The sequence below is a fragment of the Odocoileus virginianus genome, unplaced genomic scaffold (assembly GCF_023699985.2).
Source record: "Odocoileus virginianus isolate 20LAN1187 ecotype Illinois unplaced genomic scaffold, Ovbor_1.2 Unplaced_Contig_41, whole genome shotgun sequence".
In the NCBI taxonomy this organism is placed as follows: Eukaryota; Metazoa; Chordata; class Mammalia; order Artiodactyla; family Cervidae; genus Odocoileus; species Odocoileus virginianus.
Genome location: NW_027224358.1, coordinates 154,827 through 420,744, shown reverse-complemented (window position 1 = coordinate 420,744; position 265,918 = coordinate 154,827). Strand labels below are relative to the sequence as shown.

The 265,918-nt window shown below is 38.4% G+C and overlaps 1 protein-coding gene and 2 long non-coding RNA genes across 5 annotated transcripts; 2 read left to right on the top strand and 1 right to left on the bottom strand.

The window, feature by feature from the left end:
- The first annotated feature begins 40,082 nt into the window (after positions 1-40,082).
- On the top strand, positions 40,083-42,933 carry TKTL2 (transketolase like 2). 2 transcript variants are annotated; one of them, XM_020914618.2, is made up of 2 exons: positions 40,083-42,183; positions 42,704-42,792. In XM_020914618.2, exons 1-2 carry the CDS (start codon positions 40,191-40,193, stop codon positions 42,706-42,708), a joined length of 1,998 nt encoding a protein of 665 aa, XP_020770277.2. In that variant the 5' UTR covers positions 40,083-40,190; the 3' UTR covers positions 42,709-42,792. The 2 variants fall into 2 exon arrangements, with proteins under 2 accessions (XP_020770277.2, XP_020770276.2); XM_020914617.2 differs by having other exon boundaries at positions 40,096-42,933.
- A 15,055-nt stretch (positions 42,934-57,988) lies between these two features.
- On the bottom strand, positions 57,989-84,682 carry LOC139034201 (uncharacterized). Of its 2 annotated transcripts, XR_011486629.1 has the most exons (4): positions 84,564-84,682; positions 69,989-70,122; positions 62,562-63,928; positions 57,989-58,323 (listed from the first exon to the last, which is right to left on the bottom strand). It is a non-coding gene; the product is annotated as an uncharacterized lncRNA (long non-coding RNA). The 2 variants fall into 2 exon arrangements; XR_011486630.1 differs by lacking the exon at positions 69,989-70,122.
- On the top strand, positions 81,892-192,436 carry LOC139034202 (uncharacterized). The gene is made up of 4 exons (XR_011486631.1): positions 81,892-82,041; positions 84,699-84,945; positions 160,028-160,135; positions 191,937-192,436. It is a non-coding gene; the product is annotated as an uncharacterized lncRNA (long non-coding RNA).
- Positions 192,437-265,918: the final 73,482 nt, after the last annotated feature.

Here is a 265,918-nt window from a genome sequence, read left to right as displayed (position 1 = left end):
ACAGAGGCCAGTGGGACAAGTGACTGAGGGAAGCCTCAGGGAGTGAGGAACTGAGGCCCTCAGTCCAAGAGCCCACAAGGAACTGAACTCCACCAAGAACCATGTGAGGTAGCTGTGAAGTGGACCCTCCCCAAGCTGTGCCCTGAGACGAAGCCACAGCCTCAGCTTATACTTTGCAATCTTGTGAGAAACCTTGATGGCGAGGACCCAGGTAAAGTATGCCTGGTCTGTGAGATAATAAACTCTTAATTTTTCAAGCCGATGAATTGTGGGATAGCTTGTTAAAGAGTTAACTGATGCAAAATCAAAAAAATAAAGCAAAGATATCTTTGCAAAGATATTTTTATTTCACACATTCCAACAAATAAAGTGCTTTTAAAAAATGGAACAAGATCACAAAATTCTCAAGAAAAAAAGATGGTCTCTGAAGCTGTAAAACTTAACTGAAGCTACAGACTTGTGTAACATTGTTTTAGCAGTAAGCTCAAGTCTACAGAAAATTTCCTTTAAAGATTTAAAAACTTTCTTTAGAACAAGGAATAGTTTGATAACCCTTGGAGTACAAAATATCCGCACAGCTTTAGAAGACCTCATTTTAAAGAACCTCTAAGACTTAGTTCAAAGAAAGTACAAAGAAACCAAACTTACATTCTGACTCAACTGTGAACTATGACTCCTTATAATAATTTATTCATGAAAAAGTTGCCTCAAGGCAGGTTATAAATATACAATAAGGCACAGAAATATGTACCATAAAATAATAAATTTCAAAACAATTCTGTCAATATATTAATTTTTTTTTACAAAAAACCAACAAAATGCTCCAACAGGAGAAAAATGAAGTAACAGCCTATCAATAAAAATTAATCTATTAATTACATTCTATTCAAACTAAATACTTAATTAAAAAGCAATCAATATTCATTAGTCAGGGATTCTTCAAAATTTATTTTATGAAACATCTGACAATTCATAAGATAGTATAGAAACATTCTATATATTGGAGGGGAAATGTTTACACTATGTTTTCAATTCAAATTTAGTATTTTGTTTCAAAAAGCATCAAATTTAACTTTCAAAGATACAGCAAAAATGCATTGTTTTCATATGCATAAAACACTAAACAACAGAAACTTCTGAAAAGTTTCTAGCATCACAAAAATATTCTATTTAAGAAAACTGGTATTAAAAGTCTCTCTTACATACAATCTTTAGTGATCACTTCAGAAAATTCATTATAGACCAGTCTTTGGATTCATACTTGAGAGTAACAAAGAAAACACAAATCAGTTTATTCAAACACAGCAACAGAGAGAGGTTTTCAGGGGCAATACACTTTAAATGTTTCTATAAAAACCATAAATAACAAAATAGAGCTTTTCCTAAAAGACAATCAAAGCCATCAAAGAATCTAGGCACAACTAGAAAAAGAAACGTCATTTCAACTGCCCAATATAACTAGAAATCTAAAAGAATGATCATTTCACCAACACACTTAAGATACACAGATACACATAAATATTTTTTTCAAAAGTAGAGTAATGCCATGCCTACAACTGAGAAAGCTTACGGTATATAATACCTTGAACCACAAATAACCGTAACCACAAAGATAAATCCTAGAATATGATAAACTAAGTCACTTAATATCAAAGATATGACAGGAATATAATGAACTAATTAAGAGAATCTGACCTTTTTCTCTTTTTTTTTGCAGTGACTCCATCCTGAAGAATTCTAGGACACTTCCCTTGCTTAGCAGATAAATATGGTAAGTGTCAATAACAAATACCTTGTTAGAGCATCCAGAAAGGACACATAAGCTGTGTTAAACCCCATTCAATTTTCAACGACCATTTCCAGTTTAAGTTCACCTCCTCCTTGAAGCTATCCACTAACATGTAACCAATTCATTCTCAATCATCTTGCTCTCGGGGAGCATTTTCCACACAGCACTCAACATACTGTACTGACCAGTCCTTTACTTTCACACTTGTGCTTATTTCCTCCATTGCAACTCCCTGAAGACTACAAATATGTCCTATTGGGTTGAAAAATAAGTTCGAGAGAAATAAAAAGAGGTTTCCAAGGTGGTGAAGGAGTTCTACCTGGAGCTCATTTTGCTCCACAAACACATCAAGAATACATGACCAGGTGGATCAGCTATCTACAGGAACAGGCAGAGCACCAGCTGATCACTAGCAGAAGACCGTGGATACTGGAAAAGACAAGAGGGGTCACTGCGTTACCAGGTAGGATGAAAAAAGACGGGAAAAGTGGAGAGGACACGGGACAGGACCTGTGCCCTGGTGGGGAGGCGAAGACGGGCAGAAGTCTCATCTGGGGATGCCCCGTAACTGACAGGACAACAGACACAGGTGGAGCATCCGAGGTGTGGAGAAGGGGGAAACAGCTGGCCTGTGGCAGACGGACAGAGACCACACAGACGGCTGGGGCTACAGCCCTGTGCACCCAGACTGGGACGCGTCCCCATCAGTGTGCGCAGGGGCTGACAGCTGGAACATGGAGACAAGACAGCAAAGCTGGGGAGAGGACTGCTGTTGGCTCTGAGGAGACAGCCTGAGGGGACGGAGGGAGGAAATCTGTCCCTGGGAAAGCAACTCAGACTGCCACAGGTGCAAGGCACCACTGCTGAGTGGTAAGCAGGGGTGGGAGCCCCAGCACACCCTCTTCTTTCCCCGTGTGCTGACCCCTGCCGGCCGATGGGTTGGGAAGGGTCCCAGCCAGGGCAGGCCCTAGCGCACCTCTCGCTGGCCACTAGGAAAGGCCCCCAACAGTGGGCCCACGCATGCCCACAGCCGAATGCCAGGAAAGGCTCTCACTAGGGCTGATCTTGTGCCAGCCATCTGCCACACCCACGACTGTAAGCTTCCCTGCTCTTCTCATCACTGAAGGGCTGGCTCTCTCGGGGCCACCAACTCCTCCGCTCACTTGCTGATGCTGAGACGTGGATCCCAGCAGCCGTGCCACCTCCACACCCTGTCCTCACCAGGCCAGACCCAAGAGCTCTCAGGCAACCTCGGGAGCAACTCCTGTGTGTGGCCAACATTCAGGGGGGGGGCGAAAACCACAGCTGAGCCCCAGGGGTCTGGTGACTAAGGAGTAAAAATCTCTCCGTGCAGCTGCACAAGATGTAGATTAAATCTGTGCTGCCAGCTTGCTAAACCCAGCGTCGATGGAACATCCAAACAGACAGTGACGGTTCCCACAGTTGAGACTGGCCCAGCTGTGGCAGCTGTGGACTCTGCAGCAAGTACAGTGGGAGCTGTGCCAGGTCAGAGTCTGCGTGCTCCCCCAGTGCCCACGGCAGGCCCAGAGACCCAGTCAGAGGAGACGGAGGGTCTGCTGGGGAGGCAGAGGTTGGCTGTGATTCACAGTAGGGGCAACAACACTAACAGATGAGACCCCAGGAAAATATTGTTATTACTATTATTATCCTATATTCTGTTCTGTCGTTCTTTTTCTCATAATTACCACTGTTTAGCTGAAACTGTGAAAGTGTTAGTCATTCAGTCGTGTCCAACTCTTTGTGACCTCATGGACTAGAGCCCACCAGGCTCCTCTGTCCATGGGATTCTCCAGACAAGAACACTGGAGTGGGTACCATTCTCTTTCCAAGCTCATCTTCCTGACCCAGGGATTGAACCTGGGTCTCCTGCACTGCAGGCAGATTCTTTACTGTCTGAGCCACTGACGGAGCCCTATCTTTTAAAATTTTTCTTTAATTTTTAAAACATGTTTTACATTTTTTTCTATTTTTATATACTTTTCACTGTTTTCTGTTTCTTCCTGTTCTCCCTTTGTTCAGTTTTGTTTTTATAGCTTTTTATTTTTCTGTGTTTTAGCTTTCTTTGCTTTTTTCCTGCACTCTGCTTTCTTTTATTTTTTGTTTTTGCTAACTTTATTTGACTTGACTTCTGGGTCACTTCGCTGTGGTCGTTCTCCTGCTCTCAGATTTCTCTGCTTTGTTCCTTACACGTGCGTGTGTGCACTGGGTATTTGTTCAGTTTTGGTGTTACTGTTTGTCTTGGGCTTTGTTTCTTCATTTCTCTTTTGTTATTGTTGTTGCTACTACTTGTTTATCTCTTCGCCATTTGTCTTGAGTTTTCTTTGATTCCACCACCCGCCTTACTTTTTCTTTTTCTTTTGCCACACTGTATGACTTGCAAGATCGTGGCTCCCCAGCCAGGGGTTGAGCCTGAGCCTTTGGGGTGAGAGTGCTAAGCCCAGGATGCTGCACCAGCAGAGAATGCCCAGTCCTAGGGAATATTAATCTGTGACAGTTCTCCCAGAGGTATCCTTCTCAACTCCAAGACCTGGCTCCATCCAAGGGCCTTCAGTCCCCAGCACTAGATCCCTCATGCCAAACGACAAGCAAGACAGGAACACAGACCACCCACCAGCAGACAGACAGCCTGAAGTTGTACTAAGCCCAGAGACACCCCAAAACACACCACCTGACGTGGCACTGCCCATCAGAAGGACAAGATCTAGCACAATCTACCAGAGCACAGGCACCAGGCCCTCCCACCAGGAAGCCAACATAAAAGATGGGACCAAACTCACCCGCAAGGGGCAGACACCAGCAGCAAGAAGAGCTAAGACTGCAGAGAGGAGACCTCAAACACAGTAAGTTAAACTTACCAACACTCAAATTATAGGGATCCCAGAAGAGAGAAAAACAAAAAACTAGCTTGAAAAAACTTTGAAGAAATTAGTCAAAAATCTCCCTAACATGGGAAAGGAAATAGTCACCCAAGTTCAGGAAGCACAGAGAGTCTGAGAGTCCCATACAGGATAAAAGCAAGGAGAAACAGGCTGAGACACACAGTAACTAACAAAATTTCAATACACAAAAACTAAAAGCAACAAGTAAGATACGGGGAACCCCCACATAAGGTTATCAATTGATTTTTCAGCAGAAACTTTGCAAGCCAGAAGGGAGTGGTAGGATATATTTAAAGGGATGAAAGGGAAAATCCTACAACCAAGATTACTCTATCCACCAAAGATCTCACCCAGATTCAACAGAGAAATTAAAAGCTTTACAAACAAGGAAAAAAGTTGAGAGAATTCAGCACTACCAAACCAGCTTTACAACAAATACTAAAGGAAATTGGGGGCATGGGGGAGGGGAAACACATGATAAAAGACCTATAAAAAAAACTCCAAACAGTAAAGGAAATGGTAATGAAAAATCTCAAATAAACAACCTAAGCTTATACTTGAAGTATACATATCAACAATTAACTTAAATGGAAATGTATTAAATGCCTCAACCAAAAGACAGAGACTGGCTAAATGAATACAAAAACAAAACCCCTATATATGTTGTCTACAAGAGACCCACTTTAGACCTAGGGACACATACAGACTGAAAGTGAGGGGCTGGAAAAAGATATTTCATGCAAATGGAAATCAAAAGAAAGCTGGAGTAGCAATACTCACATCAAATAAAATAGACTTTAAAATTAAGATGGTTACAAAAGACAAGGAAGGACACTATATAATGATCAAGGGACCAATCCAAGATGAAAATACAATTCTAAATTATCTACACATCCAACATAAGAGAACCTCAATACATACAGCAAATGCTACGAGCCACAAAAGGGGAATCAAAAGTAACACAATAATACTGAACACCTCACACCAATGAACAGATCAACCAGAGAAAATTAACGAGGAAATTCAAGTCTTAAATTACACATTAGATCAGACAGCCTTAATTTATACTTATAGGATATTCCTTCTGAAAGCAGAATACACTTTTTTCTCAAGTGCACAGAACACTCTCCAGGATAGAGCACATCTTAAGTTACAAACCAAGCCTCCGTATCAGTAAATTTTAGAAACTGAAATCATATCAAGCGTCTTTTCCAACCCCAAGACTATGAGATCAGAAATCAATTACAGGGGGGAAAAAAAGCTGCAGAAAAGCACAAACACACGGATGCTAAACAATATACTAGTAAATAAGCAAGAGATCACCATAGAAACAAAAAAATACCTAGAAACAAATGGCAACAATAACAAGACAACCCAAAACCTAGGGAACTCAGCAAAAGCAGTTCTAAGATGGAAGTTTATAGCAATACAATTCTACCTCAAGAAGCAAGAAAAATCTCAAGTAAACAACCTAAGCTTACCTAAGCTTTTTCTAGTTAGAAAAAGAAGAACAAACAAAATCTAAAGTGAGTACAAGTAAAGAAATGTTAAAAATCAGAGCAGAAATAAATGAAATGGAGACAAAGCATTCACAAAGATCAATGAAACTAAAAACTGGTTCTTTGAGAAAATAAACAAAATCGATAAATCTTCAGCCAAACTCTACAAGAAAAAAGGGAGAACACAAATCAATAAAATTAGAAATGAAGGAGGAGTAATGACACTGCAGAAACACAAATGACCTCAAGAAACTACTACAAGCAAATATATGCCAATTAAGTGGACAAACTGGAAGAAATGGATAAATTCTTAGAAAGGAACAACCTTCCAAGACTGAAACAGGAAAAAATAGAAAATATAAACAGACCAATCACAGGTAATAGAATTGAAACTGCAATTAAAAAGCTTCCGTCAAATCTAAGGCCAGACAAGATGGCTTCAGAGGCAAATTTATCAAACACTTAGAGAAAAACTAACACCTATCCTTCTCAAACTCTTCCATAAAAACGCAAAGAAAGGGACATTCCCAAGCTCATTCTACAAGGTCACCACCATTCATTCTGATACCAAAACCAGACAATCACACAAAAAAAGGAAAGTTACAGACCAATATCACTGATGAACACTGAAACAAAAATCCTCAACAAAATACTAGCAAAAGCACATCCAACAACACAGTAAAAGGATCATACACTATGATCCAGTGGGATCTATCCAGGGATACAAGGATTCCTCAATGTACACAAAACAGATAACATGATACACCACATTGACAAGCTGAAGATTACAAACTATATGATCATCTGAGTAGATGGAGAAAAAATTTTTGACAAAATTCAACACCTGTTTCTGATAAAAACTCTCCAGAAAGTGAGATATAGGGAACCTACTTCAACATAATAAAGGCCATATATGATAAACCCACAGCTAACATCATTCTCAATGGCAAAAACCTGAAAGCATTTCCTCTAAGATCAGAAACAAAACACTCTCCACTATTATTCAACAAAGTTTTGGAATTTCTAGCCATGGCAATCGGACAAGAAGAAGAAATAAAAGGAATCTAACTTGTAAAAAAGAAAGTCTAAAACTGTCATGGTTTACAGATAACATGATACTATATATAGAAAATTCTAAAGATGCCACCAGAAAACTTCTAGAGCCAATCAATGAATTTAATAAAGTTGCCAGATACAAAATTAATACACAGAAATATCTTGCATTCCTATAACTAACAACAAAAGATCAGAAAGAGAAATTAAGGAAACAATCCCATTTACCATTGCATCAAAAAGAATAAAATACCTAGGAATAAACTTACCTAAGCAGGCAATACATCTGTATGCAGAAAACTGTAAGATACTGATGAAAGAAATCAAAGAAGACACAAACAGACAGCGATATATATACCATGTTCCAGGATTGGAAGAATCAATATTGTGAAAATGACTATACTACCCAAAGCAATCTACAGATTCAGTGCAATCCCTATCAAATTACCAATGGTATTTTTCACAGAATTAGAGTGAAAAAATTTCCAATGTGTATGGAAACACAAAGTGTTTTAGTTGCTCAGTCACGTATGATTCTTCACAACCCCATGGACTGTGTAGCCCACCAGGCTCCTCTGTCCATTAGACTCTCCAGGCAAGAATAAATACTGGAGTGGCAACATGATAAAAACCATATATATTACAAAGCCACAGCAGACATTTCCTCAATACTGAAAACCTGAAAACATTTCCTCTAAAACCAGGAATAAGACAAGGGTGCTGGTGCCCACTCTCACCATTACTATTCAACATAGTTTTGGAAGTCCTAGCCACAGCAATCAGAGAAGAGAAAGAAATAAAAGGAATCCAGACTGAAAAGAAGTAACTCTCCCTGTTTGCAGATGACATGATCCTCTACATAGAAAACCCTAAAGATACCACCAGAAAATTATTAGAGCTAATCAATGAATATAGTAAAGTTGCAAGATATAAAATTAATACACAAAAATTCCTTGCATTCCTATACACTTTAACAAGGAAAAAACAGAGAAATTAAGGAAACAATCCTATTCACTGCTGCAACAAAAAGAACAAAATACTTAGGAATAAATTTACCTAAAGAAACAAGACCTACATATAGAAACCTTTAAAACACTGATGAAAGAAATCAAAGATGATGCAAATAGATGGAGAAATATACCATGTTCATGGATTGGAAGAATCAATATAATGAAAACAAGTGTACTACCCAAAGCAATCTACATATTCAACACATTCCCTATCAAACTATCAACAGTATTTTTCCACAGAACTGGAACAGATAATCACACATTTTGTATGGAAACACACAAAAAAAAAAACCTCGAAGAGCCAAAGCGATCTTGAGAAAGAATAATTCCTGACTTCAGACTATACTACAAAGCTACAGTCATCAAGACAGTATGGTACTGGCACAAAGACAGAAATATAGATCAACGGAACAAAATAGAAAGCCCAGAGATAAATTCATGCACCTATGGGCACCTTGTCTTTGACAAAGGAGGCAGAAATATACAACGGAGAAAAGACAATCTCTTTAACAAGTGGTGCTGGGAAAACTGGTCAACCACTTGTAAAAGAATGAAATGAGAACACTTTCTAACACCATACACAAAAATAAGCTCAAAATGGATTAAAGATCTAAACCTAAGACCAGAAACTATAAAACGCTTAGAGGAAAACATAGGCAAAAGACTCTCCAACATAAATCAAAGCAAGATTCTCTGTGACCTACCTCCCAGAGTAATGGAAATAAAAACAAAAATAAACAAATGGGACCAAATCAAACTTAAAGGCTTTTGCACAACAAAGGAAACTATAAGCAAGGTGAAAAGACAGCCTTCAGAATGGGAGAAAATAATAGCAAATGAAACAACTGACAAAGAATTAATCTCCAAAATATATAAGCAGCTCAATACCAGAAAAATAAATGACCCTATAAAAAGTAGACCAAAGAACTAAACAGACATTTCTCCAAAGAAGATCTACAGATGGCTAACAAACACATGAAAAGATGCTCAACATCATTCATTATCAGAGAAATGCAAATCAAAACCACAATGAGGTACCATCTCACGCCAGTCAGAATGGCTGCCATCAAAAAGTCTACAAACAATAAATGCTGGAGAGGGTGTGGAGAAAAGGGAACCCTCTTACACTGTTGATGGGAATGCAAACTAGTACAGCCACTATGGAGAACAGTGTGGAGATTCCTTAAAACACTGGAAATAGAACTGCCGTAAGACCCAGCAACCCCACTGCTGGGCATACACAGCAAGGAAACCAGAATTGAAAGAGACACATGTACCCCAATATTCACTGCAGCACTGTTTACAATAGCTAGGACATGGAAGCAACCTAGATGTCCATCGGCAGACAAATGGATAAGGAAGTTGTGGTACATATACACAATGGAATATTACTCAGCTATAAAAAAGAACAGATTTGAGTCAGTTCTAATGAGGTGGATGGAAGCCTAGTATACAGAGTGAAGTAAGTCAGAAAAAGAAACACCAATAGTCTATTAATGCATATACATGGAATTCACAAAGACAGTAACAATGACCCTATATTCAAGACAGCAAAAGAGACACAGATATAACCAACAGACTTTTTGCACTATGTGCGAGAAGGTGAGGGTAGGACAGTTTGAGAGAACAGCACTGAAACATGTATATTACCAAATATGTAAAACAGATGACCAGTACAGGTTCAATGCATGAAGCAGGGTATTCAAAGCCAGTGCTTTGGGACGACCCAGAGGGATGGGGTGGGGAGAGGAGTGGGAGGGGGATTCAGGATGGGGGGACACATGTGCACCTGTGGCTGATTCATGGCAAAACCCCCACAATATTGTAAAGTAATTAGCCCCCAATTAAAATAAATAATTAAAAAAAAAGAATACTTGAGTGGGTTGCCACTTCCTACTCCAGGGGTTCTTCCCAACCCAGGGATCGAACCCAGGTCTGCTGCATTGAAGGCAAACACTTTACCATATGAGACACCAGGGAAGCAAAGACCCCGAACAGCCAAACAACCTTAAGAAAGAAAAGCAGAGCTGGAGGAATCGGGCTCCCTGACTTCAGACTATACTGCAAAGCTATTACAATCAATACAGTATGGTTCTGGCACAAAACAAATATAAATCAATGGAACAAGATAGAAACCCAAGATAAACCCACACACCTATGGTCACCTAATCTTTGACAAAAGAGGTTAGAATACACAATAGAGAAAAGATAGTCTCTTCAATAAGTGGTGCTGAGAAAACTGGACAGTTACATGTAAAAGAATGAAATCACAACACTCTCTAACACCATACACAAAAATATACTCAAAATGCATTAAAGACTGAAACATAAGGCTGGACCCTTTAAAGCTCTTAGAAAACATAGGCAGAATACTCTGACATAAATTATAGCAAGACCTTTTTGACCCACCTCCTAGAGTATGTCCCAGGTTTGCAAGAAAGCAACCAAGTGATCAGAACTTCCACTTACTAAAATAGGAATGGCACATAGAGACAGAGGATATCAAGAACTCACTTTTAGACTCAGGTTTAGATGTCCTGAAGACAGCTAAGTAGAAATGTGAAGTAAATGAATAAATTTATTAGTCTGGCACAAAAAAAAAAAAAAAAAAAAAGGCCTGGGCTAAAGATAGAAATTTGAGATAATTTGGGGTTACATGTGATACTTTAATGCCGCACAAAGTAATACTTTAATGATACACAGGTAAGACTCCCCTGAGAAGAATAAAGGGCTTGAGGCTAAGCTCAGATGAACAGATGTTTAGTAAGCACCTACAGGGTAACAGGCATCAACATAAAATCAATGAGAAAAAAATTTAGTAACCTAAAATAAAAAAAAAAAAAAGGTCACAAGAAAGAGTATATATTAAGTGCTTTTAAAGTTTTCAAAAGATGTGTGCTCTACCTTAAGAGAAATGTAAATCGAAACCTCAGAACTTCCTTTGTGGTTCAGCAGTTGAGAATTCACCTGCCAATGCAGAGACACAGGTACAATCTCTGCTCTAAGAAGATTCCACAAGCTGCAGGGCAACTATGCCCACACATCACAACTACTTATGTGCCGGTACCTAGAGCCTGTGCTCTGCAACAAAAGAAGCCATTGCAAAGAGAAGCCTGTGCACCACAACTAGAGGGTAGCTCTGCTTCGCGGCAACTAGAGAAAGTCCACATACAGCAATGAAGACGCAGTGCAGCCAAATTTAAATAAATAAAATCTATTTTTTAAAAAAGTGTAAATAAACTGCAATTTTTAATGTATAAAAATGATTTTAAAAATTATTAACACTGTTGGTGAGTTAGCAGTCTCACTAATAAGTGGGATGTATCAATAAATTGGTACAATCTTCTGGAAGGCAATTCTTATCAAGATAAAAATCACGTGTCTCCCCTGGTGGTCCAGCGGTTAGGATTCTGCTCTTTCACTACTAAGGGCATGGGTTTAGATCCTTGGTTGGGGAACTAGATCTATATGCATGTACACAGATTGGTCTAAGATTAGGTACAACAAAAAAGTAAGTGGCATAGGACTGTGTCTAGCATACTGTTTCTATTAAAGATGGGTGGGATTAGAAGACGTGTATGCTGGCATATTCATATGAAATATATGAACAGTTATCTAGAAACTGGGTTCTACAATGGCTGTTTCTCAGTTGAGCTTGGGAATTAGGTAACAGAGTTGGAGGCAGACTTACTTTCTGTTGTATATAGAATAATGTACTCCCTTCCAAAGATGTCCATGCCCTAATTCTCCCATATTCGTGAATGTATTACCATACATAACAAAAAGGACTTTACAGATATCATCAAAGATCTTGAGATGGGACGATTATCCTGGATTATCCACATGGGTCCAAAATAACTGCAAGGGTCTTTCTAAGAGAGAGGCAGGAGGATTACTGGGGAGAAAGATGATGTGGCCTCCTCTTAAGGTAAATTTGAAAATGTTACACTGCTGGCTTTGAAGATGAAGGAAGGAGCCAGAATCAAGGAACGTAAGCAAGTTCCAGACACTGGAAAAAGGAAAGAGATTCTCCACTAGAGCCTCTTGAAGGAAGACAGCCCCAGCAATACCTGGATTTTAGCTTAAAAGACTCATTTTTGGACTCTGATATCCAGAAATGTAAGAGAATGAATGTGTTGTTTTAAGCCATTACATCTGTATTAATTTTTCACAGAAGTAACAGGAAATTAGTGCACTTTTCAAGGACAACCATATTTTACTTTTTTTTTTTTTTTAAACCACATACATGTAACACTACTCCAAAAAAGGTTAGTATACTAGGTAGATTTTCATTAATGTTTCTCTTTAATTTTACTAACTTTTAGGAGGAAGTTTTTACTAGCAGGTAACCTCTTTAATATTTATTATACTTATAGCCATAAGACAAATGAAACAGAATTGAAAGTTCAGAAACAAACTCAGGCATATAGAGCCAACTTGGCAAGGGAGCCAATAAGACTCAGTGGGAGAAAGACAGTCTCTTCCACAAATGGTGCTGGGAAACTGGACATTTACATGCAAAAGAATGAAACTGGTCCCCTCCCTTACAACACTTGCAAAAATTTACTCAAAATAGATGAAAGATATAAATGTAAGGCCTAAATTGTAAAACTCTTAGTAGAAAACATAGGGAGAAAAGTTCCTTGACATTGACCTCAGCAACGACTGGTTATGAAACCAAAGGCACAAGCAACAAAACCAAAAATAAGCAAGTGGGATTACATCAAATGATAAAGCTTCTGCAGAGCAAAAGAAATGATCAACAAAATAAAAGGCACCTACAGAAGCTGGAAGAAAATACTGGCAAAATCACCTACATGATAAGGAGTTAGTATCCAAAATATAAACGGAATTCATACAATTCAATGACAACAACAACAAAAATCTAATTAAAAACTGGGCAAAGGATATGAATAGACACTTTTCCAAAGAATATATACAAATGACCATCAGGTACCTCTGCTATTATTAAAGGTAATTGCAATAACTAACATTCACTAAGCAACAGACACTGGGCTAAGCTGTTTACATTTAATTTTCATAATTCTATGAGGTAGGCACTATGATTATTCCAACTTAACAGAATAACTGAGTTTTAGAGGGGTTAGCTAACTTCATCAAGACCATAATTTAGCAAAGACAGGTGCCAAACATCCCCCAAGACTCCACTGCCCACATTCTGAGCTGCAGGAAAGAAGTTTGGAAAGAAGTTTATAGAGTAACTGATACAAATGCCTAGATGGAAAAACCTCCAGCTCCAAGCTGAGTTTCAATTCAAGACAGGATGCAACAGAGACACTACTGATGCACCAGAAAAATGACAGGGCAGGAAATGTGCCAATGAGAACAGATTTATATTCCCTGACTCATGATAAGGCAATATACTCCTACTATACAGCCTGACAAAAGTGAAGTTCAACTATAGTCAAATGTCAATGAATACCCCCCAATCACAAACACACAATCCAACTACTAACAGTAGTTAGGGTAGAAAATTATGAAGAGCTGACAATTGCATATACTGATACGTAAAAAAGACTGAATTTACACAAACCTGTATGCTGCTAAGTCACTTCAGTCGTGTCTGACTCTGTGCTACCCCAGAGACGGCAGCCCACCAGGCTCCCCCTGTCCCTGGGATTCTCCAGGCAAGAACACTGGAGTGGGTTGCCATTTCCTTCTCCAGTGCATGAAAGTGAAAAGTGAAAGTGAAGTCGCTCAGTCGTGTCCAACTCTTAGTGACCCCATGGACTGCAGCCCACCAGGCTCCTCCGTCCATGGGATTTTCCAGGCAAGAGTACTGGAGTGGGGTGCCATTGCCTTCTCCAACAAACGTATATAGCCTGAAGGAAAAACTGATGTGAAAAATAAAAATACAATGAAAATGATAAAAAGAAAATAAAAAGGGACTAATGACACTGAGACCAGATACCTTTCTGCCACACTATAAACTTTCTGCAGATGGTGATGTGGCCATGGAATTAGAAGGCGCTTAACTCTTTGGAAGAAAAGTTATGACCAACCTAGACAGCATAGTAAAAAGTAGAGACATTACTTTGTTAACAAAGGTCCGTCTAGTCAAGGCTATGGTTTTTCCAGTGGTCATGTATGGATGTGAGAGTTGGACTATAAAGAAAGCTGAGCGCCGAAAAATTGATGCTTTTGAACTGTGGTGTTGGAGAAGACTCTTGAGAGTCCCTTGGACTGCAAGGAGATCCAACCAGTCCATCCTAAAGGAGATCAGTCCTGGGTGTTCATGGAAGGACTGATGTTGAAGCTGAAGCTCCAATACTTTGGCCACCTGATGCGAAGGGCTGACTCATTTGAAAAGACCCTGGGACGAAAAGATGCTGGGAGGGATTGGGGGCAGGAGGAGAAGGGGACGACAGAGGATGAGATGGTTGGGTGGCATCACCGACTTGATGGACATGGGTTTGGGTGGACTCCGGGAGTTGGTGATGGACAGGGAGGCCTGGCGTGCTGTGGTTCATGAGGTCGCAAAGAGTCAGACATGACTGAGCGACTGAACTGAACTGAAACTTTCTATGTCGTTGTTTTCGTTAGAAACTAACTGAAAAATGAATATTTAAAAACCATGTTCGTATTCAAGAATTATTCTCAAGAACAGAAGCGAAAAAGGCCAGAAAGAGCAGCTTTGGAATACAAACAAGCGGTGAGTATACAGACAAGCAAGCAGAATTTAGATACTGGTTACCTCTAAGTGGCTCCTGGAGATACAGATTCAAGGAGAACGGGGATTTCTTAGAGTGAGTAATAAACGAGATTTCCTTAAACAGTTGACCTTTATATTTAAACGTACTACAAAGGCGCTCTTTCGCGGGAGGCGCGGAGGCGGGGTCTGGGGTGGGAGTGGTCACTGGAGGGAAGACGCGGAGCAGACCCGAGGCCCGGCGACCGCGCCACGCCAGCCGCTCGCAGTTCAGCCGCGTCCCCTCCGCCCCCACCCCCACCCGCTGAGGAGCCAACAGGCGGAGCCTCGCGCATTCCCACGGGAGGGGGGCGGAGCCACGCAGAGGCCGGACTAGAGCCCGAACGCGCGGAGCCCTCGCCTGCCCCGCCGCCGGTTCTCACTCCCCACGCGCTCCCCGCTGCCCGGCGCCGGCCCGCCTCCCCGACCCGGCACTGACCGGGGCCTTCTAGGAACCTAGGGGAACCCACCATGGTGACATTCTCACGGCCCAGGCCTCCGGAACTTCGATTCCACACGCCAGCACCTGACTGCCTGCAGCAGTGGCACGTCGCGAGGTGGGTCCCGCCAAACACACGAGGGGCGGAAGAAGCCAGGCAACCCGACCGGAAGTGGGGGGGGGGGGAGTGCTCTATCCTGAAACGTCCCCGGAAACAAGACCCGGTCTTTGTGGGCCGCAGGAGACTTTGACGGTCAGCCGGGCTCTCTCCGGTGCCTGGGGGAACGTGGGCTCTCAGGCGTCTGCCCTGCGCTCAGATCCAGGACCACGCAGCCTCTTCAGACGAGGCGGCTCTAGGCTCACGCCCAACGCAGGCCTGCCCTCTGTGCCTCCTGGCTGCTTGAGCGAGGCTCCCCCGAGGCTGTGCCCTCACCCGTGAAAGCCCTGGCTGCACACTCGCGGCTTCTTCCCACCTGCTTTTTCTGTGTTCTCAGGATGTGTCTTCGTTCCATCTGTACTTCTTAGGATTCCATGGACATTATATTAATTCAGCAAATTGTGTGCAAGGCTTTGGGAACGGGCAAACTATTTCCATGCCCTCACTCAGCTCATATTCCAAGGCAGAATGTGGAGGAAAAACAAAAAACAAAACCCTATCAATTAATATGTTTCCAGTAGGGTAAGTATTCTGAAAAACAAAGTTGACGGGAAGGCAGGGAAGTTGTTTTAGGCGTGGTGGTCTCTGAAATCCATTTTTGAAAGAGTTGAGCAGAGACCTATGTTAAAGGCAAAATTTTCAAGACACTTATTAAGGGAAGGGAAGTGAAGTGAAAGTCGCTCAGTCGTATCCGACTCTTTGCGACCCCATGGACTAAACAGTCCATGGGATTCTCCAGGCCAGAATACTAGAGTGGGTTGCCTTTCCCTTCTCCAGGGGATCTTCCCAACCCAGGTATCGAACCCAGGTCTCCCACACTGCAGGCGGATTCTTTGCCAGCTGAGCCACCAGGCAAGCCCAAGGGAAGTTAAGACAAACTTTATTCAAGAGGCTCCTCCTCTGTCTGTGTGAGGACCGCCACAGTGGGGGGAGGTCTGCTTGGAATATACGCGGACTAGTGGGGATCTATAACCAAGCAGCAGAGTCGGGGGTGGTGGATGGAAAGTCCTATGAGGAAATACTGAGGGTAACGGTGTATTCTGGCTCCACCAACCTAATGCGTAGGTGCTAAGTGGCTTCAGTCGTGTCCGACTCTGTGTGACTCTATATACTGCAGTCCGCCATGCTCCTCTGTCCTTGGGATTCTCCAGGCAAAAATACTGGAGTGGGTTGCAGCCTCCTCCAGAGGATCATCCTGACCCAGGGAAGGAACCGAGGTCTCTTAAGTCTAACCTGCATTGGCAGGAGAGTTCTTTACCACTAGCGCCATCTGGGAAGCCCAACCTGGAAATAGGCAGGCTGGTGTAATGAGCCATCACCTGTAGTAATAGGTACAGAGGTTGACTAGATATGGAGGAATGGGGACTCTCTAAACTGACTTTCCTACTAAAACTGAACCATCAGGTAAGAATAGGAAGTCCAAAATTCCAGGCCTAGTTGGAAAATGAGTTCGGAGGAGCCTAAGTAGAGTTTGGTTAAGGAGAGACTCTTGTCACCTGAATTAAAGGAGAAAACAAGACAATGGGAAGGAGCTACAGACACAGTGAATTTGGGTGTGTTAGGTATGTGTGTGCAGGTTCATGTATTTAATCAACAGATAGAGCCATCTAAAACTAAATTGTAACCAAGAATGGGTGACCACAGGATCCCTGAATCTCAGGGCAGTGCTTTTAAGAGTGTGAGAGAGCACTGTGTGTGAAGCTGCACAGTCAAGGGCAGCCTTGCAGTCTGTTCTCTGCAAGTATTACTCTACTGAGAACAGTTAACCCATAATGTTCACACCCTACTTCTGTGCTCTCACCATTTCTTGTGAAGCCATCTGACACGCACCCACGCCTATTCCCTGAATCTGGCTCAGGGCACATCATTGTTCTGAGTTCCATGCTACTGCAGATCCAGTAAGCATGAAATTATTATTCTGTGGCCATCATTTTAGAAGTTTACAAGTAGCAATTGCTGGAGGGGCCGTGGAGGAAAACCTATGTGGCTGGGAGGAATGTAAGCTGGTGCAGCTACTCTAGAAAATAATATGGAGGTTCCAAAAAAACCCAAAAAACTAAAAATAGAATTACCATATGATCCAGCAATCCTACCCCTATGCATGTGTCTAGACAAAACTATAATTCAAAAAGATGTGTGCACCCCTATGTTCATAGCAGCACAATGCCCAGTAGCCAAGACTTGGGAACAGCCTAAATGTCCATCCATTGATGAATGGATAAAGAAGATGTGGTGCATATATACAATGGAATATTACTCAGCATAAAAAAGAATGAAATAATGCCATTTGCAGCAACATGGGTGCAACTGAAGATTATCATACTAAGTGAAGTAAGAAAGACAAATACCATATGATATCACTTACATGTGGAATCTAAAATAAGGCACAGATGAACTCACCTATGAGACAAATACAAACGTAGAGGACAGACTTGTGATTACCAAGGAGGAAGGGAGGGAGGGATGGACTAGGAGTTTGGAGTTAGTAGATGCAAACTATCGTGTATAGACTGGATAGACAACAAGATCCTACTGTACAGTATGGGCAACTGTATTCAATATCCTATGATCAACCACAATGGAAAAGAATATTAAAAAAGTGAACGTATGTTTATAACTGAGTCACTTTGCTCTACAGCAGAAGTGAATACAACATTGTCAATCAACTATACTTCAATAAAAATAAATTTAAAAAATTCTTATTCTGGCCATTTAAGCTGTTCCTAACTGCTCTACTGATCACAAAATTCCCTACCTGTACCAACCTCATTCTTAATTTCAAATTGCCAACAATATATGCTAAATTCTTTTTTCATTTTAATTTGGGTTGGAAAAAAGATTTTGTATTTTCACCATTCAGATTCAATTCTAAATAATATTGATTATAGGCAAGACATCATATTCAAAATATACTGTAGTAAATGCAAAGTGAGTTACACAAAGTAAAGAGTACAATAACATACTATATATATAAGTAAAATAGTGAAGGCTAATATTTGGTCATAATTTAATGTATACATGCACCACCGTGAAAAGCAGGATGAATCCTAAGTCTCCACCCGCCCCCGCAGTATCACACCCTTGTACCCCTGCCACCCTGTAAAACCTGTGAAAAGTTGGGAGATATCATTATCTTTAGAGCTATTTCCCTGTGCTTTCACAAATGTACTGAGGTGTGTATGTGTATGTGTGTGTAACAGTAAAGTACTGATTAACATTAGATATTGATATAATAATACATGTCAGATTTCTAGGGTTACCACTGAAAGAATAGAGACAGGATATATGATTTTGAATAGGATACAAACAAGTGGAGAAAATGGGATAATTTTAAACATCGAGATCATTCAGAGCAGTGAAATGAAAAAGAACTGTAGAGAACATTTTAAAATGTGATAGATTTAAATCCATATAATAATAATTATGGATGAACTGCCCCAATTTAAAAATGAGTATTTAACATTGGGCTTAAAATATACAACTGTGTTCTATTTATTGAGACACATCTAAATACACAGAAACAGAAAAGTTAAAGATGGAAAGAAGGATGCTAATCAAATACCAAGCAAAAGAATGATAATATAGATATATTAATATTATAGAAAATAGACTGTAGGTCAAAAAGTATTATGGTAGCTAGAAAAGGTCACTTGATGATAGTAAAAACTTTCCACTGTATTTATTTATGTGAAAGTAAAAAGTCACTCAGTCATGTCTGACTCTTGTGACCCCATGGACTATAGCCTGCCAGGCTCCTCTGTCCATGGAATTTTCCAGGCAAGAATACTGGAGTGGGTTGCCATTTCCTACTCCAGTATTTATTTATATTCACCTAGTAATAAATACTAGTAAAATAAATACTAGTATATTCACCTAGTAAAAGAAATACTCCAGTATTTATTTATATTCACCTAGTAATATAGGCCCAAATATATAGTGGAAAAACTGATAAAATTTCAAATAGTAGAAAATGAGCAGACTTGGAAGAAAATCATCTTTTTTTTGTAATTAATACAACCACCAGTGTGTGTGTGTGTGTGTGTGTGTGTAGGTAGATAGATAGATAGATACACATATATATGCCATGCCATGTGGCTTGTGGGATCTTAGTTCTCTAACCTGGGCCCTTGGCAGTAAAAGCATGAAGTTCTAACCATTGGACCACCAGAGAGTTCCTCAAGCTGATAAAATAGTCACAATGATTTGGAATATTATACCACCAAAAGAATTTGACCTAATGGATCAATACTGCTTCCAGTGCTTGAGAAAATACATATGTTTTCCAACATATATGGAATAGTTGCCAAAAATGATCATTCACTGGGCCAGAGAGGGAATCCAAACAAATTCGAAAGGATGGAAATCCTACGGAATGTGTCTCTAACCACTGTGCAAATAGACTAGAAGTCAACAACAAGGAGATAGAGGAACAATTCCCGTATATTAGAAATTAAGAATTATACTTTAAGTCATGAGTTAAAGAAGAAATCACACTGTCATTCAGTTGCTCAGTCGTATCCAACTCTCTGTGACCCCATGGACTGCAGCATGCCAGGCTTCTCTGTCCTTCACCATCTCCCAGAGTTTGCTCAAACTCATGTCCGTTGAGTCAATGATGCCATCCAACCATCTCATCTTGTCATCCCCTTCTACTCCTGCCTTTAATATTTCCCAGCATCAGTTCTTTTCCAGTGATTTGGCTCTTTGCATCAGGTGGCCAGAGTATTGGAGCTTCAGCTTTAGTGTCAGTCCTTCCAATGAATATTCAGGGTTGATTTCATTTAGGATTGATTGGTTTGATCTCCTTGCTGTCAAGGGACCCTCAAGAGTCTTCTCCAGCACTACAGTTTGAAAGACTCAATTCACTGGTGCTCAGCCTTCATTGTACAGCTCTCATATCAGTATATGACTGCTGGAGAAACCATAACTTTGACTAGACAGACCTTTGTAGGCAAAGTAATGTCTCTGCTTTTTAATATGCTGTCTAGGTTTGTCATTGCTTTTCTTCCAGGAGCTAGCGTCTTCTAATATCATGACTGCAGTCACCATCCTCAGTGATTTTGGAGCAAAAATGAAGTTTCTCACTGCTTCCATTGTTTCCATCTATTTGCCATGAAGTAATAGAACCAATAAACTGTGGAAAATTCTGAAAGAGATGAGAATACCAGACCACCTGACCTGCCTCTTGAGAAACCTGTATGCAGGTCAGGAAGCAACAGTTAGAACTGGACATGGAACAACAGACTGGTTACAAATAGGAAAAGGAGTACGTCAAGGCTGTATATTGTCACCCTGCTTATTTAACTTATATGCAGTGTACATCATGAGAAATGCTGAGCTGGAGGAAGCACAAGCTGGAGTCAAGATTGCCAGGAGAAATATCAATAACCTTAGATATGCAGATGACACCACCCTTATGGCAGAAAGTGAAGAAGAACTAAAGAGCCTCTTGATGAAAGTAAAAGAGGAGAGTGAAAAAGTTGGCTTAAAGCTCAACATTCAGAAAACTAAGATCATGGCATCTGGTCTCATCACTTCATGGCAAATAGATGGGGAAACAGTGGCTAACTTTATTTTTCTGGGCTCCAAAATCACTGCAGATAGTTACTGCAGCCATGAAATTAAAAGACGCTTACTCCTTGGAAGGGAAGTTATGACCAACCTAGACAGCATATTAAAAAGCAGAGACATTACTTTGTCAACAAAGGTCCATCTAGTCAAGGCTGTGGTTTTTCCAGTGGTCATGTATGGATGTGAGAGTTGGACTGTAAAGAAAGCTGAGCACTGAAGAATTGATACTTTTGAACTGTGGTGTTGGAGAAGACTCTTGAGAGTCCCTTGGACTGCAAGGAGATCCAACCAGTTCATCCTAAAGGAGATCAGTCCTGGGTGTTCATTGGAAGGACTGATGTTGAAGCTGAAGCTCCAATACTTTGGCCACCTGATGCAAAGAGCTGATTCATTTGAAAAGACCCTGATGCTGGGAAAGATTGAAGGCGGGAGGAGAAGGGGACAACAGAGGATGAGATGGTTGGATGGCATCACTGACTCAATGGACATGGGTTTGGGTGAACTCTGGGAGTTGGTGATGGACAGGGAGGCCTGGTGTGCTGTGGTTCATGGGGTCGCAAAGAGTCAGGACACGACTGAGCGACTGAACTGAATTGAATAGGACCAGATGCCATGATTTTCATTTTTTGAATGTTGAGTTTTCAGCCAGCTTTTTCACTCTCCTCTTTCACCTTTATCAAGAGATCTTTAATTTACTTTCTGCTGTAAGGGTGGTGTCATCTGCATATCTGAGGTTATTGATATTTCTCCCAAAAATCTTGATTCCAACTTCATCCAGTCCAGCATTTCCCATGATTTACTCTGCACAGAAGTTAAATAAGAAGGATGACAATATACAGCCTTGACATTCTCCTTTCCCAATATTGGACCAGTCCATTGTTCTATGTCCAGTTCTAACTGTTGCTTCTTGACCTGCATACAGGTTTCTCAGGAGGCAGGTCAGGTGGTCTGGTATTCCCATCTCTTTAAGAATTTTCCACAGTTTGTTGTGATCCACACAGTCAAAGGCTTTAATGTAGTCAATGAAGCAGATGTTTTTCTGGAATTCTCTAGTTTCTTCTCTTATCCAACAGATGTGGGCAATTTGATCTCTGGTTCCTCTGCTTTTAATAAATCCAGAACTGGTACATCTGGAAGTTCTCAGCTCACATACTGTTGAAGCCTGGCTTGAAGAATTTTGAGCATTACTTCACTAGTATGTGCTGCTGCTGCTGCTGAGTCATGTCAGTCGTGTCCGACTCTGTGTGACCCCATGTGACCCCATGGACAGCTGCCCACCAGGCTCCTCTGTCCCTGGGATTCTCCAGGCAAGAATACTGGAGTGGGTTGTCAATTCCTTCCCCATCACTAGCATGTGAGATGAGTGAAATTGTGTAGTAGTTTGAACATTCTTTGACATTGCTTTTCTTTGGGGTTGGAATGAAAGCTGACTTTTTCCAGTCCTGTGGCCACTGCTGAGTTTTCCAAATTTGCTGGCATATTGAGTGCAGCACTTTCACAGCATCATCTTTTAGGATTTGAAATAGCTCAACTGGAATTCCATCACCTCCACTAGCTTTGTTCATAGTGATGCATTCCTAAGGCCCACTTGACTTTGCATGCACTCCAGGATGTCTGACTTTAGGTGAGTGATCACACCATTATGGTTATCTGAGTCATGAAGATCTTTTTTGTATAGTTCTGTGTATTCTTGCTGCCTCTTCTTAATATTTTCTGCTTCTGTTAGGTCCATACCATTTCTGTCCTTAATTGTAGTGATCTTTGCATGAAATGTTTCCTTGGTATCTCTGATTTTCTTGAAGAGATCTCTAGTCTTTCCCATTCTATTGTTTTCCTCTATTTCTTTGCATTGTTCACTTTGAAGGCTTTCTTATCTCTCCTTGCTATTCTCTGGAACTCTGCATTCAGATGGGTATATCTTTCCTTTGCTTTGTTTCACTTCTCTTCTTTTCTCAGCTATTTGGTTAAGGCCTCCTCAGACAGTCATTTTGCCTTTTTGCATTTCTTTTCCTTGGGGATGGTCTTGATCCCTGTCTCCTGTACAATGTCATGAACCTCTGTCCATAGTTCTTCAGGCACTCTGTCTATCAGATCTAATACCTTGAATCTATTTCTCACTTCCACTGTATAATCATAAAGGATTTGATTTATGTCATACCTCAGTGGCCTAGTTGTTTTTTTTCTTCAATTGAAGTCTGAATTTGGCAGTAAGGAGTTCCCGATCTGAGCCACAGTCATGTCCCGGTCTTGTTTTTGTTGACCGTACAGAGGTTCTTTATCTTTGGCTGCAAAGAATATAATCAGTCTGTTTCAGTATTGATTATCTGGTGATGTCCACGTGTAGTCATCTCTTGTGTTGTTGGAAGAGGTGTTTGCTCTGACAAGTGCGTTCTCTTGGCGAAACTCTATTAGACTTTGGCCTGCTTCATTCCATCCTCTAAGGCCAAATTTGCCTGTTTCTCCGGGTGTTTCTTGACTTCCTACTTTTGCATTCCAGTCCCCTATGATGAAAAGGACATCTCTTTTTGGTGTTAGTTCTAGAAGGTCTTATAGGTCTTCATAGAACTCTTCAACTTCGAGCTTCTTTGGCATTAGTGGTTGGGGCATAGACTTGGATTACTGTGATATTGAATGATTTGTCTTATAAACAAATGGAGATCATTCTGTTGTTTTTGAGATTGTACCCAAGAACTGCATTTCAGACTCTTTTGTTGACTGTGAGGGCTACTCCATTTCTTCTAAGGGATTCTTGCCCACAGTAGTAGATATAATGATCATCTGAATTAAATTTGCCCCGATTCTTGTCCATTTTAGTTCATTGACTCCTAAAATGTTGATGTTCATTCTTGCCATCTCCTGTTAGGTCCATGAATCTAGGTAAATTGGAAGTGGTCAGACAGGAGGTGGCAAGAAATCATATGTAAATTAAAAAATATTGGGGGCTGAAAGATAACAAAAGTACTACTTATCGAGATTTGTGAGATACATCTGAGGTAGCAATTAGCTCTTTTAATGTAAGCATTAGAGCTTCAATCCAAGGTGGTGCTAGCAATAACATTCTTGCCAATGCAGGAGATGTAAGGGACACAAGTTCAATCCCAGATTGGGAACATCTCCTGGAGAAGGAAGAAGCAACTCACTCCAGTATACTTGCCTGGAGAATGCTATGGACAAAGGAGCCTGGCAGGCTACAATCCATAGGGTTCCAAAAGTTCAGACACGACTGAAACAACTTATTACACACACATAAATGTTAGAGAAGAGGAAATGCTGATTAGAAACAAGCAAACGGCAACATGAGAAATTCAAAAGAAAGATGGAAGAGAATGAAGAGCAGAAATTATTGAAATTGAAAAAATATACATAATGTGAACATGAATGTAAAAATTTATTTTCTTCTAAAAAACAGTAATATTGATGCATTCCTACAGGGCTACTCAAAAAACTTAAAGAAGACCCAATTATACAATATCAAAACTGAAACAGGTGATATCACTTCAGGTGATGCAAGCATAAGAGGATATTATGACCAAATAAATTTAAATAAAATGGACACATTTTTAGAAAAAAATATATCTTAAAACTGATACAGAGGAATAGAAAACAACTATTCAAATCATTATCTTTTAAAATGCTTACTCAAATATCTGCTAATGTTAAAATTATAAACCCAGATTTTTTAGATTTTATAAATATGTGTAAATAGGAATAGAACAGTACTCCTTAATATGTTAAAAGCATGAAGTGGTAGACATCATTGTTTTATTACAGACCTCAAAGAGCAAGCTTCTGTTTCTTTATTCACTTTGGGAAACCACTCTGGCATTATCTGAAATGTCGAAATGTGTAATTCTTCTAATCCAACAGTGTCATTCCTGGACATAATCCCTAGGAACTCCAGCCCATGTCTCTCAAGATTTGTATACGAAAACATCCCTAACAGTATTATTTGTAATAGCTCAAAATAGGAAAAAATCTAATTGTCCATCAACAAAAGATAGAAAAATAAGTGTGATAAATTCTATATAGCAAAAGAAACTACAATATGATAAGTATTGATAGTTTTTAATCATAATATAAGAGAAATAATAAAGGGATGCATACAGTATAGGTTCATTTATAAAGTTCAAAACAGACAAAATCAACTGTGATTTCTACAGATACTTTCATAAGTGAACAGCAATATTCTTAACCTGAGTAATGGTTACCTTGCTGTTTGCTCTTTAATTTTCTTCATGTGTCATATTTGTGTTTTATGCACATTTATTATGTTTACAGGGTATACTTCACAGTAAAAGTTGCTTAAAAAATGTTAAGCACAAGCATATTACTGTGTTGTTTCTTGGATCCAGTAGTACTGTTGAGAAGTCTCACGTTGGCCTAATTTTGGTCCCTTTGTGGGTGGTTTACTTTTTGTGTGGCATCGTTTCATGATTTCTCTTGCATTTTCTCTTCTGTAATTTTAATATAGTGTGTCTAGATATTTCCTTTATGTGTCCTGCACTATATGGCCCCTCAATTCCTTTTGGGGATTTGTATTATCTAGATATTGATCATTGTGTTCTCCTGATTTTTTAGCCTTTCTTTTATATTTTCTATATCTTTATTCATTTCTGTTGCCCCTTGGAAGGCTCCTCACTTGATCTCCCAGTTTATTCTTTTATTCATTGATATAATCATCCTGCTAGATATTCCATCTTATAACTTCATTTTAAGTATCTTATTTCTAACTCACACACACACATTTATATATATCTCATGTATCACTGGTTTTCTAAAGTAATTTCTTATCCCTTTGCATTGTTACCATATTATTCTTCAACTCTTTTGGATATGTCGTAACTTAAGTTACTGGTTCATTTGTTCCAATAATGTGGCTTAAGGTGGCGTGTGCTGTTCAATTTCATTATCTTTTTAACTTTCTTTTTGAGAAGTTGCAGCCCTCAGGTGGGTATTTTCCTTGAACCTGTAACATCATTCTTCACTGATGTAGTCAGTTCTGGTCATGTAATGTGTCCTGGGAACGTGCTAAGAGTCACCCTCTTGACTGAGTCTGTTTTTGCAAGTTTGAGAGTGTGGAGGGTCAGATGTCAGAGGACAGACTGCAGAGGCCAGCTGCTGACAGGAGAGCAGGAGGCGTGAGCTCTCCGGGCACCTGTCGCCCTCTGAGCCTGTCTGCATCTCTCCTCGCCTAGCTGGGCTCCGACTCTGCGGGCAGTGCCTCACCACCGGGACAGCAGAGACGCCCTCCCTTCCCGGGTGAAGGAAGAGAGGCAGGAGCTCCGGGTACAGCCTCTCCAGACCCCTGCCTGGCTGCCGGACACCTCCCTCCCCGGCCACTGCCTCCACCCGTCCTCCCAGGGAGCTCACAGTAGCGATCTCACTTCTAACCACCAGTTCCTTCCGGCTTCTGCCATTGTCACAGTTGATTTGGAGGATCCTGTGCTTCTTTAGCATTTTACCCTACTTTACCATTTTACCCTACTTATTGTTAGTAGTCTTGATTACTTTAATAAAATTAGCCTTTTGTCACATATGATGTAAATTGGTTGCTAATTTTTCTTTTGACCAATCTGTGATAATTTTTTGCTACAGAGAATTTGTAAAGTGTCTTCAGATACAGAGTCAGTTGTTATACAAGGGAGTTAAAGGTGATCTGGCGTAAAGTTATCTCTTATTTTGTTCCTCACAGCAGTCTGGGACCAGTAACTCAACAGCCTGATCGGTGTTAAAATGTACATATCTAGTTAGTTGCTTTAAATACAGTTCCAAAGAGCAGATGTTTAACCTTTTAGTCTCCCTGCTTTGTATACCTTGTAAAACACCACCCAGCAAAACATCACCCAGCATCACCCAGCATCTTCTAGCCTTAGGTGAGATCAACCCTGGGGCTCTAAAAGAACCAAAGCCACTGCTGCTCTTCAGAGGTATCTGGCCCGGAGTCTCCCCTCTCTGACCCCCTCGTCCTTCTCCCCTGCAGCATAGTGGCTCTACCCTGCTTTTGGGAGGGGATTAGTGCTGAGGGGCTTTCCCTGACCCCCAGCAAATCTGTCAGAATTGTTAGTCTCTCATCGTGGCCAACTCTTTGCAACCCTATGTACTGTACCTGCCAGGATCCTTTGTCTATGAAATTCTCCAAGCAAGATACTGGAGTGGGTTGCCATTTGCTCTTCCAGGGGGTCTTTCCGATCCAGGGATTGAACCCAGGTCTCCTGCATTGCAGGCAGATTGGTTATCTTCTGAGCCACCAGGGAAGCCCTAAAATTTGTTGCAGTGGTTTCCATATAAAGTTGGTTGTGTGCTAGCGCCATCTCGTGGTCACGTTTTCGATGTCGCTGCTCCAATATGTCACGGTTATTTGCTGCTGCTTTTTAAAAATGGTTTAAAATCTGTTATGTATCAATGTGGGCAATGTAGTAGGCTTGTTAAGTAGAAAAGTGAGCTATAAGACAGTATGCATAAGAGATCTCACAACAAAATGTGAAAGGAAGACAGCTTGGAAGATATCAGGAAGGATAACAATCAACTGTTAATAGTTTACAAGATGCGGATTGAGGTGGAGGAAGATTGGAAAATAATTGCACTGTATTCTTCTAGAGTGTTTGAATTTTTAAAGCATTATATATATATATATATATATATATATATATATATATATATATATATATTTGCCAGTTGAAAAAAGGACTGAGAACAGTTGAATTTGATTAAAGTGCTCAAAGACTGTGGTGTCATTGGAGATGTGCTAACACAAACAAAAATATAAGGGCTGGCGATCAAGCTTAGGGTACAAGTGGGCAAGTTCCTAGCCTGTAGCACCTCAGAATGTGACCTTGTTTGCAACTAGGGCCATTGCAGATGTAATTAGTTAAGATGAGGTCATTACTGGAGGAGGGTGGGCCCCTATTCCAGTATGTCTAATATTCTGACAAAAAGAGGAAATTTGAGGACCTCTCCAGTGGGCCAGTGGTTAAGATTCTGCCTTTCAATGCAAGGGATGCAAGTTTGATTCCTGGGCAGGGAACTGAAATACCACACACCTCAGGGTGCGGCCCAAAATTAAAATAAGTAAATAAATAAAACTTGGTTTTTAAAAAAAAAAAGAAAAAAAGATTTGGATGTAGACATGCATAAGGGAAAAACTCCAGTATGTGAATATGGATTTATATGACCATAAAACAAGTGTTACAATTTGAACTACAACCCCTACCCCCTCAAAAGATGTCTAGGAGTCCCAAGCCCCTACCTCAGAAGTGTGGCCTTGTTAGGAGTTACAGGAGTCTTTCTGGAAGTAGTCAAATTAAAAGGAAATCACTAAGGTGGGCTCTAATCCAAAGGAACCGAAATCCTTATAAAAAGGGGAGGTTCGAATACAGAGTCATGCACAGAGGGAAGACTGGCATCAGCAAGCCAAGGAGAGAGGCCTGGCATGGATCCTTTCCTCATGGTCCCCAGAAGGACAGCCTGCTCAGACCTCGATTTTGGACCTCCAGCCTGCAGAGCTATGAGACTATCTGTTGTTTTAGCTTCCCACCCTCAACCCCAGTGTGGGATCCTTTGTTACAGCAGACCTGCTGTTTTCCCCACTTCTTGTTCTCAATCTTGTCAGAGAATTCTACTTACTTGCATTAAATTTTATGTTCAGAACTCTATGTATGTATATAAAAGTTGTTTTGGAGTCACAAGTGAAATTTATTTAGTTTATAACCTCCATTGCACACTAAGTTAAATTTACAGGAAATTAAAGCTGAACATTTGAAAATTGATCTGAAAGAAAGAACATAATAATTGGAACAGAAATAGATCCTAAAGGAAACTGTAACACTAAATAATCCTGGAAATGTAATTTTCCTTATTATTGTTTGTATTTATGATTCATCCATTGCCTTATAATTTTCTGCAACAGTTTTGTATCATGTGTAGCAAACAGAAAAGTTCCTATGTGTGCAGAGAAATTTTCTTTCAGTGTTTCTATAGTCAAAGTTTAATTTGCCTTGCTCAGGATTCATCAGAGGACTGGGAACTGGGAGTGTCTAGATTCACCCAAGGACAAACTCTCAGAACTATATTTTTTTTGTGGAGGTAACAAAAGGAAGAGCTCCCTAGTTAAACCTGTATTATCTGACCGGGGTACAAACGCAAAGCTTCGTCTTCCCCACATTTATTTTATCTCTCCTAAAGAGTAGCACGAAAGATCAGAAAGCCTTCCTAAGTGATCAATGCAGAGAAATAGAGGAAAACACTAGAGTGGGAAAGACTAGAGATCTCTTCAAGAAAATCAGAGATACCAAGGGAATATTTCATGCAAAGATGGGCACAATAAAGGACAGAAAAGTATGGACCTAACAGAAGCAGAAGATATTAAGAAGAGGTGGCAAGAATACACAGAAGAACTATACAAAAAAGATATTCATGACCTAGATAACCATAATGGTGTGATCACTCACCTAAAGCCAGACATCCTGGAGTGCAAAGTCAAGTGGGCCTTAGGAAGCATCACTAGGAACAAAGCTAGTGGAGGTGATGGAATTCCAGTTGAGCTATTTGAAATCCTAAAAGATGATGCTGTGAAAGTGCTGCACTCAATATGCTAGCAAATTTGGAAAACTCAGCAGTGGTCACAGGACTGGAAAAAATCAGCTTTCATTCCAATCACCAAGAAAGGTAATGCCAAAGAATGCCAAACTACCACATAATTGCACTCATCTCACACGCTGGCAAAGTAATGCTCAGAATTCTCCAAGCTATACTTCAACCATACATGAACCAAGAACTATCAGATGTTCAAGCTGGATTTAGAAAAGGCAGAGGAACCAGAGATCAAATTGCTTACACTGGTTTTATCAGAAAAATCAAGATAATTGAAAAAAAAAATCTACTTCTGCTTCATTGACTACGCTAAAGCCTTTGACTGTGTGGATCACAGCAAACTGTGGAAAATTCTTAAAGAGATGGGAATACCAGACCACCTTATCTGCCTCCTGAGAAATCTGTATGCAGGTCAAGAAGCAACAGTTAGAACCAGACATGGAACAACAACTGGTTCCAAATTGGGAAAGGAGTACGTCAAGGCTGTATATTGTCACCCTGTTTATTTAACTTATATGCAGAGTACATCATGTGAAATGCCGGACTGGATGAAGCACAAGCTGGAATCAAGACTTCAGGGAGAAATATCAATAACCTCAGATATGCAGATGACACCACTCTTATAGCAGAAAGAGAATTAAAGAGCCTCTTGATGAAGGTGAAACAGACTAGTGAAAAAGCTGGCTTAAAACTCAGTGTTCAAAAAAAAAAAAAAACCCCTCAGTGTTCAAAAAACTAAGATCATGGCATCCAGTCCCATCACTTCATGGCAAATAGATGAGGAAACAATGGAAACAGTGAGAGACTTTATTTTTTTGGGCTCCAAAACTCACTGCAGATGGTGACTGCAGCCATGAAATTAAAAGATGCTTGCTCCTTGGAAGAAAGCTATGACCAACCTAGATAGCATATTAAAAAGCAGAGACATTACTTTGCCAACAAAGGTCCATCTAGTCAAAGCTATGGTTTTTCCAGTAGTCGTGTATGGAATGTGAGAGTTGGACCATAAAGAAAGCTGAGTACCAAAGAATTGATGCTTTTGAATTGTGGTGTTGGAGAAGACTCTTGAAAGTCTCTTGGACAGCAAGGAGATCAAATTAGTCAGTTTTAAAGGAAATCAGTCCTGAATATTCATTGGAAGGACTGATGCTGAAGCTGAAGCTCCAATAGTTTGGCCATCTGATGCGAAGAGAACTCACTGGAAAAGACCCTAATGCTGGGAAAGATTGCAAACAGGAGAAGAAGACAACAGAGGATGAGATAGTTGGATGGCATCACTGACTCAATGGACATGAGTCTGAGCAAGCTCCAGGAGTTGGTGATAATCAGGGAAGCCTGCCATTCTGCATTCCATGTGATCACAAAGAGTCGGACATGACTGAATGACTGAACTAAATATTATCAAAACAATTTCCATGATCAAGACGTTCAGATGATGAAAACCCTTCTGTTGCACTTCACCCCCAACCCAAAAGCAAGAGAACAAAGCAAAACTAAAAAATAACCCATTTGGCTTTATTTCAAGGCCTTTTCAAAATCTGACTTCCTCCTTTCCCTCACTGTTCTCAGCATGAATCCTTTTTTTTTCCTGTCAGATTAAAAATTCTTTTTCTACTTTTGTAACTTTCCTCTTGACTTCCTGTCATATTTACACTAATGAAAATCATTCCCATTCTACAAAACCTAGGTCAAAGATGACCTCTTGCATTCCATAGTTGCTGTTAAATAGCTAAGAGTATTTGTTTCTCTGCCCTGGTACCACACTGGGCACTAAGGGGCATTTGCTGTAATCATGTGCGTTTTCCCTAGTAAATTTAAGTCCATTATCTGGAGGGCAAGAACTAACTTTGATTCATCAGTAGAGCATTAGCTTAGCATTAGTGTCTATATTAGCTTTGAATCTATCAAGCATGCAATAAAGAAATGAATCAATTATTATTGTTTAATGAAAAAAATCTGCTTTGATTCTTAAGCATACAAAACACTGCTCTGAAGGTGAACTGTTTGAAACTTGAAAACAATATATGTAAAAGGTGTTGCAAGACTATGTACATAACCAAAAGTTAAATATTAATGTGTGGTGGTGATTATGAATTATATACCAGTATTGATTTTTACTTTTGTTTTTAGTATTAGGTTGGTGCAAACATAATTTTGGTTTTCATATTGCTGAAATTTGCCATTTGATATTGTAACACATTCTTGATAAATTTTAATGCACAGTTCTTACTTTATGTTTGTTTCTTTTTTTGCTAATGACATCACTTGCTGATTATTTTATATTTAATTTTTGGACTATAGAAATAATGTTAGACAGAAACAAATTCAAGCAGTTTTCTTATCTGAGTTCAAAATGGGTCATAAAGCAGCACAGACAACTCACAACATCAACAAACTTTTGGCCCAGAAACTGCTAATGAACATACAGTGCAGTGGTGGTTCAAAAAGTTGTGCAAAGATGAGCACCTTGGAGATGAGGAATGCAGTGCCTGTCCATACGAAGTTGATAACCAATGAGAACAATCATCAAAACCGATCCTCTTACAACTACACGAGAAGTTGCTGAAGAACTCAGTATCAACATTCTATGGTCGTTTGGCATTTGAAGTAAATTGGAAAGGTGAAAAAGCTCAATAAGTGGGTGCCTCATGAGCTGACTGGAAATCAAAAACACTGTCATTCTGAAGTGTCATCTTCTCTCACGCAACAACAGCAAACCGTTTCTCTATCTGATTGGGACCTGTGACAAAGAATGGATTTCATACAAAACTGGCAATGACCAGCTCAGTGATTGGACCAAGAAGAAGCTACAAAGCACTTTCCAAAGCCAAACTTCCACCAAAAACAAGTCATGATCAGTGTTTGCTGGTGTCTGATCCACTACAACTTTCTGAGTCCTGGCGAAGCCATTACATCCAAGAATGTTCAGCAAATCAGTGAGATGCACCAAAAACTGCAATGTGTGCAGCTGGCATTGGTCAACAGAAAGGACTCAATTCTTTTCAACGACAATGCTTGATCACACATTGCATAATCAACACTTCAAAAGTTGAATGAATTGGACTACGAAGTTTTGCCTCATCTGCTATGTTCACCTGACCTCTCTCCAACTGACTACCACTTCTTCAAGCATCTCACAACTTTTTGCAGGGAAAACACTTCCACAACCAGCAGGATGCAGAAAATGCTTTCCAAAGTTCATTGAATCCTGAAGCATGGATTTTTATGCTACAGGAATAAACAAACATTTCTCATTGGCAAAAATGTGTTGATTGTAATGGTTCCTATTTTGATGAATAAAGATATGTTTGAGCCTAGTTACAATGATTTAAAACTCATGGTCTGAAACTGCAAATAGTTTTGCACCAACCTGATAATTATAAGTATAAGCCCCTACATGATAATTTAACATACTGTTATATTTCCCCATCTCCCATAATATTGGGTGTGATTAGGCAAGTAAGTTCTTACCAATGGAATATGAGACATAAGATTTACAATTTCTGGGACACTTCCTGAAAAATTAATTTCTTACCTCCCTTCCATCCTTTTTGTTCCTTCATGTGGGGGTAAAAAGAGGACAAGATAATTTTCGGCTTCAGCTCTGTAGATGAGACAAAACTTGAGGAACGAGTGAGCAACAAGACAGAACGATCTTTTGGCCCTGGAGAGACCCTGTTGAACAGAACTGTCTGACAAGTCTGGACCTTCCGCCCTCTTCTGAATTTTTACATGAAGGAGAAATGAACTTAAACCTTGCTTTTTTTTTTTCTTGTAGGGGGTCATTTTGTTACCACAGACATATAACCTGAAAATTATGCTACAGTACAGTAATAAAAATTTTTTGAATATTTATCTTGAACATTATTCTGAAGATATTGGAATAACCTCCCTTAGGCATCATTTTAGATAATTATTTGGATTTTCTTATTGAATTTCAATAGGATATACTAGCCAGTGTCCATAATGATGACCTCTATTCATCAAAAATAAAGGATTACAACTTCACGTCCCCTTTCTAAAAAGAAAGGTAGATATTTGGTATGTTTCAGCGGGGTTAATTTAAGATCATTCACAAGCAAAAGGTTTTTGCATTTTACAGAGCAGTATTAAATCTCTCTAGAAAATTCAACTAACCATAACAATGGGATTTTTAAAAATACATACGGCAGATTTATTTTTAAGTTCTCTACAAAGATGTGTTAAAATCTCCAATTAAATTTTTTAATTATTATTTTTCACTGAAGTATAGTTGATTTACAATGTCATGTTAATTTCTGCTATACAGCAAAATGACTCAGTGGCACTAGTGATAAAGAACCTGCCTGCCAAAGCAGGAGATGTAAGAGATGCAGGTTCGATCCCTGGATTGGGAAGATCCTCTGGAGAAGGAAATGGCAACCCACTCCAGTATTCTTGCCTGGAGAATCCCATGGACAGAGGAGCCTGGTGGGCTACAGTTCATAGGGTCCCAAAGAGTCAGACATGACTGAAGTAACTTAGCATACAGATTGTACCTTAGGGGACATATGTTTTAAATGATACCAAAAAGTTAGCAATAATTGACGTAGTTAGAAATTCTGAACTCCAGAGTCTTGTGGGGTCAGAGTTGTAGTGCACCAACCTGGTGCTGTCAAGGTTGACGGAGACGAGTGCAGTTTGGGCTATAGTTACAGAGAGAATATATGCCCCATGGAAGGTATCAAGGTTCAAAACATTTTAAAATACTGTTCCAAGGCTATGATAGAGTAACTAGAATGAGATTCGCCCTCTACCCATAAACAATAACAAAATTAGAGACACTATACAAAGCAACAGTGTTCAAATGCTGGAAAACAAGCATCATGGAACTGTAATCCTTAAAGAAGAAAAATAAACAAGGTAAGCCACATCATCTTCATGGTTTCCTTCCTGGATGGGACTTTGCAAACAGTGCTAAGGAGGAGGCTGTCTTACACAGAGCACTGCAGAACTGTGAAGGCCTCTATTAGGCCAGGCAAAGGACAACTTGGGGGCAGTATATGAAACAGTCCCCACAGTTCACATAGAGCTCACTGGCACAACTGAATCTTGGGGATTCAACCAGAGGGGAGGGTCCTTGTTGAACACTTGGGAGCTTCAGTGGAGACCCCAGAGAAAATATGCTTTTGTAGCAATACCAGAGTGAAGCATCTTTTATACCCATCTTAATAAAATTAAACAATCTTAAAGCACCAAGCTGTCTGCTTGAATGAAGTCCAATACTCTTTACAAGAAGTTAACAAAATAAAATATAGCACCTCTAAACAATGTTCATCATTTAATTTTTTTAAATTACTATTTCAAAAAGCAGAACTGTGTAACTTCTTGTCCAAAGAGAAACAGTCAATAGAGGCAAACTTAGAAATAATGGACTGAAATAGAAGCAGTTTATTTTTTCCCCAGCTTATTGAGATATAATTAACATATAATATTGTGTAATTTTAAGGCATAAAATATGATTTGATCCATGTATATATTGCAAAATAATTACCACAATAAGGTTAGTTAACACATCCATACATCACATAATTATAATTTTTATGTATGTGTGGTGAGACCTTTTAAAATCTACTCTCCTAACAACTTTCAAATATTTAATATAGTATTTTGAACTCTAGTCACTAGGCTGTAAATTACATTTCCAGGACTTATTCATCTGAGAAGCACTTTAAAAAGTAGGCCTAACTTTCTTAGTATGTTACTCTCCAACCCTTTAACCCTCCTCTCACCAAAATTAAAACTTTATGGAAAAAGTAGGACTGTCAGTAATAGCATCTGCCATAAATTTCAAAGCAATATCAAGAAAGTAGAAAGCCTTTATCCCCCTGCAAGAAACTTATTGCCCTACACAAGAATCTTACTCTCACTAGCTCCATACTCAGCCCACTAAACTAGCCAAATTTAAAGTAAGAAAAAGGATAAATTCATTATCTCTCTTTGACAAAATTCCATTCTAACAAAATTCAACAGTTAACATAGCAGTGAAACCTCAGTTTTCTCAGTCTAAAGGTAATTCACTCTCATAGTGGAAGTGTATATTTCACAAATTAATGTAGATCTCCCGAGTAGTAGGTGTATTTTGTTTCCTCAGAAATTGCACTTACTAATTCCTGCTATTTCCATTTTTCCTTCCATAACTATATGTATTAGTGTTCCTGCTGAGTTTTATTTTCATTTCAAGTACATATTACAATAACATTTTTTCTTACTATGAGGAAAAAAATTAAAGTGAAAAATGTAAACAAAGGTAAAAATAAATATTTATTTATAAACAAATTGGGGGCAAAAACTGGGGTAAAATCAGGGGTAAAAACAAATAAGTCACAGACAAAAACTAGTAGCCTGAAGAAATGCTTTTTTCCCCCAACAAAATGTTCACAAATCTTCCAATTTTGCATGCCTTTAGGTGGGCTTGTATTCTCCAATATCTGTCAGAGGCCCCTCCAACCCTCTTACATCATATCTTACATATGTTTACTCATTTAACTTCCTAATCCAGTAGGTGCTTAAACCTTCCAATCCCTACTCTAAGTGCATAAACCAAGATTAATAAATGAATAATTTCTTCCCATTTGCAGAAAACTTTTGATTGTCTTCCAAAATGACTTCTAAAATGAGTAATGGACTTTTCTTTTGGCATTTGGCTTAAAAATTGGGGGCTGGCCTTTTGTCTCTTCTAAATAGAGAAAATAGAATGTGGTAACACGTCTTTGACTTATTTGAGTAAGTTGTGTTCACAGCCACATTGGATGACTTGTATTATCAAGTTATGTGTACATTATATTTATATGTTTTTTTTAAAGGAAGCTTTATTCTTTCTTTTATAATTTTATTTATGTATTCATTTTTGACTGTGATAGATCTCTGTTGCTGTACACATGGCTTTCTTTTGTTGTGGCTCTCAGGCTCAGTAATTGTCATGCACCAGCTTAGTTTTCAGGCAGCATGTGGGATCTTCCTGCCCAGACCAGGGATTGAACTCATATTTCCTGCATTGCTAGGCAGACTTTTAATGATTGGGCCACCAGGGGAGCCCACTTATATGGTTATTTCCAATTGCATATTTGAAATTATATTTGTAAAGACTAAAATGCCTACAAAGAGTGTTAATAATTTTTGTAATATTTAAATTTCCATTTCTTTCCTTAAAAAATCTCAGAACACTTAAACATATTTTAGAGATAATTTACAAAGGATTCTTTTCTATGTAGTCAAAGAAAAAATTCCACACTGTCTCACAAAGCAACAGAGGGAAATTCACACTCATTATCTAAGGCATTAAATCTCCAAGACTACATTATTTTCTTAACAAAATTGACCTTTACTAATGTTAAGAACTTTCTGTTTAATACTTTGGGAGATAATTGTGCAATACTTTAAACAAATAGAAGAATTTGGGAAATTTAAAAGAAATGTTAAGTACTTATTTGTCCCATTTTTTTTTTTCAGGTAATCACTGCCTCATAGACCATTTTTACACTGTCACCTTTAGCTTCCAATTTTTAGGGTTAATTAGAGCAATAGTGAATTGCCTACATTTATGTTAACTGCTTTCCTATAGTCCCTAATAGTTTGTTGTTTTGATATAGCGGTTTTTTTTTGTTTGTTTGTTTTTCTAACTTCCATCTTACTCACATCTAGTTTGGTATATTTTTATTTTGTCTTCCTTTAGTAGTGTAAAAAGATAAGTCAGCATTAATTTGTAAAAGGAATGTAGAGTAATACAAGATGAACTTCTAAGGATTTTTCTGATGCTAGCATTTTTCCAGCAAGCCTTAGAATGTTTGCCATATCATACCATTATGGTTTATTCTAATACATACTTTTAAAAATAAAAATGGTAAATTGCATGTAATATGTAAAATTTATCTGAGATATAATGTAAGAGACATATAAAGAACAGTAAGACCCCCTTAGTTTGTTTACAACCCAACTGAACATTGAAATTATCATGGGAGTTTTAAAAATTACTGATGCTTAGATCCTTTACCCAGAAATTCTGATTTGGCTGCTTTCGAGTGCAGCCTGGACACAGATTTGTTTAACTCCTCCGATAACTCTTAAAGTACAACCAATGTTGAAAACCACTGAACTAAGTCTATCTGCAGATTATTGGTTCTTAACTTTGACTAAGCAGTAGACAATTCAGTTCAGTTCAGTTCAGTCGCTCAGTCGTGTCTGACTCTTTGCAACCCCATGAATCGCAGCAGGCCAGGCCTCCCTATCCATCACAAACTCCTGGAGTTTACTCAAACTCATGCCCATCGAGTTGGTGATGCCATCCAGCCATCTCATCCTCTGTCATCCCCTTCTCCTCCTGCCCCCAATCCCTCCCAGCATCAGGGTCTTTTCCAATGAGTCAGCTCTTCACATGAGGTGGCCAAAGTATTGGAGTTTCAGCTTCAGCATCAGTCTTTCCAATGAACACCCAGGACTGATCTCCTTTAGGATGGACTGGTTGGATCTCCTTGCAGTCCAAGGGACTCTCAAGAGTCTTCTCCAACACCACAGTTCAAAAGCATCAATTCTTCAGTGCTCAGCTTTATAGTCCAACTCTCACATCCATACATGACCACTGGAAAAACCATAGCCTTGACTAGACAGACTTTTGTTGGCAAAGTAATGTCTCTGCTTTTTAATATGCTGTCTAGGTTGGTCATAACTTTCCTTCCAAGGAGTAAGCGTCTTTTAATTTCATGGCTGCAGTCACCATCTGCAGTGATTTTGGAGCCCCCCAAAATAAAGTCTGATACTGTTTCCACTGTCTCCGCATCTATTTCCCATGAGGAGATGGGACCAGGTGCCATGATCTTAGTTTTCTGAATGTTAAGCTTTAAGCCATCTTTTTCACTCTCCTCTTTTGCTTTCATCAAGAGGCTTTTTAGTTCCTCTTCACTTTCTGCCATAAGGATGGTGTCATCTGCATACCTGAGGTTATTGATATTTCTCCCAGCAATCTTGATTCCAGCTTGTGCTTCTTCCAGCCCAGCGTTTCTCATGATGTACTCTGCATATAAGTTAAATAAGCAGGGTGACAATATACAGCCTTGATGTACTCCTTTTCCTATTTGAAACCAGTCTGTTGTTCCATGTCCAGTTCTAACTGTTGCTTCCTGACCTGCATACATACGCAGGAAGAAGATATTTGTTCTTAAGGGATATGCTGTTGGAGCTATTTAGGGTAAGGGTCCAACAAGCACCTTAAATTTCTGTAACATAGGGCAGAGTTCTAGATGCCTGAGTTAAGACCGTAAGTGATCAGAAGTTCAGAGTCCACCCAGAATCACTTTCTCCGTAGCCTTCTAGCTCCATTTTGGAGATCTCTCTTGGCAACACTAAATTTGTTTTATTTTCCTCCCAGAGAATTAACAGGTACATTAAAACTATAGTGTCTGAAACTCTAGTCCCATAGATTAGAATTTAGTTTCTCTTGAGGTGGAATCCAGGAGATGTCTGTTTGTTTTATTTGTTTCCAGTGTGATGATTTTAATGTGAAGTTAAAACTAAGTATTATTACTCAAGAATCAAGCTGTTTAATACCACAGCATGGGAGAGGTACTGTCATTGTGTTTTTGTGTTTTAGATAACATGCTATACAAAAACTTGGACTGGTATAAGCACTCAGTGGCACAAGTTTAGTTATATAACTAAAGCAAGTAAGTTAATTATGTTTAAAAAGTATTATTAGTAACTGTATTTTAGGATATGTGGGGGAAATTGCAGTTCTAGGTACCTTACCATTCAGCAGTTCTAAATTTGATCCTCGTGAAAATTTTGATCAAATTATCATATTTCTATCTGCGAGGCAGAATCAGAATTTTCACCAACACAAAGCTGAAGAGCAATTATCCTGGAATTAAAAATAAATAAAAAATTTTCAGCTGCTCTGAAAAGTCTCATTGACACGGTGTTGCCATATCCATTAGACGGACTAACTGGATTATTTCCATTAATGCTGGGCTACAGAACAGTGCACAGGCTTCCCAGGTGGCTCAGTGCTAAAGAATTCATTTCCTGATGCAGGAGATGTAGGACACTTGGGTCCTATCCCTGGGTCAGGGAAGAGCCCTTGAAAGAGGGAATGGTAACACACGCCAATATTGCTGCCTGGAAAATTCTATGAACAGAGGAGCCTGGAGGACTGCAGTCCTCAGGAATGAGGAGTTTTGACTGGACTTTGCACCCGAGCACCCAGGCACAGAACAGTGCGCTGTCTCAGGCAGCTTCAAGGCAGGAAAAAGCAGCAGGACCTCAACAAACAGCATCCCATAATACAGGGATAAGAGAAAGCTCTTTTGAATTTATAACGAGGAAAAGTATAAAGAAGCTTCATTATTTTTAATAATGTTAAGCATATAAATGACTGAAAGGAGCCTGCGGAGCACGGTGAGGACCTAGGCCCGGGTGGTAAGCAGGCTCCTTCCGGAGGTGGGGCCAGGACTCCCGTCACAAGATGAAGCCGCACTGCTGTTTCCAGGGCCGGCGGCTCTGGCCGCTGGGGTCACCATTAACTCACAGAACCTCCAGAGCGTGCTTCCCCGAGGCGAGGCCAGGCACGCCGTCACGTGAAGCAACCGCCGTGGCACCGCCCCGTCTGCCCCGCACAGGAACCTGGGAAGGTGCCAACATGGCGGACAGCGCGATACCGGACGCGACCACAGTGCAAGTACTGCAGGACCTGGCCAACCGCCTGCGCGTCCATTCCATCAGGGCTACGTGTGCCTCTGGCTCCGGCCACCCCACATCGTGTTGCAGCGCGGCAGAGATCGTGTCGGTGCTTTTCTTCCACACCATGAGGTACAGACAGACTGAGCCCGCTCACCCCGACAACGACAGATTCGTCCTCTCCAAGGGTCATGCAGCTCCACTGCTCTATGCTGCCTGGGTGGAGGCGGGCGGCATCAGTGAACCAGACCTGCTGAACTTGAGGACAATTCATTGTGACCTTGAGGGACATCCCACCCCCAGGCTGTCGTTTGTGGATGTGGCGACAGGATCGCTCGGGCAAGGGTTGGGGGCTGCGTGTGGAATGGCTTATACTGGCAAGTACTTGGACAAAGCCAGCTACCGGGTATTCTGCCTTCTGGGCGACGGTGAGTCCTCAGAAGGCTCCGTCTGGGAAGCTTTGGCCTTTGCTTCCCGCTACGGTTTGGACAATCTCGTGGCAGTGTTTGACGTGAACCGCTTGGGGCAAAGTGGCGTTGCGCCCCTGAAGCACTGCACAGACATCTATCGGAATCGCTGCGAGGCCTTTGGATGGAATACTTACTTAGTGGATGGCCATGATGTGGAAGCGTTGTGCCAGGCCTTTTCTCAAGCTGCTCAAGGGAAGAACAAGCCCACTGCCATAATTGCAAAAACCTTCAAGGGACGGGGTATTCCAGATGTTGAGGATGCAGAAAATTGGCATGGAAAGCCAATGCCAAAAGAAAAAGCAGATGAAATCATTAGACTAATTGAAAGTCGGATACAGACCAACAGGAATCTCCTACCAAAACCTCCTGTTGAAGATTCACCTCCAGTCAGCATCACAAATATAAAAATGACCTGTTTGCCTGATTATAAAGTTGGTGACAAGATAGCTACTCAGAAAGCATGTGGTTTGGCTCTGACTAAACTGGGCCTTGCAAATGAAAGAGTTGTTGTTCTGGATGGTGACCCAAAGAACTCCACCTTTTTTGAAATATTCAAGAAAGAACATCCTGAGCGTTTTATTGAGTGTTTTGCTGCAGAACAAAACATGGTGAGTGTAGCACTGGGCTGTGCCACACGTGGTCGAACCATTACTTTTGTTACTACTTTAGCTGTCTTTTTGACTAGAGCATTTGATCAGATCCGGATGGGAGCCATCTCGCAAACCAACATCAATCTTATTGGGTCCCACTGTGGGGTGTCCGTAGGTGAAGACGGCCCCTCCCAGATGGCCTTGGAAGATCTAGCCATGTTCCGAAGCATTCCAAATTGCACTGTTTTCCTCCCAAGTGATGCTGTCTCAACAGAGCATGCTGTTTATCTGGCTGCCAATACCAAAGGAATGTGCTTCATTCGGACCAGCCAATCAGAAACTGCAGTTATTTATACCCCACAAGAAAATTTTGAGATTGGAAGGGCCAAGGTCATCCGCCACAGTAATAATGACAAAGTCACAGTAATTGGAGCTGGAATTACTCTGCATGAAGCCTTAGCAGCTGCCGATGCTCTTTCTCAGCAAGATATTTCTATCTGTGTTATTGACCTGTTTACCATTAAACCCCTGGATGCTGCCACCATCATCTCCTGTGCAAAAGCTACTGGTGGCCGGGTTGTCACAGTGGAAGATCATTACCAAGAAGGTGGCATTGGTGAAGCCGTGTGTGCAGTAGTGTCTGGGGAGCCTGACATCCATGTTCATCAGCTGTCGGTGTCAGGAGTGTCTGAAAGAAACAGGAAACCTAGTGAATTACTGAGTATGTTTGGTGTCAGTGCTAGACACATCATAGCAGCTGTGAAATATACTTTAGTGAACTAAAATAGCCGGTTTTTTAAAATGTTAGTCTCTTTGTGTTGGTTTTAAAACCCTGTTGGGCCTTTGTGTTTATTATTTAAACAAAGCCATTTAAGAGCTTGTTTCATTCCTAATTCAGAAATTCAAGCCAACTACTTGTCTCTTAAACTGTGACTGTATATACAAATGTCACTCAGTGTTGAATCATAAGTACTTTAAGTAATAGAATACAACAACCTAATGCGAAGTTTGCTGATAAGACTACAAATAATTGACTAGTTTGAGAATTAATGTAGAGATAAGTTTCCTAAATGTAATTTATTTGTAAAGAAAATGTGAATTTCATTGTAGACTACAGTAGCCTAGGTTTTGAGGCAAGTATGAGGTTTCATGTAATGCCATCCCACCTGCAGCTTCCTGGATAATTTTTGACTACAGTTGCCTGGAAATTCCCTTCAAAGTTTGTCTTCTCTCTTGTGCAGTTTAGAGACTGGAAAGCAGCAGTGAAATCTCTTATGATGTACCACATTGCTTCAGTGACTGTTCTGTGAAGAAATGAAAACCTGACTACTACTGGTTTGCACACTACAATGTTTTGTGAGGTTTCAGAAACGTTTCATTTTCTCAGTGACCAAACCAATTTGCTAACTTGATTGTATTCATCTACTCAGGAAACTAAAATTAATGTAATAAAGTATTTAAAAACCAATAACTTTATTCAGTTTGTGTCATGTATGTGTGACTTGGTTTCTCTCTGATAACAACAACAAAAAAAAAAACCCAACTTCTATCTAAATAGGAAGAGGCATGTTCCCTCAATAGAGGAAACTGTCCCAGCTAGAGACAGATCACTGGAAAGCAATGTGTGGACTGAAGCACACCCTACACTTTTTGCTGCGAGTACATAGATTACATGGCTGGAAGAATGAAGTACTAGTCTGGTAAAGCCAGACCCAAAGTTTGAAAGTAAAATTAAAATGACTTTTTGTCAGGTAATTCCCTAGTTTTATTACCTTCATTGTCATCATTAAGTTCATTGGACACATAACCCAGTTTGTCTGAGGGTTGTTCTGGAAGGTATAGAAACCAAAAATCACTAACCTGGGAATCAGAAAAATTGGGGCCTGCTCAGGACAGTAGTAATACTCTCTGCACTTTTTCTCTGAGCTAGTTCTGTTTTTTTCTTTTGAAAATTGATGATAATTGTTCTATTTATTTCCTAAGATTTAAAAATCATTTTGTAAAAATAAAAATAGTTGCTATAGGATTATTATATAAATTTAGAAAATGCAAATGCACAATAAATTTAGCTCATTTGTCTCACCATAGGAAAATCCATTTATAGTATTCATATATAACTGCAGCACTTAAAAACCTGGTCATTCCCATGTAGTAACATCAATCAGATGTATCCATGGATGGGGTGCTATTAAATAAACGTCTTCATCCTTAAAGTTTTCAAACCCTATTGAAAGGTTGTTGCTAAACCACGAAAGATGCCTGGATTCTTGGCCTCTGGAGGAAAAGAATTCAGTCCGGGGCCAGAGACGAGGGTTGATCGCTCAGAGTTTTAATGTAGTAAAGTTTTATTAAAGTATAAAAGAGAAAGCTTCTGACATAGACATCAGAAGGTGGCAGAAACAGTACCCACTCCCCTGCTAGTCTTTCAGTTCAGTTCAGTTCAGTTGCCCAGTCGTGTCCAACTCTTTGCAACCCCATGAACCACAGCACGCCAGGCCTCCCTGTCCATCAGCAACTCCTGGAGTCCTCGCAAACTCATGTCCATCGAGTTGGTGATGCCATCCAACCATCTCATCCTCTGTTGTCCCCTTCTCCTCCTGCCCTCAATCTTTCCCAGCATCAGGGTCTTTTCAAATGAGTCAGCTCTTCGCATCAGGTGGCCAAAGTGTTGGAGTTTCAGCTTCAGCATCAGTCCTTCCAATGAACACCCAGGACTGATCTCCTTTAGAATGGACTGGTTGGATCTCTTTGTAGTCCAAGGGACTCTCAAAGAGTCATCTCCAACATCACAGTTCAAAAGCATTGATTCTTCGGCCCTCAGCTTTCTTTATAGTCCAACTCTCACATCCATACATGACCACTGGGAAAACCATAGCCTTGACTAGATGGACCCTTGTTGGCAAATAAACGTTTCTGCTTTTTAATATGCTGTCTAGGTTGGTCGTAACTTTCCTTCCAAGAGCAAGCGTCTTAATTTCCTGGCTGTAATCACAATCTGCAGTGATTTTGGACCCCAGAAAAATAAAGTTAGCCACTGTTTCCACTGTTTCCCCATCTATTTGCCATGAAGTGATAGGACTGGATACCATGATCTTAGTTTTCTGAATGTTGAGCTTTAAGCCAACTTTTTTCACTCTCCTCTTTCACTTTCATCAAGAAGCTCTTTAGTTCTTCACTTTCTGCCATAAGGGTGGTGTCATCTGCATATCTGAGGTTATATTTCTCCTGGCAATCTTGATTCTAGCTTGTGCTTCCTCCAGCCCAGGGTTTCTCATGATGTACTCTGCATATAAGTTAAATAAGCAGAGTGACAATATACAGCCTTGATGTACTTCTTTTCCTATTTGGAACCAGTCTGTTGTTCAATGTCCAGTTCTAACTGTTACTTCCTGACCTGCATACAGGTTTCTCAAAAGGCAGGTCAGGTGGTCTGGTATTCCCATCTGTTTCAGAATTTTCCACAGTTTATTATGATCTACACAGTCAAAGGATTTGGCATAGTCAATAAAGCAGAAATAGATGTTTTTCTGGAACTCTCTTGTTTTTCAATGATCCAGTGGATGTTGGCAATGTGATCTCTGGTTCCTCTGCCTTTTCTAAAACCAGCTGAACATCTGGAAGTTCACGGTTCACGTATTGCTGAACCCAGGCTTGGAGAAGTTTAAGCATTGCTTTACTAGCTTGTGAGATGAGGGCAATTGTGCAATAGTTTGAGCATTCTTTGGTATTGCCTTTCTTTGGGATTGGAATGAAAACTGACCTTTTCCAGTCCTGTGGCCACTGCTTAGTTTTCCAAATTTTCTGGCATATTGATTACAGCACTTTCACAGCATCATCTTTCAGGATTTGAGTTAGCTCAACTGGAATTCCATCACCTCCACTAGCTTTGTTCATAATGATGCTTCCTAAGGCCCACTTGACTTTACATTCCAGGATGTCTGGCTTTAGGTGAGTGATCACACCATTGTAATTATCTGGGTCATGAAGATCTTTTTTGTACAGTTCTGTGTATTCTTCCCACTTCTTCCTAATATCTTCTGCTTCTGTTAAGTCCCTATCATTTTTGTTCTTTATTGAACCCATCTTTGCATGAAATGTTCCCTTGGTATCTCTGATTTTCTTGAAGAGATCTCCAGTCTTTCCCATTCTATTGTTTCCCTCTATTTCTTTGCATTGATCGCTGAGGAAGGCTTTCTCATCTCTCCTTGCTATTCTTTGGAACTCTGCATTCAAATGGGTATATCTTTCCTTTTCTCCTTTGCTTTTCACTTCTCTTCTTTTCACAGCTATTTGTAAGGCCTCCTCAGACAGCCATTTTGCTTTTTTACATTTCTTTTTCTTGGGGATGGTCTTGATTCCTGTCTCCTGTACAATGTCACGAACCTCCATCCATAGTTCATCAGGCACTCTGTCTATCATATCTAGCCTCTTAAGTCTATTTCTCACTTTTTAAAAGCTGGATATTATATAGCTACTAGCAGTCTGCTAATTAAAGAAAGGAAATGTCTCAAAACTCAGAGAATGGCACCAGGCCCCTCACCCACAAGATGCATTTTGAGATAATCTTGGCACCAGGTGAGTCATCCTGGGCCATAAATATAGAGAAGGGAAAAAAAAATGTAACACTAGTTTGTTTCCTCCTGCCGCTTTAGAGAGAGAGAGAGAAAGAGAGAGAGAGAGAGAGAGAGAGAGAGAGAGAGTCTGACACTTGCAGCCTATTTCCTCTGTTTGGAGACCCCTGGCCTTCCTGCCTGTTACCATCTCACTACTATTGATTTAGACACAGATTAAAACACATAAAGTACCAGCACAAAATTACTTGTCCTAATTTGAGTGTGTATAGTAGGAACGGGCTCAGTTTGTATGGCTTTTAACTTGACTGTGGGATGCAAAATACTTTGCTTCCAATCAACCATGCATAAACACAACTGTAATAATGACAGCAGTTCAGAGTGGAATTTCAGAAATGATCAAAAGTAGTTTTGTAGGAGGGTGGAGAAGGCATTAATCTCTCCTGTAAAGATTCTGTCCCACAGGGCAGGTCCAGAAGGAAGAAATGGGAGATGAGACTTCTATCTTGTGTCTACAGTTCTTCATGTAAGATGGAATAAAATCCAGTTGTGTTATATTAAATATTCTCCAGCTTTGAATATGTCTGGAGATCATGTAACTGCCCATGGAAATCAGAGAATCATCCTGAATGATAACTAATCTTGACCCCTAAATCTTGTATATATGCAATTTTGACTTGGATGAACACCTGGCCACTGGTTTAACTCAGGTCTTCTATTCATTGTTTTGCCTAGAAGAGGGTTATCTCAATTAAGAAAGCTTGATGACATTCCAGGGACAGCTGTGAGTACATCTGCTCCCCGACTTATCGTTCAGCTAACAAAGACCAAAGATGGCAAAGGGCAGGAGGTGGCAAACACCATCAGGCAAAATCTATTTGCCTTCCATCTTTGTGCAACTGCAAGCTCAGAAAAATCCAGTGGGCAGATAATCCTGGCAAGCTACAATCCATAGGGTCACAAGAGAGTAGGATGTGACTTAGCAACTAAACAAACAAGCAAAAAGCTACGTATGCCTTTATACTTTTAGATGGTTAAAAAAGTGTCACGAGCTGCATTTCCTGAAAACTATGAAATTCAAATGTCCATGAATGAAATTTGATGGTAACACAGCCACACTCCTTCATTTATATATTATCTGTGGCTGCCTGGGAGCTACCACAGCAGAATTGACATCAGTTGTTGACATTTGTCATAATTGTTACACATTGTGGTGTACAAAGCCTAAAATATTTACTCTCTGGATTGTTACAGTAGAAGTTTGCAAAGCCTGTGGTAAAGCATTGGAGCGAGGTGAGGGTGGAGGCGATAAGGATGGCCTGTGGAGGTTCAGGCTTCATGGCTACCTCTATCTTTGGCTACAAAGTGTTGGTAAGATTGGAGGTTTCAGGCTTACTACAGGCCACCACGTTGAGGAGTAAGGACACACACGTATCAGAGAGGTTCTATGTGATGCGTGACAGTCTGGGAACATAGGAAGTGAATTTGGGAACATAGGAAGGTGTAATCTCACTTAGAAAGGGACCACCAGTGATTAGAGCCCCTACTTGCTATTAAATCCCCCACCTATTGGTCCCAATGTTGCTGAATTTATGTGCAAAGACATGGTTGGTAGTGATTTTCAGCAGAGGCGATGACAATGTATTTGGAGAAAACTTTGGAAATTTGGATGAAAGAAAAGTATAAGAAAACTTATTTCCCTTTCTTTCAACTCTCGCTGAAGGAACTGCGGAGAAAATGGTACCATTTCCTTCTCCAGGGATCTTCCCAAGCAGGGATCAAACCCAAGTCTCCCGCATTGGCAGGCAGATTCTTTACTGCCAAATCACTAGGGAAACCCAAAATATAGCTAATACATGTTAATTTGGGCTCCTCAGTGGCTCAGCAGTAAAGAATCCGCCTGTAAGGCAGGAGTTGCAGGAGCCGCAGTTTCCATCCCTGGGTCGGGAAGGTCCCCTGGAGGAGGGCGTGACAACCCACTCCAGTATTCTTGCCTGGAGAATCCCGTGGACAGAGGAGCCTGGTGGGCTACAGTCCATGGGGTCACAGAGTCTTACACAACTGAAGAGACTTAGCATACATGCACGTGTTAATTTGATGAAGGCAGAAAGGCAGTTATGCAGGGTGCTGCAAGGCTAGCGGAGTCTCCACTGCACTCTCAGTCACTTTTACAAGCACTGTGAAAGGATGTCTGCTCTAAGTTGGGCATCATGGAGGTAAAGTTTAAAATCAACATTCACCCTGGCAGGGGCGCCTCCTACCAAGAATGAATGCTGACCTATCAGAAGGTATATTGCCAGAAGAATTGAACAGTAAAGCAAAGAACCCTCTAACATCCCCAAGGGAAAGGTGGCCAACCATTTAGTTGGGTCCAGGGGCTCTGTGGAGTGAAAGACACAGGACCATAAAGCGCTCTGGAGTTGGAGTGTTTTCCTCCAAAAGGCAGACTGCCAAGTTTTCCAGATTCTTACATCTCATACCTTCAAAAGGAGAACAACATGCATAAAATTTCTTGAACACAGTATAGTTTCCCAATGAAAAATTATTTTACCAGTAATATGCTAATTAATAGATTGCAGGCCCCTCTCGTCCATGGGATTCTCCAGGCAAGAATACTGGAGCGGCTTGCCATGTCCTCCTCCAGGGGGATTAATAGATTAGTATATTTCAAAAGCAGACTTAGTATCCCACACATGTAGATGAAGATTAACTGACACACACATATACAGACCTGTATGTTCATGCACATGTGTGCATCACATGATTTATGCCATGTGTTTAAAAGAACATTGCTAGATGAATAATGCTATTGTTCAGTCACTAATTCGTGTCTCTTTGAGACCCCATGGACTGCAGCACGCCAGGCTTCCCTGTCCTTCACTATCTTCTTGAGTTTGCTCAAACTCATGTTCATTGAGCAAGCAATGCCATCTAACCATCTCATCCTCTCTCCCCCTGCCCTCCTGCCCTCATTCTTTCCCTACAGTTCATAGGGTCACAAAGCGTCAGACACAACTGAAGCAACTTAGAACACACATGTCTGAGAAATATTAATGAAAACTTCCCACAGCACCCAGATGCTGCTAAACTCATCTCTTGTCTCTCTGTCCTTGGCCTTATAGATTTGCCTCTTTAGAATCAAGTCTGCTATTCTGTTCCTGGGGTACCACTGGAGTTAAAATTCTGTTTATACACAGAAGACTTGAAAGCATGGATGGGAAAATTAACTTTGGCTTAAGTTAGCTGTCTTCTTAATGTAGTCCTAAAATTACAGTGGTATGTAATAATCTATTTCTGGAACCCTAAAAGGCATATTTTTATTTTCTCTTTTCACCTAAACATCTTTCCCTGAACTGTTTATACAAATAGCTTCTACTTTCTAGGTGACAGATTCATGCTGACTATGTAATATATATTAATTACAACAAAAAGTCACCTAACCCAATCAGCTGTACAAGTCAAGTTTATTTGTTAGAAATAGGTTGGTTTGGTTAATTGGCAGTTTTACTATTTCTGGGGAATACAAAGATGTTAGACTATTTTAACTCTGTTTATATCAACCCACCCTCACATAAATGCTATTATTTTCATGTATTTTAAGTCCTTCCATACATAATTTTAGTTTAAAAGCTAACAAATCATTTTGATGTATATCATCCAAACACGAAGTGCACAGTTCACTGAGTTTCTCAAAGTGGAAACACTCTTCTAACTCATGTTGAATCAACAATTATAATAGCGGTCCCAAAGCCGCTTTCTGTCCCCTTCCCATGGATTGATTATTTCCTCCTTTATCCTCCAAGTAACTGCTATTTTAACGTCTAACTCCATTTATTACCTTTACCGGTTTTTAAACTTTATATACATGGAATGATACAGTGTGTACTATTTTGTATCTAGCTTCATTTACTCAACATTGGGTTTACAGAATTTTCCATGTGGTTACCTGTACTTAAAGTGAAAGTGGATTAAAGTCATTCATTCATATCCAACTCTTTGCACCCATGGACTGTAGCCTACCAGGCTCCTCCATCCATGGGATTTTTCAACCAAGAGTACTGGAGTGGGTTGCAATTTCCTTAATGTTCATTAAATTTCTCTGCTGTATAGTATTTCAGATCTTGAATATACTGCAATGTGCATGTCCATTTAAATGATTAATGAACATTGTTTTCAGTTTGGAGCTATAACAAATAGTGCTGCTATGAATATTATTATACATTATCATGATGAACACACAGGTTTATTTTTATTGGTTATAGAAATCAGGAGTCATTGCTTTGTCACTTTGTTATACTATGTCCACCTTTAGTAGAAACTTCCAAGTATTTCTCTACAAGGGGAATTTTTATTTGCTAAGTCTTGAAACCCACTCCATAGTGATCATACTAATTTACACACTCACATCAGAATATGAAATTTCAGGTTGCATTCCATTCTTGTCAACATCTGCTTTAATCTATATTTTTTATTGAAGTATAGTTTAATTTACAATTTTGTGTTAATTTCTGCTGTGCAGCAAAGTGATTCAGTTATACATATATATACATTTTTATATTCTTTTCCATTATGGTTTATCACAGAATATTGAGTGTAGTTCCCTGTGCTATACAGTAGGACTTGTTGTTTATCCATTCTATATATAATAGTTTGCATCTGCTTAATCCCAGCCTCCCACTCCATCCCTCCTCCAACAGCCCCCCTCCATGGTAATCAACAGTCTGTTATGTCCATGATTCTATTTTTTTTTTAAATTTTAGTCTTGGAGTTTGTTGTTTAAATGGCATTGCATCATGATTTTAATTTGTATCTCCTTATGGCTAATGCAGTTGGGCATCTTAGTATGTTCATTGGTCATTCAAAAGTGTCTATTCAATTGTTTTGCATGGAGGTTCTTTGCCTTTATATTTTGATTTTATGGGTGCTTTATATATTGTGCATACACACATTTGTTGTATACATGTATTTCAAATATCTGCTCTCACTCTGTGAAGTGCCATTTCACTCTCTTAAGAATTCTTCTAATAAACAGAAGCATTCGTTTTAATGTAGTTCTACTTACCATCATGTTTCCTCTCTAGGCATTGTGTTTAAAAAATATCTTTAGTTTCCCCAAGGTTATTAAAGATATTTTCTTATGTTTTCTTCTGCAAATTTTATATTTTTATCTTTCACTTGTTGTTCAGTCACTCAATCATGTCGGTGTCTGACTGTTTGCGACCCCATGAACTACAGCATGCCAGGCTTCCCTGTCCTTCACCATCTCCCAGAGTTTGCTCAAACTCATGTCCTTTGAGTCAGTGATGCCATCCAACCAGAGATCTACAATTCATGGGGAATTGACTGTTATATGTGGTTTGAGGTTAGGGGTCAAGATACAATGTTTGTCCTAATTGACACAATTGCACAGCATCATTTCAAAAATCCCATCCTTTTCCTCTCTGTACCAGGTTGTACATCAGGCAGCTGTACATGTATGGATGTGTTTCTGTCCCATTGGTCTGTTTATTCTTGTGCCCATGCTACACTGTCTTAATTATCATTGTTTTTTTCATAAGTCTTATATTCAATATTTTAAGTCCTTATTTCCTCCAGTTTTTGTTTTCAAGGTTACCTTGGCTCTTCTCAGTCCTTTGAATTTCTGGATACATTTAAGAAATAGGCTGTCAATTTACACAAAATTTCAATTGCATCTTCATACAATTATATCTATGTTATATTCCCTTTTACTATTCCATTTAAAGAGATTACCTTATTAAAAGTCCTTTAGAAAGTTAAACAGATATCATTAAAGTAATTTTAGCAAATTAGAAATTAGGTTTACAATCTTCAAACTTTGATGTATCTTGGGAGAGGTTGGAGGTAGGTCCTGAAGACTTTGAAAGTGACTTGTAAACACAGATTTGAACAAATCTATTTCCAGATCTTTAAGTCCATCTTTTGTTCCTAAAATTAATCTGCTTGAGAATACATCTATGATTTTTTCCAGTATTCTCTTTCATAATTGACTCTCTTTTACTTTTCAGAAGAAATCTGTTTTTTCACCTATCCTTACTGTTATCATGCACTAGTGGTTGTGAAATTTTCAAAGCATCAAAGAAACATTTCAAAGTATTGATTCTGGCAAAGCCACCTTTACTGAAGTTCCCATGAGTCAGCTGTAAGTCACTGTGCCTTTTCTTGCCTTACTGTTAACTTTGGTAAAGTTAAAGCCTGGAGTTAGAAAGTTATTTTAACCTATGTGTGTATACTCTCAACTCAAGATACATTACAGATTGGAGTGGTGGCAGTGGTAACATTTTATGGACAAGTCCTTTCCTCCTATCTCTCAGTTACTGTCAAAGCATTGATGCTTAGAGTCTCAGGAAAGCAAAACCAAACAACAGTAAAAAATACTGAAGATGGCAGCACTTCATTTTATCCAGTCCAAACATCCTGACTAGTTGTTATGTCTTATCTATAAATATTAGAAATGGACTATTAAAGATTTACAAAAAGCATTTTCAGTCTCCTCATTAAGAAGAAAGCAGTCTCCCATTCACTTATGTCTATAGAATGAAATGATACTCTGCATGATTGATTGTAGCCATGAAATTAGAAGATGATTGCTTCTTGGCAGGAAAGCTATGACAAACCTAGACAGTGTGTTAAAAAGCAAAGACATCACTTTGCTGACAAAGGTCCATATAGTCAAGGCTATGGTCTTTCCAGTAGTCATGTACAGTTGTGAGAGCTGGACCATAAAGAAGGCAGAGTGCCAAAGAATTGATGCTTTCAAACTGTGGTGCTGGAGAAGACTCCTGAGAGTCCCTTGGACAGCAAGGAGATCAAAGCCAGTCAATCCTAAAGGAAATCAACCCTGAATACTCATTGGAAGGACTGATGCTAAAGCTGAAGCTCCAATATTTTGGTCATCTGATGCAAAGAGCTGACTCATTGGAAAAGACCCTGATGCTGGGAAAGATTGAAGGCGAAAGGAGAAGAGGGCGACAGAGGATGAGATGGTTGGATGGCATCACTGATGCAATGAACTTGAACTTGAGCAAATTCCAGGTGATGGTGAGGGCCTGGAAAGCTGGGCATGCTGCAGTCCATGGGGTCATGAAAAGTTGGACATGACGTGGTGACTGAACAACAACGATTTCAAGGCAGAGGAAGTGAGATGTGCCATGTTTACTTCTGATGGGCCAAATTACTGTTTAATTTCTTGTGTGCTAATTGTTTAGAATCACAGGTGAGATTTGTGTGTGTGTGTGTGTCTGTGTGTGTGACAAGATTCCTGGATAATGCACGTGCATTGTTTTCTTTAGGTGTAAAACTTGTACTTGTTGTCACCGATAGACCATTTCTCTGCTTTTTCTTCTTTGATATTCTTGTTTATCTCTGAGTGACCATTGCTACCATGTATTTACTAAATTTAAATTAACCTGAAATTTGGGATATCATGACTTCTACTTTATAAAGAACTCATTTAAGAGACAGCCATGAATTACCTGTTGCAAAGCTTATGTTTACTTTTGGTCCAATATGTTCTTTTATTTTTGATGCTAATTTCCACAAATTAAAAACTTTGCTCTTTATAGAATATATTAAAAGCAGCTGCAGAACTAAATGTACCCCTGTTGCAATCTAGGACAACCTAGAGCATGGTGCTCTGAACTTTAGAGAACTTGCTTCATTTAGTCAGGGTTAATATTTCCCTTTCTGGTTTGATATATCATTTTAATTCCATTGGAAGTATTACAACAATAATTTTATTTAAAAGGTAATATTAATATGACAGAAACTACATCCTAAATATAATAACAAAAAATCAGGTGTAACTTAAAATTTTCTGGTAGTAGATGAGAAAGAAATTTCAAGACCACTGGTTTTAATTAATGAGGACTCATTTATACCAGACAGACATGACAAATTCTTGACCTGAGGGATAAACCCAGCCCACAAAGGTCATCCTATTCCAGCCCAAGGTTGAAATAAATCTAGAATGTGTTTTCTTACAAAAACTGAATATGTTTTGAGAGTCCAGGCTGACATAATTAAGATAACTCTGTAGCAAACAAGATGAGTTTAATAATTTTAGTTTAGTAAAAAAAACAAACAAACAAACAACAAAGCTATGTCTTCTGATTCATCACTGTTAAGAATAAAACAAGCTTATATTTTATTTTATTTGAGTTTGCTTTTTCTAAACTTAAGTAAATTTACTGATCAACTAGGCTAACTTTACTCTTACATGTTTATGATTATAAAAAATTAGATTTTATTCACTTTAATTGAATCATTATTCTGACTATCTTTTCTCAAGTCAGGATCATCTTGAAAATAACTTGAGGGTAATCTAAGTCAGCTTGAGGATAATTTCCAAGATTTTTAGGTAACCTAAAACCTTAAACTGATGTGACAATTCAGATAATATACTCTGAGTTCAGACTTCTGGTAGACATCATTTAGACAATGCTCAGACCATAACACTGGACTGAGTCAGCATATCCAGAACTCACTTTCAGTTGTGACTAGCAACCCAAGATCCAGAAGGACAGCAATTAATCACTGAATTAACTGATGAGGGGAAATTTACAGTGGTTACCTGTTTGAAATACTTATGATTTTGTCTCTTTATATTTTTCTGGATATATAAGACAGCTACTTCTTAACCAAAAATGATTCCATAAATTCTGCTTTTGTAACTTATGTGAAAAAATTTTATTGTCTGACTCTCAGGATCCCCTTCTCCCCAGCACTGGAAAGCTTACAAGATCTGCCTATGTTTTGTGGCAGTTATCTTGGGTTAACTCTAAGAAGACCCACTGTCCTAAGAAGCTGAGTTTCTCTGAGAAGCTGTCCTCCTTCTTACCAAGTTATAGCTGGTTATATTGTGCAACCAAGCCTTTGCCTGCAGAGTCTTGAGGGTGGTGGTCAGTAATGGGGGTGTGACAAGACCTTTCAAGGAATTAACTCTGATGCTCTGTGGGACCAATGCCCACAAAGACCTCTCTGAACCCTGGCCTGGAATGAGTGGAAAGGCAGTTAAATCCAGCGTCCTAGAGAAAAAAAGACAATACAAGGTTTTAGATACTAAAGCCATGCAAGGTTTTAGATACTATGGTGCAAACTAGCAGAGAGAGTTTTTCTTGGATTTGAATTCTTAGCCTCAGAATAGCAAACCATAGAGGTTTTCTTCTTCTTTTTTTAATCTTTCCCTTTGTATGTGTGTGTGTGTGTGTGTGTGTCCGTGCGTGTGCGCGCGCGCTACTCATAAACATGTCAACATTTAACCTGCATTATTAGCTTTTTTCCATTAGTTAAACAGTGATCTATTTACTTTTGGCTGCACTGGGTCCTTCTCACGGCATGTGGGCTCTCTACATCAGTTAAACAATGATTTGCCTGTCTTTGGCTGCACTGGGTCCTTCTCGCGGCATGTGGGCTCTCTACATCAGTTAAACAATGATTTGCCTGTCTTTGGCTGCGCTGGGTCCTTCTTGCGGCATATGGTCTCTCTAGTCGTGGCGCGTGGGGGCTGTCTTCTAGTTGTGGTGCGCGCCTTCTCACTGTGGCGGCTTCTCTTGTGGAGCACAGGCTCTAGAGTGTGGGCTCGGTAGTTATGGGCACCGGCTTAGCTGTTCCATGGTGTGTGGGATCTTCTCACACCAGGGATTGAACCCGTGTCCTCCGCATTCATGAAGATCAGATTCTTGTAGGCACTGTTTCCCCATGTGATATCCCCGCAGATTGACTGTAACCCACCTTGGTGGACAGGGCTTGACTAAGCCCTTCTCTCCATGCGGTTCTCCAGGACATTTCCTATAATTTTGACAGTGTATCCCATTTCCAAGGCTTACTTGTACCATTTTTTGTTTGTTTTGCTTACCTTTCTTATGGTGTCTGGGACCTCTGCATTAACTATCTGTTCCTTTTTTCTGAAACTTTGCAGAAAAAACGTGCAGTACAAGGAGGAAGGTGGAAGCCAGATGAAAACAAGAAAGAATCAAATAGGTTGTGAGAAAGTTAAGCCAATGACATGACGAGTCTTTTGAGAATTTCTGCCACTAACAGGTTCATGTATTTTGAGATTAGTGAAACAGACATATGCATCAGCTTAGAAATCAATCAAGAAAAAATGCTTAAAATTTTTGAAGATGAAGGCAGAAATATAGTCAGTCCAGAGCACTGAAGGAAGGAGTGGCTTTGAATTAAGAAGAAATGAAGGATGAACTTCACAGAAACTTTGACGTAGCAAGGAGAAAAGTGATCATGTTATTTGAATTTAAAAAAGGAAAGCAGCAGAAGATAGTATAACAAGCCATGTTTTTCCAGTCTGTGGTAGATCACATCGATTTGTTCATGAACTATAGAATCTGCAAATCACAGTTTCAAGAACTCAGTTTTTCACCTATGCCCATGATATCAGTCATCCTTATTTTAAACCCTTTATAGCCTCATACTTAGTATATATCTTAAAGATTCATTTCTTCCCTTAGAGCATTTCTATTCAATAGCTTTGCACTTAGTATTCAATATATCTTAAAAATTCATTTCTTTCCTCATAAAATAGATTATAGTTATTGGTTCTGGCTTATAATTATATTTATCTTTAAAAATTTTACTTAGTTTAGCCACATCCCATATTTTTAAAGTCTGTTTCTCTAGCCCACGCGTATTTAGTGGAGAAAGAACAGTGCTCTAGGGTACAGGCTTCATCCTGAGAGCCTTCTGATGAAACCTTCCATTAGTTATCATCTCTTTGATCTTAAGTGCACTTTTCAATCAGTCATAATACTGACTCATATTATCTTCCATTTTTAAAGAATTACTTGAATCAGATTTTATGGTAACATATTTCCAAACCACTTAGAGTTTCTGCTTCTGCTGGACTTGTATCCTTCAACATGATTATATATTATGGAACTGAAATAGGAAATCTATCAATTAATCAACAGATGTGAAAGTGCCTTAACTAATAGTGCAATAGAAAGATACATTTCATGAACAGCATGGATAACTATGCTTAAGAAGTGGCTAAATTATGAGTTCTGCACCATCTATTTAATGTCCTCAAAGTTTTTTGCTTTATCATCTATTATTCATCACCTTATCTGCCTTTTTTACTTCAGAATTTCTCTGCATCATCATTTACTTTTATATTCTGTAATCATTAAATAAATATATAGTATTGGCATATATTCTGATAGTTGTTGAAGAAACAGTGATTAAAAAATTTAGACTCTGAGATGGGTCCCTCCTTAGTGGGAAAGAAATATCCATAAATAATATTCATAAAACACAGGTAGATACTACATCAAAACATATGAAATTGTCATTTTTTTGTAGGTCCATATTGGTCAAACTTGAGACAATACTATAATGTGCTGATATAGATTTTGAAAGTATCACTTAAGATACTGTGAAAAATGACAGGTATCAGCTGTCAGGCAGTAAAGAGATCAGGAAAGGAGATGCTATTATTGGATGAGGAAATAAATATTTTCCATACAAAGGAGAAAACTTTAGACTTGAAAGTGTCAAGGAACTTGGCATATTCCAGGAAGCATATGAAGATAGTTGTTGAGCGATAAGTATCCAAACTGTTTTGGTTTAAATTTCACCCCACCACTGACTTGCCATATGGCCATAAGGCCGTAAGCTATTAATTTTTCTGTCTTCCAGTTACTTCATTTGGAGAATAAAGGTAATATTAGGATCAGCTTCATCTAGTTGTTGGAGAGTTAAGTGGGTTACATGTTGAGGCTCTCAGGATGGTGTCTGGAAAAAGACAGTCCTCTGTCCATGTCAGTTGTTACTGTTGAAGGACGAAGATTGAAGAGCCCTTCCCTCCTTCATTTGCATTTCAGAAGCTCTGTCCTGCCTCCTTTCTAAGGCTATCCCTGTAGGAAATGTAACCAAAAGTGGAGGTCTGGCTACTCACCCCTCAAAAGCCAATAGCAAGACAAGTTCTGTGGAAAGGTAAGTTTACTTTATTTCAGATGCTGGCAACTGAGGTGGGGGAAAGGGCAGACTCTAGTCCAAAGGCTGACAACCCCCTACTGACAACCAGTGGGCAAGAGCTTTTATAGACAAAAGGGGCTTCATGCAGACAGAGTCAGCTCCTGCAGTCTTCTTGAAGTTGGTCATGTGGTGATTGTTTTAGGTACAATTAGTCTTCAGTTCCAGGGTTGGTTTGTTTCCATTTCCTTGAGGCCAGTTCTCAGAATTGTGGCAGCTTATGTCATGGCTACAGTCTGGTCATCATGTAGTTAACTTCTTCCACCTGCTGGGGGTTTCAGTATCTACAAGACAGCTCACAGGATATGGTTCAGAATATTATCTAAAGGCCCAGAGAAGGAACTGAATGTCCTTAACTATGCTTAGTGACTAAACTATTATTGTCTGACTGCTTTTCTTTGCTTCTGCATTTTCTCATCTCTCTGATTAAACTTCCTCTCTGGCTAAAGTTTTTCCACAGACAAAAGGCAGGGTGAGGACATAGGAGGGAAAGACCACAGTGTCCTACTTGATTTCAAAAGTATCTGATCGCATCATCTCTTGATGTAATTCCAAAACTTGACTCCATCAATTTTCTCTCTTTCAAGTGCTCTGCATCTTGCTAAGGAAACTAACACTCTCTCTTCACTGAGGAGGCCTTGTGCTGACCCCAGCTGAAGGTGAGTGGACAGAGAGCTCCACTCCAAGGTTGTCAAATCTGAATGCTGTGCATTTGCCAAAGGCCCATCCACAGGGCAGCTTTGCGGGGCTGGGAGCCTCTTCTGTGACCTACTCTGAAGTCACAACATTTCACTCATTCATGAGTGAGATGGCTTCACATCAGGACTTTTCCATATGACCTTAACCTTATATCATTACTACAGCTTCAGTTTTTTAAAGTCTTTATCTCTTAGATTTTAAATTATTAAAAAATGGATACTTATTTTAATGGGAAGAATAATAGCATTTGGTAAAAATGAATAATCTCACACTTGCTTGTCAATCCATCTCTTATCTCACTCATCATGGGAACCAGTATTAAGAGCCCCATGTACACCCTTTAGCTCCTTTGGCCCTTCTCCACACTCAGACAAATGGTCTCGTCCTAGGATACTCTCAGTTGGATATTTAACACGTAAATTTTTAAATTTTGGGTTTTTTTAAACTAAAATGGAACCATTTGCTACCCAATATTCTCAAACTTTCTGTTTTCACTAACAGTGTACTATAAACATCTCTTCAGGCCAATGGAAATAGAGCTAACATAGATGCTTCAGGGCATGGGTGTAAACATAATTTTTTATTCAACATTCCCCAACTGGTGCTTCCATATTATAAAAAATAGCTTTTGTATCCATTTTTAAAAAGTTTTTTAAAGTTTAAAGTTTTAAGTTGTTTTTTTTATTATTATTTTTTGTATTATTTTTAAACTTCAGACAGTGAGATCTTTAAAAATGGGGCTGCTGAGTCACAGGTTGTGAGTCTTTTTACATTAACAGTTATTGACAGAGTACTTTCTCCCTCTTGTTTATCAGAAACATCATCAGCAGCAGGAGATGTTTTCACTCTTAATTATTGCCAGTCTGATGAATTAAAAATACCTTGTTATGGTTATATTTTGCATTTCCCTTACTACTTAGAAACATTGAAGATCATTTCATATGCTTGTCAGTGCTTAAACTTTATCTTCTGTGAATATCTAGTTTGCTTCTTATTTTATTCAATTATTTGCATTTTTATTAATTGGCAAGAGCTAAGAGTTGGACACAACTGAGTGTCTGAGCAACAATAAAAAGCTCATTGTGTATTAGAAATACTAAATATTAAAATAAAATTAAAAGATGAACAATAGAGTCAGAATATATTTACAGTGCATATTTGGTTACATTAGCACCACTGGGTGTATAGAAAACAATGTGTTGTTGAATGTAATAATGCCATCAAATATGTTTATAGCTTCTGGGTGTGCTGTCTTACTTAAGAAACTCCACTTTCCCCACATCTATTGTCAAATCTAAGGCTATACAAATACTCCTCAAGATTATCTCTAATAATTTGATCATTTTATTTCTATACCAGACCTTAATTAATTTAGATATTTAAAATTGATCTATAGTTTATTTATAATATATGTTTCATGTGTACAACATAAACATCAATATTTTTATAGATTATACTTCATTTAAAGTTATTACAAAATAATGGCTATATTTCCCTGTGCTATACAATATATCCTTGTTGCTTATTTATTTTATAGATAGTAGTTTGTATCTCTCAATCCCATATCCTCACTTCCCTCTCCCCACTGGTAATCACTAGTTTGTTTCTGTGAGTCTGTTTCTGTTTTGGGGTATACTCATTTATTTGTCTTACTTTTTAGATTCCACATATAAGTGATAATATAGAGTATTTAAAGTCTTTCTTAATCTGACTGATTTCACTAAGCATGATACTTTCTAGGTCTATGCACATTTTTACAAACAGCAGAATTTCATTCTATTTTATGGCTGAATAATATTCCATTATATATATATATATACACCACATATTCTTTATCCATTAATCTGTTGATGGACACTTAGGTTGCTTCCTTATTTTGATTATTGTAAGTGTTGCTGCTATGAGCATTGGGGTGTTTGTCTATTTATTTTATTTGGACGTATATCCAGGAGTGGAATTATTGGATCATACAGCAGTTCTTTCTTTCTTTTTTTTTTTTTTTTAGCTTTTCAAGGAACTTCCATACAGTTTTCCGAAGAGGCTTCACCAATTTAAATTCCCACCAATATTGTACAAGGGTTTCCGTTTCTCCACATCCTCACCAATATTTGTTTTTTGTGATATTTTTTATCTTAGCCATTCTGACAAGTCTGAAGTGAAGTGTAGTTGTGGTTTTGACTTGCATTTCTTTAATAATTAGTGGTGTTGAGTATCTTTTCATGTGCCTGTTGGCCATCAGTGTGTGGTTTTTGGAAATATGTCTATTCAGGTCTTCTGCCCATTTTTCAGTTGGATTGATTTTTTATTTTGTTTGTATAAGCTGTTTATATATTTTGGATATTAATCCTTTATTGGTCATACAATTTGAAAATATATTTCACATGCAGTAGGTTGTCTTTTCACTGTATTGATGGTTTTCTTTCATGAATAATTTTTTTTTAATTTTTAAATTTTAAATTGAATTAGGTCCCATTTGTTTATTTTTGCTTTTGTTTCTCTTGCCTTAGAGAACATATCCAAAAATATTGCTATATTGATGTCAAAGAGTGTTCTGCCTTTGTTTTCTTCTAGGAGTTTTATGATTTCTGGTTTTACATTTATATCTTTAATCCACTTGAGCTTATTTTTATATGTAACATAAGGGGATATTGTAATTTCATTCTTTATATGTAGATTTCCAGCTTTTCCAACACTACTTGTTGAAGATACTGTCTTTTTTCCATTGTTTATGTTTTCCTTCTTTGTTGTAGATTAATTGCCCATAGATGTGTGGGTTTGTTTTGGGACTCTCCATTTTTTTTCCATTGATCTATGTGTCTGTTTTTGTGTCATTACTGTATTGTTTTGATTACTATAGCTTTGTAGTGTAGTTTGAAGTCAGGGATCATGATACCTGCAGCTTTGTTCTTTTTTTTCCTCAAGATTGCTTTGGCAATTCAGAGTCTTTTGTGATTTCATATAAATTTTACAAGTATTTGTTCTAGTTCTGTGAAACATATCTTGTGTGTTTTGATAGAGATTGCATTAAGTCTGTAGATTGATTTGGGTAGGTAGTATGAATGTTGTGTCTGACTCTTTGCGACCCCATGGACTGTAGCCTACCAGGCTCCCCTAGGATTCTCAAGGCAAGAATACTGGAGTGGGTAGCTTTCCTTCTCCAGGGGATCTTCCCAACCCAGGGATTGAACCTGGGTCTCCTGCATTGCAGGCAGATTCTTTACCATGTGAGCCACCAGGGAAGCCCATGGACATTTTAACCATATCAATTCTTGTAATCCAAGAACATTGGCTATGTTTCCATTTCTTTGTACCATCTTCAATTTCATCAATGTTTTATAGTTTTTAAAGTATAAGTCTTTAATTCTTGGTAAGTTTATACCTAGATATTGTTTTTGATGAAATTTTAATTGGGAGTATTTTCTTGTTAATTCTCCCGTTATGTCTCTTAATATTTGCTTCACATATTTAAGTGGTCCTGTATTAGGTGCACATATGTTAATGAGTGATATAACCTCTTTTGGCAATAATCCCTTTAAATTATACAATGCCCTTCTGTGTCTTTTGTTTTATAGCTCATTTTAAAGTCTACTTTTTCTAATTTAAGTATTGTTATCCCTGTTTTATTGTCATTTATGTTCGCAAAAAAATATCTTTTTTCACCTCCTCACTTTCAGTCTGTATACACTGAGAGACTCTGAAGTGAGTCTCTTATAAGCAGCATACATATAGATATATATTTTTAACCCAGTCAACCACACTATGTCTTTTGATTGGAGTACTTAGTAAATTAGCACATAGTGATAATAGATAGATGTATACTTACTGCCATTTTGCTACTTGTTTTCTGGTTGTTTTTGTAGTTCTTCTCTATTTTTTATTCTTCTTTTAGTTTCTTCCCTTGTGGTTTGATGATTTTCTTTAGTGGTATTGGAAAGTTGTTGCTGAATCACTCAAAGACTCTGCGGTTATTGATCTCCGGAGGAGAAGAATTCAATCCGGGGCCAGAGACGAGGCTGGATCACTCAGAGCTCTTGGGTAATAAAGTTTTATTAAAGTATAAAGGAGATAGAGAAAGTTTCTGACATAGACAGAAGGGGGTAGAAAGAGTACCCCCTTGCTAGTCTTAGCACTGGAATTATATACTCTCAAATTAGTTATTACAGTGAATCAAAAGAATGTCTAGAGGTTGTAAAGACCTCACCAGACCTACTCCCATAATTTACATTTTGAGATAACAGAATTAGCCAGAAGGTTTTTTAGAGACTGTCCTCAAGCAGGATACATTATTGTTATATAATCCTAAGGAATGTAGAGGGGGAAAAAAAGTTTGTCCTTTCTTCCTCCTTGAGAATTCCAAACCCCTCTCTCCTTGGGCACCCCTAGATTTCTTACCAACCTGCCTAGGAATTGACTTTCTCATTCCCACCTTTTCTTTTAGGAGAATTATGTTACCAAGGGAAAGGGGCATCGTTTTCATTCCATAACTACTTCCTGCTGTTTAGGGGAGTGGTCCCTAAATTGTTAAGGCAACATATTCTCCTAACCCTCATATTGAGGGTCTCTGATCCAGGGGCCCCATGTAATAATAGTTGGAGGAGGCTGTGGCACTCATAGGAGCTTGGACAACCATTTGTAACTTAAAAGCCTTCATGCAACTAGAAACAAATCCAGTTACACAGTTACAGATGCAGGGAGCAAACAGCAAAAATAGAACAATCAGAATTATTGTAATTAAGATAGTTTTCCACCATGGGGAACTAGTTAATGTCTCCCAAAGTGAGGCAATTGAGGCTTCAGGAGTATCCATAGCCCCAGTCATCTTGGTCATGTGTTTAGTAAAATGAGTAACATTAGTGCTCATATCAGGTATATATGTGCGGCATTGGGTATGAATAATGGCATATGTTCCTCCTTGCGCAGCTGTCAGATGAAGGAGAGGCATCACATGCGATTGTTACTGAAGGTATTCGCAGACTTGGAGAAAGTCCTTTCTTGAAGTGGAGATGTCCACCACGGGAAGCCTTCCACCGATGAAGAGGGGAGTGCCCCACAGACCCAGCAGTTAGACCGATTGTGGAATGCAGCATAGGAGTGAGCCCAGGACAGGAAGGCATTGTCTTGAGGATCAAATGGCAGACTCAGGATCTTTGGAGTCAGCAGAAGTAGACTCACATAGATTATCAGGCCCATCTGAAAAGTACAAAGTCAGAGCATAGAAAGTAAAGACATAAAATGACATCACTTAGTTCTGGTCAGGGTGCCACCTCTTAACTCGAGTGTGATGTACCCATGAATCAATTCCTGGCACTTTGACAGCTGTGGGAGAAGAAAGAATAACCTGGTAAGGGCCTTCCCAGAGGGGCTCGAGGGATGGGCCCCCAGACCCCAATGTTTTTATGAGGACCTCGGTTCCTGGCTCAAATAGAGGCTTGCTTGACTCAGAGGCTGGGTCAGGAGTCATCTCCCAGAGTTCTGTTAATGCCTGTTGAAAAGCTGAGAGCTGAGTTACATAATTAGTTAATTCCAAGGCTTCAGGGTCTATAACAATGTCTGTGCATAAGAAAGGCCTTCCATAAATACATTCAAAGGGGGACAGTCCCTCCTTTTTTGGGGCAGTTCGAGCCCTCATTAAAGCTATGGGTAGGACTTTAATCCAATTGTCCTGTGTCTCTTGAGTTAATTTGCGCAGATGTCTTTTGATAATGTCATTAGCTTTTTCAACCTTTCCTGAGGATTGGGGTCTCCAGGAACAGTGTAAGTGATACTCTATTCCTAGAGATTTAGACACCCCCTGAGTTACAGCAGCTTTAAAGGCGGAGCCATTGTCACTCTGAAGGCTCCGTGGCAGCCCAAACCTGGGGATAATTTCATGGATTAAAATCTTTATAACCTCCTTAGCTTGTTCACTACGACAGGGAAAAGCCTCAATCCATCCAGTAAAAGTATCTACCCAAACTTGTAAGCAAGAATACCCATTAGCTTTTGGCATATGAGTAAAATCAATTTCCCAGTCCTCTCCAGGATACTTTCCACTTCGTTGTAATCCAGATTTTGCTAGCTTTTCAGTCTTTGGGTTATTTTTCTTGACAAACCTCACAGCTTTTGATAATGATTTGTAAAGTTTTTATTATATTTTTACCTTCAAAGAAACAAGAAGCCATCTGGAAAGTACTCTCTGCACCCAAATGAAAACTCTGGTGTAAACCTTTAAGAATTTTCCACTGGGCATTTTCAGGAATTATTAATCATCCATCCTCGGACTGTAACCATCCTTTATCAGTAAACTTTGCTCCTCTTTTCTCATATCTTTCTAATTCTTCCTCAGTATATTGTGGCTTTTCCTGTTCCACAGGACCTGTCCAGATCAAAGGCGTCTTTTTTGGCTTGAGAGTCAGCTAACAGGTTACCTGAGGCTACTTTACTCCCATCCCTGCTGTGCCCTTTGCAATGCATAACGGCTACTTCTTTAGGACAATAGGTAGCAGCTAAAAGTCTCTCAATCTCTCTGAAATGTTTAATAGGCTCTCCTGTTGCTGTTTTAAACTGTCTTTCCTTCCATATTGCAGCAAGAGCATGTAAAGTCAAATAAGCATACTTAGAATCAGTGTAGATATTTACTCGCTGCCCTTTGCTTAACTCTAGAGCTCGGGTCAGAGCCACAAGCTCCGCTAACTGAGCACTGGTTCCCTGGGGGAGAGATTTTGCTTCTAAAACCTGTTCAGCAGTCACCACTGCGTAACCTGCTTTACACTTTCCATCCCGAACAAAAGAACTGCCATCTGTAAATATTTCCATGTCAGGATTGTCTAATGGGGTATCCATTAGATCCTCCCGAGCTGCATAGTTTAAAGTTAGAAATTGGGAACAATCATGATCAAGTGTTTCATTTTCCTTCCAGGGAAGGAAAGTGGCAGGATTTAAATTTCCACAAACTTTGAGCTTAGTTACTGGTCCTTCTAACAACAATGATTGATATTTAAGAAGTCTACTGTCTGTCATCCAAATATTAACCTTAGAATTTAAGATTCCACTCACATCATGAGAAGTCAGTACAGTAAGGTTTTGTCCATTAATTATTTTTAAAGCTTCAGGTGCTAATAAAGCCACTGCCCCAATTACTCTTAGGCAGTGGGGCCACCCACGTGAAATTACATCTAATTCTCTGCTTAGATAAGCAATAGGTTGCTGGTGAGGCCCTCGGGGTTGTGTTAAAACTCCCAAGGACATACCTTTTCTTTCAGTGACAAACAAATTAAATTCTGACCCTGTGGGCAAGCTCAGAGCGGGAGCTTGCAGGAGAGCAGTCTGAAGAGCCTTAAAAGCCTTTTGAGTATCTGGAGACCAAACCAGTTTGTCAGTTTGGGCCTGCTGAGTTTCAGTTATAAGTTTATATAAAGGCCAGGCAAGTTCCCCATAACCCAGAATCCAAATGTGACAGTAGCCTGTGATTCCCCAAAATCCTCTCAATTGTCTTAAAGTCATAGGTAGGGGATGGTTTAGTATAGGTTTAATTCTCTCAGGGCCTATGGCCCTAGTCCCTTCTGATATGATTAGGCCCAGATATCTAACAGATTGTTGACAAAGCTGAGCCTTCTCTCTTGATGCCTTGTAACTGCAGCCTGCCAGAAAGTTTAAGAAATCTTCTGAGGTTCATGAACAAGCTTCCTCTGTCTCAGCACAGAGCAAAATATCATCTACATATTGTAACACCACCGCTTTAGAGCTATTAAAGTTTTGTAGATCCAATGACAAACTTTGTCCAAATAAGCGAGGACTGTCACAAAATCCCTGGGGCAAAACTGTCCAGGTTAACTGAGAAGTTAGTTGAGCAGGGTCTTCAAAGGCAAATAGAAATTGATGTTCTTCTGCCAAGGGCACTGAATAGAAGGCATCTTTCAAATCAATTAATGAGAAATATTTGGCTTGTTCAGGAACTTCAAAAAATAGAGTATAAGGATTAGGCACCACGCGGTGTAAAGGAACCACAGCCCCATTTATTATTCGTAAATCTTGAACTAGTCTCCATTTACCATCTGATTTCTTTATACGCAAAATAGGAGTATTTATTGCATGGACTGTTACAGGGAACTAACAGTCCCTGCTCCTTTAAATTCTCAGTGATGGGTTTTAACCCTTCCTTAACCTCAGGTTTCAGTGGATACTGCTTCTTATGTGGAAATAAGTGTGGGTCTTTGAGCTTGACAACTACAGGAATAGCATTTTGTGCTCAACCCACAGATTTTCCATCAGCCCACACTCTAGGATTTACATGTTGTTTAACTAAAGAGAGAGAAACGGAGGGCTCCATATTCATGAAAACAAAGCCATGGACCTTGCTCAGTATATCCCTTCCCAAAAGGGGTGGGGGTGATTCTGGCACAATCAGGCACTCGTGTGAAAATAGCACAGAATCCCAGTTGCAAGATAAAGAATAGCTAAAATAATATCTTTTGGCTCGTTCAGACAGTCCCATTACAGAAGCGGATTGGGAAGAAAGTGGGCCAGGGGCTTCAGTAAGGACGGAGTAAGTTGCCTCCGTATCTAAAAGGAAATTGACAGATTGGTCCTCCACAGTTATCAATGCCCCGGGTTCCTCAGGTGTAATTAGGATGGGAGCGTATGTGGGGACCCCCGGGTACCTTCAGTCCTGGCTGTCTTGAGAGTCCGAACCCTGAAACCTACGCCTCTGGGGGCAGTCTCTCCTCCAGTGTGGTCCTTTGCAGACCGGACCTGGAGCCGGGGGCGGCTTAGATGCCTGAGGGCAATCCCGCTTGAGATGCCCCTCCTTTCCACAGTAATAGCAAGCCCATCCCTTTTCACCTGGGTCCCTCTGGGCATTTTTCTCAGGCTGTTTAAGAACGTTTTTCACAGCCATTGAGAGGGCTTCCGCCTTTTCCTTCATCTTTCTCTGCCTTTATTTCTTTTCCTCATATTCCCTTCCATAATAGACTGTCTGAGCCAGTTGTAACAGATTATCTAAAGACTGATTTGGTCCATACGCCCGTTTTGACAACTTACGGCGAATATCTGGAGCCGACTGAATGAGACATGGATATTTTAAGATCACTTTTCCCTCTTCACTTTCGGGATCTATGTCAGTGTATCTGCGAAGGGCTTCTTTCAGTCTGTCTAGGAATTTACCAGGAGCTTCCTTCTCCTCCTGTTCTATGTTTGCCAGTTTGCCATAGTTTAAAGGCTTAGAACGCGCCTGCCTGAGTCCTTCAAGAATACATCTGACAAAATGACTCTGATCCCATCTTCCTTTCGCTGTGTTGTAGTCCCAGTCTGGTTCTGTAGCTGGGACCGCCTGATTCCCAGTGGGGAGGGCGGTTATCTCGTCCTCCCTCTTCCCTACTGATTCATTACCAAGCCATTCATCTCCATAAGCAACCACTTTTCCCAAAACTCGACTTTTTGAGTCGGGAGTCAGCGTTTGTCCCAAGATATACATCACATCCTTCCAAGTAAGGTCATAAAGCAGAGTAACACCTTTAAAATCTCTAATATATTTTTCTGGGTCCTCTAAATAGTCTCCTAGATCCTCCTTGGTTCTTTGTGTTTCTTGATAAGAAAAAGGCTTATTAACTCTCATAGACTGATTGTTTCTCCCAGTGGGTATTTCATAAAGAGGCAACAGCTTATGTGGCTGTTCCTCAGTCTCTCTGGCTGCTCTGCACATATCCCAGGGATAGATTGGAGAAACCTGCTTTTCTTTATCTCTTTGTCTCCTGTCCTCCATCTCATCTCTTACTTCAATGGTCTGAGTTTCTATTGAAACCAGAGTAGTCTGAAGTCGTACTGAGACAGGAGTTGTTTGGACCTCTACGTGAGCAGTTCGAATCTCAATTTGGGTTTCCACTGAGACTGAGGCAGTTTGAATCTGTTTGGAGCCCCGGATACGGGGGCAAAGTAGGAGGACAGGGGGGAGCTGAAGGTTTCACACCCAAATCTACACCCTTAGGACATAAGTCTGGCATATTTCGCAGAGAGAAAAAGGGCAACACATATGCTACTTCTACCCATTTCCCTTGTTTTCTACAGAACCGGTCTAATTGTAAAACAGTATTATACTTAAGAGACCCTCCAACTGGCCACCGTTCACCGTCTTCCAGTGGGTACCGCGGCCATGCAGTATCACATAGGAAGACCAGGTGTGTCTTCTTTAAGCCCTGGGGATCAAATCTATCTCAGTTTTTCAGGATACAGTTCAAAGAGTGAGCCTGAAATTGTTAGCTCCCATCTGTAAGAGAGAAAAAAAGCGACCAGCGCCATTTTTCTACCAGAGGCGTCCCTCCCTGCTCTAGATGGGGGTGTAGACAGATTTTACACCAAAGCTTTTCCTTCCTGGTCGGACTTAGTCTGTCCCTTACTGATGCAGGTGTCACATACTCGTCCCTCCCGGTTCTACCACCGAGACGGGGTGGGGATGCACCAGGGGTAGACCTGATGGCATTCCTGACTGACGTCCAGCTCTTCACCTCGCTTGCCTCTGATGCCACCCGGGGTCCAGAGTAACCTTCTGGAATGTCTCCCAAGCTAAGACCTCTGGGGGACACATTCATCACCTGAGTGCCTGTGCAGGACCCTGAGTATGTTCCTGACCACAGTAAGACCGATATGAACATAAAACTGAGATGTTCCTTCCAAGCGTCACCACACCAGTATGAACCTACTCTTCTCCCCTAGGAGCCAGTGTTACTAAAGGGAAAAAAAAAATCCCTTGCAGTTCCAATCCGAGTAACCTTTAACCTCAGAGATGCTCTTGGAGTTAGAGCTCCATCTAGCTTCCTAACTTTCCATGCCTAGCGAGGCTAGGCGCTTCCTGACTACCAATCCAAGTTTGGGACCTAGGCCACAGTACACATTAGCAACATAGATTACAAGTCCCTTGAAAGTCTATGATCCGATAGATTAGGTTGTACTTCTAATTCCCAAAGAGTTATGAAATGGTCAAAGAGACCGAAAAGTTTGACCGAGAAAGGAGAGTTCGGTCCACACACTTTGCCCATTTCTGGTCTGTTCCCGAAGGAGACGTTGGGTGCCTCTTGGCGTTGGCAGGTCGGTATAAACCCCGACAGGTTTCTGCCATAAGCCGTATGAGGTCGCTGACGGAACCGCAGAGCAGGGCTCCTCACTTGCTTCGCGCAGGGCATTTCATTCATTCACACAAGCACACCGTAGAGTTAGTAAAGTACAGCAGAAAATGTGTTTGCTAGGAGAACAAAGAACTAGAGCTCCAAGCATCCTTACCTTGTCCTGAAGGATCCCGGACGAGCCCCCAAGATGAAAGGTTGTTGCTGAATCATGCAAAGACGCTGGGGTTCTTGGCCTCCGGAGGAGAAGAATTCAATCCGGGGCCAGAGATGAGGCTGGATCGCTCAGAGCTTTTGTGTAATAAAGTTTTATTAAAGTATAAAGTATATAGAGAAAGCTTCTGACATAGACATCAGAAAGGGGTAGAAAGAGTAGCCCCTTGCTAGTCTTAGCACTGGAATTATTTACTCTCAAATTAGTTATTACAGTGAATCAAAAGAATGTCTAGAGGTTGTAAAGACCTCACCAGACCTACCCCTGTAATTTACATTTTGAGATAACAGAATTAGCCAGAAGGTTTTTTCAGTGACTGTCCTCAAGCAGGATACATTATATATCCTTATATATATATATAATATATTATATATATTACATACAATATATATAATATATTATATATATTACATATAATATATATAACATTATACATTAATAATAAATATTATCAATAATATAATAAATAATTATAATAATTAAATATATTAATTATAAATAATTATATATAAATATATTAAATATAATAATATATTTTAACATTATACAATAATTATTATTATTATATGTTATATAATAATCCTAAGGAATGTAGAGGGGGGAAAAAAGTTTGTCCTTTCTTCCTCCTTGAGAATTCCAGACCCCTCTCTCCTTGGGGACCCCTAGACTTCTTATCAACCTGCCTAGGAATTGACTCTCTCAGTATGCTTAAGTTCCTTTCTCTCTAGGCTTTGTATATCTATTGTAGGCTTTGATTTGTGCTTACAGTGGAGTTCATATATACTGACCTATAGCTGTATCTGCTTGTTTTAAACTGGCAGTCATTTAAATGCAAGCACACTCTTCAGTGTCTCAGATGGTAAAGAATCTGCCTGCAGAAATTCAGAAGATCCAGGTTTGATCCCTGGGTCAGGAAGATCCCCTGGAGAAGGCAATGGCTACCCACTCCAGTATTCTTGACTGAAGAATCCCAGGGGAGCCTGGTAGGCTACAGTCCATGGGGTCGCAAAGAGTCAGACATGACTGAATGACTAACATTTTCACTTTTTTTCACTTTCATATATAGTGCTCTATAAATATACCCACTTGTTTTAAATTGGCAGTCATTTAATGGCAAACACATTCTAAAAGATCTACCTTTTTATACTTGTGTTTTTGATGCCATATTTTCTATCTTCATATTTATCCCATCACTGCTTATTATATAGTTTATTTTATATTTGTTTTACCTTTTACTCTTCATATTTTACTCTTCATCAAAAGAGCAAGAGAGGTCCAGAAAAAAATCTGCTTCTGTTTTATTGACTATGCCAAAGCCTTTGTGTGGATCACAACAAACTGGAAAATCCTTAAAGAGATGGGAATATCAGACCACCTTACTTGCCTCCTGAGAAATCTGTATGCAGGTCAAGAAGAACTGGACATGGAAAAACAGACTGGTTCCAAATAGGGAAAGGAGTATGTCAAGGCTGTATATTGTCACCCTGCCTATTTAACTTATATGCAGAGTACATCATGAGAAACGATGGGCTGGATGAAGCACAAGCTGAAATCAAGATTACTGGGAGAAATATCAATAGCCTCAGATATGCAGATGACACCACCCTTATGGCAGAAAGCTAAGAGGAACTGAAGAGCCTCTTGATGAAAGTGAAAGAGGAGAGTGAAAAAGCTGGTTTAAAACTCAACATTCAAATAGAGAGCCAACAAGAATTTGCTGTATGGCTCAGGAATCTCAAACAGGGGCTCGGTATCAACCTAGAGGGTGGGATGGGGTGGAATATGGGAGACGGTTTCAAAAGGGAGGGGATATATGTATACCTATGGCTGATTCATGTTGAAGTTTGACAGAAAACAAAATTCTATAAAGCAATTTCCTTCAATAAAAAATGAAAAAAGAAACGAAACAAAAACTAAGATCATGGCATCTGGTCCCATCACTTAATGACAAATAGATGGAGAAACAATGGAAACAGTGAGAGACTATTTTCTTGGGCTCCAAAGGCATTGCAGATGGTGACTGCCATGTAATTAAAAGATACTTGCTCCTTGGAAGAAAATCTATGATAAATCTAGATATCATATTAAAAAAGCAGAGACATTGCTTTGCCAACAAAGGTCTGTCTAGTTAAAGCTATAGTTTTTCCAGTAGTCATGTATGGATGTGAGAGCTGGATATAAAGAAAACTGAGCACTGAAAAATTTGATGCTTTTGAACTGTGGTGTAGGATAAGACTCTTTTTTAAAAATTAATTTATTTATTTTAATTGGAGGCTAATTACAATATTTTAGTGGTTTTTACCATACATTGGCATGAATAAGCCATGCGTGTACATGTGTTCCTCATCCTGAACCCCCCTCCCACCTCCCTCCTCATCCCATCTCTTAGGGTCGTCCCAGTGCACCAGCCCTGAGTACCCTGTCTCATGCATCCAACCTGGACTGACGATCTATTTCACATATGGTTATATGTTTCAATGCTATTCTCTCAAATCATCCCATGCTTGCCTTTTCCCACAGAGTCCAAAAGTCTGTTCTTTACATCTGTATCTCTTTTGCTGTCTCGCATATAGGGTCATCATTACCATCTTTCTAAATTCCATATATATGCTTTAATATACTGTATTGGTGTTTTTCTTTCTGACTTACTTCACTCTGTATAATAGGCTCCAGTTTCATCCACTTCATTAGAACTGATTCAAATGTGCTCTTTTTAATAGCTTAGTAATATTCCATTGTGTGAATGTACCACAGCTTTCTTATCCATTTGTCTGCCAGTGGACATCTCTGTTGCTTCCATGTTCTAGCTATTGTAAAAAGTGCTGTGATGAAGGGTGGGGTATATGTGTCTTTCAATTCTGGTTTCCTCAGTGTGTATGCCCAGCAGTGGGATTGCTGGGTCATATGGCAATTCTAGTTCCAGTTTTTTAAGGAATCTCCATACTGTTCTCCATAGTGGCTGTACTAGTTTGCATTCCCACCAACAGTGTAAGAGGGTTCCCTTTTCTCTGCACCCTCTCCAGCATTTATTGTTTGTAGACTTTTTGATAGCAGCCATTCTGACCAGCATGAGATGGTACCTCATTGTGGTTTTGATTTGCATTTCTCTGATAATGAGTGATGTTGAGCATCTTTTCATGTGTTTGTTAGCCATCTGTATGTTTTCTTTGGAGAAATGTCTGTTTAGTTCTTTGGCCCATTTTTTGATTGGGTCATTTATTTTTCTGGTATTGAGCTGCATGAACTGCTTGTATATTTTTGAGATTAATTCTTTGTCAGTTGCTTTGTTTGCTATTATTTTCTCCCATTCTGAAGGCTGTCTTTTCACCTAGTTTATAGTTTCCCTCATTGTGCAAAAGCTTTTAAGTTTCATTAGGTCCCATTTGTTTATTTTTGCTTTTATTTCCATTACTCTGAGAGGTGGGTCACAGAGGACCCTTCTGTGATTTATGTCAGAGAGTGTTTTGCCTATGTTTTCCTCTATGAGTTTTCTAGTTTCTGGTCTTACATTTAGACCTTTAATGTATTTGGAGTTTATTTTTGTGTATGGTGTTAGAAAGTGTTTGAGTTTCATTATTTTACAAGTGATTGGCCAGTTTTCCCAGCACCACTTGTTAAAGAGATTGTCTTTTCTCCATTGTATATTCTTGCCTCCTTTGTCAAAGATAAGGTGTCCATAGGTGTGTGGATTTATCTCTGGGCTTTCTATTTTGTTCCATTGATCTATATTTCTGTCTTTGTGCCAGTACCATACTGTCTTGATGACTGTAGCTTTGTAGTATAGTCTGAAGTCAGGCAGGTTGATTCCTCCAGTTCCATTCTTCTTTCTCTTGAATGTCTCTTGGACAGCAGGAGATCAACCCAGTCAATCCTAAAGGAAATCAGTCCTGAATATTCATTGGAAGGACTGATGCTAAAGCTGAAACTCCAATACTTTGGCCACCTGATGCAAAGAACTGACTTATTGGAAAAGACCCTGATACTGGGAAAGATTGAAGGCAGGAGGAGAAGGGAACAACAGAGGATGAGATGGTTGAATGGCATCATCAACTTGATGGACATGAGTTTGAACAACCTGTGGGTATTGGTGATGGACAGGGAAGCGTGGCATGCTGTAGTCCATGGGGTCGCAAAGAGTCAGACATGACTGATGATTGAGCTGATCTTACTCTTAATATCAGCTTATTTACATGGTACTCAACCATTACTATATATTTTCCTTTACTAGTGGGATTTTTCCTTGCCTATTGTTACTTCTTTTCCATGTAGAGAAATCCCTGTAATATCTATTTTAAGGTAATTTAGTAATGAAACCTTTTAGTTTTTACTTATCTTTCAGTTCTGAGTGATAGGGCATAATATCCTGTGTTGTAATTTGTTTTTCCTTTCAGCACTTTAAATATATCATACCCCTCCCTTCTGGCCTGTAAAGTTTCAGATGAAAAATTTGCTCTTTCAGAAAGCAAATGTGACCAGAGCAGGTGCTCAGCTCAAGCTGGGTCTCATGCTGGGGTGGTTTCAGGAAGCTAGTCAGAGTCCCAGGCTGTTTCAGTCTGCTTCCTCAACCATGTTCAGGAGTAAACAAGCATGTGTACAATTCTCATGTGGAGTCTAGGTTTCTTACAGACATACTGTCAGTCCCTAGATCTCTAGAGAACCCAGTCACTGGTTCTCTAATCAGCTAAGTGGACTCACCATCCTGGTGCCAGACCCCAGAGCTGGAGCATGCAATACGTGGGTTGAACTGCTCACTCCCCAGAGAAGATCTCTCCCCATCGAATGCCCCTCCTCTTCTGAGTCCTCTCTCAGGGACACAGGTCTATAACTGATAACTTTTCTTTCCTTTCTACCTGATTGTAGCTGGATCTTTCTTGCAGCCTTGCAAGGAGTCCTCTCCCATTTCCAGTTAATTGTCAGTGGTAATTGTCCCACATGTAGGTATATTTTTGACGTGTTCATGGAGGAAGGTGAGCTCCATACCCTCCATCATCTTGATCTCCCTCTGGATTTTTAAAAATATTATTTAAAATGGGTGTTGAGCTTTATTTCTTCCAAAGGAGTTGCAAAAAATATCAGCACGATTTTTAAAAAGATTTTATGTATACACATGACATTTATCAAAAGAGATATCTTGATAAATGTGGTCACAGGACTGGAAAAGGTCAATCCTCATCCCAATTCCCAAGAAAGGCAGTACTAAAGAATGTTCAAACCACCAGACAATTGCACTCATCTCCCATGCTAGTAAGGTTATGCTCAAAATCCTTCAAGCTAGGCTTCAGCATTATGTGAACCAAGAACTTCCAGATGTCAAGCTGGGTTTAGAGAAAGACAGAGGAACCAGAGATCAAATTGATGACTAGATCACAGAGAAAGCAAAGGAATTTCAGAAAAACATCTACCTCTGTTTCATTGACTATGCTAAAACCTTTGACTGTATGGATCATAAAAAACTGGAAAACTCTTAAAGAGATGGGAATACCAGACCATCTTACCTGTCTCCTGAGAAACCTGTATGTGGGTCAAGAAGCAACAGTTAGAACCTTGTATCAAACAATTGACTGTCCAATTCAATGGACACGAATTTGAGCAAACGCCAGGAGATGATGAGGAACAGGGAAGCCTGGCATGCTGCAGTTCAGGAGTTGGAGAAAAGTCCTATATGACTTGGCCAGTGAACAACAACAACAATAATATGTTAAAACTGAGCTAATGCCAGTTACAGTTACAGTTGAGGAGAGAGCTTTCCTTTTTTTTTTTTTTTTTTTTACTTATTTTATATTTCAAAAGGACCCTGCTGCTGGGAAAGATTGAAGGCAAAATGAGAAGAGGGTGACAGAGGACGAGAAGGTTAAATAGCATCACTGATTCAACAGCTGTGAATTTGAGCAAACTCTGGGAGATAATGAAGGACAAGGAAGGAAGCCTGGCATGCTACAGTCCATGGTGTCCCAAAGAGTCGTACACAACTGAGCAACTTTCACTTTTCACTTTCACTTTCATGTTGAATTTAGAAATTAATTTAGGGAGAATGCTCATCATAACAATGCATGAACTGTTATAGCTCTCAACTTATTTAGTCTAAACTTTCTCTTAGTTGAATCTTGACAGGTTTTTTGTGCAGAGATCTTTCTTATCTTATGCTAGATCAGGGTTCTCTAACCTCATATTATTGACATTTTGACCTAAGGATTCATTGTTATGGGGTGCTATCTTGCATTGTAGAATGTTTAGCAGCTTCCTGGCCTCTACACACTGGATACCGGAAGTACCACATAAACTGTGACAGTCAAAAATATTTTCAGACTTTGTTATAAGTCCTTGCAGGGCAAACTGCTCCCAGTTGAGAAGTACACTTGATTTAGTTTCAGATACTTGAGATATTTTTGGTACTGTTGTAAATAGTGTAGATTTTTTTTAAAGCTTTATGTCCATATTTATTGCCAGTATGTTTTCCTTGTATCCTGCTTCAGCTGCTGCTGCTGCTAAGTCGCTTCAGTTGTGTCCGACTCTGTGCAACCCCATAGATGGCAGCCCACCAGGCTCCACCGTCCCTGGGATTCTCCAGGCAAGAACACTGGAGTGGGTTGCCATTTCCTTCTCCAATGCATGAAAAGGAAAAGTGAAAGTGAAGTCACTCAGTCATGTCAGACTCTTTGTGACCATGGGACTGCAGCCGACCAGGCTCCTCCATCCACGGGATTTTCCAGGCAAGAGTACTGGAGTGGGTTGCCATTGCCTTCTCCGCCTTGTATCCTGAGGTCTTGCTAAATATTCTAACAATTCTAACAATTAGTCAATTCCAAAGGGCTTTAATACACTATCATTATTTTTCTTTTTCTAATATTTACATATTTTATTTATTTTTCTAATCTTATGGCATGGGCTATGAATACCACAATGTTGGACAGAAGTGGTAAGAATAAACATATTAGCCTTGTCCTTAAACTTGGGGGAAGGAATGTTTAATAGTTTAACATCAGGGACAGTGTTAGCTGCAGGGTTTTTGTATGAGGTTGGGGCAAAAATAATTTTGTATTTAGTTTGGTTCAGTCACTCAGTCATGTCCGACTCTTTGTGACCCCATGAATCACAGCACACCAGGCCTCCCTGTCCATCACCAACTCCCAGAGTTTACTCAAACTCATGTCCATCGAGTCGGTGATGCCATCCAGCCATCTCATCCTCTGTCATCCCCTTCTCCTCCTGCCCCCAATCCCTCCCAGCATCAGGGTCTTTTCCAGTGAGTCAACTCTTCGCATCAGGTGGCCAAAGTATTGGAGTTTCAGCTTCAGCATCAGTCTTTCCAATGAATACCCAGGACTGATCTCCTTTAGGATGGTCTGGTTGGATCTCCCTGTAGTCCAAGGGACTCTCAAGAGTCTTCCCCAACACCATAGTTCAAAAGCATCAATTTTTCTGTGCTCAGCCTTCTTCACAGTCCAACTCTCACATCCATACATGACCACTGGAAAAACCATAGCCTTGGCCAGATGGACCTTTGTTGGCAAAGTAATGTCTCTGCTGTTTAATATGCTATCTAGGTTGGTCATAACTTTCCTTCCAAGGAGTAAGCATCTTTTAATTTCCTGGCTGCAATCACCATTTACAGTGATTTTGGAGCCCAAAAAGTAAAGTCTGACACTGCTTCCATTGTTTCCCCATCTATTTCCCATGAAGTGATGGGACCAGATGCCATGATCTTAGTTTTCTGAATTTTGAATTTTAAGCCAACTTTTTCACTCTCCTCTTTCACTTTCATCAAGAGGCTTTTTAGTTCCTCTTCACTTTCTGCCATGTATGAAAAGGCAAAATGATAGGATACTGAAAGAGGAACTCCCCAGGTCAGTAGGTGCCCAATATGCTACTGGAGATCAGTGGAGAAATAACTCCAGAAAGAATGAAGGGATGGAGCCAAAGCAAAAACAATACCCAGTTGTGGATGTGACTGGTGATAGAAGCAAGGTCCGATACTGTAAAGAGCAATATTGCATAGGAACCTGGAATGTTAGGTCCATGAATCAAGGCAAATTGGAAGTGATCAAACAGGAGATGGCAAGAGTGAATGTTGACATTCTAGGAATCAGTGAACTAAAATGGACTGGAATGGGTGAATTTAACTCAGAACACCATTATATCTACTACTGTGGGTAGGAATCCCTTAGAAGAAATGGAGTAGCCATCATGGTCAACAAGAGTCCAAAATGCAGTACTTGGATGCAATCTCAAAAATGACAGAATGATCTCTGTTCGTTTCCAAGGCAAACCATTCAATATCACGGTAATCCAAGTCTATGCCCCAACCAGTAATGCTGAAGAAGGTGAAGTTGAACAGTTCTGTGAAGACCTACAAGACCTTTTAGAACCAACACCCAAAAAAGACATCCTTTTCATTATAGGGGACTGGAATGCAAAAGTAGGAAGTCAAGAAACACCTGGAGTAACAGGCAAATTTGGCTTTGGAGTACAGAATGAAGCAGGGCAAAGGCTAATAGAGTTTTGCCAAGAGAACGCACTGGTCATAGCAAACACCCTTTTCCAACAGCACAAGAGGAGTCTACACATGGACATCACCAGATGGTCAACACCGAAATCAGATTGATTATATTCTTTGCAGTCAAAGATGGAGGACTATATGTTCACTGGGTTGCAAATAGTCGGACTTGACTGAGCAACTTTCACTTTCACTTTTCAGCCTTCTTTATGGTCCAACCCTCACATCTGTACATGACTACTGGAAAAACCATGGCTTTGACTATACATACCTTCATCAGCAAAGTGATGTCTTTGCTTCTTAATATACTATGTTTGTCATAACTTTCCTTCCAAGGAGCAAGCATCTTTTAATTTCATGGCTGTCACCGTCCTCATTGATTTTGGAACCCAAGAAAATAAAATCCGGCATTGTTCCCATTTTTTTCCCCCATCTATTTGCCATGAAGTGATGGGAGCAGATGCCATGATCTTCATTTTTTGAATGTTGATTTTTAAGCCACCCTTTTCACTCTATTCCTTCACCTTTATCAAGAGGCTGTTTAGTTCCTCTTCACTTTCTGTCATTAGGGTGCTATCATCTGCATATCTAAGGTTGTTGATATTTCTCCTAGCAATCTTGATTCCAGCTTGTGATTCATCCAACCCAGCATTTCACATGATGTACTCTGCATAGAAGTTAAATAAGCAGTGTGACAATATACAGCCTTGGCATACAATATACCCTTAACATCCTTTTAACATATATAGAATATATAATTAGACTATTGAAAATTTATTATTTGTGTTTATACAAATAAAGAGATAATATGTCTTTTTCTTATTCAATCTTGCTATATCAATTTTATTAACCTTTTCAAAGAATCAAGCTTTATTTTTTAATTAATTTATTTTAATTGAAGGCTAATTACTTTACAATATTGTAGTGGTTTTTACCATACATTGACATGAATCAGCCATGAGTGTACATGTGTCCCCCATCCTGACCCTCCCTCCCCATCTCATCTCTCAGGGTCATCTCAGTGCACTGGCCCTGAGCACCCTGTCTCATGCATTGAACCTGGACTGGAGATCTATTTCACATGCGGTAATATACATGTTTCAGTGCTATTCTCTCAAATCATACCACCCTCACCTTCTCAAAAATAGTCCAAAAGTCTGTTCTTTACATTTGTGTCTCTTTGGCTGTCTTGCATATAGGGTCATCGTTACCATCTTTCTAAATTCAATATATATAACTTAATATACTGTATTGGTGTTTTTCTTTCTGACTTACTTCGCTCTGTATAATAGGCTCCAGTTTCATCCATCTCATTAGAACTGATTCAAATGCATTCTTTTATTAATAGCTGAGTAATATTCCATTGTGTGTATGTACCACAGTCAAGCTTCAATTTTATTGATTTTTCTCTTCTTTGTGTTCTCTATTGTTTTCCTACTTTTATATATATATATATATTTTTTTTTTTTTTTTGGATACTATACTTTCAACTTGCTCTTATTTCATAGTTTAAGGTATTAGCTTAGATTGCTGACTTTGCATTTTTATATTAAATGTTTTATAATCTTTTGTAGTAAGTACTTATGTAATATAAGCTTTTTTTCCCCTTGAGCATTACTTCAGTAACGTCTTACAGATTTTGATATCATGCATTCTAAAATTCCAAATATCAAAAAAATTTATAGATATGTCCTGTTATTTTTAATTTAATACCATATTCATCAAAAAATATACATTTGACTTTAATAGTTTTTATGGTATTTTTTGAGATTTTTGAATAACCTTTTATATGGTCTAATCAGATGAATCCTTCATGTGCAACTGAAAAGAATTTATTTTCTATTGGGTGCAGAATAGAAATGTCTATTATTCACTGCTGATACTGTTATTCATACCACCAATATCTTCACTGTTACAGTTGTTGGCTTCTAATAATGCCAGCATATCATGCAATATCATCTGTAAGCCAAACTCCAATTATTTTCTCTCTCATAAAAATTGGTCATAAGAACTTCCATGAAGGCTTGGATATAAGGGAAAAGCAGGATCAACTGAAGTGTGAGCATTCTGTTTTTGCAGTTTCCTAGGGTTTTCAGGAGATGCTCTGAATAAGTATATATTCCAGGTGAACATTGAATGCTACTGTGTATAATCTATGATTTGAATTAATCTCATAAACTCAGCTAATGAGTTCTCAGTTCTTAATATTTCCCAGTGGCCAGTGATCAGATGTTGAAGCCAAGAACTGTCTCTCAAAAGAATTACATTCCCAAAATGGCTTGACTTTCCTCCAGAATTCTGAGACTTTGTTGTGATTTTTTTTCCTAACTTAACCAGTCAGAGTCTCCATAGAGCATTGAATCATCACTGGATCTGTTGGATCATAGAGAAAAAATGAATTGCTTACTCCTCTGCCATCTATCTAGAAAAATGACATGCATGAACCTAGTAGAGAACAGATTTATGGACACAGTAGGGGAAAGTGAAAATAGGATGAATTGAGAAAATCGCATTGACATATATACACTATCATGTGTAAAATAGGTAGTTAGTGGGAAGTGGCTAAATAACACAGGGACCCCAGCCTGGCACTCTGTGATGACCTAGGGGGAATGCTAGAGGGAATGTGATGGAGAGAAGGGAGGAAGGCTCAAAAGGGAAGGAATCTATCTATCTATCTATCTATCTATCTATCTATCTATCTATCTATCTATCATCTATGTGTTTGTTGCTCAGTTGTGTGCAACTCTTTGCAGCCCCAAAGACTGTAGCTTGCCAGGCTTCTCTGTCCGTGGAATTCTCCAGGCAAGAGTGGATTTCCATTTCCTTCTCCAGGGGATTTTCCCAACCCAGGGATCAAACCTGGGTCTCCTGCATTGCAGGCAGATTCTTTGCCATCTGAGCTACCTGGAAAACCCAAGTATGTATGTGTATGTGTGTATGTATACATATACATACATATATATATATATATATATATATATATATAAAATTATGTCTGATTCATGTTGCTGTATAGCAGAAACCAACACAAAAGTGTAAAGCAATTTTCTACCAATGAAAAAAAATATTTTTTTAATTGCTTAAATTTCAGCCTGTATCATTTGGAAAGACTTCTCTTCTAGACTCCAGTAAAAGCTGACAAATCTTTAGCTTATTTAGTAAATATGATACCAAGCTTTGTGGTCTTCAGTAAAGTAGAAACTTGTACTTCATTTGATATATTATAGACCCTTTCACCACCTCCTCACCCAAACACTTCAGTGAGGTGACAGACCCCTGTGTTTTCCAGGAATTTATCCTTCATCCTCTATATCTCACAAAAGCATCTGAAATGTTTACACTGCTTTCTTTCCAGGTCCAATTAATATGATGTCACTAGTATAGTGTGATGTCCATGGAATTGTGAAATGATTCATGTTCCTATTTATTAAATGGCAACAAAGATTCAGAATTGACAGTTTTGACGTAAAATGCTGCAACATCCCGCTGTTCCTTCCAGGTAAGAGCAAATTACTTCTAGAGTTCTCCACTTCTTAGTTAAAAGAAAATCATTTGTAAAAGGTGTGAGGCTCTGATTCTGTGCCCGCATAAAGACAGCAGCAGTTGGAGTGTGACTGTCTGATTAAGCTCATTACATCCACTGTCATTCTCTGGTACTCATAAGTTTTTCACATTGGTTAAAAGAAACATTAAAGAGAGATATGATAGGAGTTATCTTTTATCGTCTCCCCTTTTTTGGGCATTGTAAGGTCTGTGAGGGCAAAGAGTTTTATTTTATTCATTGCTGTATTCATTATACTTAGAATTCTACTTGGCACTTGATCAAATATTTGTTTAATTAATATTTATATGTAAATTGAAAGGTCTATGAAGGGATTGCAAGGGATGCAATTAAAGATATAAATAAGGGATTCATATCTTTATAAACTGAAGGCATTTTTATGGAGAGGATTTTGGAATTCATTATGTAAGTAGCAGGGAATTATTGAATAAGCTTTAAAGTGATTTATATTTTAGAAATATGATTCAAATGTTAAGTGGAGGATGGTTTAGAAGGTGAAGAGCCCGAAGATAGGGAGGCCTAGGAAATAGAACAAGTTAGAGACAGTCACTAGGTCTTCATGCTAGTCTCATGTTTCTGTCCATCAACAATTGCTTTGTAGTGAGTTAGCTTGATACCCATCTAAGATAAAAATTCTTAATAAGAATAAAAATCAATTTTCTTAACCTTCTTAAAAGTATCTGAAAAATAGAGGAAATATCATACTTAATGATGAAGCATTAAAGTATTTCCATTAAAGGAGGAACAAATATCTAACAAGGATGCCTACTGAGAAAGCAAAGAAGAAATTCTGACAGCTATCAGCTGTGTACCGACCTGATGCTCATGACAAGGATACACTTTTTATTCCTTAGTAAAAACAATTTCATAGAACATCCACATCTGCCAAGGTCACTCTGTGAATGACTGTAGTAGAGAGGGCAAAACCAAGACTATTCCTTAATCATTTCTGAGCTTAGGAAAATAGAACACTGTGCAAATCACAAAAACAGCCAAGTATCTCCCTCTGCTATGTCTATGGTCAATTAGAGCTTTAACTCCTTCCATCCCAACTACCTTCTAGATAAAGATGAAGATACAAAAATCATAGAATCCAGAGCAAAATGTACTTCTCTATTCCTCTTCAAAATGATATGATTGAAGCCTCAATCCTTTAACAATTCCATCATAATATTCTCTTGCTGAGACATCTCACCATTTCCTATGGCATTCTGTCTCCCTTGCAACAAGTAAACGAAACTCTGATTCTGCTATTTCTTTTGGTCTTTGGCTGGTGAGTATCTACACTCCTTTATGGCAATTATTTAAAAATGGAGAGAAAAACAGATTCTCTTAAAAGGAGAAGCAGTATCCCCAAGGCAGATATAGGTTTCACTTAAAGGGAGAAGGTAATATTTCATTGTATATATGAACTACATCTTCTTTATCCATTCCTCTTTCGATGGACTTTCAGGTTGCTTCCCTGTCTTGGCTATTGTAAATAGTGCTGGAAAAAAAATAGTGCTGCAATGAACATTGGGGTGCATGTATCTTTTTGAATTATGATTTTCTGTAGATATGTATAACTGACTCATTTTAATGTACACCTAAAACTAACACAACATTGTAAATCAACTATACTTCAATTTATTTAAAAAACAAACACCTACTGTTAAATATACCCATGAACAGTTCAATTTTTTCCATTGATTTTTTTCAGTTCTAGAATTTCCATTTGATATTTGTAATTCTCAGTTTTTTTCCTCATATATATATATTTTAAAATTTTTGGAACATGTTGAAAATAATTATTGAAGTTTGTGTCTAGTATCTTAAAAAGGGTTGAGGGGGAGAAGGCAAGGGGAACATTTGGAAAAACAGCTGAGGATCCAAGTCACTGCTTAGAGCTGTGTTGGTTGTATTCTGCCAAAGGGATTATGCATAGGGTGCAGGGGAGGCTAATATCCAAACTGGGCTCCTCTAGCCAAACTGTGTGCTCTCAGGCTGGCAGGGAGGAGTACCTTTAAAAAAGTGCATGGCGGTGTAGTATGACTTGGCTATGGCTTTCTTTAGGTCAAGGAAGAGTTTGCTGTAGACTCAGCATGAGTTCCAGAGGGAGAATGTACAGAATTCTATGAGGATGAGGATCTGGGGGGTTAGAGTGGATCTGGACAACTTGGGCTACACATAGTAAGTGAACTAATCGGGGATAAAGTACATGAGATTTGTGACATGATCAACCCTGTCTAAAGTAGAACATAGCAGTTAGACTTTGAGATTTGAGGCTGGGGCATCTCCCGCCAGAAGCACTCAGAGCAGTGGTACCCAGTTCACTCTGCCTAACAGCAAGGTGGATGCCAGGGAGGGGCCAGTCTTCCCTAGATCCTCTATCTCTTCTAACTCTGCAACAGCAAACACTCTGTGGTGCCCACTCAATTCCTGCCAGCTGAGTCACAGAGGCCAGAAAGGGGCTGTCTCACCTGGAATACAGGACGTTCCTCTTTTCCTTGTACAATTTCTTCTGCTGGCAGTGTTGTGGCTGGGGGAAGGTCATAGAAAAGGATGTATTCTTTCCTGCTTTCACCACCCATGCTCTTTCTCTTTCTTTCTCCTAGGAATACTCTCCTACCTGGTTAATAAGTAACTGGCCTCCTTTCAAACACAATTCAGAAATTAACACTTTGGTGAGGGCTTCACTGACTCCTGAATTGAACTCGATTCCAGTGGTGTAATGGTGGAAGAAGGACTTCAGCCCTTGCCTGCTTTGAAGAAAGAATTCAGCAAAGAGACCAAGACTGTGAACTAGAGACAGTGTTTATTAGAAGCCAAGTGTGTGTGGAAGATCACATGGGTGAACTCAGGGTGAGTTGTGTGCAGGAGAGGTGGTTTAAGTTCCTTATATGAGGGCAGATTTCCAGGTTGTCTCTGGCCAATCCTTTCACTTGTGCCTATGTTTAGTCTGTCAAAGGGCAGCAGGAAATCAATTACAGCTGTTCAGTCTGGGACCTCTCTATCTCCTACTCAAACTGACTTCTCTTTTGAACTCCTACTATTTTTATTATAGCACCACTCTCAAATTAATACCATTTATTTGTTTACATATTTCTTTCTTTTTAAGCCTACATAATATCTTTTATTCTTTTGTCTCTATCACATAGCACAATTCATAACACATAAAGGTATTTAATTATACTGAATCAAACACTGAGTTGATTTGAAAATAAACTAATGTGATCTAACAGAGTGAATACGGCTTCTGAAAGTAGAAATCCCAGCTTCCAGATCCACCTATGCTGACTACATTTATTTGTACAAATGAATACACTATGTTCTTAACCTCTGTATATTTTCATTTCCTAAAGTGTAAACTAAAGGTATTGGTTGAATTTCTAACATCACTTTCAGCATCACTACAGTGATTCAGATGGATATTCCTTATGCTTGACCTTTTTAACTGAGTTTTCATCAGTTAATGAAGAGCAGTCAGCATTCCTAGGCACAGAAAGTTAATATGATCACTGGAAATAAGGCTTTTGCTCAATCACTAAGAGCTAACTAGAATATTTGGCCATGAACACTTGAACACTTCCCAAAGCTATGCGATCTCTCACAATGACCTAAAAACAAACAGCAGTGTAATTTATAAAGCTTTTATCTATATAGAATTCATGCAATGAGCTTGGAGTCATTGCATTATGTTGAGTTTAAAAAGGATTACATCGTTAGGGCAGTTTGGAAACTGTGATTTACTGGAATGACTTAAAAGCTTATACACATACAATTAAACCATGTCATTAAAGAATAATCTCCTTTCCACATATTGCATTAAAAAACTGACTGCCAGGAACCAGTTATCAAAACAATATGATTTCAAATGAATTACATAAGCAATTCAGTATGTATTGCTCCATAAACAATACAGCAGTTCTAGCATTATGAAGATGAGGTTTACAAATGATTGAGTTGCCTTTGAACTGTTGCAACAAAGAGCCACATTAACTAAGAATATGAGACCTCATTATCAAAATTATGCTATTTTCTCCAGCTGCTTTTGTAAAAGATAGCTGTTTTTGATACTAGTATGTGAATAGAAATAGTATAATTTAGTGCAAAATAATCTATAAATATAAATAATATTCAGTGTTATCAACCAGTGTGGACTTATCTCATGTACATCACAGTGGTGAGGGCAAGGAATATGTCATTTCAAGGGGGTGTCTGCTGACTTACATTGATTATATAGTCTTAGATCATGGTCATTGTATTGGTTAATGTGCTCTGAAGACTGATAAGGGCAGTTCAGGTCATGATCTCCAGTAAGTTATTATTGCAATTCTATGTGGACATGTATAAAGAATCAAAACACTGTGGAATTTTCCCAGCTGAAAAAAATTGCTATAACTGTATTCAAATAACTATCAAGGTTTTAAAAATTACTTTCTGTTAAAAAAAATAAATAAGTTGCCTTTGAGTGAAGAATGTTATTTGTGTCAATACTAGGTCTCAGGTATATTCAATTTGAGATTTGAAAAGTGATTATTATTCTCCATATAACAGAAAACATGTTCACTCTTGTTTTTGGTGTAAGGCCAATATAACTGCCAAAACCTTAAAAATATTTTAGTACTGGGTTATTTCTAGGAAAGCAAAGGACTCATTCTTAGTGATAGTCTGTTTACCAAGACCATATTCCTGTATGAAAAATGGGAAGCACTTCCCCTTACTTACAGGAGCATCTATATTACTAGTGATCAGCATCACCTCAGGTATCCTGACTCTGATGCCACAATGCGCGAGTGTCCCACTGCTGCTGTAACAGGGTTTCTCGAATGCTGTGCTTTAAACAGCACAAATTCTACTCCTGCAGTTGTGGAAGTCAGAAGTCCAGGATGAGCCTGGCTGAGCAACAGTCAGGCTGTCATCCGGCTGCACTCCTTCTGAAGGCTGCGGAGAATCGGTTTCATTTGCCTTCTCCACCACCTCCCAGGGGCTGCCGCATTCCTGGGCTCACGGCCCCTTTCTCTGTCTTCAAAGCACATCACTCCAGCCTCTGCCGCCAGCATCCCTCCTTCTTTCTCTGATTTTCACACTTACTTTTCTCTAATAAGGATCCTATGGTTACATTCGGCCCATTTAGATAATTCTCCAGCATAAGCTCCCCACCTCAGTGTCCTTAACCGCGTTTTCAAAGTCCCTTTTATTATGTGAGGTACCCAATGCAAGGATTCTGGGGATAAGACATGAGATCCTTGAGGTGACATTTTTCTTTCTTTTTTTTTGGACACAGAGTTCTTTGTATCTGATAAAGTCTATGGTTTCCTTCCCAGAATAACATTTTTAAGGGCAAAAGGTAAAATTTGTAATTACACAATGGAAAAAATTATACTAAAATGCAATAATCAAAATATTTTAAAAAATAAATGTGTGCTATAGTAATATGTGTGCTTTTTAAGTTATTGCATAATTATTTTAATGTCTAATAATAACTAATAATAATTCTAATAATTTCAAAGTAATAATGGACATAATATTTGCAACCACTGTTGTGTAATATGAAAATATCTAACTTCTATTGTACTACTAATAGTGTGATTATGATTTTTTTCCCTGTACACTAGTAATTGTAGGAAATATTAAGCTTCAATTAGAAGTTAAGGCAAAAAATGTAATTTTTATTTCTACCCATGATCTTGGACTGCAAGTTAAGAACCCCTACACACATAGCAGAAAGAATTTATGAGTCATGTGTGTGTGTGTGCATATGATTCCCACCAAGTATGAGCCGAAAAGCATGCTGTTGTTCAACATTTCTTCAACTGTTTGCATTTACCTATGAGTCAGCTACTAACAGACAAATGAAATAATTATGGACAATTCTTTATTAGAAATCTATACTATGAGATTTGCATTCGGTTCAACATTAGACACTAAGGTATTCAGAAACATGGCGAATCCTTCTGTATGTATTCAAATTTCAATATGTCATCCTAAGGAATTTTAATATTTACTAAGCAATGAGATCTCTGCGTTGTCTAGCAGTTTGCACTCAATTTAGCATAATAAAACACACATATTCTGCTATGTGAAAACCATCCAAATGTGTGTTATGGTTTAATCATTTATGAATTCTTTTAGATAAAATTTTCTCTACACTTGTGTATAATAAGCAAGCTTATGTCCTCACAATTCAAAACAAAATAAGGGAGTTATACACTGTAAAGGCTGCAAGTTTACCTTCAAAAACAACTTTTTTTTTTCAAAAGATTGGCCCAATAAAACAAAAGTCTTTCATTTTTTACTTGGCTTTATTTCTTAATGTTTCATTTTTAATAAGGCCTAATATACAAGTATAATATGATCAGTTATACAGCTACTAAACATGTATGTCTGACTAACTAGGAAAGATTGAAATGTATTTTTTAAATTTTATTTTATTGATGTACAGCTGATCTACAATGTTGTGTTGATTTCTGTTGTATAGCAATATGATTCAGTTATATATATGTATATGTATTATACACAATATTATACACATACACACACACATATATATATATCCTTTTTTCCTATTCCTTTGCATTATGGTTAGTTTTAATATTTCCAGCATTTGCTGTCTCAGAAATTTAGGCCAAAATATTAAGCCTTATCTTAATATGTGGACATTTGAGAATTGGACTTGTAATGCTTTTAAAAGTTCTTTATAGTTTCACTTTAAAATAATTAGCGTGTTCCACTTAATTGTGGAGCCTGCTTGCAATTTCTGATCATGGATTATTTTATAATAATCATGCTTATATTTTCACAATCTAATGAGCACATCTTTCTGGTTAGTAGGAAACTGTAGGCCAAGTGCTACTGTTTAACCAAGAAAGCAGATTCACAGGCAGAAAAGGTCACATAGGGATGAATTTTTCAGTGTCAAATCCCTCTAAAACATTATTATAGCTTTTGTGTACATGGCAAGCAATTTGAGAAAAAGAAATGTTCTGCAGTAGTAATAAGAATAAGTAGTTACAGCACTGAAACATTTCATATTAATGTGTAAATTCCCACTTACATGGTCCCTACTTCATTCCTCCAATTATTAGGGAGTCAGCACTCTCATTTTTTGTGATTTCAAGTTCTATAATTTTTAGTGTATCTGACTGTGTTGTGTTGTGTATGTGTGTGCTGTACAACTTATATAAAACAGAAAATTGTCATGATGGACAAGTTTGAGAACATTTGAAAAAGTCTAATAAGATCAGCTAAATCAATGTTTTACTTTTTCTTGACTGAAATCTTTTTCTATACATCTTTCTTTTATTTATTTTTTTATGAGTTACAGCTTTAAATTATCACGGAATAGCTGAGGTATTAAAAATCCCAACTGCCGTGAAAGTCCTTATTAAAAAAAAAAACATGAGATAATATGTTCCTTTGATCAGAGAATGCGATAAATCCAAGTTCCTACTCTGGGAGTCATAAGTGACATTTTCTAAGTGGAATGTTATGATTAGAATCAAGGAAGTGAGCACAACTTGAGAAATGTCATTTTTTTATTATTTGCCATTAAATATTAAAAATTTTGGCAGTGATCTGCCAAAGATATCAAATGTGATTGCATATAATAAAATATAAAATTTGAGTAGTATGATTTTGTGAAGGAAGTGGCAACTCACTCCAGTATTACCTGGAGAATCCCGTGGACAAAGAAGCCTGGGAGTCTATGGGGTTGCAAGAGTCGGACACAACTGAGCAACCAAGCGCGCACACACAGTATGATTTGAAGAGTCAGAAATTACAGGCCTAAAAAATTACAGACCTGATAATATACTTATTTTTATTTGCTGCATTTAGTGTTCATTTTCCAAATATTCGTTATGCTGGGCCTAGGTAAGGAAAAGATGAACACTCCACAGTGTTCTTCTCCAAACTCATAGTTTGGTAAAGAAGGTTGCAAATGAACCAACCAAAACCATGATATATTCCATAAAGCGGCAAAGTAGATACACATATAAAGTGTTTTGAAAGCAGAGAGTGAAGCACAGTTTTAATTTTAAAATATTTACAAAACCTTTCAAGATAGAATTACATTTCGTTGAAGCATATAGCAAGATTGGAATTCTGACTCTATCACTTAACTGAGTTCGTGAAAGACATTTGATTTTTGAATCTTGGATATAAGAAGATATCACTTATGTGTGGACAGTGATACAAATGAACTTATTTACAAAACAGAAACAGACTCACAGACTTAGAGAGTGAATTTATGGCTAGCAAAGGGGAGAAGTGGGAGAGGGATAAATTAGGAGACTTGGGATTAACAGATACACACTACTACATATAAAATAGATATACAATGTGGCCCTACTGTATAGTACAGGGAACTATACTCAATATTTTGTAATAATCTGTAAGGGAAGAGAATCTGAAAAAGAATATATCCATATATCTATGAATTTAGATTATTTATGTCTGAATCACTTTGTTATACACCTGAAACTAACACAACATTGTAAATCAACTACACTTCAATTAAAAAATGCTTTACTTCTTAAAAATTGATTTTTAGTCTTTTTTAGGAACTCACCAAGGAACAGGAGATTTCCTCTCAGAAGTTGTGATAGTGAAGTAAAATGGTTAGGAAATTAGGCTGCCTGATTTTGAGTCTTATCTCTTTACTTTAGCTCTGGTTAACCTTGGTCTGTTTATTCAACTTCTCTTGAGTTAAGCTAAACAAAAGTTAAACCAGATGGTTATCTGCGTGGCCCCTCTTACATACCATTTTATGATTATAACTCAGTAGCAGTTTTAGTAATGGTGCTTGGGGCTTGCTTCAGCAGGAAATTTACTTTAAGCAAAGTCTGAGTATTTTCTTTTGACCCAGTTGCTAGGGTTGCTACCAAGAGATTTTCATGCTGGGACAATCACAAAACCTTGCAAAATGCTATCAGGACTAATGAAATATAGCTTCCTTTTCTTTAAAGGAGAGTCCTACCCTAATTGAGATGTTCTGTTAAGTCCTGTACTTTTGGTGGGAATGAGGGTATTCTAAATTGTGAAGATAGGATTTGGATAACTAAAGGTTGGAGCAGTTCCTGTCTGGATCAACCAGGCAATCTATTAAACACCCTTAAGCTAATGCAGGGGGAGAAAAGAATGCCTGATTTAACTTAGAAACTCTGGGAATGCTTCATTCCACACCCAGTAACACACTAAGAAGGAAATTGTCTTTTATGCTCTGGAACTGATAGAATTAAATTTTAGCCAGAGGTTTACTAAGAAGATTTCTCAGACTCTTATGATGTTTAATCAAAGAAGAAGATAGGTGACTTCCAGGTAAGGTGGGAAAGTAGTGCATGCATGTTTGTTCAACTCCTTTAGCTGAACTTTAAATTCAATTAAAAGAATCCCACATGCAAATAAAGTAAAACAAAAACTGAACAAAAGTAAACAAAACCAAAACAAAAAAAAAAAGGAAGAAAAAGAAAAGACAACTGGAAAATAAACTTTTTCTATACTGAAATTAATGAACAACTGCAATTTCATATGTACATCTTAAAAAAGTTTGCCTTTATTATACAAATAATAATTATTAATAATTATATAATTGTAATTGTTATTATACAAAATAATGACCAAAGTGGAATACAGCTTTGAAATATGATGTAGATCTCTAATTCTGAGTCCAGAGCAACCAGATGGAAATGAGGATGTTGATGAAAGACCGCACTGAGAGCCATGCTGGAAGAAGTCTGGGTAGTGGATGTGGGTGTTGCTTGGAATGGAGAAACTCTGCTTCACCTCTATTTCTTCAGTGTTGAGCAGGGGTAATTTATGTCATACAGAAGGAGAGCACTTCACATCTCACCCTTGAGTTGTCTGTCTGTCCTGCTGGAGTCTATGCCATCCACATTTGGGAAATCCTCCTCACTCAACCCACCAGCAATGAACTCTAAGCATGTGGCTTTTCTAAATCAGCTAGACAATTTCTCATCCATCTGTGGTTTAACTTCATCATTTTAATGTTGATCCTACTTCTTGCTATGAACTTTTTGCAGTAAAGCGTATTTGCCCAACCTTCAATCTCTACTCATAAGCAACTTTCATCCTTTATTGACCCACTGATTTTTAGGACCCTCAAATACTTTTCCCTCCTAAGAAATCTTTATGGAGCTTTATTCTTTTATGACATCTCATGTTCTCCCTCATGACACAGTTATTTCTGTTTATAGTGCAAGTTCCTTAAGATAGAAATCATGCTGACTTTGTCTTTATTTATTTCCCATATCTCCTAGTATAGTTCTTCTCATAAAGCAATCATTCTTTGAATGAATGAATCAATCTACTTTTTTTTTTGAGAATCAGATGAATATAAAAGCTTTTAACTCCTAAAATGTGTATATATATATTTTTTCTCAGAACAGTGCAAATCTCAGCTGAGTACAGCATTATCTTTCAAGGTCTTGGAATTCGTCATTGTGAAGCAAATGAGTTCCTCAGTTCTCTTTGACTTTGCCAGACCTCTGACGTGATAAATACCACCCTTAACCTTGAAAATCTGTTTACAGCTCAGGTGGCTTGAAAATTCTTTCTCAAATATTCAATCATCTCACATAAATTGCCTTGACTTTTCTAAGTGTATTCCTTGTATGTCATTACATCATTTGTCCAAGATTATGGGCAGAATTATTCTGTGTTTTCTCTTGCTGAAGTCCTTATTTTTTAGGGAAATTTATTTTTCCTTTAACCTCCTTTCTCATATAACATTTTATGCACACAAATGTGTGTGTAACATATATGTAATTCAAAAGTGTGGCGATTAGAGGAACAGCCATGAGAACATGAACAATTTACAGTTCTCCAAGCCCTCCTTCCCATTTCTCTATCTTATTCATATTGGCTAGATTTTGTGTTTCTACTTCCCCAGCTTTTTTTCTTAAATTTTAATTTGGAAGTTTAATTTATTATATAAATTATTAATATAAATTATTATATAAAGTAAAACTTGCAAGAATAGTGCAAAGAACACCTATATACTTATATATACTCATATTTATGTACATATTTACATACATACACATATGTTGGAGAGGAGGAGAGTTAATATATATATGTATTCTTAGAATCTTTTGAGAGTAAGTTGCAGATATCATTATCTTCCTTTATCTCTACATATTTCAGTGTGATTCCCTAAGAATAAGATGCTATATTTTTATACAATCATAGGACAGTTTCCAGCTTCAGTAAATGTATCATTGACATAATACTCTTACCTAATTTACTGTTCATATGTTCAAGTTCTTATCTTGGTTTGTGAGTCTTTATACACATTATTAATAACATATAATATAATCATAGTATATAAAATAGTGGATAATAAAAGTTTTAATTATTTTCAGTGTAATCTCCTAATAGGTCAGTGATTTCTAAATTGCTCCATGGATACTTGGGACTTTACAAATTGGAAAATAAATGTAGCTTAATGAAGGGACACAGGGCTGAGAGCCATGAGAGCCAGTGGCAATCACTCAACTTTAAGAGCTTCTTCAGTTATTTTGTGACTAAATGTTCAGTCTAGGTGTTTTCCACTCAAAGCCAGTAAAGAGGCAAGGTTGATGGAAAGGAAAATTTGCTATATTTTGGATACCAGCAAGCGAGATGAGTGGAGGGTGGACTCCAGGCTGACTCCCCCAGCACCCAACCCCACAGCTGACAACCAGTGGGCAAGAACTTTTATAGACAGATGGAGGAAGCCACATGTAGAAACAGTACAGTCACCTCTCCCCACTTTTTTCTCTGACTACTTCACAATGTGTTGCTTTCCTAAATTTCTTTCACATCTACTACTTTTATAAAGTCCTGCTCCATTTCAATTTGCTTTCTTGATTTTCAAGCCAGCTTTGTGAAATGAGGCTTATGATTTAAAATTTTTGGTCCCTGGCTTCCTTTTAAGAACTTTTTTGTGAACCATAGTTTTCTGGGCTTTATACTAGCATTGTTATCTATAGCAATCTTCTGACTTAAGAATCTTTTCCACATTTGATGAATGAAGAAAAGAAGGTCAGAGAGGTCTGTCTACATTTCAAAAGTCACACAGTCCAGAAATATCAGAGCAAGCATCTGAACTCAGATCTGACTTGAAATTGTTGCTTTTGTTTCTTTGTTTTTATTGCTTATCAGATCTAAACAAGATGTGTCTTATGAGCACTGAAGTTCCACAGTTTGGTTTCATCATGATGTTAATTCTGACCCTGATTATCTCCACTCATTCCCTCCTACATTTAATCTTCCCTACACCTACAGTGCTCCTTCCTGCCACAGCGGTTGCACTCAGGGCTTCCCTACCACACCACTTTATCCATAGTCACGTCTCACCTACCTTCATGGTCATCTCTCCCCGCTTCTTTCTCTGACTACTTCATGATGTGTTGCTTTCCTAAATTCCTTTCACATCTACTACTTTTATGATTATTTTTGTTCTTCATTATATTTTCTCCTTAGAGTTTAAAATGTCTCCATTCAAAAAAATGTCTCCTAGCATGTCTGCAAGTAATAAAAAGGCAAGAATTATACCATATATGTCTTTTTATCACACTCTATCATTATTTGATGTTGGACATGAGTTGAAAGCTTAGTTCCTAATGACTAAGTTCCTTCTTACCGTTGATCTGCAGATTATTTGAAAAGTTAGAAACATGACACCAGCATATATTAATATAATTTCCAAATTTTGGTCTTCATTTCTTTTTATCCAGTCCAATTTTATGCAATAATTTGTTCACTTACAGTTATTTGTCCAAAACTATGGTCTTTATTGTTGATAGTCTACAGTAAGAGTCTGCCTGTCTATATGCTTTCAGGTCAATAATGACTGATGCTACCCATTAAACACCTATAATATGCTAAACTTTATTACAATTTAATCTCATAAAATAAATTAGGATTGCTGTATTTGTATGCATCATCTCCAATCCCCAAATGACTTATCAAGGCAGCCACTATTTATATGGAAGCCAAGTATTAAGGCTCTGAAGGATTTGTCAAAGACTGCCCCAGTGAAGACAAAAGTTATTATTGTAAGCTAGTGGGGTATGATTTCAAAGTCTCTGAAATTTTCTCCATACTTTCTTCATCTTTATTTCATGGAATTTAAAACTATAGGATATAATCATATACTGATATATATGTTTAATGTGTACAAATATATGTTAAACAAAATCAACAGGTATTTTTTTTTCTGATATAGTAAAAAGGAAGTCAGTAGTTGAGGTTCAATATTTTGTTTCTTTTGCTGTACTATCTATATTATTTATATTAAGCATTTTGATGATGTTTAAAATCCGTGGGAAAATGAACTAGATAGGAAAGAACATAACACAGGCACTTTGAAAGAAAATCATGTCTATCATTCATTGAAATAATACTAGCAGTCCCAAATTATTGTATTCTTATAATAGTTCTTTCATCTAAGACAACATAAAAATCTTGTCATTTTTTAAAAAACAGGTACTAATGCCAAAATTTCTCAAATATTAGATGACAGATGATTATTTCATACTACACATACATATTTATGAATCTAGCTTATTTTGTATTTTGTAGCATTAAAAATATTGGTTAACAACACAGATAGAAGCTGAAGTCAACAGATAAAAGTCAAGAAAATATGTACTCTCCATAAAAAGTACCAGAGCCAACAAACTACAGATAGATTTAATTATTTTTAAGAAACTTCCCAGAAATAATTTATCCTGGGTCATGCTTGTGAAATAATTCATTGATTAAATCAACAAGCCAGGGAGACATGAATCCTGGAAACTGAAGATAAAGTTTAATCTTAGAAAGGTTAACCTGATCATGAAAGAATGTTAAAATGACAAAAATGTTAGTAACTGATAAGCTCAAGAAGGCAATGAGGAGAGTGGAAATTAGACAAGAGAAAGGGACTGTGATCCCAAACATTTAGCCCTGGTTGGTTGCATATAACCAAAATACAGAAAATCTCTAAAATACAGAAAATCAGTTTAGGAGAGAACCAAAGCTTGGGGGATGTGCCTTTGGAACATCTGTGGGTTATAATAATAAACTCAGTAAACAACATTTTTCTATAACATCTATTTTCCAGAATCATCAGGAAAGGACTGAGCTCTTCAGAAAATTGTCTGATTATTAGGTCAGGATAATATTAGCTTCCCCTCCATTTGAAATAAGTAAAGTGGAATTCAGTATATAAGTCATGTTATGGTCAGAGGATCTGCACACAGTAATATGATTCAGAAACTTGGAGCAAGCACTTAAAACTGACTTTAGACAGAAAGTGCAGGGACAAGACCTGCTTGACATGGGTCTTATCTCACCCTTCCACCAGAGCTATTGTTGTTTAGTCGCTAAGTCATGTCCAACTCTTTGCAACCCCATGGACAGCAGTATGCCAGGCTCCTCTGTCCTCCACTATCTCCTGGTTGCTGTTGTTCAGTTGCTCAGTTGTGTCTGACTCTTTGCGACCCCATGGACTGTAGCACGCCAGGCTTCCCTGTCCTTCACCATCTCCTGGAGTTTGCTCAAACTCATGTCCATTGAATCGGTGATGCCATCCAACCATCTCATCCTCTGTCATCCCCTTCTCCTCCTGCCTTCAGTCTTTCCCAGCATCAGGGTCTTTTCTAATGATGTGACTCTTTGCATCAGGTGGCCAAAGTATTGGAGCTTAAGCTACAGCATCAAACTTCCAATGAATATTCAGAATTGATTTCTTTTAGGATTGACTGGTTTGATCTCCTTGCAGTCCAAGGGACTCTCAAGAATCTTCTCCAACACCACAGTTCAAAAGCATCAATTCTTTGGTGCTCAGCCTTCTTTATGGTCCAATTCTCACATCCATACATGACTACTGGAAAAACCATAGCTTTGGCTATATGGAAATTTGTTGGCAAACTAATGTCTGCTTTTTAATATGCTGTCTAGTCCTGTCATAGCTTTTCTTCCAAGGAGCAAGTGTCTTTTAATTTCATGACTGAAGTCACCATCTGCAGTGATCTTAGAGCCCAAGAAAGTAAACTCTGTCACTATTTCCATTGTTTCCCATCTATTTGCCATGAAACGATTGGTCCAGAGGCCATGATCTTAGTTTTTTGAATGTTGAGTTTTAAGCCAGTTTTTTTTTCACTCTCCTCTTTCACCACCAACAAAATGCTTTTTATTTACATTTTGCTTTCTGCCATAAGGATGGTGTCATCTGCATGTTTGAGATTATTGATATTTCTCCCAGCAATCTTGATTTCAGCTTGTACTTTATCCAGTCTGGCATTTCTCATGATGTATTCTGAGTAATAGTTAAATAAGTAGGGTGACAGTATACACTCTTATCATACTCCTTTCCGAATTTGGAACCAGCCCATTATTCCATGTGTGGTTCTAACTGTTTCTTCTTGACCTGCATACAGATTTCTCAGGAGGTAGGTAAGGTGTTCTGGTATTCCCATCTCTTTAAGAATTTTCCACCATTTGTGGTGATCCACACAGTCAAAGGCTTTGGCATAGTTAATGAAGCAAAGTAGATGTTTTTCTGGAACTCTCTTCCTTTTTCTATGATACAGAGGATGTGGGCAACTTGATCTCTGGTTCTTCTGCCTTTTCTAAATCCAGCTTGAACATCTGGAAGTTCTCAGTTCATGTACTATTGAAGCCTAGCTTGGAGAATTTTGAGCATTACTTTGCTAGCATGTGAGATAAGTGCAATTGTGTAGTAGTTTGAACATTCTTTGGCATTGCCTTTCTTTGGGATTGGAATGAAAACTGACCTTTTCCAGTGCCTGTGGCCGCTGCTGAGTTTTCCAAATTTGCTGGCGTATTGAGTGCAGCACTTTCACAGCATCATCTTTTAGGATTTGAAATAACTCAACTGGAATTCCATCACCTCCACTAGCTCTGTTCATAGTGATATTTCCTAAGGCCCACTTGATTTTGCACTGCAAAATGTTTGGCTCTAGGTAAGTGATCACATCACCATGGTTATCTGGGTCATTAAGACCTTATTTGTACAGTTCTTCTGTGTACTCTTGCTACCTCTTAATATCTTCTGCTTTTATTAGGTCCACATCATTTCTGTCCTTTATTGTGCCCATCTTTGCCTGAAATACTCCCTTGGTGTCTCTGACTTTCTTGAAGAGATCTCTAGTCTTCCCATTCTATTGTTTCCCTCTATTTCTTTGCATTGATCACTTAGGAAGGCTTTCTTATCTCTCCTTGCTATCTTTGGAACTCTGCATTCAGTTGGATATATCTTTCCCTTTCTCCTTTGCCTTTTGCTTCTCTTCTTTTTTCAGCTATTTGTAAGGCCTCCTCAGACAACCATTTTTACTTTTTGCATTTCTTTTTCTTGGGGATGGTTTTGATCACTGCCTCCTATACTGTGTTACAAATTTCCATTCATATTTTTCAGATACTCTATCAGATCTAATCCCTTGAATCTATTTCTCACTTCCACTGTATAATCATAAGGGATTTGATTTAGGTCATACCTGAATGGTCTAGTGGTTTTCCCTATTTTCTTCAATTTAAGTCTGAATTTGGCAATAAGGAGTTCATGATCTGAGCCACAGTCAACTCCTGGTCTTGTTTTTGCTGACTGTATAGAACTTCTCCATTTTTGGCCTCAAAGAATATAATCAATCTGATTTTGGCATTGACCATCTGGTGATGTCCATGTGTAGTCTTCTTTTGTGTTTTTGGAGGAGGGTGTTTGCTATGACCAGTGCGTTCTCTTGGGAAAACTCTGTTACCCTTTGCTTTGCTTCATTTTGTAATCCAAGGTCAAGTTTGCCTATTTCTCCAGATGTCTCTTGACTCCATACTCTTTCACTCCAGTCTCCTATGATGAGAAGGACATCCTTTTTTGGTGTTGGTTCTAGAAGGTCATGTAGGTCTTCACAGAACTGTCCAACTTCAACTTCTTCAGCATTTGTTGTTAGGGTATAGACTTGGATTACTATGATATTGAATAGTTTGCCTTGGAAACGAACAGAGATCATTCTGTTGTTCTTGAAATTCCACTCAAGTGTGGCATTTGGGACTCTTCCATTGACTATGAGGGCTTCTCCATTTCTTCCATGGGATTCTTGCTCACAGTAGTAGATAAAATGGTCATCTGAATTAAATTTACCTATTCTGATCCATTTTAGTTCACTGATTCCTAAAATACTGATGTTCACTCTTGCCATCTCCTGTTTGACCACTTCTGATTTACCCTGATTCATGTACCTAACATGCCAGGTTCCTATGCAGTATTATTCTTTACAGCATCGGACTTTGCTTTCACCACCAGACATATTCACACCTGGGTGTTGTTTCTGCTTTAACTCAGCCTCTTCATTCCTTTTGGAGCTATTTCTCTGCTTTCTTAAAGTAACATGTTGGGCACTGACTGACCTGGGGAGTTCATCTTTCAGTGTCATATCTTTTTGCCTTTTCATACTGTTCATGGGGTTCTCAAGGCAAGAATGCTGAAGTGGTTTGCCATTCCCTTCTCCAGTGGACCAGGTTTTGTCAGAACTCTCCACCATGACCTGTCCATCTTGGGTGGCCCTACATGGCATGGCTCATAGTTCCATTGAGTTAGACAAGGCTGTGATCCATGTGATCAGTTTGATTAGTTTTCTCTGATTGTGGTTTTCATACTGTCTGCTCTCTGCTTATTTAACTTATATGCAGAGTACATCATGAGAATGCTGGACTAGATGAAGCACAAGTTGGAATCAAGATTGCCAGGAGAAATATCAATAACCTCAGATATGCAGATGACACCACCCTTTTATGGCAGAAAGCAAAGAAGAACTAAAGAGCCTCTTGATGAAAGTGAAAGAAGAGAGTGAAAAAGTTGGTTTAAAATTCAACATTCAGAAAACTAACATCATGGCATCTGGTCCTATCACTTCATGGCAAATAGATGGGGAAACAGAGGAAACAGCCAGAGACTTTATTTTTTGAGCTCCAAAATCACTGCAGATGTGACTGCAGCCATGAAATTAAAAGATGCTTTCTCCTTGGGAGAAAAGTTATGACCAACAAGTTAGACAGCTTGTTAAAAAGCAAAGACATTACTTTGCAACAAAGGTCCATCGAGTCAAAGCTATGGTTTTTCCAGTAGTCATGTATGAATGTGAGATTTGGGCTATAAAAGAAAGCTGAATGCCAAAGAGTTGATGCTTTTGAATTGTGGTGTTGGAGAAGAATCTTGAGAGTCCCTGGACTCAATCCATCCTAAAGGAAATCAGTCCTGAATATTCATTGGAAGGACTAATGCTGAAGCTGAAACTCCAATACTTTGGCTTCCTGATGTGGAAAACTGACTCATTTGAAAAGACCCTGATGCTGGGAAAGATTGAGGACAGGAGAAGGGGATGACAGAGGATGAGATGGTTGGATGGCATCACTGACTCAATGGACATGAGTTTGAGTAAACTCCAGGAGTTGGTGATGGACAGGGAGGCCTGGTGTGCTGCAGTCCATGGGGTTGCAAAGAGTCGGACATGACTGAGCAACTGAACTGAACTGAACTGAACAGAAATGCCATCTGATGGATGAGGATATGAGTCTTGTGGAAACTTCCTGATGGGAGGGACTGGCTGTGGGGTAAACAGGGTCTTGCTCTGGTGGGTGTGGCCATGTTCAGTTCATCTTTAATCCATTTTCTGCTTATACTTGTGGCTGTGTTCTCTCCCTTTAGTTTGGCCTGAGGTCAAACTGTGGTAGTGATATAATGGTGATAATGAAGATAACTCCTTCAAAAGGACTTGTGCCAGCAAGCTGCATCTCCCAGGACTGTTGTATTCAGTGTCCCTGACTGTTGACCCAGGCCTCTGCCAGAGACATCTCGACACTCACAGGCAAGTCTGGCCCAGTCTTTTGTGGGGTCACTGCTCCTTTCTCCTGGTGCACACAAGGTTTTGTTTGATACCTCCAAGAGTCTGTTTCCAAGTCCTGTGCAATTCTGTGATGAAATCCCACTAGCCTTCAAAGTCAAATTTCCTGGGCTTCTCAGTCCCTTTGCCACACCCCTAGGTTGGGAAATCTTGAGGGGGTCTTTTGAAAAAGTGTGAGAACTTCTTTGGTATATCTTTGGTATGACTATGTCGTGGAGTTTGCTCAAATTCATGTCCATTGAGTCATTAGATAGCAGTGATGCTATCTAGTCATCTCATCGTCTGCTACCCCCTTTTCCTTTTGCCTTCAATCTTTCCCAGCATCACGGTCTTTTCCAATGAGCTAGCTCTTCACATCAGGTAGCCAAACTACTGAAGCTTCAGTTTTTGCATCAATCCTTCCAATGAATATTCAGGGTTTTTTTCCCTTAGGACTTATTGATTTGATCTCCTGGATTGCAAGGAATTCAAACCAGAGCTGAGATCCACACTAAAGAACTGAGTAACCAAGAGTGGAGTTTTGAGTATGTTTATCTTGTCTGTGACTTGGAAAATTGTCTGCCTCTAAAGGAAAATTCAGATATATCTTTATATATTGTCCCTTTATAATGAAAGTGGAAAGCAAACCCTCAAAGTGTATAATTTTATGACTGGAGGAAGAGAAGAAATGATTCTAAATTGATTTCAATGAAATATTTTCTAGAATCATTTGGTATTACTAGTTCAGCTCATACAGATAGAGGGTAGTTACATAATATGTATCATAAAAATGTTTTAAAAATTGTGATGAATAGCTATTAAAGCACAGACAGTTTTGTTCAAACACTCCTTATGATTCACTACAGGAAATTCTAATTTAAATATCCCCTAAAAGATTCTTCACTGACAAAGGAGTAATTTAATGGTGCCAATTCATACCTTTCTTTGATGAATAGCTTTCTTAAGTTATTCACATTTGCCATTTTCAACTACACATCTTCATGAGAAACTAGCTACGTGTAGCTAACAGATCTGGGAGCTTCCATTTGTGTTGAGACATATTTGGCTCATAACGTAGGGACTAAATTTTGCTGGATTTATAGTGATGTTGTTATATTTTGGGGTAAACTGGCATGAAATATAAAGTTGGTCTCAGCTAAAAATAGAGGAAGATACAGAGGAATCTTCTTGCTAGTTTTAATAGTTATAAATATAGTTAAATTGCCTTTGTTCATAAAAAAGAAACAATGATTAGGAAGTCTCCTCTTTAGGGAATGTCTTAGGTTGGTTATAACTGCCTTGAGGTTCCCCCTTTTCCATATTAAGTTTGCTGTTCCTTATTTTCCCTTTATAATTGGTGGAATAACCCAAGAAAAGAGCTACTCAGGTATGAAATCAGTAGCAAAAAACTTAGTTAAGAAGTGGTCTGAAAAAAAGGGAAATTCATATTGTGTAATTCAATTTCATCTGGTTTTTTGTTCTTTTTATTCATTTTTAAAATTGACTTACTTATTTTAATTGGAAGATAGTTACTTTACAATATTTGATGGTTTTTTGCCATCATCTGGTTCTTAGTTTGGAAATTCCCGGAAATTTAGGTTTATTTTAAGGTATGATAGATCCAAAAGTCCTAAAATGAACCCTGGATTACCCTAAATTCAAGGGAAATACTGGAATAGAGCTAGACTTTACACTAAGTCAGATTCAGAACCAGATTTCTGACTCCATTAAAAATGAATGGGATCTTCCTGATTTTTCTTTAAGAGAAGTATGTGGAAAAACGACAAAACCACAGCTTTGGCAACTGTTAACAATTTCTTATAACCACCATTCATGTTTTAAATTCTGATGGACATTTGCTATGTTATTAGAAGTTGTATCAGGATAGATTAATATTTTGAATGAAAACTTAATTTGATGAAATATGTTCCCTGACTGTAAGCATCAAATTAAGTCCATGTAAACAAGAGACAAGTGGTCGAAATTTTTTAAGGAAAAGTTCCTGTTAAGAAATGTTCAGTTTTCCCATGGAATTTTCTCATCACCATAAAGATGTGGTTTTCCAGAGATCTTGACTGGTGGGGGTAAATAGCAGTACTTAATGGCATAGTCTTTTCTAATCACAGATTTTTTTAAAATCAATAAAGAACAGTATTAATCCCATGTCTTCACTTTGTGGGTGTTTGAAAAAGTGGAAACCAGAGAAGTCAAGGAACTTGCAAAGATTACATAGTTTTAAATATTCTTTTCTGTAGTTTATTGAAAACTTATTATTCAGGTTTTTTTTTTTTTTAAATTTTCTTGAGTTCACTCAGAGCAGATATTTTGGTTGGACATGGAAGGTCTCCTAATTCTTAACTTGAAAAAATCTTCTAGATTTTAACTTGAAAAGATCTCCCAGATGGATACCTTTTCCTATGCTGAATTCTCTGTTTAACTATACTGTAAAGCCTTAAAATAAACCTCCTAAATTTTTTCCCTTTAGTTTTTTTTTAGCTTTTCTCTTTTTTAAAAAATTAATTTTATTATTGTCTGATTGGTTTATAGTGTTGTGCTAGTTTCTGCTGTATAGCAAAGTGAATTAGCCATACATGTACATATAATCTGCTCTCTTTTGGAATTCCTTCCCATTTAGGTCACCACAGAGCACTGAGTAGAGTTCCCTGTGCTATAGAGTAGGTTCTCATTAGTCTTCTATTTTGTACATAGTGTTAATGTGTATATGTTAATTCAAATCTCTCAGTTCATTCCATCCCCTTTCCCCCATTGGTGTCCATACACTTGTTCTCTAAATCTGTGTCTCTATTTCTGTTTTACAAATAAGATCAGCTATACCATTTTTCTAGATTCCACATATTTGTGTTAATGTGTGATAAACATTAACATGCTTGTGTTAATGTTATCACATTTGTGTAAACATTATCACATTTGTGATAATGCATGATAAATGTGTGTTAAAATGTGATATTTGTTTTTCTTTTTATGACTTACTTCACTCTATGGCAGTCTGTAGGTATCTTAGTGATAAAATCAGGATGTCACATAAATTGTGATTTTGTTGCACATCTTCACCATAAAGTTTATTGTGCTCCTTCAAAAAAATAAATAAATAAAAGATGATAACTGTTATATCTCCAGTGATCCTAATATTTAAATTCACTGACTACAATACCTAATTCTCAACATTATGTATCTGGCAAATTAAAGAAGATAGGATGAGAGAGTTGGGCTAAAGGTTGTGAGTAATCTCACCTGTTTGAGTCTGGACAATTGGTCTTACTCCTCTTTAGAGAATATTTTCTAAAAATGACTTGAATACTCAAGTCTGTCAAATAAGTCAGAGTGTCTGTTGTTCCTACTTCTGGATGAACACTGACAAACACTTATTTGATTGTTCTCATTTTCACTATGGGAGAAGGAAATGGCAACCGACTCCAGTATTCTTGCCTGGAGAATCCCAGGGACAGAGGAACCTGGTGGGCTGCCGTCTATGGGGTCACACAGAGTTGGACATGACTGAAGCAACTTAGCAGCAGGAGCAGCATCATTTTCACCATTCCTTGTTAATTTTCCCAAACTCCTTTCATTACAAAATATCATGTTTGTAGAATGTTACAGTTCCCAAGATTGCATCTTTGTGTATATTGTGATGTGAGTGATAGTTACTAAGTCGTGTTTGACTCTTTGTAGCCTCTGGACTGTAGCCCGCCAAGGCTCCTCTGTCCATGGAATCCTCCAGCAAGAATACTGGAGTGGGTTGCCATTCCCTTCTCCAAGGGATCTTCCTGATCCAGGGATCGAACCCAGGTCTCCCACATTGGAGACAGATTCTTTACTGTCTGAGCCACCTCAGACGTTCTTGTGTACATTAGCTATGTTTTTGGTAGATGCTTATTCATCACCTCAATAGTATAAATAGAGTTTTCTCTGAATCATGATATAAGTTAGATTTTATTTATTCCCTGTCCACTGGGCATTTCTGTAGTCTCAGATAATTGCCCTTTCATGTTTCAGAACTTATTTTATCTGTTAGAACTAAAGTTCTATATTAATATATTTATGTGTGATGTATTACTCACATATTTGTCATGACCAGTCAAAATGAAGGCATTATAGCAGATCTTTTTGGAAGCACAAAAATGACTATAAACGTATGGCTCCCACTTAGTTCAGAGGACACTATCTCTTAAATGTGTGGTTGAACTAATAAACCACTGAACTTTGAATCAGTTTCTTCTAAACAGATGATCTATCTGCAAAATAGCTTGTATTGCAAGCAGTTAGGGCAGGTAGATCCTGTAGAAAAATAGTTATAAATCATGATTTTGATAAATGGTGATATACAGTACAAGCTAAGTAATATAGAGGCACAAAGCAGTGAGAAAGTAATTCCTTCACTGGAGACAAAATTGGAATGTACTATGGGCAGCCAAGTTCTGCAGGGAATTGTGTGCTGTGTTTAATGATCTATTAAGTTAAACATTTCAATATAAAGTCCAAGGAGAATTGTCTTTTAAATACTTGGAATTATGCTATGAAACCCAAGTCAGAATAAGTAGTTAAGGTCACATTTCAGACTGTTTTTGTATGAATGAAAATGGGTATGATATCAGTTGTGGTATCTGCTGTAGACATAGAAGGACTAAAGATATTACTATACAATGCTAACATTTTGAGAGATGTAGTTATTTTAGTTCTGAAGACAATGTTTTTCCATTGTTTTTAAATTATGTGATTCAGTGCTTGATTCAAAAGAGTTGTTCTATATACAAAGCTAGGATTTAAGGACTCGGATCTGAGCTACAATACAGAATTGTCTCTGTGTCTTCCTAGTATATGAACTTGTTTGTAAAACAGTAACACCCAAGGAAAATCAGAAAGCTATTGATCTGAGTGCTCTGCTTTTTTTTTTTTTTAAAGATGGTTCGGTGGGGAGCAAAAAGCACAAACACTAGCTTCAAAAACTGGGTCCAGATCCGGCTTCCAGCAGCTTGTATTTTTCAGTGTTTTGGGCAAGTTATTTAACTCTTTTTGAGTCTCAGCTTTTCATCCATAACATGTAGATAATAATACCAACTGCAAATCTGATGTAAAGATTAAATTTATATTACAGTAAGTAATGAGAACAATGACAGGTTTTTTTAACAGTCTAATTTTATTTTATTTTAATTTATTTTTTATTATTTTTTGGCTGTATCATGTGGGAACTTAGTTCCACAGTCAGGGATTGAACTTGCACTCCTGCATTGAAAGTGCAGAGTCTTAAGCACTAGACTACCAAAGAAGTTCCAACTGCTGTTCTTAACATTATCATTATCACTATCATTATTACCTAATGGCAAATTTACCTATTTGGAATTGGTAGTACATCAAAACGTTCTTGCTTGAGCCTGTGTGAGATATAGTCATGGTAATCAAATATTGGCCTGTTGCCACATTTAATGGATCCATAATAGGAAGAAAACAGAGAACTCCAAATGATAAAAACCTGAAATTTCTTAGAAATGTCTAGGTACAGTTTAGAGAATTTGTGATTAATTCCTAAAACCTTTCATTTAGACCTTTGTTAGATTAGTTTTGGAGAAGGCAATGGCAGCCCACTCCAGTGTTCTTGCCTGGAAAATGCCATGGACAGAGGAGCCTGATAGGCTGCCATCTATGGGGTCGCACAGAGTCGGACATGACTGAGCAACTTCACTTTCACTTTTCACTTTCATGCATTGGAAAAGGGAATGGCAACCCACTCCAGTGTTCTTGCCTGGAGAATCCCAGGGACAGAGGAGCCTGATAGGCTGCCGTCTATGGGGTCGCACAGATTTGGACATGACTGGAGCGACTTAGCAGCAGCAGCTAGATTAGTTTATGCTAAGCAAAACATACAATTATAAGCCACACTTTTTGTTATTTCTAATTTTTATGCAAGACTAAATAATTTGTGAGAGTAGGTAATTTCCCTTTTTCTGGATCTTACATTTTAAGTTCCTATTATTATAACACTAAAAGTTGAACTCCCCAGGTTGGTAGGTGCCCAATATGCTACTGGAGAAGAGTGGAGAAATAACTCCAGAAAGAATGAAGAGATGGAGCCAAAGCAAAAACAACACCCAGTTGTGGATGTGACTGGTGATGGAAGTAAAGTCTGATGCTGTAAAGAACAATACTGCATAGGAACCTGGAATGTTAGGTCCATGAATCAAGGTAAATTGGAAGTGGTCAAACAGGAGATGGCAAGAGTGAACATTGACATTTTAGGAATCAGTGAACTAAAATGGACTGGAATGGGTGAATTTAACTCAGATGACCATTATATCTACTACTGTGGGCAGGAATCTCTTAGAATAAATGGAGTGGTCCTCATAGTCAACAAAAGAGTCCAAAATGCAGCACTTGGATGCAATCTCAAAAATACAAAATGGTCTCTGTTCATTTCCAAGGTAAACAATTCAATATCACAGTAATCCAAGTCTATGCCCTGACCAGTAATGCTGAAGAAGCTGAAATTGGCTCCATGAAGATTATAAGACCTTTTAGAACTAACACTCAAAAAAGATGTCCTCTTCATTATAGGGGACTGGAATGCAAAAGTAGGAAGTCAAGAAATACCTGGAGTAACAGGCAAATTTGGCCTTGGAGTACAGAATGAAGCAGGGCAAAGGCTAACAGAGTTTTGCCAAGAGAACGCACTGGTCATAGCAAACACTCTCTTCCAACAACACATGGACATCACCAGATGGTCAATACTGAAATCACATTGATTGTATTCTGTGAAGCCAATTATGGACAAGCTCTATACAGTCAGCAAAAACAAGACTGGGAGCTGACTGTGGCTCAAACCATGAACTCCTTATTGCCAAATTCAGACTTAAATTGAAGAAAGTAGGGAAAACCACTAGATGATTCAGGTATGACCTAAATCAAATCCCTTATGATTACACAGTGGAAGTGACAAATAGATTCAAGAGATTAGATCTGATAGACAGAGTGCCTGAAGAACTATGGATGGAGGTTTGTGACATTGTACAGGAGGCAGTGATCAAAACCATCCCCAAGAAAAAGAAATGCAAAAAAGACAAAATGGTTGTCTGAGGAGGCCTTACAAATAGCTGAGAAAAGAAGAGAAGCTAAAGACAAAGGAGAAAAGGAAAGATATACCCATGTATATACCCATATACCTTTTTAATGCAGAGTTCCAAAGAATAGCAAGGAGATATAAGAAAGTCTTCCTAAGTAATCAATGCAAAGAAATAGAGGAAAACAAAAGAGGAAAAAATGGGAAAGACTAGAGATTCAAGAAAATTAGAGATACCAAGGGAACATTTCATGCAAAGATGAGCACAATAAAGGACAGAAATTATATGGACCTAACAGGAGCAGAAGATATTAAGAGGAGGTGGGAAAATACACACACAAAAAAAAATACAAAAAATATCTTCATGACCCAGATAACCACAATGGTGTGGTCACTCACCTAGAGCCAGATATCCTGGAATGCAAAGTCAAGTGGGCTTAGGAAGCATCACTAAGAACAAAGCTAGTGGAGGTGATGGAATTCCAGTTGAGCTATTTCAATCCAAAAGATGATGCTGTGAAAGTGCTGCACTTAATATGCCAGCAAATCTGGAGAACGCAGCAGTGGCCATAAGACTGGAAAAGGTCAGTTTTCAATTCAATCCCAAAGAAAAGCAATGCCAAAGAATGTTCAAACTACTGCACAATTGCACTCATTTCACATGCTAGTAAAGTAATGCTCAAAATTCTCCAAGTCAGGCTTCAACAGTATGTGAACCGTGAAATTCCAGATGTTCAACTTAGATTTAGAAAAGGCAGAGGAACAAGAAATCAAATTGCCAACATCTTCTGGAACATTGAAAAAGCAAGAGAGCTCCAGAAAAACATCTACTTTTACTTTATACCAAAGCCTTTGATTGTGTGGGTCACAACAAACTGTGGAAATTCTTCAAGAGATGAAAATATCAGACCACCTTACCTGCCTCCTGAGAAACCTGTATGCAGATTAAGAAGAAACAGTTAGAACTGGACATGGAACAGACTGATTCCAAATTGGGAAAAGAGTACATCAAGGCTGTATATTGTCACCCTGCTTATTTAACTTATATGCAGAGTACATCATGTGAAATGCCAGGCTGGATGAAGCACAAGCTGGAATCAAGATTGCCAGGAGAAATATCAACAACCTCAGATATGCAGATGATACCACTCTAATGGCAGAAAGTGAAGAGAAACTAAAGAGCCTCTTGATGAAGGTGAAAGAGGAGAGTGAAAAAACTAGCTTGAAACTAAACAATAAAAAACTAAGATCATAGCATCTGGTCCCATGACTTCATGGCAAATAGAAGGGGAAAAAATGGAAACAGTGATAGATTTTATTTTCTTGGTCTCAAAAATCACTGTGGATGTTCACTGCAGCCATGAAACTAAAAGATGCTGCTCCTTGGAAGAAAAGCTATGGCAAACCTAGACAGCATGGTAAAAAACAGACACATTACTTTTCTGACAAAGTCCATCTAGTCAAAACTATGGTTTCTCCAGTGGTCATGTATGGATGTGAGAGTTGGACCATAAAGAAAGCTGAGCACTGAAGAATTGATGCTTTTGAACTGTGTTGTTGAAGAAGACTCTTGAGAGTCCCTTGGACTGCAAGGAGATCCAACCAGTCCATCCTAAAGGAGATCAGTCCTGGGTGTTCATTGGAAGGACTGATGTTGAAGCTGAAGCTCCAGTATTTTGGCCACCTGATGTGAAGAGCTGACTCATTTGAAAAGACCCTGATGTTGGGAAAGATTGAGGGCAGAAGGAGAAAGGGATGACAGAGGATGAGATGGTTGGATGGCATTATCATCATGATGAACATGAGTTTGAGTAAACTCTGGGAGTTGGTGATGGACAGGGAAATCTGGCATGCTGCAGTCCATGGGGTTACAAAGAGTTGGATACGACTGAATGACTGAACTGCACCGAACTGTTATAATCATTAGATTTCTTCTCAATTTATGATTAGGACTGCATGAGAACCTCATAGACACATTTATCTCACACCAAGTCTGAGGTTAAGATTTGTTAGGGTAGACTTGGCTAAAATAAGGAATAGTCCCCTAAATTCCATGGATTAGAGAATAAGAAGACCAATTACTTTTCTCTCTAACAATTCATGTTGGTATCAAGGTCAGCAGAGTGCTTTACTTTTATGTGATTATTCACTGACCAGCTGACAGCCCCTCTGCCACTTTTGAAACGTTACAACCAAGGTCACACAGGGCACTGCCATCCTTACCAGAGGCGAAAGGGACACGGCCCACCATATGTGGGATGATTTATGAGCTCTCTCTGCAAAAAGAATGTGCAACCTCTAATCATGTCCCATGGGGTATAACCCAGCTCACATAGCCAAAGCTGACTTCAGGGAAATGGATTCTTGTTCTTGCCAAGAGGAGAGGACAGTGTTTTAATGGACCTCCAGCAGCCTCTGCCACATTTTTCAATGTCAAGGCAAATACACTTTGTGAAAATTGTTTCTGTATTCATTTGCTACTTTGAGGAGATTTGTCAGCCATACAATTTTCTCTGCTTCAGTTTCATTGGCATGTTCAGTTCAGTTCAGTTGCTCAGTCATGTCTGACTCTGCGACCCCATGGACTGCAGCATGCCAGGCCTCCCTGTCCATCACCAACTCCCAGAGTTTACTCAAACTCATGTCCATTGAGTCAGTGATGCCATCCAACCATCTCATCTGTCCTCCCCTTCTCCTCCTGCCTTCAATCTTTCCCAGCATCAGGGTCTTTTCAAATGAGTCAGTTTTTCACATCAGGAGGCCAAAATACTGGAGTTTCAGCTTCAGCATTAGTCCTTCCAATGAATATTCAGGACTGATTTCCTTTAGGATGGACTGGTTGGATCTCCTTGCTGTCCAAGGGACTCTCAAGAGTCTTCTCCAACACCACAGTTCAAAAACATCAACTCTTTGGCACTCAGCTTTCTTTATAGTCCAACTCTCACATCCATACATGACCACTGGAAAAACCATAACCTTGACTAGATGGACCTTTGTTGGCAAAGTAATGTCTCTGCTTTTTAATATGCTATCTAGGTTGGTCATAGCTTTTCTTCCAAGAAGCAAGCGTCTTTTAATTTCACAGGGCAGTCACCATCTGCAGTGATTTTGGAGACCCCAGAAATAAAGTCAGCCACTGTTTCCACTGTTTCCCCATCTATTTGCCATGAAGTGATAGGACCAGATGCCATGATCTTAGTTTTCTGAATGTTGAGTTTTAAGCCAATTTTTTCACTCTTCTTTTTCACTTTCATCAAAGGTTCTTGAGTTCTTCACTTTCTGTCATAAGGGTGGTGTCATCTGCATATCTGAGGTTATTGATATTTCTCCCAGCAATCTTGATTTCAGCTTGTGCTTCATCCAGCCTGGCATTTCTCATGATGTATTCTGCACAGAAGTTAAATAAGTAGGGTGACAATATACAGCCTTGACATACTCCTTCTTCTATTTGGAACTAGGCATGGTACCTCCTGATAAAAAATGAGACAATATATACTAAAACTTGATGTTAAGACCATGGATAAATATTAACAAGAGAAGGAACAAAAAGCAACAGGCATTTGTTAGTCTGAAATTTGACCCCTAAGTCAAATGATTAACCCATGGCAATTTCAGTTTCTCTTAGGTCACCCTGGTAATGGAAATGAATAAGCTTTTCATGGGACTGAAATCTGTACTTCAAAAGTGTGACTTGTCTTGGGAATAATTTTCTTTGGTTTTCATGTTAATTTCTACCAAATGGATGAACTGGGAGAGTAGGACCGACACATATCACTGTGCTGTGCTGTGTGCTTAGTCGCTTAGTTGTGTCTGACTCTTTGCGACCCCATGGACAGTAGCGCCACCAGGCTCCTCTGTCCATGGGGCTTCTCCAGGCAAGAACAGTGGAGTGGGTTGCCATGCACTCCTCCAGGTTATCTTCCCCTCCCAGGGATCATACTCAGGTCTCCTGCATTGCAGGCAGATTCTTTACCATCTGAGCCAGCAGGGAAGCCCCATATATACACTACTATGTGTAAAATATGTAGCTAGTGGGAACTCAGTTCAGTGCTCTGTGGTGGCCTAGAGGGGTGTCATGGGGGAGAGTGGGAGGGAGATTCAAGAGGGAAGAAATATATGTATATATATATGGCTGATTTGCTTCATTGTGTAGCAGAAACTAGCACAACTTTGTAAAGCAATTATATTACTATAAAAATAATAGTAAGTGAAAAGATAAAATTGCTTATTAGATATTGTTTTATAAATGGAAAAAATCACTGAGATACATGATAAAAGGAACGGGCTCAGGCTGTACGCTGTGTATATCCCCTTCACCAATAGCATTTAAAGTGGCAACTTTCTTATGTATATCCTGTTACTTATTAAATCAATCATCTGAACACCACTGTGTCTAAGTATTTAGCCAAACAGAGATGAATGTGACAACTCCAGGAAGCTTAGCCTCTAGTAAGGAGACAAACAGTAAAATATGCAGTTGCAGTAAACTGTGAGAAGTGCGATTATTTGAAAATGCAGCATATGATGGAGAGGTTAGCACATTTGGGAGCAGTAAGGGAAAGCTGCATGGAGGAAGTGAGTTTACTTGAGATCTAAAATTCAAATTGGGAGAGTAGCATTGACATATACACACTGTTGGTCCTTTAATGGACCGGAATCTGGTGGTCCAGAGTCGACGATAAGAAAGTAAAAGAGAGAGGAAGCGGCTGATATTCCCTGGTTTACGTGAAGAATCAATAAAGCTCTTTGCACAGAGCTTGCACTGCTTCACATAAGCACCAGGGGCCCTCTCGAGGAGGTGAAGGCACAGTGTGCCTTATCGAGAGGATCTTAGATGCGCGGGCAAGAAAGTTAGCTCACCAGCCTTCTGTACTCCGAGGAACTAGCCTGAAAGAGAAAGAGAGAGAAAGAGAGAGAGAGAAGGAAAGAAAGACACGGGGACCCAAGCGCTGATGGAGCAAAGTTGTTTTAATCAACATGGTGTGGGCATATATACTGTCTTACAAGGTAGTTATTCTCAGCAAAGATAAAGATTAAAATTCCAGACTTGCAAAACATAAGGCGATCCATATTAAAGAGAGAGAATTGTAAACAATCACTTTTACCGTATGGTTCATAAAAAGGAAGAGGGTACTTATCACTGTATAGAAAAACTAATGAAGGAAATGCATGGATTCCTCAGCCCCGGAGAGGCTTGCCTCTCCTCTTAATTCTTGAATATTCAGGAATTAATAAGGAACAGAGGATTCATGACAGATCCAAAAGAGCACACAGGAAGCCTCCTGTTAAATGCTTCCTGACAATACACTACCATGTGAAGAACAGATAGGTAGTGGAGAGGGAGGGAGGCCAGAGAGGCCAGGGAGATATATATGATTCATTTTGCTGTACTGCAGAAATTAACACAACATTGTAATGTAATTTATCCTTCAATAATAAAAAAAAATGTGTTCTTGTCCTGTCTCTGTTGAAGTAGGTCTGATTTAATAAACTGTATTTTGTGTTCTATTTTCCTAAAAAAATTCCTGATTAGGCCAAAGAAAACTTTTTTGGAGAGTTTTTAACATTTTGGGAAAGACTTTCAAAGGCATCATTCATGAATTCCTTCTACCTTGTCCAGTAAACTTGCCAGCATGGAAATGTGCTTTGGATTATAATGTATATAGCAGAAATCAAACAAAAGAGTTGTGTTTTTACCCAGAAGCTTAATACAAGAAGCTAGTACTAAGAAACTCGTTAGAATTTGCCTTATTATTTTATCAATAATATACTACTTTATAAAACAATATAAGGAGGAAGAAACAAATCTATTGACACAGTGATAAAGCGTCTAGAGAGGATAAACGGAGGTATGTAGCAATAACTGCCCCAAAATAACTCCATCGTGACCTCACACTGTTAAAAATTTTATTTATCTTCACTTTAAAAAAATTAATTCATTTTTAAAGCGGAGGTAATGTTGATTTATAATTGTAGGGAAAGAGCAAATTAGTCAAGATGTCATGGTCAGGCCTTCTCCCCCCACAGACCCTTGCTCTCGCCCCATCTTTTGTGAATAATGACTGGGTAACAGCTGAGCTCGTTTATAGCACTGCACATGCATGTCACGAGGTGCTCGCTTGGCCCTGGGTTGTGTGTGGTAAGCATGTATGTGAGCTCCTCCCAGAAAGGCAGGGGCATTTTACAGATGTGTGATGGCTGTGTCCATTGTGTCAGCCCCGAGAGGAAGAATACAGCGTGTCTACTGCTCAGGCTGCTGCATCAGCCAGGAGAGGATACTGCTAAGGCTGTTGCATCCCCAGGAGAGGATACTGCTAAGGCTGCTGCATCAGCCAGGAGAGAGGTTGTGTGCAGTTACGTTGTGTTGTGTTTTGTCTGCTGCTATGGCTTCTGCGTCAGCCAGGAGAGAATGACCGTGTCTGAAGTTCCGATGGCCCCTTATGTCGTCTTCCATCCTCAACTCGCCCCTACCCTGGATTCAGCAAACAGCACGGACAGTGTGAACAGCAAGACAATTGGTGTCACAAAGAGTCATCAGCAATACAATAATGTTATATAAGTTTCATGTGTACAGCATTGTTTCTACTTCTGAACACCCTACAAAGTGCTCACAATCCAGAATTTAGTTTCCATCAGCCACCATATAACTGACCCCCTGAATCCATGCATTTCATTCTCCCTCCCACTCTGCCCCACTTTGTAACTTCTACTCTGTGCTCTGTATCTATGTGTTTTTTTTGCATGCTTTAGTTTGCTCATTTTATTTTTTTGTTTGTTTGGATTTTTTATACTGTTTATGGGGTTTTCAAGGCAAGAATGCTGGAGTGGGGAGTTGTGCAAACCCTTCACCGAGACAGGGCAGTGACCCATGAAAGGGGTTTGGATATTAGTTTTTTGATATCCCACATATAAGTGAAATCATGTGATATTTGTCTTTTTCCATCTGACGTTTCACTTAGCATAATACTTTCAAGTTCCTTGCATGTGGTCACAAATGGCAACATTTTGCCTTTTTTTGGGCTGAGAAGTATTCCATTGTGTATACATGCATACATGTATATATGTGTATATATATATAGAATGTACAGAATATAATTATATGTGTATATATATTCCATTATATGTATATAATGGAATATATAATGGAATACTTTATCCATTCATTCATTGATGGGCACTTAGGTTGTTTCCATATCTTGGCTACCAAAAATACTGTAATGATTATGTTGCTGTTATTTAGTCACTAAGTCGTGTCTGACTCTTTTGTGACCCCATGGACTGTAGCCCACCAGGCTCCTCTGTCAGTGGGATTTCCCAGGCAAGAATACTTAGGAGTGGGTTGCCATTTCCTTCTCTAGGGGATCTTCCCGACCCAGGGGTTGAACCTGTGTATCCTGAACATATCCTGAATTAGTAGGCTGATTCTTTACCACTGAACCACTAAGGAAGCCTGTAAAGAATATAGGGGTGCATATATCTTTTCAGAATTGTGTGTATTTTCTTTGGATAAATACCCAGAAGTGGGATAACTGGGTCATATGGTAGTTCTATTCTTAATTTTTAAGGAATCTCTATACTATATTCAAGAAGACTGCACAAATATACTTTCCCACCAACAATGTATGAGGGTTTCTTTCTCTTCACAGCCTTGACAACATTTGTTTTTTCTTTTCTTTTTGATAATAGACACTCTGACAGGTATGGGGCAATATGTCAGTGTGGTTTTAATTTGCATTTACCTAAAATTTAAATTAGTGATGTTAAGCCTCTTTTCATGTGCCTATTGGCCATCTGTATGTTTCCTTTGGAAAAATACCTATTCAACTCCTTTGCTCAGTTTTAATCAGGTTGTTTGTTTTTTGTTGTTGAGTCATACGAGCTCTTTACATATTTTGGATATTAATCCTTCATTGGATATGTCATTTACAAGTATCTTCTCCCATTCAGTGGATTTTTTTTTTTTGTTACATTGATGGCTTTCTTTACTGGGCAGAAGCTTTTTCGTATGATATAGTTCCATTTGTTTATTTTTTTCTTTTATTTCGCCTCCCTTAAGAGACATATCTAAAAGATATTGCTAAGACCAATGTCCAAGAGTGTATTGCCTATGTGTTTTTTAGGAGTATTATAGTTATAGGTCTTGTATTTGAGTCTTTAATACATTTTGAGTTAATTTTTGTATATAGTAAGAGATAGTGGTCCAGTTTCTTTCTTTCTTCTCCCCTCCCTACCTCTCTCCCTCCTCTCTTTCTCTCTTTCCCTGGGGTTATCCAGTTTTTTCAACACCACTTGTTTTTTCTAGATTGTGTGTTCCTTGCTCTTCTATCTTAATTAACCAGTAGATTTTTCAAATCCCTAGTTAAATTTATTACTAGGTATTCTAGTCTTTCTTTTGTGATCATTAATAGGATTATTTTCTTAATTTCTCTTTCTGCTAGCTAATTGTTAGCATATAGAAAAGGAACAGAGTTTCATATATTGATTTTGCTTACTGAAATTTTATTGTATTTGTTTATTTCTTATGTTTTTTTGTGTGGAATCTTTGGAGTTTCCTATACATAAAATGTGGCCTGTGAATAGTAATAGTTTTACTTCTTCCTTTCCAATTTGGATATCTTTTATTTCTTTGTCTTTCCTAATTCCTCTGGCCATGACTTCCAGTACTATGTTGAATAAGATTGGGCATTCTTGTCTTGTTCTTGATCTTAGAGGGATAGCTTTCAATTTTTTTTTTTTTTTTTACCACTGATTATGATGTTAGTTTTGAGTTGGGACGATTTTAATATAGTGTGTCTTAGAGGTCTTTTTTGCATTGAGGTAAAAGGTGCTTTCTTAGCTTCATGGATTTGTATATCTGGCTCCTTCCCCAAGATTGGGAAGTTCTCAGCTATTATTTCTTAATAAGCTCTCTGTCCCTCTCTCTCTCTCTTTTCCTTTGGGGTACACATTACTCCATTATTGCCCTTCATGAAAGAGTCAGATACTTCCCTTAGAATTTCATTTTTAGAATTTAAATCTCTTTGTAAATTATGCCTTCTGTTAATTATTTTTTAACTAATTTATTTTTGATTGAAGGATAATTGCTTCACAGAATTTTGTTGCTTTCTGTCAAACAACATGAATCAGCCATAGGTGTACATATTTCTCTGTTCATTATTTTTATTTCTGAGCTTATTAAAGTGCCTTTCTGAATTTTCTTGTGTCTCATTTAGTTCTTCATGAAAAAAAGAAAGCTAGTTTGAATTTCCTATCAGTTAGATAGCAATATTCCATGACTAAGTTTGGATTCTGCAGAATTGTCATTTTCTTTTAGTGGCACATGCTAAATGGTTTTTCACTGTACTTGAGTGAGAATAAAGATTCTAAGACAATATCACTACCTGTTTTAGAGATACAATTCCTTTATTTAATTTTCTAATTTGTGTACCTTGAGTGGTGGTTAAAGAGCTAATTTTGAGAACTATATATTTGTGTGTGTGTGTGTGTGTGTGTGTGTGTGTGTGTGTGTGTGTGAGAGAGAGAGAGAGAGAGAGAGAGAGAAAACTGCTATTGTGTGAGTCCAGTTACGTGAGAAATCTAAAATAGTCAAATTTAAAGAAGCAGAGAATGGTATGGTGGTTGCTGAGAGGCTGGGGCGTTTACAAGCAATTTATAAAATTTCAGTAATACAAAAAGAATAAGTTCTAGAGAGCTGATGCACAATACTGTGCCTGCAGATTTTTAAGGGTCAGAGTGAAGCATAGAGTGTATGTTAGAGAACAAAAAAAAAAGTGGGAGCAAGACAGTCATTTAGGATACTCTTACAGAATTCCTAATGAGATAAGATGGAGATGCTATGGACTTGGGTACTACCCACAGAGGCAGGATGAAGCAGATGAATCCGGGTGTTTCGTAAAAGATTATCAGAAATATTCAGGCAAATGGTGGTAAAATAAAAGAGTATCTCTTTCTACAAGGAGGAGGTTATTTTAAATTCATATTTTAATCAACTAACAACTTATGTCCTATGATTTCTTAAGTGTTAAAGAATACAAGCCATGCATATTTTTATTAATTTCAAGAGTCATGGTTCTAAATAATTAAAATGGCATTCCAGGCATCTAAAAATAAACTCGGTGGTCCATTGTTATGTATACCATTAGTGCTTAGCTATGCCCAGTTCTCTCCTTCTTGAGCACATGGGAGGGAAGCACTTCCCAGTCTCTTCCTTTGATCATGCCAAGTGACTAATGCAGGTCCATAAAATGTGAGGGAAACAAGATGAATTACTTTCAAGCTGAGCATTGAAGTGTAATCTTCTGCCTTTTCTCTTCCTCTGCAGGAGAGACTTCGGGTGGCAAATGTTAAGAAGTCAGAGTTACCACAAAATAGAAATGATAGGATCTTTCAAAGTCTGCATAATAAGACTGTAAAATAAATATTAGTTGTCTTAAACTATTGAGATTTAGATTTGTTGGCTCTTGTAGCATAATCATTCATTAATTATCTTGACTAATACATACTTATTGTTGTTTCAGTCATTAAGTCATGCCTGATTGTTTGCGACCCCATGGACTGCAGCATGCCAGGCTTCCCTGTCCATCACCAACTCCCAAAGCTTGCTCAAACTCATGTCCATCGAGTTGGTGATGCCATCCAACCATCTCATCCTCTGTCATCCCCTTCTCCTTCTGCTTTCAACCTTTCCCAGCATCAGGGTCTTTTCTAATAAGTTGGCTTTGTGCATCAGGTGACGAAGGTATCGGAGCTTCAGCTTCACTCCTTCCAATGAATGTTCAGGTTCGATTTCCTTTAGGATTTCCAAGGGACTCTCGAGTTTTTTCCACCACCAAAATTTGAAAGCATTAATTCTTCATTGCCCAGCCTTCTTGTACATATAGATAGTAAAAATAAGCATGATATAAAAGTAATATTACATATTGGCTTTCCAGGGTAAAAAGTTGTACCAGGATTATTTCAACAGTGTTTGTTTTGTGATTATGATGAAGTGTAACTTCCATATACACAAAGACAACAGACCTTGAGTTGGGCATTACTAATCACTGTTTTTTTATAGATGAGAAGTCTGGCTTGTAGAGGTGCTAACTGGTTCTTGTTTATGCAGCTCAAAAGGGCCAGAGTCAAGCACTGAAGCTAAGTCCACTGTCTTCACGTACATCAGTTAAGTGTCATTTTGTAATAAAAGGAATCATTATATCTATCTTTTACCACTTCTGAGGTTTTTCAGGCAGGTGACTTGGATATTTTATTTCTTCAGCATTAAGAAACTCTGAATTAATGAATCACTAGTTTTGCTAATTCTGTGTATTTAAGAATTCAATCAGCTTTTGTAGGAATATTTTTATTTCATAGCTCATTTTACCTGCCAATATTTTTCCAGCTTAAGAATTTTCACCATTCTTCATGCAGTACTTATTAAATTTATTTTTTGCCTACCACAATTTTTCATTTCATTCTATTTTAATATTTTTTTGTGACTCTGTCTACCCAAATTGCAGGTCTCAGTTTCCAGCATAATGGCATCTAACACAGAGCTGGGGTCTTTACTTTTACTTTCATGGTTTCTCACCACTTACTGGACATATCATTGAAGCAGACAGGAGGGTGAAATATAAGATTTAGAAAAAACAGCTTCAATGAGGCCAACTTGACACATAATAAACTGCCCATATTTAAAGTAAAAAGTTTGATAAGTTTTGACAAATACAGAGGAGACTGGTGGGCTACACTCCATGGGGTCACAAAGAATCAGAGAGTTGGGCATGACTTAGTGACTAAGCAACAACAACAAATATATATAAACCATCACCACAATGAAGAGAATGAGTATATCTTGGGAGAGGAACATAGGAGATGGTGATGAAACAGTACAAAATTTCAGTTATAAAATAAATAAGTTCTGGAGATCTAATATACAGAAATATGACTGTACTTAACAATACTGTATGGTGCACTTGAAATTGTCTAAGAGGGTAAATCTTAAGTGTTCTCAACACATAGAAAATTTTTTGAAAGAAAATGGTGACTTCATGAGGTGATAGATATGTTAATCATCTTGATTGTGGCAATTACTTCACAATGTATATGTATATCAAAACATCAAGCTGTACACCTTAAATATATAGTTTTTATTTGTCAATTATGTCTCAATAGAAACAAACAAGCAAAAAGAACAGATAAATCCATTATTTAAAAAATTTTTTGTGTCTCAGAATTCCTCTCCCCAACTTGCTTCCCAAAAGTCAATCAAAAACTGGTTTATTTCCAATCACTATAAATTTATTTTCATTTTCTAGATGTTCATGTAAATGAAATTATACAGTAACTATCTTTCTGCCTTTTTTCTTTCATTTAACATAATTAAGTTGACTTTCTTCCATGTTGTTATGTGTATCAATAATACATATGTGTTTTATGTTGTTATGAGTATTAAATTGTTTTATAGCTGAGTAACATTCTGTTTAATGGATATAATATAATATACTTTGTCTAACCTTTTACATGTTGATGGATATTTGGATGGTTTCAAGCTTTGGACTATTTGAAGTAAAAATACTCTGGATATACATGTACAAGTATAAATATATGTAGACAGGTTTTTCCTTTTCTCTTAAATAGACACATAAAGTGAAGTTGGCAAGATTATATGGAAATGTGTATATGATTTCCTAAGAAGCTGACAACCTGTTTTCTTTTATTTATTTTTCATGTATTTACTTTTATTGAAGTACAGTTGGTTTCCAATATTATATTATGTTAGTTTCAGGTATACAATGTAATCATTCAACATTTTATAGATTATTCTTCATTTAAAACTCGTACAAGAATAATAGCTATATTTCCTTAGGCTGTACCTTATATCCTTATTGCATATTTATTTTATACACTGTAGTTTGTGTCTCTTAATCCCCTACCCCATCTCACCCTTCCTCACTTCCCTTTTCATTAACTATTACCTTATTGTTGTTATTGTTCAGTCCCAGTCTTTGTGATCCCATGATCTACAGTACTCTAGGCTTCCCTGTCCATCACCAGCTCCCAGAGCTTGCTCAAACTCATGTCCATTGAGTCAGTGATGTCATCCAACCATCTCATCCTCTGTCACCCCTTCTCCTCTTGCCCTCAGTCTTTCCCAGCATCAAGGTCTTTTCCAATGAGTCGGCTCTTCACATCAGGTGGCCAAAGTATTGGAGCTTCAGCTTCAGCATCAGTCCTTTCAATGAATATTCAGGTTTATTTCCTTCAGGATTGACTGATTTGGCCTTGCTGTCCAAGGGAATTTCAAAAAAGTCTTCTCCAGCACCACAGTTTGAAGGCATCAATTCTTTGATGCTCAGCCTTTTTTATGGTTCAACTTTCACATCCATACATGACTACTGGAAAAACCATAGCTTTGACTATACAGATCTTGGTGAAATGATGTCTGCTTTTGAATATATTGTCTAGGTTTGTCATAGATTTTCTTTCAAAGAGCAGGCATCTTTTAATTTCATGGCTGCACTCACCATCTGCAGTGATTTTAGAGGCCAAGAAAAAAAAGTTGGTCACTCTTTCCACTTTTTCCCTGTCTATTTGCCATGAAGTGATGGAACCAGATGCCACGATCTTTGTTTTTTGCATGTTCAGTTTTAAGCCAGCTTTTGCACTCTCTTCTTTTACCTTCATCAAGAGGCTCTTTAGTTCTTCACTTTCTGACATTAAAGTGGTATCATCTGCATATGTGAGGTTGTTGATATTTCTCCCAACTATTTATTAACTAGTAACCACTAGTTTGTTCTCTATACTTGAGTCTGTTTTTGCTTTCTTATGTTTATTTATTTTGTTTTTCAGATTCCACATATAAGTGATATCATGCAGCATTTGTCTTTCTCTGTCTGACATTTTAATAAGCATTATACCCTCCAAGTCCATTCACATTGCTACAAATGACAAGATTTTATTCTTTTTTATGACCTTTGTAGTATACCATTGTGTATATATATCACATCTTCTTTATATGTTCATCTGTTGATGGAGGTAGGTTGTTTCTGTGTCTTGGCTATTATAAATAATGCTATCAAGAACATTTGGAGTGCATGTGTCTTGTTAAGCTAGGGTTTTCATCTTTTCCAGATATAATGCTCAAGAGTGGGATTGCTGGATCATAAGGTAGCTCAATTTTTAGTTTTTTTAAAGGAATTTCCATATTGCTTTCCATAGTGGCTGTGCCAATTTACATTTCTATCAACAGCCTAGGAGGGTCCCCCTTTCCTCACACCTTCTCCGGCATTTGTTATTGATAGAATTTTGATGATGGCCATTCTAACTGGTGTGAGGAGATGATAGCTCATTGTGGTTTTGACTTTCATTTCTCTAATAATAATTTGATGTTCAGCATCTTTTCATGTCTGCTGGCCATCTGTATGTCTTCTTTGGAGAAATATCTGTTTAGGTCTTCTGCCCATTTTCTGATTGGGTTGTTTGTTTTTTTGATATTGAGTGTATAAGCTGTTTGTATATTTTGGAAATTAATCCCTTGTTGGTCACATAATTGGCAAAGGTCTTCCATTCAATAGGTTGTTTCTTTAATTTGTTAATGATTTCATTTGCTATGCAAAAGTTTTTAAGTTTGATTAGGTCCCATTTGCTTATTTTGTTTTTATTTCTTTTGCCCTGAAAGACTGATATTAGAAAAGATTGGTAGGATTTTTGTCAGATAATGTTTTGGTCTTTTGGGATTTTTATGGTGTTATGACTCATATTTAGGTCTTTACGCCTTTTTGAATTTATTTTTGTGTATTGTGTGAGGAAGTGCTTTAATTTCATTTGTTTGCATGATGCTGTCCAGCTTTCCCAACACCACTTGTCAAAGAGACTATTTTTTCTCCATTGTATATTCTTCTTGCCTCTTCTGTTAAAGACTAATTGACTGTAGGCGTATGGGTTTATTTCCAGGATCTTTAATTTGTTCTGTGAAGTATATGTCTGTTTTTGTGCCAATAGTACATTGTTTTGATTATTGTCACTTTGTAGTATTGTTTGAAGTCTGTGAGGGTTGTATTTTCAGCTTTGTTCTTTTTTCTAGGATTTTCTGACAATTTTTTTTTTTTTTGTGGTTCCATATAAATTTTAGGATTATTTGTTCTAGTTCTGTGAAAAATGTCATGGGTAATTTGATAGGGATCACATTAAATCTGTAGACTGCTTTAGGTAGTTTGGCCATTTAAAAAAATTAATTATTCCTGTCCAAGAATAATGTATATGTTTCCATTTCTTAGAATCACCTCCAGTTTTCTTTACTAATATTTTATATTCTCAGCATTATAGGAGCATTATAAGAGGTCTTTTACCTCCTTCATTAGGCTTATCCCTAGGTATTTTTTTATGTGATTTTGAACAGTAATTTTTTAAACTTTCTCTTTCTGAGATCTCATTGTTAGTATAAAGAAATACAATGGAAGTCCGTGTATTAATCTCATATCCTGCTACTAGCTAAATTTATTTACTAGTCCTAATAATTTTTGTGTGGAGTCTATAGATTGCTTTGGGTACTCTGTAACTTTCAACAATATTAGTTCTTCCATCTGCAGGATACAGTTAATATACAGAAATCTGTTGCTTTTCTATACAGAAATGATGAACTATCAAAAAGAGAAATTAATGAAACAATCCTATCACAACCACATTCAAAATAATAAAATACCTAGAAATAAACTTAAGCAAAGATGTGAAAGACCTATACTCTGAAAATTATAAAATAGTGGTGAAAAAATTTTGAGATAATACAAAGAAATGGAAAGCTATCACATTTCTTGGATTGGAAAAATTAATATTGCTGATAATATTATATGTTTGCATAGTACTATGTGTTTGCATGATCTTACATTTTCCTCAGTAGTATAGGAGGATTCCTGTTCCCACTTGTCCTCACCTACACTTGGTATGTTCAATGTTTTTAATTTTAGTATTTGAATGTGTGCAGTGTTGTCTCATTAAAGTTTTAATGTTCACTTCCCCAAACTATGTTTTACATTTTTGATTTGCTTATTTACATTTATATATCTTCTTTGATAAAATGTTTGCTCAAATCATCTGCTTATTTTAAAGTCAAGTCCTTTGTTTTCCGAATATTGAGTTTGAGTTCTTTGTGTACTCTAGATGTATATACTCATATATATACTTTGGAAGAAAATTGTTTTCCAGTATGAGTCTTGCCATTTTGTTTTCTTAACAGTATCTTTTGAATAGTAGAAGTTTTAAAATCTGATGAAATTGTATTTATTAATTAATTAATTTTTTTATGGATTGTACCAGTTGTAGTTTTGTGGCTAAGAACTATTTGCCTTCTTCATGATCAAGAGATTTTCCAAAGTTTTGGAACTTTGGAATTTAAATTTATATCTTTAGTCCATTTTTACTTACAAATAAGACATTTTAATGTTTAAAATTCAGGGAGCAAAAGATACAGTTATTTTGGAAGTTATTACAGACATTGCAAGCTATCTGTCTTATAACAGGTTTACCAGGAAACAGATGATGATTAGTGTGCAGGAGAGTTCTTGTGAGGTGCTTTCAGGAAAATACCTGTGTGTAAGTGATGAAAGAGGGAGAGACCAAAGACAAAGAATTTGAATTGCGAGGCAGTCACTATAAAGATATTAATAAATCCTGTAGATAACAATGGTCCTTCAGATTTTGTACTCAGTTGAGGAAAGAGGATAGGGACTTTGCCTCCACTTTTCCCATCCTGGAATAAGTGTTGTCCTTGGAAGAGAGTGTCAACCTGGGTAAAGCAAGAGCAATTCCTGAGGAGGGACTCAGAATTCAACAACTCCAGTGATTGAGAAATGAGTGCCTTGAACAGAAAAGGGGCAATTCAGAGAAGGGTATGTAACAATGTCTTCTACAGTGTAAAAATCTTTTGTCCCCAATATGACTGTGAACAAAGTGAGCCATACAACTTGAGCAGGTTTCCTGGAGACAATTTTGCTTGTGATGGAGACAAAAGCAGAGCTCATTATTTGAAAGTTTTGTTAAAAAGAAACTCACTAAAAGTTGAGAGAGGCTTTCAAGTTAGTGTAATGAAAATTCATCATGGTTCAGTTCAGTTCAGTCACTCAGTCGTGTCCAACTCTCTGCGACCCCATGAACCGCAGCACACCAGGCCTCCCTGTCCATCACCAACTCCCGGAGTTCACCCAAACCCATGTCCATCGAGTCGATGATGCCATCCAACCATCTCATCCTCTGTCGTCCCCTTCTCCTCCTGCCCTCAATCTTTCCCAGCATCAGGGTCTTTTCAAATGAGTCAGCTCTTCGCATCAGGTGGCCAAAGTGTTGGAGTTTCAGCTTCAACATCAGTCCTTCCAATGAACACCCAGGACTGATCTCCTTTAGGATGGACTGGTTGGATCTCCTTGCAGTCCAAGGGACTCTCAAGAGTCTTCTCCAACACCACAGTTCAAAAGCATCAATTCTTCAGTGCTCAGCTTTTTTTATAGTCCAACTCTCACATCTATACATGACTACTGGAAAAACCATAGCCTTGACTAGATGGACCTTTGTTGGCAAAGTAATGTCTCTGCTTTTTAATATGCAATCTAGGTTGGTCATAATTTTCCTTCCAAGCGTCTTTTAATTTCATGGCTGCAATCACCATCTGCAGTGATTTTGGAGCCCAATAAAATAAAGTCAGCCACTGTTTCCCCATCTATCTGCCATGAAGTGATGGGACCAGATGCCATGATCTTAGCTTTCTGAATGTTGAGCTTTAAGCCAACTTTCTCATTCCCCTCTTTCACTTTCATCAAGAGTCTCTTTAGTTCTTCTTCACTTTCTGCCATAAAGGTGGTTCATCTGCATATCTGAGGTTATTGATTTTTCTCCCGGCAATCTTGATTCCAGCTTGTGCTTCCTCCAGCCCAGGATTTCTCATGATGTACTCTGCATTTAAGTTAAATAATCACGGTGACAATATACAGTCTTGACATACTCCTTTTCCTATTTGGAACCAATCTGTTCCATGTCCAGTTCTAACTGTTGCTTCCTGACCTGCATATAGGTTTCTTAAGAGGCAGGTCAGGTGGTCCAGGTATTCCCATCTCTCAGAATTTTCCACAGTTTATTGTGATCCACACATTCAAAGGCTTTGGCATAGTCAATAAAGCAGAAATAGATGTTTTTCTGGAACTCTCTTCCTTTTTCTTTGATCCATCGGATGTTGGTAATTTGATCTCTGGTTCCTCTGCCTTTTCTAAAACCAGCTTGAACATCTGGAATTTCACAGTTCACGTATTCCTGAAGCCTGGCTGGGAGAATTTTAAGCATTACTTTACTAGCATGTGAGTAAGTTAGTCCAGCTTAATGACTGAGTTAGTCCAGTTTAATTAAGGAGAGATTGAAGAACCAAATCCCAATTAATGAATACATACACTGCTAATAATTGAACTTGTGGTACTTTTAAAAAATATGAATTTCTTAATCCTCTTCCATCCCTACACACATAGCCCCCACCTTGGGGTTTGGAACCTGGTAATATACATTTTTAAAAATAATTATTTCCCAAAGTTCCTGATGAAGGCAATTGTAAACAGTGAAATAATGTGAAAAGAATAGTGTTCTCAGGTTTACAAACAAATCACTAACTGTAAATAATTATTGATTTCTTAGAGTTGAAATTAATAAATCTTGAAGCTTAGGTAAAACACTTACCTTAAATCTTTAAAATGTACTTTAGAATTATCTTAAATGTAAATCACAATAATTACCAAATCTACTACAATTTTGTATGTATGCTACAAAATAGAATACATACTTTGAAAGGGCAGTTCTTTCTCTGAAATAGTAATTGAGATATACGTACTGATGGTCACCATCCTCTCCCACCCAGGCACTTTTCTTCAACTCCAGACTGCCTTATTGAAGGAAATTTCACAATGAGAACCCGATTTTCAGAGCATTATGAATTGATCTGATTGTTCCCCCTTCAATACAAGCCCTCCAGCTTCCTGCAAATGAGAAGACTGGGATCCTCTTGACTCCAGGTTACTGACTTGATTAGTAATAAAAATATAACTGAGAAACTAACTGGAAGGGTTTCTATCAGCAGAATCAAATTTGAATGACTGTGAGGAAATGTGATTTGATTCTATGAAACTTGCCTCAGTTCCCTGCTAGCAGCTCACGATGCCCAGTGGAGACCAATCAAGTGTGTGCCGGCAGGAACCTTTTCATATATAGGTCAAAGTTACTTTCAGAATATCACAATATTTTGTGGTGAGCAATATCATAGTATCATACTATTTTGTGGTGAGAGAAGGGTGTTGCACAAGCATATGTAAGATTTGGTAACATGTATATGCTAACCATCCCTTGACATTTTGATTTCTTTGTTAGAAAATGATGATTCAGGCATATTGCAGTATTTAGCAAGTGGCATAGAATACCTTATTGGACTTGTTAATGAAAACAATGTAATAATGAAAATGGTAAATGAACAGATACACAGAGAGACAGTCAATAAAACTATAAGCTTGGAAACTTAAAAAAAAAGAAAAGGAAAGGAAGTATCAGAGCTTACTCAAGATAAGAACCCTACAAAGCAATATTTATAACTGTAGGAAGTCACATGACAGTTTCAAGTTAAAGATGAGTCATTCTTTCTCTATACAACATGATCTGAAGGAGATTTCCTTTCTTACATAGAACAGAAAATTGTTTTCTTTTTCTTTCAATGATTAAAATCTATGAAATTAGTGAACCAAGGATTTGGCATATGTAAAAGATGTCACTAATGTTGACTCAATTTTTTGAAAGATAAATATTGAATAATTAGCTCCTATTTATTATTTAAAAAATTTTAAAAATTATTATTTAAAAAATATAAAGCATAAATATTTATCAGTAATGTAATAATTTGTGAAAACCACAGTCACAGAAAATTAACCAATTTGATCATATGGACCACAGCCTTGTCTAACTCAATGAAACTATGAGCCATGCCATGTAGGGCCACCCAAGACAGACGGGTCATGGTGGGGAGTTCTGACAAAACGTGGTCCACTGGAGAAGGGAATGGCAAACACTTCAGTATTCTTGCCTTGGGAACCCTATCAATAGTATGGAAAGGCAAAAAGATAAGACACTAAAAGATGAACTCCCCAGGTTGGTAGGTGCCCAATATGCTACTGGAGATCAGTGGAGAAATAACTCCAGAAAGAATGAAGAGACAGAGCCAAAGCAAAAACAACACCCAGTTGTGGATATGACTGGTGATGGAAGTAAAGTCTGATGCTGTAAAGAGCAATATTGCATAGGAACCTGGAATGTTAGGTCCATGAATCAAGGTAAATTGAAAGTGGTCAAACAGGAGATGGCAAGGGTGAACGTCAACATTGTAGGAATCAGCAAAATAAAATGGACTGTAATGGGTGAATTTAACTCAGATGACCATTATATCTACTAATGTGGGCAAGAATCCCTTAGAATAAATGGAGTAGCCATCAAAATCAACAAGAGATCCCAAAATGCAGTACTTGGATGCAATCTCAAAAACTGACAGAATGATCTGTTTGTTTCCAAGGCAAACCATTCAATATCACAGTAATCCAAGTCTATGCCCCGACCAGTAATGCTGAAGAAGCTGAAGTTGAATGGTTCTATGAAGACCTACAAGACCTTCTAGAAAAAACACCAAAAAAAGATGTCCTTTTTATTATAGGGGACTGGAATGCAAAAATAGGAGTCAAGAAATACCTGGAGCAACAGGCAAATTCGGCCTTGGAGTACAGAATGAAGCAGGGCAAAGGATAAAAGAGTTTTTCCAAGAGAATGCACTGGTCATAAAAAACACCCTCTTCCAACAACACAATAGAAGATGCTACACATGGACATCACCAGATGGTCAATTCCAAAATCACATTGATTGTATTCTTTGCAGCCAAAGATGGAGAAGCACTATACAGTCATCAAAAACAAGACCAGAAGCTGACTGTGGCTCAGATCATGAACTCCTTATTGTCAAATTCAGGCTTAACTTGAAGAAAGTAGGGAAAATCTACTAGGCCATTCAGGTATGACCTAAATCAAATCTCAGGATTATATAGTGGAAGTGAGAAATAGATTCAAGGGATTAGATCTGATAGACAGAGTGCCTGAAGAACTATGGATGGATGTTCATGACATTGTACAGGAGGCAGTGATCAAGACCAACCCCAAGAAAAAGAAATGCAAAAAAGGCAAAATGGTTGTCTGAGGAGGACTTACAAACAGCTATGAAAAGAAGAGAAGTGAAAGGCAAAGGAGAAAAGGAAAGATATACCCATTTGAATGCAGAGTTCCAAAGAATAGTAAGGAGAGATAAGAAAGCCTTCTTCAATGATCAATGCAAAGAAATAGAGGAAAACAATAGAATGGGAAACACTAGAGATCTCTTCAAGAAAATTAGGGATACCAAGGGAAATTTTCATGCAAAAATGGGCACAATAATGGATAGAAATGGTATGGACCTAACAGATGCAGATATATTAAGAAGAGATGGTAAGAATAGACAGAAGAACTATACAAAAAAATCTTCACTACCCAGATAATCACACTGGTGTGATCATTCACTTAGATCCAGACATCCTGGAATACAAAGTCAAGTGGGCTTTAGGAAGCATCACTATGAACAAAACTAGTGGAGGTGATGGAATTCCAGTTGAGCTATTTCAAATCTTAAAAGATGATGTTGTGAAAATGCTGCATTCAACATGACAGCAAATTTGGAAAAATCAGCAGTGGCCACAATACTGGAAAATGTCAGTTTTCATTCCAATCCCAAAGAAAGGCAATGCCAGAGAATGCTCAAACTACTGCAAAATTGTATTAATCTCACATGCTACCAAAGTAATGCTCAAAATTCTCCAAGCCAGGCTTCAATAGTATGTGAACTGTGAACTTCCAGATGTTCAAGTTGGATTTAGAAAAGACAGAGGAACCAGAGATCAAATTGCTAACATCCATTGGATCATCAAAAAGCAAGAGAGTTCCAGAAAAACATCTACTTTTACTTTATTGACTGTGCCAAAGCCTTTGACTGTGTGGATCACGACAAACTGTGGAAAATTCTGAAAGAGATGGGAATACCAGACCACCTGACCTGCCTCCTGAAAAATCTGTATGCAAGTCAAGAAGCAACAGTTAGAACTGGACATGGAACAACAGACTGGTTCCAAATAGGGAAAGGAGTACATCAAGGCTGTATATTGTCACCCTGCTTATTTAACTTATATACAGAGTACATCATGTGAAATGCCAGGTTGGATGAAGCACAAGCTGGAATCAAGATTGCCAGGAGAAATATCAATAACCTCAGATATGCAGATGACACCACCCTTATGGCAGAAAGTGAAGAAGAACTAAAGAGACTCTTGATGAAAGTGAAAGAGAAGAGTGAAAAAGTTGGCTTAAAACTCAACTTTCAGAAAGCTAAGATCATGACATCTGGTCCCATCACTTCATGGGAAATAGATGGTGAAACAGTGGAAACAATGACAGACTTCATTTCTTTGGGCTCCAAAATCACTGCAGATGGTGTCTGCAGCCATGAAACTAAAAGAAACTTGATTGTTGGAAGAAAAGTTTTGACCAGCCTAAACAACTTATTAAAATCAGAGACATTACTTTGCCGACAAAGGTCCATCTAGTCAAAGCTATGGTTTTTCCAGTAGTTGCATGGATGTGAGAGTTGGACTATAAAGAAAGCTGAGTGCCAAAGGATTGATGCTTTTGAACTGTGGTGTTTGGACTGGTTGGATCTCCTTGCAGTCCAAGGGACTCTCAAGGGTCTTCTCCAACACAACAGTTCAAAAGCACCAATTCTTTGGTGCTCAGCTTTCTTTATGGTCCAATTCTCACATCCATACATGACTACTGGAAAAACCATAGCTTTGACTAGATGGACTTTTGTTGGTAAAGTAATGTCTCTGCTTTTTAATATGCTGTCTAGGTTTGTCATAGCTTTTCTTCCAAAGGAGCAAGCGTCTTTTAATTTCATGGCTGCAGTCACCATCTGCAGTGATTTTAGAGCCCAAAACAGTAAAGTCTGTTACTGTTCCAATTTGCACAAAAGAGCTCTAAATAATTTTCTAATGTTGGGTATATAATATCCCTCCCTTTTGGCTCATTTTGCAAGTCTTATGGAGACTAGTTGTTTTAAAAATAACTAAAACTTTCTCCCCATTAAAATAAAGAAACATAATAGTTGCCACATATGATAGGGGCTAGCTTTATAATGATGATGTCAAATACTTTTTCTCAACATTAATCCACCCAGCAACTCAGTAAGTTCTCACCCAGTTTACAAATGAGACTCAATGAAAATAAATACATTTTACAAATTTGGCTATTGGTTAAGTAGTGGAAAAAGGATTGAAACCTATTTCTATTAATGTCTGATTCTAAAGCCTACACTATAATGTGTTCTCAATTTTAAGAGAAATTTGAAATTTCCTTTCTGAATATAAAATTAAATCCCAAACTGTTTCAAATATTCAAGTTTTTGGTAAATGTGTATCATCTCTAAACCCATTTTTTTTTGCTATTTTTTTTTATTCAAAGGGAAAAGAATATTGTATTTAGCAGAAAATATACGGCAACAAGACATTTAAATGTCAAAATTTTAACAACTGACTCTTAGTGTTATATTCGTTCCTCAAGCCTCGTTACTCCAGCTTCTTTAAATAAATTAATTTGCAATGAGACTCTTATGACAAACAGCTCTTTTAGTTTGTGATGTTCATTTATGAACGGTTTTTAGGTTAACTATTAATTAATAGTGAGTGATTATTAGGTTGATATTAAATAACTATTAACTGATATTAGAGATAGAAAATTATATAAAGAATAATTTTAAAACAGTAGTCTCAAATCAAATTATCAAAATTTACAACAGCCAATTTATCAACCATAGGAAATGGCAAATTTTTGCAAAGTTTCATTCATTTAGGCAGCTTCCAAGACTCGAATGGAATTTAATATCAGACTAGAGTCTCTCTTCCTTTTGATTAATCAAGATCCATTAACGTTTTAATTTACTTCTTTATCCCTGTGTCCTCTTATGTGGACATCGAGAACTGCCATCACCTGACTATTGTGAATGGGAAAATACAAGAGCCAAAGGTCAAATTCACAGCTGCTGTCATTTTGGCCACCAAATGTTGATCTATTTTGCTCCTGAAGCTAGGTCCCCAAAAGCTTCTTGTCTACTCTACTGTATATCTCTATCTCAGAAAATGTATGTTTTCCTCTTTCACTAAAATTCATGTTTAATCAATCCTAACCTGATACATCCTTTCTCTTACTTATTTGCATCTGCTTTATGGATACTTCTTTTCTACAATACTTTAAATAGAAGCTACAATGTAACTCATTTCCAACACTCCTTGATTAATTAACTTCCATTTGACCTTCCCACTAAGCAGATAAATTCAGTCTCAGCAGTGACCTGAATAAGGCATGTAGTCAGGCTAATTAAATACTCTCCTGAATTAGGCTGAATCTGTCTTCAATGAAATTTGATGTAAGAGCAGTGGGAGTCTAGAAGCATTGCTGTAGTCTCCACACGCTTACTGTATAGTAATTTTGGACTCAATAAGAAGTTTAATATTTAATTTGCTGGCTTTATCATTTTCACTGAATTGAAGACATAGAATAAGCTGCCTGGAAACTGACTGTAAATGTCTAGCTTTTACCACGTTCATATTTCTGTTAGGTGGTTAGAATAAGAAAAAGGAGTTCAAAATGGTGGTGGCTAAAAGACAAAGACAGAGAAAAGCCTGTGAAAACAGAACAAAAGAAAATCCGTGGACCAGAGTGAGAACTTCTGGTGAAACAAACATGCCCCCTTCTTGGCTAGCCCAATTTGCATAGGGCAGGCTCAAGAGGGGAGGAGACTAACATATAAAAGAAGGAAGCCAAGACAGATTGAGGCTTCTCCTTTGGGATAGGCCCGTCCTCACACCTCGAGGGCGTACTGTCCTTTGCCTGCTGAATAAAACCCTGAGCTGTAACCGAGCTGTAACACTGGGCCACCATTCAAATCTTTGCTGCAACAAGACAGAACCGAGAAAAACACATTCCCCTGGCAAGTCTGGTGCCATGTCTCAGACGAAACCTGGCTGAAACAACCTCAGCTCAGACCCAGAGAGGCAGAGACCAAACACAGCAGAGGCCCAACTTGGCAAAAGCTCACCTGGTGGAAACTGAACATGAAGGAAACCCAGAGTAGTGGGAGTGACAAGAAGCCTAGTGTGCTGGTAACAGGGACAACAAAACAAACTTGGCAGAAAGCTCACTTGACTCAGTATCAGATTCCAGAAGACCTCTGGTTAAGGTGGGAGGTCCTCACCCCTGTGGCTGGAAGGACATATGACTAACAAAATCTTAATTCCTTTACCATCTCTCATTTCTTGTGTCCTTGAACTCCCTGTGAACAGGTGATCATCAGTGGGTACAAATGAGGGACTCTGGCAGGGGCTTCTCCCCAGTGTGTCCTGAAGGATCCACTATCTGCTGTACCCTAGTAGCTGTTGCCCAAGTGGGTGAGGGTTCTTCTGTCCTTAACCTTCTTTGTGCCAAGGATCAGGCCAATGAAAATTGTGGGCACAGGTCAGGCATTTAGCAATTTTTCCAGCAAGTTATGAAAGGGGTTCCTTGGCACATTTCCCCCCACTGTTTTTTCCTCCCATCCTTCAGCTCCTCTCTCCATCTATGCCACTGTTTACAAAGTATTGGGCAGGTCATCATCTTTCCATTTCTGAAAGTTGTGTTTGAAACTGTTTACCTAAGATTGGGACTCAAACCCACGTGGCAGGGACTCTGTGCTATGCTTAGTCACTCAGTCATGTATCCAACTGGGACTTGAGCCTGGCCAAAACCCACAGTGCCTGGTTTCAGGACCTAATGAAGCTCAGGTTCTTGATGTCTCATTGCAGAAAGAATTCAGTGAGAGACAAAGTGATAGGTAAGAAGTGGATTTGTTCAGATTCAGAGAGAAGCATACTCCAAGAGTGTGGGGCCATCACAGAGGGCAAGTGCCATGGCCATGGAATGTGGTGTGGTTAGTTTTATATGGGCTGGGTAATTTCATATGCTAATGAGTGGGAGGATCATTCCAACAATTGGGGAACCACCCACTCCTTGGTCTTTTGATAGTGCCTTGGAACTGTCATGGTGCCTCTGGGTGTGTCATTTAGCTTGCAGATTGAGGATCAAGGTTTAGTTGAATTTGACTTGTCATCTTGGACCCATTTGATTTTAATTGGTTTATGTTATGCCCTTGGGCTATGTCATTCTTTCAAAAGATGTGCCCTGCCCCCTTCCCTCCTGTTTCATGCTCTTTTCCTGAGCCCTGTCTGGGCCCACAATGTTGCCTCTACAATCTTCTGGAGGGACAACCAGAAAATAGCTGATCCTTGGGAGGGAAATACTGTATAACTTCCAATTCCTCTAGATATCCAGGTCTTCATCTTCCATGTTTCCTACAACATGTGCAATAGCATCATCTCTCAGTGAACCTGCTAGGGTGGGTGACAGGCACACAGATGTCCCTGCTAGAAGTCCATCTGTTGGTGGCATCCCTTCAAGGGCAATTGGGCTTCCAGGGATAATGTTTGCCACTTTGGGAGTTAGCCCTGCAGGCTGTTTGGGCCCAAACCCTTACCACCCTTCTCCTAAAGTTACAAACATACCCCTGGATCAAATCTCCACTCCACTTTTATGGAACATCTGGTCTGTTGCCTCTTATCAATTTGTTCTTAAGCCACTTACTAACTCCTACAACCAGGACCCTGCCCCCTTGTAGGCAACATCACTCCACCCAGCTTATTATTAAAATACTCTTAATGCTCCTAACAGGACCAGATAACCCACTCCTTTGTCATTATTTCTGTTATTACCTAGAGTGGGCCTATGACAATGAAACGTTTACCATTGGAAATACCCATAACTACTCTTATGGAGGACTAGAGGAGGAAATCAGTGACTTATATTACCTCCAGAGGATAAGCCTTACGGCTATTTCACCAGGTTCCCAGTTTCAGGGCTTGGGCTAGGAGATTCCTTGACATCATGGTATCTATTCCCATCCACAGTGGACAAACCAGCAATGAGTTAAGATTACAACCCCTTAATCCTACCCAGCACTAGTCATGCTGGAGACCTTGGGGACACCTAACTCCAGCCTGGGGATCCCAGGATGTCATTCTGCCTTGATCTGCCTAGGGATCTTGTCTCTGGGAGGTTGTCATGCCTCAACCATGCTTGGAGATCCATCAGTCTGGGGGTCCCAGGAGGTTCACTTGCCTCAATCTGCCTTGGGATCTTGCTCCTGGGAGGTTATCATGCCTCAACCTACTTGGGGATCCACCAGTCCAGGGGTCCCAGGAGGTTGACATGCCTCGACCTGCCGGGAGATTTGATCTCCAGGAGGTTGTCACGCCTCAACCTGCCTGGGAATCTGCACCCTGATCAGGGGATTCCTGGATCTCAGGTTGCAACAGTACTGGGTAGGATAAGCTTCAGAAAGACACCCCTAAGGAAGTCCACCCATGGAAATAGAAGGAGGCCTATTAGTTGTGGAACTGTGCCCAGTCTCAGCAATAACTCAGGAGCCCAACAAGAACCTTATTACCCTTCTGAAAAGGCTAAAAGAGGCCTCCAAAAGTCTACCAATCTGCACCTAGACTCTTATGAGGGACAGGTGATTTTTTTTTTCTCTCTCTTTTAAAAAAAATTATTTATTTTAATTGGAGGCTAACTACTCTACAATATTGTAGTGATTTTTGCCGTACATTGACGTGAATCAGCCATGGGTGTACATCTGTTCCCCATTCTGAACCCCCCTCCCACCTCCCTCCCCATCTCATCCCTCAGGGTCATCCTAGTGTACCAGCCCTGAGTGCTCTGTCTCATGCATAGAACCTGGACTGACGATCTATTTCACATATGGTAATATAAATGTTTTAATGTTATTCTCTCAAACCATCCCACCCTTACCTTCTCCCAGATTTCAAAAGTCTGTTCTTTATATCTGTGTCTCTTCTGCTATCTTGTATATAGGGTCATCATCAGCATCTTTCTAAATTCCATATATATGTGTTAATATACTGTATTGGTTTTTTCTTTCTGACTTACTTCACTCTGTGTAATAGGCTCCAGTTTCATCCACTTCATTAGAACTGACCCAAATACATTCTTTTTAATAGCTGAGTCACATTCCATTGTGTATATGTACCACAGCTTTCTTATCCATTCAGGACAGGTGATTTTAAAGGACAAATTCCTGTCCCAGTGTGCATCAGATATCAGGATAAAGTTACAACAGGTACAGTAGCAGGACCCTGCTGTCTCTTTAGATGAGACGGTCCAGAGAGCCACTAATACCTTTTAAAATGGAACAGGAGAGGGAATCCAAGGCCCAGGAAAGGGAGAAAAGGAAAGAGACAAGGCATGCCCAGATGCTGGCCACCCTCCAGGGAAGCCCTATGGCAAACCCCGAGTCCTTGAAGGACAAGGCACAAGGCAAATGCCTAATCTGTAGACAGGCAGGACATTGGGCCAAAGAGTGTCCAAACCATGGCAAGTCTCCTAAAATGGCTTGCTACAAATCCCATCAACTGGGACATTGGGTGGCACACTGCCCTCGGGGCCCAAGAAACTCAAGGTTAAACTTCAAGCCTTCCCTCAAGATGGTTCAACAGGACTGAAGCAGCCCACTCCAGCCAGCCCACCTGTCACAGATAACCATCACGGGGCTGGAGCCAAGGGTGCAACTGGATGTGGCAGGTAGGTCCAAGAATTTCTTGGTTGACACAGGGGCTACCTACTCTGTCCTGACCTCCTACTCCAGAGCCTTCTCCTCCCAAACCTGTACCATTTTGGGTGCTACAGGAAAAACAATTACAAAAAGATTCACCCAAGCACTTCTTTGTTGCTGGGATGGACAAATATTTTCCCACCAGTTTCTGGTGGTCCCTGAGTGTCCTACTCCCTTATTGGGAAGAGATCTTTCCCTGCCTTCGAAATCTTGCAGCTATTGCAGTCCTGATAGAAGATGCTTTAAAACTCTCTCTTGGGGCAAACTATTTTTACCAGCCAACAAGTGAAACAACTCCTGAATGGGAGAGGCCATTTATGGATGTCTGATCAAAGGATCCTCAGATATCAAGTAGTGCTGATGGAAAATCCAGGCCTCACTATATCTACTTGTGAGGTTCTTAACCCAGCTATCCTCCTTCTACCCCAAGGGCTCTCTCCCCTTTCACTCTTGCCTAGAAACCTTGGACCATTGGACAAAACCCCGAGAGGGATTGTCAGAAGATCCTCTGACCAATCCTGAGGAAATCTGGTACACTGATGGAAGCAGCTTTGTCTTGGATGGAAAAAGAAGAGCTGGATATGCAGTAGTCTCCAATTTTGAGACCATAGAGGCTAAACCTTTGCCACCAGGTACTTCAGACCAATTGGCTGAGCTCATAGCCCTGACTCAAGCTTTAGAGCTGGGAAAAGGAAAAAGAGTAGCCATTTACACTGACTCCAAGTATGTCTTTCTGGTGCTACATGTACATGCTGCTATTTGAAAGAAAGAGGCCACTTGACCACCCGAGGGTCCCCAATCAAGTATGGTGATCAAATCCTTAGGCTCTTGGAGGCAGTCCATCTGCCTGCTGAGGTTTCAGTCTCCCACTGTAAAGGACACCAAAAAGGGAGCACGGAAGTGGCATGAGGGAACCAAGCAGCTGATCAGGCAGCTAAGAGAACAGCATTACAGAACAATGACCTAATAGGGGTTGCCACCTTAGTTCCACAGACTAATTTGCCAGAAACTCCTTCATATACTGAAGGTGAGACTCTTAAAGCTAAGAGTGAGGGCTTTCAAGAAGATCATATGGGGTGGTTCCAAAGGGAGGGGCTCCTTTTTCTGCCTGGGAACCTCCAATGGAAGTTGGTTAACTCCTTACATGCCACCACTCATTTAGGGGAAAAGGCCCTCCAAAGATTACTGGAAAGGTCCTTCAGAGGAACAGGCCTCCAAACGACTATAAGGCAAGTGGCCTCCTCTTGTCCCACTTGCCAATTAAACAACCCCAAGGAGCTCGAAGACCCCAGCTGGCCCAGCCCATCCAATGGCATGGGACCAGGAGAGGACTGGCAGATGGACTTCACCCAGATGCCAGTTTCTCAAGGGTATAAATACCTATTAGTCATGATAGATACATTCACAGGATGGATTGAAGGCTTTCCCACCCAGACTGAGAAGGCTGAGGAGGTGGTAAAAAAAAAAAAAAAAAAAAAAAAAAAACTGCTCCATGAAATCATTCCAAGATTTGGTCTGCCCAGGTCATTACAAAGTGACAATGGGACATCATTTACTTCTAAGGTCACCCAAGGGGTCTCTAAAGCATCAGGCATTACTTATTATCTCTATTGTGCCTGGAGGCCTCAGTCTTCAGGAAAAGTAGAAAGAGCCAACCAATTCTTAAAATCAGCGATAAAAAAGATAACCCAGGAGACCTCCCTGAGGATGGAAGGAGGCTTTACCAATAGCTCTCCTCCACACCCATATTGCCCCTAAGGAACAGGTTGGTCTTAGTCCTTATGAGATGCTATATGGGAGACCTTTTGTTTATGTCAATGACCTCTTCCTAGATCCAGAGGCTCAGACCCTCCAGTCTTATACCATGGCCATTGGGCAATTCCAACAAGAAATATGCAATGTGAGGTGTTAACCAGAACCCAAAAGATTCTAAAAAGCCACCATTATATGCTCCAGGGACTCAAGTCCTAATTAAAGTCTGGAAAGATGGGTCCCAAAGACTCAACACCAGCCCACATGGAAGGCCCCCTATTCTGTACTATTTTCCACCCCCATAGCAGACAACTCCTGGATTCACTACTCATGAGTCAAGCTGTGGAAGAAAACAGAAGAGGACACTCAATACACCTGTGAGCCCCTGGGAGATCTCAGATACCTATTCAGGACTACAAATGAGTGCCATTCTAATGAACACCCCCAAAATTAAGTTTCTGGGGATAAGATTTCTCAGGATAGCTCTAAAGAGCCAACACAGCTTGGCAGGGGTTGTACTCCAAAATAGACAGGAGATAGATCTCCTGATCCCTGAACAAGGAGGGACTTGAGCCATCTTGAATGAGACATGTTGTTTCTGGGTAAATAACCCCAACCAAATTAAAGAAAGTCTGACGGCCCTCAAGAAAAGCATTCAGATCCTATGGGATCTCAAAGAATGAGCTGGAGAGTTCTCAGGGTGGCTACAATCTCTCTTTGGGGGATCCTTCTCCTGGCAAGGGGAATTTGGAGTTGGCTAATGCCCCTACTAATCCTTGTTATCACCATATTGATGCTGCTTATGATTGCTCCATGTATTATCAATTGTCTAACCCATTTTGTCTCTGCCCAGGTCAACAAGCTACAACATGCAGTGCCAGTTCAACAAGGATATATAAAACTACACCTGACCATGGAAAATATCACTCACCCTTAGATGGACACTGCTATAAGGACTCTGAGGCTTGAGACTAGCAAGAGGGGGAGGCCCAATGCCCCTCACCATCCCAGCTCAGCAGGAAGTAGCCAGAGAGACCTCGACACCCCTATTCCCAAAGAATTGGGCCTCCCATCTCTTGAGGGGGAGTGTTAGGTAGTTAGAATAGGAAAAAGGAGTCTAAAATGGCAGTGGCTAAAAGACAAAATAGAGAAAAGCCCACGAAAATGGAACAAAAGAAATTCCATGGACTGGAGTGTGAACTTCAGGTGAAACAAACACGGCCCCTTCTTGGCCCCAGTTTACATACAGCAGTCTCAAGGTGGGGAAGAGACAAACATATAAAAGGAGGAAGCCAAGACAGACTGATGAAAGCTTCTTGATGAAAATGAAAGAGGAGAGTAAAAAAGTTGGCTTAAAACTCAACATTCAGAAAACTAAGATCATGGGATCCGGTCCCATCATTTCATGGCAAACAGATGGGGAAAATGGAAACAGTGAGAGACTTTATTTTCTTGGGGCTCCAAAATCACTGCAGATGGTGACTGCAGCCATGAAATTAAAAGTTGCTTGCTCTTTGGAAGAAAAGCTATGACCAACCTAGATAACATACTAAAAAGCAGAGACATTCCTTTGCCAACAAAGGTCCATCTAGTCAAAGCTATGGTTTTTCCAGTAGTCATGTGCAGATGTGAGAGTTGGACCATAAAGAAAGCTGAGCATTGAAGAATTGATGTTTTTGAACTGTGGTGTTGGAGAAGACTCTTGAGAGTCCCTTGGACTGCAAGGAGATCCAACCAGTCCATCCTAAAGGAAATCAGTCCTGAATATTCATTGGAAGGACTGATGCTGAAGCTGTAACTTCAATACTTTGGCCACCTGATGCAAAGAACTGACTCATTGGAAAAGACCCTGATGCTGGGAAAGATTGAAGGCAGGAGGAGAAGGGGACAACAGAGAATGAGATGGTTGGATGGCATCACCGACTCGATGGACATGAGTTTGAGCAAGCTCTGCGGAGTTGGTGATGGACAGGGAAGCCTGGCATGCTGTGGTCCATGGGGTCACAAAGAGTCAGATACGACTGAGTGACTGAACTGAACTGAAGACAGATTGAGGCATATCCTTCGGTGTAGGCCCACCCTCACACCTCAAGGGTGTACTATCCTTTGCCAAATAAAACTCTGAGCTGTAACTGAGCTGTAATACTGGTCTGCCATTTCAAATCTTTGCTGTGGCGAGACGGAATGGAGGAAATTGCACACTTCCGTGACATATCTATCAAAATGTTTAACAAGCTTAGTTTGAAATTTGCCAAATCTGATTATCCCTTTTTGTTAAGGATCAGTAATTCTGTCCTCACCAGATGAGTATTGTATTGTCTCGGAATAAAAGCTAGGAAGAGAGCTCTTTCTTGATCACTGAATGTCATAATTGTGCTAGATTTAGAGGAGATATCCATTTAACATTGATCAGTTTTAAAAATTAGAGTGTGAGTCCCATTATGTTTTTTTATAAAGATCATATTCAGAGGTACATACATGTACCTAAATGCCAATAAAGGGTAGAATTCATTATTACATGCTTTTCATGAGTTAGGATAAACCTATATTGATGATGTTTTCCTTTATTCATGTGTGCCAGACATTAATTTTCCATGAAAGGTTTATTATGTACCCAAATGTTTGGTTATAAAATGTGTTTTTCATTCCAAGCATTCACGTTTGAATTTTAGGTTCTGAAATATCACAATATAAGAAAAACTTAGTAAGTAAATGCAATTTCAGTCTTACCATTTTGATACACTTTCATCTCCCTAATTACATTAACCTGGGCATTCTTCTTTTCCTTATTCTATTCCTAACTTATTTAAAATCGAGAAACAAATATAGGGGCAATTTGAAAAGACCATATTTTGAAGAAGCTTAAGTTGGATAAACTGTATATAGACAAGGATAGAGTGATGTTGAACCTCATCTGCAAAATTTCATCCCTCAATCTGGGCCTTTTGTAAAAGCAGACTCCCATCTATTTTAAGAGATTGACCCCTTTAAAATTGATTCTCTTAAAGTATGTGAGGTCTGCTTTTAAGAGGGGCTCAAATTGAGGGATGACTCAGTTTAAAGGGAGTCAATCTGATTCGGAACCTAACTATGTGCTTTCACAACACAAGATCATCAGGAAATTTTGGGTGGGATGTTTCAAGAGAACAGCATCGAAACATGTATATCTAGGGTGAAGCAGATCACCAGCCCAGGTTGGATGCATGAGACAAGTGCTCGGGCCTGGTGCACTGGGAAGACCCAGAGGGATGGGGTGGAGAGAGAGGTGGGAGGGGGGACCAGGATGGGGAATACATGTAAATCCATGGCTAATTCATTTCAATGTATGACAAAAACCACTGCAATGTTGCAAAGTAATTAGCCTCCAACTAATAAAAATAAATGGGGAAAAAAAAGAAATGAAATTCAGTTACATTAAAAACTGTTTAACATGCTTTCAAAATAATTTTGAAAGTGCCTTGCAATCTAAATTTAATAGTATTTCATATGCTGAAATACCAGAAAATTATAGAAATCAAAGCTGATTATCTAAGAAAGCTATCCAATGGAGTCTTCTACTTCAGATAGCCCTACATAAACTCCACTTCTAGAAGAACTGGCCACAGGATATGAAAACATTCTCCCTAACCCTCTGCAGAACCCTTACCACATTCCTTTGAAGACACTGTGAGGACACTGCTTTATATAATATCTTCTCATAATCTTTTATTTGCTTGTAATTTTACTCTTTTAAATGAGACCACAGATTCTGGCACTTAAAGTGTACAAAAAGAAGTCTTAAATAACCATCCCTGGTTCAGTTGATGAAGAATCATCAGTGGTCAAAATGATGACTTTCTGGTCAAACATGCTTCAGTAAATCTCTTAGTGACTAAACTGTACATTAAGCAAACTATTAGAGTCACTTGGTATTATAGGGTGGGAAGTGGCAAGTTAGCAGTATTTTGGAACTAATTTTATTGAACATGCATTCATCACATTTCAGGGGAAGTTACCTACTTTTTTCTTTTAAAAAATATTTATTTTAATGAAGGCTAGTTACTTTACAATATTGTAGTGGTTTTTGCCACACATTGACATGAATCAGCCATGGGTGTACATCTGTTCTCCGTTCTGAACCCCCCTCCCACCTCCCTCCCCATCCTATCCCTCAGGGTCATCCCAGTGCACCAGCCGTGAGCACCTTATCTCATGCATCGAACCTGGACTGGCAATCTGTTTCACATATGATAATAAACATGTTTCAGTATTAAGCTCTCAAATCACCCCATCCTTGCCTTCTCCCACAGAGTCTAAAAGTCTGTTCTATATATCTGTGTCTCTTTTGCTGTCTTGCATATAGGGTCATCATTAACATCTTTCTAGATCCCATATATATGCATTAATATGCAATATTGGTGTTTTTCTTTCTGACTTACTTCACTCTGTATAATAGGTTCCAGTTTCATCCACCTCATTAGAACTGATTCAAATGTATTCTTTTTAATGGCTGAGTAATATTCCATTGTGTAAATGTACCACAGCTTTCTTATCCATTTGTCTGCCAATGGACATCTAGGTTGCTTCCATGTCCTGGCTATTATAAACAGTGCTGTGATGAACATTGGAGTACATGTGTCTCTTTCAGTTCTGGTTTCCTCGGTGTGTATGCCCAGCAGTGGGATTGCTGGGTCATATAGCATTTCTATTTATAGTTTTTAAAGGAATCTCCACATTGTTCTCCATAGTGGCTGCACTAGTTTGCATCCCCACCAACAGTGTAAGAGGGTTCCCTTTTTCGCCACACCTTCTCCAGCAGTTATTTCTTGTAGACTTTTGGTAGCAGCCATTCTGACTGGCATGAGATGGTACCTCATTATGGTTTTGATTTGCAGTTCTCTGATAATGAGTAATGTTGAGAATCTTTTCACGTGTTTGTTAGCCATCTGTATGTCTTCTTTGTAGAAATATCTGTTTAGTTCTTTGGCCCATTTTTTTTTAACTGGGTAGTTTATTTTTCTGGAATTGAGCTGCAGGGGCTGTTTGTATGTTTTTGAGATAAATTCTTTGTCAGTTGCTTCATTTGCTATTATTTTTTCTCATTCTGAAGGTTGTCTTTTCACCTTGCTTATAGTTTCCTTCATTGTGCAAAAGCTTTTAAGTTTAATTAGGTCCCATTTGTTTATTTTTGCTTTTATTTCCATTACTCTGGGAGGTGGGTCATAGAGGATCCTGCTGTGATTTATGTCAGAGAGTGTTTTGCCTATATTTTATAGTTTCTGGTCTTATGTTTAGATGTTTAATCCATTTTGAGTTTATTTTTTTGTGTGGTGTTAGAAAGTGTTCTAGTTTCATTCTTTTACAAGTGGTTGACCAGGTTTCCCAGCACCACTTGTTAAAGAGATTGCCTTTTCTCTATTGTATATTCTTGCCTCCTTTGTCAAAGATAAGGTGTCCATAAGTGCATGGATTTATCTCTGGGTTTTCTATTTTGTTCCACTGATCTATATTTCTGTCTTTGTGCCTCAACATAATAAAAGCTACATATGACAAACCCACAGCAAACATTATCCTCAATGGTGAGAAATTGAAAGCATTTCCCCTAAAGTCAGGAACAAGACAAGGGTGCCCATTATCACCACTACTATTCAACATAGTTTTGGAAGCTTTAGCCACAGCAAGCAGAGAAGAAAAAGAAATGAAAGTAATCCATATTGGAAAAGAAAAAGCAAAACTCTCACTGTTTTCAGATGACATGATCCTCTACATAGAAAACCCTAAAGACTCCACCAGAAAATTAATAGAGCTAATCAATGAATATAGTAAAGTTGCAGGATATAAAATTAACACACCAAAATCCCTTGCATTCCTATACACTAACAATGAGAAATTAAAAGATGCTTACTCCTTGGAAGGTAAGTTATGACCAACCTAGACAGTATATTAAAAAGCAGATACATCACTTTGTCAACAAATGTCTGTCTAGTCAAGGCTATGGCTTTTCCAGTGGTCATGTATGGATGTGAGTGTTGGACTATAAAGAAAGCTGAACACCAAAGAATTAATGCTTTTAAACTGTGGTGTTGAAAAAGACTCTTGGGAGTCCCTTGGACTGCAAGGAGATCCAACCAGTCCATCCTAAAGGAGATCAGTCCTGGGTGTTCATTGGAAGGATTGATGTTGAAGTTGAAACTCCAACACTTTGGCCATCTGATGTGAAGAGCTGACTCATTGGAAAAAGACCCGAATGCTGGGAAAGATTGGGGGCAGGAGGAGAAGGGGATTATAGAAGATGAGATGGTTGGATGACATCACCGACTCAATGGACATGGGTTTGGGTGGACTCTGGGAGTTGGTGATGGACAGGGAGGCCTGGCATGCTGCAGTTCATGGGGTCACAAAGAGTCAGACACAACTGAGCGACTGAACTGAACTGAAAAATGAGAAAACAGAAAGCGAAATTAAGGAAAAAATTCCTTTCATCTTGGCAATGAAAGAATAAAATACTTAGGAATAAATCTACCTAAAGAAACAAAAGATCTATATATAGAAAAGTATAAAACACTGATGAAAGAAATCAAAGATGATACAAATAGATGGAGAAATATACCATGTTCATGGATTGGAAGAATCAATATAGTGAAAATGAGTATATGACCCAAAGCAATGTATAGATTCAATGCAATCCCTATCAAGCTACCAATGGTATTTTTCAGAGAACTAGAACAAATAATTTCACAATTAGTATGGAAATACATAAAAACCTCAGATAGCCAAAGCAGTGTTGAGAAAGAAGAATGGAACTGGAGGAATCAACCTGCCTGACTTCAGGCTATACTACAGAGCCACAGGCATCAAGATAGTATGGGTCTTTTTTTAATACCTACTTTTTTCTAATGCCGATCCCTGTCAACAGGCCTAGCTGCCTCAGATTCAGTTGCCCAAAGTTCTAAGGAGGACTTTCCAGCCTGGCCAAACTTCTGTTTTTCTCTGTAACCTGTGACTTCAGCTGTGGGGTCTGGGTTATCATGAAACTCCTGGTTCTTATTTTCCAACTTTACTGAGATAAAAGTGACAAATACCTTCATAGAAGTTTAGGCTGTACACTGTGATATTTGATATATATTGTGAAATCATTATTACAATAAGGTTAATTACATCTATTGCCTCACATAGTTACTATTGTGTATGTGTCCGTGGTAGGAATATTTAAGATCTACTCTTAGGAAATTTCAAGTAGACCATAGAGTAAACTATACTTGCTGTGTTGCACATTAGATCCCCAGGATTTACTCATCTTATTACTGAAAGTTTGAACCCCTTACCAACCTCTTACCATTTGCCCTACCTCCAGGTTCTGGAAACCACCACTGTACACTCTGTTTCGAGGAGTTCAACTATTTACATTCAAATAGAGGTGAGATCATAGTCCTTTCTGTCTGATTTATTTCACTTAGCATCATGTCCTCAAGATTCATCCATGCTGTCACAAATGACAGAATGTCTGTCTATTTTTATGGCCGAAAAAAGCTGTACAAGTATATAATGCATATATGTATGTATGTATATATATATATTCAGTTCACTTCAGTCACTCAGTCATGTCCAACTCTTTGTGACCCTATGGATCACAGTACGTCAGGCTTCCCTGTCCATCACCAACTCCCAGAGCCTACTCAAACTCATGTCCATCATGTCGGTGATGCCATCCAACCATCTCATCCTCTGTCGTCCCCTTCTCCTCCCACCTTCAATCTTTCCCAGCATCAGGGTCTTTTCCAATGAGTCAGTTCTTTGCATCAGGTGGCCAAAGTATTGAAGTTTCAGCTTCAGCATCAGTCCTTCCAATGAATATTCAGGGCTGATTTCCTTTAGGATGAACTGGTTGGATCTCCTTGCAGTCCAAGGGGCTCTCAAGAGTCTTCTCCAACACCAGAGTTCAAAAGCATCAATTCTTCAATGCTCAGATTTCTTTTATAGTCCAACTCTCACATCCAAACATGACTACTGGAAAAACCATAGCTTTGACTAGATGGACCTTTGTTGGTAAAGTAATATGTCTGATTTTTAATAAGCTGTCTAGGTTGGTCATAACTTTTCTTCCAAGGAGCAAGCAGCTTTTAATTTAATGGTTGCAGTCACCATCTGCAATGATTTTGGAGATCCCCAAAATAAAGTCTCTCACTGTTTCCAATGTTTCCCCATCTATTTCCCATGAAGCAATGGGATGATTTGCGATAATCTTAGTTTTCTGAATGTTGAGTTTTAAGCCAACTTTTTCACTCTCCTCTTTCACCTTCATCAAGAGGCTCTTTAGTTCTTCTTCGCTTTCTGCCATAAGGGTGGTGTCATCTGCATATCTGAGGTTATTGATATTTCTCCCAGCAATCTTGATTCCAGCTTGTGTTTCATCCAGCCTGGCATTTCACATGATGTACTCTGCATATAAGTTAAATAAACAGGGTGACAATATACAGCCTTGACATACTCCTTTCCCTAGTACTTTTGGAACCAGTCTGTTGTTCCATGTCCAGTTCTAACTGTTTCTTCTTGAGCTGCATACAGATTTCTCAGGAGGCATGTAAGGTCATCTCGTATTCTCATCTCTTTCATAATTTTTAAAGTTTGTTGCAACCTACACAGTCAAAGGCTTTGGTGTAGTCAATGAAGCAAAAGTAGATGTTTTTATGGAACTCTCTTGTTTTTTCAATAATCCAGAAGATGTTGGCAATTTGATCTCTGGTTCCTCTGCCTTTTCTAAATCCAGCTTGAACATCTGGAAGTTCATGGTTCACATACTGTTGAAGCCTGGCTTGGAGAATTTTGAGCATTACTTTGCTAGTGTGTGAGATGAGTGCAATTGTGCAGTAGTTTGAACATTCTTTGGCATTGTCTTTCTTTGGGACTGGAATGAAAACTGATATTTTCCAGTCCTGTGGCCCCTGCTGAGTTTTCCAAATTTGCTGGTATATTGAATGCAGCACTTTCATAGCATCATCTTTTAGGATTTGAAATAGCTCAACTGGAATTCCATTACCTCTATTAGCTTTGTTCATAGTGTTGCTTCCTAAGGCCCACTTGCCTTCACATTCCAGGATATCTGGCTCTAGGTGAGTGATCACACCATCATGGTTATCTGGGTCATGAAGATATTTTCTTGAATAGTTCCTCTGTGTATTCTTGCCACCTGTTCTTAATACCTTTTGCTTCTGTTACATCCGTACCATTTCTGTCCTTTATCGAGCCCATCTTTGCCTGAAATGTTCCCTTGGTAGCTCTAATTTTCTTGAAGACATCTCTAGTCTTCCCCATTCTATTGTTCCCCTCTGTTTCTTTGCATTAATATATATGTTTTTGTATTCCAATTATTTATCAGTGGATGCATAGCTTGCTTCCATATCCTGACTATTGTAAATAATGCTACAAGGAACATGGGCATGCAGAAACTTCTTTGAGATAGTAATTTGATTTCTTTTGGATAGATACACAGAAGTGGTATTGCTGGATCATACGCTAGTTTCAGCTTTTTGAGGAACCTCCATACTGTTGTCCACAGTGGCTGCACCAAATTACCTTCCCCCCAACAATTTGTGAGGGTTATCTTTTCTCCACAACCTCCCCAAAATTATTATCTCTTATCTTTTTAAAAATAGCCATTCTAACAGTTAAAAGTACAACCTTTACTAACATTTCAGTAATTTGAATTTTCCTTTATGAAAAAATTCTCTTTGACTGCTACTATCTATTATTCTACTTACTAGAAGTATCTTTTTTATTTATTGAGAGTAAACTTTTATTATTATGAAATTTAAAATATAATTAACTGAAAAAATATAATTAAATATGGTTTATTTTTAGATCTAGGTCCCTCTTCTTGGAGTTCATATTTTCATTATTTCACTGCTTATCAGGTTTGTGACTATTCTAAATCTTTGGTTCAATAATACTCTTGAGTTGAAGACTGATGAGTAATTTTCATTTTTCTCCTATAATTATTTCTCATTGCTGTTAGGAAAAATTCCAAACTCCATACTATGACTCAAGTCCATCTAATATTTAACTGCCAACAACTTCCTAGCCTCATCTCCTGCTACACCTTTGTTGTAACTTGTGGGCATGCCCAAGAATCACAGAAATGCCTCTCATTACTAATAATGTGTAACATAGCATCTGAGTCAGGTTCTTCTTGGACTGATACAACCTCAACCTAAAAGAACCAGAATGAATAGCAACTGCAGTGGCTATTGTCGAAAACTGGAACCTCAAATATAACTAGCGTAACCTATTGATAAGACAAAGATGAATTTATTGCTTACTACAGGAAAGAACACCATTGCTATGGAACGTTCTAAATGCCTTGGAATGGGGTAAAAGTATTAATTTATTAGGTTACTGTAACAAAGCAGCACAAACTAGGAGGCTTCAATAACAGAAATCTATTGCTTCACAGTTATGGAGGTTAAAAGTCTGAGCTCAAGGTGTGGGTTTGTTGGTTTCTTCTGAAGGCTGTGAGGATGTATCTGCTCCATTTCTCTCTTCTGGTTTCTGGTGGTTTGCTGGCACTCTTTCTTTAGCTTATAAATATATCACCTCAATATCTCTGTTCATGCTCACATGGCATTCTGCCTGTGTGTATCTGTCTCTAAATTTCCTCTTTTTATAAGAATACCAATCATATTGGACTAGAGCCCATTCTAGTGACCTCATTTTAATTTGATTACCTCAGTAAAAATGCTACCTGCAAATACAGCTAAATTCACAGGTACTAGGGGTTAGAACAAAAAAGATCTTCACGACCCAGATAATCACGATGGTGTGATCACTCACCTAGAGCCAGACAGCCTGGAATGTGAAGTCAAGTGGGCCTTAGAAAGCATCGCTATGAACAAAGCTAGTGTAGGTGATGGAATTCCAGTGGAGCTATTTCAAATCCTGAAAGATGATACTGTGAAAGTGCTACACTCAATATGCCAGCAAATGTGGAAAACTCAGCAGGGGTCACAGGACTGGAAAAGTTCAGTTTTCATTCCAATCCCAAAGAAAGGCAATGCCAAAGAATGTTCAAACTACTGCACAATTGCACTCATCTCACACGCTAGTAAAGTAATGATCAAAATTCTCCCAGCCAGGCTTCAGGAATACGTAAACCGTGAACTTCCAGATGTTGAAGCTGGTTTTAGAAAAGGCAGAGGAACCAGAGATCAAATTGCCAACATCTGCTGGATCATCGAAAAAGCAAGAGAGTTCCAGAAAAGCATCTATTTCTGCTTTATTGACTATGCCAAAGCCTTTGACTGTGTGGATCACAATAAACTCTGAAAGAGATGGGCATTCCAGACCACCTGCCCTGTCTCTTGAGAAACCTATATGCAGGTCAGGAAGCAACAGTTGAAACTGGACATGGAACAACAGACTGGTTCCAAATAGGAAAAGGAGTATGTCAAGGCTGTCTATTGTCACCCTGCTTGTTTAACTTGTGTGCAGAGTACATCCTGAGAAATGCTGGACTGGAAGAAGCACAAGCTGGAATCAAGATTGCTGGAAGAAATATCAACAACCTCAGATATGCAGATGATACCACCCCTATGGCAGAAAGTGAAGAGGAACTAAAAAGCCTCTTGATGAAAGTGAAAGAGGAGAGTGAAAAAGTTGGCTTAAAACTCAACATTCGGAAAACTAAGATCATGGTATCTGGTCCCATTATTTCATGGGAAATAGATGGGGAAACAGTAGAAACAGTGTCAGACTATTTTTTGGGGTTCCCAAATCACTGTAGATGGTGATTACAGCCATGAAATTAAAAGACACTTACTCCTTGGAGAGAAAGCTATGACCAACCTAGACAGCATATTAAAAAGCAGGGACATTACTTTGTCAAGAAAGGTCTGTCTAGTCAAGGCTATGGTTTTTCCAGTGGTCATGTATGGATGTGAGATTTGGACTGTGAAGAAAGCTGAGAACCAAAAAAATTGATGCCTTTGAACTGTGGTGTTGGAGAAGACTCTTGAGAGTCCCTTGGACTGCGAGGAGATCCAACCAGTCCATCCTAAAGAGATCAGTCCTGGGTGTTCATTGGAAGGACTAATGTTGAAGTTGAAACTCCAATACTTTGGCCACCTCAAGTGAAGCGTTGACTCATTGGAAAAGACCCTGAACCTGGGAGGGATTGGGGGCAGAAAGAGAAGGGGATGACAGAGGATGAGATGACTGGATGACATCAATGACTCAATGGACATGAGTTTGAGTAAACTCCAGGAGTTGGTAATGGACAGGGAGGCCTGGCATGCTGCGATTCATGAGGTCGCAGAGTCGGACATAACTGAACGACTGAATTGAGCTGAACTGAGGGGTTAGAACATCTATGTACTAACTTGGGTGGGACACAGTTCCAACCATAACAAAAAATAAAGTCTAAATTTGAGTATTTTTTTTCATTTATTTTTATTAGTTGGAGGCTAATTGCCCCACAACATTGTTGAGTATTTTTAAGATGAGTGTTTCAATGTGGGGGAGTATATTGGGATTAAGTAAGGTCATGTTATAATAGTCCAGGTATGAAGGAAATGTCAAGGCAAGGATTTTGAGGTGTTTTCCATTTGAGGTGTTTTGCTGTTTTCCATTGAAAAGTTGCTGAGTCTTCTAGGAAGTTCATTTAGTAAACAATCAAACCTTTTAGTTGGGCAAAAGATTCAGGGAAGGATAAACTAATGCTAATGAAGACAGTGGTGAAACAAAGTCATGGTATTGTGGGTGTTTGTGAGACAGAAGTTTTGTTACCAGAGTTTCCTTAAGACTTTTGTTTAAAACCCAAGAAAGGGTGCTTGAACAGGAACAAACACATATCTTTATTTTTTTTCCATTTATTTTTATTAGTTGGAGGCTAATTACTTTACAATATTTTAGTGGTTTTTGCCATACATTGACATGAATCAGCCATGGATTTACATGTATTTCCCATCCCGATCCCCCCTCCTGCCTCCCTCCCCACCCCATCCCTCTGGGTCTTCCCAGTGCACCAGCCCCGAGCACTTGTCTCGTGCATCCAACCTGGGCTGGTGATCTGTTTCACCCTAGATAATATACATGTTTCGATGCTGTTCTCTTGAAACATCCCACCCTCGCCTTCTCCCACAGAGTCCACAAGTCTGTTCTATACATCTGAGTCTCTTTTTCTGTTTTGCATATAGGGTTATCGTTACCATCTTTCTAAATTCCATATATATGCGTTAGTATACTGTATTGGTCTTTATCTTTCTGGCTTATTTCACTCTGTATAATGGGCTCCAGTTTCATCCATCTCATTAGAACTGATTCAAATGAACTTCTTTTAATGGCTGAGTAATATTTCATGGTATATATGTACCACAGCTTCCTCATCCATTCGTCTGCTGATGGGCATCTAGGTTGCTTCCATGTCCTGGCTATTATAAACAGTGCTGTGATGAACACTGGGGTGCAAGTGTCTCTTTCAGATCTTGTTTCCTCGGTGTGTATGCCCAGAAGGGGATTGCTGGGTCATATGGCAGTTCTATTTCCAGTTTTTTAAGAAATCTCCACACTGTTCTCCACAGTGGCTGTACTAGTTTACATTCCCACCAACAGTGTAAGAGGGTTCCTTTTCCTCCACACCCTCTCCAGCATTTATTTCTTGTAGACTTTTGGATAGCAGCCATCCTGACTGGCGTGTAATGGTATCTCATTGTGGTTTTGATTTGCATTTCTTTGATAATGAGTGATGTTGAGCATCTTTTCATGTGTTTGTTAGCCATCTGTATGTCTTCTTTGGAGAAATGTCTGTTTAGTTCTTTGGCCCATTTTTTGATTGGGTCATTTATTTCTCTGGAATTGAGCTGCAGGAGTTGCTTGTATATTTTTGAGATTAATCCTTTGTCTGTTGCTTCGTTTGCTATTATTTTCTCCCATTCTGAAGGCTGTCTTTTCACCTTGCTTATAGTTTCCTTTGTTGTGCAAAAGCTTCTAAGTTTCATTAGGTCCCATTTGTTTATTTTTATTTGCTTTTATTTTGCTTTTATTTATTTATTTTTTATTTGTCTGCTTTATTTTATTTGCCCCCCCCCCTTTTTTTTTTTTGCTTTTATTTCCAATACTCTGGGAGGTGGGTCATAGAGGATCTTGCTGTGATTTATGTCAGAGAGTGTTTTGCCTATGTTCTCCTCTAGAGTTTTATAGTTTCTGGTCTTACATTTAACAAGTGGTACTGGGAAAACTGGTCAACCACTTGTAAAAGAATGAAACTAGAACACTCTCAAACACCATACACAAAAATAAACTCAAAATGGATTAAAGATCTAAATGTAAGACCAGAAACTATAAAACATATATCTTTAAATTTGGCTACAAAGAAAAGAAGTTATGAGAAAAACAGAAACTGGATTGAGCCAACTGGAACCAAGATGGTGACAAATTTGACCTGCAATAGACCCGAGTCTCTTTCTATGTTGATTTCACTACATTAGTGTACAAAATGATGCATATACTGATGGCTGTGACTGGAAGTCACTGACCAAAAAAGGACAGAAAAGGAGTAGCTCCCTCATTTCCAAGGAAGCTTTGTTTTAACTAGAAAACGAATGCATATGCCTCCCCATCATTACTCTCATTCCTTCCTCTGTTGTCCTTATTCCTTAAAAGCAAATCCTTTGTATGTTGTTTGTTGTACACATATACAATGGAATATTACCTAGCCATAAAAATAAATGAAATTGTGCCATTTATAGAGATGTGGCCAGATCTAGAGAATGTCATAGAGTGAAGTAAGTCAGAAATAGAAAAACATCTATTGTATATTAACACATATATGTGGAAATCTAGAAAAATGCTATGGATGAACCTAATTGCAGGGCATGAATAGAGATACAGACATAGAGAGCAAACATATGGACACCAAGGGTAAGAGGGTGTGTGGGATGAATTAGGAGATTGAGATCGATATATACACACTACTTTGTATAGAATGGACTTCCCAGGAGGCTCACTGGTAAAGAATCAACCTGTCAAGCAGGAGACGTGGATTTAATACCTGGATTGGAACTATCCCCTGGAGAGGTACATGGCAACCCACTCCAGTATTCCTGCCTGGGAAATACCGTGGACAGAGAGGCTTGGTGGGCTACAGTCTGTGGGGTCGCAAAAAAGTCGAACAAAACTTAGGGACTAAACAACAACAAGATGACAATGTATAAAACAGACAACTAGTGAGAACCTACTGTATAGCACAGTAAACTCTACTCAACGTTCTGTGGTGACCTAACTAGGAAGGAAATCCAAAGAAAGAGGGGACATATGTATGTATATAACTGACTCACTTTGTTCTGCAGCAGAAACTAGTACACGTTTGTAAAACAACTATACTCCAAAAAACAAAACCAAAAAAACCCCACAAATTCTTCTTGCCATTAAGGCAAGAAGTTGATTCGTGAATTATATTCTCACTTCTCTGGCCTTTGAATAAAGCTTGTGCTGTTTCAACCTCAGCTTCAGTTTTGCTTGTGACCGTGTGAACCTTAATGGAATAAGACCTTTTCTTGTCACCAAGGCAGGGGTCTTAGCCAGGCTGGGACCCAAATGGGGATCCACATGACCTAATTCAGTGACAGTTTCAATCCTTAGTGTCAAAGGGAACATGGGCAAATGCCTTCAGTCCTCACTCTGATGACTAAACTTTCAAGGGAACAACCACCATAGCACAAATGGAATTCTTTTTTTTTTTTTTTTTTCCTTTCTTTCTTCTATTTAACTTGGGAAAGTGGTTGTGTAAGTAGATTTTATTTAAAATAATTCCTCTCATTATAGAAAAGGATTATGTTAAATTTACCCTCTAAGGATTAACATGAAATCCATTTTCATTAGAGTAGGCACAATCCACAAGTTCAAGAAAAGAAAAAAAACATTTTTAAAGCTGCTTCAATAGATTACATTCTGAGTGATTAACAGAAGCTTCCAGCTGTGTTCTTTAATTCCCATTAACCAAAAACCTTGAATTGTGGCTGTTGCCATATGCTAAACTCTGAAGCAAACAGCTTTATAGCATCATTTCATGACTGATCAAATGTGTGTCTCTTTTCTCTCTTCTAATTAATTAGGATTGGAAAATTTGAATTTTTCAGTGCTGGCCTTCAATCAGCATATCCCAGAACATGTTCTACTGATGTAGTCAGTTTCAATATTAAAAAAAAAAAAAAAATCCTCAGTGACTCCTCACAGTATAGAGCTTTATTGTGTAGAACACATGCACCATTGCAGATTTTAACAACTAGCTTAGAAAGTGTTCTCAAAATGTTACCCCCAAATTGGGTTTGCCTCTTGGTGGGTGTTGAGCCAAAAGACAACCAAGCTAAAGATGAAAGGAAGAAAGGTTTTACTCCTTGTTAAGAATGCTGAGAATCTTTCCCAAAGTAATGTTGCCCCGAGGAGCAGTATTGGGGAAGTTTTAATCTATGGGCATATATATATTCATGAAGGGGCTTGAGCAGAAGAAAAGTCAGGATAGAACTGGGCAAAGGTCACAGAGTTGAAGTTTTAATTGATTGAATTCACGGGAGTCAGAATGTGGGAGGCCTGGGTTCGATGCCTGGGCCAGGAAAATCCCCTGGAGAAGGGAATGGCACCCCACTCCAGTATTCTTGCCTGGAGAATCCCATGGATAGAGGAACCTGGCAGGCTACAGTCCATGGGGTCAAAAAGAGTCTGACATTACTGAGTGACTAACATGAGGGTCAGAAAACATCAGTAGCATCATCCATTAGGTTCTAGTCGACCTGGTGGTTGAGTGCTCAAAGGGATTTGAATTTTGCAAAACAGCTCAAGAAAGTGCTTTGGGTTCATCTTTTCCATTGAAACAGAACTGAGAGTCTTACAACTGATGTGTTTTCTTTGCCGTTATCACTTCTCTAGCTAGATAAGCTATTTGGTCCTGCATTCTTTTTTTCCTTCAAGATTGTTAATACCTGGGACCTGTTCAAGGGCAAGCATTGAGGCCAGGCTTATATCACAAAATGGCTTAGGTCTAAATTGCTTCTCTTATGTCAAGAAAGCTATGCATGTCCATCTTTCTTTATGGACTCCTTAACCCATCTGTTGACAAAAGGTCAAATAAATTTAGAGAAAATTAGATCAAGTAAAGTGAGACAAGTTTCTTGACTGTAAGTTATTAGGATCTCAGACCTTTAAATAAGCTCGTGGAAGTTGTGAACCTATAAAACAAGGTATGGCCATCCCCAAAACTTCTTCCCCTCACCTTCCCTCATTTTTACAGAACATCCTGTGGGTTAGATGTTGTTCATTTCCAACGAGAGGATGAATACTGGTGAACACTGACTTAGTTTAATGTATCTCCCAACCATTTCTTCCCTGTTTTTCACTTAATATGTAATCCTTCATATTCCCATACCCAAGACATCCATTAATGCAATTGAAATCTATCAATGAAAAGTCAATGAGTCAATATAAGGAGATAACAAACACATGAAAAGATGCTCAACATCACTCATTATCAGAGAAATGCAAATCAAAACCACAATGAGGTACCATTATATGCCAGTCAGGATGGCTGCTATCCAAAAGTCTACAAGCAATAAATGCTGGAGAGGGTGTGGAGAAAAGGGAACCCTCTTACACTGTTGGTGGGAATGCAAATTAGTACAGCCACTGTGGAAAACAGTGTGGAGATTTCTTAAAAAGCTGGAGATAAAACTGCCATATGACCCAGCAATCCCACTCCTGGGCATACACACCAAGGAAACCAGATCTGAAAAAAAAGGAAAATTTTAAATTCCAGCCAAATTGAGGATCATAACCTGGGAACAGCCTCTCAGAAAGCTCTGAGAATTGTTCCGCCCTTTGGAAGTCAAAGCACAGTTATGTAAGTCTTTTTGAGACAGAGGGCTGTATATTAGATGGCATATTATTGACAATTTATGCAATTTAAATCTACAAAATGAGTGGATTATGGGTCATTGTGTCCTCCTTCGGAAAGAAGGTTATCACCAAGATTTCTGGTTAATACAGGTGCTCAATGTACTGTAAAGGGGAGGGAAGAGGCCCAAAAGAACAAAGAAAAAAATTTTTTTGTTTTAATTTTTCTTGTCTTGTCATTGAATTAGTTGACTGGACCCTGACTGGGGTACTAGCCTTTACAGAGATCCCTTGTCTCAAATGGTGAAGTTCTTTTTCTGCTCAGATACACACAGCCAGTAATGAAAGTGATGCTAAAGGATGAAACTGGAGCCCATTATACAGAGTGAAGTAAGCCAGAAAGATAAAGACCATTACAGTATACTAACACATATATATGGACTTTAGAAAGATGGTAACGATAACCCTATAGGCAAAACAGAAAAAGAGACTCAGATGTATAGAACAGACTTGTGGACTCTGGGAGAAGGCGAGGGTGGGATGTTTCAAGAGAACAGCATTGAAACATGTATATTATCTAGGGTGAAACAGATCACCAGCCCAGGTGTTGGGTGCATGAGACAAGTGCTCGGGGCTGGTGCACTGGGAAGACCCAGAGGGATCGGGTGGAGAGGGAGGTGGGAGGGGGGACTGGGATGGGGAATACATGTAAATCCATGGCTAATTCATTTCAATGTATGACAAAAACTACTGTAATGATGTAAAGTAATTAGCCTAAAAAAAAAAAAAAAGTGATGGAACAGCACAAGCTTTATTCAACAGCCAAAGAATGGGGAAATGGGAACATATTTAACAATTCAATTCAGGTGGAGATACCAAATATATAGGAGGGTTGATGTAAAATGGAGGAAATTGGAAAGAGTGATAGAAATATTCATGAGTTATATGACAGCAGAACTCTGGTTTGGACACAGAACTCATGAAATACTCTTCTTCATAGAACTAATGGCAATACTCATTTTCAGTTCTTGTATGAACTTTTCTGGTTGTTGCCATCGTAGCTGAAATTCAGTCTGTACACTGCTACCTAATTGAATCTTGAAGACAGATTTTTAGATAAAATAGAAAAAAATAAGTGTACTGTTTTGCCAGGCAAAGCAAGCCACAAGTGGGCTAATGCCCTCAAAACTGGGTGTCTTTTCTTGGAGCAGGTAGTGAGGAGTTTTATAGTAATGGCTCAAAGAGGACATGATCAGCTCATGGACAATCTCCTGACTGGTTGTGAAGTAATTGGGATTCATCATCTTCAACCTTCTGGTTCCATCCAGTCTGGGGTCTACTTGCTTGTGGGCAGCATACAGTTAAATTCTTCCAGCTGGTGGGCGTTTCAGTATCTACAAAACAGCTTCAAAATATTGTTTCTTGAGGGGGAACCAGGACTCTCTCCCAGGGATGCACTGTTGTTTCTTGACTGTGCCTCCCTTGTCTCTGCATCCCCTTCCTTCCCCAATTAGCAACAATTTGATCTGCCCTTTGTAACTTCCTTGTGGCTCAGTTGGTAAAGAATCCTCCTGCAATGCAGGAGACCTGGGCTCAATCCCTGGGTCAGGAAGAGCCACTAGAAAATGGCGTGGGTACCCACTCCAGTATTCTTGCCTGGAGAACCCCATGGATAGAGGATTCTTGTGGGCTACAGTCATGGAATCACAAAGAGTTGGACAGGACTGAGCAAGTAACACTTGGAGCACAGAGGAGGTCATGGAGGCTGAATAAAGTCTATTTCCTACCAACAAGAAACAAGGGACACAGACAGGTTTTTGAGCCTCACTGGATCTTGCTCAGTTTCCTCATGACAATCATTAACTGTCATGGCACTGCTGGATGTGTCATTTAGCAGCTAATATATTACAATGAGCATGTAATGAGGCTCTGGGTCCATTTGAAGTCAAATCTTCTGACATCTTGGGCTTATTTAGTTCTAACCAGTTCTTGTTTTTGTTTTGTTTTTTTCCCTCTTTGCAGCTTCCTCTTGAAACTTAGATAAGAATAATTGATTTCCATTTGAAGGAGGGGCAGGGGTAGGATTCTGGGGCAACAGTCTTATCATAAAATATGAATTTTATTTCCTTAAACCTTTGATAGAAAATTGAACCAACTGGTGTTCATCTGAAAGAGCATGAAGCTTACCTCTTCAATACAAAAAAAAAAAAAAAGAGAGAGAGAGAAAAATTCAATGTGGGTTCCTCTCACATACACCTTTTCAAATGTCCTTTGATGAAATAAATCATCACTGCTTTTGTCCTAGTATTTCTCATTTTCTGGCTGTTCAAGACCCTGGTTTTATAAGGACTTCTGTTTCTCTGAAGACATATTTTCATTCATTGAGCAACATAATTAACAACAAAATCTCTTCCCAATTCAGAAAATTTCTCCATAAAAGGAGAAAAGAAAGAAAATAATTTTCTTATTGAATAAACACATTAAACTTGAATATAAGAAATATCACAGGTGATCAGCTGAAAGATTACAAGGAAATCTCACTTTTTATATAGTGAAACAGATACAACTCATTATATACACATTCTCAAAATAAATAATATTCTTCAAGTAAAGGGATTTGACAACATCATGTCTCACGTAGCTCATCCTAAATTCATGTGGTAGTTGAGGTGACCATCTGTGTTAGCTAATTGGCTTTATCCCAAAACGTTTCACAGATTTGTGACAGGAGATGGTTTTGTAATTGGGAGCAAAAAAAGCTTCTGCTGCAGTGGGGCTCCTCCCCTCCCACAGAAACAAGATGTAGGGACTCTTTCTTCTTGACTGATTACATTTCAAAGAGATGCTTACTAACCCTTAAGAAAGTTATTTCTGGGTCATATAGCTGGCAAGGGGCTTATTTAGCTTTAAAAAGATTCACATTCATTCCAAAGGGACAGAGGAAGAACTCACAAATTTTCTAAACTAAATACTTTGGGAGGGAAGGGTCCCTGTATTATTTTCATCAGGAGAATTGTTTCTTTCTTTTTGTCTCATGTTAAATTTTTCCTTTCCCTTACATTCTCAGCAGATGCCCTTCTGTTTCTTATCATATAATATGGTCCTTTTATTGGATTTCTTGGTACTGAATAAAGGATATGGCTGTATATACTTCTAAAGGATTTTTTTTTTAATTTGTAAAACAAATTTTTTGTTGTTCCATAATGGAAACATAATCATGACCTTAGTTTGTTTACTATCTTTAAATCCTTGAAACAGATTTATAATGATTATTTCAATTGCCTTTTTATTACTCAGAGGCAGATATTGATGCCCTTTTTTACTTAGGGTAAAAATTAAAATACAAAATGCAACAATTTAAATATAACAAAGATTATAAATATTGTTGACAGCATAGTGTGGTGGGAAGAGCATGTGTGGGATTTGGGAGCTCTCAAAGAGAAAAGAAATTTCAAATCAGATTTATATTTGACATCAATTTGATGGTGTGAACTTAAAAAATATTTTCAACTTAAAAGTTGAGGGTTGTGTTTTATTTTGTGGGATTTTTAGGACTTCAAACTTGGGAGACAACATGTCAAGTAACCCTGAGAGGACAACTCTGAGGAGGCAAGAGGAGGAGGAGGAGGAACCAGGCTACACAGAAGTTTTGCAGCAAAGGTCAGGTAGTCAGATCATCAAACGATGATTGTTAATTAAATAAAACCAGATATCTCAAGTTAAGGAATTTAATGCTTTTCTTTGTATGGGAAGATGCAAGAGCCCGAGCTCACTGAAATCATTTCTTTGCTACGCACCTCACCTGTCTGCAGTCAGTACCCTGTTTTCACATCTGAAGTTTTCTCAGGGCGCACTGTGAGGAGTGGCTGAAGTCTGATAGGCTGCTAGGTGACAGGTCTTCTTTTCCTTCCTGAGCTTCCTCAGGCTTAATGGCTCATGTTGAAGGGTTGTAATTGCTGGTGACTGACATCTTTGCTTACTGATATGGAAGGAAATATTCCATTTCTCAATGGCAGAAATGATTCCACTGTATTTTGGATTATTTGAAAGGAAATGAGACTTAACCTATTGGAAAGGGCACAGATTTTGGAGTGTAACAAATGTGAGTTTTAATTTTGGGTTTGACCCTTACTAGCTTCTGACTTGCTTTGAGAAGTCTATGTTTCTGCTTAATAGTTGTAACGTGAAGATAAAGATAACCTTCTCATGGGATGACTGCGAGAACTCAGTGACATGCATGAACAAAGGGTCTGACCACCTAACTTTTAATAAATTCTTACTGAAAGATTATCCTCCACCACCCCTTTTGTTTTCTTTCTTAACTGGGTAGAAGGGCTCATGTGCCGCATTTGCTGCAAAGTAAGGGTTTATTGCAGGACGCCAGGCAACAGAGCGGAAGACAAGTTTCAGGTCCACTCCCACTTGCTCTTCGAGTTGCATGTGTAAAGGGAAACAATGAAGACACTGGAGTTAATCATCATCGTGTGACATTTATGTGACATTCCTTAATTGTGTTTCCTAATTAATTGTAATTCCTTAATTATAATTCTTGATTGTAATTCCTGTCAGGAGTCAGATACCTACACTTTATGAGCCTCTGGGCTGTTGATCCATGACCCAGGGACTTGTACTCATCCTGTCTTGGTGAAACAGCCTGAGTTTGTGCATTAATGGTGATATTTACAGCAGCAGTTTAGTACATTAATGATGCTATGGACAACAATTGTAGTCATCTAACTCTGGCTGATAATGATCAGTTAGCACAGGATTGAGGTCAGAGGGGACAAGAAAGGGAATAAAGTTTTTTTTCCTTTAGAATTATTTTATTAAATCATAAATGTACAACTGCTTCATATGATAATTCTACATGCTAAAATTTAAGGAATAATGTTATTAATATGTTTCATTACAGCATACTTCTAATAGCTTTTCAAAAACAGAAAAATCTGGCAAAAGATTTTTAAAAATGTAACATTTTACAAAGAAATGTTAATTTACAAACATTTAACAAAATGTTTAAACAAAATTTAACATTATCAAAGATTCGTGATGCTTCTACACTCTGACAAAGATCACTAGAAAAAAACAATTAAGCTAAGAAACTGCCTCAAAGGCATTTTCCATAGTTTTTCCTCTGCAGGAAGGCAATGTTCTTAAATAATTCAATTCATTCACAAATGGCTCTCTGCACCTGCTCTCTGTTTTCTGCCACATCCCTGCATGTTTACTCATAACCTGAAGATGCCCAGTTACCTCTGGGCTCTCATCCTCTGCTATTTAGACAGTGAAGCCCAGGGCAAAGAGGAAGAAGCTCAGTTTCGGCTTCGCCCTCCCAACCCCCACATCCCCCACTGCCTCCTGGAGCAGAGTTTCCTTCACCATATTGAGCCCTCAAGTTCCTGCTACCAAAGTTTCCATTCCTCATCGACTGTAATTAGATTGCTGCTGATAATTTCCAAAGTCATTGTTAATTCCACTTCTACAATTTCCTCCTCCATAGTTGCCATGACCACCTCTGCAGCCCCAATCATGGTTGCCAGATGTGGGGCTTTCAGCACATCTGCCAGACAGACCCTCTGTCTCTCCCTTCTCCAGCCCCGTGATAAGCACCCCTAAATCTAGGACCATTTCCATATGCATCAGGTCCTCCCCAGAAGTTACTTTCTCATCCTGATGCTAGTCCCAAATCGCTACCACCACCAGGATAAACCCCCAAACCAAAGGGGCCTCCTCCACTTCTAGAACCTTAGACTTGCTGCAGTTCCCATGTTAACAAAGCCATTGCGACTTCTACATGATGACCACTGATGGTATGGTTTTTCGGCAACACAGTCTTGTCCACAGAATCAAGGTCATCAAAAGTCACAAATCCAGAGCCTCTTTTCTTGCCAGACTGCCTATCAGTAATGATCTCAATGGTACCATTTTTCCATATTTCTCAAAGTAATCTCTAAGATGATGTTCCTCAGTATCTTGTTGAATACCAACAAACAGCGTCTTCAGTGTCCAAAGAACACCCCACTGTCCAGATTCTGCTCTTGGGACACTGTTTGGTTTCAAGCACTCTGCCATCAATGGGATGGGATCTGGTGGACATTTCATCCACCTCGGTCATGGATGAAAAGGTGACAAAACCGCACTGCCTTGATCTTTGGCTGGAAGGATCCCTCAGGACCACACAGTCTGTAAGTTCTCCCCACTGCTGGTAACAGTTCCTCCGACTTTCTTCTGCAGTTTCAAAGTTCAAAACACCAATAAAGAGTTTATTAATTTGTTCGGCTTCTCTCTTTTGCCTCTTCAAAGCAACGGATTTCTCGGTTTTCTCCATCAGACTGGGTTGCTTCAGTCAGATTTTCTATAACTCTAGGAGCACTTCCACCGTGACCCGGCAATGCTGTCACGGCCTCTCAGCTCCTGCCGCCCTTGAATCAATCCTGAGTACTTTTCCATCTTCCTTCGGAAGGAGCTGGAGCTGGAGCCGCTCCAGTGGCGGGGGCGGCAGGGGGAGCGGGCTCGCCGGCGCTCGGGGGACCTGCCCCAAGGGGAACGCGACCTGCTCCTCCTCAGCCTGCGCCACGTGGAGGGGCGGTGGCAGCATTCTCCGGGGAGGGCTCAGTCGCCTGGGGGTGGCTGGGGCCGGGGGGGTTAGCACGGCTGTGGCTGTGATCTGCCGGCCGTCGATTTGCCCTCCGTCCATGTGCTTGAGCGCCTTCGCTGCCTCCGGGAAAAAAGTTTTGTATAGAGAGTTAGTCATAAACTTGGCAGGGGAACTTGGTATGGGGTACTGGGATTCATTTTCAAGAATTCTAATTAGCGGAAAAGATGGGACTAGATTTTATATCTTCTCCTTTTTCCCTACTCTGAAAGTCCTTCTTTTAATTTAATCTATATATTGTTTTTGATTAAGGGAGTCACAGAATTTTATGAATTTGGCTAAACAAAAATTTTTAGTTATTTTAACTTAATTTTGATTAAAATATATAACAAGTTTATTTAATTGACATATTGCCTCTGAATTTTGACAGATTATTTTCTTTTAATGTGTATATTCTTTCAGTTCAGTCGCTCAGTTGTGTCCGACACTTTGTGACCCCATGAATCGCAGCATGCCAGGCCTCCCTGTCCATCACCAACTCCCGAGTTTACTCAAACTCGTGTCCATGAGTTGGTGATGTCATCCATCCATCTCATCCTCTGTCATCCCCTTCTCTCCTGCCCCCAATCCCTTCCAGCATCAGGGTCTTTTCCAATGAGTCAACTCTTCACATGAGGTGGCCAAAGTACTGGAGTTTCAGCTTCAGCATCAGTCCTTCCAATGAATACCCAGGACTGATCTCCTTTAGGATGGACTGGTTGGATTTCCTTGCAGTCCAAGGGACTCTCAAGAGTCTTCTCCAACACCACAGTTCAAAAGCATCAATTTTTCAGTGTTCAGCTTTCTTCACAGTCCAACTCTCACATCCATACATGACTACTGGAAAAACTATAACCTTGACTAGATGGACCTTTGTTGGCAAAGTAATGTCTCTGCTTTTTAATATACTATCTAGGTTGGTCATAACTTTCCTTCCAAGGAGTAAGTGTCTTTTAATTTCATGGCTGCAATCACCATCTGCAGTGATTTTGGAGCCCCCAAAAATAAAGTCTGACACTGTTTCCCCATCTATTTCCCATGAAGTGATGGGACCAGATGCCATGATCTTAGTTTTCTGAATGTTGAGTTTTAAGTCAACTTTTTCACTCTCCTCTTTCACTTTCATCAAGAGGCTTTTTAGTTCCTCTTCACTTTCTGCCATAAGGGTGGTATCATCTGCATATCTGAGGTTATTGATATTTCTCCCAGCAATCTTGATTCCAGCTTGTGCTTCTTCCAGCCCAGCATTTCTCATGATGTACTCTGCATATAAGTGACAATATACAGCCTTGACGTACTCCTTTTCCTATTTGGAACCAGTCTGTTGTTCCATGTCCAGTTCTAACTGTTGCTTCCTGACCTGCATATAGGTTTCTCAAGAGGCAGGTCAGGTGGTCTGGTATTCCCATCTCTTTCAGAATTTTTCACAGTTTATTGTGATCCACACAGTCAAAGGCTTTGGCATAGTTAATAAAGCAGAAATAGATGCTTTTCTGGAACTCTCTTGCTTTTCTGATGATCCAGTGGATGTTGGCAATTTGATCTCTGGTTCCTCTGCCTTTTCTAAAACCAGCCCCAACATCTGGAAGAGCTGATGGTTCACATATTGCTGAAGCCTGGCTAGGAGAATTTTGAGCATTACTTTACTAGCATGTGAGATGAGTGTAATTATGCAGTAGTTTGAGCATTCTCTGGCATTGCCTTTCTTTGGGATTGGAATGAAAACTGAACTTTTCCAGTCCTGTGGCCACTGCTGAGTTTTCCAAATTTGCTGACATATTAAATGCAGCACTTTCACAGCATCATCTTTCAGGATCTGAAATAGCTCAGCTGGAATTCCATCATCTCCACTAACTTTGTTCATAGTGATGCTTCTTAAGGCCCACTTGACTTCACATTCCAGGATGTCTGGCTCTAGATGAGTGATCACACCATGATTATCTGGTTTGTGAAGATCTTTTTTGTACAGTTCTTCTGTGTATTCTTGCCACCTGTTCTTAATATCTTCTGCTTCTGTTGGGTCCATACCATTTTTGTCCTTTATCGAGCCCATCTTTGTATGAAATGTTCCCTTGGTATCTCTAATTTTCTTGAAGAGATCTCTAGTCTTTCCTGTTCTGTTGTTTTCCTCAATTTCTTTGCATTGGTCACTGAGGAAGGCTTTCTTATCACTCCTTGCTATTCTTTGGAACTCTACATTCAAATGGGTATATCTTTCCTTTTCTCCTTTGCTTTTTGCTTCTCTTCTTTTCACAGCTATTTGTAAGCCCTCCTCAGACAGCCATTTTGCTTTTTTGCATTTCTTTTCCATGGGGATGGTCTTGATTCCTGTCTCCTGTACAATGTCATGAACCTCCATCCATAGTTCATCAGGCACTCTGTCTATCAGATCTAGTCCCTTAAATCTATTTCTCACTTCCACTGTATAATCATAAGGGATTTGATTTAGGTTATACCTGAATGGTCTAGTGGTTTTCCTTACTGTCTTCAATTTAAGCCTGAATTTGGCAATAAGGAGATCATGATCTGAGCCACAGACAGCTCCTGGTCTTGTTTTTGCTGACTGTATAGAGCTTCTCCATTTTTTGGCTGCAAAGAACATAACCAATCTGATTTCGGTATTGACCATCGGGTGATGTCCATGTGTAGAGTCTTCTCTTGTGTTGTTGGAAGAGGGTGTTTGCTATGATGAGTGCATTCTCTTGGCAAAACTCTATTAGCTTTTGCCCTGCTTCATTCTGTACCCCAAGGCCAAATTTGCCTGTTACTCCAGATGTTTCTTGACTTCCTACTTTTGCATTCCAGTCCCCTATAATGAAAAGGACATTTTTTTTTTTTTCCGGTGTGTTAGTTATAAAATATCTTGTAGATCTTCATAGAACCATTCAACTTCAGTTTCTTCAGAATTACTGGTTGGGGTACAGGCTTGGATTAACATGATATTGAATGGTTTGCCTTGGAAGTGAACAGAGATCATTCTGTCATTTTTGAGATTGCATCCAAGTGCTGCATTTTGGACTCTTGTTGACCATGATGGCTACTCCATTTCTTCTAAGGGATTCCTGCCCACAGTGTAGATATAATGGTCATCTGAGTTAAATTCACCGAGTTCAGTCCATTTTAGTTTGTTGATTCCTAGAATGTCGACATTCACTCTTGCCATCTCCTGTTTGACCACTTCCAATTTGCCTTGATTCATGGACCTAACATTCCAGGTTCCTATGCAATATTGCTCTTCACTGCATCAGACCTTTCTTCTATCACCAGTCACATCTACAACAGGGTATTGTTTTTGCTTTGGCTCCATCCCTTCATTCTTTCTGGAGTTATTTCTCCACTGATCTCCAGTAGCATATTGGGCACCTACCGACCTGGGGAGTTCCTCTTTCAGTATCCTATCATTTTGCCTTTTCATACTGTTCATGGGGTTCTCAAGGCAAGAATACTGAAGTGGTTTGCCATTCCCTTCTCCAGTGGACCACATTCTGTCAGACCTCTCCACCATGACCCATCCGTCTTGGGTGGCCCCACACGGCATGGCTTAGTTTCACTGAGTTAGACAAGTCTGTGGTCCATGTGATCAGATTATGGTTTTAGTGTGTCTGCCCTTTGATGCCCTCTCACAACACCTACCGTCTTACTTGGGTTTCTCTTACCTTGGACGTGGGGTATTTCTTCACGACTGCTACAACAAAGTCAGTCCCCATTCCTTACCTTGGATGAGGTCACCCCTCCTGACCTTGAACGTGGAGTAGCTCCTCTAGGCCCTCCTGCTCCTGCGCAGCCGCCGCTCCTTGGACGTGGGGTTGGTCCTCTCAGCTGCCGCCCCTGACCTCAGACATGGGCTAGAGCTGATGTTTAACTGTTTAACCCAAAATGCTTCTTACTCTTCAGTTCTGAAAGAGTATTAGCATTAAAAAATTATCCAAAGAGCAACTCATATATTTGGATTTATGTTTTATTACCTATGATGAAAGGTAAAAGATATTTGCTTTGTAAAAGGACTTACCCTGTATTAAATGAGAGTGAACCTGAGATCTTGTGCTCTTTCTAGCTGCTAAATAGGAGCAGAATGGTTGAAGCTGCTTTTATTGTCCTTTCCCTAATGATTTTGTGCTCTGTTGAACTGATTCAGCCTTGCTTATCCACTTAGAGGACCATCAATCGGCACAACTCATTTCTAAGCCACTTAAACTATAGCAGTGAGCCACAAAACTCATAATTTAAAATGTGACCTCCAACATCAAATAACAGTGGGGAATTGTTTTGTGTGTAATCTTTTTCAAGGCTTCATATCCAAATACATATTCAAAATCAAGCAAATAATGACTGTCTCAGTAAAGCAGTGACTAGTAGTATATCTCTGTAAATGTCAAAAGTTGAATTCTATAAATACATTTTTATCTAGAGAAAAGAAGACATTGCTTTTGCTGCATTTTATAAAGGGTAAGCCCCTCAAAAAAGTAAATAAAAAGAAAGTAGAGTTTCCCTTTTTTTTCCAGTGGTTTGGCATTAGGAAATGAGAAATAAACTTTATTCAAGTGGTGACTGAGAAGATTAAAAATATTATGTATGATAAAAATATTTACTCAAGTCATGAGAAACTATGAAAAGACTATCTCTTTCCAAGAGACAGTATTTTCTATATTTAATTATATGACATTAAAAAAAAAATCATTTAGCTCTACATCCTAAAATGAATGTATATTTCTGCTGTTTCAAAATAAATACTACTAAAACACTTCTGCAATGATATCTGGGACTCTAACATACCTTTATGTTATTTCAATAATTTTTATTTTATGTTAATTTTGCTTATGGAATAAGGATCTCAGCTAGGCAGGATCCACCAATGTGGACTTACTCATGACTAGAAATGTGTGAAGCCCTGCTGATAAGCTTACCAGAATTGATCGCTATACCTACACAGGAGCTGAGGAGTTTCCTAGAAAAAATAACTTCAACTATGTTTCTTTCCACATTTCAGGCATATTTTGTCATGTCTACCAAAATGGTGAGATTTTCCAATGAAAGTATCTTTGCAGAAGCGTTGAGAAATATTGTTGGTGCTTAGTCATTGAGAGAAATACATGTTTTGAGTTTGACAGTCAGTACTTAAACAATTTTTGGGCCAATTCCCACGTACATTATGGGTCTTATGAAGAGAAAAAAATATAATATATACAGACAGGTTCTGCTTTGCACAGTAGTGCAGGCCCAGAAAAAATTCAAAAGCTGAAATTTTAAAGAATTACTTAAAATTAATGGTAAAAATAATAATTGTTCTATAGTCTTTAAAAATTTTATTAAAACATTAAAAAGAATTTTTAAAACATTGATTATAAAGGTGCATAAAAATGAAAAGTAAAGCTATTGCTTGTTTGATATATCAAAATATAAAACATTAGAATCATTGAGAATTAACATACTTAATATCTTTGGAAAAACTTACCAATTGAAAAGTGATGCCTCCTCCTCATTTGATAACTTCATATTGTATAATGGCATAAAGTAAACATTCACTTTTCTGTAATTTGCTAGTTTTCACACTTCTTTCTAAATCTGGTTCAGCTTCAATATTTTATCCTTAGTGCTTTCAATGTCATGAAAGATCTCTGAGAGTTTCTTTCATGTGAATTCTGTTGTTAGCATCACTTCCAATGGTACTTTTACTCACAACAATTTCCCTCCTTTGTGTTGGGAAGCTCACTGTCACCGTGTCACTAGCTACATACCTAGAACTTCTCAGACGGTGAAGGTTGTTTCAATTACTGGTTGTACTGATTCTTCACTGCTGCCTGTTGGCTTTCTCTGCTTGTGGTGAGTAGGGCTACTCTTCATGGCAGTGCAGGGGTTTTTCAGAGCAGTGGCTTCTCTTGTGGTGAAAAATGGCCTCTCTGTACTGCAATGAAAATCCCCTACTGTTGATAGAATGCACGAATGAATTTATTAATAAATAGTAATATGGCTAAATGTTCATAAAAAGACAGACATAAACTTTGCATTTAATAAAATGATGTAGGTTGGAAACAACATTTTAATAAAAGTTTCGAGACAAAAATCTAAAGTCAAAATAAACATCAAGTAGCTTCAAAGTGTCTCTCTGATTGAGGAAAAGAAATGGTTATGCTGCATGTGAGATCAAATATTTGGAGATTTGTCTTAAGACTCTTTTTCCTCCTTTTCACATAGAAAGACAGAACTCTCAGTCCCAGAAAGCTGATTGAATGTGCCTAGGCTGCTGTAACTCCTGCTTTCTATTTAAATTGGAGATTCCCAACCTCTTTTGAGAACTGTCAAAACTACAGAAACTAGAAACATGGGAACACAGAAACTAGGAGAACAAAACAGAAAATAAAGGTAGGCCAGAATAAAAGTCATAGAATTTTTGTTATTTGCTTAATGTAGAGACTTCTAAATAATGTCAGCCCCACTCTGTATTTTTTGATATTCAGTTATGGTTAGTGAGTTATACTCTACACAGCATGGGGTTCTCATCTCATAAGTACAGAGACAGGGAGAAGTGCCAATGGCCACTGTAGTCAGTAGTATTATGTTTAAAGTGCGCAGAACAAAATAATATCACCCTTTGCAGAATGCTGCATTAGTAAGATCTATTTCTGCCTGGAAAAATTTAATATTATATTAGTAAAGATTGATAATATTGAGGAAAATGCTAAATTTGAAATCTTGTGTGTTTAGAAACTTCCATATTTTAGTATTATTTTATCAAAAATAATCAAGCTGGCTATTGTTAAATGCTTTATGGTTTTGCTTATTAATATTCTTGAGTGGGAAGCATGAAAAATTCTTATGGAGGTGCTGTCAGTAGATTATATTGAAGGCACAGCTTCACTTCTCCTGGTGGCAGCACATCAATTACAGGCAAAGTATTAAGTGCTTGTTTTTGAAAACTCAAACTCATAAAGAAAAATGAATATTATGTTAAAAGCCCCTGCCAAGTGTGCATAGAATCAGTTTTATTATGTAATTCCTTTTGGAACAGCACAGCAGAAAGAGAAGAAAATGCATTTTAAGGACCAAGACACTGTCTTTTGTTGTTTTTGTTCAGTCACCCAGTCGTGTCTGACTCTGTGACCCCATGGACTGCAGCATGCCAGCCTCCCTGTTTCTCACCACCTCCCGAAGTTTGCCCAAATTCATGTCCATTGCCTCAGTGATGTCATCCAGCCAGCTCATCCTCTGATGCCCTCTTCTCCTCTGCCCTCAATCTTTCCCAGCATCAGGGACTTTTCCAATGAGTCAGCTGTTCACATCAGATGACCAAAATACTGGAGCTTCAGCATCAGTCCTTCCAATGAGTATTCAGGGTTGATTTCCCTTAAGATTGACTGGTTTGATCTCCTTGCTGTCCAAGGGACTCTCAGGAGTCTTCTCCAGCACCACAGTTTGAAGGCATCAATTCTTTGGCGCTCTGCCTTCTTTACAGTCCAGCTCTCACAACCACACGAGACCACTGGGAAGGCCATAGACCTTTGTTGGCAGAGTAATGTCTCTGCTTTTCAACACATTGTCTAGGTTTGTCATAGCTTTCCTGCCAAGAAGCAATCATCTTCTGATTTCATGGCTGCAGTCACCATCCACAGTGATTTTAGAGCCCAGCTCAAATTCATAAAGAAAAATGAATATTATGTAAATAGCCCTGAGAAGTGAGCATGGCACCAGTTTCATTATGTACTTCCTTTTGGACTAGTACTGCAGAAAGAGAAGAAAATGCATTCTTTTAAGACCAACACATTAGCTTCAAGCAATATTTATTTTCTGAATTTGCATTCCTAGGGTCCATTATTCTTTAATGCTATTTCATAGCTTTTCAAACCCTATGTTTAAGGGAAAATTTGGGGGAATATAAAGATCAATGTCAATAGGTGAAAAAGAAGATGCTATTTGGTTGTGATAAACATACCATGTTTCTAAAATGTATTTTTTTTATATTTAACTTCTGTGAAAAGATAGTGAAGTACAGAGTAGCTTTGATTTGAGTGAACTCTCCATATTTAAAAAACAAGCATGTCTAGTCTTGGGCTTCCTGTATGGCTCAATGGCAAAGAATATGCCTGCCAATGCAGGAACCTCAGGAGATGCAGGTTCAATCCCTGGTCAGGAAGATCCCATGGAGGAGGAAATGTCAGTGCACTCTACTGCTGGACAGATTGATGGGCTACATTCCATGTGACGTTGGAGAAGAACTCTTGAGATTCCCTTGGACAGCAAGGAGATCAAACCAGTCAATCTTAAGGGAAATCAACCCTGAATACTCATGGGAAGGACTGATGCTGAAGCTGAAGCTCCAGTACTTTGGTCACCTGATGTAAACAGCTGACTCAGACATGACTAAGCACACACGCATGAATGTTTAGTCTTTTTTTCTTTTTATTTTAGCTTTTAATTAGAAGATGATTACAATACTGTGATGATTTCTGCCATATATCAACAAAGGTATACATACGCTCTGTCCCTCTTGAACCTCCCTCCCCATCCCACTTCTCTAGGTTGTCACAAAACACTGGCTTTTGGTTCCCTACGTCATACAGCAAATTCTCACCAGCCACCCATTTTATATATAGCAATGTATATGTTTCAATGCTAGTCTCTCAAATCATCCCACCCTCTTCTTCCTACTATGTCCAAAAGTCTGTGGTTTATTTGGTGTTTCCTTTGCTGTCCTGCAAGCCATATCACTGGTACTTTCTAGATTTTAATATAATCTATATTATAAGCATTAATATATGGTATTTGCATTAATATATGGTATTTGTCTTTCTTTCTGACTTACTTTACTCTGTATAATAAGCTTTAGGTTCATCCACCTCATTAGGACTGGTTTAAATGTATTACTTTTATTTTTTTTTCCCATTTATTTTTATTAGTTGGAGGCTAATTACTTTACAGCATTGCAGTGGTTTTTGTCATACATTGAATTAGCCATGGATTTACATGTATTCCCCAATCCCGGTCCCCCCTCCCACCTCCCTCTCCACCCCATCCCTCTGGGTCCTCCCAGTGCACCAGGCCTGAGCACTTGTCTCATGCATCCAACCTGGGCTGGTGATCTGTTTCACCCTAGATATACATGTTTCGATGCTGTTCTCTTGAAACATCCCACCCCCGGGTTCTCCCATAGAGTCCACAAGTCTGTTCTATACATCTGAGTTTCTTTTTCTTTTTTTGCATATAGGGTTATCGTTACCATCTTTCTAAATTCCATATATATGTGTTAGTATACTGTAATGGTCTTTATCTTTCTGGCTTACTTCGCTCTGTATAATGGGCTCCAGTTTCACCCATCTCATTAGAACTGATTCAAATGAATTCTTTTTAATGACTGAGTAATATTCCATGGTGTATATGTACCACAACTTCCTCATCCATTCATCTGCTGATGGGCATCTAGGTTGCTTCCATGTCCTGGCAATTATAAACAGTGCTGCGATGAACATTGGGGTGCACGTGTCTCTTTCAGATCTGGTTTCCTTGGTGTATATGCCTAGAAGTGGTATTGCTGGGTCATATGACAGTTCTATTTCCAGTTTTTTAAGAAATCTCCACACTGTTTTCCATAGCGGCTGTACTAGTTTGCATTCCCACCAACAGTGTAAGAGGGTTCCCTTTTCTCCACACCCTCTCCAGCATTTATTGCTTGTAGACTTTTGGATAGCAGCCATCCTGACTGGCGTGTAATGGTACCTCATTGTGGTTTTGATTTGCATTTCTCTGATAATGAGTGATGTTGAGCATCTTTTCATGTGTTTTTTAGCCATCCGTATGTCTTCCTTGGAGAAATGTCTGTTTAGTTCTTTGGCCCATTTTTTGATTGGGTCATTTATTTTTCTGGAGTTGAGCTGGAGGAGTTGCTTGTATATTTTTGAGATTAATCCTTTGTCTGTTGCTTCATTTGCTATTATTTTCTCCCAATCTGAGGGCTGTCTTTTCACCTTGCTTATAGTTTCCTTTGTTGTACAAAAGCTTTTAAGTTTCATTAGGTCCCATTTGTTTATTTTTGCTTTTGTTTCTAAAATTCTGGGATGTGGGTCATAGAGGATCCTGCTGTGATTTATGTCGGAGAGTGTTTTGACTATGTTCTCCTCTAGGAGTTTTATAGTTTCTGGTCTTACATTTAGATCTTTAATCCATTTTGAGTTTATTTTTGTGTATGGTGTTAGAAAGTGTTCTAGTTTCATTCTTTTACAGGTGGTTGACCAGTTTTCCCAGCACCACTTGTTAAAGAGGTTGTCTTTTTTCCATTGTACATCCTTGCCTCCTTTGTCGAAGATAAGGTGACCATAGGTTCGTGGATTTATCTCTGGGCTTTCTATTCTGTTCCATTGATCTATATTTCTGTCTTTGTGCCAGTACCATACTGTCTTGATGACTGTGGCTTTGTAGTATAGTCTGAAGTCAGGCAGGTTGATTCCTCCAGTTCCATTCTTCTTTCTCAAGGTTACTTTGGCTATTCGAGGTTTCTTGTATTTCCATACAAATTGTGAGATTATTTGTTCTAGTTCTGTGAAAAATACCGTTGGTAGCTTGATAGGGATTGCATTGAACCTATAGATTGCTTTGGGTAGTATAGCCATTTTGACAATATTGATTCTTCCAATCCATGAACACGGTATATTTCTCCATCTGTTTGTGTCCTCTTTGATTTCTTTCATCAGTGTTTTATAGTTTTCTATGTATAGGTCTTTTGTTTCTTTAGGTAGATATACTTCTAAGTATTTTATTCTTTTTGTTGCAATGGTGAATGGTATTGTTTCCTTAATTTCTCTTTCTGTTTTCTCATTGTTAGTGTATAGGAATGCAAGAGATTTCTGTGTGTTAATTTTATATCCTGCAACTTTACTGTATTCATTGATTAGCTCTAGTAATTTTCTGGTAGAGTCTTTAGGGTTTTCTATGTAGAGGATCATGTCATCTGCAAACAGAGAGAGTTTCACTTCTTCTTTTCCTATCTGGATTCCTTTTACTTCTTCTTCTGCCCTGATTGCTGTGGCCAACACTTCCAAAACTATGTTGAATAGTAGTGGTGAGAGTGGGCACCCTTGTCTTGTTCCTGATTTCAGGGGAAATGCTTTCAATTTTTCACCATTGAGGGTGATGCTTGCTATGGGTTTGTCATATATAGCTTTTATTATGTTGAGGTATGTTCCTTCTATTCCTGCTTTCTGGAGAGTTTTAATCATAAATGGATGTTGAATTTTGTCAAAGGCTTTTTCTGCATCTATTGAGATAATCATATGGTTTTTATCTTTCAATTTGTTAATGTGGTGTATTACATTGATTGATTTGCGGATATTAAAGAATCCTTGCATTCCTGGGATAAAGCCCACTTGGTCATGGTGTATGATTTTTTTAATATGTTGTTGGATTCTGTTTGCTAGAATTTTGTTAAGGATTTTTGCGTCTATGTTCATCGGTGATATTGGCCTGTAGTTCTCTTTTTTTGTGGCATCTTTGTCTGGTTTTGGAATTAGGGTGATGGTGGCCTCATAGAATGAGTTTGGAAGTTTACCTTCTTCTGCAATTTTCTGGAAGAGTTTGAGTAAGATAGGTGTTAGCTCTTCCCTAAATTTTTGGTAGAATTCAGCTGTGAAGCCATCTGGCCCTGGGCTTTTGTTTGCTGGAAGATTTCTGATTACAGTTTCGATTTCCTTGCTTGTGATGGGTTTGTTAAGATCTTCTATTTCTTCCTGGTTCAGTTTTGGAAAGTTATACTTCTCTAAGAACTTATCCATTTCTTCCAAGTTATCCATTTTATTGGCATAGAGCTGCTGGTAGTAGTCTCTTATGATCCTTTGTATTTCAGTGTTGTCTGTTGTGATCTCTCCATTTTCGTTTCTAATTTTGTTAATTTGGTTCTTCTCCCTTTGTTTCTTAATGAGTCTTGCTAATGGTTTGTCAATTTTGTTTATTTTTTCAAAAAACCAGCTTTTAGCTTTGTTGATTTTTGTGCTATGGTCTCTTTAGTTTCTTTTGCATTTATTTCTGCCCTAATTTTTAAGATTTCTTTCCTTCTACTTACCCTGGGGTTCTTCATTTCTTCCTTCTCTAGTTGCTTTAGGTGTAGAGTTAGGTTATTTATTTGACTTTTTTCTTGTTTCTTGAGGTAGGCCTGTAATGCTATGAATCTTCCCCTTAGCACTGCTTTTACAGTGTCCCATAGGTTTTGGGTTGTTGTGTTTTCATTTTCATTCATTTCTATGCATGTTTTGATTTCTTTTTTGATTTCTTCTATGATTTGTTGGTTATTCAGAAGCGTGTTGTTTAGCCTCCATATGTTTGAATTTTTAATAATTTTTTTCCTGTAATTGAGATCCAGTCTTACTGCACTGTGGTCAGAAAAGCTGACTGGAATGGTTTCAATTTTTTTGAATTTACCAAGACTAGATTTATGGCCTATGATGTGATCTATTCTGGAGAAGGTTCCGTGTGCACTTGAGAAAAAGGTGAAGTTGATTGTTTTGGGATGAAACGTCCTATAGATGTCAATTAGGTCTAGCTGGTCCATTGTGTCCTTTAAAGTTTGTGTTTCCTTGTTTATTTTCTGTTTAGTTGATCTATCCATAGTTGTGAGTGGGGTATTAAAGTCTCCTACTATTAATGTGTTACTATTAATTTCCTCTTTCATACTCGTTAGTGTTTGCCTTACATATTGCGGTGCTCCTATGTTGGGTGCATATATATTTATAATTGTTATATCTTCTTCTTGGATTGATCCTTTGATCATTATGTAGTGTCCATCTTTGTCTCTTTTCACAGACTTAATTTGAAAGTCTATTTTATCTGATATGAGTATTGCGACTCCTGCTTTCTTTTGGTCTCCGTTTGCGTGGAATATATTTTTCCAGCCCTTCACTTTTAATCTGTATGTGTCCCTTGCTTTGAGGTGGGTCTCTTGTAGACAGCATATATAGGGGTCTTGCTTTTGTATCCATTCAGCCAGCCTTTGTCTTTTGGTTGGGGCATTCAACCGATTTACATTTAAGGTAATTATTGATAGGTATGGTCCCGTTGCCATTTATTTTGTTGTTTGGGGTTCACGTTTACACCACCTTTCTGTGTTTCCTGTCTAGAGAAGATCCTTTAGTATTTGTTGAAGAGCTGGTTTGGTGGTGCTGAATTCTCTCAGCTTTTGCTTGTCTGTAAAGCTTTTGAGTTCTCCTTCATATCTGAATGAGATCCTTGCTGGGTAGAGTAATCTAGGTTGTAGGTTATTCTCTTTCATTACTTTAAGTATGTCCTGCCATTCCCTTCTGGCCTGAAGGGTTTCTATTGATAGATCAGCTGTTATCCTTATGGGAATCCCTTTGTGTGTTATTTGTTGTTTCTCCCTTGCTGCTTTTAATATTTGTTCTTTGTGTTTGATCTTTGTCAATTTGATTACTATGTGTCTTGGGGTGTTTCGCCTTGGGTTTATCCTGTTTGGGACTCTCTGGGTTTCTTGGACTTGGTTGGCTATTTCCTTCCCCATTTTAGGGAAGTTTTCAGCTGTTATCTCCTCGAGTATCTTCTCATGGCCTTTCTTTTTGTCTTCTTCTTCTGGGACTCCTATGATTCGAATGTTGGGGCGTTTCACATTGTCCCAGAGGTCCCTGAGGTTGTCCTCATTTCTTTTGATTCTTTTTTCTTTTTTCCTCTCTGCTTCATTTATTTCCACCATTTTATCTTCTAACTCACTTATCCTATCTTCTGTCTCTGTTATTCTACTCATGGTTCCCTCCAGAGTGTTTTTGATCTCATTTATTTCATTGTTAATTTTTAATTGACTTTTTTATATTTCTTCTAGGTCCTTGTTAAACCTTTCTTGCATCTTCTCAATCTTTGTCTCCAGGCTATTTATTTGTAACTCCATTTTGTTTTCAAGATTTTGGATCATTTTTATTATCATTATTCTAAATTCTTTTTCAGGTAGATTCCCTATTTCTTCCTCTTTTGTTTGACTTGGTGGGCTTTTTCCATGTTCCTTTACCTGTTGGGTATTTCTCTGCCTTTTCATCTTGTTTAGATTGCTGTGTCTGGAGTGGGCTTTCTATATTCTTGTGGTCTGTCGTTCCTTTTTATTGTGGAGGTTTCACCCAGTGGGTGGGGTTGGATGATTGGTTTGTCAGGGTTTCCTGGTTAGGGAAGCTTGTGTCAGCGTTCTGGTGTGTGGAATTGGATTTCTTCTCTCTGGAGTGCAGTGGATTGTCCAGTAATGAGTTTTGCGATGGGTCTTTGTGTTAGGTGTGACTTTGGGCAGCCTGTGTGTTGACACTCAGGTCTATGTTCCTGCGTTGCTAAAGAATTTGCGTGGTATGTCTTGTACTAGAGCTTATTGGCTCTTGGGTTGTGGTTGGTTTTAGTGTAGGTATGGAGGCTTTTGGATGGTCTCTTATCCCTTAATGTTCCATGTAGTCAGGAGTTATCTGGTTTTCTCAGGTTTTGGGCTTAAGTCTCCTGCCTCTGGGTTTCAGTTTTATTCTTCCAATAGTCTCAGGACTTCTCCAACTATACAGCACTGATAATAAAACTTCTAGGTTAATGGTGAAAAGATTCTCCACTGTGAGAGACAACCAGAGAGATTCACAGAGTTACATGAAGAATAGGAGAGGGAGGAAGGAGATAGAGGTGAGCAGGAGGAGAAAAAGGGGACTCAAGAGGAGAGAGAGAGATCTACGTAGTTATCTGTTCCCAAAGTGTTCTCTGTTGCCCAGACACCCACAAAGATCACAGAATTGGATTGGGAAGAGAAGGGGAAAGGAGGAAATAGAGGTGTTCTGAGGTAGAAAACAGAGAGTTAAAAGTGGGAGAGTAATCACCACACTCCTGAATAGAAATGGGAACTGAATATTGGATTCTTAAATGTCCAAAATTTATATCACATACTGAAAAACAAAGATTAAAAATCTAGTGTAGAGGTTAGACTCATTGAAATACAATATCTAAAAACAAAAACAAAAACACACAAAAAAAATTAGAAATGTGTATGAAGTTTGGTTTAAAAATAGGGTTTCTCTCTCTCTCTCTCTCTTTTTTTGGCAAGGTTATAGTGAAATGAAAATGAAAATTAAGGAATAATAGAGGAGTGTTAGAGGACTTTAAAAGGAAATAGAAGAGAAAAACAAGAAAAAGAAAAAAAAATTTTTTTCCCTAATTAAAAAAAGTAAAAATATATGAAAATGAAAGATGAGGAGTAATGGGGGAGTAATGGGGAATTTTAAAAGAAAATAAAAGAGGAAAAAAAAAAAAAAAGGAAAGAAAATTTTTTTTTTCCTAATTAAAAAAAATGTAAAAATATATGAAAATGAAAGATCAGGAGTAATGGGGGAGTAATAGGGAATTTTAAAAGAAAATAAAAGAGAAAAAATAAAAAGTAAAAAAAAAAAAAAGGAAAGAAAAAAAATTTTTTTTTTTTTCTAATTAAAAAAAACGTAAAAATATATGAAAATGAAAGATGAGGAGTAATGGGGGAGTAATAGGGTGTTTTAGAAGAAAATAAAAGAGAAAAAATAAAAGATAAAAAAAGAAGGAAAGAAAAAAAAATTTTTTTTTCTTTCTTAATTAAAAAAATCGTATAAATATATGAAAATGAAAGTTGAGGAGTAATGGGGGAGTAATAGGGAATTTTAAAAGAAAATAGAAGAGAAAAAATAAAACAAAAAAAAAACAAAACAAAAAAAAAAAAGAAAAAAAAAAAGAAAAAAAATTTTTTTCTTTTCTTTTTTTTTCTTTTTAATAAATTAAAAAAAATACATATATATCTAGGAATTCCTCTGGAGTTGTTGCGGTCAGTGTAGGTTCAGTTCAATTTCAGATAGCTCCTCTTTCCAGCTTACACTTCTAGGTATCTATAGGCTCCTTCCGGTGTAGTCGATGTTACCTTCAGGGATTTTAATCTGTTGCACGGGTCCTTTCTGAAGCGGTTCCCTTTGTTTATTTTGGCTTCTCTTAGGTGTCTAATTTCCGCCCTGACACAGGCGGGCAGAGGTGATCTCTTATTTAGGTTCGCTAGTTCAGTTTAGCCCTGCTACGGGGAGGGCGGGGCGCTGCAGACAGATACCGCTCTGTGTGGCTAGCACTCACCGGCCACCCTGGGTTTGCCCCGCTCACGGGTGTCTGTGCTTTCTCCGTCTACACTGCTCAGGCTCCCGGCTGCTATATATGGAGCGGGCCCTGCGTTGAGTGCGGTTGCAGATTTCGGGTACTCCACAGAAGCGCGGATTCGGTTGCGCCTGCGTTTTGTGCCTTTCCCGGCCTGAGCGGTTCGGGCAGCCAGGGTGCAGCGCGCCTTTTCCCTCCGTGTCGAGCGGCCCAGGCAGCCAGGGGCTTGCGCGCCCTCTCTCCGGGTTCGGCGCGCTTTTCCCCTCCGCGGCCTCAGCGCGCGCCGCCAGTCGGGTCTCGGGAAGTCTTTAGATAGGAGCCAGGAGCCTGTTTGCAGTGTGGGAGGGGGTGGCTTCTCAGGGGCTGAGTTTGCCCTTTTCCCCTCCCCCCTGCCTCCTACCTCCAGCGGGGACGGGCCGGCTCTTTCCTGGACTTTCTCAGTCCCTTTGTTTTGCGAACTGCAGGCAGTGTGTTCCGACCGGTTAATTTTGTCCCACCGTTTAAAAAAAAGCTCCCTCCGATTGCTCTCAGGGTCTTCGGGCCGGTCCTTACCCTAAGCAATGCCGCCCGCTCCTCTCCGTTCCGCCCCGCTTGTTGCTGGCGGGTGCGGGTGTCTGGGGTACTTTTCTGCTGGGAGTTGCTTTTAGGCACGTAATCTGTGGGCCTTATTTAATTTTTCCTCCCAGTTACAGTGCCGAAAACTTCCCCCAGTCCCGCCAGTGCGAGGGTTTCCTGGTGATTGGAAACTTCCTCTATTAAGACTCCCTTCCCGGGACGGGTCACCGTCCGTAGCTCTTTTGTCTCCCTTTTTATCTTTTATATTTTCTCCTACCTCCCTTTGACGACAATGGGCTGCTTTTCTGGGCGCCTGATGTCCTCTGCTAGCGATCAGAAGTTGTTTCGTGAAATTTGCTCAGCGTTCAAATGTTCTTTCGATGAATTTGTAGGGGAGAAAGTGTTCTCCCCGTCCTATTCCTCCGCCATCTTGGCTCCTCCTCCCAAATGTATTACTTTTAATAGTTGAGCAATACTCCATTGTGTTTATGTGCCACGACTTCTTTATCCATTCTGTCCATCTGTTGATGGATATCTAGGTTGCTTCCATGTCCTAGTTATTGAAAATAGTGCTGCAATGAACATTGGTATGTGTGTCTTTTTCAATTATGGTTTCCTCAGGGTATATGACCAGTAGTGGGATTGCTGGGTCATATGATAGTATCACTTCTAGTTTTTTAAAGGAATCTCCATACCATTCTCCACATGGCTATAACAATTTGCATTCCCACCAACAGTGCAAGAGGGTTCCCTTTTCTCCACAATCTCCCCAGCATTTATTTGATTATGGCCATTCTGACCATTGTGATATGATACCTCACTTAGTTTTGATGTGCATTTCTCTAATAATAAGTGACATTAAACATTTTTCATGTGTTTATTAACCATCTGTAAGCTTTCTCTGAAAAAAATTTCTGTTTAGGTCTTCTGCCCACTTTTTGATTGGATTGTTTGCTTTTCTGGTATCAAGTTCCATGAGCTGCTTGTGTATTTTGGAGATTAGTTCTTTGTCAGTTGTTTCATTTTCCATTGGTAGTTTGATAGAAATTGCACTGAACCTATATATTGCTTTGGGCAGTATAGCTGTTTTCACTATTGCCGGGAGCCATTATGGGAGGTCCTGCCCGTGACGAGGTCATGAAGAAAATACCGGACAGGCAAGGCCGTCCAGGATCCCATCCATGACGAGGTCATGAGGAAAAACCTGACAGGCAAGGCTGTCTAGGATAAGGGACCCTCCAGGTTGGCCTCAGCCTCTACCCCACCCTGTATCCTCCCCCCTTTTCTGCTGTTGTTCTTGTTCGCCCTGCTGCAGATTCTTGTGTTGCCTGCCGAGAGCTCTCCTGCTCCTCTTTCACTGAATAAAGACCAACTTAAAACCCTAATTAATAAATCTCCTGGATGCTAATACCCTATGAAGGGGCCAGGGATGAAGAAAATGCTTCAATTCAAACCCTTTTGCTGGCATTCTGGCTTGTTTGATAAATGTGTGCTCTCATTGCAGAAAATGCTCAGGATTGTTCTAAACACCCTAAGCACAGTACGCTAACAAAAGAAACTATTAAGCATAGGTCCCTCCGCGGGGTGAGAAAAGCCCACAAATATTATAGCCACAAATGTGCCTAATAGAAAATAGTTTAGATAGAGATTAGCTGGTGACTTCTTGCAGGTAATTAACTTTTAGACTAAGAGCCTGTTTTGTGCCATATCTGCTGTTTTTGCAATCCTTTGCATTTCTGTTCTGTAAAAATGTAATCCTATCTAGTTCCCATGGAGATGACACCTAATAGAAAGAAAATAGATTAACCACAAAAAAGACAGGGTCGGCTACTGAAGTTGCTTAAAGTTGCACCAGGTGCAAGCCATAAATTGTCAACAGGCCTGAAAGCCAAAAGATATTATACATAGAGATTAACCATAAAAAGGGCCCTAATAGGCACAGAGCCCTTTGGGGGGTGAGGAAGCCCTATTAGAGAATACAAAAAATATTGTTTTAAAAGTGGTTATTAGATCAACGTTTGATTGATGTTAATGTGCTGAGGTTGTGCAGTGGAAACTATTGTTAATATAGTTGGAGATCTAGAAAAATAAGAGTTTAGCCCTAGTGTAAAAACAATAAGATAATTGTTAATTTTAACCAGGAGTGCTAAACAGGGGCTGCCTCACCAGAGCCACAGAGTCTTTGTGTGTTAAACTTTTTAGATAAATTTAGCTGAGAATTTCTGCAAAAAGACTGACTTTTATGTTAACAGGATTGTATTTCTATTATGTTGCAACTTGCTGTACCATGAGACTGCCAATTTTCTGTTTTCTGCTAACCTCAAGGCCAGAAGATAATGTACAAAAAATCTATGGGAAAGACTCTCATAAACAAAAATATACAGAGCACACCTGGTTTCGTGAAGGACAAGCTGATATAATGTTAAACTAAGTCTGTATGCTTATCTGCCCCTTAGAAATGTACCAACTTAGGGTATAAAGGCTATGGTGAAAAATAAAGCAACTGCCAGACTCTGCTGCATATCCTGGTCTGGTCTCTCTCTCTCTCTCTCTCTCTCTCTCTCTCTCTCTCTCTCTCTCTCTCTCTCTCTCTCTCTCTCTCTCTCCTCTCTCTCTCTCTCTCTCTCTCTCTCTCTCCCTAGCAGACTTGGCCCTATCAAGGCCGGTCCTACGTGTCTCTCTCTCGCCGACGCCGTTCATCCTGAGGGTTCCCCTGGATCCTGCTGGGGCTGGACCCCGGCACACTATATTGATTTTCCAATCCAAGAACATGGTGTATCTCGCCTTCCATTAGTATTGTCTTTGACTACTTTCATCAGTGTACTATGAGTTTTCTGAAGCAGGTCTTTTGTCTGTTCAGGTACATTTATTCCTAAGTATTTAATCTATCTGTTGCAATGGTGAATGGGATTGTTTCCTTAATTTCTCTTTCTGATTTTTCATTGATAATGTATAAGAATTCAAGGGATTTCTGTATATTAACTATATCTTATGGCTATGTTGAATAATAATGATGAGAATGGGCACCCTTGTCTCATTCCTGATTTTAGAGTAAATACTTTCAGTTTTTCACCATTGAGGTTAATATTTGCTGTGGGTTTATCATATATGCTTTTTATTATGTTGAGGTATACTCCTCATGTACCTACTTTCTGAAGAGTCTTTATTATAAATGAGTGTTGAATTTTGTCAAAGGCTTTCTCTGCTTCTATTGAGATGGTCATATGGTTTTTATCTTTCAATTTGTTATATGGTGTATCACATTGATTGATTTGCAAACACTGAAGAATCTTTGCATCACTGGGATAAGGTCTACTTGATCATGATGTGTGATTTTTTTAATGTGTAGTTCGATTCTGTTTGCTAGTATGGTGCTAAGGAATTTTGCATTTATGTTCATCAGTGATATTGGCCTGTAATTTTCTTTTTTGTGTGATATCTTTGTCTGGTTTTGGTATCAGGGTGATATTGGCTTCATAGACTTAGTCTGGGATTACTTTTCCTCCCTCTGTAATTTTCTGGAAGAGTTTGAGCAGGATAAGTATTAGTTCTTCCCTAAATTTTTGACAGAATTCGCCTGTGGAGATATCCAGCTCTGGGCTTTTGTTTGTTGGAAAATTTTTAATTACAGCTTTGACTGGTCTATTCTTATTTTATATTTATTCCTGGTTCAATCTTGGAAGGTTGTACTTTTCTAAGAATTAGTCCATATCTTCCAGGTTGTCCATTTTATTAGCATATAGTTGCTCATAGTAGTGTCTTATGATTCTTTATATTTTTGTGTTTGTCATAACTTATTTTTCATTTCTAATTTTATTGATTTGAGTCATCTCCCTTTTTTCTTGATGAGTTTGGCTAACAGTCTGTCAATTTTTACCTTCTCACAGAATCATCTTTTAGCTTTATTGATCTTTGTTACTGGTTCCTTCATTTATTTTTCATTTATTTCGTCTCTCATCTTCATAAATTCTTTCCTTCTACTAAATTTGGTTTTTATTGTTGTTTTTCTTCTTTTTCTAGTTGCTTTAGGCATAAGGTTAAATTACTTATTTGATGTCTCTCTTGTTTCTCAGGGTAGGCTTCTATTGCTATAAACTTACCTCTTAGTACAGCCTTCACTGCATCCCAAAGGTTTTAAGTTGTCCTGTTCTTTCCTTCTTCAGAGAATCTTCCTGACCCAGGGGTAGAACCTGGGTCTCCCACATTGTAGGCAGACACTTTACCATCTGAGCCATCAGGAAAGTCTTCCATTTGTTTCTAGGAATATTTTGATTTCATTTTTAATTTCTTCAGTTGTTTGTTGGTTAGTCAGAAGCATATTGCTTAGCTTGCATGTGTTTGTGTTTTTTTATATTTTTTTTCCTCTTATACTTGATATCTAATCTTACAGCATTGTGGTCAGAAAAGATGCTTGAAATGATATCAGGTGTTTTTTTTTTTTTTTTTTTTAATTTACAAAGGCTTGATTTGTGGCCCAAGATATGATCTATCCTAGAATACATTCTATGTGCACTTGAGAAAAAGAATGATTTGTATTATTTTTGGAGGAATTGCTCTGTATATATCAATTAGGTTCAGCTGATCCAATGTATCATTTTAAGAGAACAGCATCGAAACATGTATATCTAGGGTGAAACAGATCACCAGCCCAGGTTGGATGCATGAGACAAGTGCTCAGGCCTGTTGCACTGGGAAGACCCAGAGGGATGGGGTGGAGAGGGAGGTGGGAGGGGGGACCGGGATGGGGAATACATGTAAATCCATGGCTAATTCATTCCAATGTATGACAAAAACCACTGCAATGTTGTAAAGTAATTAGCTTCCAACTAATGAAAATAAATGGGAAAAAAAAAAGAAAAAAAAAAAAGAAAAAAGAGCTGCAATCCTTTCTGAAGTCATGTTGGAAAGCAATAAAAGGTTCATTATTTAAAAAAAAATAAAAATAAAGCTTATGTTTCCTTATTAATTTTCACACCAATTATCTATTGGTGTGAGTGGAGTGTTAAAGTTCCCCACTATTATTATGTTACAGTCAGTTCAGTTCAGTTCAGTTGCTCAGTTATGTCCGACTCTTTGTGACCCCATGGACTGCAGCACTCCAGGCCTCCCTGTCCATCACCAACTCCTAGAGTTTACTCAAACTCATGTCCATTCAGTCAGTGATGCCATCCAACCATCTCATCTTCCATCGTCCCCTTCTCCTCCCACCCTCAATCTTTCCTAGCATCAGGGTCTTTTCAAATGAGTCAGTTCTTCACATCAGGTGGCCAAAGTATTGGAGTTTCAGCTTCAACATCAGTCCTTCCAATGAATATTCAGGACTGATTTCCTTTAGGATGGACTGGTTGGATCTCCTTGCAGTCCAAGGGACTCTCAAGGGTCTTCTCCAACACCACAGTTCAAAAGCATCAATTCTTCAGCACTCAGCTTTCTTTATAGTCCAACTCTCATATCGATACATAACTACTGGAAAAAAACCATAGCTTTGACTAGATGCACCTTTGTTGGCAAAGTAGTCTCTGTTTTTTAATATGCTGTCTAGGTTGGTCATAACTTTCCTTCCAAGGAGCAAGTGTCTTTTAATTTCATGGCTACAGTCACCATCTGCAGTGATTTTGGAACCTAGAAAAATAAAGTCTCTCACTGTTTCCATTGTTTCCCCATCTATTTGACATGAAGTGATGAGGCCAGATGCCATGATACTAGTTTTCTGAATGTTGAGTTTTAAGCCAACTTTTTCACTCTCCTCTTTCACTTTCATCAAGAGGCTCTTTAGTTCTTTACTTTCTGCCATAAGGGTGTGTCATCTGCATATCTGAGGTTATTGATATTTCTCCCAGCAATCTTAATTCCAGCTCATGTTTCATCCAGCCCAGCGTTTCTCATGATGTACTCTGCATATAAGTCACATAAGTAGGGTGATAATATGCAGACTTGACATACTCCTTATTCCTTTTAATAGTTGTTAGCATTTGCCTTATGTATTGAGGTGCTTCTATGTTGGGTGCATGTATATTTATAATTGTTATATCTTCTTTGATTGAGCTGTTGATCATTATGTAGTGACCTTCTGGGTCTCTTGTAATGGTCTTTACTATAAAGTCTATTTTATCTGATATAAGTATTGCTACCCCCACTTTCTTTTGATTACCATTTGCATGGAATATCTTCTACCAGTCCCTCAGTTTTAGTCTGTTTGTTTCTGTAAGTCTGAGGTGTGTCTCTTGTAGAGAGCATATATAGGGATCTAATTTTTGTATCTATTCAGCCAATCTATCTTTTAGTTGGAGCATTTAGCCCATGTACATGTAAGGTAAATATTGATATATATATAATCATGTTACCACTCACTTTATTGTTTGGGGTTTGTTTTGTTTGCCTTTCCTTTTCATGTTTTCTGTCTAGAGAAATTCCTTTAGCATTTATTGTAGAGTTTGTTTGATGGTGCTGAATTCTCTTAATTTTGCTTATCTATAAAACATTTGATTTCTCCTTTGAATCTGAATGAGGTCCTTGCCCAGGTGGAGTAATCTTGGTTGTAGGTTTTTTTCCATTTCATCACTTTAAGTGTATACTGCCATTCCCTTCTTGTCTGCAGAGTTTCTGTTGAATGATCAACTTAGCTTTATGGGGATCCTCTTGTATGTTACTTGTTGCTTTTCCCTTGCTGCTTTTCATATCTTTTTCTTTGCACTTAATTTTTGTTAGTTTGTTTAATGCGTGTCTTGGCTTGTTTCTCCTTGAATTTATCCTGTATGGGACTCTCTGGGCTTCCTGGGCTTGCCTGGCTATTTCCTTTGTAATTTTAGGGAAGTTTTCAACTATAATATCCTCAAATATTTTCTGAAGCCCTTTCATTTTGTCTTCTTCTTCTGGAACCTCTGATTCAAATGTTGTTATGCTTAAAGTTGTCCCAGAGGTCTCTGAGACTGCCCTCATTGCTTTTTATTCTTTTTTCTTTATGGTGTTCTGTTTCAGTCATTTCCACCACTTATCTTCCAGCTCACTTATCTATTCTTCTACCTCAGTTACTCTGCTGTTGGTTCCCTCCTCTGTATTTCTTAAAAAAATTTTTCTTAATATATATATTTTGTTGTAGTTGACTTGCAATGTTTCAGGTGCACAGCAAGGTGATTAGGTTATACATGCACACATGTACTATTTTTGAAATTACTTTACATTATAAGTTATTACAGGATATTGACTATAGTTCCCTGTGCTATAGGGTAAACCTTTATTGCTTCTTGCATATCTATTTTTTTAAATTAGAAATCTAGCATTCTATTCATACTAAGTCAAACAAGTGGAATCAAAATGTCATAAATTTTTTAGTTAGGCAAAAATTCATAAGTTTTCTAAAATATATATATATTATACATATTATTTATATATATGTATACAAAAGCTTTTCTGCTAACTTGAAAAAGGTTTGAGAAAGAGCAACAAAAAAGGAAGAGAGGGGAAAATTGGAAAACATTATCTAAATGAAATGAAAGCACTGAATATGAAATAGGAAAAGTGAAACAAACTAGGTAAAAGTAAAAGATCATCATATAGTTCAGTTGTTTTTAAACATGGCTGCTCATTAGAAGCACCTGGAGCTCTGGGAAAAAAAAAAAAAGCAATACCTGGGCATTTGTATTTTTCAAAAAGTTCCAAGATAATTCTGATATGCATCTGGATTTTAAAAAGTGATTACAGGTTTTTCTATTAAATGGTAGTTTTGGTGATATAGAGTTCTATTATTTTTCTGTTGACCAATCATGATACAATGGTATTAAGTGAGTAATAGTTACATAATCACAATAGTAAAAGATATTTATCAGTTTTCACAATCAATAGCTGGACAAAAATAAAAGCTAATTGCAATTGCAGGCCATAATGGGAAGATGATTAACCTAGCAATATAAAATAAGTACATACAGTTTGGGAGCTCAGTCAGAGTTATGTGGTAAGTGGAAGTGCATACGTGCACATGTTTTCATCTGCTCAGTCTATCTCTTTTGCTTGGTGCATTTAATTCATTTACATGTAAGGTAATTATTACTATGTATGATCCTGTTACTATTTTCTTAATTGTTTGGGGCTTATTTTCTATAGGTCTTTTTCTTCTTTTGTGTTTCCTGCCTAGAAAAGTTGCATTAGCATTTGTTGTAAAGCTGGTTTAGTGATGCTGAATTCTCTTAACTTGTGTTTATCTGGAAAGATTTTAACTTCTCGATCAAATTTGAATGAGAGTCTTGCTGGGTAGAGTATTCTTGGTTGTAGTTTCTTCCCTTTCATCACTTTAAATATATTGTGCCATTCCCTTCTGGCTTGTAGAGTTTCTGTTGAGAAATCAGCTGATAGCCTGATGGGAGTTCCCTTGTATGTTATTTGTTGTTTTTCCTTTGTTGCTTTTAATATTTTATCTTTGTCTTTAATTTTTGTTGCATATCTATTTTTCAATTAGAGATCTAGCATTCTATTCATACTAAGTCAATGGAATTCTCCAGGCCAGAACAATGGAGTGGGTTACCTTTCCCTTCTCCAGGGTATCTTCCCAACCCAGAGATGAACCCAGGTCTCCCACATTGCAGGTGGATTCTTTGTCAACTGAGCCACAAGGGAAGCCCAAGAATACTGGAATGGGTAGCCTATCCCTTCTCCAGCAGATCTTCCTGACCCAGGAATCGAACTGGAGTTTCCTTGCATTGCAGGCAGATTCTTTACCAACTGAGCTATGAGGGAAGCCCAAGTCAAACAAGTAGAATCAAAATGTCATAAATTTTTACATTAAGTTTGATTGCTATTGTCTCAGTGTGTTCCTCCTTGGACTTTTCCTTCCTGGGAATCTCTGTGCTTCCTGGACTTGGTTGACTATTTCCTTTCCCATGTTAGAGAATTTTTCAGCTATTATCTCTTCAGATATTTTCTCAGGTCCTTTCTCTCTTTCTTCTCCTTCTGGGACCCCTATAATGTGAATGTTGGTGCATTTAATGTTGTTCCAGAGGTCTCTTAAGCTGTCTTCATTTCTTTTCATTCTTTTTTCTATATTCTGTTCTGTGGCAGTGATTTCCACCATTCTGTCTTCCAGGTCATTTATCCATTCTTCTGCCTCAGTTATTCTGCTATTGATTCCTTCTAGTGTATTATTCATCTCTGTTTTTTTGTTCTTTAGTTCTTCCAGGTCTTTGGTAAACATTTCTTGCATCTTCTCCTTTGTTTTCCCGAGATCCTGGATCATCTTCACTATTACTATTCTGAATTCTTTTTCTGGAAGGTTGCCTATCTCCACTTCATTTAGTTGTTTTTCTGGGGTTTTATCTTGTCCCTTCATCCTGGGACATAACTTTCTGTTTTTGCAGCCTGCTTAAATTTCTGTAATGTGGTTTTTGTTTTAGCTGTGGTGGAACTTTGTTTCTTCTTACTTCTTCTGTCCAACCTCTGATGGAAGAGGCTAATAAACTTGTGTAAGCTTTCTGGTAGGAGGGATTGGTGGTGGGGGAAAAAAAAAAGAAACCAACAACATAAAAAACATTTCTTACATCTTCTCAATCCATGCCCTCAGTCTATTTATCCATGCCTCCATTTTATTTTCAAGATTTTGTATCATCTTTGTCATCATTAATCTGTAGTCTTTTTCAGGTAGACTACCTAGTTCTTCTTCATTTGTTTGGTTTGTGGGTTTTTACCATGTTTTTCATCTGCTTCATGTTTCTCTGTCTTTTCATTTTGTTCAAGTTACTGTGTTTGGGGTCTCCTTTTTGCAGATTGGAAGGTGGCAGTTCTGCTTAATTTTGGAGTCTGCCCCCTGTGGATAGGGCTGGGCCAGTGCCTTGTGAACGTTTCCTGGTTGGGGGGACTTGTGCCTATATTCTGGTGGATAAAGCTAGATTTCATCTCTCTGAAAGACAGTGCCAAGTCCAGTAGTGTGTTTTGCAGTGTCTATGAGTTTGGTATGGCTTCAGGTAGCCTATCTGCTAGTGTGCAGAGCTGCGCTCCTACTTTGCTGAAGGATTGGCATGGGGCATCTGACCATGAAGCTTTCTAGCCTTTGGGTGGGGTTCGGTCTAAGTGTTGACACGGAGTTCTTTGGGAGGACTCTCACATGTTAGTACTCCCTGGGGTTGGCAGCTTTCTGGTTGTTCAAAATCCTGGGCTTGGGTCTCCCACTTTAGGGGCTAAAGCCTGATCCCTGTTGCAGCACCAATGCCTCACAAGCCACACAGCACAGAGGACAAAACCCCAAGACTTGTTGAAGGCAACATTCAGTGGTCCAGAACATCCACACCAAATCCTCTAATATTTCTAGAAGGCCTCTGGATCTTTTGTGAGCAGTATGGGGCCAGCTCTGCCTCACATCTGGCTTTATTCCAGCTTGTACTTGCTCTTGAAGTCCGCAATCTGTTCCCTGCCCAGTCACAAGTGGATGAAGGCCAAGGCTTATTATGGTTCATTGGCTCACTCAGGCTGGGGTGGAGGGGGGGGGCGGGATATAGAAGCCACAATAGGATGTACTAGAGAGTCCCTGTGGCAATAGAGACCTGCCAGATATCAGATATTGTTACAGCTGGAAGCAGGTTGTGCACTCCCCCAGAGCAATTGGCTTCAGGTTGTTGAACCCTAGGAAACGCCAAGCTGCTTAAGCTCCCAACAAGGTGAGGGCAATAACCAGTGCGTGCTCACAGCCTAGTGGTAGCCGCCACCTGTGGGACTGGGACGCATCAGTAGCATTTTGTTTGCTGCCTCAGGCATTTTCCCAGGCTTTGGCAGTGGCAGTTGCATCTAATTCCACAGCTGGCCCTCTGACCAGTTTTGCCAGTTTGGATAGCCAAGTGTGGAGTAGGCATCCTGCCGACAATGACTTCCTGCCGCTCTGGGATGACCAGTCTTTTCTCTGGACTCCCTCAACTGTGTCGAAGTAGCCACTTCAGCGAATCCTCACAGCAGCCAACCACAGTCCTCTCTCTGGGATCTGACACCCAAGCCTAAGCCTTAGGACCCCTGCCGCACTCTCTGTTGTGGGCAGAGTCATGTGAGTCCCTTCTAGGCTGGGAAGTTCAGCAGCAATATCTGTGGTGAACGTTCTCTGTTTTGCCTTCTGAGTCCCAAACATTACACTCCTCTGAGGTTCTGAAGCTCCTCCTAGCTCTGCCTGTTTGGGGATTTCCTAGTGTGTGGAAACTTTTTCTCCTTCATGACACTTTCTGCAGCAGGGTGCAAGTCCTTGTCCTGAAATCCTTTATATATATATATATATATTTTTTTTTTTTTTTTTGGTCATTATCTTTTCATTACCTTGTTCTAAGGAGATTGGCTTGCTTTTATTTTTTTGAAGTTTGGGGTCTTCTGCTAGTATTCAGAAGTTGTTCTCTAAGAGTTGTTCCATTTTCAGGTGAATTTTTGATGTATTTGGGAGAAAGGTGATCTTCCCAACTTACTCCTCCTCCATCTTCTCACCCCCATAATGTCTAGTCTTTTTAGGTCAATTTTATAAAATATTATGAAACTTCTTTGTTAAGAATAAAAAGTTAATATGTAAGGGTAAAATGCTAAAATTGTGTTAGTTAATTAAAAATATTGTTAGGCTTTGGAATTTTAAAAAATGGTGGTTAGAGAATACAGGTTGATGAGTTGCTTAAATCTATAACATCCTCAAATAAAACTGGTCTTCCATCATCCTATATAATTTGTTATGAAATGAAAAGGACATAACCAGAGGAAAATATAGGGCTACAACAGCAAATTTGTGTAAAACAAAGAATGTTGCTCGCTACCTGGTTCTACAAGGATTAAATTGTGAGCCACTACAGTCAAGGGCACTCTGAAATGCACTCAAGATGTATACTATGATAAGGCACTCTGTGTTTTGGAAAAACCAACCCTTTAAGTAGTTAGAAACACCTCAGGGGGTAAAAAATTAATGAATCCAGATTATTGAATCTTCCATATATACAAAAGCCTAACACAATTAACTGAGATATCTGATCCTTGTGATTAGCAATAACCTTTACTGAGATGTGTTTGCACATATTCCCTAGCCAAAACCATATATATTCTGGCTGCTTTTGAGAGCAGCTCCTTGGGGCTGTCTGAGATGCTGTCTCCCTGGCTAAGGTCTTGAAAGACTCTAAGTGGAATTCAACTCACAATTCGTAAATTGTGTTGTTTTTTTTTTTTCCTTTTCAGTTGACAGTCTTAGTGACATTAAGAACATCTTTTCCCCTTTGGCCTGAACTCTACAAAGATCCAGAGCCTTGGATCCAGCAAGGACGCTTGTGCCTATCCATCTCCTTGGTGAATCTAGAAGACTTTAGGTGACTCTCTCCTGATCTTGGATTTCCTATCTTGGTTGATGATCCTGAGTTTTATTTCAATAGTTGTTAAAATTCTCACTATAAGGAGTAGGTTTTCCTTGAACTTAAGTTCAAGAAGAGGCACTTGGGTCTCCCAGATGAAAGACACTGGAAAGATTTTGCTCAGTCCAAAGACACTGAGGAGGTTTGGACTCGATAATTAAAAACTGACCTAATCTCTCTCCTCCAGTTTGCTATTTTAACAGTGTTTTGTCAGAATAAAAATGAAGATATCATATGAGAGTTTTCATCTTTTAAGATAAGGGGTACAACTCCTTTCAGCCAGCTTCAAACTTCTCAGGCAATTTACAGGAATGGTGGAGGTGAGTCCTTATACTGTGTAGAAGTTGTGTAGGGAAACCACTCGTTAATTAAAAAGCTCACTCAGCTGGGGATACATACATAAGGATTGTTTATCCAGTACTCCTAGAACCCAAAGCAGTTTTAGACTGCCAGAGGGAGAAACTGAGATACATGAAAGAGCTGAAATGACTCTAGGGTAACATCTAGAGGAAGTAAATTCACAAACAGCACATGATCCCACCACACAGTTTTCAATAGTAAGTTCATCCCCAAAAAGTTGACTCTGAATGGGCAACAGTTATCAAAACAGAAGGGAAAAAGGCACCACATAACTCCAGCTAATACTCCTGCTGGATTTATGTGCATATAAACTTATAGTTGCAAGTACTTATTGAATTAGACACTAAGGAAATCTTGCCCTGATATGTCTAAGAAGGGACTCTTTTTGACATTCCGAAACTGGTTTTTGCATATGTAATTAGAGAAAGCCATTTTACAAAACAGCTTTTCAAAATTCTGACCCTAAGGGAACAAAAGTCCCTCTGGGAGGAGCTTGCATTTCTCTAAGACCAATGCCAAAGAATGTTTGAACTACAGAACAGTTACACTCATTTCACATGCTAGCAAGGTAATGCTCAAAATCCTTCAAGCTAGGCTTCAATAGTACATGAACTGAGAACTTCCAGATGTACAAGCTGGATTTAGAAAAGGCAGAGGAACCAGAGATCAAATTGCCAGCATCTGTTGGATCATAGGAAAAGCAAAAGAATTCCAGAAAAACATCTACTTTATTGACTGCCCCAAAACATTTGACTGTGTGGATTGCAACAAACTGTGGAAAATTCTTAAAGAGATGGGAATACCAGACCACATACCTGCTTCCTGAGAAACCTGTATGCAGGTCAAGAAACAACAGCTAGAACTGGACATGGAACAATGGACTGGTTCAAAATTGGGAAAGAAGTATGTCAAGGCTGTATATTGTCACCCTGCTTATTTAACTTATACACAGAGTACATCATGTGAAATGCAGTGCTAGAGGAAGCTCAAGTTGGAATTAGGATTGCTGGAAGAAATATCAATAACTTCACATGTGCAGATGACACCATCCTAATGACAGAAAGTGAAGAGGTACTAAAAAGCTTCTTGATGAAGGCAAAAGAGGAGAGTGAAAAGCTAACTTAAAACTCAGTATTCAAAATACTAAGATCATGGCATCCAGTCTCATCAGTTAATAAGAGGAAAAAATGGAAGCAGTGACAGATTTTTTCTTGGGCTGCAAAATCACTGCAGATGGAGACTGCAGCCATGAAATTGAAAGATGCTTGCTTCTTGGAAGAAAAGCTATGCAAAACTTAGTGTTAAAAAGCAGAGACATTACTTTGCTGAAGAAGGTCCATGTAGTCAAAGCTATGGATTTTCCAGTAGTCATGTACGGATGTGAGAGTTCATCCACAAAGGCTGAAGAACTGATGCATTTGAATTGTGGTGCTGGATAAGACTCTCGGGGGTCCCTTGGAAAGGAAGGAGATCAAACCAGTCAGTCCTAAAGGAAATCAACCCTGAATATTCTTTGGAAGCGCTGATGCTGGAGCTAAAGCTTCAATACTTTAGCCACCTGGTTTGAAGTGCTGACTTATGGGAAAATTCCCTGATGCTGGGAAAGATTGAAGGAATGAGGAGAAGGGACAGCACTGGATGAGACAGTTAGAGAACATCACCAACTCAATGGACATGAATCTGAGCAAACTCTGGGAGATAGTGAAGGACAGAGGAGCCTGGTGTGTTGCAGTCCATGGGGTCACAAAGAGTTGGAGCATGACTTAGCAACTGAACAACAAAGGCTTACTTCTTTTTCTATGCTAGCAAGTGTATTAATTGATTTTATGTTGCCAACCTGAGGATAACAGTGCTGCTATGATTGACAGTTATTCTGTGATATCTATCTGTCTATGTATATACTATCTATGGGATACTTCCTATATTTCAGCTAAATTTAGTATGAACTGATCCTGTATAGTCAGGCATGTGGGGGAAATATAGCAGCTATTTAGTTAGGAAATGGTCTGGGATGATGCCCAGCTGGAAATAAGGAGGTTCTCCTGTTGAAGATCAGTGTACAACTGCTTACTTCTTAGTTTCCACTAGAAATTAAGACTCTCTGAGAGTTTAAAGTTCAGAGAGCATGAGAGAGAAAGCATAGTGCAAAATATGAAAATCAATAAGGAAGTTATAGAATGTTTGTGGAAATGAAACCTTGATAAAAGAGTTTTTAATGTGATCAAGACTGGCAAAGATAGGAATAAATTTAATTGAGTGAATGAGTTTTTATATTAAAAGTAAGAATAAGCTGATGCAAATCTAGAATATGGTTTTCTCTTCCTGTTAAGTGGACAAGGTTTACTTGGACTATTGATCTGCTTTTGATAACAGATTATAAAGAGTCTTTACCTTTTAAGTAATTTGTTGTAACTGTCTGTATTTACCTTTAAAATATTTTACTGTGACTTGATTAAGTGAATAAGTAATGTTTCACAGTGACCTTTGGGTCCTATTGGACCAATGGCTTTAAGCCTTTTTCATATCTTTGGTGAACTTCTTTAAATCAAATTCTGAATCAAGTTCTTTACACCTCTAGCTAACTTTGAGATGTTTTGGAGGGGCTGAAATACCTAAAATAGACATACTAAACTAATTAGCCTTATTTGGTGTATTAAACCATGTGAAACATTGTCAAATGAGTGATAATGAGCCTTTTAAGTTATATTTTATGGTAAATATGATCAATATAAATGTTTTTGAAAATTATATGAAATTACTAAAATTTGCTCATAGCCTGGGATATTATCAATCATAATTCTAGCTGTTATTTTAACATATTTGTGCCACAAAATAGCAAAATATCTTTGATAATTGCATTATAAGTAGGTCTGTAGCAGTAGTTTTTTGTTTTTTTGTCATTTATAGATAGTTATTATTTTACTATGATACTTTTATAATAAATGCTTCATCTTCAAGAAGTTTCATAAAAAGGACTTTATGACAAGTACAAATATCTAATAACTTTCAGATCATACCATTGAGCTGAACAAGAAATTACAAAATTCTAATGGAAAATCTCATAGCTTTATAAAACTGTTAATATAAGATCAAGATCCACAGGAATTAGTTATGTAGGGATGAATGATAATTTTTATGACTTTTTGTCTAAAAAACCATTGGTTTTTAATCTTTATTTTCCAGACATAGGAAAACCTCTCCCCTTAAGCTATCAATGCTTACAGCACTTTGGTAAATTACACCTTTGTAAGCAGAATTGCAACATTTATCTTTTCTCTCTACCTGATCCCTCCAGAATTAGGAAACACTTGGTGAGTATTCTTATTTTCATGGCAATATATATTTGCATAAATTCATTAAGAATTTGTTCTCCTATATCAGACATAATTAGAGACATTGGTTTTATTACCATTGCCTTGATGGCTTTCACTGAAATGTCAATATTAAGAATATGCATAGACTTAGTTATGATTAAACAGCTTTGAAGAACTAAGGTGAACTTTAAAGATCCAGCATGCTCATTGAAAAAACCTCTTGGTACCTTGTTACAAAATTCCCAGTACATTATCAGGTCACTTCCTGGCATGTTCATGAACCTCAAGGTATCTTGGACCTCAAGAAGAGAGGAATTTACCCAAATTTATAGGAATTACAGGCAAATCTGGTGGCAAGTACTTGGTGTGACTTCTTTTGGCCTTGAGAGACCTTTTAGAAGTTCAAACTGAGATTCCTTATGAAAAGTTCCAGCAAAACAATTTGAAAGAGCTTATGTGATCAATTATATATGTAAATAATCAGACAAAGTTTATTGGAACTAATTTTGCAAGCAAATTAGTCTTAATATGGCTATATTTGGTCAGAATGAGGGTATTTGAGAGAAAAACATGTCTCAGTGGATATTAAACGCTAGTGTTGCTAATGGATTTTGATGTTTTGTATTTACTATCTGAGACTCATTTCCAAAAAATGGTTCCATTTTACTACATTTCATTATTATAAGGTTTAATTGAATTGTTAGAAGGAATTCTAAGCTTGTTCTGAAGATTTTCATAGTAATCTATTTTTAGATGAAGACCACATGCTGTATGATATGCAACCATGAGATTATACAAACATGAAAAGGCATCATTTAAAGGACTTTCCCCAACCTAGATAGAAGGATCCTTGTCAAGTGTACTTAACTAGCTCATGTGCAGCAAAACTGAAGGGAAATGACTCTTGATTTATATTTTGCATTCTAAAAGAGGCCCTGAACTGGACTGGTTCATAGAGGGCTGATGACTTCAAGTTCACCTCAAAATAACAGTCAAACAGAGAAAAAAATGACACCAACATCAGGATGAGAAGAAGATAACATCAAAAGTAGACAGCTATCCTAAAATGCTGGACCTGCCCCATATGATTATTTAGTATTTTCTTGATTTCTTGGATTTTTGTATGTGAATAAAATGTTTTTCTATCATGGACTCAACTCTGTGCAGAACTTAGAAATCAGTCAAATTTTGGGGTTTATGGTCAATTGCCTACGTGCAGTACTTTGGTATACTTTGGTGAATTTATCTTCTCCAAGGCTGTCATTGGGCTTTCCAGGTGGAACTACCAGTAGAGAACCCGCCTGCCAATGTAGGAGATGTAACAGATGTGGGTTCGATCCCTGGAGGAGGACATGACAATGTACTCCAGTGTTCTTGCCTGGAGAATCCCATGGACAGAGGCGCCTGGTGGATTATAGGGTCACTCGGAGTAGGACATGACTGAAGTGACTTAGCACACAGCACACAGAAGGTTCTCATTGGATTGTCCTTAGGAAATAGTTATAGTACTTTGGGGACACTATAAATATTACTAGATGGAATTCCCTCACTTGGCCAATCTGTAATACTTGCTTTGTCTCTGGGGCTTCCCTGGTAGCTCAGCTGGTAAAGAATCTGCCTGCAATGCAGGAGACCCCAATTCGATTCCTGGGTCAGGAAGATCCCCTGGAGAAGGGAACAGGCTACCCACTCCAGTATTCTGGACTGGAGAATTCCATGGACTATATAGTCCATGGGGTCGCAAAGAATCAGACACGACTGAGCAACTTTCACTCATCTCTGGCCATTTTAAATATAAATTTTCAGTCCATGGGGTCGCAAAGAATCAGACACGACTGAACAACTTTCACTCATCTCTGGTCATTTTAAATATAAATTTTCTTTAAAAGTTGCTTAAGCTCAGTAAGAGCAACAATCTAAATTTCAGCCAAAAATCATAACCTCCTGCTTATCGGGAAGGAATATCCCTCAGTTATGGGACTAATTTATATGAGTAACACCAAGTAAGTGTTATTTAAGTTTAGAAGCCCCTTTATGTTGGGAACAATTATATCATGCTCAATCTAATAACACTAAGAAGTTAGACTGGATGCCTTATGAACAAGGGAAATATATCATTACCCTTAAATATACTGATTAGATGGAACAGCCTGGATCAGATGACCAGGGATACCCTGGGTTGCACTTAAGGGAAGTTCTTGACTTAAATTCTTACTCATAACTTTATTAGTGCTACTAGCTGTATTACTTATATTCTCCCTATTGTCATTTCTTTTTTTTTTTTTTAACTAAAAAAATTTTGTGGGCAATTTTTAGATTCTTTATTTATTACAATATTGCTTCTATCTTATGCTTTGGTTTTTTGGCTGTGGGGTGTGCGATCTTAATTCTCTGACCAGGGATTGAACCTGCATCCTCTGCACTGGAAGGCTAAGTCTTAACCATTGGACTACCAGGAAAGTCCCTGATTTTTATTTTTGGCATTGCCCAATATGTAACTGAGCTTCTGACAAAAATAATGACTAAGCAACTTGAAGCAGTTGATAAAATGCGTATTTCTGTATAAGATTAAAAGGATTGTAATAGTTTAGATTCGGGAAGAAGCAACAGGGAGAAGATTTTCCTGGACTAGAACAGACTCATAAAACAGAGGGTCCAAAGGCTTTTATGCTGCCATTAACAGAGCCATGTCCACTAACAGTGCACTGGGTGACCAATCAATGAAATCCTTGTCTGGTCTAGGAATGAGCCTTCTGAGTGCCGTGGGACAAAATGGTCATGATATGCCTCACAACCTCTATCAAATTTGTGACTGAAAGGGAGAAAATGTAAAACAAAGAATACTGGTCACTGTCTAGCTCTACAAGGATAAAGTCATTAGCCTTTGCAGTTACTCCGCAACAGTGCACGCTGAGAGGAATTCAGGACAAACACCAAGATAAGACAGTCTGTGCTTTGGGAAAAAAATAGCTCTTAAGAGAGTTAAAGATATCTTGAGAGAAAAGAGTTAATGAACCCAGATTCTTGCATATTCCCATATACAGAAAAACACACAAGCATTATTATCAAAGATACCTGTTCCTAGTAACTAGCAGAAACATTTTATTGAGGTGTGTTTGACTGCACATATTCCCCAGCCAAAATCATATAGATAGATAGATAGATAGATAGATAGATAGAGATAGATAGATATACTGGCCATTGCCCCTGACTCTTGGGAGCAGTTCCTCAGAGCTGCATGAGATGCTGTCTCCTGGGCTATCGTCCTCAGTAAGACACTGAATAAAGCTCAACTCACAGCCCTTAGATTGTGTTTCTTCAGTGGATATACGTCATTTATGTGTGGACTTCTGAGAAAGGACAGTAATATTTAGCCCAAGAGTCAATGAGCTGCAATCAGAATAGTTTATGATTGAGAGAAGCAAGAAACAGTTATCTATCAGAATAAGCAAATATTAGTTTTGTAAATGATTTTATTGTCTCCAAACAGGAAAGTCCTGTTGATTTAAACTTTTATTTTTAGTTGTACACACAGTTATTGCTTTGATCATTGCCAGTGGTGCTATTTTTTAATAAAATGTTCATGTTAAAGACTTACAAAAGGATTTACATTATAGTGATTTGCATTAAGCAAAACATACAACTTGCTAAGCAACCACATTTATGCCCTTTTCCAAATAACCCACATATCATTTAGGCAAATACAATACACTTAATGGTAGTAGTCTCTACCAAAGTGTCAGTTCTATCAAAGCCATTGAGCTACAATTTACAGTCCTTTATACCATTCTTTGGCACCCCACTCCAGTATTCTTGCCTGGAAAATCCCATGGATGGAGGAGCCTGGTGGGCTACAGTCCATGGGGTCTCGAAGAGTCGGACACGACTGAGTGACTTCACTTTCACTTTTCACTTTCATGCATTGGAGAAGGAAATGGCAGCCCACTCCAGTATTCTTGCCTGGAGAATCCCAGGGACGGGAGCCTGGTGGGCTGCCGTCTATGGGGTCACACAGAGTTGGACACAACTGATGTGACTTAGCAGCAGCAGCATACCATTCTATTTTTCACCCAATTTCAATTTTTTTCCTAGAATAAAATAAATACTAACAGGTAGGCATATGAAATTTTCTTCAAAGATGTCTCATTTCTAAGTGTAAAGGAACACTATTATTTGATGATTCTTCATTATTTGGGTTGCACAGTATCTATCAAAAACTTGAAAACCTTAACTATTTTTTTTTCTCTGTGATTCAACAGTCTACATATTTCTATGTCAAGGTGTAAGGCATGACTGCTTATCTTAAAGACCAGCAATACGAACTATTCACATATTTCTTGCTCAAGTCTTCTTGTCCATCCCAGTGACATAGGCGATCTGACTATGGTGAGAGAAATTGCCTTCTGTAGTGACTGAGAATGAATTGGCTTAATATTATGATCTGCAGTATTTTCATATATATATATATATATATATACATATATATATACATATATATATATATATTAAGTCTGTGTCCCTTCTGTAAGTCTAGAAAGAAGCAATGCCCTGACCTCTTCCCAGCTTCTAGAAGCTGCCTGCTTTCTTTACTAAGCAAAAGTCCCTCTTGCCATGTAGGGTTATTTTATCATGGGTTTCAGGAATAGGACACAGACAACTTTGGGAGCCCTTATTCTGCCAACAATAACTTATCTCAGCAAAGATTTTACATTGTTTTAATTCAGGTCCTGTCTTATTATTTTGTCTTTGATTATGTTATCTTTTTTGTTGTTTCAGCCCTTGTTTTTTCTTAGATTCTCAACTAACATGGGTATTTTGGTAGCTGGGAAAATATGACTTTCTTCAATAACAGAACTTTCTAAAAATGTTCAATTAAATGGAGGAAATGAGCTGTCTGCACTGAACACTCCTCAAATCTGAAGAAATATTTCCTGGAAATATCTATCATTCTATCTTCATACTGCTGTCAGCATTACTTATTTCCTCTGGCTTGAAACTTTTTCTCTTTTCCTCAAAATCCCCTTCCCTCTTGGTTTGCTTGCTTCACCAACAGCTCCATCTCAGCCTCTTTTGTCATTTTGTCACATCCCCTCTACATGTGTATGTACAGTTCTTACATTGTTAATACCCTCCAGATGTATTTATACACTATCTGGGTACTCTCCATTCTCATGGATTTACAACACCTATGAGGAGAAAAGTCCTGAATTTATGTATTCAGCTCCAACCCTCCCTTTAATTTCAGACTTGAAAATGCAACTGTTTTTTTTTGACATTTTTATTGATATATGACTGTCTAGTTGGCATTTCAAACTTAGATATCCAAAGCAACAGTTTTAATTTGCACCCAACACTCATACCAAATAGTCCCCCTTCACCAGTCCTCCCACCTCAATGTATAGCACTGTCTCTCATCCAGCTAATTGTGAACTCTCACACATTTGGAGACACACTTGACTCCTCTTCTCTTACATCTTTATCCAATTCAACACCAAACGCTGATAGCTCTACTTTGAAAATTTTTCAGTGCTTTACCATTTTTCATTACCTCTATTGTTAACATTCTAGTCCAAGACACCATTATCAACCAATCTGATTACTTTAACAGCTTTGCTCTGCTTTCACTCTTGTTCCCTTACAACATCCAGAGTCTTTCCCAAATGTTCAACAAGTTATATCACCTCTCTGTAAAACCTTATAATTCCACTCAGGCTAAAAGTACCACTCTTTGGTATTTGAATATATTTAGTATATTGAATCTAAAAGGATGAACAGCCTCCACTTGAGATGATTACAAGGCAAGTGGAATTCTTGGAAAGGAAAATTTTCTAGACAGTAAAATAAGCATTCCATGAAGAGGCCTAAGATGTAAAGTGAGTAAAGAGTAAAACTGATAGAAATAAAGAGTAAAAAAAAAAAAAAAAAAAAAAGATGAGTCAGAGAAGGTATTAGGAATTTGTGTTTGGATTGTCGCCAAAGATGTTAAAATCATGACTCATGATGGGAATAGATACTTCTGAGGCTTAAAATTTAACTGTGGTGTCAGTTTAGACAAAAGGAACACAGATTTAGATTGTGGCTGAGAATCAAGGCAAGGCTGCTTGTTTGCTAAGGGGCAGCTCTGGAAATCAGCATATTCATGGCAGAGGAATTGAAGAGAACCTAAGAGAAAAGGTGAAAATCAAGGGAATATAACTGGTGCCACTTGGTTCAGAATCTACAGATTCTCCAATCATTGCTAACTGGTGGAAGTTCTGAGTTTCATTTTATTTAAATGGGCATTTCACTTCTAAAATTAATTACTTTTCTTTATTTTTCTTGAACACTTGCAATATCCATGACACTTTAAATCTCTTCAACTTTCACTGTAGGGTCTTTTTTTAAATATTACAATTAATTTGTTCGTGTACCTACCAATAAATATTTTTAAAAGGACAGTAGGATTTCTTCTGGTTTGGTATTTTTCAAGACAACTATGTGACCTCAGTACTTTATAAGGCCATAATATTCTTTCCCATATGCAAGTGTTTATGTTGGTCACTTCATAGAATTTTTTTTTCCATTTATTTTTATTAGTTGTAGGCTAATTACTTTACAATATTGTAGTGGTTTTTGTCATACATTGACATGAATCAGCCATGGATTTACATGTATTCCCCATCCCGATCCCCCCTCCCACCTCCCTCTCCACCCCATCCCTCTGGGTCTTCCCAGTGCACCAGGCCTGAGCACTTGTCTCATGCATCCAGCCTGGGCTGGTGATCTGTTTCACCCTAGATAATACACATGTTTCGATGCTGTTCTCTTGAAACATCCCACCCTTGCCTTCTCCCACAGAGTCCAAAATTCTGTTCTGTACATCCATGTCTCTTTTTCTGTTTTGCATATAGGGTTATCGTTACCATCTTTCTAAATTCTATATATATGTGTTAGTATACTGTATTGGTGTTTATCTTTCTGGCTTACTTCATTCTGTATGACGGGCTCCAGTTTCATCCATCTCATTAGAACTGATTCAAATGAATTGTTTTTAATGGCTGAGTAACACTGATGAAAGAAATCAAAGAGGACACAAACAGATGGAGAAATATACCCTGTTCATGGATTGGAAGAATCAATATTGTCAAAATGGCTATTCTACCCAAAGCAATCTATAGATTCAATGCAATCCCTATCCAGCTACCAACGGTATTTTTCAAAGATCGAGAACAAATAATTTCACAATTTGTATGGAAATACAAAAAACCTTGAATAGCCAAAGTAATCTTGAGAAAGAAGAATGGAACTGGAGGAATCAACCTGCCTGACTTCAGACTATACTACAAAGCCACAGTCATCAAGACAGTATGGTATTGGCACAAAGACAGAAATATAGATCAATGGAACAGAATAGAAAGCCCAGAGATAAATCCACGAACCTATGGACACCTTATCTTCGACAAAGGAGGCAAGGATATACAATGGAAAAAAGACAACCTCTTTAACAAGTGGTGCTGGGAAAACTGGTCAACCACTTGTAAAAGAATGAAACTAGAACACTTTCTAACACCATACACAAAAATAAACTCAAAATGGATTAAAGATCTCAATGTAAGACCAGAAACTATAAAACTCCTAGAGGAGACAATAGGCAAAACACTCTCCGACATAAATCACAGCAGGATCCTCTATGACCCACATCCCAGAATATTAGAAAGAAAAGCAAAAATAAACTAATGGGACCTTATGAAACTTAAAAGCTTTTGCACAACAAAGGAAACTATAAGCAAGGTGAAAAGACAGCCCTCAGATTGGGAGAAAATGATAGCAAATGAAGCAACAGACAAAGGATTAATCTCAAAAATATACAAGCAACTCCTGCAGCTCAATTCCAGAAAAATAAATGACCCAATCAAAAAATGGGCCAAAGAACTAAACAGACATTTCTCCAAAGAAGACATACAGATGGCTAAAAAACACATGAAAAGATGCTCAACATCACTCATTATCAGAGAAATGCAAATCAATAACCACAATGAGGTACCATTACACGCCAGTCAGGATGGCTGCTATCCAAAAGTCTACAAGCAATAAGTGCTGGAGAGGGTGTGGAGAAAAGGGAACCCTCTTACACTGTTGGTGGGAATGGAAACTAGTACAGCCACTATGGGGAACATTGTGGAGATTTCTTAAAAAACTGGAATTAGAACAGCCATATGACACAGCAATCCCACTCCTGGGCATACACACCGAGGAAACCAGATCTGAAAGAGACACGTGCACCCCAGTGTTCATCGCAGCACTGTTTATAATAGCCAGGACATGGAAGCAACCTAGATGCCCATCAGCAGACGAATGGATAAGGAAGCTGTGGTACACATACACTTCATAGACTTTTAAGCCATTAGTAAGTTATGGCAGTTCAATTACTCTTGAGTCACATTCATAATTACTGTGACTATCTTTAACCCTCTCTCTTAGACAGTAAATTTCCCAGGGCAGAATCTTTTTTCCTGGAACCTTACACTGTTATATTTAAATATCCAGATGCCATCTTCATTTACAGATACCATTGCACTTGTACTCTGTTATGATCTGTCTTAATTATAATCTTAAAAGGAATATAGTATATAGAAGAAGACAGAAAAAGGTACATGCATAATTATGCCTTAGGTCTATAAAGCATTTTTCTGATGTACAAATCAGTTTTACTTAAATTCTCTTTGGAGTTCAGTATAACACTGTAAACTAGACCCCTACCTGTTTAGAGAGAGGATATAAAAATTAAGATCTAGTAACTTGATAATAAGTGTCAGCAATAGACTGGAGTCCAGACCTTTTGATTTTTAGTTCATTCTAATTTACATTTTGTCATACAATGGCCATTCAACGGTTACCCGGAAAAATCCATGAGAAGCTATAATTTATGACATAAACCATATTTCATTGTAAGTATTATTGCCTCAATATTTTTCCTAGAGGAGATTCCTTTCAATTCAAACCAGTCAAAAATTACCCTTTATGCCAAACTTTGATATAACAGAAGGGAGAATGTAATGTCTTATCATGACATCAGCACAGAAGGAACAGGGGCCTCTGGCTAAAGAACAGAAATCACTAAGAGAGAAAACCAGTCAGTCAGAGCCACTTGCAAATAGCTCACCTGTAAGACTAGCAAGAGGTATTTACAGAGCATAGTGGAGAAAGTGAAAGCCACGCTGATAGTACAATAGATAAAGACTACTGTACTTTAAATGAATCTTGTGTAGTTGCAGGATTAGAAACCAGTTATGTTCTAGAGAGACTTCAATAAGCTTTCTCCTAAAAGGAAATGGTATTCAAGCACAGGCTGGTGTGAGGGAAGAGATGTGGAAAACACATACAGGAATTAGTGGGGCTCAGCAGCAAAAGAAGGAAAGCAGTTATTAGGTAGAAGCAGAAGCAATTAACATAACTTCATTTGATTAAGGGTTTTCTCAAATTCCTAGAGAACTGAAAATCAGCATTTCATGGTCATTGTATATATTTTATAGTGATTTTTACATGTGTATGAATCATGTGTTTTTAATTATAAGAGAGAAGTTAGCATAGGATGGGTAACCAAATAGGACCCTATGGGGCCTTTCTGGAAGAGACACTCCCCATGTCCACTGCCTGTCTCTTGTCTTTAGAAAACCTAGTCTCCTAGACCTTTCCTGAGTTCCAAAGAGTAAATTTAACCACAGAAATGAGAAAATTCAGGAAAAAAAGGAAAACAGCCAAGCAAAACAAAATAATAGTAGTTTAGCTACTTGACAAAGTCAAGGACCTTTAGTTCCTCCTCAAGGGCTGTAGATAATATTCTGAGCCCTGTCCTTTGAGCTGTTTTTCAGACTTTGAAACCCCCACCAGAAGAAAGAAGTTAACTGTATGCTTCCTACAAGCACATAGACCCCAGACTGGTTGGAGCCAGAAGGTTGATGGTGTTGACTCCTGATTATCTCACATCCAACCTATCAGAAGAATGTCCATGAGCTAATTACACACTCCACAACCTCTGTCCCTCACTCTGTTTAAAAATCTTTCCCAGAAAGCCTTAAGGGAGTTCACACCACTTAGGTACATGCTGCCTGAAGTCCTTGCTTGGTACCTGCAATAAATGCTGCACTTTCTTCATCACAACCCAGTGTCAGTAGACTGGCCATTCTGCATGCAGGCAGGAGGATCCAAGTTTGGTTCTGTGACAGATGAGCTCTCCTTTTAGTGTTGGTGTACAGCCTGTGCTTCACTCATCTCTAGGGGGTGCCATTCACATAGACTGTGCTGAAACTCAATTGTGAATACACTTGCTTAACTGTTTTACAGCTGCTTTTGAACAGCAAGCCTTGTCTCTGGATCCTCTGCTCATACTAGTTGTGTGTGTGTGTGTGTGTGTGTGTGTGTGTGTGTGTGTGTGTGGTGCACCTTCTTACCCTTCAGTTCAGTTCAGTTTCTCAGTCGTGTCTGACTCTTTGCAACCCCATGAATCACAGCACGCCAGGCCTCCCTGTCCATCACCAACTCCCGGAGTTTACTCAAACCCATGTCCATCGAGTCGGTGATGCCATCCAGCCATCTCATCCTCTGTCGTCCCCTTCTCCTCCTGCCCTCAATCAGCATCAGGGTCTTTTCCAATGAGTCAACTTTTTACATCAAGTGGCCAAAGTATTGGAGTTTCAGCTTCAGCATCAGTCCTTCCAGTGAACACCCAGGACTGATCTCCTTCAGGACGGACTGGTTGGATCTCCTTGCAGTCCAAGTGACTCTCAGGAGTCTTCTCCAACACCACAGATCAAAACCAGCAGTCCTTCGTCACTTAGCTTTCTTTGTAGTCCAAATCTCATATCCATACATTACCACTGGAAAAACCATAGCCTTGACTAGACGGACCTTTGTTGACAAAGTAATGTCTCTGCTTTTTAATATGCTGTCTAAGTTGGTCATAGCTTTCCTTCCAAGGAGTAAGCGTCTTTTAATTTCATGGCTGCAATCACCATCTGCAGATGATTTTGGAGCCCCCCAAAATAAAGTCAGCCACTGTTTCCACTGTTTCCCCATCTATTTGCCATGAAGTGATGGGACCAGATGCCATGATCTTAGTTTTCTGAATGTTGAGCTTTAAGCCAACTTTTTCATTTTCCTCTTTCACTTTCATCAAGAGGTTCTTTAGTTCTTCTTCACTTTCTGCCATAAGAGTGGTGTCATCTGCAATTAACTGTGGAAGATTCTTACCCTTACTTCAGTCAATTATCATCTCAGAAAGACTTTCTCTTACTATTGGATTGAATATCCTCTCTAACCTTAGCCAATCTCAACTTTCTTACTCAGTTCTACTGCCTTCAAAGCATTGTCCACTGCCTGAAATTATCCTGTTTATGAATTTATGATTATTTTTGTTTTCCTGCTCTGGGGGTACACACTTCATCTGTGCAAATAAGCCATAGCTACAGAAAGTGTCTGGCACATAATAGTGCTCAACCAATATTTGTTGGATAAAATAAATGAGTACAGTATCACATAATGTTTGAAAAATTAAATGAGATACTGAAAGGAATCTATCAGCCACAAAATGTTTGAAACTTACTAAGTGATAATTTACTTTTTTATTCATTGATTTCTTTAGTTGACTAATTTGTACCTGTTTATTTATTTCTACATTCAAATATTTTAACAGCTTCTTTGCCTACAAATTCCACTTCCTTACCGTTTTTTGCTTCATCGTGCTTCCAGGAAAAACTCCAGCCCTGGTTAAATCCAACTTTTCCCTGCTGCCAGAAAGAATTGTATCTCAGTACTGCTTAATGTCTCTTTAAATTCATGACTTAAACTCAAATAGGGCCATGGAGCTGGCCAGCAATCCAAGTGCATTTCCTGCTTCATTTTCTCTCTCTTCTATGCTCTCTGATGCTTTCAAAATTTCTTCTCCTTTCCTGAAACCACCACCATCTCTTCTGCCTTCTGCCTCTCAGTTGAAAACATTACTTATTAAGAAAATAAAAAGTAGTTGGAGGAATTCCACAAACTTCGCAGATGTCTGCTCATCTGTCTCCACATGGATGGGAATATGGCTCCATGGGTATGAGGCCAGTGCAGTCACAGAGAGATCTGTACTCAGAAGGGTCCTCTTCTTGTTGTCCCATGCTCTGTGGCCCTTGTCATAAGCTATAGTTCTTATAAATTTTCTTTGAATTTGCATATTGTAAATCAGCTTCCAATGATAGTGGAGCAGGCTTCAGGGGCTCAGAACCTGGGCCCTGCCTCTCATGGCCTCTCTGCCTCCTCCAAATGCTTCCTGAAATTGCTTAGTCTCTGCTCCCAGTTGCTCTTTACCCTTTCTGCTCTCCTATCATTCTCCTGCTACTACTGCTGTCATCTTCCACCTAGGGCTGCAAGTTATTTTGGGCTGAGAGTCTGCAAGTCACCATCAGCATCTACCCCAGGTAGAACACCTGAGCACTGGAGCATTGTGGATGACGGCTGAGCCCACACCTGTGGCATTTTGGGGGCAAAGGGAGGCAATGGCTGTTCTGGCAACTCCTTTAGCAGGTGAGTAGTTAGCCCATTTAGCCCATTCCTGGTCTCAAGACTGAGTATAGCTTGGGGAAACTAATCTCTTAGGAGTCACCTAAGTGATGGTTTATTGTATGTGTCAGCTTGGCTAGGCCATGGCTCAGTCAAACATCATTCTGGGTGTTTCTTTGAGTATGTTATTAGATGAGATTAACATTTTAAATTGGTAGATTTTCAGTAAAGCAGATTGCCTTCCATAACGTGGATGGGCCTTTTTCCATCAGTAGATGGCCTGACCAGAGCAAAAGACTGACTTCCCCTGAGCAAGAGGGAGTTTTGCCAGCAAAAGGACTTTGGGTTTTGTATCAGTCAGGGTTCTCAAGAGGACCAGAACAAATGTGATATGAAGCTGTATGAGGAGATTTCTTATGGGAATTGGCTCATGTGATTATGAAGGCTTACAAGCCCATGATATGTCGTTGCTCCAGGAAAGCTGGTTGTCCAGAACCCAGTTCAGAATTCCTGAGAACAAGCTTCAATGTTCAATGTCTGCAGGCAGGAGAACATGCAGGTTCCAGATGAAGAAGAGAGGGAGAATCCACCTTCCTCTGCCTTTTTATTCTGTTTGTTCCTCAGTGGGTGGGATGTTACTGGTCCACTTTGGTAGGGCATTTTTGTCTTTACTCACTTGACTGATTCAGATGCTAATCTCTTCTAGAGATGCTCACAGACACATCCAGAAATACTTTCCACCAATTATCAAATAATCCTTTAGCCCAGTCAGGTTGACATATTAAATTAACCATCTTAGACTTGAACTGAAACATTGGATCTTTCTGGGTCTGCAGCCCCTCAGCTGGGCTGCTCTATAGATTTTGGACTTGCCAGACTCCATAATCATGTGAGCCTATCTCTCAAATAAATCTCTTTATGATTCTATGTGTGTACACATGTACATATAAACACCCTACTGGTCCTGTCTGTCTGGAGAATCATGATTACTATGCTTATCCCCCATGGACTGGAGCCATCAGCTCCTGGGAAGGGGAAATGGACTCGCCTACCTTTTGCCAGGGCCCTGAATTACTAGTTTTCACTTGGGCCACAAAGTATGTAGCCAGCCGTGTCCTAATTATTATATTTTTTGCCTTTTTTTCTTGCTCCTATCGATGTATTACCCCTAAGGGTCACTCTTCCGCTTACACACCAGACCTCATAGTCTTACATCTTCTCAAGGACATTGCTTCAACATTCTTTCCACTCTTCTGTATGATTCCCTTCCTCCTTCTGAATTATCCCATCATCACACCAATTTGCTGTAATTTTTCACCTTTGAAAAAAAATGCCTCTTCTGATTTCATATACTGCTTAAGTCACCACTGATTCTTCCATGTCCTTTAGACCAAAGTTTCTCAATAGAAGCATTTACACTGGCTGTTACAATTCTTCCCTTAGTCTAGATTAGCTGACTGGCACAGCCAGAGTTAGTTATTCTGGTGACCTCTGAGGTATCAGAAAATTCCTACATCAACCAGCACCAATGACCATCACCTTGTTTCAACATGCCTCTTCACCTTTTGCACATTCTGTCCCAAGTGAGTGGGAGGTGGTGAGTAAGAACAGAGGGTGTGCCACTTCACAGAATATTCTACAAATACCAACTCTATGGGGAGCATAAAGACAGGAAGACAACAGTTGTAACCCCTAGCCAAGTTTATAGCAAACCTCATCTACATATCTTCTAATAGGATTTGACAGCTTTTCTAGAATAGCCTAGAATGTCAAAACTTCCTTTTCTTTATTTCATAAAGCAAAGGAGAAGTAAATCAGTTATTCCTATATCTGTAACAAATAACATCCTATTAGGATCTCTGTTCAGCTTGTATTTAAGAGCTTTCTAAAAGGAATAGGCTGTTAAATAAATGTATCTTCCTATTGAGATTAATACAGCAGCAGCTACCAGAATAATTAATGTTTGCAGCTTTGTCCTTAAAGGGAGTGTCAATTTTCTGTATTTTTGTAGGTTAAGAGACCTAAAGCTATACCTGGTTTCAGACTGAAAACTTGCTATGAGTATTTTTATAATGAAGTATTTATTCCTGGTAGCTACATGCCCAAGATCTTTAGAGTTTGGGGTTTATATTTACCATTTATTTTCTAATGGAGAACAGAGACAATGCAAGTACAAAAAAATCAGACAAATTAAGCTAAAAGCAGGATGAATATTTGGAAAACTACAGGAAAGCATGAAAGAACAAGAAGCAATGAGCAAAAGTGATTCAGCCACATAAAATCTATGGAGGAAAAATGCACACATGGCCTCAAAGGGCAAGTAAATATTTGATAGCAATGAGTTATGAAACATCTTTGGGGAGAAATTCCTGCTCCTATTTTTCTTCTCGATCTCTCTGCATCTGAAAATTTTCCCTCTTTCTGATTATATTGTTCTTCCTCTAAATCTGATGACTTAGTATCTTATTATCAACGTTCCTTAATGCACACACACACACACACACACACACACACACATATATATATATATATATTATTTTAGATTCTAAGCAAAACTAAACATCAGGTATGGAGATTTTCTACATATACTTTGGGTTAACACATGCACAGCCTCTTCATTATCAACATCTCTCACCAAAAATGTGCATTTATTATGACTCATGACCCTTCACTGACACCTCATTATCACCAAAGTTCATAGTTCACATTCACTCTTGGTGTTTTATATTCTATGGGTTTTGACAGATGTATTCTCTATTATAGTATCATGCAGAATAGTTTCACAGCCTATACATTCTCTGTGCTACCTTCCCTACCCCACCCCTAGCAACCACTGATCTTTTTACTGTCTCCTTTTTCAAAATCTCAGAGCATTTGGTCTTTTTAGATTGGCTTGTTTCACTTAGTGATGTGTATCTAAGTTTCCTCCATAACTTTTAATGACCTGATAGTTCATTTTTTAGTGCTAAGTGATGTTTCATTTTCTGGTTGTTGTAAAGTTTATCTGTTTACTGGCTGAAGGACATTTTGGCTGTTTCCAACTTTTGACAATTATGAATAAAGTTGCTATAATTATCTACATGCAAGTTTTTGTGTGGGCATGTTTTCAACTCATTTGGGGAAATATCAGATAGTGTGATTTCTGGGTCATACGATAAGAAAATGTTTAACTTTGTGGGAACCTGCCATGTTGTCTTCAAATGTAGCTGCACCATTTTGCATCCCCACCAGCAACAAATGAGAGTTGCTATTGCTTTACATGGCACCCAGCACTTGGTTTTGCTCCTTCAGATTTTAGCACCCAAATAGGTGTGTGTGATTCACTCATAATACTTTTATAATTTAATTCACTTGTATTACCCAACTATCTCTTGGAGATAGAAAACGTTTAATAGCTCAGGTTTGATCTCTCTTACACACTTTTTTTCTTCTCTATTTTTCTTCCTTCAAATATAACTCTCACAGCCCAAACATACATACATAAAAACCTACTCTAAATAGTACATTGACTAGGATATAACAAATATCATCCCCAGTCAAGGATGAAGCAACTCCCATACACTTTTTCTCCAATTAGATTTGGCAACTTCTCTAAACTATTTTATTCTTTTTGATGTTATTATTAATGGAACTGTTTTCTTAATTTCTTTTTCAGATAGTTTGTTGTTAGTATATAGAAAAGCAACTGATTTTTGTATGTTGATTCTGTATCTTGCAACTTTATTGAATTAATTATTAATTCTGACAGTTTTGGGGGTGTGTGGAGTCTTTAGGATATAAACATATCATCTAAAACAGTAATAAAAGTATTATTTTTTCCTTGAATGTTATGTATGTGTATATATACATATATACATGTATACACATATATATGTGTATATATATATATATATATTTGCCTAATTACTTCTGATAGGACTTCCAGTACTATATTAAATAGAACTGGGAGAGGAGAAATGCTCATTTTGTTCTTAAAGAAAAGGCTTTCATGATATTGATTGTGAGCTTTTCATAAATGGTCTTTCATTTTTAAGGTATTGTTAATCTCCTTCTGTTCTAAGCGTGTTGAGAATTTAGTATGAAAGGTGTTTAATTTTTTCAAATGCTTTCTCTGCTTCTATTGAGATAATTTTTGTCTTTTGTTTTGTTAATGTGGAGCATCACATTAACAGATTTTCATATGTTGAAGCATCCTTGCATCTCAAGGATAAATCTTATCTAGTCATGGTGATTGACCTTTTTGTGTGCTGCTGAATTCAGTTTCCTAGTATTTTGTTGATGAACTTTGCATGTTTATTCATCAGGGAAATTAGCCTGTAGCTTTCTCTTATTGTAGTGTCTTTGTCAGAGTAATGTTTGCTGGAATTCAGCAGTAAACCCATCTGGCCCTAGACTTTTCTTTGTTAGGACACTTTTGATTACTGATTCAATCTTCTTACTGGTTTGTTTAAATTTTTATTTCTTCATCATTCAGTATTGTTAGGCTGTATGTTTTGGGGAGTTTATCCACAATTTCTAAGGTTATCCAATTTACTGATGTATAAGTGTTGACTGTAGTATTTTATTTCTATGGCATCAGTTGTAATGTCTCCTCTTTTGTTTTTTATTTTTATTTTTTGAGTTCTTCTCTTTTCTTAGTCTGTCTAAAATTTGTAAATTTTATTAATCTTTTCAAGAGACTAACTCTTACTTTTGAAGTTTTGCTTTTGTTTGTCTGTTTTATACTTTATTTCTACTCTAATACCATATTATTTGTTTCTGGTATCTTTGAGTTTACCTTGTCCTTTCTTTTCAGTTCATCGAGGTGTGAGTTAGGATGTTTGATCTTTATTCTTTTATAGAGAGGTTTATTACTATAAAATTCCATCTTACTACTGTTTTTGTTTCATCTCATAAATTGTGGTATGTTGTACTTTTGCATGCCTCAAAACATTTCCTAATTTCTCTTTTAGTATTCTTTGACCTATTTATTGTTCAAGAATATATTATGTCATTTCCCAATATTTATAAATTCTCCGACATCCATTCTGCTTTTGTTTCCTGGTTTCATTCCATTGTATGGAGAAAAGATAGCTGGTATGATTTCAATTTTAAATTGTTAAGACTTGTTTTGTGAAGGATTGTTACATGTACATCTGAGAAGAATGCATGTTCTGCTGTTGTTGAATGGAATTTTCTCTGTTTCTGTTAGGTCTAGTTTGATATATGGTGTTCAAGTCTCCTGATTCCTTATTGATAATCTGTGTAGATACTGTATCTATTATTGAATATGGGGTCAGTTCAGTTCAGTTCAGTTCAGTTGCTCAGTCGTATCTGACTCTTTGTGACCCCATGGACTGTAGCACACCAGGATTCCCTGTCCATCACCAATTCCCAGCTTTACTCAAACTCATGTCCATTGAGTCGGTGATGCCATCCAACCATCTCTTCCTCTATTGTCCCCTTCTCCTCCTGCCTTCAATCTTTCCCAGCATCAGGGTCTTATTCAAATGAGTCAGTTCTTCACATCAGATGGCCAGAGTATTGGAGTTTCAGCTTCAGCATCAGTCCTTCCAATGAATATTAAGGACTGATTTTGTTTAGGATGGACTGGTTGGATCTCCTTGCAGTCCAAGGGACTCTCAAGAGTCTTCTCCAATACCACAGTTCAAAAGCATCAATTCTTTGGCACTCAGCTTTCTTTATAGTCCAACTCTCACATCCATACATGACTACTGGAAAAACCATAGCTTTGATTAGACAGAATTTGTTGGCAAAGTAATGTCTCTGCTTTTTAATATGCTATCTAGGATGGTCATAACTTTTCTTCCAAGGAGTAAGTGTCTTTTAATTTCATGGCTGCAGTCACCATCTGCAGTGATTTTAGAACCCCCCAAAATAAAGTCTCTCACTATTTCCATTGTTTCCCTGTCTATTTTCCGTGAAGTGACCAGAATGCTGAGCTTTAAGCCAACTTTTTCACTCTCTTTTACTTTATCTAGAGGCTTTTTAGTTCTTCTTCACTTTCTGCCATAAGGGTAGTGTCATCTGCATATCTGAGGTTATTGATATTTTCTCCAGCAATCTTCATTCCAGCTTGTGCTTCATCCAGTCCAGCGTTACTCATTATGTACTCTGCATATAAATTATATAAGCAGGGTGACAAAATACAGCCTTGACGTACTCCTTTCCTAATTTGAACCAGTCTGTTGTTCCATGTCCAGTTCTAACTGTTGCTTCTTGACCTGCATACAGATTTCTCAGGAGGCAGGTAAGGTGGTCTGGTATTCCCATCTCTTTAAGAATTTTTCAGTTTGTTGTGACCCACACAGTCAAAGGCTTTGGCATAGTCAATGAAGCAGAAGTAGATGTTTTTCTGGAACTCTCTTGCTTTTTCAGTGATCCAATGGATGTTGGCAATTTGATCTCTGGTTCTTCTGCCTTTTCTAAATCCAGCTTGAACATCTGAAAGTTCACAGTTCACGTACTGTTGAAGCCTGGCTTGGAGAATTTTGAGCATTACTTTGCCAGCATGTGAGATGAGTGCAATTGTGAGGTAGTTTGAGCATTCTTTGTCATTACTTTTCTTTGGGATTGGAATGAAAACTGACCTTTTCCAGTCCTGTGGCCACTGTGAGTTTTCCAAATTTGCTGACATATTGAGTGCAGCACTTTCACAGCATCATCTTTTAGCATTTGAAATAGCTTAACTGGAATTCCCTTACCTCCACTAGTTTTGTTCATAGTGATGCTTCCTAAGCTCTACTTGACTTCACATTCCAGGATGTCTGGCTCTAGGTGAGTAATCACACCATCATGGTTATCTGGGTCATGAAGATCTTTTTTGTATAGTTGTTCTGTGTATTCTTGCCACCTCTTTTTAATATCTTCTGCTTAGTTAGGTCCAGAACATTTCTGTCCTTTATTGTGCTCATGTTTGCATGAAATGTTCCCTTGGTATTTCTAATTTTCTTGAAGAGATCTCTAGTGTTTCCCATTCTATTCTTTTCCTCTATTTCTTTGCACCAATCACTGAGGAAAGCTTTCTTATCTCTCCTTGCTATTTTTTGGAACTCTGCATTCAAATGGGTATATCTTTCCTTTTCTCCTTTGCCTTTTGCTTCTCTTCTTTTCTCAGCTATTTGTAAGTCCTCCTCAGACAACCATTTTGCCTTTTTGCATTTCTTTTCCTTGGGGATGGTCTTGATCACTGTCTCCTGTACAATGTCACGAACCTCCGTCCATAGTTCTTCAGGCACTCTGTCTATCAGATTTAATCCCTTGAATCTATTTGTCACTTCCACTGTATAATCATAAGGGATTTGATTTAGGTCATACCTAAATGGTCTAGTGGTTTTCCCTACTTTCTTCAATTTAAAATTTGACAATAAGGAGTTCATGATCTGAGCCACAAATAGCTCCTGGTCTTGTTTTTGCTGACTGTATAGAGCTTGTCCATCTTTGGCTGCAAAGAATATAATCAATCAATTTCGATATTGACCATCTGGTGATGTCCATGTGTAGAGTCTTCTCTTGTGTTGTTGGAAGAAGCTGTTTGTCATGACCAGTGCATTCTCTTGACAAAACTCTTTTAGACTTTGGCCAGCTTTATTTTCTAATCCAAGGTAAATTTGCCTGTTACTCCATGTATCTCTTGACTTCCTACTTTTGCATTCCAGTCCCCTATAATGAAAAGGACATATGTTTTGGGTGTTAGCTCTAAAAAAAGTCTTGTAGGTCTTCATAGAACCTTTCAACTTCAGATTCTTCAGCATTCCTGTTTGGTGCATAGACGTGGAATACTGTGATACTGAATGGTTTCCCTTGGAAACAAACAGTGATCATTCTATTGTCTGAGATTGCACCCAAAACCTGCATTTTGGGATCTTTTGTTGATTATGAAGACTACTGCATTTGTTCTAAGTATTTCTTGCCCACAGTAGTAGATATAATGGTCATCTGAATTAAATTCACCCATTCCAGTCCATTTTAGTTCACTGATTCCTAAAATGTCGATGTTCACTCTTGCCATCTCCTGTTTGACCACTTCCAATTTGCCTTGATTCATGGACCTAACATTCCAGGTTCCTATGCAGTATTGCTCTTTACAGCATCAGACTTTACTTCCATCACCAGTCACATCCACAACTGGGTGTTGTTTTTGCTTTGGCCCAGTCTCTTCAGTTCTTCCTGGAGTTATTTCTCCTTCATCATTCAGTGTCCTATCTTTCTTTCTTTTCATACTGTTCATGGGATTCTCAATGCAAGAATATTGAAGTAGTTTGCCATTTCCTTCTCCAGTGGACCACATTTTATCAGAACTCTCCACCATGACCCGTCCGTCTTGGGTGGCCCTATATGGCATGGCTCATAGTTTTGTTGGGTTAGACAAGGCTGTGGACCATGTGATTAGTTTTATTAGTTTTCTGTAACTGTGGTTTTAATTCTGTCCCCTTCCGAGGGAAGAGGCTTATGGAAGCTTCCTGATGGGAGAGACTGACTGGGGGAAACTGGGTCTTGTTCTGATGGGCAGGGCCATGCTCAGTAAATCTTTAGTCCAATTTTCTGTTGATGGGAAGATTTGTGCTCCTTCCCTGTTTTTTAACCTGAGACCAAACTATGGTGGAGGTAATGAAGATAATGGCAACCTCCTTCAAAAGGTCCTGTGCATGCACTGCTGCACTCAGTGTCCCCGACCCTGCAGCAGGCCACTGCTGACCCACGCCTCCACCAGAGACTCCTGGACAGGCAAGTCTGGATCAGTCTCTTGTGGGGTCACTGCTCCTTTCTCCTGGGTCCTGGTGTGCACAAGGTTTTGTTTGTGCCCTCCAAGAGTCTGTTTCCCCAGTCCTGTGTAAGTTCTGGCAGCTCTATGGTGGGGTTAATGGTGACCTCCTCCAAGAGGGCTTATGCCACACCCAGGTCTGCTGCACCCAGAGCCCCTGCCCCTGTGGCAGGCCACTGCTGACCTGTACCTCTGCAGGAGACACTCAAGGGTAGGTCTGGCTTAATCTCTGTGGGGTCTCCTGGTCTCACAACATTTTTTGAGCCTTATGAGCAACTGGTGGGTATAGGATTTGATTCTAAACACAATTTCACCCCTCCTACTGTCTTGCTGGGGCTTCTCCTTTGCCCTTGGACATGGGGTGTCTTTTTTGGTGAAATCCAACATTCTCCTGTTGATGGTTGTTCAGCAGCAAGTTGTAATTTTGGAGTTCTTGCAGGAGAAGATGAGTGCATGTCCTTCTACTCTGCCATCTTAGATGGCAATAGTAAGTGTATAATTTTCAAAAATCATTTTAACTGTTCATGGCCTATATTCTCCACTCAAAAGACATAGATAGATGAATGAATTAAAAAAACCAAGACCTAACTATATTCTGCCTAAACGAGGCTCACTTCAGCTTAAGGACACACACAGACATAAAATGAAAAGATGGATAAAAATATGCTTACACAAGTTGAAACCAAAGAGAGCAAGGATACATATATTTACATCAGACAAAATAGACTTCAAGCCAAAACTATTAAAAGAGACAGTAAAGGTTATTATTTAATGAGAAAAGTTCACTTCATCAATTGTACATATTTATGCATCCAGCATTAGACCACCTAAATATTTTAAGCAAATAATGTCAGTAATGAAAAGAGAAATACATAAAAAAAAAACATACCTCACTTTCAACAATGGCTAAATCATCCTGGCAGAAAATCAATAAGAAAACATTAGATTTAAAGTACATGTTAGAGTAGATGGAACAAACTCATATATATGGAACATTCTCCATGTTTTTTAAGACAAAACAAATCTTAACAAATTTAAGAAGACTAAAATCATATCAACCATCTTTTCTAACCACACTAATATGAAACTGGAAGTCAATAACAAGAGGAAAACAGGAAAATTCATAGTCATTCAGATATGTCTGACTCTTTGAGACCCCATGGACTGTTGCTTGTCAGGTTCCTCTGTCCATGGAATTCTTCAGGTGACAAACTATAGTAGGAAGTCATTCCCTTTATCAGGGGATCTTCCTGACCCAGGGATCAAACCCAGGTCTCCTGCATTACAGGTGGATTCTTTACCATCTAAGCCACCAGGGAAGCCCAAACAATATGCTACTGACAACCAATGGGTTAAAGAAGAAAATAAAAGAGGGATAAAAAAATGTCTTGAGACAAATGAGAATGAAAACACGACATATTCAGTCTTGTGGGATGTAACAAAAGCAGTTCCAAGAAAGAAGTTGATGGCAGTAAACACCTACTGAAGAATAAAGAATGGTCTCAAGTAACCAACTTAATTTGATACCTCAAGGAACTAGAAAATTAACAAGATAAACCCAAAGTTAGCAAAAGAGAAGTCAGAAAAAAAACTAGAAATCAGAAAAAAAAAAATGATCACAAGAAATAAATTATCAGAAAAAAAAGGAAATAAAGGTTAGAAAAACAATAGAAAATATCACCAGAAGTGAGTTGGTTATTTGAAATGTTAACAAAATTAACACTTAGCTAGACTAAGAAAAATGAGAGAAGACTCAAGGAAATAAAATCAGTAATTAAAGATGGGACATTGCAAGTTGATAACACAGAAATCCTAAGAATCATAAAAACTACTATGAACAAGTATACACCAACAAATTGGATAGCCTGGAAGAAATGAAAAAAAAAAAAACCCTAAAAACATACCTCCTACAAAGACTGAATCATAAAGAAACTGAAAATCTGAAATATGTCAATTCCTAGTAAGGAGATTGAATTAGTAATCAGAAGCATCCCAACAAAAAAAAGCCCAGAATCAAATGGCTTCAGTGATGAATTCTACCAAGCATTCAAAGTTGCATTAGTGTTAACTCTCCTCAAACTCTTTAAAGATATATAGATAAGGGAATAGTTCCAAACTAATTTTATGAGGTAAGCTTTACCATGATAGCAAAATCAAAGAAACTACGAGAAAAGAAAATTGCAGGCTGATATCCTTGATAAATATTGATGAAAAAATTCTCAATGAAACACTAGCAAATTGGATTAAACAGCATATTAAAAGGATCATCCAGTATGACATATGACTTATCACCAGCAAGGATGGTTCATCACATGTAAGTCATTAAATATAACACACTACAGTAACAAAATGACGAATAAATATCTTATAATTGTCAATAATTCAGAAAGAAGCATTTCACTAAATTTGACTTCCTTTCAAGATGAAAGCTCTCAGCAAGTTGGGTATAGATGGAATGTAAATCAACATAATGAAGCTATTTGTGACAAGCACATCATTAGTATAAAACTCAATGGTGGAAAGATGAAAACTTTTAAGTTCAGGAACAAGATAAGGATACTAACTTTTGCCATTTCTTATTCAGCATTTTACTGGAACTCCTAGTCAGAGAAATTAGACAAGAAGAAGAAATGAAGGCATCAAATTTATAAAAGAAGTAACATTGTCTCTGATTACAGAGGACAAAATATTATACATGAAAAACCCTAGAAATTGCACCAAAAAACTGGTAGAACTAATAAACCAACGTTTAACATTGCATATACAAAGTCAACATACAAAACTCATTTGTGTTTCTATACACTAACAACAAACCATTGGGAAGAGAAATTAAGAAAATAATCTCATTTACAGTAGCTTCAAAAACATTAAATGCTTAGGAATAAATTCAACCAAGGTAGTGAAAGATCTGAACACTGAACATTATGAAGCATTGATTAAAAAAAATAACTGAAGAAGACATGATTAAAAAAAAAAACTGAAGAAGACACAGAAAGATGGAAAGATACTTTCTGTTCATAGGGACCATTAGGCTTCCTGGCTCTGGATGTCTATTTCCTTTCTTAGATTTGGGAGGATTTTGGTCATGAATAATCTTTTAGTCTGCTCTCCTTTTTTCTCAATTTCTGAGACTCCCATTGTGTATATTGTTCTGCTGATGGTATCTCTTGAAATCTTTATAACCTCTCTTTTTTATTCATTTATTGTTATAGTTGTTCCCTGGACTGGATTATTTCAAGTGGCCTGTCTTTAAGTTTGCTTGTTCTTTCTTCTGCTTGATTTGATCTGTATTGAATCCCTCTAGTAAATTTTTTCAGTTCAGATATTATACTCTTCAGATCTAAGATTCCTACTTTGTTGTTTTAATATTTTCTCTTTATCAAAATTCTCTTACTGTTCACATATTTTCACCTAAGTTTATTGGAGATCTTTATAGTGGTTGTTTTGAATTTTTGTCAGGTGATTCATATACCACTATTCCATTGTGGTTGGTTACTGGAGCTTTATCTTGTTCCATTTTGGGGACTATATTTTCCTGTTTCTTCACTTTCCTTAACTCCGTGTTGGCATCTGTGCGTTAGAAAAAGCTGACACCTTTACCAGTCTTCATAGTGTGGTCCCACACTGGCTAAGAACATCACCAATCAATCTGGCAAGAGATTCAGGATGCTGCTCAAACCTTCTCTGTGTATGTGTCTTCTTTGGATTTGTATGTGTAAATTTCTGATTAAAGGACTTTGATGGCTTGCTTATTTTTATTTCCAAGACTTTGTACTCTCTTGATTCCTCTAGTGTTTCTCCGATATTCCACAAGTCCTTTGAAGCAGCAGCACTCTTCAAACTTTTCTTTTTGTTGTTCTCATAGACCCCTCAGGTATCTAGGGTATACTGGGTCCTATTCCTGTTCTGAGGTGGCAAAGACTGAAGCCAGAGCTTGGGTGGATGGTCACCTGAAAAGTCTAAATATTGGGTGTATATTTCAGTCTTCTCTTTTCCTCCTCAACAAGAAGCCAGGGGCTTGCATTCTTGCTGGGGTAGACGACTGCATGGTAGTCTGAACCAATATTATCCTCAGTGACCCCCAGGCATCTAGAGTGTGCTGTGTCCCATCAGCAAGGCAAGCAGAACAGAACCCAATGCCTTGGGCAGCCCCTGGAACAGATGGAGTAATGAACACATGGTCCAAATCTTTTCTTCCCCAAGGAGAAGCTGGGGTCTGGAGCTTTTCAGCAACTCACTTTGTGCTGAGCCAGTTAGAGGTACTCTGGGGAAAGCTTGCCTGCTGGCCCAAACTGCCATCTTTACTTTCAGTGGCTCTCAGCATTTAGAGTATACTGAGTCCAGGCAATGCTCCAAGACAAGCATGGCAGAAGCCAGTCCCTTGGGCAGCCCTTGGAAAGAGAATTTTGATATGTGGTCTAACCTCCCGAGGGTGAAAGTGAGATCTGGAGTGGATCACTTGCTCACTCGACTGTAAACTGTGGGGAGGAGCTAAGGTGACTGCTTGCATACCAGGCCAAATCACCATCTTTGTTCTCAGCATCTTGTTCTCCCAGCCTGAGAGCTCCCAAGAGCTGCTGCCAGTCCTCAGATGTCAGGTATGACAGAAGCCAGTTCCTCTGGCAGTCCCCTGAGAAATCCAAATGTTATACGTTGTCTAGTCCTTTCTTTCCCTCCCCAGAGAGAAGCTGGGAGCAGGGGTTTCCTCCCAATCTTATGATTCTGTGCCAAGGGCAGGGGCTTTGGTGATAGGGTGTCTCAGATTTTCCTAAGAGCTCTGATGTGGGCTGATTTCACACTCATGTAGGCTACAGGAGCCTCTCAACTGCCTCCAGATTCTTCACACAGGTAACTAGTATGCATATTGATTTTGAAACAGTGTATGTGTTGAGATTTGGAGGTGGGGAGGATAGTTCATGGCTTTCTATTTTGCCATTTTACTGATGAAATATCCTCCCCCAAATTAATTTCAACAATGTTTCATTAATAGACATTTTGATCATTTGAATTCTAAAATTATATATCTACAATATTGTAAAGTAATTAGCCTCCAACTAATAAAAATAAATGAAAAATAAATAAATAAAATACAATTCTAAAAGATGAAAAATAAAATAACATTATATATCTCATTGTTAGTGTTATATATATTTCAGATTGTTTATTTACTATAACTTCTTGGAATAAATTTTCAGGATTAAAATACATAAACATCTCTAAAATGTTTGAAGTGTATTTCCAAATTCCACTCCTGAAAGACTGGGTGGATTTTTAGACCTTTGAGAACTACTCAAGAGTTAGCAAACAATATTTAAACTATCACTTACTACCTTTTAGGAATTCCTAGGATTAGACACAGGAAAGACTCCAACATGTGGGAAAAAGCAATTTAATTGGAGGGAAGGTGGGCAGTGAGTTAAGCCTTAGATCAATAGGAGAGAGGAGCTTGATGGGCTACAGTCCATGGGGTCACAAAGAGTAGGCCATCACTGAGCAACTAACACTTTCAGTTCTCTTTTCAATGGGACATGTAGTCAGTCTTCAGATTGCAGAGAACACAGGCCATTCATACTGCTTATGAATTTATTATGTTCTTGGATCTGAAAATCATTTTCTCTTAACATTCCTGCTTTATAACATCATAAAAATAAAAATAAAAATGCATCATCCTGGAAGCAAGGACATGAGCACTCACTCTTTTTTTTTTTTTAATTGAAAGGTAATTGCTCTACAGAATTGCGTTGTTTTCTGTCAAACATCAGCAAGAATCAGCCGTAGGTACACCTACGTCCCCTCCTTCCTGAGCCTCCCTCCCGTCTCCCTCTCCATCCCACCCTTTTAGACTGTTACAGAGCCCCTGTTTGAGTTCCTGAATCATACAGCAAATTCCCACTGGCTATCTATTTTACATATGGTGATGTAAATTTCCATGTTACTCTCTCCATACACCTCACCCTCTCCCTCCTCCCCTCCCCCCATGTCCATAGGTCTGTTCTCTATGTCTGTTTCTCCATTGCTGCCCTGCAAATAAATTCATCAGTACCATCTTTCTAGATTCCATATATATGCATTAGTATATGATATTTATATTTCTCTTTCTGACTTACTTCACTCTGTATAATAGGCTCTAGGTTCATCCACCTCATTAGAACTGACTCAAATGCATTCCTTTTTATGGCTATAAGCACTCACTCTTAAAGTTTACTTTTAATAAGCCAAACTATGAGAGTCCTCTTTTCTGATGTATTCCATCAGTACTGAAACTGTTCAGATAAGATGATGGTTAAGAGTCCATTTAGCTTCTGGCCAAAAGTAATTTGCTGTTGGAATTCAGTGGAGATTCTGCTACAACATAATCCTTTCCTTAGTATGGTGAAAATTGGACAATTATCTCTCTGGGATGATTTATACAGAGAGCTGCCAGAGAACTGGTGCCTGTCAGCTTTGCAATAATACAACTGTAACAAGCCCAAAGTGCCTCTTCCATCTACCTTGGATTTTCTGTGTTCTCCTTTTTATTCCTCTTGGACCCAGATGAAATTGCATGTTAAAGAGAAAAAGACAATGCTAATGGGAATAATATACAATGCTGAGAAATATTTCTGATCTTAAATTAATAGCTCTTTTTAGTCTTTCTAATTTTTTTGATTCATGTTTGGTGCAAAAGTGTGTAAACAGTTTTTGCTCCAGCCTTGATCTGAAAGTTGCAGAAGAAAGGTAAAGAAAAAAAAAACCAAGTATTAATTCATGATTGACAGGAAAATTCATGCACGTCGGGTTCACAACACCACAAATGAAGCACAGGAGAAGAATGAAGAGAGGAGCAATGAAGAAAGGAATGAAGACAGGAATGAAACAAATGAAGAGAGGAGAATGGATGTGTGTTGTTTGTTAGGATATCTCTGCATATCCACCTTACATGAGCTCCTATTTCCTTTAATAGAGAGATGATGTGTGTACACTGAGATTTCACTAGCATCATTCAATCTATCACTTCTTTCTAGGTCATATCTACAGTTTTATAAGTTCTCCAGCCTGATCCATTTTGACACTTACTCATTTTTTTTAAAGAAAAAGGTAGCTTATGCTAACATAATAGCTACTTGTACTCTTCTGAACTAATAAACTGATCTTGTCATTGCACATAGTGTCTTTAGGAAACATTTCTAGCACCTTTCTTCAGGACCTGGCATTTTCCACTTTTCACCAGGACAACATGACCACTTAAGAAATGGCTAACAATAACAAGGTGCTGCCTTCGCTCTATTATGTTTTAGAATATATCCCTTCCCTCCAACCAGGTTGCTAAGGTGATATACAATCTCTTTCTTTAAAAATTTCCTTCAAGTTGGAAAGACAAATAAGTGAACTAAAGCCAGCCAGAGTGTATTTAGGACAGTGAAAGCACAAGAAGAACTTGAGATGAAAGGTGCAAGAGAAATAAGAAAACTCTGAGATGGTAGAACTGATGCTCTCTTTTCCCAAATACACAAAACTTGTACACCAAACAAGAGGCCTTGTGATAAGCAACTGATTAAGTTCTCTCAAACTTTTGAACTAGACTATGAATTTTCAGCCATTATGTATTTAACTGAAATGTTAGACATGTTACTCATTTGTGTGTATACACTTTCAAAATCCTATGCATGGTGCCTCGAAAGAAAAACAATAAAATAATGTAATAAAGGTGATGTGATATTTATTCTGAAACATTATAATGAAGCTCATTGCCATGAAAATCAACTGATAACAATAAGAAAAGAACTGATAAATTTATTTTTATTAATTAAAACTGCATATTCTCCGAGTCAAGTTTTTATTCTAATAAAAAGTATTCAATACTTTTCTTAGAGAAAAAGCCACCTATTAAAATGGCTTTGCTTATTAAAAACAAGCAAAAATATGACAATGTCAAATGAACATGAAAGTGCAGATTTTTAGTCAAAAATTTCCACTTGGTCATCTGTATTTGGAAATTAATTGGAGAGAAAAGTTCATGATTCTAGAGGAACACACCATTAAGAGTATTCCTTTTAAAAAGACGAATAAGTAAATTATGTATTTATTTCTTTGTTTCACTTTTTAATGAGAACCATTTAGGAACCTCTAGCATCTCTGTCCGCATGTAAAGACCCGTCATCATGCTTTGGTGACATCATGCTTTTGTAGTCCTGGTCGATAATCCCTGTGTACTTGTCCTCTCAAAGTTTCTGCCTTTCTCTTTAAAGATTTCTCAGGCCTGAATTGATCATTGTAGCAGCAAATTGTTAACAACAATCAGAGCTACAGAGGGACAGCTTATATATATTCTCTACTCTAAGAGATGAATGGAGAAAGCTCAAGGTCTCCGGAATTAACCAAAAATTCTAATAAAGGATGAGGAATTGCGGTCATCATAGAATTTTAGCAAAGCAGATGAACAAGTAAGATAATGGATATGAAAAAACCACAGTAGAGGTATTCCATAGTTTTACACTCCTAACCATGTCACTCAGAGAAGGCAATGGCACCCCACTCCAGTGCTCTTGCCTAGAAAATCCCATGGACGGAGGAGCCTGGTGGGCTGCAGTCCATGGGTCACTAAGAGTCGGACACGACTGAGCGACTTCACTTTCACTTTTCACTTTCATGCATTGGAGAAGGAAATGGCAGCCCACTCCAGTGTTCTTGCCTGGAGAATCCCAGGGACGGGGGAGCCTGGTGGGCTGCCAGTCTATGGGGTCGCACAGAGTCGGACACGACTGAAGCGACTTAGCAGCAGCAGCAGCAGCAGCAGCACCATGTCACTATTTCTCTTTTAAATAAGGTTTATTTCTAATACCAGAAAGTGTTGTATTGTTGTTGAATTTTATTAAAAATATCTATTTATTTGGCTGCACTGGGTCTTTGCTGAAACATGCAGGATCTAGATTCCTGACCAGGATCAAACCAAGGCCCCCTGCACTGGGAGCAAAGAGCCACTGAACCAAAATGAAGTCTCCGTGTTGTTTAATTTTAAACCAAATGTAAGCTTGGAGTCCATCAGGCTTTTCTCAGTGAAGTGCAAAGAGATGTAGTCCAGAAATCCAGGGGTAAGAAAAAGAAACACTCACATTCAAGGTCTTCAAAGTGCTAAGGGCAATACATTTATAACCAGTAATACATTTCTAGCTTCATTTGTTTCACACATAATGTGGTCTGAGACTTAAACCTCTCAGTGAGGTTAACCACCCAGTGTTCATCTAGACCCACCTGTGCAGTTTTCTGTCTCTCATTCTCCTTCTCCCTCTAAGGCCACCTTAGCTCTATTTGTTGAATACATTCTCATTACACACAAAACACAGGCAAATGTAGAACACTACTTGAGGCAGAGATGTGGGCACATGAGTTAACAAAGACAGTCTCTCAAAACTAAATTAACATACCATTTACTCTTAGTCATCAGAAGTTGTTGTTTTAGGGAATGCAGTGAAATATTTTGGTAATACTTTGCTGTGATGTGAATTTAGATATTACAGAACTGTGCACCTTCTTACCCCACATTCATGTTCAAATGCAGATAGGCTGGTGTATGGGTTGCTTGGAAGTGACTGCCTTGTGCTCTTCTGGAGTGGGACTTTCTGAGTTCAAGGTGAGATCATTTGAGGTCACTACAGGTTTTGCTGTATTTATTTTATACATTTATGGTAAGATGATCTAACTGAAAAATAGTGTTTTTTTTTTAATTTACCATTTCACTAACATGATGTACATGTTAAGAAATTGAATTTTGTGGACCCCATTTACACTGATATGGTGGGATTCACCTTTCACTGGTTATGTAAACAACACCCATTAGTTGTAGAGAATTAGAGTAGTACAGAAAGACAAAAGAAAGAGAGTAAAAACTTCATCCCAAATCTTACCACCTAGATAGAGACAGCTGGGATAAATGTTGACTTAACACTGTCCTACACTTCTCTCTAGTCAATACTTGGAAATTTATATTTCAAGTAACAAAAATGCTTTTAAAGAGCATCCTTATACAGAAAAAGATATCTGCAATAGACATATCTTAGTGAAATACCTGGACCACAAGATAATAAATTTCCATCACAGGCTGTCATGTAATAACAGTTTTCCTCTCTGTGGGCATCAAATAAAAGCAATGGGATCTGAATTTACAGTTTGGTGCCCAGCTCATCTCAAAGAACCTTTTTATGTTGTTAGTATCAGATTCCAGAAAAGGGGAGCTTTCCCAAATTAAGAAGGCATAGGCCCCAAATAAGAATAGCAGTCAAGATGTTCACTGCCAGGAATCAGCAAATCAGCTGAACAGCAGCCCTTATGACATGGAGCTTAAGTTGGGCTCTTTTGATCTGGGTGTTGCACTTTTTCCAGAAAGTTCTCCCTGCCCATGGGATGGGGCTGGGTAGGGTGGGATGGTCACAGATTATTCACTACCTGCCTGTATTCTTTATGAAGTTTAATTACCCTGGTAGAGCAGGTGCAGATCAAATCAGTTGTCTCATTTAGGAAAAGAGGATACCAGATTTTTATTAAAAAGTCAATATAGGATGCAACAAAAAGAGAACAGAGGCCTGAAGACATAAAGATGGAAAGCAGGCACAGGAAAAGATGCTCAACCTTGCTAATTATTAGAGAAATTTAAATCAAATCTACAAGGAGCTGATGGACATCTAGGTTGTTTTCATGTCTTAGTTATTGCAAGCAGTGCTGCAATGAACATTGGGGCACATGTGTCTCTTTCAATTCTGGTTTCCTCAGTGTGCATGCCCAGCAGTGGGATTGCCGGGTCATATGGTGGTTCTATTTCCAGTTTTTTAAGGAATCTGCACACTGTACTACATTGTGGCTGTACAAGTTTGCATTCCCACCAACTGTGCAAGAGGGTTCCCTTTTCTCCACACCCTCTCTAGCATTTATTATTTATAGACTTTTTGATGATGGCCATTCTGACCAGTGTGAGATGATACCTCATTGTGGTTTTGATTTGCACTTCTCTAATGAGCGACTTAACCAGTCCATCCTAAAGGAGATCAGTCCTGGGTGTTCACTGGAAGGACTGATGCTGAAGCTGAAACTCCAGTACTTTGGCCACCTCATGAGAAGAGTTGACTCATTGGAAAAGACCTTGATGCTGGGAGGGATTGGGGGCAGGAGGAGAAGGGGATGACAGAGGATGAGATGGCTGGATGGCATCACTGACTCGATGGACATGAGTTTGAGTAAACTCTGGGAGTTGGTGATGGACAGGAAGGCCTGGTGTGCTGCGATTCATGGGGTCACAAAGAGTCGGACATGACTGAGCGACTGAACTGAACTGAATGAGTGATGTTGAGCATTTTTTCATGTATTTATTAGCCATCTGTATGTCTTCTTTGGAGAAATGTCTGTTTAGTTCTTTGCCCATTTTTATGTGGGTTGTTTGCTTTTCTGGTATTGAGCTGCATGAGCTGCTTGTATATTTTAGAGATTCTTTGTCAGTTGTTTCATTGCCTTTTCACCTTGCTTATAGTTTCCTTCATTATGCAAAAGCTTCTAAGTTTGATTTGTTTATTTTTGTTTTGTTTATTTCCATTACTCTGGGAGGTGGGTCATAGAGGAACTTGCTGTGATTTATGTCAGAGAGTGTTCTGCCTATGTTTTCCTCTAAATGTTTTATAGTTTCTGGTCTTACATTTAGATCTTTAATCCATGTGGACTTATTTTTGTGTATGGTGTTAGAAAGTGTTCTTGTTTCATTCTTTTACAGATGGTTTGACCAGTTTTCCCAGCACCACTTGTTAAAGAGATGGTCTTTTCTACATTGTATATTTTTATCAACTTTGTCAAAGATAAGGTATTCATAGATGCATAGATTTATTGCTGGGCTTTCTATTTTGTTCCATTGATCTATATTTCTGTCTTTGTGCCAGTACCATACTGTCTTGATGACTGTAGCTTTGTAGTATAGTCTGAAGTCAGGAAGCTTGATTCCTCCAGTTCCATTCTTCTTTCTCAAGATTGCTTTGGCTATTCGAGGTTTTTTGTGTTTCCATACAAATTGTGAAATTATTTGTTCTAGTTCTCTGAAAAATACCATTGGTAGCTTGATAGGGATTGCATTGAATCTATAGCTTGCTTTGGGTAGTATATTCATTTTCACTATATTGATTCTTCCAATCCATGAACATGGTATATTTCTCCATCTATTTGTGTCATCTTTGATTTCTTTCATCAGTGTTTTAACTAGTTTTCTATATATAGGTCTTTTGTTTCTTTAGGTAAATTTATTCCTAAGTATTTTATTCTTTTCATTGCAATGGTGAATGGGATTGTTTCCTTAATTTCTCCTTTTGATTTGTCAATTGTTAGTGTATAAGAATGCAAGTGATTTCTGGGTATTAATTTTATATCCTGCAAATTTACTATATTCATTGATTAGCTCTAGTAACTTTCTGGTGGTATCTTTAGGGTTTTCTATGTAGGGGATCCTGTCATCCACAAACAGTGAGAATTTCACTTCTTCTTTTCCAATCTGGATTCCTTTTTCTTTTTCTTCTCTGATTGCTGTGGTTAGGACTTCCAAAACTATGTTGAATAGTAGTGGTGAGAGTGGGCACCCTTGTCTTATTCCTGATTTTAGAAGAAATGCTTTCAATTTTTCGCCATTGAGGATAATGTTTGCTGTGGGTTTGTCATATATGGCTTTTATTATATTGAGGTGTGTTCCTCCTACACCTGCTTTCTGGAGAGTTTTTTTTTTTTTTTTAATCATAAATGGGTATTGAATTTTGTCAAAGGCTTTCTCTGCATCTATTGAGATAATCATATGGTTTTTATCTTTCAATTTGTTAATATGGTGTATCACATTGTTGATTTGCAAATACTGAAGAATCCTTGCATCCCTGGGATAAAGCCCACTTCATCATGATGTATGATCTTTTTAAATGTTGTTGGATTCTTTTTGCTGGAATTTTGTTGAGGAATTTTTTATCTATGTTCATCAGTGATATTGGGCTATAGTTTGCTTTTTTAGTGGCATCTTTGTCTGTTTTTGGTATTATGGTGATGGTGGCCTCATAGAATGAGTTTGTGAGTTTACCTTCCTCTGCAATTTTCTGTAAGAAAAGCAACCTAGCTGTCCACTGGCAGATGAATGGATAAGGAAGTTGGGGTACATATACACAATGGAATATTACTCAGCTATTAAAAAAGAACACATTTGAGTCAATTCTAATGAAGTGGATGAAACTGGAGCCTATTATACAGACTGAAGTAAGTCAGAAAGAGAAACATCAACACAGTATATTAACACATATATATGGAATTTAGAAACACAGTAACAACTTTCCTATATTCAAGGTAGCAAAAGAGACACAGATGTAAAGGACAGACTTTCAGACTATGTGGGAGAAAGCAAGGGTGGGATGATTTGAGAGAATAACATTGAAACATGTATATTACCATATGTAAAATAGATGACCAGTGCAAATTCAATGCATGAAGCAGGGGACTCAAAGCCAGTATTCTAGGACAACCTGGATGGATGCGGTGGGGAGGGAAGTGAGAGGGGGTTTCAGGATGGGAGGACACACGTGCACCTGTGGCTGATTCATGTCGATGTATAGTAAAAACTACCACACTATTGTACAACAATTATCCTCCAATTAAAATTAATTAATTAATTAATTTAAAAAAGAGAAAAGGAGAGTGATATAATCCTACATTAAAGGGTGTGTGTCTGTTCCAAAATATTCTCAAGAGAGCACAGTGATGGACAAAAATCTGAGTATGTAGAGCAAGTTGTTGAGAATTTCAGGAAAGTTATTTTATTTGCCTTGAATTATAATAGCTTAGTCTGAAAAGAAGCTATGAAATGTATTAAAATTTTGGCAAATTTGTTCAATTTTGAAGAATTTGGTCATGGGATAATTTATGGAATGAAAAGGAGCTTGTGAATCTTTTGCCTTCAAATATATTCATGAAAAATTAGAATTTAGATCTCTCTCTGTTAGCATAATAAATTAATCTTAACAAGAGATTAAAAAATGTTTTTGTGTATCCTCTGTAAAATCTATTCAAATAATAGAGGCTCCATATCTCATCAGAATATATTTTTTGTTCTGTACTGACTTTTATTAAAGTCCTTAATTATTTTTTAAAGAGGAAAAATAATGAACAAAGATTCTTCACTTATGAAAGAGTTAAAACTCCTTACAATCATGTTACTATGTTTGCTGTTTAGTCTCTCAGTCTGATCTTTTGCTACCCCGTGGACTGTAGCCCACAAGACTCCTATATCCATAGGATTCGCCAGGTAGGAACACTGGAGTGGGTTGCCATTTCCTTCTCCAGGGAATCTTCCCAGCCCAGGGATTGAACCCATGTTCTCCTGAAAGTCTCCTGCAGGATTCTTTACTGCTGAGCCACAAAGGAAGCCCAATATACTCTGCTTGATGTAATTCTAAAATATTTTATTGACACTTTGATTAAATAGGTAGCCAGGTACTAGTTCTCAGCATCCATAATGTTGTCTTAATTAAGTCTTCAAATCTCTTCTAATAACTCTTTTGACTTAGACCTTAATTTTTAATTTCTAATTTTTCTAATAGAAAAATGAAATCAGTATGTCTTAAAAAAAAAAAAAAACTACAGTGTGGTATCACTACACACCAATCAGACCATCTGATTAGTGGTCATTTAATGAAGAGCATTTAATGACCATCATTAAGGAGTTTACAAATAACAAATGCTGGAGAGGGTGTGGAAAAAAGGGAAATATCCTACACTATCAATGGGAATGTAATTAGGTGGAGCCATTATGCAAAACAGTATGGAAATTCCTCAAAAAACTAAAAATAGAATTACCATCTGATCTAGAAATCCCACTCCTGGGCATATACTGAGACAAAACTGTAATTAAAAAAGATACACTCACCCCTGTGTACATAGCAGTGCTATTCACAACAGCCAATACATGGAAACAACCTAAACGGCCACCAGCAGATGAGTGAATAAAGATGTGGCACATACATACAACAGAATATTATCAAGCCATAAAAAAGGACAAAACAATGCCATTTGCAGCAACATGGATGGAACAAGAGACCATCATACTAAGTGAAGTGAGTCAGAAAGAAAAAGACAAATATCATATGATATCACTTACATGCAGAATCTAAAATATGACACAAAGGGTCTAATCTATGAACAAGAAACAGACTCACAGGCATAGACTTTTGGTTGTCAAAAGGGAGAAGGGCAGGGAAGGAATGGAGTGGGAGGTTGGGGTTAGCTGATGTAAGCTATTGTATATGGACTAAAAGAGTAAGAAGGTCCTACTGTATAGCGTAGGGAACTATATTCAATACCTGTGATAAACCACAATAGAAAATAATATAAAAAGAGGGTGTACATATATACAAGGGTTTCCCAGGTAGCACTAGTGGTAAAGAGTCTGCCTGCCAATGCAGGAGATGTAAGAGACACAAGTTCCATCTCTTAGTTAGGAAGATCCCCTGGAGGAACACACAGCAATCCACTCCAGTATTCTTGCCTGGAGAATCCCATAGACAGAGGAGCCTGGCTGGCTACAGTCCATAGAGTCACAAAGAGTCATACATGACTGAAGCAACTTAGCATACATGCATGCATATATATATACATATATACATATATATATATATATATATATATATATATATTGAATCACATTGCTCTACAGCAGAAAGAAACACAATATTTTAAGTTAACTACTTCAATAAAAATAAAATGAGGATAACATCTCATTAAGTTGTTGCCACAATTAACAAGAGCCACAGATGTTAAAATTTAATTTTAACATGCTAAAATCCCTAGTTCATCTTACTCTTTTTTGATATTTGATTAATGCCATTATACTGCAAATACATAATATGACATATCTCCAGTGAGAAAGTTAGGTCATATTACCCAGATGTTTAGGTAGGACTGGAAAATATATCTTCCACCTCACTGTTTTTTTGTGTGTCCTCTGGGATATATTATTTATTGTAATGGTCCATGCTTTCTCCTTCAGTCACTCTTAAGAGTAGGTCATTTTCTAACTTACTGGAAAAGGAAGACTGTTTTTATCTTCACAACATTAAAGAAGAAGTCTTCTGTGGTTTTCCAGATAGTGAATCCAGTTGTTTCTTAGGAAAACAATTCAGTGTATCCTAGTGGGTAAAATTCATTCATGGGTGTTTATTCCTGTCTAGGAAATAAAGATCCTAGTTCATTAAATGAGAAGTAAGAAAACTTACTGGGGTCCAGTAAGCTGACTACCAGCAGGGTTAAAGATGCTGAAGAGAAGAAAATCCAGGGCTCCCAAATTACTAGACAGTTGCATTAATAGTCTTGCTGCATTCTGGTGAGGACACTCATGCTGCCAGTTTTGAACAGCTTTTTGAAGAAAAATCCAGGAGGTATTTTTGTGATGAAAAACATATGAGAGCTTGTTTCTCTATAGGGACCTAAAAACAACAACAACAAAAAAATTTTTTTTGAGAAGCTTTATCAATAAGAAGTCAATCTTCTGGATTAAGGTGAGTGCACAGTGACTGTGGACAGTTTCAGGATTTTTTTTGTCCTATCCACATTCTCCATGCATTGTGCTCATTTGTTTAGTTCTGACCTTTAGAAGTTTGGAATTGCAGAGCCAGTTTTTGGTAGCAGTGGTAGCGGACGTTGTAGCGGAGGTAACTTCAATAGTGTAATTATTTCCTGGCCCAGGTACCCTATCCAGAACTTTCCATACCCTTGCATATTTCATCTTCACAATGCTTGACAGCAGCAGTAAGATAGTAGTTACCATAGATTACAGGCTTCTTAACATACAGAAACTGTGCTAAGTTTCTTATATATGAAATCTCTAATTTTCAATATGTAAGTGAAAAATTTCACATCTAAGAGTACCATTTTCTAATTTACAGATGTGAAAACTTAACTTTTAGAGGTGCAGACAACATGAGTCACTTACCAGAAGTGTGAATGTATTCTGTGTATTTAACATAGCTTGCCATTGGCACAGCTAAGATTTAAATGCTCATCCATGTGAGCACACAGCCTGAGCTTGGTTTTTATCATCATATTATACTGCATTACTCAAACATATTTTATTATTTCTTTTGTCATTACTAACAGATATTTTTTCAGTTCAGTTCAGTCGCTCAGTCATGTCCCATGAACCACAGCACACCAGGCCTCCCTGTCTATCACCAACTCCTGGAGTTCACCCAAACCCATGTCCATTGAGTCAGTGATGCCATCCAACCATCTCATCCTCTGTCGTTCCCTTCTCCTCCTGCCTTCAATCTTTCCCAGCATCAGGGTCTTTTCAAATGAGTCAGCTCTTCACATCAGGTGGCCAAAGTATTGGAGTTTCAGCTTCAGCATCAGTCCTTCCAATGAATATTCAGGACTGATTTCTTTTACTTCTCCAACACCACAGTTGAAAAGCATCAGTCTTCAGTGCTCAGCTTTCTTTATAGTCCAACTCTCACAACCATACATGACCACTTGAAAAACCATAGCCTTGGGTCCTATTCACTGTAGCAAGCATAATACTAGATGCTTTATTATGTTATCTTGATTATTGTTCACATTTACCTATATTGCTGCTCTTATTCCTATGCAGTAAATGAAGATACTGAGGGTCAGAAAAATGGGTTCTTCAGGCCATTGAATGACTTTAGTGAGATACAGATCCAGGTCTGTGTCAGTCCAGAACTTATGTTCTTTCCACTAAATTTGATTGCTAAACAATCCAGGTGAAAAAATAATGATAAGTACATCTTTTTCAATGTATATTGATGTCTAGTCCATAGTTAAATAACTGTGAGGTGAATCTCTAAGATTAATAAATCATATTAATTGTGAAGTCAGTAAGCTGCACTGACATACAAAGATAAAGAAAATACTAAATTATAATGCTATCTTTTTAACCATGCCCTGACTAGATGCCACTATCAACACTGAAGTCAGGCAGAGAAGGGGTAACAGAGGATGAGATGGTTGGATGGCATCACTGACTTGATGGACATGAGTTTGAGCAAGCTCCAGGAGTTGGTGATGGACAGAGAAGCCTGGTGTGCTGTAGTCCATGGGGTCACAAAGAGTCGGACACGACTGATCGACTGAATTGAACTCTTATATACAGTAATTGGAGTCAGAATAGTGATGACTTTGGAGACAAAGACATGTGTTGCAACTAGGATCAAGTAAGTTTCTGGGTGCCAGAAACTGACTTTCACTTAATCTGAGTGGTGATCCCATGGATGTTCTCTTTCTTTGAAAATGAGCTATACACCTATGATTTATATATGAATGCTAGACTTCAGCAACAAGTAAGTCAGTTTAAACAAATAAAGCCAAAAGTTTGGTCTTTTAAGATGGAAAATCCTGTGGAGTGTTTGGCATACAGTAAACTAAGGTAAGAAATCTATACATTAGGTAAGGAGATAGTATAACCAGGTACAGAAAAAATGTTTTAATTGTAAGAAATTATTTATATATATATATATATATAAAAAAATTACTTGAATATTTTTTAAAACTAGACTTTTTTTTTTTTTTTTAGTGTGACTGACAAAAAAACTGAATAGTCTAAAACCAGAAAAAAATATGAAAGTTTGTAGATAACTAACTCCTCCAAGGGCCAAAAATTCAACCCCTTCAAGAGTACTGAGTTCAGATGGATATAAGTTTTCATACAACCTAAAGGGAGAACATTATAGAAAATTATGAAAGGCATTACAGCTAGTTAATCAATCAATATATTAATAATATAGTTTATATTATTATAAAATATTGTTGTGGTCTTTTAAATATGTTTTTAACACCTTTTTGCCAAACATGGTATTTATTGAGGCAAGACTAAAATGGAGCTAACATAACATAAGCTTGACAAGTCTAAGAAGTGTTTGCAAATCATTTTCAGTGATATTAGTACAACAGGTAATTCTTGCCTCATTCTAGGATGAAATCAGGAAGGGGCCTCAACCGTAACTATACAGACTGTGAAGATTTTTTCTGAATATTGTGAAAGTGGAATTCTGGCACATGAAATTCCGACCTGCTAACTTTTTCTGTCTTCATCTCTGGACTGGCCATTCTGGGACCTTATTTAAAGACTAGGGTCAACGTGCCACATGGTGGCAAGAGGCTGCAGTGACAACATGGAGCCAAAACACTTGTTTTTGAGGTAATGCTTTTCACTGAGAAATACCTGAGCTCTGAACAATTAAATGAGTGAATTTTCTTCTTTTGAGGGGAGGGAGAGTGAGAAGAATTTAGGCAGCAGACTCTCACTCTTTGTAGTTACTTTACATACTCTCAGCTTGGAAGTGAAATTTTATTTCTAGCTACATCATAAAATAAATTATAGAGGTGTATTGGATCCAGTCCATGCCATCTCATGAAACTCATTGTTAAATCTGCAGGGAATTTGGACTTCAGTTGTTCAAAACACCCCTTTTAAAAAACATACAAGCTTATAATTAAATCACCTTAAAAACAAAGTTATTAAGTATCCCCCATTTCTCACTTCCTTATTACTTCACTATTTTCTTTGCTCCGGAGGTTGTCGACGCTTTTGCTGTTTGCGTGGTGTGAGTCCGTATAACGATGTGCTCCTGCACACCTCACTCAGCTCCACATTTAGTGAGTCATGTGATAGATCAAAATCAACCATGTTACATAATCATGAACATTGAAAATTAGGGCACACTCCCACTCCTTTGCAGAATGTTAATTTTTCAGTGTTTCCCAGCACATCCTGAGAGACTGTAAGAGATGTAAATATCCTGACCATAATTTATGACTCTCACATCATTGGCAACTGTCTTCTGGACAACATGAATAGATATTACATCTATATCTGCTGTCCCAGCCTTATATTAACCATACCAGCTTTCCATTCTAAAAAGTGTTTCAGTTTAGATGATAAATGATGTAGTTACTTTTCTTAAAGTGCAAGCTAGTTCAGCCTCAGCACTTCTGAGGTATTGAACTGGATATTTCTTTGTCATGGAAGGCTGTCTTGTGTGTTGTAGGATGTTTTAACATCCCTGGCCTCTATGCTAGATGCTTGTATTCCCCTTCCTCCACTGTGACAAGCAAAAATGCATCCAGGAATTATAAAATGACCCCATTCTGAGAACCACTGTCATACAGTATAAGGGAAAAAAGCAATCCTAATTTATTTTTAAAAATTTCCTCTGATGCCCATAGGGAGAGAAATTCCCTTCTGTTTTTCCCCTTAGCTTTTAAAAAAATATATATCATTGTAAATTAATTCTCTGTCCCTTTGATGTGTAAGTCTCAAGAAGCTAAGAAAAAGCCTCTTGCAATTTTACAACCAGAAAGAGTATGGGCCTAAAAGAAGCAGAAGATACTAAGAAGAGGTAGCAAGAATACACAGAACTGTACAAAAAAGGTCTTAGTGACCCAGATAACCATGAATGAGTTATCACTCACCTACAGTCAGATATCCTGGAGTGTGAAGTCAAGTGGGCCTTAGGAAGCATTACTATGAACAAAGCTAGTGGAGGTGATGGAATTCCAACTGAGCTATTTCAAATCCTAAAAGATGATGCTCTTAAAGTGCTGCACTCAGTTCAGTTCAGTTGCTCAGTAATGTCCACTCTTTGCAACCCCAAGGACTGCAGCATGCCAGGCTTCCCTGTCCATCACCAACTCCTGGAGCTTGCCCAAACTCATGTCCATTGAGTCTGTGACACCACCAAACCACCTCATTCTCTGTGGTCTCTTTCTCCTCCTGCATTCAATCTTTCCCAGAATCAGGGTCTTTTCTGAGTCAGTTGCCATCAGGTGACCAAGATATTGGAGCTTCAGATATCAGTCCTTCCAATGAATATTCAGGATTGATTTCCTTTAGGATGGACTAGTTGGATCTCCTTACTGTCCAAGGGACTCTCAAGAGTCTTCTCCAACACCACAGTTCAAAAGCATTAATTCTTTGGTGCTCAGTTTTCTTTATGGTTCAACTCTCACATCCATACATGGCTACTGGAAAAACCATAGCTTTGACTAGATGGACCTTTGTTGGCAAAGTAATGTCTCTGATTTTTAATATGCTGTCTCGATTCATCAAAACCTTTCTTCCAAGGAGTAAGAGTCTTTTAATATCATGGCTTCAGTCACCATCTGCAGTGATTTTGGAGCCCAGAAAAATAAAATCTGTCACTGTCTCCATTGTTTCCTCATCTATTTGCCATGAGGTGATGGGACCATATGTCATGATCTTAATTTTCAGAATGTTGAGCTTTAAGCCAAATTTTTTACCTTCCACTTTCACTTTCATCAGGAGGCTTTTTAGTTCCTCTTTGCTCTACGACATAAGGGAGGTGTCATCTGCATATCTAAGATTATTGATATTTCTCCCAACAATCTTGGTTGCTGGTTGTGCTTCATCCAGCCCTGCATTTCACATGATGTACTCTGCATATAAGCTAAATAAGCAGGGTGACAATATACAGCCTTGTTGTACTCCTTTCCCAATTTGGAACCAGTTCATTGTTCTAAGTCCAGTCCTGACTGATGCTTCCTGACCTGCATACAGATTTCTCAGGAGGCAGGTCAGGTGGTCTGGTATTCCCATCTCTTTAATAATTTTCCACAGTTTGTTGTGATCCACACAGTCAAAGACTTTGTCACAGTCAATAAAGCAGAAGTAGATGTTTTTCTTAAACTCTCGCTTTTTCTATGATCCAATGGATGTTGGCAATTTGATCTCTGGTTCCTCTGCCTTTTCTAAATCCAGTTTGAACATCTGGAAGTTCACAGTTCACGTACTGTTGAAGCCTGGCTTGGAGAATTTTGAGCATTACTTTGCTAGCATGTGAGATGAGTGCAATTGTGTGGTAATTTGAATATCCTTTGGCATTGCCTTTCTTTGGGATTGGAATGAAAACTGACCTTTCCCAGTCCTGTGGCCACGGCTGAGTTTTCCAAATTTGCTGGCATATTGAGCGCAGCAATTTAGCAGAATCATCTTTTAGGATCTGAAATAGCCCAACTGGAATTCCATCACTTCCACTAGCTTTGTTCATCATGATGCTTCCTAAGGCCCACTTGACTTCACATTCCAGGATGTCTGGCTCTAGGTGAGTGATCACACCGTCGTGGTTATCTGGGTCATAAAGACCTTTTTTTTCGATAGTTCCTCTGTGTATTCTTGCCACCTCTTCTTAATACCTTCTGCTTCTGTTAGGTCCATACCATTTTTGTCCTTTATTGTGCCCATTTTTTAAATGAAATGTTTCTTGGTATTTCTAAATTTTTTTGAAGAATTCTCTAGTCTTTCCCATTCTATTGTTTTCCTCTATTTCTTTGCACTGATCACTTAGGAAGGTTTTCTTATCTCTCCTTGAGATTCTTTGGAACTCTGCATTCAGATGGATATAGCTTTCCTTTTCTCTTTTGCCTTTAGCTTCTCTTCTTTTCTCAGCTCTTTGTAAGGCTTCCTCAGGCAACCGTTTTGCCACTTGCATTTCTTTTCCTTGGGGATGATTTTGATCACCACCTCCTGTACAATGTCATGAAACTCTGTCTATAGTTCTTGGAGGGGAAGACTCTTGGAGGGCACAAACAAAACCTTGTGCGCACCAGGACCCAGGAGAAAGAAGCAGTGACCCCACAAGAAACTGAGCCAGACTTGCCTGTGGGGCCCAGGAGTCCCCTGAGGAGGTGTGGGTTAACAGTGACCTGCCCTGGGGTCAGGGGCAGTGAATACAACAGTGCTGGCATAAGTCCTTTTATAGGAGGTTAAGTCGCCTTACCTGTGTGCTGGTTATCACTGCTCCTGAGAACATAGAGGGAATGGATGGAACATTCCTGGCTACTTTTATAAAAAAGTGAGATTTCTCTCTATCCATACAACTTTTTCAGCAAATTGCCTATGATGCACATAAAGTCTACATTAATGCTTGTACTCAGTCACTTCAGTCATGTCCAACTCTTTGCAACCCTGTGGACTGTAGCCTGTCAGACCACACTAGCCATGGGATTCTCCAGGCAAAAATACTGGAATCAGCTGCATACCCTTCTCCAGGAGATCTTCCTGACCCAGAGATCAAACTCACATCTCCTGTGTTGCCTGCATTGCAGGTGAATTCTTTGCCTACTGAGCCATGTGGGAAGATTAATGCTTATTCAGTAATAAAATTGCTATATTCGCTTCTTCCTTCATCGAAAGGATTTGAGGATTGGCAGGAGATTTTATTTCATTTTTACCTAGAAGAATAACATCAGGAGTGGGGAAGAATGAGAAAGTCAAAGCAAAACAGGACAGAGTAGTGGGTGATATGCTATCAACCATAGAGGTAAACACAAATAGCCCTTAATTTTAAGCATAACCCTTTCAGGAACTGATTTCATCTCACATTTTGGGGGGAAATGTTTCAGTTTTGCCCCACCCATCTGTCCCTAGGTTAATACATGCTGAACATTGCTTCCCATTATAACCTGCCTCTCACCATTGTTCTCTGTTCCTGTACCTTCAGTCTGTCTCTACATCTGGGACCCCTTCTCATGGAATATCATTCCACTTCATTCATCCCTTAAACAAAACCCTAAGCAAGGCTGCTGTGTTTCATTGAATTTCCCAAGAAGACAGGGCAGGTGATGATGATGATGAGGGCAACACTACAGCATGGCATAGCTGGCCATAGAGGACTAACCATGGAAATCATTATACTCAAGTTCCTCCCTACCCCTGCCGCAAGGACTTTACCACTAGCCAAATTTTTCTCTGCTTGTCTTCAGTCTCTAGACCCAGGGTAGTAAAGGATGCCCTGAACATCGTGTGTGTGTGTGTGTGTGTGTGTGTGTGTGTGTGTCTTTATTTTGTTAGTCCCCACAGTGCCTAAAAATACCATGCATCTAGGCGGGAACCAACTGGCAGGTACCAATTATGAAAAAAATATTAAGCAATTAGTAATATAAGCAAAGTTAAGATTGTGCAATTAAGAGGTGCTGGATATTACATTTGTGATCCTTGGGTGCAACTGGGCTTGGGAAGAGGAATGAGTCATAGCAAGCTGAATTTTGGAGAAAGCAGGAAGGGAACAAATATATGGAGGAGGCTGAATGCATAAAGAGCTTATAGTTTCAGAGAAAGAATCAAGCACATAGAAAATAGTTAAATTACCTCAGTGGCAGAACCCTAGATTGAAGATTAAAAGAGACTCATGGTCTTCTTAGCTGGCAATAATGGTGAAGAACCCGCCTACCAGTGCAAGAGATGGAAGAGACATGGGTTCAATCCCCAGGTCAGGAAGGTCCTCTGGAGGAGGGCATGGCAACCCACTCCAATATTCTTGCCTGGAGAACCCCATGAACAGAGGAGCCTGATGGGCTACAGTCCACAGGGTGGCAAAAAGTCAGACATAACTGAAGCCACCAAGCATGCATGTACAGTGTCTTGTGACTGAGGACACAAGTGCTTCCTAGGCCCTCTTAATTCTCAAAATGTATTTAATTCTGTGTGAGGGCTTTCTGTGTGTCATTTAAAAATCTTTTATTGAAGTACAGTTGATAGCCAAGACATGGAAGCAACCTGAATATTGATCAATAGAGGAATGGATATTCCTCTGGGTATATAAAATATATTATAGATACAACACTTATGTATTTATCACTTGTTCTATATCAGGCAGTGTAGTAGACTTTGAGGAATAAACTGATGAACAATTAAGACAAATCTCTGTTCTCACAGAGCTTTATATTTGAGTCCCTAGTGTTCGCTGTTATGTGTACCCTTACAATAAATTTCATATGATTTACTATAACTTAGTTTCTTATGACTAATAAGCCTAAGTAAAGAATTAGACAAAGATAAAGATGTTTAAGAAAACAGATCTTCTTCTTGGAATAGTCTGAAACCTCTATAACTTTCCAATATTGAAAAACTTCCAGACTTTTATTTATAGATTGAAGCTTATTGTGTTGCCATTTTTTGTAGGTCAAAATGACTGAATACTTGCAGTTTTATATGGTGAAACTTAATATACTTTTCTTTATATCTGGAAAGTACTAAAAGATATTTCTTCCTTAAAACTCTTGTTAACATTAAAATTGATTTTCAGTATGATTCTATGCTTCTGGCTGAATAATCAAATGAATGAATGACTTTCATTCATTCACAATATTCACTTGAATGAAAGTCAAAATTATTTGACATAAACACTTTTGAAAGGAAAGAATATAAACTATGAAATCCCTAGTACTGAGGAACGGTGGTGGTGGTTTATTCACTAAGTCATGTCTGACTCTTGTGATCCCCTGAACAGTAATCCATGAGGCTCCTCTGTCTGTGAGATTTCCCAGGAAGAATACCGGATGGGACCTCCTCCTGTGAGAGCACCAGAACCACAACTAGCTGTTGAACAATCACTGACAGGAGGACAGTGGAACTTACCAGAAAAAGATATCCCACGTCCAAAGAAGAAACCACAGCAAGATGGTAGGAGAGGCACAATCATGATAAATCAAATCCCAAATTCTTAAAGAGTTGGGAATACCAAACCACCTGACCTGCCTCTTGAGAAACCTGTATGCAGGTCAGGAAGCAACAGTTAGAACTGGACATGGAACAAAAAACTGGTTCCAAATAGGGAAAGGAGTACATCAAGGCTGTATATTGCCACCCTGCTTGTTTAACTTATATGCAGAGTACATCAAGAGAAATGCTGGGCTGGATGAAGCACAGGCTGGAATCAAGATTGCCGGGAGAAATATCAATAACCTCAGATATGCAGATGATGCCACCCTTATGGCAGAAAGCAAAGAGGAACTAAAGAGCCTCTTGATGAAAGTGAAAGAGGAGAGTGAAAAAGTTGGCTTAAAACTCAACATTCAGAAAACTAAGATCATGGCATCTGGTCCCATTACTTCATGGCAAATAGATGGGAAAACAATGGAAACAGTGACAGACTTTATTTTCTTGGGCTCCAAAATCACTGCAGATGGTGACTGCAACCATGAAATTAAGATGCTTGCTCCTTGGAAGAAAAGTTATGACCAACCTAGACAGCATATTAAAAAGCAGAGACATTACTTTGCCAACAAAGGTCTGTCTAGTCAAAGCTATGGTTTTTCCAGTAGTCACGTATGGATGTGAGAATTGGACTATAAAGAAAGCTGAGCACTGAAGAATTGATGCTTTTGAACTGTGGTGTTGGAGAAGACTCTTGAGAGTCCCTTGGACTGCAAGATCTAACCAGTCCATCCAAAAGGAGATCAGTCCTGGGTGTTCACTGGAAGGATTGATGTTGAAGATGAAACTCCAATACTTTGGCCACCTGATAAAAAGGACTGACTCATTTGAAAAGACCCTGATGTTTGGAAAGATTGAAGGTGGGAGGAGAAGGGGACGACAGAGGATGAGAAGGTTGGATGGCACCACCAACTCAATAGACATGAATTTGAGTAAATGCCAGGAGTTAGCAATGGACAGGGAGGCCTGGCATACTGCAGTCCATGGGGTCACAAAGAGTCAGACACAACTGTGCGACTGAACTGAACTGATACCCACTGGGTGGATGATCCTCAGACTGGAGAACAATAATACCAAAGAAGCTCCCCGACTGTTGTTAAAGTTATGAACCCCACTTCAGCCTTCACAGCCTGGGGACCCATCAAAGGGACTGGAAATCCCAGGAAATATGACCTTGAAGGCCAGTGGGATTTGATTATAAGACTTCCACAGGACTGGGGAAACAGAGATTCCAGTCTCAGAGGGCACAAACAAAACCTTGCATGCACCGATACTCAGAAGAAAAGAGAAGTGACCCCACAGGAAACTGAACCAAAACGACCTGCTCTTGTGGAGGGTCTCCTGTGGGGGCGTGGGTCGATAGGGACTCACCACAGGGATGGTGGCACTGGCAACAGCAGCCTGGGAGGTTTCCTCTTGGTGCAAACCCTCTTGGAGTTCGCCATTAACCTGACCAAAGAGCCCATAGACCCCAGGGCTGGGTCACCTCAGGCCAAACAACTACCAGGGGAGAGCACAACCCCACCCATCAGCAGACAATCAGATTAGGGTTTTACCAAGCAAGGCCCTGCCCACCAGAGCAAGACCCAGTTTTTCCCACCACCAGTCCTTCCTATCAGAAGCTTACACAAGCCTCTTAGCCTTCTCTGTCAGAGAGCAGACAGAACAAGCAAGAAGAACCACAATCCTACAGTAACTAAAAAGTCACACTATGGAAAGTAAATCAGGATGAAAAGCAGAAAGTTATGTCCCAGATGAAGGGACAAGATAAAACCCCAGGAAAAATAGTTGCCTGAAGACAGGCAACCTTCCAGAAAAAGAATTCAGAATAATGATAGTGAAGATGATTCAGGATCTTGGAAAAAGAATGGAGGCAAAGATTAAGAAGATGCAAGAAATGTTTACCAAAGATGTGAAAGAACTAAAGAACAAACAAAGAGAGAAGAATAATACACTAGAAGGAATTCATAGCAGAATAACTGAGGCAGAAGAATGGATAAATGACCTGGAGGACAGAATGGTGGAAATCACTGCTGCAGAACAGAATATAGAAAAGAGAATGAAAAGAAATAAAGACAGCCTAAGAGACTCTGGGACAACATTAAACACATAAACATTTGCATTATAGGGGTCCCAGAAAGAAGAGAGAGAGAAAGGACCTGAGAAAATATTTGAAGAGATAATAGCTGAAAATGTCTGGAATATGGGAAAGGATATAATCAACCAAGTCCAGTAAGTGCAGAGAGTCCCAGGAAGGATAAAGTCCAAGGAGGAACACACCAAGACACATAGTAATCAAACTGACAAAAATTAAAGACAGAGATAAAATATTAAAAGCAACAAGGGAAAAATGACAAATAACATACAAGGGAACTCCCATCAGGCTATCAGCTGATTTCTCAACAGAAACTCTACAAGCCAGAAGGGAATGGCACAATATATTTAAAGTGATGAAAGGACACATGTACCCCAATGTTCATCTCAGCACTGTTTATAATAGCCAGGACATGGAAGCAACCTAGATGCCCATCAGCAGACAAATGGATAAGAAAGCTATGGTACATATACACAATGGAATATTACTCAGCCATTAAAAAGAATACATTTGAATCAGTTCTAATGAGATGGATGAAACTGGAGCCCATTATACAGAGTGAAGTAAGCCAGAAAGATAAACACCAATACAGTATACTAACGCATATATATGGAATTTAGAAAGATGGTAACAATAACCCTATATGCAAGACAGAAAAAGAGACACAGATGTATAGAACAGACTTTTGGACTCTATGGGAGAAGGCGAGGGTGGGATGATCTGAGAGAACAGCATTGAAACATGTATATTATCAAGTGTGAAACAGATTGCCAGTCCAGGTTGGATGCATGAGACAAGTGCTCAGGGCTGGTGCACTGGGAAGACCCAGAGGGATGGGATGGGGAGGGAGGTGGGAGTGGGGTTCAGGATGGGGAACACATGTAAATCCATGGCTGATTCATGTCAATGTATGGCAAAAATCACTACAATATTGTAAAGTAATTAGCCTCCAACTAATAAAAATATTTGTTGCTTAAAAAAAAAAGAATACCCTAAAAAATAAAATGCAAATCATAGCAGAAAAATAAAAAAAAATAAAGTGATGAAAGGGAAGAACCTAAACCAAGAACATACTCAGCAAGACTCTCACTTCAGATGTGATGGAGAAATCAAAAGCTTTCCAGACAAGCAAAAGTTAAGAAATTCAGCATCACCAAACCAGCTTTACAACAAATGCTAACAGAACTTTGCTAGGCAGGAAACAAAAGGAAAAGACCCAGCTACAGAAGATAAACCCCCCAAAATTAAGAAAATGGTAATAGGATCATACATATAGATAATTATCTTTTTTTTTTTTTTTTTTAGGGAAATTTTTTTTTTTTTTTATTAGTTGGAGGCTAATTACTTTACAGCATTGCAGTGGTTTTTGTCATACATTGAATTAGCCATGGATTTACATGTATTCCCCATCCCGGTCCTTATCTTAAAGGTAAGATAAATTATCTTAAATGTAAATGTCTTTCACCGCTGAAAGACATAAACTGGCTGAGCAGATGAAAACATGTGCATGTATGCACTTCCACTTACCATATCACTCTGCTTGACCCCCAAATTGTATGTAATTATTTTATATTGTTAGGTTAGTCATGTTCCCATTATGGCTTGCAATTGTAATTATCTTTTATTTTTTGTCTGGCTATTGATTGTGAAAACTGATAAACATCTTTTACTATTGTGATTATGTAACTATTACTCAATACCATTGTATCATGATTGGTCAACAGAAAAATAATAGAATTCTGTATCACCAAACTATCATTTAATAGGAAAACCTGTAATCACTTATTAAAATCCAGATGCAAAAAAAATAAAATAAAATCCAGATGCATATAAGAATTATTTTGGAATTTTTTTACAAATACAAATGCCCAGCTATTGATTTTTTAGCCAGAGCTCCAGATATATTTCTAATGAGTAGTTGTGTTTAAAAACAACTGGACTATATAAGGATCTCTTACTTTTATCTAGATTGTTTCACTTTTTCTATGTCATGTTCAGTGCTCCCATTTCATTTAGTTAGTGTTTTCAATTTCTTCATCTCTTCTTTTTTTTTAATTCTTTCTCAAGCCTTTATCAACATAGTAGAAATGCTTTTTCAAACATATATACATATGTAAAATATGTATAATATATATGTTTTAGAAAGCTTATAATTGTTGCTTAACTAAAAAAATTATGACATTTTGTTTACATTTGTTTGAATTAGTATGAACAGATTGCTATATTTCTACATTAAAAAAAATGATATACAAAAAAAAAAAAAAATGATATACAGTAAGCAATAAAGGTTTATTGCATAGCCTAGGGAACTACAGTCAATATCTTGTATGGGGCGATACAGTAAACCTTTATTGCTTGTAGCATATCTTTTTTTTTATTAGAAATATAGCAATCTATTCATACTAATTCAAACAAATGTAAACAAAATGTCATAATTTTTTTTTAGTTAAGCAATAGTTATAAGCTTTCTAAAACATATATATTATACAATTTCAAAAATAACATATGTGTATATGTATAACTGAATCACACACACACACAAATTTTACTTTTGGAAATTAGTAATGTTTATCTTTTTGCCAGTTTTTCTAAATGTCCTATGGACATCTAATAACAATGTATGAGATACAAAATTTTAAATATATTTCTGTAGGATATAAGATTAATAAAAATTAATTAAATATAAATCTATTATATTTAAATTATTAATGACATTCAAGATGCTCCTATTCTTATTTTTTCTGCACTTGATAAAATATTCTCAGAGAAATGTTAATGTGTCTCATTACGATTAGATATCTTTTTCTTTTCCCTTACATTTCTTCTGATGTTTGCTCTATGTATCTCTGTTTCTTTGTTGTTAGCTGTCTAATGGTTTACATTGTCTATCTTCTTTGTGAATTGTACCTTTTATTAAAAAATGTTAAAAATATTAACATTTTTTATTTTTTAATAAAAATACTTAAAAATATTCATCTTTGTTTCATTTTAAAAAATAAATAAATGAAAATCAAAAAAAGAATACTGCAGTGGGTTGCCATTTCCTTCTCCAGGAAATCTTCCCTACCCAGGAATCAAACCCAGGTCTCCATCACTGCAGGCAGATTCTTTACCAATTGAGCCACCAGGGAAGCCCCCAGTATTGAGGAATAACATGATATAAATGAAAATTAACACTATAAGTTATAAATAGAAATATTAACTTGATCTTAGGGGCAAAAGTTAGCACCAAAAAAACTGCAGGGACACTGAAAATGTTAGATAAGAGTAACACTCCAGTGGTTTCTATATAACAATGAAAGCAAATATCTAGTTCTTTTGTATATATGGTTAACTCATGCTTAGAAGGAAGTCAACCAGCATTAGAAATCCTACTGTTCCTAAATTTAATGGCATTACATTATAAAGTGTATATATAAATCCAAATTTCAGCATTGAAAGAGGCATCACCGTTGGGTCTGCTCACAAGGTAGCAGAACACACCTCAAGGAATGCTGGCATCAAAACAGCAGCAACAAGTAAATCCAAGCATGTGGTTTCAGGCCCTGAAGAATTTCTCCTTCCCATGGGTCAGTTCAAGGCAGTTCTGGAATCTACACTTGTTTCATAGTATAGATGACACTGATATTTGGAGGGAAAAGATGGAGGCTTATTTTCCTGTTTTCTGAGGAACATGTTGAAGATCTATTTGTCTTGCTGTTCCTGCTCTTGTCATCACACTGGAGAGTTGGGCTTACCCTGAGCAGGAAATGATTGTGAAAATAATTTGTAATTACCAGAAGAGAGGAAATGGTATGCTTCTGTAACACCTGAATTGTCTAAAGTCTATATCAAAGAAAATACCAAAAGACTTCAAAAGTAACAATACCAGAAGCATAAAGATTAAACAAGAATAGAGCTTCACCATAAGATGAAATAACAAAAACAACTGGGGGGAAAGTGACAAGTGTATTACAGTAGAGAGAATTTTCTAAAACAAATTTAATTTACCATGAGACCAATATAGACATAATGAGAGTTCCAGAAATGGGAGAGCAAAAAAAGCCTATGTAAATGTAAGAACCCAAAACTACTTGGAAAAGGATAAAGTTTAATGACTCACTTTCTTGTTTCAAAATTTCAAACAAAGCTACAGTATTCAGGATGGTGTGGTACTGACATAAATCTAGAAATGCCAATCACTGGAATAAAACTCAGAGTCCAGAAATAAACCATTGTATTTATGAGTAAGGGTACAAAACAATTGATTTTGACAAGGGCAAAATCAAAACAATTCAATGGGGAAAGAGTAGTCTTATCAACAAATATTGCTGGGACAACTGGATATCCACATGCAAAATGATGAATTAGGACATTTGTCTTATAACATTTACAAAAATGAACTCAAAATGGATCACAGAACAAAATACAAAACATAAAACTATCAAACTCCTAAAAGAAAACTTAGGAGTAAATGTTCATGACCCTGGGTTAGGCAATGATTTCTTAGACCTACAACAAAAGCACAAGCAACAACAAAAAACTATACATAGTAAATAATTTGTACTTCATTAGAATTAGAAAACTTTGTACTTCAAAGGATAGCATAAATAAGGTAAAAAAATAAATCACAGATGAAAAACAGCATTCGCAATTTTTATATAATATGAGGAACTTTTACTCTGAATATATAAAGATTTTTTACAACTCAACAACAGATAGACAACCCAATTAGAAAATTGGCAAAGATTTGAATAGACATGTATCCAAAGAAGATATACAGCTGTCCAATGAGAACATGAAAATATGCTTAATATCACTGGCCACTGTTGTTGTTCAGTCTCTCAGTCATGTCCAATTCCTTGAGACCCCATTAGACTGCAGCACGCCAGGCTTCCCTGTCCTTCACCACTGCCCAGAGCTTGCTCAATTCATGTCCATGGAGTTGATGATGCCATCCAACTGTCTTGTCCTCTGTCGTCCCTTTCTCCTCCTGCCTTCAATCTTTCTCAGCATCAGGGTCTTTTCTAATGAATTGACTCTTCACATCAGGTGGCCAAAGTATTGGAGTTTCAGCTTCAGCATCAGTCCTTCCATGTATATGCAGGATTTATTTCCTTTAGGACAAACTGGTTGGATCTCCTTGCAGCCCAAGGGACTCTCAAGAATCTTCTCCAAAACCACAGTTCAAAAGCATCAATTCTTTGGCACTCAGCTTTCTTTATAGTCCAACTCTCACATCCATACATGACTACTGGAAAAACCATAGCTTTGACTATATGGACCTTTGTCAGCAAAGTAATGTCTCTGCTTTTTAATATGCTGTCTAGGTTTGTCATAGCTTTTCTTCCAAGGAGCAAGCGTCTTTTAATTTCATGGCTGCAGTCATCATCTGCAGTGATTTTGGAGCCCAAGAAAATAAAGTCTGTCACTGTTTCCACTGTTTCCCCATCTATTTGCCATGAAGTGATGGGACTGGATGCCATGATCTTAGTTTTTTGAATGCTGAGTTTTAAGCCAGCTTTTTCACTCTCTTCTTTCACTTTTATCAAGAGGCTCTTTAGGTCCTCTTTGCTTTCTGCCATAAGGGTGTGTCATCTGCATATCTGAGGTTATTGATTTTCTCCCAGTCATCTGGATTCCAGCTTGTGCTTCACTCAGTCCAGCATTTCTCATGATGTGTTCTGCATGTAAGTTAAATGAGCAAGGTGACAATATACAGTCTTGATGTACTCCTTTCCCAACTTAGAACAAGTCCACTGTTCCATGTATGGTCCTAACTATTGCTTCTTGATCTGCATACAGGTTTCACAGGAGGCAGGTAAGGTGGTCCAGTATTCCCATCTCTTGAAGAATTTTCCACAGTTTGTTGTGATCCACACAGTCAAAGGCTTTAACATAGTCAATGAAGCAGAAGTAGATGTTTTAACTAATCAAAACTACAGAAATACCACTTCAAGTCAACAATCCAAATGCCCATCAACAGATGAACTGATAAACAAAGTGCTGTACACCAACACAAGGCAATGTTAGTTGCCAATAAAAATGAATGAAGTACTGATCCATGGTACCACATGGATGAACCTTGGAAATGAAATTAATGAATTAAATCAATAAAATACCATTCATGATTCCATTTACATGAATAGTCCAGAAAAAATAAATCTATAGAAACAAAATGTAAATTATAGATTGCTGGAGGAAAAACGGAGGGAGGCAATGGGGAGTGACTCCTATTGGGGTTTAGGGTGATGAAAATGTTCTAAAATTAGGTAGTGATGATGGTTGCACAACTCTGTGAATAACATAAAATTCCCAAAATGGTAGAATTTAAAGGGTACATTTTAAAGATTATTCATTATGCCTCAGTAAAACTATTACAAGAAAAACAAATGGGACCTAATTAAGCTTAAAAGCTTCTGTGCAACAAAGGAAACTGTAAGCAAGGTGAAAAAACAGTCCTCAGAATGGGAGAAAATAATAGCAAATGAAACAACTGACAAAGAACTAATCTCCAAAATACACAAGCAGCTCATGCAGCTCAATACCAGAAAAAGGAACAACCCAATCAAAAAGTGGGCAAAAGACTTAAACAGACATTTCTCCAAAGAGGACATACAGATGGCTAATAAACACATGAAGAGATGCTCAACATCACTCATTATTAGAGAAATGCACAAATCTAAACTGCAATGAGATATTATCTCACACTGGTCAGAATGGCTATCATCAAAAAGTCTACAAACAATAAATGCTGGAGAGGGTGTGGAGAAAAGGGAACCCTCTTACACTGTTGGTGAGAATGTCAAGTAATACAACCACTATGGAGAGCCATATGGAGACTTAAAAAACTAGGAATAAAATGACCATTCCACACAGCAATTCCACTGTTGGGCATACATCCCAAGGAAACCAGAGTTGAAAAATACACAAGTACCCCAGTGTCCATTGCAGCACCATTTACAATAGTTAGGACAAGGAATCTCTTGGATGCTCCAGCACTTTGCAGCTGTCTAGTCAAAGTTATGGTTTTTCCAGTAGTCATGTATGGGTGTGAGACTTGGACTATAAAGAAAGCTGAGTGCCAAAGAATTGATGCTTTTGAACTGTAATGTTGAAAAAGACCCTTGAGAGTCCCTTGGACTACAAGAGATCCAACCAGTCCATCCTAAAGGAGATCAGTCCTGGGTGTTCATTGGAAGGGCTGATGTTAAAGCTGAAACTCCAATACTTTGGCCACCTGATGCGAAGAGCTGACTCATTGGAAAAGATCCTGATGCTGGGAAAGATTGAAGGTGGGAGGAGAAAGGGACGACAGAGGATGAGATGGTTGGATGGCATCACTAATTCAATGGACATGAGTTTGAGAAAGCTCTGGGAGTTGGTGATGGACAGGGAGGCCTGGCATGCTGCAGTCTGTGGGGTCACAAAGAGTTGGACACGACTGAGTGACTGAATTGAACTGAGGACAAGGAAGCAACCTAGATGTCCATTGGCAGATGATTGGATAAGGAAGTTGTAGTACATATATGCAATGGAAAATTACTGATCTATGAAAAGGAATGCATTTGAGTCAGTTATAATGAGGTGGATGAACCTAGAGCCTATTATAACCTATATTATAACCTATAACCTAGTAGAGCCTATAGAGTGAGGTAAATCAGAAGGAGAATGACAAATATAATATATTAATGTATATACATGGAATTTAGAAAGATGGTGCCAGTGATTCCACATACAGGGCATCAAAGGAGACACAGATGTAAAGAACAGACTTTTGCACTCAGTGGAAGAAGGAGAGGGTGGGAAGATTTGAGAGAATTGTATCGAAATGTATACAAGACCATATGTAAAATAGATGACCAGGGTGAGTTCGATGCATGAAGCAGGACACTCAAAGCTAGTGCTCTGTAACAACCTAGAGGCCAGGGAGGGCAGTGGGAGGGGGATTCAGGGTGAAGCGGTATGTATACCTATGGCCGATTCATACTGATGCATGGCAAAAAACCATCACAATATTGTAAAGTAGTTATCCTCCAATTAGATAAATAAATTAATTTAAAAAAAAGAAAAACAGATTTTTAGTTTAGTTTTTGGAAAAGCATAAAATGAGCATAATGCAGATGAGTTGAATTTTTTCCTATCAGGTAATTCAAAGCTTTCTGTGGTTACCTATAAATGACTTAGTGGAAGTATCAATTTCTGGTATTGATCACTGTAAAACTTTTACCGCCCACATAAGCACTAGGAAGCCTTTTCCTTACCACTCCGTATGTTACCTGGCATAGTGTTCTTAGGTGAATAAACATGCTACTTTGCCAAGATTCTAAGCAGATATGTTTAAAAAGTAAGTTTTCCAAAGCGAAAAAGGCACAACAAAATCAAGTAGACATGACTTTTGGATTATCTCTCTCTCTAGGTCACTCCTCTCCTATTCCTTTAGATTATATATCAAATTACTACAGCTTTTCAAGTATTTGCAAATATAAAGAGAAAGATTCCAGCTATATATGGATATCTAAAGTGATCTGTCCTATTGAAAGATAAGAAGCAAAGAAACTTGAATTTTGACTAACTAAGGGCAGAAAGAGTGGAGTACACTTCTTAAAGGATTTAGGAATGGAAGGACAAACCCAAAGCCAGGTATCTGCTGTTTAAACTCTGATTATCAATAAGGTGATCTGAAAAATGGCACTGTTTCTGGCATAGATCATCCATGAAAATGGTCAGGTTCAAATGAGAAACAAATCTTTCCTTTATCATGTTCTAAGAAGTCAACGAAAGGATCTCTTTCTGATAAGAATCCTTAAAAAGATCATCAACATGAGGGAAGGGAAAAACTATCACAGTTTTAATCAAGCTAAAAAATAGAATTAGAGAAGATGTAGAAAAAGTTACAGAACAAAGAAAAAAAATGAAGTGAAAAGTGCTTGATTAACTCTAAGGAGAAAAGAAGTGACAGATTAATTGGGGAAGAGGACTTCAAACCCGTTACTCTTGATGCAAGGAGCCTGAGGCAGCACACTTGAATGGCAAAAAAGAGCAAACAAACAAAAGGCCCAAGATTATGATGAGTCTATCCACCCCTTTCTTTCCTATCTTCAGAATTACCACCAAAACTCTTAGCTCGGCACTATGTACATATCCACAAGAAAAGCATTCGTAGAGACCGCCAAAGCTGCTGCCTACTATAATCTTTTTATGGTATTGTATTGTATTGCATTTTAGGAGCATGAAGATATTACTTTAAATGAACTTTAACAATAATCACTACATCTCTAGAGATATTTAGGGTCGTTTTTATATCTAACACATACTACTTTCTTACTTTAAAATAAGTTGGAGTAACTTCACCAATTAAAATTTTTTTTATGATAGGTGAATTTTAAGCTATAAATTTAAGTGCAACTAAATGTTTATGATGTCAATAATATTTTAAAAATTTCTGCTTTCATAACCTGATTTTGGAACTGTCTCAATTTGCACTTCATATATTCAATTTTTTAATAACAATACTTTTGTGCCTTTATTCTAAATGATTAAACATATTAGACATTTAGGTTTCCATTTATAGAGCATTTTACTCCAAAGCTGTAGCTTTAGTTTGGATACTCTTTATTCCTAATAAATCAAGTATCAAATAGGCCCAGTTATTTTGTCATTTTAATAATGTTTTTATTAGGCTTAGAGACATCTGAGTGTGCCACATAAACTTTTAAAGTAGATAATGCAAACTTCTGAAGTTACTGAGTAGCATCCTGAAACAGATTTGCAAAATTATCATCATGTTCCTCCTCATTAAGCTATAGTTTAACACAGTGTTCCTTCTGCTTCCCATGAAACAATGGTGTCTGTTAACTTACATCTAAGACTAAAACCAAATTATAATGGTCAAAGTATTACTGTGGTTTCGGGTGTCCAGCCAAGTGCTTTATCAGCTAAATGACTTGAGTCCCGAGGAGGGAAAAGGCGCGCTGCACCGGGGAGAGTACGCCCAAGCCCCTGGCTGCCTGAACCGCTCAGGCCGGGGAAGGCACAAAACGCAGGCACAACCGAATCCGCGCTTTTGTGGAGTACCCGAAAACTGGAACTGCACTCAACGCAGGGCCCGCTCCATATAGAGCCAGCCGGGAGCCTGAGCAGTGTAGACGGGGAAAGCACTGACACCCGTGAGCGGGGCAAACCCAGTGTGGCCGGAACACGGTGAGCGCTATCCACACAGAGCGGTATCTGTCTGCAGCGCCCCGCCCTCCCCGTAGCAGGACTGAACTGAACTAGAGAACCTAAATAGAGATCACCTCCGCCCGCCTGTGTCAGGGCGGAAATTAGACACCGAAGAGACGGCAAACAGAAGCCAAATAAACAAAGGGAACCGCTTCAGAAAGGACTGGTGCAACAGATTAAAATCCCTGAAGGTAACACCAACTACACCGGAAGGGGCCTATAGATATCGAGAAGTGTAAGCTGGAAAGAGGAGCTATCTGAAATTGAACTGAACCTACACTGACTGCAACAGCTCCAGAGAAATTCCTAGATATATATGTATATTTTTTGTTAAATTAAAAAAAAATTTTTTTTTCTTCTTTCCTTTTTAAAAAATTTTTTTCTCTTTTATTTTCTTTTAAAATTCCCTACTACTCCCCCATTATTCCTCAACTTTCATTTTCACATATTTTTATGATTTTTTTTAATTAGGGGAAAATTTTTTTTTCTTTCTTTTTTTTTTCTTTCTTTTTTTTTCTTTTTCTTGTTTTTCTCTCCTATTTCCTTTTAAAGTCCTCTAATACTCCTCTATTATTCCTTAATTTTCATTTTCATTTCACTATAACCTTGCAAAAAAAAAAAAAGAGAGAGAGAGAAACCCTATTTTTAAACTGAACTTCATATATATTCCTAAATCTTGTGTTTTTGTTTTTAAATATTGTATTTCAAAGAGTCTAACCTCTATGCTAGATTTTTAATCTTTGTTTTTCAGTATGTGATATAAATTTTGGACATTTAAGAATCCAATATTCAGTTCCCATTTCTATTCAGGAGTGTGGTGATTACTCTCTCCCACTTTTGACTCTCTGTTTTCTACCTCAGAACACCTCTATTTCCTCCTTTCCCCTTCTCTTCCCAATCCAATTCTGTGAATCTTTGTGGGTGTCTGGGCTACGGAGAACACTTTGGGAACAGATAACTGCGTAGATCTGTCTCTCTCCTCTTGAGTCCCCCTTTCTCTCCTCCTGCTCACCTCTATCTCCTTCCTCCCTCTCCTATTCTTCATGTAACTCTGTGAACCTCTCTGGTTGTCCCTCATGGTGGAGAATCTTTTCACCATTAACCTAGAAGTTTTATTATCAGTGCTGTATAGTTGGAGAAGTCTTGAGACTATTGGAAGAATAAAACTGAAATTCAGACAGGAGACTTAAGCCCAAAACCTGAGGAAACCAGAAAACTCCTGACTACACAGAACATTAAGGAATAAGAGACCATCCAAAAGCCTCCATACCTACACCAAAACCAACCACCACCCAAGAGCCAATAAGCTCCAGTACAAGACATACCACACAAATTCTTTAGCAACGCAGGAACATAGACCTGAGTGGAACATACAGGCTGCCCAAAGTCACACCTAACACATAGACCCATCACAAAACTCATTACTGAGCACTCCATTGCACTCCAGAGAGAAGAAATCCATTTCCACGCACCAGAACACTGACACAAGCTTCCCTAACCAGGAAACCTTGACAAGCCAATCGTCCAACCCCACCCACTGGGTAAAATCTCCACAATAAAAAGGAACCACAGACCACCAGAATACAGAAAGCCCACTCCAGACACAGCAATCTAAACAAGATGAAAAGGCAGAGAAATACCCAACAAGTAAAGGAACATGAAAAATGCCCACCAAATCAAACAAAAGAGGAGGAGATAGGGAATCTACCTGAAAAAGAATTTAGAATAATGATAATAAAAATGATCCAAAATCTTGAAAACAAAATGGAGCTACAAATAAATAGCCTGGAGACAAAGGTTGAGAAGATGCAAGAAATGTTTAACAAGGACCTAGAAGAAATTAAAAAGAGTCAATTAAAAATGAATAATGCAATAAATGAGATCAAAAACACTCTGGAGGGAACCATGAGTAGAATAATGGAGACAGAAGATAGGATAAGTGAGGTAGAAGATAAAATGGTGGAAATAAATGAAGCAGAGAGGAAAAAAGAAAAAAGAATCAAAAGAAATGAGGACAACCTCAGGGACCTCTGGGACAATGTGAAACGCCCCAACATTTGAATCATAGGAGTCCCAGAAGAAGAAGACAAAAAGAAAGGCCATGAGAAGTTACTCGAGGAGATAATAGCTGAAAACTTCCCTAAAATGGGGAAGGAAATAGCCACCCAAGTCCAAGAAACCCAGAGAGTCCCAGACAGGATAAACCCAAGGCGAAACACCCCAAGACACATATTAATCAAATTAACAAAGATCAAACACAAAGAACAAATTTTAAAAGCAGCAAGGGAGAAACAACAAATAACACACAAAGGGATTCCCATAAGTATAACAGCTGATCTATCAATAGAAACCCTTCAGGCCAGAAGGGAATGGCAGGACATACATAGAGTAATGAAAGAGAATAACCTACAACCTAGATTACTGTACCCAGCAAGGATCTCATTCAGATATGAAGGAGAACTCAAAAGCTTTACAGACAAGCAAAAGCTGAGAGAATTCAGCACCACAAAACCAGCTCTTCAACAAATGCTAAAGGATCTTCTCTAGACAGGAAACACAGAAAGGTTGTATAAACGCGAACCCCAAACAACAAAGTAAATGGCAACGGGACCATACCTATCAATAATTACCTTAAATGTAAATGGGTTGAATGCCCCAACCAAAAGACAAAGACTGGCTGAATGGATACAAAAACAAGACCCCTATATATGCTGTCTACAAGAGACCCACCTCAAAACAAGGGACACATACAGACTAAAAGTGAAGGGCTGGAAAAAAATATTCCACGCAAACGGAGACCAAAAGAAAGCAGGAGTCGCAATACTCATATCAGATAAAATAGACTTTCAAATAAAGGCTGTGAAAAGAGACAAAGAAGGACACTACATAATGATCAAAGGATTCAATCCAAGAAGAAGATATAACAATTATAAATATATATGCACCCAACATAGGAGCACCACAATATGTAAGGCAAATGCTAATGAGTATGAAAGAGGAAATTAATAGTAACACAATAATAGTGGGAGACTTTAATACCCCACTCACAACTATGGATAGATCAACTAAACAGGAAATTAACAAGGAAACACAAACTTTAAAGGACACAATGGACCAGCTAGACCTAATTGACATCTATAGGACGTTTCACCCCAAAACAATCAACTTCACCTTTTTCTCAAGTGCACACGGAACCTTCTCTAGACTAGATCACATCCTGGGCCATAAATCTAGTCTTGGTAAATTCAAAAAAACTGAAATCATTCCAGTCATCTTTTCTGACCACAGTGCAGTAAGATTAGATCTCAATTACAGGAAAAAAATTATTAAAAATTCAAACATATAGAGGCTAAACAACATGCTTCTGAATAACCAATAAATCATAGAAGAAATCAAAAAAGAGATCAAAATATGCATAGAAATGAATGAAAATGAAAACACAACAACCCAAAACCTATGGGACACTGTAAAAGCAGTGCTAAGGGGAAGATTCATAGCATTACAGACCTACCTCAAGAAACAAGAAAAAAGTAAAATAAATAACCTAACTCTATATCTAAAGCAACTAGAGAAGGAAGAAATGAAGAACCCCAGGGTTAGTAGAAGGAAAGAAATCTTAAAAATTAAGGCAGAAATAAATGCAAAAGAAACTAAAGAGACCATAGCAAAAATTAACAAAGCTAAAAGCTGGTTTTTTGAAAAAATAAACAAAATTGACAAACCATTAGCAAGACTCATTAAGAAACAAAGGGAGAAGAACCAAATTAACAAAATTAGAAATGAAAATGGAGAGATCACAACAGACAACACTGAAATACAAAGGATCATAAGAGACTACTACCAGCAGCTCTATGCCAATAAAATGGATAACTTGGAAGAAATGGACAAGTTCTTAGAGAAGTATAACTTTCCATAACTGAACCAAGAAGAAATAGAAGATCTTAACAAACCCATCACAAGCAAGGAAATCGAAACTGTAATCAGAAATCTTCCAGCAAACAAAAGCCCAGGACCAGATGGCTTCACAGCTGAATTCTACCAAAAATTTAGAGAAGAGCTAACACCTATATTACTCAAACTCTTCCAGAAAATTGCAGAAGAAGGTAAACTTCCAAACTCATTCTATGAGGCCACCATCACCCTAATTCCAAAACCAGACAAAGATGCCACAAAAAAAGAAAACTGCAGGCCAATATCACTGATGAACATAGATGCAAAAATCCTTAACAAAATTCTAGCAAACAGAATCCAACAACATATTAAAAAAAATCATACACCATGACCAAGTGGGCTTTATTCCAGGAATGCAAGGATTCTTTAATATCCACAAATCAATCAATGTGATACACCACATTAACAAATTGAAAGATAAAAACCATATGATTATCTCAATAGATGCAGAAAAAAGCCTTTGACAAAATTCAACATCCATTTATGATTAAAACTCTCCAGAAAGCAGGAATAGAAGGAACATACCTCAACATAATAAAAGCTATATATGACAAACCCACAGCAAGCATCACCCTCAATGGTGAAAAATTGAAAGCATTTCCCCTGAAATCAGGAACAAGACAAGGATGCCCACTCTCACCACTACTATTCAACATAGTTTTGGAAGTGTTGGCCACAGCGATCAGGGCAGAAAAAGAAGTAAAAGGAATCCAGATAGGAAAAGAAGAAGTGAAACTCTCGCTGTTTGCAGATGACATGATCCTCTACATAGAAAACCCTAAAGACTCTACCAGAAAATTACTAGAGCTAATCAACGAATATAGTAAAGTTGCAGGATATAAAATTAACACACAGAAATCTCTTGCATTCCTATACACTAACAATGAGAAAACAGAAAGAGAAATCAAGGAAACAATACCATTCACCATTGCAACAAAAAGAATAAAATACTTTAGGAGTATATCTACCTAAAGAAACAAAAGACTTATACATAAAAAACTATAAAACACTGATGAAAGAAATCAAAGAGGACACAAACAGATGGAGAAATATACCCTGTTCATGGATTGGAAGAATCAATATTGTCAAAATGGCTATACTACCCAAAGCAATCTATAGATTCAATGCAATCCCTATCAAGCTACCAACGGTATTTTTCAAAGATCGAGAACAAATAATTTCACAACTTGTATGGAAATACAAAAAACCTCGAATAGCCAAAGTAATCCTGAGAAAGAAGAATGGAACTGGAGGAATCAACCTGCCTGACTTCAGACTATACTACAAAGCCACAGTCATCAAGACAGTATGGTATTGGCACAAAGACAGAAATATAGATCAATGGAACAGAATAGAAAGCCCAGAGATAAATCCACAAACCTATGGACACCTTATCTTCGACAAAGGAGGCAAGGATATACAATGGAAAAAAGACAACCTCTTTAACAAGTGGTGGCTGGGAAAACTGGTCAACCACTTGTAAAAGAATGAAACTAGAACACTTCCTAACACCATACACAAAAATAAACTCAAAATGGATTAAAGATCTAAATGTAAGACCAGAAACTATAAAACTCCTAGAGGAGAACATAGGCAAAACACTCTCCGACATAAATCACAGCAGGATCCTCTATGACCCACATCCCAGAATATTAGAAAGAAAAGCAAAAATAAACTAATGGGACCTTATGAAACTTAAAAGCTTTTGCACAACAAAGGAAACTATAAGCAAGGTGAAAAGACAGCCCTCAGATTGGGAGAAAATGATAGCAAATGAAGCAACAGACAAAGGATTAATCTCAAAAATATACAAGCAACTCCTGCAGCTCAACTCCAGAAAAATAAATGACCCAATCAAAAAATGGGCCAAAGAACTAAACAGACATTTCTCCAAGGAAGATATACAGATGGCTAAAAAACACATGAAAAGATGCTTAACATCACTCATTATCAGAGAAATGCAAATCAAAACCACAATGAGGTACCATTACACACCAGTCAGAATGGCTGCTATCCAAAAGTCTACAAGCAATAAATGCTGGAGAGGGTGTGGAGAAAAGGGAACCCTCTTACACTGTTGGTGGGAATGGAAACTAGTACAGCCTCTATGGAAAACAGTGTGGAGATTTCTTAAAAAAATGGAAATAGAACTGCCATATGACCCAGCAATCCTACTTCTGGGCATACACACCAAGGAAACCAGATCTGAAAGAGACACGTGCACCCCAGTGTTCATCGCAGCACTGTTTATCATAGCCAGGACATGGAATCAACCTAGATGCCCATCAGCAGACGAATGGATGAGGAAGCTGTGGTACATATACACCATGGAATATTACTCAGCCATTAAAAAGAATTCATTTGAATCAGTTCTAATGAGATGGATGAAACTGGAGCCCATTATACAGAGTGAAGTAAGCCAGAAAGATAAAGACCATTACAGGATACTAACACACATATACATGGAATTTAGAAAGATGGTAACGATAACCCTATATGCAAAACAGAAAAAGACACACAGATGTATAGAACAGACTTTTGGACTCTGTGGGAGAAGGCGAGGGTGGGATGTTTCAAGAGAACAGCATCGAAACATGTATATTATCTAGGGTGAAACAGATCACTAGCCAGGTTGGTTGCATGAGACAAGTGCTCGGACCTGGTGCACTGGGAAGACCCAGTGGGATCGGGTGGAGAGGGAGGTGGGAGGGGGGATCGGGATGGGGAATACATGTATATCCATGGCTGATTCATGTCAATGTATGACAAAAACCACTACAATATTGTAAAGTAATTAGCCTCCAACTAATAAAATAAATAAATAAATAAAATAAATGACTTGAGTCACCAGCATGCTCTTCTTGCCTCAGCTACCAGCCTGAACTTGCTCTCAGAACTGATCTAATAGAAGAAAGGAGGGCAAATAAAACATATTATTTAAGCAAACATTTAAACAGCATCTATTTGTACCTTCAGTGATTTTAATGGCCCCAAACACTTCATAAGTGCCATGAAGATTTACAGAGACAGTAAGGAACCCCTGTGTCCAAAGCCGTGCCAGATAGCACTATCCTTGAAGGTGAAGTTGCAAACAAAATCATTCATGTTAAGAGCCAGGAAATTTAAATTGTGTAACAGATCTACTGAGAGAGTGCTCAGTCGCTCAGGTGTGTCTGACTCTCTGCTACTTCATGGGCTGTGTCCTGCTAGGCTCCTCTGTCCATGGGATTTTCCAGGCAAGAACAGTGGAGTGGGTTGCCATTTCCTTTGCCAGGAGATCCTTTCCACCAAGGGATTGAACCTGGGTCTCCCGCTTGGAAGGTGGATTCTTTACCACTGAGCCACCTGGGAAGTAAATGCATACAAACATATGTATATAAGGGATAAAGAGATTATTCAAAGAAATTACTTGCTAAAATGTGGTTGATGGGGAATAAGTGGTAGATGCATAGATTACATAGCCACAAACTTTCATCCAAAATCTGGTATCAGATGTGCTTAGAAAAGTAAATATTAGAATATCTATACCATATATTATTTGCTACCACCAATATGGTCTGAGGCAGCAATCCATAATAAAAATGTTAATATTTCTGCAGGAAAATGTGTGGCTACATCTGTTAAATGCTATGTATAAGGCTCATTATTGGTTTTATGTGGACCTTAGATAATTTCACTCCAAAAATTGTAGATAAGAGTTTGTTGATATCTATTCAGGATAGAATACTAAGAAGAATTTTATTGTACAATGTACAAGAGTATAGTTGCAATATTTTGGCATTCATTTATCACTGTGAAATAATAATAAATATGTATTTCGTTTCCTCCCTGGTTTCTGACACAGAGCTCCTTAATCCCTTGGAATTTCCTGCATAATAGAGACATCTTTTGTTCAAATGACACTATTTTTGGTGGGCTACTAGACAGCTTTGGGATGGGGCTGGTAACCAGAAAGACTATGACATAGTTAGAAATCATCTTCTGGGAGAGGGGTATGAGAGGCTGGAAACTGAACTGATGATTGAGTATGCCTCCATGAGGAAGTTCCATAAATTATCTCCATAAATCTGTAAATTCCCAGATTTGAAAAGCTTCTGGGTTGATGAACATGTCAACATGCTGATAGGATGGTGCACCCCAACTCCTGGGAAAGATGCTCCTGCACTTGGGACCATCCTGGACCTTTTCCTACATACATAATAATGCCTCTTCATCAAGATACTAATCAGTATCTTTATAACATCTTTTAAAGTTAACCAAGAAGTGTAAAGAGTGTCTCTAAGTTCTATTAGGCATTACAGAATACTAAGAAACTGAGGAAGGATCATGGTAACCCCAGATTCACAATCCATTGACTGATAATCAGAGGCTTTTGACTGGTGTCTGAAGTGGGGGCAGCTCTATGGGACTAGGTCCTGGCCTGCAGGATTTGCAGTAATTCCAGCTTAGTGCAGAACTGAATAATTAGTGTCAGAATTGAATTGTAGGACACTCAACTTATGTCCCAAAAGTTGGAAAGTTGGTAGCTGATGTGAAAGAAAACCCCACATTTTGGTGTCAACATCTGTGGGTAGAGAAACAGATTTTTAAAAAATCACTATCCTCAAAAACACTTCTACAGTAAATTTGAAAGTTGTGCAGGACTCTGGCCACCATACCGTGTGAAAAAGTTACTTCTTAAATTGTTTCCTCAATACTTACTACCATGAAGTTCTGGGTTTTAACTACTTGTGAATGTGTCTCATTTACATTGAGCTGTGTCTACAGCATGAGCCTGACTTATAAACAAATTATATGGAGTACAAGAAAATCAGTAAAAGCGCTCAAGATTATGTAGGTCCAATATTGTACCGCCTAGCCCTTGACATTCCACCCCTTAGTAAACATTAATACTGAGAGAAAAAGAGAGAGATTTGAAACACCACGAATGAGAATTAATTCTCATTCAAGCCTTTATCATTTATGATTTAGAACACACATAATGAAGTTCCATATCTGATGTAAATAAATAGCTTCTATTGGACCTTGTGGCTTAGCTGTTAAAGAATCCGCCTGCAATGTGGAAGACCTAGGTTTGACCCCTGGGTTGGGAAGATCCCCTGGAGAAGGGAAAGGCTACCCACTCCAGAATTCTGCCCCGAAGAATTCCATGGATTGTATAATCCGTGGGGTTGCAAAGAACTGGACACAACTGAGAGACTTTCACTTACTATTAGACCTGACCTTCCCACAGATAATAAGTATATATACTAGACAGCAAAAAAAAAGAAAAAAAAAAGATGACCCAGAGCCAACTTGAAGAGGCTTTCACTTGCCAAAGATAAAACTATTTGACCTTTTTCAATAATGACAGTAAAGCCAATGAATCAGACCCCATCAAATGTTTTTAAATTCACGAGTTGATCACTTTTTGACAGTCAGTAAACAGAGAGATAGTATCAAACATTCATCTTGTTTCCTAAGAAAACTGTATTTGGTTATCAAAATAGTGCATAAAAGAGAGTACCTTTTCATTAATCTATTTAACTAATACATGTAAAAGAAATGATAAAACTAAAATATCACCATTGTATAGCCCTTTATATCCCTTTATGTAGTCGCTTCAGTCGTGTCCGACTCTGCAAACCCATGGACTGTAGCCCACCAGGCTCCTCTGCCCATGGGATTCTCCAGGCAAGAACACTGGAGTGGGTTGCCATGTCTTCCTCTGGAGAATCTTTCCAACCTAGGGATCGAACTCTCATTTCTTGGATTGCCTGCACTGCAGGGTGGATTCTGTACCACTGAGCCATCAGGGAACCTTGTATCCCTTCAAAGTATCTATCTACCTATCTATCTATATATAGTCAACATATACTATACTTTACAGTATATAATATATATGTGTGTGTACTGTATATATACACATATATACTGTGTATATATATACATATGTATATATACAAATACACATATACGGTGTTAGGAATATACGTGTTATATACGTGATGTTAGGAAAAATGAATGCTTCATGTCTTCTCTACACATAACCCATACCTGCCCCACCCACACACATATTAATGCTGATATATATATATGCACACATATATATGCTTTATGCATCTCTCTCTCTCTGTATATACATATATACACATTTGACCCTTGAACAACATGGGGGTTGGGGTGCCAATACCCACATAGTCAAAAGCCTGCATGTAAATTCAGCTTTCCCAAACTTAACTATTAATAGGCTACTGTTGACTAGAAGTGTTACTGATAACATAATCAATTAACACATATTTTGAATGCTATATATGTTATATACTGTATTCTTATAATAAAGTCTAGAGAAAAGAAAATGTTATTAAGAAAATCATAAGGAAGAGAAAATACATCTACAGTACTGTTTTGTGTTTATTGACACCATAAGTTTACATTGTCTGTTTACAAGATGAATTATCTGTCAATATTTTCTTGTATGATACAAAACACTGTAGATATTGTATGTATGAGTAACACTAGACATCAAGAATGAAAAGATGATGTGAAAAGAAATTCCTATGTATTTATAAGTGTGAAGATTTATGTATTGGTAATGAGGTAGCAGCGATATGATTGTTTTGTGGTGACCTACTGTAATCAATACAATCGCTTCACAGTAGCCATCAGTACTAATGAATAAATCATAAAATTTTATAGCATACAGTGTTATTAATATTCATTACAGTTTTTAAAAGCATCTATGATGACAATCTGAGATGCAAATTTTCCAAATATGAGAGAGGGGCATATTGTGTAGTAATGTAATTCTTTGAAAGCAAAGTTCCACATTATTAATCTTATGTTAAATATCACTCACCTTATGCTTATGTAAGGGTAGGCTATACACTTTACTACCTCTTGCACATGATGTTCTACATGATACTTAGATGTTCTACATGATGATAAGGATGACAGAAAAGTCTCTTACAGTTCTTGCTGTACTCACACACGCAAAAGAGGCATGAAGATTATTTACTAATCAGTAAATGGTAGTGGATCACCGTAAAGGCCGTAGTCCTCTTCATCTCGAGTAAGCAGAGGAGGAGGAAGAAGAGGTGTTGGTCTTGCTGTCTCAGGGGTGGCA

Coding starts and splice junctions, on each gene's coding strand:
- TKTL2 (XM_020914617.2), top strand. CDS start 40,191: ATGAAGCCGCACTGCTGTTTCCAGGGCCGGCGGCTCTGGCCGCTGGGG.